This window comes from Rousettus aegyptiacus, unplaced genomic scaffold (genome assembly GCF_014176215.1).
Source record: "Rousettus aegyptiacus isolate mRouAeg1 unplaced genomic scaffold, mRouAeg1.p scaffold_m13_p_3, whole genome shotgun sequence".
Taxonomy (NCBI): Eukaryota; Metazoa; Chordata; class Mammalia; order Chiroptera; family Pteropodidae; genus Rousettus; species Rousettus aegyptiacus.
In genome coordinates, this window is record NW_023416306.1 from 42,953,119 (window position 1) to 43,241,476 (window position 288,358).

Here is a 288,358-nt window from a genome sequence, read left to right on the forward strand (position 1 = left end):
GCCAAAGCAAATACAACACTGAAATTGTGAACTAACTTAATTTTTAACCTGGGTTCAATGACTAGCCCAACTTTTGTTTAGGGTAAAGTTTCGCACACTTTGTATTGTGGGCATGCAAATAAATAGATAACGTATTATTTGAAGCTTTTTTTTTTTTTTTTTTTTGCCCACATGCTCACATTTTTAAAAACCCAGCTGAAAGTGTTTATTAATAAACTTCATAAGTGATGTTGAAATGTTTACACTACTCTGCTCCAAAATGAGTCAGCTAAATTCCATTTACTATTTAAAGGGACAGTGTCAGCTAAATTAGTAGTACTGTTTGAAGTAAGTTGTGGATCTTGGTCCCTTCATACAAGTTTGGGTTGAAAATGGTGTCTTTTTACTAACAGAAGGAAAGATTACTATCATTTAACTGGTGGAATAATTGTCAGGATTCTGCCAGGTCAAAATTGATTTAGTCCTCCTCCACCCTGTTTATAATTTTGTTTATAAAAATAGCTAATACTTGTTAAAACATTGTTTTTAATAACTCACTAAAGAATGTTACTCTAGTATGTGGTAGTTGGAAAGAGCCATACGAAATTCTAGATGACAAACTCTAGCTTGAAGTACTTTTCCTGCATTTAAATGTTCATAACTTAATCATAAATGATCTCCATTATCAATATTAAGGTACGTTTAATCCACAGTGACCACAGGTTAGAGCATATGATCTTTCTTTGAAAAAGTGCTCTCAAGTATGTTTTACGTTCATACTTACTTTAACATGGAAACCCTCACATTTTTCTTTAATAATGTGTACTTTCTCTTAACTCTCTGAGGAAAGTTTACCAAATTTAGCCATATATTACTATATTTGTGGTAATTTTAACAAGGCTTCTGGAAAAGCAAGAGTATTTTTGTCGTATAAAGTTCTTTCTGGTAGCCTAACATTAACTATTAACCATTACTGAAGGTTGTATATATTGTTTTACATTGCTATATTGCAGTTGAGCTTGAAAAAGTTTTCTGCAATGAGGAAGACAAGCACTTGTTAAAAGTTTTAATAGGTGGAGGCTTCAGCTGAGACGTCTATGGCTGATAAATGTGCATTGCAGGTTTCCAGACACTGACTTTAAAGTACTCAATGCCTGATTTCACACCTCAAATGTAGAACATGAGAACTTAAGCAGCTTGACCCTCTAACATAAAGAACTTCACTTTCTGGTGCCACTGTAACAGGAAAGGCTAGATGATCTACCAGCTCTCTTTTCAGTCTGCTATGAAGGTGTTGCAACATTTTAAAAGTACAAATGCTCTGCCTCATGGAGAAATTGTTGAATTACTCGAGAGACCTAAGTATGTTTAGGTGTTAGTTTTAGGACGGCTTTAGAGCTTTGAATATCCAATATGCATCTGGTTTAAAGAACCACTGGCAGATTTCGAAAATCTAATTTAATTATGATTATTGTATTTTTTTCCATTTGCAAGTTCATTTATTTTTAACCAATGTGCAGGTGAGCAAAAAGTGACTTAAAGCTATCAGTTGCCCAAATTGATTTAAACATAATAATTCTTAGGCAGAGTGACCTTTTCAGAAATTGAAATAAAAAACAATAGTGATAGGTGAAATAATACATTTTAATGTTTAATGGAGAATTTATTTGTTCTAAAGAACGTTATTATAATTCATTATTTATCAAGGTAAAACAATTCCTTTCATGCCTTTTGTTTTATAAAGGCAACGAACACTTTTCTTGGCCTACTCTTTTTAATGATTAATGCAGTGGCCCTAGAAACAGACTTCGTGTTTAAAATAACAAAGGTACACTGGTGACCATCATACTGATTTAGTGAGTTTATTTTGGTTACATGCTGGTTTCTAAAATTTTGTTTTTGTTTTGTTTATAGCAGAAAAATATGGCTCAGGAGACTAACCAGACCCCAGGGCCCATGCTGTGTAGTACAGGATGTGGCTTTTATGGAAATCCTAGGACAAATGGAATGTGTTCTGTTTGCTACAAAGAACATCTTCAGAGGCAGCAGAATAGTGGCAGAATGAGCCCAATGGGTAAGTTGTTTCCAAGGAAAAACCCATTTGAAGAACTGGTGGACAGAAAACATAGAGCCAAGAATTGAGGCCTAAGACTGAGAATCAATGCTGAAAGCCCAAGGAGGAAGACCTGAGAAAAGCTTGAAATTAAAGCAGCATCCCAAGTACTTGGCATGACTACATCAGGAATGAATGACTATCTTCAAGCATCTTTTAGCTTTTTCATTTTCTTTTTTGAGGTTTTGTTTCGTACTTATATTCACTGGATATGACTTTTTAATATACATTTTTGTTTGGATACTTAAGTGTAGGATTCTGCAGCACAGTGAAAGTGCTTAAATCACTAACCTAATTAAATGCAAGTATTTGTTACTTATTAATAGTCTTAATGCTGAGTGTAGTGGTGCTTTGTTTCTTACAAATCCTTCTTTTAAATAGGGACAGCTAGTGGTTCCAACAGTCCTACCTCAGATTCTGCATCTGTACAAAGAGCAGACGCTAGTTTAAACAACTGTGAAGGTGCTGCTGGCAGCACATCTGAAAAATCAAGGTAAGATTAAGCATTTTGTGATTTTTTTTTTTTTTGTAATATAAGGAGGAAATAAAGACCTGTTATCCATACAATTATAATTATGAACATTAATATAGAATAAGGACATTAATATATCAGATGCCTTTGGCTTTGCATGTGTTGCCCAGTCAGGGATTTCAGTATCTTAACATTATGCTCTTACAGGTCACTGAGTGAAGATGTATATTATAACACATACCATAACACCCCCAAGGAGGCTGTATTTGAGAATACTGCGCTTTTATTTCCTTGTAATTGACATTTAGGGATCGTAGTGAATGAGGCTTTGCAGACTATATTGGAATGCCATAGAAGGCATTTTGACAAAGCTTGCCCCTCTTTTGCCCTTAAACAAATAACAAGTACAGCTCAGAATTCTTAGTTAGCTATACAAATATGCAGCCTTGGAATGAGGAGCCATTTATCACATTGCTTTCTTAATTCACAACCATTTGTGCTGGGCATCCAATATCCTTTTAAAATTTTAGATTATTTAGCTCTATTTGATCATGTATAAAATAATATTTAAACTTGAACTGACAACTTATTATCTCACAAAGAAATACCCTTAACATCTTTAAAAATGTTTGCTTTAACTCAAAATAGAAATGTGCCTGTGGCTGCCTTGCCTGTAACTCAGCAAATGACAGAAATGAGCATTTCAAGAGAGGACAAAATAACTACCCCGAAAACAGAGGTGTCAGAGCCAGGTATGCTTTTTGTTTCATACTAGTTCAGTTCTGATAGTATGAGAAAGGGTTGGTGGGGGGATTCTTTCCTTCCCATCAAAGGACCAAAGAGGAGAGACAGCTTATAAAATAAGGCCAAGAAAGAACCACTGTCTTTAAAAAGTATAAAATAGTCACTCTACTCTCTTCCTCTTTTGTCTCTGCCTTCCTCCCCCCTGCATAACTCATACCCATAAATCAGCAAAGTTTGTAATTTGGAGACTGGAAGTATTAAGAATTTAATGAACTTAAAAGGTGGTTTACTGTCATATTTTAAAGGTATCTGAATCATTAGAGAAGCTATAATAGCTCATAAACCTAGAAGAAATTATATAGATTAAATTTCAGAGCTATGAAGAATTCTTCTATAATCAAAAGCAGTAACTTCAGTTTGGATATAGTTAATATTGTGGAAAATATTAAAGCAAAAGAAAACATTGAACACCTTTCAAGTTGAAGTGTTGGGTCCCATATTTTGTGGGAGCTTAAAACTCAGTATGGAAAGGAATTTTTGGTTTTCAGTCATGTCTTTGAGTCTGTGCTTATATAGCTCAACCAGAGGTCCTATCATGTGCCATAAGATTGACTTGTTTGAATTATCTATGCTATACCTAGAATAAGGATCTGTTTACTCTGTCTATAGTGCACATAGTTTATTTTTGATCAATTCATTATTTCCTAGTAGTGTTGACTGAATACAACGTAAGACTGTTGTGAGGAAATAGTGTCAGTGGATATGTAATCTACTTTGGAGGCTTGCTTTTGCTAATATCACATAGCCAAGCTTATGTGAACTATATCAATCGCAATTTATAAAGGTGAAAAATTTTAAGTTTGGCTGGTAAATCTATATTTGATATTTTCTTAACCTTTTCCCTGTCTGAGGGACCACTGTTAAGTTCTCAGATGTAGCTGAGGAAATGGTTGTCACCCCTCCATGCCCCTAAACTATTCCCAAAGATTATTCTTTACCCTCATACCATCAGGAAAAATTATACTGAGGTTATCATAGTAGATTATTAGGAATAAGTAATAGGTGAAAATAATCTGTCTAATATTAGGTTCCTAATCTCACTGGATATATTACTAAAGCAAATGAGTTATAAATTTGGGGGGCATTTTTAGAGTAAGTTGTCATTAAACCAGTAGGCTTTCTTCTAGAGTTTGGATTTATGCTAACATCTTTGGTGCTGGCCTCTATTTATCAGTAATTTTAGGATTGCATACATTAATTTGTTATTCTTGGGGTTTGGATTAATAAAACTTGGATTTAACAGTGCTTTCTAGTATAGCTGAATTTTATAAAAGAATTAAACTTGGTATTTTGTTTTAAGGAACTACTGGTAATGTGGGCTTTAATATAGTAAACTGCAATTTTACCTTCATATTGACAAATTCTGTTGATGTCATATGAGAACTAAAACTCCGAATTCCATATTTGTTTTAGATATCACAAAGTAATTAAAAGATGTGCTTTTAAAAGTCTTGTTTTGTTTGTGGAATCCTAAATAGTGTAAAATCAAAATTTCACTAGTACTTAGTCTAAAGACAACATTTGCTATCTTTCTAAAGAAACTTTAGAAAATCTTCCAGATTTTCTCCATAAGATAACATAAAGCTTGTTAAAATGGCAAAATAATTATTGTGAAATTTTAGTATCTGAAGTTAGTGATTAATGATTTGGGTATTACTTGTCAAAATTTGCTTGTTTTAGCTACACAATCCTTTTTCTAGCAGTATAAGACAAATGACTTTTTAATTTTTTTTTAATTTTTTTTTTTATGGTCAACTACCTCAGAAGTTGGCAACTTTATTTACTCAGCGGTAATGAATTCTGATACCCCTAATTAAGACTTTTACATTTAGGCAGTTGCAATACAGAAAAAACAAGCATATGACCAACATCTCTCAGGTCATCAAAAACTTAGAATTAAGACTTTGTTTCTCATTACCAGAGCGAGTTTACAGGAATTCGAGTAGAGTGATCATGTTACAGAATTTAGAGAAACAATTAGTAGTGTTATGTTGATTGACAAATAATTCTCAGACTTGAAAGTTTTGATGTTAAAGTAAAAGATTTTAAAGTACATGTTTTTAAGAAAGGCTGAAACATTTTCACTAAGAATCTTAACTGTTTCTTAAAATTTTTTTTTTTTACTTAGATCATTGTCAGCTAGTGAACTCTTCACGAGTTTGTAATTTTTACCCTTATTTTTCAGTTGTCACTCAGCCCAGTCCATCAGTTTCTCAGCCCAGTACTTCTCAAAGTGAAGAAAAAGCTCCTGAGTTACCCAAACCAAAGAAGAACAGATGTTTTATGTGCAGAAAGAAAGTTGGCCTTACAGGTACTACAGAACACATTAGCCAATCTAATATTTTACTAGGGTTCAACAAAAATCTCATTACTCCCTAAGGGACTGGTTGATCATACACATTAAAAATAACAACCTGATTTTCAGGAATAGAAAGTTTCCAGAGTTGGCTAGAAAGGATAGTGGGGGAAAGTTGAGTTTGATTTCCATTTGTCTTCCTAATCACATGAAACCCTTTACCACTTGAGACCTGTGAATTACTTTCCTTTATTGGACTAATAAAAAGTCATCCATCCTTTTTAATTCTTTTCATTTATTCTCCTGGGGAAAATATAGCTAAACTAAACAATAAGCACCTACTTTGAGCCAGGCACAAAATATTCCGGGTACTTTTTGTTTTTCTTTGAATCTCAGAACTCCGTGGTTGTGTTTTTCTAGTTTTCACTTGAGGAAACATTCATTACCCAGTTAATATATGGTAAGAGTAGGATTTGAATCCAGGTCAGTCAGTCTGACTCCAGAGCCTATAATTTCTACTCTGTATGTTGTATACAGGAGTTTATGTAAGGATAGTTATTTGAATTTCTCACCATGTTGAAGAGGTTTAAAAGCTCTTTCACAATTGAAAGTGATAGATTCTATCTTTCATGTTGTAAAGAGTCATGAAAATCTGGTTCCTTTTTCTATAGTGAGTAAGGCTATTTTTTCCCTTTTAATTGCTGCAAGTTCCCAAGTGACCCTACTTCCTCTCGTATGTACAGGGTTTGACTGCCGATGTGGAAATTTGTTTTGTGGACTTCACCGTTACTCTGACAAGCACAACTGTCCATATGATTACAAAGCAGAAGCTGCAGCAAAAATCAGAAAAGAGAATCCAGTTGTTGTGGCTGAAAAAATCCAGAGAATATAAATTACTACTTGTGAAGAGACTGAAACTTTGTTTTTATTTTAATATATCGTAGGAAAACATTAAAGAGCAGATGCATGGCCATTTTCCTTTGATGTTCTCCAGAGTTTTACTTTATACTTGTCTGTCTTATAATTGATATTTTAGGATGTTTGGGTGTTTGTTACAGGCAGAATTGGATAGATACAGCCCTACAAAATGTATATGCCCTCCCTTGAATAAAATTGGATGAAAATCTGCACAGCAAATTGAGTTACACAGATAATAGGGACAAAATTTAGTTCCCATGTGCCAAACAAAGTAATGAAATCTCTGCATGTTTGCAGCATATCTGCCTTTTGGGAATGTAATCAAGGTATAATCTTTGGCTAGTGTTATGTGCCTGTATTTTTTTAAAAAATGGTACACCAGAAAAGGACTGGCAGTCTACTTCTACCATAGTTAAACTTCACCCTGTTTATTTCCACAACATGTTCTTTGGAAGCAGGAAGAAGGCTATAAAGAGGATCAGACCTTTCCGTGATACCAGTGTTGGTGCCATATGTAAGCCTGGCTAATTGGTCTTCTAAAACCTGTCAAATAAGATTCTATGAAAAGGTAAACATGGCAACTGGTTGTCATAAGAGTAAACCATCAAGCAACAGGGTCTTGACCTGTCGCTGAAGATTGTTGTGCTGGCCTGCACCAGAAGATGTCTGCATTACTCTCATTGCTAAAAATGTGTAGCACAGAACTGCACTAAGATTAATTTGTTTACAAGAAGAAGTTAAAACTCTACGTTTGTTTTTCCACATGCAGCAGCTCTATTGAATAACATGCATCTGAATTTTAAGTTGCAAAGGTATCTGAACAGTTAATTTTTCATGTGCATCTTTTGTTGAATGTTTTGGTTCAAGAAAGAATGTTTAAAGCTTTTTTTAAAGACTTCAGTTCTTAATGTAACTGTACCCTTCTGCATGGAAAATCATAACCAACATGGCTGCAGTAGACTTCTTAGTGGTATCCAGCACCACTTGCAGAGGGCTGCTTTATCATATTAATTGTACTTGGGTGTAGGACTCTAGTGTTCTTGGGTGTATTGCATGGGCTGCATTATCTACAGCATTGTACAATAACAACTAGAAGAGGCAGTATACTTCACTGATGCTTGTCTGGTAATATCACTTCTGTGTTATAATGGAAGGTTTTCTGTGATGTATGAAACTTGTGTTTTTTATATATAAATGAGTATAGTTAGATTAGTGTTGTGGTAATGCCTGTTTTCATCTGTAAATAGTTAAGTATGTACACGAGGCACTACTTCTGATTTATTGCAGTGTTCAGTCCTAGTTTTTACTTTTAAAGCATTCAGTTTGGTTTCAATTTTATGTACCTTAGTTCTTAGTTAGATCTGCAGATGTGTACAGATAGTTCATATTTATGTATTGCACATAATCATGCTATTGAGCATTGATGCTATATTGTATTATGTAAATAATAAAAGCCATGTACAGAGGGAAACTTCCATTTGTTCATTGGGTTTTTAAGCCTTAGTTAGAAATCCTACAGGGGGATAATTAGAAATATGGATGAGAAGAAGATTTCTTAGTTGCTTATGTATACTTTGCATGGCTTTGTGGTAATTACTTTTTTTTCCCATTGCCATCCTTGAATGTGTTCAAGTGAGAACCATGAGATGGTTTTTTGAAATGTCTTCAAGTATGATACATACTAGACAGTTTGCTTTTGAGGAAATGAATAGGCATTTTTAGGATCAAAACAATCTTGGCACTTGAGTGAAAGGAAAGAAATTTAAACAATATGATCTCCCTTTTCCTTTTTTTTCTTTATACATGACACTTTAGGTATGACAATTTGTATACAAAAACAGGCATAAGCATAGTTGTTTCTTGTGTGATTCTAAGGTAGAGATGGATACATGGGCTTGGTCTATGCAGATGTCATGTGAGATAGCAAGGAATAACACTAACGTTCGCACTTTACTGCCCTTGGGGTAGCTAAAGCCAAGAACAGAACCATGGCTTCTCAGTGACAGAGAGATGGAATACTTATCCTGGCTCATGATCATCTCTCACAGCTCTGTGTGTGTTTCTCCTTTTGCTTCAAATAGGGAAATACATATATGTAGAAGTCCATATGATGAAATAAGGAAAGTATTTCTCCTGAAATAACAAAGGATGCTGAAGAATCACTATTGAGTTGATAATTACGATAGCGAGGGGATAACTTTTATTCAAGGTTTAAAAAGACATTTCACCTCCCAGTGCTACCTCTGTCAATAAATATTTGCTTGTTAAATTTTAAATCTTAAAGTTTTGAAATCAAAGATGTGGGGACAAGACAGATGGGGAGATGATGGGTTCTTGGACTTCATTGGTCTATACAGAAATCCTACAGGGGGATATATCTTGAGTAACATAAACACCAAGAATGGATTTGTCAGGAGCGTCAGTTGAGGAGAAGGGAATCAATCTGTAATGCAGCTGGGAATATTCAATTCTACCTAGACTTTAACATTCAAACCTGAATATTTATCTGGCAAGGCAAAAAATGGGCTTTAACGTTGTAATGCACACAGATAAGCATTTAAGAATATGCCATGTTTCTCCTTTAAAGATACCTTCGCACATCCCCACTAAAAAAATGTTTTTCAAGGACACACCCGTGATAGGAATTTGCTGTTAGGACCTTGGGCTAATTTTATCAAACCTGTTCTGTGGTGGGCTTTAATCTTAAAATGAGCCTCAGGTTTTAAGATCAGGCCGCCTTCTGTCAGGTGACAGTGCAAATTAATTTGCAAAGAAAGAACTCAAGCAGTGTGTGGTATAGTGGTTAGGATAATGGACCCTGGAACTGGGCTTCATCTCTTAAGGGGATGGCACATAGTATTTTCTATTAAATTTGTTAAAGGCTGTAGAGCACTTTGAGGTCCATAGCAAAATTGAGAGGAAAGTACAGAGATTTCCCACATGCCCTCCCTCAACACAAGTATAGCCTCCACAATTATCAACATCCCCTACAAGAGTTGTACGTTAAAAGTGATGAAACTACATTGAGTCAACCAGTTCACATTCTGTGGTTTGGACATATATAATAACAACTACAGATCATTAAGTTATTCGGAGTAAATCTCCCCTGCCTATACCTACACCCTACCCCAACCCCTGGCAACTACTAGTATTTACCGTCCATAAATTTGCCTTTTCCAAAATGTCATATAGTTGGAATCATACTTTTTCAGACTGGATTCTTTTACTTAGTAATATTCGCAAGTTCCTTCCATGTACTTTTATGGCTTAATAGCTCTTCTTAGTGCTACATCATCCATTTTCTGTTTGTGCCACAGTTTGTTCCTTCACCTACTGAAAGACATCTTGGTAGCTTCCAAAATTTGTCAATTGAATAAATTTGCAACATGTATAGGTTTTGTGTGAACATTAAGTTTTCAACTCCTTTAGATAAATACCAAAGGTGATTGCTGGATTGTGTGGTAAGAATATGTTTAGTTTTGTAAGAAACCGCCAAACTATTTCAATTAGCTGTGCTCTTTGCACTAAGTCTTACCAGCAAAGTATGAGAGTTCCTGTCATTCCACATCTTCACCAGCATTTATTTAGTGTTGTCAGTGTTCTGGATTTTGGCCACTCTAACAGGTGTACAGTGATTTCTGTGTTTTCATTCATATTCCCCTAATGACAATGGAACATCTTTTTGTATTCTTATTTGCCATCTGTATATCTTCGGTGAAGTGTCTGTTAAGATCTTTGGCCCATTTTTTAATCTTATTAGAATTTTAAGAGTTCTTACTATGTTTTTGGATAATTGTCCTTTATCAGACATGTGTTTTGCAAATATTTTCTCTCAGTCTATGATTTGTCTCATTCTCTTGAGCTATTTTAATGTCCTAGAGTAATGATTTCTAAAACTTGGAAAGAAAATTATTTGAAAATAAACGAGATTGGTTACATTAAGTGTGTATAGCGAAGAGGTAAAATTTCCAGTTTAAAGTGTTGAGAATGATTTCAGTAAGGCTTTCTTTGCACATGTCTGTTAAATGAAGTTCTTAGCAAGTAACTAAAAAGCAATGTCTACTAAGTAATGTAATAGCACATGTTAAGCTTATTACAGTTGTAAAATTTTAAATTGGTAATACACTTTCAGGGTTCAAAAATTTATCAGTATACATTGAGAAGCAAAGCCTCTCATCCTGTCTCATATCATCTACTCCAAAGACACACACACACATTTTAGGTAACTACCATAACTTGGAAAGGTTATTTTATCTCTTCCACATCACATACAGCTTGACTTAATTTGACTCTTGTTTGTGTAATCGATTGCAAAGTTGTTATATTGATTTTTGTCCATAAATAGTACCTTACAATTTTGGAGAGAGTGATGGGCGTGATTGCTGGTTGATTAGCAATAAGATTATGTAGCCTTGAATTACATTGAAGGATTTCTGTGGGTGAGGCAGCGGGTACTTTATGATGAAAATTTGACAAAGCAGTTTCTGCTTTAAAAACATACAGTAGAAAACAAAAATATTTCCACACACAAACACTGATTTTTAAGTCATATAAAAGCAAAGAGTACTGTTTTTATGTTTTCTCCCAGAGTGTGTTTCTGTTCTAGTCTTAGAAGTAGGTGTGATATCATTTTGTGGTGTAAATGTAAGACTCCATTTTGTCTGCAACTAAGTACTACTTTTTAGTATAGGTAATGATGTTACTAAATCTATACGTTACATGTGATACTTAAGTCAACAGCAAGATAACAGCTTTTACAGGTCTTTTTTAGTTGGTTAATGTATTTTTATTATATTTAGTTGTGTTCGAATGTATTTTTATTTGTCATTTTGATCAAAACCATCACCACAGAACCTCAGATTGTATCTATCTGAAATGACTGCTAACGTAACCAAGGTGTTTAGGGATTAGGGTAATCTATCAGTGTACTCGGAAGTTAATAGAAAATCTAACGCATTCTTAAATTTTAGGTGAGTGCAGGAACTCAGAAAAATAGTCTTTACTTAAAGCACTTAACCTTTAGAGCTTAAGAATCAGCCAAAAAACATACATATAATAAACTACCCTACATGAGCTCCACTTAAAATACTAGTGCTGGAGTAAATTTCTCTGATCCTGTATTTATAATCCATGGCAAATTAAAAGATGGTATCTGATCCTTCCTACATAATATGCTTATGCCCTCCTTTCCCTCTCCATCACTGAAAATGTATTTAAACATTTAAATTAGAATACCAAGCAAACAAAGATGATTAGATTTTCTCTTGCATGATGCTGCATCTGCTCATGTATAGAATCTCAAGAATTGATAGTACTTTTTTCTTTCAAGCATTTCTTAAAAGAAAACACTTCCTGGTATTCTCATTCCATATCCACCCCTATGAGGAAAGTACTTCCTTACTAGGGTGATGTTTATTCAGGCACCCTTCCCCTAGATACACACCCCATGTGCTTAGAAATATCACCCACATACTGAGAATATTTGGTTTCTAACATCTTATACTAGTTGCTATTATAAAAGTAATTCTGTAAAAGTTATGTTTAATATGAATGATTAATCTGCAACTCCACCCATTAGCCTTTAGCATCTGTTAGAAATGCCTGCTAAAATTACCTGTGTTTAAACAAGTTACATTTTCAGCTGTCCTGTGGATTACTTGGGATGAAAATTAGATTGTTTTGCATATCTACCTTTGACAGCATAACCAGTTCTTTCAGTGCCCAGATTATATCTGGTGACAAAAGTAATATGAGATGTTGGAGATTTAATAAATAATACCTGTTAGAAAAAAGTGTAATATATAGATGTCAAGATATCGTGTGTTCATCTTAAGGCAGACCCTTTAGCATTTAAGTGACAAGCATGCTTATTTGGGTCTTTGATTAAAAGAAAGTGAGGCTTAAGAGTAGCAGTTTTTTTACTTGGCAAATTGTGATGGGGGAATTTTCTAGACTCTAAGAAAGTCATTTTTAAGGATCCTAGACAATTATCCCAGCTAACTAGTGACTAAATCTGCCCAATGATGTAGAGTCCTTACACAGAAGACCCAAACTGTACTGAACATAATAGTACTGAATTGTAACATTTCAAACCTTATAGTAAAGTTCAGTTGAGTGCATTAGTTAAGCTAGATCAATGATTGATTTTTCAAATGAGCTAGGGATATATGTAGTAGAAACCAAATGAAACAGGTCTAGTAAAGTCCTGATCTTCTGGAAGGCTACATCATCCTTGACAAAACTGAGAAGAGCAGGATAAGTAAGGCATGCCTAGTTTCAGTTCTCAAGGAGATCATAAACAAGTACAATCCATAAGAAAGATCTGAATTACTAAATTGGCCATGTTGATTCTAGAAAGAAAAGTAAATTTCTTTTGAGTTTTTTAAGGATGGGTGGTCAGAATTAATGTTGGATAGTCTCAGATATATATATCATTACTTGACACCTCTTCTCCCAGGAAAAATACACCTTACAAAATTTGTCATGTAGGTGGTGAGTAAATTTTCATTCCAGGATGGGAAAGCAGTGGAGTAGATGGTAGTTAGATCCTAGCTTTAAAGTCACTTCAGGTTTGTGACACAAAAACTGTGTGTCTCTGGAAAAGTTACTTAAAATCTTGAGCACTGAGTGACTTCATCTATGCACTGTAAGTATTAAAATGATGTACAAAACAGTATCAACCACACATTGTGAGTGCTTGATACAGGTTAGGTGTTTTAACATCATTTACGTAGCTAATAACCCCTGGAAAAGGCTATATTCACAGATATTTAAGAGGCCAGATTCCGATCCGTACAGTGTAATAATCAGTCATTTTGCAATAGAACTAAAATTTATTTGGTGGAATGGAAACGAACTCCAACCTTTACTCTCTCTCTGCAAGCCTGACAGTTCTTAAGTTGGAATCCATGAGTCTCTGAAATTGCATACAACATTTGATATCTGTATTTCTTGGTAGAATCTTCTAATTGATCCATGACTTAAAGACTCTGGATCTAAATGGCCTTCCTAGAAAGGTACTTGAGTATTTTAAGAGAGAGTTGGCTGTGTATAAGCCAGAAATACCAAATCTGCCTTGTTCAGCTGTTGCCTCTCTCAGACAATATTGGAAGAAAAGTAGTACGTTTCTCTTGTTAGAAGCAGCAACGGTGGCTCCATAGACTGAAGGAGGAAATGAATAGGTGGGTCACAAACATAGCCCTTCAGTCCTTTAAAAAATAATCTTGCCATTTTAGTTTGTTTTTTTCTGGTGCTCTCTCTTACTCCTTGCAAACGCAGATCAGGGTCTCAAGACATCGTGCTTTGCATGATACACGTGCTTGCAAGCCAAAAAACGTAAATTTTGAGTGTTATCTTGTATAGTGGTTATCTCAAACCTTCTAAGTCCAGATGTCCTCTCATAGCCCTGGCTGAATTGCCAGGGTACTGTTCTGTGTGATGGAAAAACAATTAAACCAAGTAATTGCCAAGGCTAATATAGCACTTAATTACTGAGCGATCCCTCTCTGGTGTACACTCTCTGTATCCCAGCCTGCTATTGCCAAAGGGGTGTCTTAGAATCAATCTTTGCAACTCTTCAAACATTTATAATCCCTCCCAATTCATTGATCCGGATAATGAAAATAGATGAGATTTGCCTAAATTATGCCTAAGAGTGTCAAGGTAGTCTAAATCTTTTAGTAGGGTCATTCCCAAACTTGCGAATCACCAAAATCAACTGGAGAGTTAAGAGAAAACAAAAACCACATAATTGGGTCTCAATTCATTTCCACTGACAAAGAATATCTGGGAGAATCTGTATTTTTGACAGCTCTTCCCTAAGTGATTCAATTAACCAGATTTAGAAAACAATGTTTAGAATATGTCTTCTCTCCCATAAACTAGGCCTATACAATATAAAGAGAGGTGAGCATGGACAATCCAGGGCTTCACTGGACCTGTTGCAAATGTAGCTTTCTTTGTCTATATATTATCCCCATTACAAAGCACTCGTATACCAGAACTCTTATATTTATTGTTTTCTATCCATAGTTTTTAATACTATATTAGAGTATTTTGCAAAATGCTGACAGGAGGAAATCCATTTTAGGTTTAATCCCATGGTACCTCAATAGCTCAGACATACCCCCTGGAAAATATTTCCAAAAAATAATCACTTAATCACCTTATTCTTCGGAGTTCAGTGAAACTCAACAATAAAACTCAAACAACAAATACTGTTGCTTTAAGCTTTGGAGCCTATCTACTAATCTCTGCTTCATTCTTTGAGTTGCCTAGAGAAGGCGAGCAAAATTCCAGCACAAGGAAATCAGACAGTTCCCAGTGTGCCCACTGTCAGGGCTTCCTAGCATAACTTCAGAATCTTCTTCAAGACTTTTTTTTGAACAGCAGGCACCCATTTATTTAAATATAAGTATATAATCAAAAGATAGACATGAATATGTAGTAATCACCAAGGTCTTGGCTTCATTTTTCTAAACACAAGCTAGGGCCACATTAGCATTTGCTAAAAAATATAGAATTATTGAAATAGCTTTTTGGTCCCAAGAGTAATGGGACATTCAGAGAAGTATGCTCATGACCTTCCCAGGAACAAAGGAAGGGCACCAGGGCCAGAGTGAGGTAGAAGTAACCTTAACTGAAAGGGCTGGGCATCCTTGAGTAACTGTGCCTCAAAGAAGAATATAGTAGAAAAGATCAAAGACCTTGAAATTGAATAGAATTGGGCTAGAGTCATTGCCTCACTTTTTTTTTTTTTTTTTTTTTTACTGCATGCAGCTCCTGGTCTTCCTAGGTGGTCTCTCATCCAAGTACTAACAAGTACTAACCAGGCCCAACCCTGCTTAGCTTCTAAGATCAGATGAGATCGGCATATTCAGTATGGCATGGCCATAAGCTTGCCTCACTTCTTAATAGCAATGTGGTTTGGGGTAAGATATTTAACCCCTCTGTTTCCTGAATGGGGAAGTAGACCTAATAAGACAACTTTACAGTATTTTTGTTCCAGCTAAATGAAACAGTCTCTAAATAGGTGAGCACAGTATTTAGCACAGAATTGATGCTGGTGCTTAAAAATATTTGCACACTTTCTTTGCCATTTCACCTTCACTCTGCCCCCAATCAAGGACCCAAGCCACATGAGCAAAGTTAAGATACCTAAGCTGGAAGGGAGTGAAGGAAACATCAACACCAAGTTCTCACTGATTATTGCATAAACAGGACGGGTTTTCTCCTTGCCTTGGAAAGAAAGGACTATAACCATTGGGATGAACTCCGGTAGTGAAGCCCCTCGGATTAGCACTTATCTAAGCCAGACTACCTGTGCTGCAAGAAAAGGTCATCAACTATAGCCCAAGATGAATAGAGTTAGGGGTTCTAGGGGAGTTGCAGACCTCTGCAAGGTATTTAGGAGGATCCGTGAGGACCCTCCTGCAGGAAGTAGTTAACTTCAGGGAACAGTCCACATAGTGGCAAGCACAGACAGAGTATGCTGAGCGGTCAGACATGAAGCAATTGAGTACTCTAAGGTAAGAAGTGTAATGACTTTTGGGACCTTCTGAGGTGGGTAGAGATAAGCTATTGGGAAGTTGACATGGCTGCCAGCAGATAGTAACCTATTGGCTCAATGAAGTTTTCTTTTCTTGGTCCCTTTTGACTTGAGTATCTGCTTTGTGCTGGGCCATTTTGTAATCTGGGTTTACAGCACCTCCATGGAGACCTGTGTTATGTAGGCTACAAATGAACTGCAGTGTAACCTTTTGTAAATTATCTGTAACCAAGTCCCCACACTCCCATGGATGGAGCTGAACTATATTTGACTTTATGTTCCAAATCAACTTGTTAAAAATTTCTCTCTTTTCTCTTTTAGGGAAATGAATCACAGAACATAAATATTTGAACATGACAAATTTGATGTGGCATTTTCTACTTGTACTACCAAAATTGAGCCAATAAGATTCATTAAGTTCATTTTATTTAGTCCATTATGAGAATCCTAGGATTTGAAATCAGCACCTAATCATCTCTTTAGCAAGGTTAGGCTGATAATCAAACCTTAAAAAGCCATGAGTTGCACAGTCATGGAGTCGAGAACCTAGTATTATATCATAGTGGTTCTTCTGTAATGAGCTGACAGTGATCTGGTCTCACATTTAGCAAATGTAACAAAAAATTCTAAAAGCAGAGCAATGACAATCAGTACTATAATTTATATGACAATTTCCCAGCACATACACAGGGCTTTGCTGACACGTGCTATTCCTCATGAATTGGTTTCTAGTTGATGGCATCCTGAGTTAGACATTCCATGCTGAACACAAAACTATTTTGTTTTCTGTCAAAAACTAACATCCATCATGATGAACTGGTTTTTACTTGCTCTTGTTTTCCTGATATGAAAGGATTTCCAAGAATTTTGGACTGTTGTACATTTTTTTTAGCATGTAACAACATTCTAGAACATAAAGGTCTTAACAAACACAGAACCATCAATGATCTTTTCCTTAAGACTTCAGTATAAAACAAATGGAATGTTTCCTGTATCACAGTATTGTATACTATCAGTAATATACTTAATGTCTTAAAAGATCACCATTAAACCTAAATATTTGTTTAAATGAATTGGATATTTTGACTAGCAGAAGAATAGAAGTGATGATATGAAACATAATTTTTGACATGTTTGTTCTCTCTTTCAGTTGGACATTCTAAGGGACAAAAATGTTTCCCCACAGTTGATTTCAAATATATATATTTATATGACTGTCACCTCCACTAATTTGCAAGCTTCTTATACCCATTTTGGCATCATCAATGATTAATAGCGCCTTGCACACAGTAGGAGCCTAAAGATGGTACCTCTCTCTTAAAGACCAGATTCTTTGTAATCAAGTGTATAAGCTTCCTAGGGCTACTATAACAAATCACTGCAAACTCAGTGCCTGAAAACGATAGAAATTTATTCTCTCAAAGTTGTTAAGACTAAAAGTCTAAAATCAAGATGTCATAGGATGGGTTTCTTTCTGAGGCACTGAAAGGCGGGACATTCCATGACTCTGTCCTAGTTTCTGGTAATTGTCGGCAGTCCTTGACATTCCTTGGCTTGTAGCTGTATTAGTCCAATCTCTTTCTCTGCCTTCACATGGCCTTTTTCCCATGTCCGTGTGTTTCTATATCCAAATTTCCCTCTCCTAATAAAGACAGAGCCCATCCTAATCCAGTATGACCTCATCTTGACTTGATTGCATCTGTGAAGACCCTATTTCCAAATAAGATTCACAGATACCAAAGATTAGGATTTGAATGTATTTTTGGGGGAGACACAATTCAACCCACTGCATGAAAGATACAATAAAGACCGGAATATGTGCCTTAGGAGTCTTGCTTTAACTTTTATAATGTGATGGAGAAAGAACAATTTTGTCGACTATGATCCAGGCATGTTTTTACACGAATACTAGTTAACAAGATTTATTTACAATCTTTGCACAGAAAACATGATATCAATGTTACCATTCCCTTGACATGACAGATTCAGTAAAGAAACCAATAGCTCTCTCTGAGAAGTATCGCGTTGATTCCAAAAACATTTATTTCCTTATGGTTGTGAGAAGTATTGGCATTTATTTTCAATCTTGATATGTATTTTGAAAGATTCAGAGGAAAGCGACCTTTGGCTATATGGCAAAAAACAGTACGAAGTGTTCACCACCTAGTTTTTCTTCCCTGGCACCCAGGAAGTCAATTACTCTCAACGTTCCTTGCAATTAGCCATGTGTCAGAGTCTGACCAAAGAACTGTGGATTGAACTAACTTCTAAGTTTGATCCTTAAAAACATTCTGCTTGAGCCTCCTTCCTCCCTTTTCTCTGCTAGGGTGACTTTGGGACCACACAGTCCAGTGACATAGTTATGGGAAGGAGAAGGGCTACCTGGTCATCACCACAGTGTGATGAGAGTAATGAGAAAAGTCATGCTGTGCTACTGCCTCAGGCCCCAGCTCTCTAACACAAGCTATGGATCATGCAAGTTCATGACATCATCTAACTATAAGAAAACAGTTTTGTGCATTTAAAGCCCCTGAAATACAAAGTCTGACTATAACATATTCATCTTTATATTTCCAGCATTTTCTACAGTGCCTGGTTTATCATAATGTTTGTTTTTTATTTTTACATCAGAAATTGATCTTCAAAAATCAGTATACATATCTTTGCCAGCCATCATACTACTTGTAATGAAAACTCATTATCTGACATCTTATATTTTCAACTACTAAAAGAAAAAGAAGCAACAACACCACCAAAAGCAAAAAATGTACCTCCCATGCATCATGCTCTCTGCTGTTAAATAGTAGGACATATTTACTTTAGAGGATAAGGTAGTGACAAAGCACTCCAGACTTTGGAAACTAGCTAATAAAGTTAGCAAAGCATCCTGCCATGTCCACCAGTCAGTTATTACTTATTTTATTCATGAAAAGCTTATCAATATATAGAAAATCTAGGCGAAACCTCATCAATTCATAAAATATTCTTTAAAGGAGAGAAAGTCTCCAGTCGCCCCACTCTACCCTGACCAAGAGCAGCAGCCATGTTATGACCAGCCAGATGCAGAAGGCAGCAGGAGAGTTTACAGCTCACTGGACGTCTTAGCAAATACCAAATCCAGTTGCGAACAGGTGGGACAACTGGGGGAGGAGGTTTGGTGGGCTGTGCAGATGGGGGAATTTTAACCAAAATGGCTAGAGAAGCGAAAAGAACAATTATAACTGACAGATCTGAACAGCCTGCTCAGAGAAGCTAACTAAAAATGAGTCAAATTTCAGTTTGATGACAACTTTGACAAGAATTTGAAAGTGACAACGAATGGAAAGCTTTATGCATCTAGATCAACACAACTGTTAATTAGAGCTCCCAAGGGGTTGGTGCATTTAGCAAATGATTGTTTTATGTACATTTTAACTTTCAAATGCTTCAATAAATTGCTGATAAAAACAAAACCTCATTTTCACATTCTTGAAGTGAAGATACTTCTTTAGAGCTGGGTAAACCATTCCAGTGAAAGGGCAGAGTTGGTATAGGTGAGAAGGCTAAGCGTGACAGTAGTGTGGCAAAGGCTTCGAAGACTACTCCATCTGCGAACAGATTTTGCAAATTCCCTTGGAAAAATACAAAATAACAGCTACACTAAGTAAAGCTCTTTCTCACCCAGTCTCCCCACAACATCTTTTTGTAAATCCAGGAAACTCATTTGTTACTATGAAGCCAACTCAATTTTTTGAAATATTCTATAATTCGGACTTGCCTCTTTTCTGTTTAAACAAATCGATGAGTTTTTTAAATTTTTGATTTTATAAGATCTTGCTAAATGTGTATGGAAATGTAAAAAAAAAAAAAAATTTTCATGTCCCTAGCCCTCAAAAATAATACTATCAGAATTAAAAATATCAGAAGGTAACTGAGGTGGCAGTGAGAATAATGCGGATCATTGTGATGAGGGGAGGGGTGGACCCTCTGAAGGATTATATACCCTGTCTGGCCGTCCTCTGGAAGTACGAGAGAATTTTCATTAAAAAGAAAGAAAGCTTTCAGTCAATAATCGAGGTATAGTGTTAGGAAACTAAAATTCTTACTTTATTTTTAGTTAATGATTTCAGTCCTTTTTTATCTCACCCCTTGTGATTGTATAAACAGAGAATGAAGAATCCTTATTTTTCCTTCCATGATGATTAGAAAATAAATGACTCCTAGACAAGTGTTAAAGAGAAAATTATTCATGACACTTGTTACAGAATTGTAAGGGAGACTTTATTCAGAACCATCATGATAGATGTAGAGATCACTGCCTTGGGCTCAAAATACAAGGAAAAATGGGAATTTATAGCCCTAACCCTAGGAATGCAATAGGGGTCAATGGATAGAAAATTACTTAGAGGAAATAGCAGGGGTAAGAGGGTTCTGGCTAAACCAAGATGATAAGATTCTTGCTGAAGTCAGACCAGGGTGATCAGACATCATAGGGAGATAGTGGAGGATGAGGGAATTGATCAGGTATGGAAGGTGATCAGATATCAAGAGTAGGGGATCCTGGTTAAACTGACTTAGCAGAATTTCTTGCTAAAATTGGGAAATGCAGAGATGAACACAGAAGCCTAAACGTCAAGGTTGATTTGAGAAGAGACTTTAGAGGAACCTGAGCCCAGTTTGGTCAAGGAGAGAATCTTTGCCACCAGACAGAAGCAAACTGGGCCTCAGGAAAAATCACAGGCTGCTTCTGAGTCTGTGAAGCAGCTCTGTGACCACAGAAAAGTCCCTTTACTTCTGGGACCCTGGAGTTTCCTCACTTGTAAAATGAAAGATCTGCTTTAGATGATATCCAGGTTCTTTCTGGCTTTAAAGTGTTGGAATTCCAGAAGAGGAGAAAGACTTATTCGGAGCCTCATTTCCTCTTAAATAGGACCAAGTTAGAACTCAGAGGGAGATAGAGGCTTGGCCACCACCTCTCCCCAGTCACACTCTCCTCATTTTGTCTGGGCATTTATTTGCTTGTCTTCCGTGTCACCACGAGGCCCCTTTCCTGGCTATGGACACTTCTATTTGACTTTCCCGCACTGGCCACCAAAGAGAGTCTTTCATTTCACTTCATGCTTAACTATGGGTCAGTTCCAATTCAACCATATGATCTGACAATGTCTGTACTTTTGTTTCTGGAATGAATCACTAAACTTTGAATGAAGGAGAAAAAGGGAAGGAGTAATAAATGCATGTGAGTAGGATCAATAGCTTCATCAACTTCACAAGTAATTTATGAATTGAAAAAGCAAAAATTTTGGCAGCCCCCTTTTCTCCATCAAAATTCTGTGGGAGGGCCTGGATTCATTGACGCTAGAAAAATATACCCATACCCATCAAATGAACTGGTAAAGGATGATAACAGAAAGAGGAAATCGTGTTTTGAATGTTCTGTTTTTTCGTAAAGGCTATGACTTCCTCACACTGTTTCACTGACAAATGCTGTCTCTCCTCAGACAGAGCTGAGTCCCTGACATGTGAGAAAGCCTCTCACAATTGGCTTTCTCCAAAATACTACTTGGCTACTACACATTTCTCTGAAGAAGGTGGCCTGCCTTTCCCTGGGTGGATGCAAGATGCTGCCTCCACAAGGAGGTGGAATCTATTCTTCCCCTGTAGAGGCTTTGTGGGCTTTTAGCTTAATCAGTCTCCGTTTCAGGACCTAGTGTTCTCTCCTCATTTTCCCAACAGTCCCCACAGCAGAACACATTCATTTTCTAAATATTTCCAACCCTTGATCACTAATCTTTTCATCAGCTGTCAGTGAGAGATCTATTAAATGTTCCAATCTTGAAAGCCTTCTGATGAAGACAAATGAAAAATAAACTTGTTGTAAAACAGCTCCTAGTGCATTTATGTCTCTCTATTTCCTTTACGTTCTCTCTGCTCTGAGGCTTGGTTATAGAATGAAGACTGGGTTTCAGTGACAGATGGCAGAGGATAATCTTTCATTTTGTCATCAAGTTAATTCTCAGAGGGGCTTGAAAAAGACCTTTCTCTTGGAAAATTGGTGGCTTCATATTTCCTTGCTTTTAACCAAGTCGAAAAAGCTTCTCCTATCTGATTTTCAAGATAGAAAAGATGCCTTTTCTTTTAAGCTAACTCACCTTTAAAATACTAAGATGAGGATACCCTCTCTATGTTATTTTATTTATGCTTCTGTGAGCGCCTTGCTCATTCTATTTAATGATGATTTAACTGTGTTTAAGCTCTAGCAATAAATAAGAAAACAGGGCTACTAAAGATAATCCAATAAGATAATCTAATTAAAAAACAAAACAAAACAAGAAAGCTGCTTTCCAGTATAATTTGTTGATATTTTAACAGAGAAAGAAGACTAAATGAAATACAACACTGAAATTAATGTTTTTAAGGTTGATAAACAGGAATAATATGAATGACTAAAAAAGTCTTTAAATCTTATACTACCTAAGAAATCATAGGTTTATATCCAGATGAAGCATTTGTTTCATTCTTTAAGCAAATTCATCCAAAGGGAGTTATGATCTAATGAGTAAGAGTACTTGTACTAGGTATAGGAGCAAAGCAGAGAGAATATCAGTGAGACCAATAGCTTCCAGCCTTACTCAATAGATGACAAAGAAGCCAAAAGACAATTATCAATATGGTAAAACCCTGGGTGTTTAATGATAATTTAAAAAGAATGAGAGTTAAGATGTTTCTAAGTATAAAAGGAGGGAGATTGTTAGCTCAGAGTGAAGGGAATGTTAAAGGTAGATAAAGGCTTACTCTGGGCTGATGTCTGGACTAACTCACATGTACTAAAGTAAAAGCCCTCACATTTGGGTTTGGAGGTGGGGAGGAGTTGTTAGAGAACGCAAGACCACATAGAGGAGAATGGCCCTTTGTATTGCTTTGAATAATAGTAATGCCCATTCTCCTTCATGTGGCTTTGCATAATGGTAATGATGGCGAATGCGCGCACATGCGTGCGCGCACACACACACACGCACACACACACACACTTCTAATGGAATCCAGATTCACTATACTGATATGAAGGGATTCCATTAGAATCCTGAACAAGGGCCAGCCATTCTGAGCATGTTAACAATCTCTCCCAAACTGTTCTCCTACATCAAGAGCCTGACTGCAGAGATATTGAGAAGCAAGAATAATCCTTTTGTAAGGAATGAGGGGCCGGAGAAGCTGAAAGGACAGGAGACCAATGTCAAAACCTGGTTCTCTCACATCTTCCACTATTTGCTTCTTCTGCTCCAAAGAAACAGATACTTACTTATCTGAGGTCTGGGGGATGTTAGAATCATTGTTAAAGAGGATAGATGACTGAGGTAGCAAAGCTGAACAAGAAAGGATGAGGAGGGAAGTAGAAGGGGCTTTAAAACCTACAGCATGGGATCCCCTTCCACAGACTGAGCATTACATCCCTGAAGGCTTTCTTGCCTTCTCTCTTTTTCTGGATAGTGACCCAACACTGGGGCCACCTCCCACCTAAGTTTTTTTCATCACATAGTTCCCAGTTAAGAAAGGAGCTTGTCCTTGGAGCACAAGTAGTTTGGTTTTTTTTTTGTTTGTTTTTAGGTTTTTTTTTTTTCTGCCTCCGGGCAGAAATGCAATAATAAATGACATCTTAATGTGTAAAAATAAACACTACATACTCATCTTTGAAAATGAGTTTTCACTAAGAATTATCTTTTGTGTGTTATTTAAGGACCTGGCTACCATTTCCTAGATTTCCCAAAGTATATATATTAAAAAAAATAACTCTAAATAACTAATTTATAAATTTTGGGACCCACCAAAGTGGGAACTATCTCTATTCAGATTTAACAACATTTAAGTACTGGTGAGAAAGGTGAGGCGGGCAGCAGCACACACTAACTCAGGAGCAGAACATGACACATACCCATTTCTTCACAAAAATAAATTAGAGGAAGATGATTATTGACAGAAAGAAAGTCTGATCCTTGAGTTATTTGTGTAAAGTGTTTAACATGACGTCTGTCCCACAGTAAGGGCTCAATCAATCTTCACTAATAAAAAGGAGTTGTAGAAAGCACAGTCACAGGGAGTGCCAGGAGAGCCAAATATCGGGAGAAAAGAATTTTGAGGAGGTGGCCATGCTCAGTCATCTCAAATGATACAGAATTAATTAAGATGAGAACTGAGAAGAGGCCTCTAGATCTGACAAGGAGATCATGAGTGACCTTGAAGATAACAGTCAATAGAGTGGTGAGGTTGGAATCAGATTCCAGTAGTCTCAAGGAAAGAAGGAAGGCATGAGGGAATTTTTGCAAAAAAGAGAAATCAGGGCAGATCAAGGTAAATTTCTTTAGGATGGGGCATAATTAAGCAGACTAAGGAAACAAAGTTACTATGGTAACTATGTAAAGATATATGCAATGATATTAAATGTTGGTTGGAAGAACTGAGGCTTATAGTTCTACCATAATCTTGAGTGCAAACTTGGGACTTCGGAGGAATCAAATCTAGATTCTGGATTTATGGTTCTGCAATGAATTTACTGTGCCAGCCTAGGTGATTATTTAACTCTCCTGGGTCTCGATACTTCAACAAATACTACCAAATACAAAGAGTATATAACACTGTATTCCATAATCATTACCATTATACATATATGTGGATAGTAATTCATACATATATAATCTATATCAAGTAGATAGAAAACGTTTTGAAAGTAAGAGCATCTTGAGATAGTAGATGCTTCTAGGAGGCAGCAGGAGTGGGAGAGGAGAGGAATTAGGTGATGAAAATGGCCCTAACTAGATTTTCTTGTAATGGATTTATGAAATGATCAAAGTTAGCTGAGTTAGAATAGAGGTTAAAGATCTTAATTTTGGTCATGTGAAATGTCTCCACTCTGAAAACATCTTCTCTTTTGTAATTATTTTTTGAAGGAGAGTCTGTGTAAACTTTGGGAATTCTTATTTTCATTCCTTTCAACTTATTTTTGGTCTTTAGATAGCTATTCAAAAGTTAATGATGTGACAAAGTTATACCAAGTGAAAAAAGAAATCGTTTGTTGAGAGAGAATGAGCGGTGGGGGGTGGTGAAAGCAGTGTTAAGATATGCCCGTTACTCATTTTAAGGTGTTTAATATAAGGAATTAAATAGCTAACACTTCGATGATACCGAGTGCTTACACATGCTACCATTTTACATGATTATTATCTATGAAGTAGATGCTGTTATGATTTCTACTTCACGGATGAAAAAATTAAAACTCACAAAGGTTAATTTGCCCAGGTCACAGAGCTAGTAAATGGCATTACCAGGATAGTCAAGCTTAGACCCAGATGCACTCATGTTCTTGAACACTGTCCTGTCTGGCTTTTCTAGCGGACCCTAACTGTGGGCCACTTTGCATGGCCAGCATTTGGTCCACAGAGCCTGTTCTTATGGAAAGGTCCTAATAGCAGTTAGGCGCTGTGCTCTCCATGACTCACCCAGCAACAGTGGGGCATTTCCATTGCTGATGTTTTCCCAGTGCTGCCTGAAGTTATGTTTCCTCTTATTTACTTTCTGTAATAAAAATTAGAAGCTAAAGTTGTTAAATGCATTCAGAAAGAGCTGCTCAGGGAAACAGATTTTCATGAAGGCTATACCCCTAAAAGGAAACCAGAAACCTTTTTCTTCTTAAAATCAGAGCAAAAAGGAAGGAAGGTGAGGGGGTGAAGAAAGAGAGACAGAGAGACAGAGAGACAGAGCCAGACAGACAGACTAGTGACTGAGACTCTATTGTCCTAACCTGAGCAGCAGACTATCCTATCCCCACTCGTCAAGAATGGGCTGCTGTGATATTAGAAATTCACTTTGAGGAATTTCATTCTCCAAAGAAGGAAGTCATTAACCAATATTTTCCCCCTCTTTTTTAAGGTATGTGAAATGTCAGAAAAACAATTAAGAAGACTCTAAGAGATAACATAGCAATAAAGAGGCGGGAACTCTAAAGGCAGATCACTTGGGTTCAGTTCTGGTTCCATTACTTACTAGCTGAGTGAGTCTTTGTACAGGTTACTCAACTTCTCTGAATGTCAGTTTCCTCATCTGTACAAGGGATAAGAATAGTGCCAAATTCATAAAGTTGAGGTGAAAATGCAATATAATGTGGTTGAATCTCTATAAAGCTGCACATAATAAATACTAAATGAATATTAGCTATTAGTATATTAATACTTAACTTCAGAGGGGAAAGGCTGTATTAGCTTCTGAGGTTTGTCATAGCATTAAGCACAAATTGGGTGGCTTAAAACAATAGAAATGTATTTTCTCACAGTAATGGAGCTAGAAGCCCCAAATCAAGGTGTTGGCAGGTTGCACTGGCTCTGGAAGCTCTAAGGGAGAATGCTTTCCTGCCTCTTCCAGCCTCTGGTGGCTGTCAGCAAGCTTTGTGGCTGCATCGCCTCAGTCTCTGCCTTGTCCTCAGTGTCCCTCACTGTGTCTTCTCTCTAGCTCTATAAGGACACATGTCATTGAATTTAAGACCTGCTTGGGTAATCCAGGATTATCTCATGTCAAGATCCTTAAGGACATCTGCAAAGATCCTTTTCCCAAATAAGGTCGCATTCACAGATTCTGGGTATTAGAAGATGGACATCTGTTTTCAGGAGCCACCATTCACCCCACTGCAGGTGTTAAGCATGCCCTTTTACCTCTCTTTCAACTTTATTCTTATTTCATTCTTGGTTGGGTACCTTATATCCCTATACTGTTTCCTAAATGCTAACTTGCCTTAAGTCAGGAAACATATGAGCACTGACTCTGCTAAGCTCAGTGCCATGGAGGATATACAAATAAAACATACTGGACCATGAAGTAATGCGAATCATTAATGATCAAGGCAATCAGAGAGGTACAGATGAAAGCACATAGAGGATGTGAGTTTACTTTGGGAGGGAGATAGTGTTTGAACCAGGTGACGGGTACAATATGGACGTAGAGGATAGGGGTGGGCGGTAACACTCCAAATAGAAGAAATATTAGGAGCAAGGGTAGAGAAATGGGATAGGATGAGATATATATTTAAAACAGCAAATGGTTTTTGATTTAGAACAAGGGTCTGTAAACCATGACCCATCCATCTTGCCATCTGTTTTTGTATGGCCCCTAAACTAAGAGTGGTTTTTATATTTTTAAATAGTTGAAAAATAACCCATAAGATGAAGAATTTGTGACATGTTATATAAAATTCAAATTTTGAAGTTTATAACTAAAGTCCTATTGAAATGCAGCTATACTCATTTATTTACATACTATCTATGTCTGCTTTTGTACTAAAATGGCAGTACAACAGAGACCATAAAACAGAAGAACCTAAAATATTTACTATCTACCCTTTAGAATAAAGGCTTGCTGACTCCTCCTTTAGAAGAAACATAAGAGGCATAAAGGCGAATAGTGGAAGATATGCTGATTTGGAATCAGGCAACTTGGATAACCCACTCAGCCCTTTGTAATACTAGCCCATGTTCTTGAATTTGCCTAGTCTTTTACTGCCCTTCAACTATACTGTTCTAAATCTCACTTTCTCAAGGTCTTATTTGCTTATTTGTTAAATTGCTTGATAGCTAATTTTGTAATCCATTTTAAACTGTGATTGAATGGTAACATGTTAATGCATAACTTATTACTCCCTCTAGGTAACTAACATATTTGGAATTTTAGGAGAACCTAAACCACAGAATTGCCCCCCTAGCAGACTAGCGGGGCAGAGACGTTTCCAGAGATGACGCACCGTATAGGCAACCAATTCTTCTATCAACTAAAAGCAAATTTAGTTGGTTGTTAGTTTGTTTTTTTTTTAATTGGTTAATTGGAAAAAAGTTAATAGTAAGCCATTCAATACTAAACTGTCCCTTGGGTGAGGGGAAAATGGCAGAAATTACCTTGCAATAATGACCAACTACTGAGAATTGAGTTTCTATGCCCCCTTTAGTTAATAAGGCAGCCCTAGGCAGGGATCATTAAAATGGTGATTTTTTTTCTGTGAAGAAAACAGCTCCCTGATGAATTGGAGCTGAGATCAGAGATGCAGGAAGCAGTGTTCTCAAACTTTTGCATAGGAAAGACTTGCCAGGGAAGCCTGTTAAAAATACAGATTATCTGGTCTCTCCTTCCCCCCTCCCCCCGCCCCCACCTGCCCAAATCTGTGGATCTTCAGTGGAACTCAAGACTGCAATAAAGAGTTGAAGAGGAGGGGGAAAAACGAAGGATCTAAACTACATCCCACGAAGAAGTCTGTGTATTTTGTTCACTTGCTGCCAGAATCCCTAAGTTGTTATAGTTATAGACAATAAATATAAGTAGTCTGGGGCATCATTTTGAAAAACTTTTCTATTCTCTCATTCTAGTTAACTAACTTTATTCCCATGAATCAGTCCCTAGTCTAAATAAGAAAATAACCTAATTTGTAACTACTACTTTGTACTCCTTCATTCCTTCACCTTTTTCACTCTACCTCTCACCCCACCCTTCCCCTCTGGCAATCCCCGATTTGTTCTCTGTGACTGTGAGTCAATTTTTGTTTGTTCTTTTCTTTTGTTCCTTAGGGTCTTTGAAGGCAGTTATGCATACAATGAAATATTATAACGCCTTTAAAAAGAGGGGAATCCTGCCATGTGTGACAAAAGAGACGTGCCTTAAGGAAATTATGAAATAAACCAGTCTCACAGAAGGACAAAGTCTGCATCATTCCACTTCTATGAGGTTTCTAAAGAACTCAAACTTGTAGAAGCAGAAAGCAGAATGGTGGTTACCAGTGGCTAGGAGGAGAGGGAAATGAATAGTGTCTGTTCAATGAGTGTAAAGTTTCAGTCATGCAAGATAAAAAAAAAAAAGGTTCTAGGGATCTGCTGTACAACATTGTACTTATTTAATAATAATGTACACTTAAAAATGTTAAGATGGTAGATTTTTCATGTTTTATGTATATATATGTGGCTATACGTGGTTATGTTAACCACTATTTTAAAAATATGAAGGCTGTACAGATTGGAGAATAAGAAAGGAACTTTGGAAAGACGTTGTGTGATTCAAATCTCACCTGTCAGGAATACTATGAGCTCAGATGAGTTCCTGAATCTCTGTACCTTAGTTTCCTCATCTGTAAAATGGGAATAATAATATGACCTATGTATTGGAGTAGTTGTGAGCATTAAATATGCTACAGTGTTCAAAGAGCACAAAATAGAGTCTGGCCCATAGCACATTTCAATAAATATGAGCACTTAATGGAGATATTCTGTGTGACCTCACATACCTCATAAAGATGGCCTGAGAATTAGTAAACATTCACATTTAAACAATTTATGATTATATGACCTACTCCTAGTAAGCCAAGAGCTTGTTCCTTAGGAACCACTCTTATTTTCTACATTTGTCTATGAAAATTATCCCCATATTTATAAATCTCAGATTTAACCTTACTTTTGTTTTTAATAACTGTATTAGGTTATTAAATTTATATATTAAGCACCATTTACAAAGAACTGTGATAACTGCTTTACATGTTTTGGCTCATTTATTTTTTCTCACAACAATCCTGTGGGGTAAGTACTACTACCAGCCCTATTTTACAGATCAGGAAACTGATGCCACACGGCGGGCAGGTAGGGTGAAGCTGGGACTCAAATCTGGGTCATTTGACCTCATTCTTCTAAAGCAGTGGTTCTCAAACTGGAGCCATTTTGCCACTGTGATAAGCTAAATAATAGACCCTCGAATATGTCCATGTCATAAGGCCCAGATCCCATGAACATTAATGTATGGCAAAAGAGACTTTGCAGGTGAGATAAGTTAAGGATCTTGAAATTGGGAGATTAACCTGGGTTATTCAAGTTGCCTGATCACAAGGGTCCTTAAAAGGGAAAGATAGAAGAGTCAGAGTAGAGGAGAAGGCGAAGTGATGATGGAGCAGAGATTGGAGTGATGCACTTTGAAGTTGGAGGCAACAGCACTAGCCAAGGAATATGGGTGGTCACTAGAAGCCAAAAAAAAAAGGGCAAGGAAACATTCTCTGCTGAGAGGCTCCAAAAGGAACTAGCCCTGCTGACGCCCTGATTTTAGCCCCACAAGTCTCATTTTGGCGTTCTAACATCTAATCCTTAGCTTAATCACACCTGCAAATTCCCTTTTTCATGTAAGGTAACATTCTATTCCACCATCTTACCTTACAGGTAATTTCCATGTAGAATAATATTCACAAGTTCTAAGGATTAGGAGGTAGACATATTTGGGGAACTAGTATTCTATCTCCCATACCTGGAAACCCATGTTATTAGCAAGGTGTACCTCAGTCTTGACATCTATTAAAAGAGTAGAGAGATTGTGCCTACACAGAAGGTTCTTATGAGAACTCATTGAGTTCATTCATGCGACTGGTGCCTAGAACATCGTATATGTTCAGTAGTGTTAGCTATTGTTATAACTATACAGTTATCTATATATCTTCTTTGCTCCATACTCGGCTGCTAGTTTCCTGAAGAACAGTTTCCTAGGGTCTAGCATAGAATTTGGAACATATTATGTGCTCAATAAATGTTTATTAAACGGAATTGTTCCACCTAAGAGGTTATTGTTTAGCCAGTAAAAAATGATAGAGAACTTGAAATATTATGAAAAACATCACCATATTATGTTGTCTATTAAGTGACAATAGCAAAATAAAATATGCATAGGCAATCGCAGCTGTTTTAAATGTTCAGAACTAAAAATTATGTATAAAAATAGACTGGGAGGAAATATGCCCAAACATTAACAGTTGGTGGTCTTCGAATGGTGGAATGCTGGGTGATTTTTTCTTCCTATTTTTACTTTCAGACTTTATCTAATACATTTATTTTGAAGATGTAAAAGCAATTTACATTGATTTTCACACACACACACACCTCTCGATCATTAAACATTAGAGGCAATTTTATGCACTGAGTCAGAACTCAGGCTCTGAGTTACTATCTGTGTTACTGTTCTGATCCATTGCTTACAAGCACTGGGTGGTGTATAGAGGCGAGCTGCTGTTGCGGATGTTGTTGTTATTGTCGTTGTTGTGTTTCTGCTTCACTGTCCTCATCTGAGAGCTAAAGAGAGTGACTGTCTACTCAAAGAGCTACCAGGGTTCCAGTGAGATAATGCATTTAAATACTCAGCACATTTCATGACACACATTAGGCCCTGAATAAATGTTAGCTAGTCTTCTCATGGTTATTATTACAGAGATGATGATATTGACTCAGAAATACAGATCAAGAGTTAATAGGAGACATTCATTCAGAGAAGGGAAGCAGAGAAAACTGAGAATAAAACCAGCTTGCTAGATCTCAGGATCTACAAGATTTATTTCACTTAAGCCCCTCTCAAGTAAGGATATGCCAAGTCTAATATGACAAGAGGGCTTTTCAAACATTCTGTTTTTAGCAACAGAATTCTTTTCGCCTCCCAAAATCTTCTGCTGATCTCCCAGATATAAACCAGATCAGAACAGCTGCTCTGGTAAAACAGGGGTCAGGCCATGTGTTCTGAGCTCCGCTTGACCCTCATAGATCTGAAGCTTCTCAGAGAATAATTTGGAAAACCCTCATTCAACGCAAACCTAACTAGTTCACAGATTGTAACTTTGCAAGCTTCTTCTGTCAACGTCACCCTGTTGTGGTTTGAGAGGGCGGCAGAGGGCAAAGGGTGCATTAGGAACAGCTGTACCCAGCCTCCCGAGCTGCTTGGCACAGCGGTTGTGCATGTCTCAAGCCTGTTCCTTAGGAGCTGTGCCCTTATTTGAGCCAGACTACACAAACCCATTGTCCTCGAACACTGGTCCTCCTTTCTTGACTAGCTCTTGTTTACCCATTCAGCAGCAGGTGGCGGCTGAAACACTCCCATTTGATTTTGTGGCTCAGGAGCAGCGGCTCAGACCTGAGCTGAATAAACATCATATCATTTGGCACTGGCAGGATTCCTGGTAGCCTGGGTCAGGCAAGGTTTAAGGAGGATTAGGTTTAGATTAGAAAAGGGGTCGAGTTATTTATTTTCCCCTGTGGTCTCTCTTAAGTGCCTTAGGGTTTTTGTAAGAGGAAAGTGGGCTGACAGCCTGGGTTTAGTTGCTCCAGAAATAAAAGTGGAGAGCTTGGTGTTCTTTTCTGGAAGATCAGAGTATGTGCTTCTCCTGAATGTGGTTTCTCCGATGAAGGTCTTGGGCTCTTGGGAATTCACTGAAAGACCTTTTCTCTAGAAAACAGTGTGCATGTGTACATACATGCACACACAAACGTGTGTGCATACACACACAATTTACTTATTTCTAGGGGTTCCTGGAACACCCAAGCTGGAGGACTATAACGTCCTTACACATCTCAGTAATGAGGTTGCATTCTTCCCCTAGGTGAGAGGGCCCCACCTGGCCTTCATCCCTGAAGTCACTCCTCAGTGACCACTGGCTGTGCTGAATGAACCTTGCTGTCACAACGCCAGGTTTCCTTGGCAGTCTGGCCTTGGAGAGGCTGGCTGGGGGCTCTGGCAGTTGCTCTTGTTTATTACACAAGTCTTGCTCCACTCCCTGGAGACAGTTTGCAAACCAAAACTATTTCATTTCCCAGTGGCAAAGGTTAACAGGGGTGAGGTGGGGGGGGGGGGGGCAAGGCTTACACCTTTTGAAAGCACGACTTCTCCTTAGGTTCCCTGTCTTTTCATCCCGGTGTCTGCCAGCTCTGGCTTTGCTTCTGGGGCAATTATGCTTGGTTTTACCCTCCAAGGAAAGAAATGCTGGCTCTTTGTTCTTCTCTCCCTCAGCGGGTTTATCTCCAACCATTATTTAAAAAAAAAAAAAAAAAAAAAAAAGTGAGGCTAATGTGTTTTTATCTCAAATAAATAGATGTTCCCATATACGGTTAGACATTGAAGTGCCCAGTCTACTGTTTACTTGTTGTGTGACAGTGAGAAAATCACTAACCTCTCTGAGCCCCAGTTGTCTGCAGAAACTAAAACAGTACCTACTGCAAAGGGTGGTCAGAAGAAATCAATGTGGGGCAAGTTGTTAGCAACTCTCTCACTCCAGTGAACATTTGGAACGGCTTACCACTCATATTGTAAGGAGATTTTTATCCCCCAGCAGAACACAACTTTCCCTCTAGGAAGCCCTTCTAGCAATTTAAACAGAAACACAGGCTCTCTCCAACTTTGTACAAGGAAGTTCCACTCACCACTTCTACGATGAGCAGCTATTTAGGTGCCATCATTTTAGGGCCTGGTGGAAGATTCTTATCCCAAATATAACTCTCAGCATGAAGGTAAGGGAACTTGGTGTGTCTACCTAGTCTATGGTGTGACAAATATTTTTTAAACATTCAGACTCTGCTATTCATTTTAGGACCACTGTCATATTAGGGGAGAAGAGCATACAGGTTTCTATAAAAGTTAACATTTATTCGAGCACTTTCCATGTTCTTTCAGATGTTGTGTGAGCAATTTATCTGGTTTAATCCTTTCAATAACCCTCTTAGAAGGTACTATTATTATCATTGACATTTTATATATTAAAACGGAGTCTCAGAGAGGTAAAGTAAATGGCCCAAGGTCACAGATCATGTATATCAGAGCTGGTGGTAAATCTAGAGACTTCTGTGTTATGCTGTTTTGATATCTCCAAATATTTATGGAACTGCATTGCTTCTCTTTACATACAATTTTCTGTTGAGACATTTATCTTCGCTTCCATTGATAAGTCTGACATTGTCCCCATAGGAAAAATCTCAGATGACTTAATGCTACCCAGAGAAAACTCAGCTTCAGATTTATTTAATCTTCGCATTGTTTATAAAGCTGCTAGATCATTTATTTTTTAACCTCCATGAAGAAGAAAACAGTATAAGTACACACATGCGTAAGTACTCATCGGTAAGAGGGAAAGAAGTAATAGTGTCCATTTACAATATCTAGATAGTTATTAAATACAAGAAATTGCTTTTAAAGTCATACAGACCCCCATAGTAATGTTTGTAGAATTTACACCATGATCTAGTCTATCCTCTGATTGCTATTGGACCTGAACAAGTTTTGGATCGGAACTAAACTTTATGTGATTTTTTTTTTTTCTGATTGTAAAAGTGATACACGTCCATTGTAGGAAATTCAAAAAATACAGAAAAGTATAAAGAAGCCAATAAAATAGGGCCAAACTAATTAGTATTTGACCTAGGCCCAGGTTCAAAGCTCATTTGGTTTTGAATAATAACTCGTGCAGCTATTTTTGGGAAGAACTACAAAGAAAACCCCTTTGGTTCTAGGGCAATTTTAAGACATTTTAACATGTCATTTTAAAACAGTTAAGTGAGAAAAAAGAAAAATTTCTCCTGCTCTTAATTATTACAGATGAGTCTGTAGGAAATTGTCGAATGGGAGAAAAAGTAAGCTTATGACATTCTTGAATGCTTTGTATTGTGTGGCAAACTGGATTCTTGCCATAATCTTTAAACTTCCAGAATGATCTGGAATCTTGAGTTTCCGAAGCTGTTGTTTAAAAAGACTTAACTAGAAATATGATTTCCTGTTTCCCATTTCTTTCCGTTTGCCTTCCTATTTATAAGAGATTAAACTATTATACCTTAAAGATCCAAAAATTAAGATTTTTATAATCATGTTTGAATATTTGCAGTATGTAATAATTACATGAGCTAAAAATGAGTCACACCCCTCCCCCACCACATATAGTTCTTTCTCACTATACTAGTAATAAAATATTTTAAATCTATTTAAAAGTCATTTTCATGCACTGACTGTATGTGAACTGCATATAAGCACATAATAGAAAAAGATCATACTTTTTACTTGTTCAGGTCCTTAAGACATTGTGTGTTCAGAATGTCTCCGGTAACATGTAAAAAACTAGGTAGATTAGAACCTTAATTTCTTTTTTCTGTTTCACTTGGCCTCAAAGTCAGATCAGAGAGGAGTTGATTTCATTCTAAACAGCATCACTTACCATAATGTCTCTCTAATCCTAGGTCCTTTACAGAAATTAGTTTTTTTTTTTCAAATTATTTTTTTCAAATTTACAATCCACAATTTGAGAGCTATTCATTGCTTGTGTACTTGCTTAGGTATGTAATATTTTTTTACTTGCTTAGCACTTCACTTCATCTGAGACCCTCAATGTGATTCATAAATATTAATGTATTATAACTATAATTATGTTTCATAACAAGAAAAATAGGATATATTGTCATTAGTAGTTTTACATCACTATTAGCTCTGTAGTTGACCAAGAAAGCTGACATTTCGATTTGTGGTTGCTGCTAATCTCTAAATTGGAGTAAATCATTCTCCTTTTTGCCTTAGCGATTTGCTATCATATATTGAAAGGCATCTGAACGATACTTTAGCACTTCCAAAATGATACCAAAATGCAAAGTAAATTTACTCTTGTCTACTTAAAGATTTTCAGTATTTTGCTTCTAAGATATTAGGAGCATCTTTAATTGAACACATGAGATTTTATTCCTAGTGTCCTCTAAATAACTGATATCATACTTCTTAGAGTGATCTTCAGAAACCAACCAAACAAACAAAAAGTCTAGTAATTATAGTTATAGCACTTATTAGGATGAAAAATAACAAACAAACATTACTATGATACCTAGTTAGTCTGTCTTTTCTTGAGACCTTTGTCCTTTGCTTTTTCCTCTGAACACTCCAAACACTCTGACCTTTCTTTTCTAAACCTCAGATCCCTGACCTATGTTATTTGTTGTCATCATCTTCACTGTTGTTGCTTTTTGGTTAATTCTTTTAGAATGGTGTAGCTCCATGCTCTAAGTTATGATTTATAATTTCTTGTCTTGTGTTTATGACATTCTGCTTCTATTCAATATGATTTATTGCTGACCTTGTTTTTAACATCTGGACAGAAAGCTTTTATATTTCAAAGCTGACCTGTGATCTTTATGTGTTATATTTTATTAATAATGAGTGATGAATCTGGGGAAAGAGGCTAAAAAAGGTCCCAGAAATTTAGTGGTAGCTGCTATGATTCAACAGCAGAGACATGAAAACTGATTCTCACAGCCACTCAGAATAGGAACTTGTTTGGACTGCAAATCCCTGACCTACAATGGGGCCTCCGAGTCTAGGAGAAGGATCGCCTTTGACTTTATAGTGAATAACAATGTCTACTTTTCCAAAAGAATGAAGAAAGAGGAAAAGCCTTCTTATCTACTTTCAATTAAACATTTTTTCCTAGCAATATACTGATTTAATAAATAAGTACCTGCGTATATCTCGACAAGGCAATAATGTTAGTCATGCTCACGTTAGCAAATTTAAATGTTGATAACTGTGTCATTCTAGCCATTTGGATTTGCATACTTGTAAAACAGATGTGGCTCCCATGAGGATATACTTAGTTTTTAATTTGACTGCATCTAAATTTATATTTAAAAAGTAATTACATTATAAAATTATAGTTCCCCAAACGGCTTTTGAGTCTAGATTCCTAATATCCTAGAAATTAGCAATTATTGATCTTAGGTAGACCTTAGACACTATAATTTTCACTAAGGTTAATTCTATTAATTGCTTAATGAGCCACAGAAAATAACCCAGTTTCTATGCTATCATCTAGTAAAAGTAATAGACCTTCTTTTCGAAGCAATGTAAAACTGGTATTTTTTAAATTATCATTATTCTAGAGCAGTCTTCAGTATAAGCAGAGAAAAGTGATCATCTTTTTTCATCTCTTCCCTCCTGATTTACACTTCAGTTAAGAGAAAATGTGTGAATCCTGGACATAAGCCATATGGCTAGCAAGTCAGTATTCTATCACCAAAGCTTATCTCTTATCCTTACCTGGTTGGAGATCCATCATACTCTACCAGATGAGAGCCACTGGACAACATCTTTTGGAAAAAGCATAGGCTTTGGATTTAAATGCATCTCTTATACAAATATGTCTCTTCCATGTAATCTACCATGTGACCTTGGACAAGGTAACCTCAGTTTCAACATGTGTAAAAGGGAGCAAACATTAACTAACTCGAAGTTACTGAAGTTTTTTTTTCTTTTTACAGTTATAACAAAGGGTTTATTATCATTTGCAAATGAAATAAATGCACCGATCCATATTTAAAAGACTTTAACAAGCCTTAAGCATTTTTCAGACTGTACCAAGGCACCAGCCTAGTTATATTGTGCACCCAAAAACAGCAAAAATTTGCAAATATGTGCAAATATTGTGGTCCATTTGTAGTACTGCTTAGTCATCATCTTCCTCTCTTCTTCTTCTTCCTCAAAGCTATCTTCAAAGCTCTCACTGTCCTCCTGGTCTTCATCCTCCTCTATTGCTGTGTCCTACTGTGGATGATTTTCTGGCGTAGGCTTAGCCTCATGAATTTCCAACTTCAAAGGTTTTATCTAATCCAAACCCATACAGGAGTCTGATCGAAGAAACACTGTATACTGGTAATTCCCAGGCGATGGTTATGAAGATTAAAGAAGATAATATAAGTACCTAAAACAATGCCTTCTACTTGGCATATATTGTATACTCTGTACACTCTATATACCTATACTCTATACATAGACCTAAGGAAATTACCTAATTTCTCAAATTTTCCTACAAGCGTTATAAAATCTCTCCTCTTGTCATTCTCTCAAGTAGCTTATGAAAAACAGTAAGCTTTCCTTATGAAAGAATAATCCCACCTTTCAAAAATAAAATTGTATTTTTTCTGTATCATCAACAATTATTTTATTCATCTTACTTGTAGAGCCAAAGACATATACGACAACTGAAACAAATGAGGAGAAATCAAGAAACTCTGTCCTCGCTCAGTTGGCCACAGTTGAGAATGAGATTTCAAAGAACAATAATATAGTAAGCAGAATGAATTAGAAGATTAAATTGCAAAAAGTCCAGAAAGATAAGAAGGGTACAATATCTGAAAAATGTAAAATAAAATTCAGGCAAGGTGTTCTGATATATTGGCAAATGGAAGAGCCTGCTGGACCAGCTCCTAGGAATCATTTGATCTTGGAAGTAATAATGAAGAGAAAAATCCATTTGGTGTAGTACCTAAGAAGATAAGTTCAAAAGATGCACTGAAAAAAATGTGATTTATCTTACATGCGAAAACAATGAAACTGGACCACCATCTTATACCACATACAAGAATAGACTCAAAACAGATTAAAGACTTAAATATAAGATCTGAGACTATAAAACTTCTAGAAGAAAATATAAGTTGTAAACTCTCTGATACTGCAACTAGTAATTTCTCTTTGGATATATCTCCTTAGGCAAGGGAAACAAAAGAAAAAAGTGAACAAATGGAACTCCATTAAACTAAAAAGGTTTTGCACTGCAAAGGAAACCATCAATGAAACAAAAAGACAATCAACTGAATGGGAGAAGATATTCACTTATGTTATATCTGATAGCAGATTGATATCCAGAATATATAAAGAACTCATACAACTTAATAACACAAAAACAAACAATCCAATTTAAAAATGGACAGACTTGAATAGATATTTCTCCAAAGAGGACATACAGATAGACATGTGAAAAGACACTCAAGGTCACTAATCATCAGGGAAATTCAAATTAAAATTACAATGAGACATCACCTCAAACTTGTCAGAATGTCTATCATCAATAAATCAGAAAACAAGTGTTGGTGAGGATATGGAGAAAAAAGAACCCTCCCACACTGCTGGTGGGATTGCAAATTGGTACAACCACTATGGAAAACAGTTTAGAGTTTCCTCAAAAAATTAAAACTTGATTTCCTTTTGACCCAGCAACTGTACTTCTGAGTATTCATCCAAAGAAAAGCAAAACAATAATTTGTAAATATCCATGCGTCCCTATGTTCGTGGCAACACTATTCACAACAGCCAAGATATGGACACAACTTAAATGCCCATCAACAGATAATTGGATAAAGAAGTTATGGTTTATATATACAATGGAATATTACTCAGCCATAAAAAAATTGAAATCCTACCATTTGCAATGACAGGATGGACCTAGAGGTTATTATGCTGAGCAAAATATGTCAGACAGAGAACAATAAATACCATATGATTTCACGTATATGTGGAATCTAAGGAACAAAAAGAACAACAGCCTCACAAAAATAAAGGACAATCTGGTGATGGCCAGTGGTGAGGGGTGTTGGGGGGCTGGATGAAAGGGGTGAAGGGTTAAAAAATGTACAAATTAGTAGTTGATAGATGGTCATGGGAATGGGGAACATGGCATAGGGAATGCAGTCAGCATTAATATAATGGCTATGTGTAGAGCCAGAGGGGTGATAGAGCAATCAGGGGGATCACTCTATGTAAGTGTCTAACCAATGTATTGTCTGCTTGAAACTAATAATTAAATAAAATAAAATGCTAAAAAATGTGATTAATCTTGTTGAAGGAAGTAGAGACTAGAATAATAATGAAACAAACATTTCACAAAGACATTTTGTGCGTGTCATCTTTCTCAGAGTAGCCCTGAAGGAGGGGAACCTCATCTACTATCATCATTTTATTTTATGGATGTGAAATGAAACTCAAGCATAGTTAACTGACTTTCTCAAAGTCACAGAACTGGTAAAAGATTAGGTAGGACTTGAACATAGATCTTCCAACTCCATTATAATCCACACTAAAGAAACATCAAATGTGGTTGTTTCACTAAGGACTAATAGGAATTAGCTCTACTTATGATAGAAGGTAAACTGCCTTTTGGCCTTAAATATGTTCACCTGAAAAGCTTAGGGAAATGTTTAGAAGCCTAAATTGTAAACACCATCTTTCTGTTTATCCTTAGTCTCTAAATATTTCTTACATCAATATACTGAGTTTCTGAGGGATATATATATCTCAGAAGAGACTTCAGGCAAATAAACCCATATTAATACCAAGTAGAACTTGACCTCAAGTGCACATTGGGTTTTCCTACCCTGGCTACCTCAGATGGGCCGTCTTCACCTCTGGGTGAATAAGACAATACAAAGGCAGACTGAAAATAATAGGCTTGACTAACGTACTAAAAATTACACGGACATTTGCTGGTCATATTATAGAAAATTAAAATTAGCTAAAGCATAATAACACGTATACAGTAAAACAGACACTCCTTAAGTTTTACACATGTGTATACACCCATGTAACCACTACCATCAAAATATAGAAAATCTCTGGTGTCTGAAGACCTTTGGAGAGTCTTCATAAAAATGAGCCTTCCCTCTTTAATCTGTCGACAGATTTAATTGGGCAGGTATGTGTATGCAATCATTTCAAAACATCAGAGAGTCCCTAGTTATTGAAACGGAGGCCCTAAGCTGATTGGGGGCAGGTGGGTTATGCATGTACCAGATATTGCTATTTTGGGCTGTTGCTCTAGGATATTTCATCTCTCAGTAGCTGCACTGCCAGTTTTCCTCAGAGGAGCCACGGACTCTTTCCACATGGTTTTAGTAAGTTAATCCCACCCCCAGAGCTCCAGAGCTGGATGATGGGAACTTGGCCTAAGCCAGTGAGCAGGCTGCATTTTCCTGCTCACAATGATAGGCCAAAGGATAGACATGTGACTCACTCATAGCCAATCAAATGAGACTGCTGAGACTTCTGGCAGAGAGGCAGGCCCAGTCTTTCAGTTGGTGCTAAATATTAGATGATGTGGTTAGTGCAATCATCTTGCAACAATGAACAGAAGACATCTGAGAGGGAGTCAGTATTAGGAAGGAGCCAACAGACTGAAAGAAGGAAAGCCGATCTGCTAACATGGCAGAGCTCCCATATTCACTATGCTCAAAATAAGATGCAGCCACTGCGCTTTAAAGTTATAAGATTTAATGGTTTCTCTTGAGTAAACCAGTTTGAATTGCGGTTTTTTTTTTTTGGTTTTTTTGGGGGGGTTTTTTGGTCACTTGCAGTCAAAATGACCTAATAAGTTTCTGATAGGACTAAATTATTATCTATCAGAAAATGAGGGGAATTTTTTTTATTCTCCTAAAAGAAAATAGGCACACAAGGGAGAATAAAGAGAGGTAGCCTACAGTGCAAATTGTTGCAGAAAATGACAAAAGACATTTTTTAAAAACAAGAATGATAAATATTATATTCATGTTTTTGCATTTTATATAAAATACTTTCGACTTTCTCAAAACTCTAGTAAAGCTGGCTACATACAAGAATGCCTTGTGTAAATTGTGTGTATATGGTGAGGGATTGGGAAGGCCGATGGGCTATGTTCTACCTTGTATTGACATGCTACTGAATAAAGAAAACAAGAAGTAGTGAAGAGATTCTTACTAAACTCAATAAACTCAGCAGAATAGGAGCTCGGAGTTGAAACTGATCTAGAAATTCACAGAATTGTGGAGGAATACCTTGGGCTTTCCACAAGTCATGGGATGAGGGATTGAGGCTATCTCCTCTAGATCTTTAAGGGCAGAGTAACTTCAACTGACTATGGCTTATTATTCCTAAATCTGTTTGTTTGATAGTAACATTACTCGCTAGTGAGAGCTTTCTCAACCAATTCTGTCTTTGGATTCATTAAACAGGAACCAAAAAACACCAACAAATAAAAATCTACACACAGAATAAAAAAGATAATGGCAAAATGTTTTCAAAAAATGTCTTGAAATAATGAACTTGAAAATCAACAAACTATTCCATGTCACTGTTTTGCGAGAAGTCAGTTTCCCCATGGCCTAACATACCCAAAGAAAAATAAAATGCATGTGCTTTCCAGTGTTTAATGTAGCTGCCTGTGCATAATGCTAGGCCTAAATGGACTTAACATATTTGTAGTCCTCTTAAATTACTGGTTAGCCCCAAATGAGATATTTATTATTTATTGTGAATAGTAACACTTATCGCCCATTTCACCTTGGAGCTGCTTCTGCTCAAATAACATTTATTAAATTCTAGCTCTACTAGATGTTCAATGGGTATAGCCTATAAAGTATGCAGGCTCTATATCCTCAGAAATTCCACATGGAAAAACATACATATGTATGATCAACCCATTATCCACTAGCTAATTCTAACTGCAAGAAAGTAATAGTGTGTGTGTGTCTGTGCGCGCACACACACACACACACACACACACAATGGAAAAGGAGAAGCCAGATATTGCAGAATGGGTTCCCTAGGAAACAGATTCTGAGGTGGGGATTAATGTACAAATAGTTTATTAGGAAGTATTCTCAGGATCAAAATCTGTGGAAGAGAAAGGAAGGACAGGGAAAGGGGTACGACTTGGAAGGGAAAGAGGACATGCTGCAATGCAGTCTAAATCAAAGCCTGAGGTGACTCCACATGGAGCGCTGAAGCTGGAATGGCCTTTCAGAGTTGTTCTGAGTTGGTAGGAAGGAGCATCGTTGGATGCTGGCTGCCCCAGGAAGGGTTGTGACATTGGGTGCAACAGCTATGATGACTGTCAGCTGACATCCTTTCCCAAAACAGCTGGAGAAATAAAACCTGCAGTTCTGAAAGGGGGATCTCTGGCATGGCAGGTAGCATCCACACAATCAGATATTACTTAAAGTTTTGGAATTCATTTAATTTAGCAATGCTCTAGACAAATTAACCCCCTAGGTTTTTCCAGGAGGCAGGGAGGTGAAGTTTCTCTCCTGGACTGATCCTCCTTGAGCAGTAAGCCTCTCCCTACTTAGCAACCCATTAACACATCTGATAAAAAAAAATGTTTTCCCAGATGGGGAAACATGTTAGCTAGAAGATAGCTACCATCACTTTGCTTAGAATAATAACAAAATTATAGATGAGAACAAAGTGGTTCAGAGCTGGTTCTGAAGCCAGACAGAATGCTAATCCTTTCACTAGAGTGATCTGAGTGCTTTGCATATTGTTAACTCAGACCTTTGGGTCTATGGGGAACACTAAATGGTTGACAATGTCTGTAGTGGGAAGGCAGCTGAGATGCTGCTTGACTTTCACTATTTGCAACTTAAACATTTGCTATCAATGAAGAGAGCAAGTAACCAAGCTTATGGAGATGCCCTGAGTTCAGGCCTCACAGCATGCTTTCAAGTGCATTGTTAATGTTCAGTTAACTATCTGCTACATCTACTGATTTCACAGACATGGCTGGGATTATACCCCATTTGAGGATAATGGCAGTGGGCTCTCTACATTATTGCTCAATTAATTAATTAACATAATGATCCAAGCCACATTATAAAGCACCTCACGAATGATGTAGAAGAAGCAAGTGAAAATAATATAGGAGAGACAATTGTGGCTAGACCCTGTACTAATTTGAGTCATAATCACCTAAAAATAACATCAGATGCTCTTAATTGGAAATTTTCTCTTCATTAGAGAAATATATCTTGCCATATATATATATATATATATATATATATATATATATATATATATATTTTTTTTTTATCTAGGAACCAGTGTGGAGTTAGTAGGAAGTTTGGGGACAGCTCTGTTCAAAGTTAATCACAGGCTGCTCAGTTGATTATAGTATGTATTCCGTTTGCTTATCACGTGAGTAGAGAGAGCTTCAACTGCACAATATCAAAGGACTGGACGTGACAGAGAATTATGTATTGTGTTATTTGTTAATCTTTAGAAATGAGACCAGTGCTTAATGCTGAAAACCTGTAATCAGCATTGGATTGTTCAGATTCAAAGCTGTGTTTATAATAATAGCTTATAGTAGGATAGAGGTATCTTCCATTGCAAGTTAAATGGAAACATTATAATTGAAAGCCCATTAAAATTTCCCCAGATAGAGTTAGAACTTAATAATAACTTGATGAGTTTATTTTTAAAAAGAGGAAAAATATTTGTTGAATTTATTCAGTTACTGGAACCATCTCTGTCCCCAAGGAACATTGGGGGAATATCAACTCAAAGTAATGCACCCTCATTTATTATATTCTTTAGGCTAATAGATAAATATCTAAAAAAAAAAAAAAAAAAGATTACAGCTACCACACTAATAATTGTAATATACCAAGATAGAGTAAAAAACACTCCCTTTCTCCTGCAATATTTTTATCAAAATCTGAATAGAGTGCTCAGGAATTTTTACATTTTATTATAGTAATGGGTACTTAAGTAAAATGTTGGTTTTAGAATACTAGCCCAAAACTTTAAGGACATTTCACTTTGCTTTGCCCTGTTCATAAACTTGTTAGCCACTTTTCTTGATTGGAGCAGGGAGGGAGGTGTTTTGCATTATTTATTTTTTTAGCAGTTATTATTAATAGACTTTATTTTTTAGAGCAATTTTAGGTTCACAGCAAAATCAAGAGGAAGGGATAGAGATTTCCCATCTACCGTTGGCCTCCCCGCCATTATCAACATCCCCCACCAGAATGGTACATTTGTAAAAACTGACGAGCTTACATTGATACATCATTATTGCCTAAAGTCCATAGTTTATATTTGGCTTTACTCTTGGTATTATATATTCTATAGGTTTGGACAAATGTATAATGACACGTGTCCATCATTACAGTATCATACAGAATAGTTTCACTACCCTAAAAACCTTCTGTGTCCTGCCTACTAGGTAATTATTTTTAGCATAATTAAAACAAGACAAGCTCTAAAGACAGCTCTTAAAAATCATTGGCTGAAAAATGTTATCTGGCTCATAAGATTTCGATGATTTCTGCTTGTATTTGCCATTATTGTATTCTGTCTTCTGAGCGATCTGCATCTCTGATTGTAGCTTACCATATATAGGCCAAAAATATCCACCTGAAATAAATACATTCTGAGCTCACCTGAGGCAGTGGGGTGAAGCTGATTTTTATGATTATAAAGGGTGACAAGGAGATACCTCTTCATTAATATCATTTAAAAATTCAGGCAAAGAAAAAAATCTCTTTTGCCCTGCCTTGGTCTGTGGCTTAATTCCTTAGTATAATCTTTACTTCCTCTTAAATTTCATATCTGATTAAATGAAACAGAGAGTAAATTAGGAAAGGCCCAAAATACTTTGGCAAATTTAGGTCATTGGAAAGGCCTAAGGATTTTTTTTCTCATCATTAGAGGATTGAATTTATTTATTTGTTCACTTGTTCAGTCAACAAGTATACATCAGAACTCCATGTATTCCAAGACTTGTAAGGCCCTGGGGGATTAATAATGATGAGGACACATCTTTGACTGTGAGAAGAGTAGAGAAATCCCTATCTCCCCCTTCCCCTGTGCCATTTCCTCTATTTCCCCTGCTTTCCCAAAACACATGCACTCAAGAATAAGCCCTACCTGTTCATTTAATTCCTCAGGCTCACTTTACATTGTTTTAGTAACAACATTACGGCATTAAACAGCAATTGCTTAGAAATATTTTTTTAATGTTTTTTAAGAAATCAAATATTCTTTTGCTAGCAGATCTTTCTGGGGTTTGATGTTATCACACAGTCAATTGTAGCAAATTCATAAATGAAGAATCAGTTTTCTTTGTGTCATGAGGGCAATAAGAGATGTGCCAGTCCTGTTAATCACTAATCACTAGTGATTACTATGTGGCTAAAATATGTCACTGTTAATAGTATGGGAGAAAATAGGCAATGTCACATAGAATATGAATTGAGGTGTCACAAAGACTTGGGTTTGAATCTAGGCTCTATCACTTAGAAGCTGTTTAATCTTGGGAAAGCTATTTATTTACTTTCTCTGAACCTTGGTTTCTACTTTGTAAAACGAGCAATACTACCTGCCTCTAACACATGGTAAGAGTTAAGATGTGGGTCTACCCCAAGTTGCCCCAGGCCTTGCCACCCTAAAACAGATTTTCTTAGGGATAGTGTATTAATTTCTTAGGGGTGCCATAACAAAATACCATAGGCTAAGTGACTTACACAATAGAAATTTATTTTCTCAGAGTTCTGGGGGCCAGAAGTCCAAGATTAAGGTGCTGGCAGGGTAAGTTTCCTCAGAGGCTGCTCTATTTGTTTTGCAGATGGCTGTCCTCTTGCCTCTCACTGTGGCCATCCCTCTGTTCATGTGCACTCCTGGTATCTCTTTTTCTTCTTATATGGCCACCAGTCATTTTGGGTTATGGCCCACCCTACCAGCCTCGTTTTATCTTAATTACCTCTTTACAGGTATTATCTCCAAAATCTGAGGCATTCTGAAGTTGAATTTTGACATATGAGTTCAGGGGCTTGTATGTCACAGCTTGAAAGAGATAGTAACCTGGCTTTCACTGTCTTGCATTCATGTACATAATGCAGGACCACAGCTCAATATGAATTAAGAAAGGTGTATACTATAGATGCTCAGAGCTTTCAAGTTCTACTCTTGCTCTGCTCAGAAAGCTACTTTGGGGCCCTTCTCCACCATTGTTCCTGCCTGAGCCCTCAGTGAGGACATAAGCATCTGCTTCAAGGGTGTCCTGCAAAGGGCTGAGAGGATGCCCAGTGACAGCGGTTCCCAAACTGTTTGGCACCAGGGACCAGGGCTCTTATGAGATCTAATGCCTGAGGATCTCAGGTAGAGCTGAGGCAGTAATGCTAGCTCTGGGGAGTGGATGCAAATACCAATGAAGCTTCAATGACTCTCCTGCCACTTATCTCCTGCTGTGCGGCCAGTTCCTAACAGTGCACGGACTAGTACCTGTCTGTGGCCCAGGGGTTGGAGAACCCTGCCCAGTGAAGATGCCCAAGTGGTGTGGCCCCCTTTGCAGCCTGCACTGATGCATAGATAGGCCTGTGCTGCGGGGAGAACACCATTCTCCACACTCTGTGTCACAGCCTGTCACTGGGCCTCTAGCCAGGCTGTTTATACCTCTGTGTCTCAGCATCCCTCATAAAAACAGCTGCTTCATCATCTGTCTGCAGCCTCTTGCCCTAAAGGGTTTGAACAGTATAGAATCAAATGCTATACTCTGTCCTCTACCCTCATCACTCCACATCAGGCACCAGGGCATACCACCCCTCCCACTGAAAGTTCAGCCATAAACCTCGCTGACATTGACTTCTGGCAACCTCCATACTAGGTCATTCGCATGCTCAGACAAATCTGAATCTCAATTCCAGTTAGGGCAGGACTTCTTTATATATAAACCCTTGTGCTTTCCCAACACGTTTCTCAAACAGGTGACCTGAATGAGACAATGCCATTTGATCCTAATACTGCTGTCTTTGTCATTTGGCATCCTAGAGTGGGTAAGAAGGTGCGCTCTGCAGTCAGATTGCCTGCTTAAATCCTGTTCTATGACCCAGGGCTGGATATTTATTTTTCTTAAGCCTCGGATTACTGATCTATAAAATAGGTTCATAATAGTTCTTACTTTGTAGGATTATAGTAAGAGTTAAACTGGTAATACATGTAAAGAATTGATCCCCATACCTGGGACGTTATGATTATTATCATTATCATCTATCATTCTCTGTATGCTAACTCTTCTAGGTATTTCTCTCAGGAATTATTTCACTTAGTTCTCAAACTATCCCATGAGGGAGGTGCCATTCTGATCTTGATTTTGTAGGTGAGGGAACAGTTAAGTCAGTAGCCTGAGATGGAGTGGTTAACAAGCTATCCCATCAGAATTCAGTCTAGGTCACTCTGACTTTGCACAGACTGTATTCTAAGTATTGTGCTCAGTAAGTGATATTTATTATTACCATGGTCATGATCAGTCAACAGATTTTATATAGATGCTAAATGCACTTTAGTAGGTTGAGTGCAAAATATAAGGCTTTATAAGAAGTAGTGATTTCTTTCAAGGGTCTATAATCTCATTGGAAAAACTTGACTGTGTATGTGAAAAGAGAACTGGAATGACAAAGTGCTATGAGCAAATAAAGTGTGGGAATGAAATACACTATGAGTTGCAAAGAGGTAGAAGAAGAAACCATGGCCAATCAGCATGGCCAAGGAAGACTTCAAGGAGAAGATGGCCATGATGCTCGGAACACAGAAGCTTTGAACCAGCATGATAACTGAGTAAAGAAGGCAGGCATTGAAGGATAAGTAAAACCAGAAGAAATTAAGAGGAGGAGAAGGGAAAGGCGTTTTAGAAGAATTGAAGTGAGCGAATAAACCGCTATATTGGAAGAAATACCAATATTGTTTAGATTAGTAACTTAGAGTGAATTAATACATACATCTATCCTCAGATACATTCGAAGCAAAACCACTTTTGCAAAACTCCTTAACCACTTTAACTTAAGAGCACATTTACAAAATGGTAAGATTTTACATTGTGGTAAATGAAAGAGGCTTCTAACAAATAGAAGCCACTAGCCTCAGAGTTCCAGCCAACTCAGGCCTCATTAGCCACCTGAGGGCTGACCGGAACAAGTATCTTGGTTCGAAGTCCTCTTCTATATAGTTTTAAAAAAAAAAAAAAGAAAGACTATTTGGAAAGAATAGCAATGTATCGATGTAGTGTGTTTTTATGCTTTTATAACCTGAAGGTGTCTAAAACGATAAGCTACACATTGCCAAAGCAAGAGAAATGGTATAATTCATTTTGCATTAACCCAATGATGAAACTAGTCCAAGTGTTTAAAAGTGAGATGGGAGAGAGAAAGCCAGCCATGATAGGTGAAAATGAATTAGATTTAGTGCTTTCTGAGTTTAACCATTCAACTGGCAAAAGTCAAACAATAATAATGACAATAAAAAGCATGGTTTTCTTAGGTCACATCTGGCCACACAGAATGCTGGAAACTGGGTTTTATTTATAAAATATTTTACTAGTGCAGTTCAATCAAAACAGCAGGCTAGCACATGCATGGCTACACATTTTTTGTGCCAGCACATCAGCTCCTGCCTCCAAGGCTCTTTGAAAGAGAACGTTCTATGCACTCTGCATGATTAGTAAATTGGAGTGGATACCAGGACACAGCAGTATCACTTTTAGACCCAGGCAAGAGGGACCTTGTCCTGGGACATGTAATCTAGAGGGTTCTGCTCTGGCTTTCCACAATCACCATCCCTCCTTATAGGGGAAGGGATTTGCCCCTAAGGGGATGTGCACACCTGGAATTCAGCTAGCCCCTCCCCACCTTGACCAGATAGATGTCTTCAAGCCACTTTTGAGGGCTTCTGCAGATCTTGCCCCCGAGTCTATCCTTTGGAGAGTACGTGACTGATGTGAATATCCCCAGCCAAAGGGTAACCAAGAATGTGCTGCCCGTGCAGTGTGGACAGAGGGAAGTCTGGGCTGTCCATTCGTTTGCATAAAGCCCTTCATGGTTGAGGACCGAGGTGGAGTGTGAAGGTTGAACAAGTGTTGAGGCCCAGCTTTCCCTCTGCCACTATGTTCCTATGTGGAACTTTGGGAAGTCTGACGGTTCTAAATTTAAACCTGTTCCTCTATGTCATTTTAATGGTACATTAGACAAGGTGTATCATTTATTGAGTTGTCTACTTTATTTATAACTTTTAAATATTTAGACATAAGGTACATGGGCCTCCTTTGTATTCTTACCCCAGGCCCCGCAAATGTTTGTGGTGGGCCCAGGATACACAAAAGGATTTGACAGACGGCAAGAAAGGACAAGGACCTAAGAATTATGACTCTCATCCCCTCTTAATCTAGGGCGGGACAGACCATGGCATAAATGGAGGCCTATGAGTGCTGTGTCTACCACCAACATTATGTCTTTCTGTTCTTCTTTCTGTTATTTTACTTTTTCCCTCCCGTTCTGATTTCTCCTGTACAGACTAGAAAAACAGCCAATAGCCATTTTGGTCATTGATTAGTTGGTCACCAACAGGTGAATGAAAGTAAAACACAGTCACTCAGAATTACAACTGTGAACTAATTACCCAACAGTACAGCCCTTTATGGTCAGGGGATTCCCAGCTTCGCCTCACATTCTAAACCAACCCAGGCATTGCCCTAGTTCTCTTTTTCTAAAGTTGGCCATTCTTAGCCTTTTGGAGTAGAGTTTGCTCAATTTTTTATTTCAATGGATGATCGGTGCTCTTCCTTGCTTTCAGACCATATCTGCTAAATCAGTTGGTATTATATTTCCTCCTCTAAATAGAGATTAAGTCAGAATCCGTGTAAAAACTTCGTATACCTAAACATAGCTTTCATTGTAGAGTGGAAGCAATTCTCGTTCCTATTCCTCTTATATGGATGTGTAGCTTAGGTTAGAAATGAAGATAAGTCAAAAAGAAGACTTTGGATGTAGTTTGTATCAGTAATGTTAATTATTGATTTGATTAACATTCCGACTCTAGGATTCGGCAGAAATTTACACAAACTTAAAGAAAATAATATTCTCAAGTTTGCCTATATCTACTTAATAGCTATAATAAATTTTTGAAAGGATGACTTTGGCTATGCTTAAGAAAGACCTAAAACACCAAAGTCAGGTGATATTTTTATTTTCTAAAGAGAAGGAAAAGAGATGGCCTTGAGGAAAGGTCTTAAGATCTGAATAGAAAAAAATGTGAGTTTGAATCCTAGCAGTGACTCTCATTGGCTGTGTGATTTTGAGTAGGTTACTTACTATCTCCGAACCTCAGTTTCCTCAATTGAAAACTAGAAATAGCATTTATGTATGGGATTACTGGTTGTCTCAAAAGGGATTATGTATGATAAAATATTTTGTCAACTAAAAACCACTGTAAAAAATATTAGTTACTAAATACCCATTGCAAAGCCATCTGCTCTGAAGTTTCTGTAAGAAGGGAATAAAGAAGAATTTGCAGGAAAATAAAGGAAAAAAGGGGGAAAATGGTAAAGATGCAGACTAAATCAGAAACCCCTTCAAGTATTTAATATACTCACTTGTTAGACTCTCTGCAATGGATACTGAATAAATAGTGTTAGCCATGGGAAAAATTGAATCCTTAATGAAACTTCCCCCAAAACTGAGGAAAAACATCAATATTTTAATTTAATAACCCAGAAATTTGCTCATCATTTCTATGCAAATATGTTAGTAGAGAAAAACTAACTTCCCTAAAGTATTTCTATATCCTTTAAAGGAACAAAAAACCCAGTAACTATTGCCCTTTGACTCCCCACAAAAATGAAATTACCAACAGCGCAGAGGTTTTGTCTGTTTTGTTCAATGAAGTACACCCTGTGTCTAAACTCAGTGCCTGCACAGAGCAAGTACTCAATATCACATGCATTGAATAAAATGAAACAGATAGACAGACATATAGATAGAAAGATCACTGCTGTAATTTGGAAACTAGTTTCCATAGATAATATACCTTCAAGAGAATCACTAACAAGGCCCACACTTGGCAGTCCAATGAGAAAATATCTTTTGTTAGTGCACATAAGACCCTAAATGATACGACTTCCATTTTGTGCCTCAATGATTACAGTTTCTACAGGAAAGTTTTGGGGGAAACTGGCCTCTCTCCAAGGAAGGTAAGGCCAGCTTACACAGACTTTTTAACCTTTGAGTACATGATTTCCTACCTGGAGAAGAGCTGCAAAACCAAATGTTTCTTGTTTTGAAAATTAACTTATATGCATGCAGCTTATTTATTTTAAAAGACTCTTCGTGTGAGTTATCTCTCTTGATTAGCTCTACAACACAGTGAAACGAGTAAATGATACGACTTCCATTTTGTGCAAAATGAAACCTAGAGAAGGGAAGTGACTAAAGACTAGTATTTGGGGGAGATAAAAATGGAAGTTGGGTCCCTTGGGTTCTTGTCTAATGATCTACTCACCCCACCGTGATATATGTATGTAGTCATAATAGATTTCTCATTTGTTGTTTATCTATGGAAATATGTTTAATATGAAAACACACACACACACACACACAGTTATTTGAACTAAGTCAAAGCACCTTCATCTGAACACAAATGATCAAGAAGTGCTTTCAAAAGGCATTATTTTTGTCTTGGCTTTCTGAGTAGTTGCCTTATCATTTTACCTATGTGCTCAAATGCAGCCTTTTTGCTGGTTTCTGGTTTCTTAAAGCTAAGCACTCATTAACTACTTTCATTCTGTTGGAAAAAGTGTTTTCTGACTTTTTGTTTGTGATTTAATGGTTAACTTTATTTTATATTTTTCTTATTTCCTGCACCTTATGCAAATTACGGTAATGATAAATGCACAAAAATTAAAGTCTATGAACCAAAAGTAAAAAGGGTGTGGAATATTATTTGTAAAGGAATTTCAGTTAAAAATCATGTCCTCTGCTGGAGTAGTGGTGACATGACATCTGGAGAAAAATAAAATTAGGAAGAACTGCAGTTATGTTGAAGACCCAATCTGATACTCAAAAGGCTTTATTATCATTTAAAGACTCCTAAAATCATAGCTTTTGCTGCCTGTTCAGATTAACTTAAATCACATAGTCCAGGAAATTCAGAGTTCCTAAGAATAAGATAAGGACACACTATCGAGTTCTCTGTACAGATAAAATTCTATTTTAAATCAAGAGATTTTCTTTTACAAGTTGTATATGAGAATACTTTAGAAGCAAATAAAAAATATTATCTCTTGAAAATTTTAAAATAAAATCTCGGAAACAGAAAATGTAGTAGTGGAAATATAGAAAAATATCCTCTTCCTATCCTGTCTTCTGTAGCTGGCAAACTCCTATTCATCTCTCAGGACACAGCTCAAATGTTGTTTTTTCTTTAAGTTTAATCATACCCCCTTATAGAAGATTAATTGTTTTCTTTTCTGGGAAATTATGCAAGAAAAATAAATAAAAGGCATCCAGGTTGGAAAGGCACAAGTAAAACTATCTTATTTTGAAATGACATGATCTTGTACATTAAAAAATCCTCATAAGTAGATATACATACACAAACTCACACATAAAAATATTAGAACTAATCAAGTTCAGAAAGATCACAAGATACAAGATCGATAAGCAAAATGCAATTGTATTTCTACTTATTAGCAGAGAACAATCTGAAAAGTAAATTAAGAGAATTATTTACAGTAACACTAAAAGAATAAAATACATAAAAATAAACTTAACATGTTCATAGATTGGAAGACAATAATGTTAACATGGCAATATTTTCTAAATTGATTTCTAGATTCAATGCAATCCTCATCAAAATCCTAGCTGCCTTTTCTGCAGAAATCGACAAACTGATCCTAAAATTCACTTGGAAATTCAAGGGACCTAGAATAATCAAAACACCTTTGCAAAAAGACAAAGTTGGAGGGCTCAGATTTCATGGTTTCAAAACCTACTACAAAACTACTATAAAGAAGACAGTATTGTCTTAGCATAAGGATAGCCAGAAAGATCAATGGAATAGGATTGAGAATCCAGCAATAAACCCTTATATTTCTCATCAATTGGTTTTGGAGAAAAGATGGTCTCTTCCAACCAGTGGTACTGGGATAATTGGATAACCACATGCAAATATATATATAAATAAATAAATATAGATTTCCTGCTTTACACCATATACAAAAAATAACTGATTATTTTTGTCAAGATGGTGGAGTAGGTAAATGCCATGATTGCCTCGTCCCATGAACGCATTAAAATTACAACTAAATTATAGACCAACCTGGAGAACCATCTGAAGACCAGTTGAACTGAACTCCTATACTTAAGATGTAAAGAAGAGGGTGGAGACATGAAATGGGCTGGCCCCACACCCATGTTTGGCAGCTGAGCTTCAGGAGAGGTATCTTGGCTATGGAACCTCAACCCCACACTGGAACTCCTCAGCCCAGGCATTCCCACAAAATTTGGCTGTGAAAATCGGTGGAGATTCCGACTGTTCAGGTGAGATAGAAGGCTGCTGGAAACCTAGACCCCCTTTCAAGGGCCTGCACACAGACTTACTTGTTTGCAGATACTCACCAGCAGAGGGACAGCAGCTCAGGAGGCACCAGACACATGCAAGAAGAGATTGAGTTGTATGGCTTCAGGGCCAGGGCTAAAGGGACTGCCACCATTATCCCCGCACTGAGCCCTCTTGCCGTTCAGCTTACGGACGGGCGCCATCTTGCCTGTGTTGGGTCCTCCCCAAGACAGGGCCAAGTCTGAATCTGTATTGGCCTGGTGAAATCCACTCCCTCCACCCGATGACTCCCTAAGACCCTACCCCACCCAATTCCACACTTTGCCAGAGGCATTTTCATGATTGGGCTAATCAGCTCCACCCCATGCTTTTGGCAGAAGGCTTTTTCAACAGTAATCAACAGGCCTCAGCTCACGTGCCGCCACTTTAAGTGGGAGGAGACCAGCCCCAGCCTGAGTTGCAGTATATCTTGAACAAATCTTGGGGATCTGTGGGCTCAGCACTGGCATCAAATATGAATCTGCACTAACCAGGAGAACACCACTTGTCCCACCCTGGTGACTCCTTAGGACCTCGCCTCACCCAACTTATGTACCTGCAGAGGCTCTTTTAGATGTTGAGCCTTACAAGCAGCCACAGGTAGTCTTGGGCCTTGGGGGTACCCTGGCTCTTTTTCTGAGCTGCCCCAGGCCCAATACTAGCTTCAGCTGGCCTTGGTTTGCAGCTTGTGCCTCCAGGTCCAGCACAGGCAGCAAGTAACCATGGATAGCTTTGTAGCTCCTACCAGCTAGCCCTGGACAAGTTGCAAGCAATGGCTAACCTTGGCCTTCGTGGGAGCCCCTCCCAAGGGGCCCCAAAATCAATGCACCCAAAGGCTAGCATCAGACCAAACAGAGGACCACCTGATTAGCCTCACAATTAGCACACTCAAAAGGTTGTCTTATCAGACACACAACCTCACTGGAGTGAATCACACTCTGTGGAGTCAGCCCCCACACACCAGCTCATACCCTCTGGACATGACCAATCCTCACAGTCAGTCATTCCAAGAATCAATTCCTTTTACTGACATCCTTACACCAATCAAGGTGTAGCTGCAACAGGAGAACACACACAGCTCACACAAGGAGCACTTCTGGAGCCCCCAGCTCAGGTGACCAGGGAGACTGCATCACTAGGCCACACAGGACACCTACTACATAAGGCCACATGGCCAAGACTGGGAGATGTACATATCTACCTAATACATAGAAATGAACACAGAGAGGCAAATAAAATGAGAAAACAAACATGCCACAAATGAAACAACAGGAGAAAACTCCAGAAAGAGAAATAAATGAAATTGAAGCATAGTTCAAAACGCTGGTTATAAGGATGCTCAATGAACTTAATCAGGGAAAAAATGATCTCAGTGAAGACTTCAACAGGGAGAGAGTAAGCATAAAAAAGAACATAGAAATTATAATGAAGAACCAGTCAGAAATGAATACAATAATTTATATGAAGAATACAGTAGAAGGAATCAACAGTAGATTAGATGAAGCAAAGAACTGAATCAGTGATTTGGAAGACAAGATAGAAGAAAACACCTATTAAAAACAGCAAAAAAAACAAAAAAAGAATAAAAAAAAAGAGAGAGGAAAGTTTGAGACCTCTGGGTCAACATTAAATGTACCAATATTTGCATCAGAGTGGTACCAGAAGGAGAAGAGAGAGCAAGGGGTTGAGAATTTATTTAAAGAAATAATGACAGAAAACTTCCCTAACCTGGTGAAGGAAATAGATATACAGGTCCAGGAAGTGCAAAAAGACCCAAAAGGAACGAACCCAAAGAGGCCCACGCCAAGGCTCGTCGTAATTAAAATGCCAAAGGTTAAAGACAAAGAGAGAATCCTAAAAGCAGCCAGAGAACTGAAGCTTACAAGGGTAAGCTTACTAACAAGGTACTCCCATAAGAATTTCAACTATTTTCTCAACGGAAATTTTGCAGGCCAGAAGGGATTGGCACAAAATATTCAAAGTGATGAAAAGCAAGAATCTATAACCAAGACTATTCTACCCAGCAAGACTATCAACTAAAATTGAAGGTTAGATAAAGAGCTTGCCTGACAGGAAAAGGCCAAAGGAATTGATCATCACCAAGCCAGTATTGAGTGATAAAATGGCAGTAAATATGTACCTATCAATAATCATTTTAAATATAAATGGATTAAATGCTCCAATCCAAAGACATAGGATAGCTGAATGGGTGAGAAAACAGGACCCATACATATGCTGCCTACAAGAGATTTATTTCAGATCAAAATACACACACAAACTGAAAGTAAAAGGATGGAAAAGATATTTTATGCAAATGGAAATGAAAAAAAGCTGGGGTAGAAATACTTGTATTAGACAAAATAGACTTTAAAACAAAGGCTATAATACAAAACAAAGAAGAGCATTACATAATGATACATTACATATCAATACAACAAGAGGACATAACCCTAGTAAACATATATATACCCAACATAGAAACATCTACATATATAAAGCGAATATTGACCAACATAAAGAGAGAGAGCAACAGTAATAAGTCATAGTAGGAGACTTTAACACCCTATGGACGCCAATAGGCAGACCTTCTAGACATAAAATAAATAAGGAAATAGCAACTTTAAATGACACAGTAGATCAAATGCATTTAATTGATATTTTAGAGCATTTCACCTCAAAGCAGCAGAATCTGCATTCTTCTCAAGTGCATGTGAAACATTTTCCAAGAGAGAACATAAAAGAAGTCTCAATAAATTTAAGAAGACTGAAACCCTCTCAAGAGTATTCTCCAACCACAATGGTAGGAAACTAGAAATCAATTACAAGAATAAGAACTGAAAAATACACAAATACATGGAAGATGAATAGCATGCTACTAAATCATAAATGGGTTAACAATGAGATCAAGAAAGGAATCAAAAGATACCTTGAGACAAATGAAAATGAAAACACAACAACCTAAAATCCATAGGATACAGAGAAAGCAGTCTTAAAAGAGAAATTTATAGAAATATAGGCCTATGTCAAGAAATAAGAAAAATTTCAAATAAACAATCCAACCTTAGACTTTAAGGAACTATTAAAAAAAAAAAAAAGCAGGAAACAAAGCCCAAAGTGAATAGAAGGAAGGAAATAATAAAGATAGAGCAGAAATAATCAGAATAGACTCTAGAAAAACAGTACAAAAACTTAATGAAACCAAGAACTGGTTTCATTAAGAAAATAAACAAAGAAAATAAACAAAATTGACAAACTTTTAATCAGACTCATCAAGAAAAAAAGAGAGAGGAGCCAAATAAATAAAATCAGAAATGAAAAAGAAGTGACAACTGACTCCATAGAAAAACAAAGAATTATTTAAAAATACTATAAACAATTACATATGAACAAATTGGGATATCTGGAGGAAATTAATACATTTCTAGAAACATACAACCTTCCAAAATTGAGTCAAGAGGAAACAGAAAATCTGAACAGACCAATAACTACTAATAAAATCAAATCGGCAAACGAAAAACTTCCAACAAACAAAAGCCCTGTACTGGATGGCCTCGCCATAAATTTTACCAAGCATTCGAAGAAGAATTAACACCTATTCTAAAAAATTCAAAATGAGGGAAGGCTCCCTAAGTCTTTTTATGAGGCCACCATTTCAAACAAGAAAAAGAAGTAAAAGGCATCAGAATTAGTAAGAAATAAGGAAAACTCATTATCTGTAGATTACATGATATTATCTATAGTGAACCCTAAAAATTCCACCAAAAAACAGTTAGGACTTATAAATGAATTCAGTAAAGTAGCAGGATACAAAATTAACATCCAGAAATTAGTTGCATTTTTATACACTAATAGTGAACTATGAGAAAGTGAAATTAAGAAAATAATCTCATTTACAATTGCATCAAAAAAATAAAATAAAATGCCTAAGAATCAATTAAACCAAGGAGGTAAAACACCTGTACTCAAAACATTATAAGTCACTGAAGAAGATACAAATAAATGAAAGCATATATGGTACTCATGGATAAGAAGAATTAATATTATTAAAATGTCCATGCTATCTAAAACGATAGTACAATCCCTATCAAAATACCAATGACATTTTTCAGAGAACTAAAACAAATAATCCAAAAATTTATATGAAACCATAAAAGACCCCAGATAGCCATGGCAATCTTGAGAAAGAAGAACAAAGTTAGAGGTATCATGCTACCCACTATCGAACTGTACTATAAGGCTATAGTAGTCAACACAACATGGTACTGGAATAAAAACAGACACATATATCAATAGAACAGAATAGGGAACAGGGCCCAGAAATAAATCCACAACTATATGATCGTTTAATCTATGAGAAAGAGGCAAGAACATACAATAGGACAATGACAGTCTTTTCAATAAATGGTGTTTGGAAAACTGGACAAATACATGAAAAAATTGAAAATGGACCACTTTCTTACGCTATATACAAGAATAATGTAGATTAAATAGATTAAATCTCAAAATTGATTAAAGACTTAATGTAAGACCTGAAACCATAAAAGTTATGAAAGAAAATGTTAATGGTAAACTCTTTAATATTGTTCTTAGTAATATTTTTTTCTGATATGTCTTAGGCAAGAAAAGCCAAAGAAAAAAATAAACAAATGTAATTACATCAAACTAAAACGTTTTGCACAGCAAAGGAAATCAGCAATGAAACAAAAAGTGACCTACCAAATACAAGATATTTGTAAATGATACACCCAATAAGGGTAATAATAGTCAATATACATACAAAACTCATACAACTTAACAGTAAAAAGGCATACAATCTGATTAAAAAATGTGCAGAAGACCTGAACAGACATTTCTCCAAAAAGGACAGAGAGATGGCCAACAGACATATGAAAAGGTGTTCAACATAACTAATCATCAGGGAAATGCAAGTTAAAGACACAATGTGATATCACCTCACACCTGTCTGAATGACTTACACCAGTAAGTCAACAAACAGCAAGTGTTGGCAAGAATGTGGAGAAAAGGGACCCCTTGTGCACTGTTGTTAAGAGTGTAAATTAGTGAAGGCACTAAGAAAAACAGCATGGAGTTTCCTCAAAAAATTAAAAATGGATATACCTTTAGACCCAGTAATTGCACTTCTGAGTACTTATCCAAAGAAAACCAAAACACTAACTTGAAAAGATATAAGCACCCCTATGTTCACTGCAGCACTATTTACATTAGCTAAAATATGAAAGCAACTAAGTGTCTATTAAAAGATGATTGTATAAAGTAGAGGTGGTACATATATATAGAATGGAATATTACTCAATTATACAAAAAATAAAATCTTACCATTTGCAATGATGTAGAGGGACCTAGAGGGTATTATGCTAAGTGAAATGAGTCAGATAGAGAAAGACAAATGCCATATGATTTCACTTGTATCTGGAATCTAAAGAACAAAATAAACAAACAAAATGGAAATAGACTCGTAGATACAGAGAACAAGATGATGAGTGCCATATGGGAGGAGGTTTAGAGGGCTGGGTGAAAAAGATGATGGGATTAAGAAGCACAAATTAGTAGTTACAAGACAGTCATGGAAGTGTGAAGTGCAGCATAGGAAATATAGTCAATAATATTGTAATAACTATTTATAGTGCCAAGTAGGTACTAGACTAATCAGGGAGATCATTTGGTAAATTATATAAATGTCTAACCACTATATTGTACACCTGAAACTAATAAAAATAATACTGAATGTCAACTCTAATTGAAAAATAAAAATTAAAAAAAAATTAACTCAAAAAGGATCCTGAAATGAAATGAAAGTATTCAAACTGTAAAACTTTAGGAAGAAAACAGAAATAAATTTTTATGACCTTAATTTAGACAATGGTTGGTTTCTTAGATATAACACCAAAACACGAATGATAAAATAAATAAATAAATTATACTTTATCAAATTAAATATTTTGTGTTTCAAAGGACACTATTGAAAGAGTGAAAAGACAACTCACAGAATGGGAGAAAATATTTGCAACTCTTAAGGGACTTGTATCTAGAATATCTAAAGAACCTTTATAATTCAACAATAAAAAGATAACCAATTTTAAAATGGGTAAACAACTTCAATAGAAATTTCAGAACTTGGCTTTTCCACTAATTCAGATAATGTTCTATTAAAAACATATTAAGCAAGGGGTTTAAATTTAGGGAACAAGTCCACCCCATAATCATAGAGAATAGATTCAGGAATTCCTTAAAATACAACGCTTCACTAAAAGGGCTCTGAATTCGATTTCATTAGTGTTAGCAATTTGCAACCATGAGCCTTTCTTACTTGCAGAGTTGACCTTGAGATTTCGTTGGTGACAAAATTTCCAAGACTTGAAGGGCAAGGCCCTGCCAATCAGGCTTTTGGCCAGCATGGTCTCACTGGCCTGCTTGGAGTGAATTTTAACCAGGAAGTAGAAATAATCAAACTTTTAATGAAAGATTTCTAAAGAAGGACTCTAGCCATTTCTTGGCTCTTTTCTTGAACTATTATAAAATATTTCTTTGTCTTAGCCAAGTCACGAATATTCTCTTGACATCTTTGGAATATTCTCTTGACATCTTTGGAATATTCTCTTGACATCTTTGGTATATTCTCTATAAAGCATTTCTGAACAGTAAGTAAGACTTCCAGTGGAAGCCGTCAGAAAATCATATTAAGATATGCATATCTGTCCTTCTTACAAGAGATGAGTCAAATACTTTCCAACAGGCCATCTGCAAAGGTTGTATCCACTAAATTGACTTGAAATAAGTTGCTTGGAGTACAGAATGTATTTTTTCACAGAAACTGTTCTTCTTCAGGTGACCAACTGATCATGGTTGACAGGAAAGTTTTTCAGTTTCAGCACTGATAGTTCCATATCCCAGAACACCCTCAGTACTGGGAAACCAACAGTCCTGGTAAAGTGAAATAGCTGGTCACTCTACTTATCTCTGATGGTTATGTTTCCAGATTAGTTCATGGAAGCATTTGGTAGAGCTGGAACTTAGTCCTGATCATGGAGAAGTTCTGAATCATGGATAAGATAAGGTGCTATGGTATGTTTGAGAATTTCAGGGCTTACATAGGAAAAGCTAGGACCATGAGATGGCAGTATTGCACAACATGCTTATTGGGCAGTGAAAGAACAGGGCTGCAGGAGAGAGGATGTCCCTCACAGCAGACCTTACAGAGGCAGTGGTGTAGGGCCACCACCTAGAAGGTGAAGAGGACCAGGGACCTTTTAGAGGAAAGGGAAATTGGAGAAAAGGCTACGTGTCTTGGTAATGTCACTCAGCAGCAAGGTGAGGAGTCTCTGGGTCAGCAACGGGTCGGGATCTTTTATGAAGTTTATCGTATGTATGGCCAGCAGTTGTTAGGTACAATTTCATGAGGTGTGCAAAGCAGGCAGGCTCTAGATTTCTAAAATACTTAATTGGTCTATATTTAAATCAATTGGATGTGTCGTCATTTGAGTTTGGCGCTAATGGGATTTGAGCTAACAGTCCTAACCTGCTGTGAGGAGGTAAATATAGGGGCCAATATGGAGAGCTCATCGTTGGCCCATTTGAATAGCGTATGCATTCAGATTTCTAACCATAGGTATCAGAACACATTCCACTCCTGGGAGAACAAGGATCTCCCTCTGCAGATGGCCTTTGGTCTCCCCCTCTTCATGTCCTTGTTCTTCCTCCTTTAAACACCAGTGAGAAGCGTCTCTCATGACCTAGTGAGAAAGACCCAAGATGAAGCAGAAGGAGATGTAGTGGTGGGGGGTGGAAGGGAGAGTTGCTGGTGGATCAGGAGTGCTGAAGTGAAATAATGAGACAGGCTTGCACAGGAAGAAGGAACTGAGGCAGGACATTCAATGCACGCGAGAAATTGTAATGGAACCTGCAGTCGGATTCTACCACTGCCTGTACCATAGAGACAAATATTATGAATGGTTTTTATCTTCATCTAGACTATTTCCACATCTAACTCTTTGTCTTATTTACAGGAATACCCTGCTATGTGTGGGGTCTGTGAGATGTGCTACCCCAAGCACCACTAAGGAAACTCAAGATGAAATCTTCCTACTTCATGCCCCTCAGAAGTTGGGGCACATAATCCCAGGTTGGCCCATCAGAGGCCCAGGGGACAAAGTAAAAGGGCACTTAGAATCATTCAGCTTGATGGCATTCCACAACAGCAATGGCAGCCAGTGGTTGCAGTGGTGCTCAGCATTGGCGGTGTCACTGGAAGTGGTGTCAGCAGGGCTTTGAATAGACTTTTCCCATAGCTCACATTGATGGTGTCTGATTCTCCAGCCTCCATGATGAGTTTTTAAAAAGCTATCCTCAAATTAGTCTAGGTCAGTTTCTGTTGCTTGCAACAAAGAATCCTGATCAATGCAAATTTCATGGCCCATTTTTGATCCATAAGTTGTAAATTTCTACCTCTCCAGGCAAACCCAGATCTGTCCTCAAAGTCTTAAAACAGACAGATCAGGTACATTTTTTCCCCTTAAAGAAAAATTCATCTTAGATCGGTCTTCTAAATATAATGACTAATTTACATTACAATAAGAAAATAGCATATGTATTAAACTCTTCTCTTGATGAACAGAAAAAAAAAATAAATTAGCAAAAGTGAAAACATTTTTATTGACCTGAAGATACAGTAATTTTAGAAAAGCGAAAGAGTTGACACTGTTTTCAATTATTGTCACAGCAAGATGCCTTCAAAATTCATATAATTGGATAGAGTGGCACTGTTAATGAGTCTTCAGATATATACAAATCTAGTCGTACACTTTAAAATCTGCAGAGACAAATCAATTTAATATGCTTTATTCATTTTCTGGGTTTAGTATTAGGCTATATCCCAATTGAATAAAACATCAGATGTGCTCTAATTTGCATTTTTGCTCAGACTATACTTTCTGATTCTGCCTCATTCACATCATTATTTAGTATTGTGATTGTCAGTTATTTCTTAAAAAGGAGGGCATTAGTCACAGTCATTATCAGCTGAATGATATATCTCAAAGGGCAACAATAAATTCCTCTCAACCTAGATGATTTAATATCGAACTTTTTAACTGTGGCCTCTTTAGGTTGGGCAAAACACCCTTGTTCCTAGCTACACTAACTGTTCCTCCTTTCCAGGGGAACACTATGTCAGAAACGTCAAGGGTCGCTCTGCATTCTCTCTACTGTTAAATTAATATATTTGGAGGATCGTGTTCACATCTGATTTAGTAATAGGATATGGATGATTTGTGTGTGATCTCTAATAAACAGCCTATATGTGTTCATAAAAACAAAAATCTTCAGGAATGTGTGTCAGTTACAAACCAAAGAGAGGCCTTGAAATTTTGGATTAGTTTGAAGCCCAAATCATGGGCATTTACTGCTGCCAACCAGCAGTTCAAACAATAAAAGACATATAAAGTTAAATTCAGCCTGCTCTACTTCCTTGAAGTAAGTAGATGTTACACACACACACACACACACACACACACACACACACACACACACACACACATATTATGTCACATATATATGTTATATATACACACACTCTATTAGCTATATTAGCTGATGAAAGCATGTAGGGTAAAGCCAGCCAGGCTGGAGTGTGGGTCTGCACCATTTGGGTCTCCTCGCCTCACCACCACAGCCTGGGTCAAGAGCTGGAGAAAACACATGGTGCCAGGATGTGGAGTAAAGTGCATCCCACAGATATCTAGCAATGGGCCAAGCAGAGGAAAGAAGTCGCTCTTCCAGAACCATGTGAAGAGTCCCTGGAACTCTTCCTCTTGAAGTATCTCTCCAGCATCCTCTACTGATGAAGCTTAACATTGTGCCAGACAAAAGAAGAATACGTAATGAAAAGGCCCAGCTACATTTTCACAGATCAAGCAAGAAAGCATGAATTTGAAGTTGAGAGGCAATAAATTGATAACTGCCATAACACTGAATGTATTGCTCTGTCTATTTGAGTTATCTGTTGGACCGGGTGTGCGGGGGGGGGGGGGGGGGGGGCGGTGGAATCTCAAAATGGAGTGCCTCAAAACAACCACCATGTTATTTTCTCTCATAAGTCTGTAGGTTAATGGGGCTCACCTGGGCTGACAACCATGTGATTTCATTTGGGGCTGTGGTCCTCTGGAGGATTCAATTGGGCTAGAACTTACGAAGTACTTTGCTTATGTATATGCATAATTATCTTGCTGAGCCTCCCAGTAATGTTGGAAAAGCCGAGAGTCATCTGTCTGTCTCCCCACCATGTACCCTCTCTTTGTGGCCACTCCACATGGTTTCTTTAATAGATCCCTTTATTCAGACTTCTTAAATTGTGGCTTAAGGCTCTCAACAGCATAAAAGCAAATATTTTCAGGCTTCCTTAAGACTTAGGCCCAGAACCAGCGCAAAGCTGGTGGGCCTAGTAAATTCTGGATACAAAAACTTTAACAGGTCAAAAGGGTGGACTGACTCTAGCAACATGCAATTCAATAGTAGAGAAAAAGTCCCACAGCTGGGTCTAAAACTCCTAATGGAAAAAAAAACTGATGATAAGAAGATGAATATTTTAACAGAGCAGTGTGCAAGAATGAAAAGTTCGGTGGATAATAAAGCTCAATATGAGTCTATAGTGTCATATGGTCAAATACCAATAAGTGATCTTATCCCCCATGGACTATACCTAGAAAAGAATTTCTAAAACTCCCAAAATATTAGTGGAATATTAGTAGGTATCTTATGAAGAAAAATCACAGGAAGGGGGTTCTGTCATCTAATTTGGGAAGTAATGGGTAAACAAAGCTAGAAAAAGTTATTAGGCTATAGCATCACTTTTTGACCATATTGAAGAACTTCTCAGTATCAATAATATGCTACAATAAATAGAAAACTTTCGAGGGAAGAGGGGAATGAATAAAGGATTCAATATTTCTCAAATTTATTTGGCCATGACAACTTTGGGAGGGATTGAGGGGGGGGGAGGGAGGGAGGGAGGAGTATTGAGGGAGGTGCGGGAGGAGGGTGAGGAGGGGGGAGGGAGAGTGAAGGGAAGGAGGAAGGAGGAAGGTACGGAAAGAAGGAGAGCTGAATTCCTCATTCCTTCCTTCCTTCCTTCCTTCCTTCCTTCCTTTCTTCTTCCTTTCTTTCTTTCTTTCCTTTCTCTTCTTCTGTTCTTTCTTTCTTTCTTTCTTTCTTTCTTTCTTTTTAATGAAGCATCTTCCAAAACCTGTGTGCTGGGGAACATACTTTAAGAAACATTGGTCCACACTTAAGGTATTGATATTTGTCTCTGATCTATCATTGGTCACCCTAGTCTAAAAACCTACCTTTAATTCATGACATCATATTTAAAGAAGATAATAGACTATCTGGATATTATTCAAGGGGAAGATGTCTTAATAATGAAAAGGTGAAAAACAATGTGAAATAAAGACCTAGAGATGCTTCATCTGGAGAAAAAAAGTGTTTCAGTGGGACATATCTGCAAATATGTGAAGACTGTTGCATGCAGTCAGGCACACTTGTTCTTGTGATGGTTACCAAAAGGGTGACATGGGAGGCTGCAAGGAGAATGATTTTGTCTATTCAAGAGAGGACTTTCCAACATGGCAGTTGAAAAGCGCAAAGGATTTGGGACATAGCCTTGAGAACCTATCACTCTCAAGACTTAAACAAGGTTTAATATTCACTGTTGGAAATGTTGAAGAAGGGAGTCAAGTATTAGCAAGTTGGTCAGATGAGATAACTTTTAAAATGCCCTTTCAAACTTGAGATCCTAGTTTTCTAAGACTTGACTCAATGGAGGGACCATTACAACACCATCTTTCCAATTTCCTTGCTGATGACTTCATTTGACTATTTAATCCTGGCCGAGAAGTTGCTGCTTGTTAATTGGTCATTGAGTTGCATAAACAAGAGCAAGCTTTATGGTTTGAATCATTCGTATATCCACAGGAATTTAAAATAATTAAGCTATAAGCAGCATTGTTGAATTTCATATTTGGTTGAATATGTAAAACACTTCATATTATATTCTTACTTCTTAGGCTAAAGTTAATACACCATGGCAATTCTTCAGTCTGTAGTATCTCCATAAGGAAGATTCCTTTCTGATGGTCAAATCTTTGCTTTTCTTCTCATTTCTTCTAAGAAGTGAGGTGGCTCAAGCAAACGGTTAGGGATTTCAAAACTTTATTTTTTTTTTTACTTTTGAAATTTTCATCACCAAAGACAGCAAGTAAGTGACATTTGAGAATATAATTTTGTTTAACCTGGTCTATTATAGAGTGTGGGTTCAGCTTAACTAATTATTTATTAATTTCCTTGCATGGGAAAAAATATATATACAGCTTCCTGGTAGAAAAACAATCTTCCAAATTTTCTTCTATTGTTATAGACATATTAAAATCATAAATTTATATTTTTTGGATGTCAAAAATAAAATTAATTTAGCCTTTTTTTCCAGGCCCCTTGGCTGTTTCACAGAGCCGTCTGTTCAAGCTATGACCACTAGGTGGTGCACTAGTTAAACATTCCCTGCACCTCTCTGGAATGCTTACAATCTCACCTTGTACTCCCCAAATGCCAATTTTATATTTTGTACAAAAAGGCCAATTTTATTCACTTTGAAATAATTGTATTTATCCTACCACTTGACTCATATGTAATTATATTTTATTTCAATCTAATAAATAATGTTCTAATGGCCTATGTTGTCCTAGAATGAAATGAGCTGCTTGAAACGAGGTCCTCATCAGCGGAGGGAGGCCAGCCAAGGCAATTACTTAGAGACAAGTTGGAAATAGGATGACGCTTTAAGTACTTGCACGTGTATTTTCTGAACACATGGACATTTTCTTATATAACCAGAATACGATAACCAATACTGTTATGGTTGGTGAACTATGACCGAGAGCCAAATCATGCACCATCTCTCTTTGTAGGGTCTGCTAGCTAGAGATGTTTTTAAATAATTGAGAACTATTTAGCAAGAGGAAAGTACATAGCCTTCAAATTTCAGTGTCCATAAATTATGTTTTTCAGAGCACAGTATACTCATTTGTTTACACACTGTGGCTGCTTTTGTGCTGCAAAGACAGAGTTGAGTAGTCTTGGTAGACTTCCCACTGCTCTCACTACTGGTCCACGGTGCTTAAAATAGTTACTCTCTGGCCCTTTACAAAGAAAGTTAACAGACCTCTGATCTAATCTACAGACTATTCAAATCTTACCAATTGTCCTACACAGGCAGACTCATACTTAAATATAATAATATTAACAGGAACTATAAATTTTAACCAGTGCGGTTCAGACTACGGCTTCCAATCTTTTTGCACAGAGAAGCAGGGAAACCCATAACCAGTAAACATTAGAGGTGATATCTCCACAAGAACCCAAATGCTCTTACTCCTTGCTCTTAAGGCAAAGTCTCTTAGATTCTGTAGAACAGAATATGTCCTTTCCTGACCTATTTTTACCAGGAATGCAGGTCCCAGGTGAGGCCTGCAAATTTTTGAGGGCCGTTGTTCAACCCCTTAGTTTAGATATAGAAATCCATATGAAAGAAAATTAACAATAACAATAATAATAATAAATTTATCGCAACAATATTTGGCATATAATAAGCACACACTAAGTGTCAACTATTATTATTACCTTAATTTTAGTTTTACTTTTTATTTTTTCAAGAAAAGTAGAAGAGGAAGTCAGGAAACTCTACTCCTCCTCGGTGAGGTGCGTGTGTGGTGGGGTGCACCTGCTTGGGTTGCATATCGCTGGGGAACTAGTGCTACCCTATCAAGGTCTGTAGAGTCCACTGCATAAGTCACTTGTCCTTCCTCTCACAAACTGTTGAGACATTCAGCTATTAGTGGTATGTAACTAGCAAGTAGGCAGGAGGTTACAGTTATTTAAATGCAGAGGATTATTTGCTAGGTATTAAGTGGAAACATAAGGAATAGTAATCAGGTAATCAGACCAACCGATTGTCTGTGGTAACAAGGTCTTATTTCACCTTACCGATGGAGAATTTTAACTCTAACTTGAGTTGTCATACTGGTAGAAGACTAACCCCTCCCCAATCGGCCTTAAGAAATTAGTTGCCCATTTACCAAGGTAACAGCTGCCCGAGAAGAAATAACAACATTCCATTTTAATGGCAGGTAGGTCTTTATTCAAAAGTTGTGTGAATACCACCCCCCCCACACACACACACACAAAGGCTAAAAAAGATGTAATATAATAAATCTCATGGGACCTGCAGCAAGGAAAGTTCACACAGGCCTTTTGAGAACCTTAGCTGAAGAGAAAAAAAAGTTATCAAAAGGCCAAACCAGCTTCTATCTTTCTCTGGGGTTATGGGGGTCTCTTCTTGGATTTTTGGCACAAATCTGCCCTATTCTCCTACTTCTCTATACAGGTTTAATCTGCTTACTAATCTGGCCCACTGCTGGCTCCAGTCACTCCCAAATGGGTATATATACTTAGCCTCTGAATATAAATGTCCTTATGGATTTGGTACCGGTAGCAAACCTACTTGATTTACCTGTATTCTGAATCCTAATCCCAAGAAGAGATCGTTGGATTAGTCTATCTCAAATCAAGTACAAATACATGACCAATCACCTGTGATGGTGGAGAGTGAGATGTCATTGTAAAGTATCCTGTGTGGAGAAAATGTCACCTTTTGTAAGGGATGGTTCAGCAATGGCTGCCTGCTGACAGGAGAGCATATGCAACTTTTTTTTTTTTTTTTCTGTAAACGAAAACTTTTTGACTGCATAAAAGTTAGAAATGTTTAAATAGCAAAGGATAACCTGAACAGAATAATTAAGGCTAAGAAAAATTACAAAAGAAACAAATAGTTGCAAAATGTCAAAATGTCGAAATTTCCCTAGTCCTGACCTGGTGTTGCAGGAAGCCTAGGAGGTCAAGGCCATGTCATGCCATGAGCCACTCGCAGCCTGTGAGCTGGTCAGGGTGCATGGTGGGGCAGCTGCACTAGAGGACTCCTGTGCCCAGGGCCCTGGGTGAGGCTCATTCTCCTGAGTTCAAGTTTCCTTCAGCAACAGGAAGCCTGATCCTGCCTGGAAAGTCACAAGGCTCTCCCTCCCCTGGAGGCTCCACCCCCTGCCCCCATTTGTGTCTGTTCAGTCCAGGTGGGGAGGGGCAGAACACCAAAGGGCCTCGATGCAGGTCTTAACTAACAGCCCTCAATTTCAGTATCAGGATGGCAGTTAAGGGATTTTCTGTGAAGCCAGTTCGTCCCCCTTTTAATCCATGTATTCCTGGATCCGGGAGACCCTCCTCCACTGGTGACTTTGTGAGCCAGGCTCCTTTCATCATGTGACCCTGCCATCTTCAGCTTATGGCTCCCTAGGTTCTCCTGAAATTGGTCTCCAGTCCATGGAGTCATAGAAGTGTGGTTGTCTCTGCAGAGGCCACTTACTTGTTTAAACAACATCTCACTCTCCTGGTATGACCTGGGACTGCCATGAGTGACTCGTGCCCACTACCTTCACTGAAGAGAAACAAGAGAACTGTAAGTGGAGGCCGGTTTGGGGTTTTGAAGGTTGCCAGGTTTCATCACAGATGCCCCTATACCTCTGAGAAGACTTGGGATAGGGAGGCGGCCAAATGTCTGGTGAAGCAGTTTATCATTTATTCATTTATTTAAGAAAAAAAAAAAAAAACACTTTATAACCTGTTTCTAAAGCATTCAGCCATCACAGAGGGTGGGAAGCCAGAGAGGATTTTAGTCTGGGTTCTTTGATTTGTAAGTGACAGAAATAAAGCTGGCAGTAGCTTAAGCCAACATACATAATGAGGTACCCACAAAATGGCAGGGTGGTAGGAGCCACAGCAGCCTTGGGATCTCCTGTGGGGTCAGCGAGCTGCCCTACCCAGGAGCTTCTTTGTCTGTCTCCAGTCCTAGAGTCAGAGAGCTCTTGGTGTTTATGGACAGGGTTGACCCTCTCAGGTTTCTCCTTGTGGCTACCAGCATCACCTTCCCCACAGCTGGGGTGCGGCCAAGCAATGTTTGCTCATGAGATATCTGCCCCATAAATGGGTAAATGACCCATATTGCATGTGTGGCTCACAGTTTCTGGACTCAGCCAGTGTGGCTTTTTCTCTCTTCAGAAGCTCACACCTATGACCACACCTGGTTATTGTCATCACCGGGATGTCCCTCTTTACTATATCCTAGCCTGACCTAACCAAGGTTATTTATTCCTAATAATACAGATTCATGGGCCCACGTCCAGACCTATTGAATCAGAGTCTTCGGGAAGAAAGGCTTGGAAACTTTCATTTTGAATCAACACCCCTCATGACCTTTATTGGGTCAGTCTCCCTCATTCTTTTTTTCAGAGGTTGAGTTCTTTATGATGGCTGTTGTTGCTCATGCTTTAGAATACCCTTTTGAGAGTCCTCATTTGGAAAATCGATTCCTATTCCTCTCAGCCCAGAGGTCACTTCCTCTGTGGAGCATTCAGCGCTATCCTTTGCCTCTGTTCTTCTCACCCACAGTATACCCAATACATCCCAGCTTTCCCCTCTACGACCCCTTAGTTCTCTATACATCCGTCATGAACTTAATATATTGACTTGTCTGCTTATTTCCCTCATCTATCATCCCAGATTGGGTTCCTCAAAGACATGAATATTTTTAACCCTGAAAATTGGCCTGTGCCTAATATCTAGTGTGTACTCAACAAAATATCTCTCGGATGAATAGTTTAAAACCTCATGATTGGTAAATTAAAGTTGCTTAATAGGCTGTTTTTTATGCTTCCTGCATGTATGGATTTCTATCTTTTAAAAAGAAGCAACAATTAATTTCAAGTATTCAATTTTACCAACACATGAAAAAACATAAGAGAGCAACCCGACTGATTAATTGCGATTTCTTTTAGAATCAATATTGCCATGTTAAGTGGTCTGCAGTACCACAAATGATATTAAATGAAGATTTTTGTATGCATTTCTATTGACTTCTTTCTTAATTTATTTGGGTGGCAATATTATAGAGAACACAATTTTGTACATATTTCTACATAACGGATTTTGTTCCTCTTATAAGTTATAATACTTGCAGGAGATTTCACAATTGTCCTGGATATCAAAAAATGTTTCACTAAGCTTAAAACAACAACAACCACAAGAAACCCAAACTCCATAGTTTATTTTTTACACTCATACAAGTAAATATGAGATTTACTGGATGCATAGCTTATAGCATGCCATTGCATCATGCCAGGATATGTTTGTGATGTGGAAGAGTTTGTTGTAGTTTTATAAATTAATCCAGAATACATAATTTGCCAACTCTGATTCATCTTCATGGTTCCGCCAGGAGGAAAGTGTTCATGAATTCAAAGAAGTGTGTGCACTGCTTTTTCTGAGCCTCTTACTTATCTTTTGAAATAACAAAAGCCTCTCATGTCTTTATCTGTTTATGTACTTCGGTCAAGGTTTTCAAAGTGCTTTTCAATCACAAAGCCACCCTTGCATTTGTTCCCAAAGTCAGGTGTGGATGAAATCAGCTTATGAAAAAAGAAAAAGAAAAACAAATCTGTCTAAAGTCTCTCAGTTGCTCCAGGAAGCAAATTTAGAAATTAAAACAAAACAAAACAAAAAACATACACAAAAAACAAGAGTAAAACTCTTCTTTGAGTTATTCGCTTATCTGTTGTGGCTTTATTTGACAGCAGTGAAACAAAAGTTTAATTTGAAGGGAGTGAACAAGATTAAAAGAACAGAAATTAATTTCACAGTGAAGCTACAAGTTTCCATTTTAAAGCAAGTGTATGAGAAAATTTTGTCATCTGATTAAATGATAATCTTTCTGGGGCTTTTATTTCTCTTATGCTCGATTTTACTACTGTGACTTTGAGCTCTCTTTCTATAGTTAGAGGAATGAATGTTTGCTTAATTTTTTGTAGGGATATGTAGAATCTAGGAAACTGAGGCGTGCCCATATCACCTAAGAAAAACTCCATGACATCTGTTCATATTTTATCACTATTTACATTGGGGCAAAATCATGTGTGTGTGTGTGTTTTCTGAGTTATCACTGAAAAATTTTTAGTGACCTATCTCTCTTCCCATCCCAAAATAGGAAATTAACTAATATAGAAGCATGAAAAACTTAAGAAGTATGACAAATTTAATGTAATTTTACAATGATGTAAGTAAGCTTGATGGTAAAAGGAGATAAATATGAATTAGTAAAAGCATTAATTACACTTTAAAATAATGTTCTATCACTTTAAAGAACAGAAACCACTTCCCTCATCCCGTTTTAAAACAAGATTTAAAAAAAACAAAACCCTGCTTTTCTTGGTGACAGCTACTTGTGGGTCCTGTTTCTTTGACTGAGTGGCCTCCTCATGGAGTCTTGAAAAAAAAAAATGCCACAGGCCCTGTTTTGCTACTGGCAGGTATTTATTTTATATCTAAACCTTGTTTAATTTAAATGCTGGATTTAGTACCATGCAATAATTTGCATGTGTCTATTACAGAACTCACACTGACCACATGTGCAAATTAGGCACACATTATTGCAAAATTTTGCACATAAAAATTCTCTTTTGGGTATTTTGACTAAGTAGTTCTTTAGGGGGAAAAAAAAGGTGCTTAATAAATTGCTCAGAACATTGAGAGTGAATTTATAGACAATATCTACTACTCTCTTATGCTTCATGCTATAAATAAAAAATAATGAACATAATAGTACCAAAAAAATAAGATTTAATCCTTACAAAATATTTTATGTACAGAGAGATCCATAACATCATTTGATTTAGATTCTAAAAAATAAACTGATAAAAATACATTGAAAATTATTTTTGTTTCTGTTCAGTCTGCATTCATTTTAAAATAATAACTACCACATTGTGAGCATTCACTTTGTCCCAGATGCTACCTTCAGTGCTGGATATGTATTATTTTACTTAATCCTCATGACTCACATCATGCCCAAATCACAGAATGGAGCCATGGAGACTTAAAGTATACAGCTCAAAGAACACTGGAAACTGCTTCCACGTGTGGGTAATGGCCAATTAGAGGTTTGAGAAACCATTTTGGGAAATCACTATCAGCATAAGAAAATTAAACAGAATAAAATAGAATAGAACCGAACAGAATAAAATAGTACAGAAAATAGCTCAAGGTATCACTGATAGGGAAAGCATTATTTTGTGAGACTTCTTTTAAATACACAGGTACATATGAATGTGTGAATTAATTCTTAATGTTAAAGGATACTTTTCACTCTGCTTTATGGCTTAAATATATATGTATGTGTGTGTGTATATACATATATACACACACACATACATATATATGTGTGTGTGTATATACATATATACACACACACATACATATATTGTTTTTGATTTCAGCATAGCTAATATATATATGTGTGTGTGTGTGTGTGTGTGTGTGTATAATATAATATATATATATATTAGCTATGCTGAAATCAAAAACAATAGCATTCTGATTCTAAAGGGTTGAAAATTGTAGCTTAAGTTTTAAAAGCTATGTATAATGACTATCATAGGATGAAGGATACATATTGGCCCATAGTTAATGTTCTACTTCATTTTTAAAATTCATGTTAAAAGGAGATTAATTCCCCTTCTATCAGATTGATAGAACTCAAAACAAAAAATAATATAAACACAAAAATCTCATTTATTTATATCTAAAGCACAAAGGAGCTCACTCAGCAGATGAACAATAAGCAAATCATACAAATATTGAGAAAAAATGTCTCCATGAATACATACACATATATATTCTTCAGAGCAGCAATCAAAAGTTCAACAACATGAGATGGTTTTAGATAAAGAATGCTTTCTGACAGGCTTTTGAGTAGGAAACATACAGGTAGACTACTGCCACATGACACCTGGTATTCAATCACTTGAACCCCAAGGACTATGAAAGCCATCTTGGGATTTATAATTAGTTTCATCGTTAGCCTGTTTGACTTTTGCATTTTAGTAAGTTTAGACTTGATTTACAAACTAACCCCTCAACGTTTGATGTCTCACATTTTGGGCTGTGGGAGAAAAGAGAGGAGAGGCTGGGCATGAAAACATGCATTGGGACCAATGCTAGGGTTTCCTAATAGTGTCTGTTCATTTTTGCACTTCTTTCCATGCTTTTCCCTTAGAGACATTAAAATGTGCCAGGGTTCAAAGTCATACTAAATGGCTAGGTAAATGGAAATTGCAAATGTCTCCTTTAAGCCTCAGAAGATAAAAAAACAACTTAAAAATTCACAGTATTCCATACCATTTAAAAATTATTTTAAGCCATTGCCCATAACACATTTATTAGTCCATCTTTTAATAACTCAGAACTCTCTTTTTAAACATGTGATTCTTTCTGGCATCATCATCAACTTTAAAAATAGGGCAACAATGTAAAGATGTCCAGCAGGCTACAGAAGCCCCGATTCTGGATATCTTCTGCTGTGTGTAACACAAGGTGGAACGGATAGAACGTGCCTTCCAGCTTGCCTTTAAGGTTTTCCATATGTCTGGTTCTGAGATAAAAAGTAGGAAGAGTCTGGGAGTGAAGATTCAAAATGTATTGCTGGATCTCACACCCATCGTTTCCTCTCTGACATCTCAGCTATAGCTGCCGACAAGGAGATTCAAGGGCAGCCCTCAAAACCAGCTAAGCATAACAGGAGTGTTTTCCCACTGCTTTCTTTTCTTTACCATGCAGAATTCTCACAGAAGTAAAAAAGAGAGTCAGTGGGTTCGATGCTGACAATATGAACTTAGTAAGACCTCCTCCCGGCACAAAGGAAGTTTGCTCCACGATATTCTCTTGGATTCTAAAGTCTTCAACAATGAAATCAGAGAAGAAGCTGGGAGAATAAATAAGGGAGCAGAGTCTTTGTGGTCTCAATTTACAATGACAACCTCTCATGCTCAAATCCCACGTTTCACTCTCTTTTGAAAATTGAACGCACTTTAGCTGATTAACCTGCTTTTGTGTTCTGGATGCAAAAATATTTTTTAAATGTATGATAGTCAATCCCATTAAATACGTTTTAACTTGTTAAAGTGTATTCCATTAAAAATAGCATGAAACCTGAGGCAAATAGTACAGGGTGTGGTGAGGGGCCCCAATAAGAAGTTTTAATTCCTTCTTCCCTGTCAGAGAGCAAAATATTCAAACACAAAGTGACAAATAGATTGCCTCTCCAAAATTCAGAAAGTCAATTCACATTAGGCAAAGGCAACATTTCAAAGTGCAGAACATCTGGACACATATGGCTAATAGTACTGCAAAAAGCATATGCAACATTCAAAAACACAGCACTTGTAGAAATAAAGCACATAATTTCTAAGTGATGCAGGGAGTTCAAAGTACATGTGAACATTTCAACACATTCTATTTTAATAGAAAAGATATTCAGGTCTTAACATACTATTAGGGATATATTTACTGTTTGATGAAGTGGTTGTATATGGCCATTCTTCCTGTTTTTGATGCTATACTTACTTATATTTACTGCATATCAATCCTAAATATAAATGAAAACTGATATTCAACCTCGAAATGTACACCCTTAAGGAAGGTAAAAGTGTAGGATCTTGCAAAGGCTGGGAAAAGCTGCTGCCTATTTGTGGATCTTCACATCTCATCCAAATTCTTAAGCTCACTCATGTCTGTTAGACACCAGGTAACCAAGTTCCTTTGGCCCGGACTGGGAGATAGAGCAGAAAACACTTGTCGCCACTATAGAGAAATGGAGAGAAATTTGGCGGGCATCTTTGACGTGGTTCAAGTATTAAGAATTCTGGAAATATAGCCACTGAGACTAGAGGTTGGATTTACCGAGTTCCATAATATCTTAAATATTCAGTCGTTTTTTAAAAAGTAAGACCAAAAATTTGTTCCGTCTTTTGGTGTAGTGTATACACAATCAAATCTAGAATTGTTTCTTCCAGGAAAAAAAAAAACTGGGCAAATTACTGCTGAATTAGTATAACTACATGAGAATAAAATTTATAGTATGAGAGGAGAAATTTTGTTCTTAGTTCTGTAAATATAGAGTTAACTATGTAACATGAAGTTCTCTTCTATAAAGGAATAATGAGTCACATCTAATCCCTATGTGTTGTGACATATTTAAAAAATCTACTCTTTTTCTTGCTAGTTTACAGTATTTAAATTAAATGAAAAAATATCATATTTAAATAACATTCACATCAATATTTCTTAGGGATTTATCATAGTCATAATTTGTTTTTAATTCTAGGTTATAGGAAATAACACTAATTAGTTAAGCAGCATAAAAATACTCTTTCCTTTATTTAATGTCCCTGATGTCTAGTATGGATTAAGTCCTATTAACATAAACATGAAGTGGAATGTCTATATATTTTTTATTATATTAAAATTCTAATGTCCTGAAATTATTAGAAATTAAAAAGACAATAGGATAAAACTGAAAAACAGAGTGCTTTCAATATGCAGGTTTAAATATTTCTAATTATATTTCTTTTAATGGGATTTGTCCTTCATTTGAAAGTTCTAACAGGTTGATATCTGGGTATGAAATTTCCAGCGACTATGGCATAGTTCTTGGGGAGAATCGGTCATCGCAATTAAACACTTCCTTTTAGTATTGACAGTTCCTGAATGCCCAGCACTTGCCCCGGTTTATAAAGAGTTTAGTCTACACAACAGTTGAGTATGGGGTGTGTTTCTCTTCTAATAAAACTGAAGCAATAATAGCATCACACAGTTATACACTAAGATGATTTAAAGTACACAAAAATACAACTATTTATGCCATATAGTTATATGAATAATATTCCTAAGAGACTTTAGATCTTTAATACCCACTTCTGTCAAACACTTTGAAGCACAGAATTATATTAAGAAAGCATGTGGCATTCAATTTCTGACAATTCATCTCCAAAGAAGGCAAAGCACAACAATAACAAGTCTCTGAGATGCAAATTTCATTAAGCACAAATTTCCAGAATACAAAGTCAATCTAGAAACAGGTTTTAAAACTCAGCAAGTTCTCTTTTTTAATCAGTATGCTCAGTATATAATTTTCGATCACAATCTGAAGTGATTTTTCCAATTTTTGTTCATAGTCTAACCTTTTTCTCCCTCATAAAAATATACTCACTGGTTCATTTTCTGTTTCCAGTTTTCACATTTATTTGCTCAAAATGTTTAACCTCATAGGAACATCTTTTCTGTCCACATTTCCAAATATGAAGTAGATTTTACTTAAATCTCATAAGAACACTACTAGTAATAACATTCCCTTATGTTTGAGCTTAAAGTAAATCTGAACAGCTCAGAAGGGAGAAATTTTGAATCGTCCCAACCAGAGAGCTGAGAGTTAGTGCAACTTCCTTCGATTTGTCAAGTGAATACTGTAACTAGACACAGAAAGAGATAGTCATCCCAAGAACAAGGTACTATTTTTTGACTTTCTAACTCCGCCTGGGCACAAGCGAGATGCAGAACCACGTTTTCCCAGAACTGCTGAATGCCGAGAGCCTTAGACTGAGCTCGAAAAGGGAACCACCTGCTTGCCGCCCACATAAACCTCCTCAATATTTCGGTCATCTCCTGAAAGAAAAATCAGGGAATCATTTATAAAGTGCTTCCATGTCAATAAATATTTTAATTACCACTGGGAGAGATTTAAAAGCGAAACACATTTCTAAGAGAGAAAAACAAAACAAAAACAAACAAACAAAAAACCTGCCTTTTTTTCCCCTCTCAGATTGTTTATAATCTGGGCAGGGAGGCACAACCAATAGAAGAGGCTGCATCTAATTTGAATTCTGCACTAAAGGCAGAAATCGCATAAAGTTTTGTCGACCCACTATCACTGTCCTTCCAGCTGAAGTGAGGGGTTTATGTTTCCAGTTCCAACTGTAAAGGAATACTTATCTTTATACCCCAGAATCATACTAAGCATGGTGAGATGAAGGGCCAGCAAGAACTGAGCTCCACAAGAAATGTGTCTCTCTCATCTCAAGTTCATTCAGGAATCAGAGGTCACTCAACGGAGTGGGAGGGCCAGAGTAGAATCTTCTGCGCAATTTATTTCTTTCTGAATGCAACTGTATGTGAGTACTTGAAAAAGCATGTGGGGTGAGACTTCATCACATACATATCACAAATACAACATGGTAGCGCAGCCTGAGGAGTAGAGAAGGAGTGTAGGAGAAAGGGACAGGATGATCGCTTCCTCTTGGCCTGCCATACCTCAGTTTAAAATTTATGACTGTATTTCTAGGGGAGCATGCGCATTTTAAATAGTGCATTTACTGTGCCATAAATGGGTTTCATACTGAGGAATGTTAAAAAAAAAGAAAAAAAAAGAAAAACAAATGATCACACATAGGGCTTAACATATGGTGTCATAAATTCAAAGAACCATACCCAAGAAAGACAAAGATTTTATTTAGCATAGAGATATATTTCTACCTACCTAGATAGAGGAACTTCTGAATAATAGCCTAAAATGGAAAATAAAGATAATAATAAGAAAGAATATTTTGTCCATTTAGAAAAGTAAATTCATAGTCAATAGTGGTGGGAAAAGCTAGAAATAGAAATTAATTTCTTAATAGCAAAATCTACTTTTATTAATAAAAAATGGTCTTTTGCTTAAAAAAGAATACTGGGTATTAACACATATTTATCTATTGCCTGAAAGTCCCTGGTATATCACCTTGAAATCTTCAGAAGAAAAGTGTTATATAAATTGAATAAATTAATGTAATAAAATGATTTAAATATTTCAAGAGGTGTATAATATAAGAAAAATGACTGGATAAATGGGACTGAGCCTTATTCCCAGAAATCCACTCTGCAAAAGAATAAATAATATGAAAATATAAGTGGTATCAATTTCAAATAATCCAGTATCTTTCTTCTAAAAAACCTCAGTACATTATAGTTAGTATCACATTTACTTTCATAAATGGATCGATTTATAAATGGTCATTTTTTTAGAAAAACTCAATGTCTTATACAGAATTGTTATTAAAGTAAAAGGACCAATTTATTTTGTACATAGGAAAACATTTTATGATAAAAGAAAAACAAAGTAATAAAACTTATTTTCCTATAATTAAGAAAATCAATATAGCATTGTGGTCAAGAGCCCAGCCTCTGGAGGTCAAAAAGTCCTAGTCTGGAATCCCAGCTCTGTCTACTAATTACTAATTACTAGCCATGAGTTCTTAAATAAATTATTTAACCTCCATTAAACCTCACTGCCCCATAAATTACATGGCAATATCGATAGCACTTACACCTCATAAAAGTTATTGTAATGATTAAACAAAAACGATGTATGAAAGGTTTAATGCCATGCCACCTAGCACGGAGCAAGTGTGTTCAATTATGGCTTCTTATAGCCTAATACATTTAAATATACAAATACATTCAAAATACAAATATTTTGTTAGTAGCATTTTTGCTAACATTATTGTCATGAAATTATAACTTGAAATAATCTATCTTCCCTGTTAAGATTCTCCCATGTTCCATTAAAATGTTTTAGCTTCTTTTTTTTTTTTCTATAGGGAAGCTATTTTGACTACTTCATGAAATAAATGCCTTTTGATTAACTTTCTTTTACTTACCTCAGAAATATCACCAACAAAATCTCCATAAAACAGGTCAATGGGAGAGTCAGATGCTTTGGGGTTGATCAAGAGGGCATCAAATTCCTTGCCCACTTCAAAGTTTCCAATCTCTCTATCCAGCCCCAGGGCTATAGGGTGGAATAAATTAATAAACAGTCAGCACTTTAAGCCATCAGACCATGTCAATGTCCCAGTTTGTAAGGACAGAATTTGCCAACCTGTCACTAGAAAAAAAAAATAGTATGTTAATAGTGAAGCAGGAAAGCTCTCTCATTCTAATAGGTCACCAAAACTTTGACTTTCAGAAAGCAGAGTAAGCACGAGGAAAGTAAAATCTGAGAATTAAAACAGTTCCCTTCATTACCATGATCATAATTCTGATGGTGTCTCTCTATTTCAGTGTACTTCACAGTCCAGCTGGCCTGATTTTCATTCATCCCTCTGAGAAACAAGACAATTGACATAGTATCTTTCTACTTTTTCCCTTCTATTCTCCCCACCAACACTCCAAGTCCTTTTCTTGCCCTTTTTGTTCTTTTTGTTCTGTGAAATAGCTGACAAGATTTTCATGGCAGTGAGAACCTCAAATAAATAAATAATAACCACTCTTTTGCACATTTGCCAATGCATGCATATCCATCATAAGTTCTTTAGTTTAAATCCTTTGAATAGAAAAAAATCACTTCTGAAAATAAATAGATTCTCATAACTTAGAGTCCCAATCCTTCTGAAAGCAGACCTACTTCTTCGTAACCTCAATCATTTTCTGGTTTTCAGAGAGAATTGTGTTCTAAAATAGGGTAGAGGTCAATAATGTCTATTGATTGGATCTATCTCACAGCTAGAATTCATGTTCCATAAATATTCGATGCTGAAGAAGAACATCTCTTATTTTTATGGTTTAGTTTCAGAAGATGGGGGTAGTTGTCTTTCCTGGTCAATGAAGGCATTGAATCTAAGGCTCCTTAAAGCCTGTAATTTAAGTAAAGTGTACACCACTGAGATATTAAATGGAAGCATGCATAAAAGGAGGGTCATCAGCATTATTTATTTATTTTTTTACATGTATTTGTTGCATTCTATCATTGTTGGGATATAGTCCAATGTGAAAATATTGGATTGCATATTCCTGTAAGATAATGTCTGATACATTATATTTCTATGTATGAATATCCAGAAGTCTTTTAACAATACTCTAAGCACTGACTTAGAAATTTGACTTGTTCTTAAGAAGTTATTTAAAGAGCAACTCTTTTATTCTCAGAAAAGAAAGATTTTTTTTAGCTAAAAACTTATTATAGGAAGACAAAGGTACAAAAATAGAGATGTTAAAAGCAGTTAGGTGACTTCTAATTCTGTTGGGAAAGACTGAAGTTAATAAAAAATCACTGAAAATTCTCCTCCTTCACTGATTACATTCTACTTTCTGCCTTTGACAAAAGCATTTCGAATATGAGTTTTTAATGACTATTTTCAACATAAAATCATTGTCTAATAGTCCAGACAACCAGCTTCATTTGCCAGAGTTTGATTATATGTATAAACTAACTAAACTATTTGTTAGAACCTCGAGAGTTCAAGCATGAACTAACCAAAAAGATGTAATTGCTTTTGGTGAATTTATAAATTGATCTAAATTCAGATTATTGCAGAGAAGCCAAGCTGGACTGGTAAGCAACTGCAATGCATTTCAAAAAATACAGTTTTGCTGCCTTTAGAGCAAATGCTGGTTTTTAAAGGCAGATTATACACATCTTGAATATAAAGGCTATGGTAAGCTAGGAAGATACTATACTTTAAACACAGATCCATTCATTTCATTTCACTCAGCATCTGGCAGAGACACAAGTTAAGGAAAAGAAATTTTATAACCATGAGACCAGCGGCTCAGAAAATAGATTTGAAAGCTATATAACAAAATAGAAATGATTTGGTAAGCACCCCATTTGGCTTAATCAGCCACAGTATCCTGATGAAGCGACACATAGAGTCTAGAATAATAATAAAAACACTATTTAAATACAACTCATTTGCATGAGGAAAATAAGATGGTTGACTAATTGTTTGAACTCAGATGCACAAACATAGTGGGGGTGGGGGTTGAAAGCATCACAGTTGTTAAAAGAATGGGTGATTTGAAATGTGGAACTTGAAACGAAATCCTAAAACCTAGGAAAATGCAAAGAGCATGACCTCTACTTGTTTTTCTTAAAAGGTTCTTTATGGCATTCATCATAGCCCAGAACACTCAAAGAAGAGCCAAGAAGTTTCTCTTTCTAGGTTACTCTTGGTATCCACCATCTTCCATTTCTAAGACTTAGTGTATCTATCACATATCAACATATACATCCATAACTGTCTCTATACCTATGTTTTTACTCCTCACTCGCTACCCAAGTTTTCATGCTGTGTTTGCTATCTATCACCCATCCAGATTATACCATAATACTAAAGCGGCTGAAAGCAATACAATTACCAATTTCTATTTTTTTCCATAAAAATACAGTTACATGTGAGAACTGGAAAAAGCTCATGAACAATATTTACATATCGACCAACTATTATTCCGTCTTTCTCCATTTAAAGAGACTCGGGTAATCAGTGTATTTAAATATATAAACAAAATGCATAGTCTAAGCTGGGATTTTTACAAGAAGATATCACAGCCGAAGAGTAAGAATCTACACAATGGCAAAAGATTTTCCGATTTCTAATCATGGCACTCTATAGCTTGACAACTGTGTAAGCCTCCCTCAGTTACCTTATTGGTAAAAAAAAGAAAAGAAAAGAAAAGAAAAGAAAAGAAAAGAAAAGAAAAGAAAAGAAAAGAAAAGAAAAGAAAAGAAAAGAAAAGAAAAGAAAGAAAAGAAAGAAACAAAGAAAGAAACAAAGAAACAAAGAAAGAAAGAAAAGAAACGAACAAACAAACAAACAAACAAAGAATAACAATTGTTGTGAGGTAAGTAACAACATACATAAAGTATATTGCATAGTGCCAGCTCAGTAAGTCTTGGCTATTATTTGTACTATCATCATCATCATTACCATCATCACTCAGGCCAATAGAGAGCATGTTACTTGACTCAATGGAAAACTGATTATTTTAAAAATTTTTGTTATGTATGTGAACAATGCGAATATCCATTAAAACAATATGATAATTGTGAGTTGAACATCTCTTCTGCCAAAGACAGGGATCTTCTGAAAGAATGATGTCTATATCACATGCTTGAAAATGTGCTTGACTTGCTAAGTTTTGGGTATGCTATGTGAGAGGCAACAGTCATAAATATTGGATGCCTGCTGATGCCACTAACATGTACCTTCATACTGCATCCAAGGACACAGATTGGCATGGTTATACATGTTAAAGAGACAAATAAAATGGTTATTACCTTGGCTGCCTCCAAGAGTAGCTAGTCTGAAGACCTCCTTGAGAGTGAGACTTTTCGCATTTATATTATTAATTAAAAGGGTATTGGAAACCATCACTGCTCTTCTGATAGCGTCAAGTATGGAAGATGAATAACCACCAGCCACATCTATGGTAGATAAAATAAAGCCAAAACAGTAACTTTATGAGATAAATGGCATATGAAGTATAGCAGGTTCGGTATGTTTTTGTTTGTTTTTAGTAACAAATATTCAGTCTTTAATATACTTCGAAGAAAAGATCTTATCTGTAAACACAGAATAGACACACGTTAACATTTAAAGGAATTCAAAACCTCCAATCATTAACAATGTATTAGTTTCCTAGAGCTGATGCAACAAATTACCACAAATTTGGTGGCTTAAAACAGCAGAAATTTACACTCTCACAGTTTTGGAGGGCAGAAGTCTTAAATCGAAGTGTTGGCAGGGCCACGGCCCTTGTAAAGGCCCTAGGGGAAGAATCTTTCCTTGCTTCCAGTTTCTAGTGGCTCTTGGCATTCCTTGGCTTGTGGTAGTGTAACTCCAATGTCTGTTTCCATCTTCAAATGGCCTTCTTCCCCTTGTGTCATCATGTGTCTCTCATTTTCTGTCTCTTACCAGACATTCATCATTGGATTAAGGACCCGCACTAATTCAGAATGATTTTCTCTTGAGATCCTTAACTATATCTGCAAAGATCTTTATTCCAAATAAGGTCACATTTACATGTTCCAGATAGACATCTTTTGGGAGAGAGTTGGTGAGAGAGGCACACAATTCAATCCAGTAGAGTATGTACAAATGGTTAATAAAGTTAAGAGAAAAAACTCTTATCTCTGACTATTCCCAAAACTTTCCCAAAGATTGGTCAACCGTGCTTGCCTAATTATAAAGATAATTTAAATAATATAACATGAAATTTAAAATAAGCTTAGTTTTATGCTCTAATAATCTGTCCTACCTCTATTCTAACTCAGATGAGAACTTTGAGAATTAAAAAGGCACTTATTTATGATAAATTTAGAGGAAGAGCTATAAGAATGAACCGATATATTCTGGAAAATTAGTATAATAAATTAGCAATGCTGATGTAGACAGCTTTATATGTTCGTTGGCATCATCTGATGAAGAATGAGATTTTTAGTGATTTTAAAAATACACTTTCTCAACATCTTTCAATTGAAATACTACCTTTGACAAGAATAAACATAGGAGTTACTAAAAGACTGTATAAAAAATGTCAAGTAAGTTAGCATGTTTTATCAGAGAAAGAGTATAGCTAAAAAAATACTTTATACTTCAAGGTTTCTTTCTGTCACATATATTGCAATATATATCTGTGTGTATATATGCATATATAGCAAAAGTAATAATAACCTACCTATGAAGTAATAATCCTAGATTGTAGTTCAATTTTATGTTCACTGTCTTCCACATCTTAGATAAACTTGTATAAAACTTTTCCCCACCTCTTTAACTCACCCCACCCTCCGCCCTCACTTCCACCTATGACCTATGGATGTTGCCGTTTCCCCTGAAGAACTGGATCTCTGAAGGCAGGGAGTCTCCTCCCACACGCTTGGGGCGTGCACCTGGGGCCTGGCCCACCTGGGGTATGGTCCGTGGCTCCACCTGGGGTGCTGAACCCAAGACCTTCTGCATGTAAATCAGACGTGCTAACCAGTACACTACAGAGCCAGCCCCAGTATAAATTTTTTTAAGAAAAGCTTTTCTTTAACTAGAATGGTATTGCTTGAGGATCATTCACTTTCCTGACAAGTTTTATTATATCTATTTAAGCTATTCATTCATTTTATTAGCACCATATATTAAAACTCCATTTTACCATAGCATCGAACTAAGAAAACAAATAAGATTTGAGAATAATACACATTAAGCTTTGAAATACTTTGTCCGCTGCTTTTTCTTTATTTCTAGAACAAAGAAAATGTTAAATGTAAAGGCAGAATGAAAATGCTATCACTATATGGTATGAAAGCATGTAAAGATTAAAAATATATTTCAAAATATGTGGATAAAGACTGGAAAGAAACACACACATGCACAAAAGCAGTGCTGTTATGATGGTGTGAATATGAAGATTTAAATACAGCTATAAAAACATGTTTTAAAAAATAGGAGAGAAAATAGTATTTTTCTCAATATTTCATTAAAACCATCCATGTAGAAAGAAGAAGAATAGGTTAGGAAACAATGCTATGCAATTTATTGAGAATCTTTGCAAATTGTCTTGTTAGATTGCTGCCTTATATGATGATTTAATCATTCTATATTCTTCAGGTTGTTATGTTACTAAAGCAACTTTCAACAAAGGAATTATACGGTGCAGATCAAAGAATAAACCCTGGACCACACAAACCATAGTATTTAGTCATACTTCTCCTCTTCTAAGAAACTTCATTGTGATTGTAACTTCCTGACCTCTGCCCTGTCAGATGAGTTCAGTGGCTTCAACTTCCCTCTGCAACACATTAGTGCAAGTAGAATCCCTGCTTTATCATATAACAAGAGGCAGCATGATGGGGTGGAAAGAGAAACAATGAACATCACATCTTATCAACCTGGTTTTAAACTATGGATTTGGAACTTTCTTGCTTCGTTAACCTTTGGTCAGTTACTTAGTACCTGTGAACCTCAATTTTCTCAGAAAATAGAAATAACATCACCTGTCTCAACAGTTGCTGAAAAAAAATTCAATTAAGTAAAATAAGAGCTGAGGAATGATTACTAAAGGGTAGAAACTGCATGGGAGAGTGGTTGAAAAAAATGGATGCATTTTCTCAGAAAGTCTGTTCCCAACCCTATGTCCCTCTACCATTGTGAATGGTACTATCATTTGCTTACCAGAATCAATGTAAGAGTCGTAGTATTTACAAGAAAACTCTAAACAAACCATACGGGAGTAAAAACTTGAGCCAGAGGGCAATGAAAAGATAAAAGGAAATGATTTTGTATATGTGTGTCCATTTCTTATGCATTCATTCATCAACATTCACTTACCAAGCACCTTTTATGTGCTTGATTTATTTAAGCACTCACAAACAGAACTTATGGGCTCCATATGCACTAAGTATCTAGTGGAGGAGAAAGAAAAGACATATAAACAAACATTAACTGCAAATTGTGTTCAGTTAGTGATAGAGAAGATAGGGGTGGAAAGCCCATTTGGACAGAATAATCAGAGAAGACCTCATTGAGGCAATGGCATTTAAACTGAGACAAGAATGAGAAGAACTCAGCTATGTAAAAAGAGGCATAAAGGGCATTCCAGGCAAAGGAACAGAATGTGCAAAGGTCATTTGGTAGAAGAGAGTGTGACTTAGGGGATATCCCATGTAAGGAGGAGATTTGGGAGATGAGGCAGGGAGGTAGATGGGTATCAAACCATGCAGAGATTTGTTGGCCTTATAAAGAAGCTTGCATATTTAAAATCCCACTGAAGGATGGTAAGCAGGTAGAGGTGAAATGGTTGGATTTTCATTGCAATTCTTTTGAAAAGAGAAATCTGGATTAGAAGAGCCTAAGATGAATATGAGACCAATTAGGAAGCTAGTGCAGGAGTTGAGGCAAGAAACAATGGTAGTTTGCATCAGGTGGTAGTAGCTAATATGGAAAGAAGGGATATAGTCAGAAAATATTAAAAAGTCATGAAGCTGGGCATTGTACTGGCTTAGACGTGGGAGAGATGTGAAGGGGAAGAGGGTCCCAAAGATAAAGTTCAAGATTTTACTTTGAGAAATGGAATTCTCTGAAAAGGAGAGCCATTTAAGAGAACCAAGCTTAAAAGTGTTTGGGGATATAATGACCTTCGGAGATTCTATGAGGAAGGGTCAAAGAGGAAGGGGAAACTAAGCAATTGAGTATGCAGGTTTGGAATTCAAACAGAAGTCTGAGCTGGATATGATCTGAGTCATCTGCATACATGTGATTGTGTAAAGCCATGGTTATGAATGATGTCGCCTAAGAAGAGTGTACAATATACAGTAAAAAGAGGAGAGATCCTAGGACTGAGCCTTGAGGAAAGCTTTTAAACGGCCAGGGAAAGGAGAGAGGACCTTCAGAGAAGATACAGAAAGGTTGGCAAAAAAAAAAAAAAAAAAAAAAAAAGGAAGGGACACGGGAATAAGTGTAGTTTCACTGAATCTAAGATAAGACTGTTTACACAAAGGAGAGAGTAGTCAACCATGGCAAATATTGCTCAGAAGTCCATTATAATAAGGATAGAATGGTGTCCTTTGCAGTTGGCAGCAAAACAGATCACAGCGACAATAATCCAGAGGAGAAAAAAACAGGGATAGTTACCATGGAGGGTAGGGCGAGAAGCCAGACTGAAGTAGGTGGAGGAATGGAAGAGTGCCTAGAAAGTGGTAGCAGTGTGGGTAGTAGTGAAGAAGTTTTGCTATGAAGGGAAGAAGAAAGGTGGGGCAGGAACCAAAGACGGTCTCTGATCAAGAGAATTTTTTCTTTTTTAAAGCAACCAGAAGATACTAGAGAATATTCGTGTGCTTGTAGGAATGATCCAGTAGGGAGGATATAATGAGGATGTAGGAGAGTCAGTATCCCAAGTAAGTAATTTATTGAGATACAGGAAGGAGAGAATACAGAACATACTCAGGGTATTTTAGGTTTTGCCTTAAATTGGAAGAGAGGTGGAGGGGGTTATTATGAATAAAGCCGGTATAAACATTCTTGTACAACTCTTTTTGTGAAGATACGTGTTCATGTCTCTAGGGCAAATACTCCAAAATGGAATTACTGAGTCAGATAGAGAAGGATATTTAACTTTATAAGAAACTTCCAAACGGTTCTCCAAAATGGTTGTATCATTTTCCCTCCCTTCAGTTGTGTATGAGAGACTACATACTACATACTTCTTCCTTTTTTTTTTTTTCAGTTTCCTTCTTACATTTTAAAAATTTCCTTTTCCATCACAACTGTGATCTTGTCATAGTACCATGTCTTCTTGTATTCCAAGAATGATGGTAGTTTTCTGAAATTCTCTTCTGGATCCTGAAGTAGATCATTTTCAGAGATATGCTCATTTTTTAATTCTTTTTGATACTGTTTTCCTTGTTTTGCAATATTTTCATTAAGCTTCATGTGGGTTTCCCCTATCTAACATTTGAGTAAGTCCTGATCTGCCTATACTTGTTATAGATATGGTGAATGAACAGCTCTTGAACCTACTCTCTGTCCATAGTATCAAGTTAAATAATCTTCTAAAGTCTACAAATGAAGGACCTGTTGATATACAAAGGTCATGTTTAAGAAATAGTGGATAATAGGGAAGCTACTGCAAGAAAGTATGTAAAATTCAACATTGTTCATCAACCTAATAAACAAATACATCATATTTAACCAAACATTTGGTCAATACACCAGTGTTGTTCTTTCTCTTTTAAGCCTATATTTATTAATTAGTAAATGTGCCAAGTGTGTGCTAACCATACCACATGGTTTTTCATTTAAGCCTCAAAACAAGCTTATAAGAAGATATTATAATTTTTGTTGTTAATAGAAATTAGGAAATGAAGCCTAATTTGTTCAATGTCTTATAGCTAATAAGTGACAGTTAAAGCTTTACCTAATTGTTTTAAGCAATAGCTATACAACCTAAAATCAAGAACTAAAAGCCATGTGATGAATTTAAATCATACAGATCAAACTCCTAGAAAATTTGTAAGCAAAATACCTACCTGGTTTGGACATGGGAGAAAGGCAAGCAGACATTTTTGCATGTCTGCTAACTTTTTCATTAATTGACTATAGTGTAACAAAAATTCTTAGCCATTTTTTTTTCTCATCCATTAAAGTTTTTCTGTGAAGGTAAAATAACCAGTTTCCTGCCTTAACACCTGTGACCATATCTAGGTATTACATAATCTCGATGATTCAAGGCTTACATTAGAATTTTTTAAATCTTTTAATTCCTTCGATTTATGTAAAATAGGGAAAACGTCTAAATTGCTTTACCTATTTAAAAATATTAATAAATCTCTTTGTATTATAGTGTATCTTATCAACAAATTGCTTCATATAAAATTAACCGTGACGAGTTATTACAGAAAATGATGAAAATCATTATCAACATGCAAACATCTTAATGCTCGTAAATATCAGGAAGACAGATACATTAAGTACAGAAACTATAAGTCCTTGTGATTCACACCATTATTATTTTTTTTTTTTTAGATCCCTAACACACAATAATAAAAGCAGGCTCACAGTGGATATACCTAGACATTTGGGACTGATGCACACATTCAAAGTGAGTAGCACTGCACACACACAGGAAAAACAGTTAAAATGTACTGTGAATAAAAGAGAGATACGTTACTAATTCATTAGCCACTAACAATGTCCTTCAACCTAGCAAATATCAGACTGCCCATGGGAACAGAATCTCATTTTGTTAAACACTGTTTAAAAGCAAGGCAAGTTCTTAACATAACTCAGAGTTCTCAATGCTGGCATAAGTTGAATTTGTGTTCACCATGGCAAGGTCAAATAATTTTCTTTTGACAGTATTTGTGATGACGCAGTTATCAAAAAACTAAAAACATACAATCTATTAAAGCCTAGCCAGCAGGACAAAACAACAAAAGGGAACAAAAAAAATCAAGGACTTTTAAAAAAGAATCTCTAAAACACTTTAGAAAGACTTATATCCTTTGGAGCCTAGTCTCTGAACAGTAAACACAGATAATAGCTTTTGGGAGGTTAGTGCCATCAAAACGTCGTCCTTTGCATACATCTTCTTACTGCTTACAACCTCACTATTTTATTAGCTCAAGATCTTACTACCAAATAATAAAATTAAAATTGTTTAGCATAGAACTGCAACCTGAAAATGAGTCACATAGAAAGTAATGCACTTATCGGCCATTTTGTCCTGGCTCTAAATGGCAGACCACTGACCTGTTCCCAAACCTATCTTCACATCATGTTCCAGGACTTCCAGCACATTGAGAAGGCCGCTCCTCAGCCTGTTGAGAGAGGAGATGGTCAGAACAAGGAGACCTGTGTGGTTCCAATAAGAGAAGGACATGAACAATAGTGATGGGACATCACTGAAAATTGTATTTCCCATCACATCAATTCTAACACTGCCACGGACACATTAGTCAAATCAGACCATCTGAGTCCTGGAGTAAAGATGGATCATAAAGGAGCTTTACTCCTTGGGGCTGAGGTTAATCTCAAGAGGGTATGAAGAAGCAAGAGTGAGAAGGGAAAGCAGAGGATTATTTGCAAGGAAAAATTAACAAAGCAAAATCTTGTAATTAGTCCAAAAGTCTTATTGATCTTTAATATTGTTTTAACCACCCCATCCTTATATGTTAAGAGATAGGAATTTAAAGCATTGCCTTTCTATATGGAATAATTTGTTACCTTAAGTGAGTAGCAACTTGCAGGATCAAAAAGGGGTTATTACTGAAAATGGGGGTGCAGACTGGTAAATCAGGGCTTGATAGTTCAAATGCGGCTGCTGAGGACAGCAGCAACTAGGCAAGACGGTTCCTGAGCTGAATTCTGGACCTTGTTACCCTGAGCTTAATGGATCTGCCATCTTTCTAAAGAAACAGAACGAAAGTGATCCTTAGAAGTCTGAGAAGATGCAAAGGTCAAAGTGGTCTGCTCAAAGATGCACATAATTATAATTTTCAAAGCCTCAACATACATGTAATAAATCGCTCAAAGCTGGTGAAGAAAAAATAGTGGTGACCATTTAAACCAAAATGTATTCATAAATAAATTTAAATTCAAACCTCAGCTTGCAAAACTGGATCATGTTTTAATTTAGATGTTGTATACCTAACTGAAAGGACGTCATATCCTCCCTTTATCTGGTCACTAGACCATAATTATGGTCACTAAGATTTTCATAGGCAAGATTCCCTGTCATGTGTGGCCACGTTATGTCTGAAAACTAGAAGCCCCTGGAACCTCTCAAAACACTCCAGAAAGAAATCACTGCAGCTCTTGGGCCTTTCTCATACTGCCACTGACATCACTTTTTCATTTGCAAAATCCCTAGACTTTGAACTGTCAGCACCTCCAACTCTTTGTCAAGGCTCTTTTCAGCTGCTAGAGCCTGCTCTGCCCTTATGTGGGGGAAGGTCAGAAGCTCTGGGGAATCAATGCCTCTTTACCCCCAACCCAGCAGTCCTCCATCAATAACTGATGGGTGTTTGGGTATAACTATCCTAGATCCTTCCATCCTTGGGCAGGATGGCTTTGAAGTCTGCTTCATACACTGGATCCCTGAGCTTTCCAGGGTTAAACTCCAGGAGCTCACAGTGGTAACTCAGTTAATGATGTGCTCTTTAAAGACTTCCTTCCCTTCTAGATCTTACCCCCAAAAAGGCATTTCTTGAGATCACCTTCCAAATAAACTACTCGTATGCAAATCCTCGTTTTATGGTCTGCTTGTACAAAAACTCAAAATAAGGGAACACAAGTAACCCTTAAAAAAACCTAAAATCTAGCAGAGGTTAAATAAATTTTTTGAATGAATATATGAATGATCCATCCCAATCTGCCTCTAAGAGAGAAGAGTTCTGTTCTGGGTCGACTGGCACCAAAAATGCGAGTTCCTTTTTGTCTCTGATCCTGGAGCGTAATTCTTAACCTAGAATCCATGGATCAGCATCATGAGGTCTATGAATTCTCTGTAATTAGGTACAGCATTTTTATACCTATGGGTTTATTTCTGAAGATACAAGCCATAGCTTTTATTTAACTCACTTATGGATACATAACCTTTCAAAACATTAAGAATCAGTTATAAATAAAGCTTCTTTACATTCTGGTGAACTACAACATGACAAGGATCCTCCAATGGGAACTAGTATCTTGTCAGATCTGGCAGTGTGACATATACTGCAGGGTGTTGGCTTCTAGTGGCACTGTATCTTTTCTACTAGCTTTTGTGTTTTCAGTAGTTTGCACAACACAAAGTAATGAGAAGTCAGCACCCTCTGTATGGAACACCTGGCTTGTGTATGTGCCCTATTAAGTCCTTAGCTGTAAATTCTGAATGCTATTGGTTTTGAACTCTTCCTATTGTATTTCCAACTCTATTTTGTGCAGACGCAGAAATTTTAAGAGATATAGTGCTCTTCAAATGCATACTCGGCAAAAATGTCCCATTAAGTGCGCTTTCTCTCCCCACTATAGTACAGATACACATCTGTCTATCTAGTTCCTATCCCAATCAAACATAAGTATAGAAAGAGACACTGGAGGAATGGCTGAGAAAACAAAGGCATTTGGCTGCTAATTTGCAACCCAATATTCATGATCTATCAATCAATTATTGCCCACTTACGATAAGTTAGAATTGGGACAATGTGAGATCGATGCTCCTCGTTCCCTGAACACATCTAGTTCTTCTGCGGAAAGGTAGCAGCCATGTGCCATCACCGTCTGGAGAAAAGAGAGTTCTACATGGAGTTTGCCACTTAAAAATGCTTAAGCTAGTCCCAACTCACAACAAGACATTATAGGTACAGATAGAAGCTATGACTTGTCTGTTACCATCTCACAAGAACATTTATGATTATCTGTCTATATAAATCACTCTGTGCAAGCCACATCTCAAAAAGGCCCTTAAAAACATTGGATTACAAAAGTCTCAGCAAATTTGTGGATCTCATCTTTTTTTTAATCTATAAAATAAGGAGGGTTGGTCTAGGTGATCTCCAGCATAGGAGATCTACCCAGTTTGAAGATATTACGGCTCTAGCATCTCTACTTTAGAAAATAACCAAGTAACTTTCTTTTCTAAGTCTAGTGAACGACTGGTGAGGCTGTGTTTATTTCTAGTCTAATCAGAACTTTCTAGAAGTAACCTTCTTTTCTCAGTACATGAAAGCTATGGGAATGATTCTGGAAAGAATCGTTCTTTATTTCTGCTCCTAGTTAGATATAGATACCAATGGTCTTGACACATATAACCAAACACACTTTAGTTATTTCATTACCAATATTTACATTTTCATACAAATTAGAAAATATAATATTGTATAAGCATAGATTCAGAAGGTAAAATTAATCCAAGAAGGCAGGCACTGCACGTAAAAGATACTTCTCTTTTTAATCTTGTTAATATTTGTAGGTTTTTATGAATAAGACTTGACTCTCAAAATTCTTCTCTCTGCACAAAACCTGTATCTAAATAGCTTTCGCCTTTGGGAGGCATGGTTCAATGGCCACAAAATTATTATTAAAATATAATTTTCCTAACCTCTATGCAAATAAAATTAACATGCAAATTGAAGGTTAATTTATTAATCATATGGAAATATATGTAATAGAGGATGAAGATTAAATCATTTACAAGATTTATCCAGAATATTAACCTTTCAAGTTAGTCATATTCACATCTCCATTCACATAGTCCCTAAGAAGTTATTTGCTGTAGTAGTTAAACTCTCCATGCAGTTTGTACATTTTATTGAAGGCCAAGGCCAAACGGTATATCATTCTAATAAGGTCTCTCCTCACTTGTAGTCATTTTAATTACTTTAAAATTGTTTAATTATGAAAACAATACACATTCATATTTTTTAAAAAGCAATTTCAGTGTTTAATAATAAAAAGGAAAAAGTCTTTCTTTTATCTCCTTCAGCAAGAATCACTTTTAACATTCAGTGTGTGTCATCCAGACAATTCTTTCTAAGTAAGCATGTATCCACAGATATATACATGTACATCAAACAATATTGTACTTTCTTCCTTGTAAGCATATATGACTCATTTTTTTGTGAATGTTAGATAAAATTCGAATTATGCATGCTTATGATTAAAAATCCCCCACAATAGGCACTCTTTAATTTTCATATATAATTAACATTCCTATTCATATTCTTTACAGAATAAATCCTTAGAAATCATCTGATAACTCAAAAGAATGCACATTTACATTCAAATAGATACTAACAAAATATTCTGGATCGAATGACATTCTCACTCTCAATGGAGCCTTTAGATTTATTTACCGAGATGAAACTTTGGGCACGTTTGTAAGTATGTATACACACACACACACATAAGCACACTTGGAACCTTATTCTATTTGAGAAGAGCACCTGTCATAGAAGTTTGAAGATTAATACTGAGATTTTAAAATTTACACAGATTATGTCATGATATGCAATTTACCTTATTTGTCAGAAGATTGTTTTTATCATATATATCTGTATAGTTTTTATAACCAGGGTGTAAGGTTTTCGCAGCTTCAATTTCATCACGATTTTCACTTATATGGCTCTACAAGAAAAGAAATAATATTTAAAATTTTTATGCAAAATATCATTAAAAATTATACCTCCTACCTCAAAATGATGTGAATGGTTTCTACTTGCTACATGTGAGACCACATAGAAAGACAATAAAGATCATTCATGTATTTTATTTAAAGCAATTATATATCATATATATAACATATGTGACAAAGAAACTATTAATATGCAGTTACACAAACATTTAATGTTCTAACCCATGTAATGTTTTTCCAACAAAGTCTTTTCAAATTTCAAACTATAGCAGAACAAACAAAAATAAAAGTATTCTTTAAAAAGAGTTAATAACCTTGCTATTTGTGGCTACCTATCTTTTCTGGTGATGGCTGTTTAAGAAGAGTTCAGTGGCCATCAAAAAGACAGGCAGCTTAGTTCGCTCATTAAAAAAAAAAAAAAAAACTGTAATTTAAATAAAGAGTTGAATTTTTGCCCAAGTTCTGATCTTATGTGTATTAAGGCAAGTCGGTTCTTTCTTTTGGGGCTCCTTTTGCCCAAACTAAAAATGTTGAGCTAGATGAGTGATTTTTAAAATTCTTTTAGCCTCGGATATGTTATTCTGATAAAAATTCATACAAATTCAATATGTAAAAAGCATAAACAAGTTGCCTTTCAGGACAAAACAGTGTTGGGACTCTGGAACCCTGTCCCCATTCTGTCCCATTTTGGGGCTTCCAGAATGAGTTCTTTGGCAGAAAACAGTTTGACAATAACTGAGCTAGACAACCCTGCAGTCACTAAGAAAGAACCCATAAGAAACCACATGCAAGCAAAGTAAGGGAGGCCTGGCCTCCACACCGACCTTTTTCCAGGGTACCGTGAAACCTGAGAAGGCATAAATTGTTTTTGAGACATGACACTTAAGTGTAACTAAACCAAAACCTAGCCTAAAACAAAAATAATTTCAGACTAACTGGTGGTAAATATATATTATGGGAAATAATTCACGAGCAAGTTACCGCTTCCAAGAATGGCAGTGCCATTCTCCTCTCTCCGTGAGGTAGAGTATGCATAAATAGAAGGAAAAAATAGCAATGTTCTAAAATCAAAATGCCCCATCTACAGATTGAGCTCTACGCCTGGCCTTGAGGGAATCCTAGACCACTGAAGAAACACATGGGCATCAGAAGAGAAGAAAAGAAAACCAGTTGATTCATGTCATTTTGATAAATTTGAGTGAATACACATACACACAGACATACACCACCCCCCCGCCCAGCAAGGATATATTTAATTTTGTTGTGTGTTGATGGGGTTCAAGACATATGACTCTGAAATATGGCATCTTGGCATATTGAATTATGTCATATTAACTGAAGGAGTTTGAGAAAATGGCAGAACCAGGAAGGTCACTCTGAGCTTCCCCCACAACTTCTCCCTTGAAACAGGTAATGAAACACACTTGTGAGAGGTGCCCACCCCTACTCAGAGGAAAGGAGCATCCTTCTCTCTGAAGACAAGGGGAGCCAAGAAGAATCTGAACAAACAGATCTTGCTAAGTTTTACTCAGTTACTACGCTTACCTCATACTCTTTAACCTATCGTATTCCCCCATGACTGTGCACTCTTCATCAAACCCAGCAAAATATACTCAGGTTTAACTGTTTCTCCAGGTTTTCATTTCCTTATGAAGGCTCCTGTGTCATGTAAAACTCATGTAACAGCTCTTCTGCTGTTAATCCATCTTTGTCTAAATAGTTTTCAGACCTAGGCAGGGACTTAAGGTCAGGGAAAACTTTTTCCTCCCCTACGATTGTGTGGGATTGAATTAAAAATTAAATATCACAGACTGAAAAAAGAGAGAGAGAGAGAGAAAGAAATAAAATTTAAAAAGAAAGAAAAAAGAAAAAAGAAAATGGGGAAAGATGAGAATAGATAATGAGCTCCAAAAAAATAAATCTTAAAAAAAAAAAAAAAAAGCCTCCACCCTATGAATGCCCTACCCCTGACTTGCCCTTTGCTCTGAGATAATCAGCTCTTAAGAAGGAAAATTTTAGTGTAGTATGCAGTAAAGCTTGGGTGGGGGAAGAGAAGCTCTCAACTCCCAATTTTAATCCAGCTGGAAGCTTTAAAATGTGTTTTATCCCTAAATTGCAACCACTCAATGACAAAGTAAGATACAATTTTTTTGTTCCTGACTTAAATTAAGAAACTCGGAACAAAAGGGCTTTTAAATTCATTTTGTAAGGTGGAAATTAGGTTCTTATTGCTTTTCAAATAATAGGTGGTTCCTTCAAAAGTGAAGAACTAGAATGCTGAGAAAACATCAACGAAAAGAGTAGTAGGAAAGAAATGCATTAAATGTATCCTACAGAGAATAGGTAACCACTTTGTCATTGATCTCGCTTGATTACTTATTATGTCCTTAACTCTCCAAGTTTAATCGGAGACAACTGAGAGGAAAAAGAACTTCAGCTTTCTTACCTGAAAAATTAAAGAATTGGATTTATGTGACATCTGTAATGACCCTCCCTGTCCCATGATGCTATGTCTTTAAGACATCTGGGTAGAAGAATCGAAGATTACTGTCAAAATTTGAGTAATGAGAAGTCTTGCAGGTCTGGACAGACACACAAGCAGGAAAAAAAAAAAAAATACCCACCTGAATGTGCAAATCATGGATCTTGGCGATGTTTCCAAGTTCACTCATCAAAGTCTCAGAGCAGGAAAGTGAAAAACGCGGGGTCACAATGGGCTTCACTCTAGAATACTGGAAAGAGTTGATAAGGAAACTATAGATATCGCGAGTATACAGCACACCCCAAAATACATATCATCAAGATGATTTTATGTCTTCATCTTTGGGGACAGTCCCTCTTCCTGAGAGTGAGTAGAAGTGCTGGGTTTCATGGAAACAGCTCATGGCTGAAGACAAAGGAGAGTGTAATCTGTAACCCCAAGTCAAATGGAAGATCTTGTCCCAACTGTTAGCCATCCCCAGCTCCACATCCACGTGAAGGAGTAGATGAGGTCCACATTAGGCTGGCCTTTACGAAGAGAATGAAGAGGCCAAAGAGAACTTTTAAAGGAGAGTGATGAGGAAACTAAAACTGAGGTGGTGACTTTCTAGATCTTGGAGAGGTGTGCTGGTCATGGCCTCCCTAAGAGCTGTTTAGTTGCAAAACAGCCTTGGATGTCACCTGAGGTGAGAGACCAAGCAGGAAAGAAGAACTCATAGAAGGGTGATAAGAATAAGGATCCACAGAGCTCCACTTAGGTCTCCCAAGATTAGATTAAAAGGAATTCTGAGGTTTCCTATGGTATCCAATCAGACCTCAAAAGATGGTAAGGAAAGAGGCTTGTCAATCTAATGGAGCCACAAATCAGCCTGCTGGAGACAGAGGCAAGAAACAGCACTGCCTCCATAGATTCGCCAACCCCAGGGCCTGCAAAGGGAGATGCTTGGTTGAGCGCCTGCAGGCCATGTGACATGCACATATATATGGACCAAGGTAGCCTGTGGCAGGGGCATCAGGGCTGGATATCACCTGTGTTTTGGACCAGATCAGGGAGTACAAGAGGCCAGTGCCAATGGTAACATAGTCAACAAACCATGACTTAATTTTCAGTTGCCACCAATCTGTCTGTAACTATGAAGCCTTCCTTACCTTCCCAGAGACCAGTTCTATAAAATTAGAAGGTCCCAGAGGAGAGGAATGGGGAAAGCACTCATTTAGCAAAAAAATGCCTGCCCTCAGCAAGCTGCATTGATGAGTCCACTGTGAAAACAATTTAAGGTTCTAAGAAAACACTTCTGCATGCGTAGAATAAGCCAAATGTCCACAGATTAATTTCTGCCAAACAACTTAATAACAAATCCTTCGACTAAGGCAAAGGCAATCCCAAAACAAGTGTGGGACAAGTTTACTTACATTCCTTTGGAGCATTTCTGACACAAATCTGAAATAAAGCAACAAATGAGAAATTAGAAAATTTAGGCATTTTCAAATAAATTTTTTAAAAGGACAAAACATGATCCTTCCACGTCCTATTTTCCATGCAAACATTTGTAACACTGCACATGTTTCACCACCACTAATTAAAGATTAACAAGTAGTAATTATTCTGCTTTCTCATTTGCAGCCAGAGAAATGGAGTGCAACATCACAGATAAATGCAGTTGTATCATCTAACATGAGCTGGGCTGTTCACCAGTATTCTCATGGCACTTAAGCTGGTTTTACAAGCTTAAGTTCTGATTGGGGGGATACTGCATGCAATAAGTTATGCTCCAGGGAAATTAGAGTCCTGGAATCCTAGGCACCTGTAGGCATGTAGAAGCCATGGGGCTATCTACTCCTAATTTCCCTAAAGTGGAAGCTACTTGCTCACACAAGATCATCATTTATTTCCAAAGGCAGTGTCCTACTGAGCCCAGATGCCATATAACATAATTCCTTGGCAAATTCTCAAGGCACCATGAAAAAGTCATTAGGAAATGTCATTAGAAAAAGCCCTTATAGAATCAATACCAATGGGATCAGAATATCCCAATGTAAGATAAAAAGTTCAAACTCATGTTGTTTAAGAGTCAACCATAATTTAATGGGCCAGCCACACAGATTTAAAGCAAGTCTGATCTATGGAAGAAGCCCAGATCTATAATAAATGAGGGAGACAGGTAAATGATGTATTTTTTTAAAAAATCCATCATTTTACAAAGAGGTTTACCCTACAACTCCTATAACAAGTTCCCGGAAGTTTTAAAATACAATTTGATACACAAAAATAGTATCCGCATGCAATGGGGTTTTTTTTAGGACCAGATAGATAACTTTCATAAAGTTGGGCAAACCCACACAGCAACATATGTGCATATCCTGCCTGGTTCAGAGAGGTTTCCTCTCTCCATCTCCAACTCCATCAGTGCAGCAGAAGGACCGCCCACAAGACAAGCCAAGACGAACCTACCTCTCTGTTTCCTTGACTGATTCCTCAGTGGTTTCCTTGTATTCTGGAAAAGCGTCATTCAAATCCATGCAGACTTTGCCCACAAATGCCCGCTGCCCAAATTTATCTGTGAGGCACACACAAGAATAATCTAAAGTCATGTTTCTTTGCCATACAGTAGCTTTCCTGGGCCTTTTTAAAAACATGTTTAAATTAAAATCAGTATGAAAATATAAGTGAGAATGTTAAAGATTACCATCATCACACATTTAAGAACAATAATAGCAAAACCTCACTAAGTTCCCTAAGTAGTAAATATTCTTCCATCTCTCACTTCAACCACCACCTCGCCCACCCCACACCCAGGCTGGCCAGGTAATAATTGGATGTTTTTTACTTATTACTCAACTTAGAATTTTTCTATAGTTTTACCCAAGTCATGATCATCCCTGTTCCCATTTTTTTTTTTTTGCATGAAAAGAAAGGGGACAGCCTCAGACCCTAGGGAAACACTCTGCTAGACCTAGACATGTCTACATCTTTTTTCTTCTTTCTTCCTTTTCTTTTTTTTTTTTCCCCACAGCTCACATTCTCCCTCCTGTCTCCTGCCCTACCACTCTCCAGTGAATTGAACCCTATTCTATATTCTTTGTCTGATCTATAGAAGAAGTAGCAAGGTCTAGTAATAGTAAAATGGGCAGTGAAGTTCAACAGGCTGGTTTGGATTTGACTCCTGATTCTTTCAATTACTTCCAGGTGGTGGATATTATCTGTTTAAGGTGTAAACTTATACATTCAGGGCTATGAGGAATATACTCAGTAATGTACATAAAGTGGCCCATAAGGCTTAGAAAAAAGATACTGCTGCTGTTCTTAACAATAGCAGTACCAATATTATTACCTGTGAAGAATTTTATTTAGTCCTACTAGCAGTTCCCAGCACTAAGAATCTAGTCCTTATTGGAGGTGCTAGAGGAATTCTGTTTTAGCTAGAAAGTTGAATCGGCATTGGGCAACGTTATTATTTTTTTTTACAATGTCTCCACCTCCGTCATAAGAATCTTTCAGAGGTCTTTCTGCCTCTCTCTTTCCCTGTATTACACTTTAATAACTGGCCTTTAGATTAATCTTCCTTAAAACACCACATTCATCACATACCGCTTCTGACTTAAAACCTTCTTTGAGTTTTTGACACATATTTAAATCTCTCTACAATCTGAATCCTCCCATCTGCCCAACCTCTTCTCCCACCCCATTGTGCAATGAATCTTGTCCTCTGGTTCGGCTATTCTGTTCCTTGCTTCCTATGTCCACCATCGACATTCCTGTCCCCATACCCCTGTCCATGTCATTTCCCCTGTCTGAAGGACATTTTCCTCTCTCTCCATTTTATCTTCCCTTCAAAGCCCAGTTTAAAGATTCCTTCTACGTCTTCCCAGATGATCTGGGTTCTCTCTGTCTCCTCCAAAAATGTCAGTAGGTCTGTTCAGTGTCATCTTTCAGGCCTTTGACATAAACTACCTTGGTCAGTAAGCAGTAGCATTAGCACATTAGCGAGCAGCATTTACTAAGCACCTGCTATGTGTAGGCACTATGTTGGGTATAAGATTTGGAATCATCAACCTAAATCAAGTCCCAGCCCTGCCTACTAGCTGTGTGACATAAACTCTCTGAGCATCAGTTTATCGATCTGTAACTACCCCAGAAGGCTGTTTGCAGCTGAGCTGAGATAATTCATGTACAGTGTTTTGCACAATGCCAGACATCTTAGTAAGAGCAATATAGCTGTTCCTAAAGTTATAAACCAATGTATGTGGTTTTAAATCAATTAGTCCCGTCTAGCTTCTCAAGGGCAGAGATATGTTCTGTTTCATTGTGTTCCCAGCATCTAGCACAGTGCCCCGAGTTTAACCAACCGCCAAGATATGTCTGTTGATAATAATAAATTGTTGCCATCATTAGAATTAGTAAATCTGCTCCAAAAAGCCTTAAATTAATAGAAAAAATTCAAGCCTATACACACATTCAGGAACCAAAAACCATAAGTAAATAATCAAATTATTTAAAACATAAAAAAACATTCAGGGGTCAGAGTAATACACAGACACCTAATTACTTGCAAGAAGTGTGATGCTCAGATTCTAGCAATTAAAAGGCAGAACTGCCCACAAGTATAAGCCATTGCCACACACAGTCTGGCTGGCTTTATCTGATGTGCCCATAAATCATGCTTTCATCTCCTCACCTGTAATTTCTGCAAGGAGCAGAGTTGAGTCAGTGTGAATTGTTCCAAAGTAACAAGCTGTGGTTGTTCCATTCTTTAGTGTTCTCCTCTAAAAATAAATCACAAAAACCATGAATCGCCTGTTCCCAGAAAGTCACATGGCATAGACAGATGAAAACAGAAGTCTAGTTTTTAATTTTAAAATGTATTTATTTAAAGGTATGTCATCTTGATATTAAATACAGTTAAGGTAAATAACAAAAGTACCGAAATTCCAAAAACGTAAGCTTTAGAAGTTGATACTTTTGATTTTCTGGATTCACATAGTTCTGTGCCACGGAATTCATAAAATTTGATAATAATTAATTTCTTTTTTTTGGTTTGTTTAAGGATATGCAAACTTTATTGTATCTGGGAGTGAATGAGATTTTTTTCTATCTATTACAGGATAAAATTATTTAGCCAAATTTCTAGTTCAACCTGGAAGATAGGTCACATGTATCTATATCCCTTTCTTAGCAAAGTTCCACTAAAATAACAGTAAAGGAGTACAAAATTTATTAATCAATAAGAACATGAGAAGAGGCATAAACAGAAGAAACATTTTGACATCTCCCTGGAAGGTGAAAGACTATGAATGAGAACCCGAAAGCAACTTAGAGAGAGAGAAGCATGAGGTTGTTAATGGAGAATTGGCTCAAAGTCTGAATACTGATGATTAAACTCTGGCAGGACCCTTCTCTCTGTTGAAATTAGCCAACCACCCCTAAACTGTTCCTTGCAGGAGAAATTTATTCTTTGTAAAAACTAGATAGTATTTAGAGGATATAAGCCCTAAAGGACAGGTGAGATATAAGCTTAAAAGCGGAGATTTAAGAGAAAATCTGGCTCACCTCCAGGACCTTCGGTCATCTTGCCCAATATACCACATGCACTACGCCTACCAGTCCTGGCAACACTGAAGGAATCTTTCCTAAAGAAGATAAGTGGCTGTAGAAGAAAGATGTCCTTACAATGACAAGTGGGACCTACAATTGAAAAGGCTATTCACCACCTTCACTGATCATCCTGTGATAGAGTTCAATGGTCAACAAGTGCTACCTTCACCTAGATCTTCCAACTGGCAACTCAGAGCATCATTTTTACATGTCCAAGGTTCAAAGGACACTAGAAGAGAGCTGCTATGAAAGAGAAGAGGAAGAAAATTTCTGGAAAAAAAAAATCTTAGAGGACACAGGCAATGTTTATTTTTTAAATAAATTTTTTAAAAATTTATGATTAACATTCTCAAAGAAATAAAAAAAAAAGACATTGTATTCTCAAATGTAGAAAAGAATGCTATGAAAATCAGAGAATGAGACCTCTCCAAAAGTAAAAATTTTGTAAGTAAAGTTTGTAAGTCAACAGCACGGTTGTAGGAAAAGTTGAAAGAGAACTTCTCAGGAAAAAAAATAATTTAAACTTAAATAATAGTAAGAAAATGCCCTATCTCAGATTGCAGCCTCTACTCTGCTTCAGCCAGTTGTTGAAAAAAGCAAATGAAGGCCCAGCGTCGCCAGTTAGTCTCAGAGGTCAAGCAAATTTGAAAAACTGGATTTTTATGTCAACTTTTTTCAAATTTAAAACACTTTGCATATGTATATATATATATATATATATAAAACAAAATACATCTGGCTGCCAATAGAGGATGATTAGTGCCAGTCGGCCACAAATACAGATGAGCTCACTGTCAGAATCGCAAGTCCAGGAGAAAAGCTGATATCATTACAGAGACAAAAAATTCAGTCCCCAGCAACTACTACAAAAGTGCCTAAATTTTAATGTGTGCTCAGTAAGTATTTGTTGAATGAGCACCTGAGGAAGCAGAATTACTAAGTAGCAAGTGACATAAATGAACTAAAACTAGTATCCTCAGATAAATAAGATAAGAAATTATATCCTTGAAAGAGGAATAGGCTATTATAACGGTAAGAGTGAATTAATGACTTACAAAATTGGGCCGTGGCATTCTTTACGAATGTAATACAAAAGTATATACAAAAGTTTCAAATTTTTTCTAATAGGAGTTACCAAAAGAAAGAGTAGATTGGAGGGAAGAATATACTCAGGGAGAAAGTAAGAGAAATAAATTTCCCAGAATGAAAGAAAGATACGAGTTCTCATATTGAATGAATTACCTGTTAAAGAGAATGCACTGGCGAGAAAAATCTCTAAGTGAAATTTCAGAACATCAGGAATGAAGAGAAAATCCTAAAGGCCAGAAAATTAGACAGAATGGAATGAGAATCAGACTGACATCAGCACATTGGAAGCTGATGGGCAAATCGTTTCAAATAGAATTCTCTTTATAGAGAAAGCTCATCATTTGAGAGTTAGAACAAAGGAAAACCATTTTTCTTTTTTTGGTAATTCAAGGATTTGGAATGTTTATCACCCACTTTATTGAAAATGATTATCAGAGGCTATATTCCAGGAAAATGAAAAATAAATTCAAAAAGAAGAAAAAGGATCTGAATAGCAAAAGAAAAAGTAAAGGTCATTGTTAAACTAAGTGCAGATGTTAAAAGATAAACTTGAATTAAATTAAATAAATTTTAAAATATTAAATTTAAAAGTTAAGGTTCATTTTAAATTAAGTGTAGATGGTGGAAAAATTAACTGAACTAAAATTTCAGATGATATAACGCAGGACACGGTGAGAGAGGTTATAGCATGAAGAAGGGAAAGGCATCTAATTTTCTTGTTATATGGGAGAAGAGAGGGGAAATGGTAGATTTGGTTTTAACACTTTTAACAACTTATCCTAATAGAAATAGAAAAAATGTCATATCGGCAGAGAAAACACAATCTTTTAAAAAATGTGCAGAATAATTGTAAAAATCGACTTTTTGTTAGGTCATAAAATAACAGTGAATTCATTCCCAAGGAGAATCATCACACAAGTTACATTTACTAACTGGAATCAAATGAAACTCAAAATTAAAACAGAAGCGTAATTAAACATTTTCTAAATTCTCAAAATGTTAAAAACACTTTTTAAAAATCTGGGCTTGAAGATGAGATCAAAATGGAATTTAGGAACGAGGACAATGGAAGTACTACCCAGACACTGACAATAGGTCCTTGCTGTGAGTCACGGGAAGTAAAGCTTCTCATCTAGAAAAGTTTCTTCTGGATGAGAAATTGCAGTCGCAAATTGGACTGGAATGAACTAGAAAGATTAGAAATTTCAAAAATCTGCCCGAATTATAATTATGGGCAGAGACCACACAGAATGGGGAGGGGAGTGAGGTGGAAGGGAAGGAGAAAAGGAGGAGGAAGAAAAGAAGAAAAGGAAGCTAATCTGTTTGTTTCCTGAGTTCAGCCCATTTAACAAACCAGCCACATGTGTGTGACTTACGTAATTGAAAAAAATAAGAGTTAGGTTTAAAAATATTACTAGACGGGCCATCTAAAATGCAGTATATCTTTCTTCTTAACATTCTATGTTTGGGCTTCCCAGGCCTTTATTCCACCCTAGTTCCTCATAAGCTTTCCAAAAGGCTCTCCTCTTAATGACAATTTTTGTGTTTTTTTTCCATTTATAAATAGAAATCTATCAGGAATAACATCGAACTGTCGGCTGGATTCACCAACCTTTCCTCAGCCTTCAATTTTTGACAAGAAGGGTTTTGAGGTAAAGCTTTTGAGCTCAAAATAGATCCCAAAGTTAACTTGACCACGAGCTTCAAGGCCAATAGCAACAGCCTCTTCGCAGATTAGATAATTTCTATGAGCTAAAATAGTGGAAAAGAGTGGCCTGACTCCTGGCCTCCCCGCTCCTTGTCCTGTAATGATTTCAGGCCTCTTTAGAATCAGAGTGATCTGCTGAATCTTTGACAACCCATAGAGTAAGCACATTCATTCTATTACCCGGGAGAATATTTACAACTAGTTTGTCTTGGCACATTTACCAAGAACCTCACACTCCAGTCCCTTGACTATTATCTGTACAACATATAGGTTCCTGAACTTTCTACTCTTTTTAGTCCATTCCAGTCCAATTTAAAAAAAGCAATTTCTCACCCAATTTGTGATGTTTTAATAATCTCAGGAGATGTTTGCTGATATACACTTTAAATTATTTGAAGAGTGAATTATCATTGTCAAAATCTATGGTGTAAAACTCTGGGGTCTGGATTACCCATATGTTGAAGTATAGATGGAAGACTGTTTTCTGAGGGAGAAAAGCAAAAACGAAACCAGAAATGTCTTAGTTCTGTTCATGGGTAGGGCCTTAGCACCCCTGTGCATTGCCTCAGGCAGTCTTTAGCCTAGGGACAGGTCTAGTTAACAAATCTTAACTTTCTGAAATAGCTGTCAACCAAAGTGTGGGGGCCTGCTCTTAATCAGATACATAGAATGTATGCACTGCAAATACTCGTCGAGAATAACACCTATTTTGTACTCATTGACATCAAATACCTTACTAAATCTCTGATTTGAAATAATGTTTATGGAGTATGGCCTGAAGGATACATAGTTCTAGATAATCTTTCTAAACGTAAGAGATATATCTGGACTTTTCGATACTAGAGCACCTTAACAATATATATTTTGAAAACATAACATGTCATTATATTAAAATATTGGGATTAATTTTCTTAAATATCACTAAGAGGATCATATCTGCTTTACTTTATTTATTTATTTTTTAATCATACACAGAATGTATAATTTAAAATTGATTCCCCTCTCTGGGTCAGGGGCTAGACACGTAAAGCCACTTTTGTGATAAAGCTAACAAATGTGTGGACCCCCATGGCATACATTTACCTCTTGTTTTTTTTTTTTAATTGTTTTTTTTTTTTTGCCTCCTCCCTTTTTCTCTTTTGCCATTTCATGACTCATTTTCTTCCGTTGTATATTAGGCAACTTTAAGATATCTCAAACCCTTTTTAGAACAATACAAGGTATAAAGAAATTTCGAAGATAAAAAGATTTGGTGTGGTTCACACAATTTATTACCACAATGTACCAGAAACTTCATACACAGCTTTAATCCTTCTCAGTTTTTCTGGTGTCATGTGGATGCATGCTAAATATGTAGGATCCACAATTACACTGAATTTATAATTAAATGAGGCAAGTGTATAAATGATAGCACTTGCTTTTATTCTTCAAGGCTTAAATGATGCAAGACTAGGGAACCTGGGTGAAAAGGCTTATAATAGTGTCGGCATCACACAACTATTCACTTTAGGAGAAGAACCATCAATGGGTCCAACAAAAATGCAGGAATATTCAGACTAAGTGTGCTGAATGACAAGAAGTAGTCAGATAAGCTTTAATTATCAACTAAAGAAGCTGTTTCTGGTTGCTTCGTGAATTGGGCGTAGGGTTGGGGCACAAAGAAAGGAACTGATTTTCTTGAGAGAATGGAAGGAAGGACATCCTCAGAGCCTTCAACATAACAGCTGGCATGCACTATAGCCACTGTTCAACGACAGAACTAGCCCCATAGTTCCCTCTAGTGGTGCTAATGCTCTTCCCACATCCCCTGTGATGGGGACCATCCTACTTTCCCTCCTTGCGAAGCTACTAAAGTAACATGATAGCCTTCTAACTGTAATTTGAAATTTTAATTTTAAATTTCTTGAGTATTTCTTAAAGCAAACACATAGAGCACTTACCATGTGTCAGGCGCTATTCTAAGAACATCACAAATATTAACTTGTTTAAATATCCTAACAATCCTATGAAATAGGTACTATCCTTATCTCCGTTTTTTACAGATGGGGAAGATGAATCGCAGAACTTTCCAAAGGTTACACAGCTATTCCATATGGTCCCCAGAACAGTACCGTGGATTGGCAGAAGTAAGGGAACACGCATATGCATTAAACTCAAATTTAGTAAAATAAAACATGAAAAGTAAAAAGACAGAGAGTCATGAGAGTGCACCAGACTGGGGATTTGAAAATTTGGACTCAAATTCTCTCTTTGCTAGTGACTAGCTGTGTCAGGGAGGTGGTCCCAAACTCACTGGGCAATGAAAGAACTAAAGAAATCTCTACAGTCCATCCTAGCCTTAACTGCCTGTATTTTATATTTAAAATCTGCCCGCAAGAAACGATGCTTCTACAGGTGACCGAGCATAATATACCAATACTCACAAGCAGGATACTTACAACGACTCTGGTGTATACTTCTTCAGCAAAGTCGATGTTCTGGAATCTGTATTCTACAGGATATGCGTACTTGGTCAGCCACTCCAGAAGCGGCAGGTCTACATTACTCCCAGCAAAGAAATACTGAGGGGCATGGGTGTGTGTGTCAACTAGCCCGGGCATGAAGAACTCACTAGAAATTAAGATGAGAGAAAAAAATTAATAGCATTTTTAGTCGTTTTCCATATCTTTAAATCATGTTTTCTCTCAACAGCTATTTAATTGTTCACCCCACATAGGCTTAGAGCTGATGCAATCAGATGACTAAATTCTCCTATTATTTAGACATCAAGAAATAAAAATGAAGCTCTGCTAAGAGAGATATAGCTCCTAAGTTGGAATGGCTGAGGTTAACCACAGATGATAAAGGAAGGAAAAAGCACAGCATTGGGCAGGAGCAAAGTAGTCATAGTACAAGAAGGGAGTGAAGCTATGTTTTATCCTTTGACTTTATTCTCACAATTGAGGGTTGTAAGACAGAGGAAAAAGATGAGAGAGGAGGACTTCAAATCTTCTAGAGCTGTGCTGATGCATCACGTGCAAGTCACTAAGGATGACTGTAGATGAGAAATAGAGTGGTGGCAATTTTAGACATAGTGATCATTTGACCTTGGCAGACTGCAAGAAATCTAGTGCTTTCCCATGTGATGTAGGGGCTGAGTTCTGAAACAGAACCAGCAAGAGAAAACTTAGGCTGCTTAGGGACAGGCAATCTCAAGACATAAGAGTATCAGTGGGTGAGTGGCCTAAATGATTTAATGAAGATATAGTTGCAGTGCTATATCACTCCTACTGTTACCCTGACCCAGTGATTAAATTTTACCTTTCTATGAACTCCTATAATGGAAAGTACTAGAAATTTGTATTCAAGATTTTTCAGAGGCACTACCCACAGAATTGAGGCACCCAAACAGATATTTGTTAAAAGATAGAGCCACCACCACCACTGTCACATCATTGTTATTGACCTAAGACACTTGAACTCAAAACTTGACATAACAAGGAATCCCTTATACTTTCATTTCAAATGTAAACCACCTCAGTGGAAGACAAATAATGACATGAGTGCCTTTAAATGCTTTATTTTTAAAAAATGAGGAATAGAAATGGTAATGATGATAATGACAGTGACAGCAAGTAATACTTACTGAAGATGTACATGTATGGGGCACTGGGCATTGCATTCTACCTGCATCATCTTATTTGTTTATTCTAGGGGTTTAGTATATACATTCTCGACTTAGACTGCCTGATTTTACATTCAGACCCCACCATAAACCAGCAGTGGGATCTTCAACGTGTTATTTAACTTCTCTGTGGCTCAGTTTCCCCTGAGGTAAAATGAAGGTAGTAGTAGCACCTCAGGGCTGTTGTGAGGATTGAGTCAGCATGCATAAAAACAGTATGAGATGACGGAAAGCACTTTAAAAATATTAGTTGTGATGATGATGTAACGCTCACAACAAACTTAAGAAATAGTGTGGTTATCCTCATTTACGTACGGGTAAAACTGAAGCTCAGGAAATTTAAATAGCTTGAAAAAATACTCATTCAACTAGTCATCTCTGGAGCCTAGATTTAAACCTAGGCACCTTGTCTATAGACTTAGCACTCTTGATACTACTCTCCATGTGACAGACCTTTTAATTCACTCCAAAAATGATGAGCAGTGACAGCCTACAGGCAAGGCTAAGAGGCAGTGTTAGGGGGACTACACTGTAGGGGGCATGCAGAGAAAGAGAATGAAATATGGATTCCTCTTAGCTATGAGTCACCGACCTCTCCAGGACACTTCAGTCCTTGGGTCTTTAATTGTCTCTACCACCATAATATAGAATGGCAGTGTGACTTCTTCAATTAATTAGGTGAATTGTTCAATTAAATAATATTCCCCAAGTATCTAATGTGCTTAAGAACCCTGGCTAAGGCTTCTAAATCCAAAGAGAAATGAGACATCTTTTTATACTCAAAAAGATTAGAATTTAGTTGAGGAGATTAGGGGTAAGTGAGGGCATCTGCATGTGTGGTATGGAGGAGGGAGAAAGAGAGACAGAGAGGAGGTGGGAAGAAAGAGAAAGGTAGATTTGGTTAAAATATAAAGGGTTTTAGAGAGCAATTTCACATGTAGAAATTTATGCAAGTGAAACAGAACATGTTTACAAAAAATACTGTACGAGCATGTTTATAGCAGTTTTATTCATATTAGCCTTAAACTGAAAACAATCTAAATACCACAGGAAAATGAATTAATAAACTGTGGTATATTGATACAATGGAATACTACTCAGCAATGAAAAAGGATGGTCTACTGCTCTATACAACAATATAGATGCGTCTCAAAAATATAGCGAATGGAAAAATCCAGACATAAAAGAGTACATATTGAGTTATTCACTTATCCGACAGTCAGAAACCGGCAGAAGTAATCTATGTGATAGAAATCAAACAGTGGTTCCCTATGAGGGGCTACAGAGGGACTAGAAGGGGTACAAGGGAACCTTCTAAGATTAAAGGAATATTTTATATGTTGATTGGTATATTGGTAACATAGGTATATATTTGTCAAAATTTACCAAATTATGTACCTAAGATCTATGCATTTTACTATATAAAGATGTTTTCTTAAAAAGAATGAAGTTTTTTAGAAAGGGTTTTAAATACTCAGTTTAGTGAATAAACATGTATTTGTTATTTCATAGCCAAGAGGAAGGGAATCATGAGAACACTGGTTTCTTTTTATTTTTTATTTTTGGGCAGAACTATGACAAATTAAACCTCGGGTTTAGAATATCTGGTGGTGGCAGGCATGTGGTGGGAAGATTCCTTCACTCTCTCAAGTGTGAGATTTCTGAATAAAGATTATGGTAATAGAAACAAATGAAATGAATAAATATGAGAGAAAGAACTTGATCTTTTATTAGCACTAGGGAGCAAAGGAGAGGAATGAGTCGAAGAGAAAAAGTTCTTGAGCATGTAGGGCTGAACATATGAAATAAAGTCAGAGAATTTAGGAGAAAAGTCTATTTTGAGGCAAGAGTGATGCCACATTAAGCTTAGAGTGAAAGTACAACCTTCTATCTCTAAAAAATAATCAGAAATGTAGGATAAGAGGTAACAGAAGAGCTAAAGATGAGATTCAGACTTGAGAGTCTCCCCCTTATAGGTAACCCTAGGAGTTGGTGGTGCCAGAGATTTCTGTAGAAAAAAAAAAAGAACAAAACTAAACCTGGAGCCGTCCCCTCCATTTAAGGAGCCATAGTCAGGAAGAGAAAGTCATGCTTGACCTAGGCAGAGTCATTGTCAAGAGGATGGAGGGAGACGCAGGATAAAGAGGTATCAAGGACAGCAGTGAAGGGAAGGAATGCAAGACAGTGACTAGTGTCAAAATCTGTAAGAGTCATTCCTGCGTGGCCTCAGGAATGACCCTGAGAATTCTCATTTCTAAGCAGTAACTGGGGAGACACTAATTTCACATGGATTCAGTCCTTCATTATGTAAGTACTTACTGAGTCTCTAGTATTGTTTAATTACTATCCTCAGTGCTGAGGAGAGAGCCATGAACATGATATACAGGTGTTGGAGAAAGTACTGGACAGATAGAGAGCTCTCTTTAAAAATATCTGATAGTGAAAGTTAGAACAGTAATAGAGGGGGAGAATGAAAGTCATGCTTTGTTTTCCATGTAGGAGAAACTCAAGCGTGTTCTGAAGGTAGGAGAGATAAAAACTGTAAAGGAGATAATTCAGGGTGCAAAGTCTTCAGAAGCAATGGGACACTAGGGATTTATTGCATCAGAAATGTGACTTTCACAACAGCCTGGTGATTATCAGAGGGGAAGAGAGGGAGGAGGAAGGTAGAATAGGATAAAGGGGATCAAATACATGGTGACATTGGGAGGTTTGACTCTGGGTGGTGAACACCCAATGCAATATACGATGTAGTATGGAATTGTATACTTGAAAACTGTGTAACTTTATCAACCAATGTCACCTTAATAAATTAAAAAAATAAAATAAATGCTTTTAATTAAAAATAAGTAAATAAATAATAAAATAAAATTCAAGTTGATCTTTTAAAAAAGAAAAGAAATGTGACTTTCATCCACTAAGCTAACAATCCTTTTTAGGAAACAAGAAGCATTGTGCAATGCTTAGTAATAGAAACAGTCACATTATCAAGGTATAGTCTGGAATTTATTACAAGTATCAGTAGGTGCTAGAGTGTGAGCTGTCAGAGTTGCACATGAGATGAGAAGTCACTGAGCCCAACTACTCATTCTACAAGGAGAGCAAAAGGAAGCTCGGGAATGCCGAGCTCATTTTCAGATGTGCCATTTGTTAGTGATCCAGCCAGCATTAGAACTCAGTGCTCCACTGAAGACTTCACTTACAGCTAAATCGTAGCCATCAGAAGTCAAGCTGCAGGCAGAGTAGAGATGGTTTAGAAGCTGGAGCAGGAAAAGTAAAAAAGCTCTCTTTTTGCTTTCTTTCCCCTTTCCTCTTTTCACTTTACTTAATCACTGTCATAATTCCTTTAGAAAATCTCAACTCCCCCCAGATAAAAACCATAAACTTTATATTCTAAACCTGCAGTGACAGCCAGGCTATATCAGAACCTGAGGAAAAGAGCAGTATGTGCCCCTATGTATACTTATCAAACATTCACCCTTCTTCTAACCAAGTGGAAAACATTTATTAATAAAAGCCCTACAGTCAAAACATACGACTGTCTACAAAGGCATCAGTTAACCAATCTGCTCATACACCAGTGTCACCCCTCATCAACCTGCCCTGCAGGGGATGCAATGGTCCCACAGGCCTGCGAGCCCCAAGCTGCTTGAAAACAACTGTTTTGTTGCACAGAAATGCAAGTGTGTGAACAAACAATAATGTCTTGTCTTTATTTAAAATTTTGGCCTGTTGTTTATTGTGGATTTTTGGCATTAATTTTAATTTTTAAAAATACCGAATTAAACTATTATTTATCTTGATTACTGAGTTTTTTGTCCTCCCACCACCCCTAAATTCTGTGCGCAAGGTAAATGCCTCACTCACCTCGTCCTAATCCTTACCCTGCCAACCTCTCTGTGCTGAAAAAGTAAATGATGGCAGCCTCTAGTACTCAAGATTCTGTCCTTCAGTCCCCTGTTCACTGTTTACCTACTCCTTCCTACCTCACACCTTAATACATTTAAAAAAGGCTGTCCCTCAAGGCAGGTTTCTTATCATTTGAGATTAGTTAATGGCATCCAGCAAAAGGGAAGAAGTTGGCTATGACTTACTGGTGGCTCAGTTCTCTTATTTCACATGGCTTGAAGCACCACTCTTTGGCCAGCTTTTCTTGTTGAGATGCGTCTTCTAAAAACACTATCTTTGAAAGAAAGAAAGGAATCACAAATTAGTGAACCATAGTCATCTGTTGTTATTAAATATCTAAACCTTTTTAAAAGAGACTATACTGTAGCTGAGTTCGTTTTTAAAGGTATTTGATACCAAATGGGATCAGGTTTAGAGGCAAAATGGCAGAGGTTTGCCTTTGGGTGCCCAAAGAAGTAAACTGCACGATATTTCTCCTTTTCTGCCATTCTATAGATATAAGCAAGACTTCAAAAATTCTAATTTGAAGACACAAAGTATTATTTAAAATGGCTAATTGATATTTATTTCTTCCCCACCCCCGAAAACAATTAAAGGAAACAATTATTAATAGAAAGTACACCTTACTGTAGATGACTGAAAGATTTTTGTTAGGCGGTTACAGAAAACTCAAGTCCAGAGTACCGTAGTGGTACAATATCACGGGGCAATTTATTAACGCTGAATATGACTGTTCGTAATTGCCAGACAATTGAGTCTCAACATAAAATATGTTGGTGTTTTAATGCTAAATGTCTGCTATATTCTTCTACTATAGTGTATGAGACACGAATAAAGAGATTTCTCACGTTAGATCTGTGAGGTCTGAAGCCCAAGGGCCCCAGCTGGGAAACCTCAGGTGGGTCTCTTAATCCCTCTTGGTCTGCTTTCCCCATCTGCAAATGTCAGGTAACATCAGCACCCACTTCACAAGGTGTACATACCATCTGAGTAAAGAAGTTAGCACATCCCCAGAAAGTGTTAAATGTTAGATACATTATATCTATTATTAATAATTTTTTAAGTACAATGTGATTGCTTACTCTATAAAAATAGATTGCAAGGCAAGAAAGGACAAGAAAGAATGAAATATATATTCAGAAAGTACTATTTCATTTTTAAATGTAATGTTGTGAGGAAAAAAATGTTTCATGGAATATGAAACACTGAAAAAACCAGGTAGATGAAATGTATTTAATTAATTAGAAGCAAGACAATATATTGCAGAAAAAATAATTTGTTTATGGAACCAAAAATTAAATTAAATAAATATTCGATTTCTTATTAATTGATGATATCCTTTTTAAAAAAATTTGGGATATCTATCAGAAAATAAAAATGTAATTCTTACAGATAAGGAAAAGTAATTTGATGATTCTAAAAATACATTAGAATCAATAAATATCAAAGCAGTTATATAATTAATCAAAATCCACAAAAACAGAATTAATATTTAAAAATTGCTGATTTACCATTAAAGCAATTTATCAATAATAAAATATTTGTAAAGCACGATATACTGTCTAATAGAAATACAATGCCTATACAATTTTAAGTTTTCTAACAGCCACTCTAAACATGTGAGGCAGAACAGGTAAAATTAATTTTAATATTTTCTTTTTATTTAACAACCTAGGTGGCCATGATAAAAGATTATTATGTCAACATGAAATCAATATAAAAGTTATTAATTTTGCTTTGGGGTGTATCAGTCTTTAAATTCCTGGGTACATTTTGCATATAAAGCACATTTCAGCCCAGTTGCTGAGTTTTCATCAGAAATACTTTATCTGTATATATCTGTATAGATTTGATATAATTTATAATAGTAAACTCACAGACCCAGGTTGTTTCAAAAACACTTTTCCAAAATGGAGATGAGTATCAATTTTTAAATGGAAAATTAAATTAAAAATAAAGATAAAAAATAATAAATTTTAAAATTTAGTTTATTGGTCTTACTAGTCCCATTTCAGTTGCTTTATAAATGGCATTGGACAGCATACATTGAGAGAATTCCATAGCCACATTCTTTCTCGCTTATAACGAACAGATAACGCCTGTGCTAGGTAAAAAGAGGTCCCAAGCATGAAAAAGAATGGTCACTTCTTTATTTCTACAAAGCTAGCATAAGCCTCATACCAAAATCTGACAAACCACACAAAACACATACACAAACATAAATATGCAAACAAAGAGAAAAAATTACAAGCCAATGCCATTTGTTACAATAATAAAGTTGCAAAGATAATCTCAATGGTATATTGGCAATAAAAAGCAAAAGTATATTAAAATAACAATTCAACATGTCTGCAACATATAAACCTCAATTAGTCTGACCAAGCACGACACTTCTATAAACTTACAGGAGATTTTCAGTAGTTGGGCAAGAACTTGACTCCTCGAAGAATGCTGGAATAACACCCCCCCACACATACCCTCTTTACTGTTATCTGCAGTCAACAGACACTCAAGCTAGAATTCATCTGCTCCTCACATAAACACCAAGGATCTTGATCTGTATCATTATTTTCATTAAAATACTTTCTTATATTTTACTTCCTTTTCTCTAACTGAGCTGCCACCATTCTCCACTTACCAAAACCCTTCACTGTGACCTCTTGTTACGGTCTCTCCATAAGCAGTTAACTCCCTTTTGTCTTCAGTGTGTACTCAGAGTTTCTCCCTCCTAATTGCTGGGACTCTACCCCCAGGACATGACTTCCCCTATGCTTTCCAAATGGCAGGTAGTCATACATCAGGGTCAGACAATGGGTTTGTTACCTTCTGTACCCACCATGGCCATTTCCAAACCATTTTTCCTGAACTTTCTTATAAACAAAGAAGTCTCCTTTTAAGACCTGCCCCTTTCAGCTCTCAGGAGCATCTTTCCTCTCTTTTCGTTGTTCTTCTTTACCAACCTTCCTCTCTTGTTCAAGTCTATTGACACCTGCCTCATGCTCTGTCTCTCCACTCCAAGCCCTGCCTTTCTTCTTATAATAACAACATAGACAACCCATTTGACCCACAGCCACCTATTTCCATGAACTCATCTTTGGTAATTTATTCATGAGTGAATGAAGTTCATGAACTTCACATTATGGCCACATCCTGGACATGTAAATGAGTTATAACTGCTCCACCTCCAAAACTCCTGAATCACACACCTGATCACAACTTCTTTTATCTGTTTGCCATTTCAACTACTCCAAACAATCTCCTACCTTAAAAAGTCCTCCCTTTACTTTCTCCTCTGGACTTTTCCCCAGTCGATCAGCGGTCTTCTTTCACCATTTTCCTTGTCCAGCTAAGATCCTACCACCTATTATTTCATACTTCCTGTGTCTTTTAGTCAACATACATTTGGTTAAAGTTCAACTCTAACTGAACCCCTTCTCTGGGCTGCACATGATAAATGAAATATCCAATCATCAAGCTCCTATCAATGCCTGTGCTTGGTAGGAACCCAACTACTAAGACATGTCTCTAGCACTGTGGTCTTTACTTTCAGTAAAACTTACAGGAGATCTAATTGCTTATCCACTCACAGATTATTAAAAATATTTTTTGGTGATATATAATTTTTATCAAATAACTCAAAAGGAATTCAAAGAATTGAGAGATGTTGCTATAACAAGACTGCTCACTTCCATCTACTTGACTTATGTGAAAATAATTCTCAGCACTTACATCTATAAAAATTTTTAAAATAAGAAAAAAGATGGTTCATCCTACCAATAGGTAATACTCATTCGTAGATATATTATCTAATTAAAGGAAAAACAGCTTCTTAATTTTACATTTAAAAAATCACTTTTAAAAATGCATAATATATATTTTTAAGTTTCCTTATGGTCCCAGGGAATTTTAAATGTTTAAATTTATGTATACAAATTTTATTGCAATGTAAATTTTTATTTCAAGTGCATTATATTGCATTAGCACAACTCTGTAAGAAAAGCAGAATAAAATTAGTACTTCAAGAAGAAAAAGGGTCTATATAGCATTTCAGATTATTAAAGATGAGCTAGTTTGTGATTTTTAAAAAATAGATTAAAGTAGATAACAAATTACTATATTTTTATTCCATCAGATACATTTTAAAAAGTAATGTTACAGTTCAATTTCAGAATGTACTTATTTACAATTTGCTAGAAATTATGGGCATTATACATATTTAAATTTAATAAAAATCATACATGTCAACTTTTAAAAGTTCAAAAGCACAAAAAGCTTCTCAAAATTTTTAAGACATTATTTTTAAAAATGTGCAAAGCATTTTTCTAGTCAACTCATGTTCTAGCACTCCACCAAGATGATCACAAATCTACCTTCTTTCGAATCTCTCCCCACACTTACCCTAAATGTGTACAATAGTGAAAAATTACAAACAATTTCAAAATCAGCCATTAAGGGATTGGTTAAATACAACTGCATGATTTAAAAGTGTCAGTGAAGACTTATATGTATTGACTAGAAAATAAACCTTGATACAATCTTAAGATGTTTTTTAAAATTCCAGTTTCTAGATAACATGTATCGTATGACCATCTTTTTTATAAGAATGTGTGTGTGTATGCGCATGTGTGTGTGTGTGTGCGTGTGTGTGTGTGTGTGTCTGTGTATATTGGGGTACTGGGTCTAAATATTGACAGTGGTTAATACCACTTTAAAATAGAATTCGGGAGTAATTTTTATTTTCATATTTTCACCCTTTTAGAATCAAAATTATAGATAAAATGTTAAAGTTAATTCCAATTTAAATGTATATGAAAATGTAAAGTAAAAAAATAGAAATACATAAATATACTCTCCACTCATAGAGCCTAAAGTTGGGTAGTTAAGACACACAGATAGATAATGACTCAGATGAGGAAGGCACGATGAGGGAGTGCAATGGACCCCACCAGTTCAAAAAGAAAGACAGTGAGCATGATCAGTGAAGTTTTCAAAGAAAAGGTAGGATTCTGACAATAATGAGTAGGATTTGGTACTTGATGAGCACCCAGGGTTGAAGGGAAAGGGAGGGAAGAGGTAAATAATGATAGGAGCAGAGGCACAGAGGCCAGAAACTACAAGATGTGTTATAGATACGAGTGTGCTTTAAATAACATTGGAGCACTGGGGTGAAGAAAATATTAATTCATAAATCAAGTATTTATTGTTTTTTTTTTCTTGCTCTTATTCATATAGTCACCCAACAATTACTGCCTGAATACCCCCTGGGTGATAAGCACTATTCCAGAGATTAGGAACAATAAATCAATAGATGAATATAAGATATGTTGCATATATTAGTGCTATGATGAAAAATAAAGCAAGGTAAATGGACAAAATAAAATGTGGGCTGTGATGTTTGCTCTGATAAATTATTTTGAGCAAAGATTTTTAAGAAGGGAGGGAGTAAACCACTAGGATATTCTGGGAAGTGCATTTCAGATAGAGAGAACAATCAATACAAGGGAGCTGATAGGTATATTTAAACTAGATGCTTGGCATATTTTAAAATATCAGAGAGACCAGTGGGAATTGAGTATAAGAACTAGAAGAAAGAATGGTAGGAAATTGGATGGAGAAAGTAGCTTTGTAGGTCATGGTACAGCCTTGAGATTTGTTTTTAGGAGATCTCGAAAACTACTTTGGAAAATGAATACAGCAAAACTACGAAATATCATTGATGTTTTCTTTATGGGGCAATAATTCTTTCATCCTCAGGTTACCCGGGTTTACGTGACCATTCATTTATTTATGCAATCATTCACCATCAAGAGTACCTATTATGGCTCATAGTCTTCCTCTTCACAGGCCACAGTCTAGGTGGGCTGTCAAGCACATACACAAGTAATTAAAAACCAGATTTCACAAAATCATAAAATCATAGGTGGTGCCAGCTAGCAGGAACCTTTTCATTTGACCCCCTTGTTTTCCAGATGAGGAAACTGAATCCCTTCTGTTAAGTAAACGACTCCAAGTGCTCTCCTACTCGAAACCGGGACTGTGCAAGATGAGCAATGCCAGGAATACTAAAGCCGGAAACAGATGAGTAATGACTATCAGCTAACAAAAAAAGTCTCTGCAAGATAGAGGCTTCGAACACCAGATGGCAAATTTGGGCAAGAGGCTTGTTGCTATGGAACAGAGTAAACTGCTCTTCAGGCCATTGTGAAATAGCTAGGCCATCCAACAAAATAAGGTATATATCTCAATCAATTCCATGAAATCCACCCTTAGGCACTCTAATGGCAGATAAAATCAGGTAAAAATATGAGGTCTCAAGATTTCTGAAGCTTTTAGGCAAAGATGAAATTGCCACATTAGCTCAATTCACCTCAGACAGATTAGTGGAAAAGAAAGATGAAGTGAGATTGCCTTTAGAAGGAAGGAAGGAAGGAAGGAAGGAAGGAAGGAAGGAAGGAAGGAAGGAAGGAAGGAAGGAAGGAAGGAAGGAAGGAAGGAAGGAAGGAAGGAAGGAAAGAAGGAAGGAAGGACGGAAGTCAGCCTGTAAAGGTAGCATTAAGTAAATTCATGTTACAAAGGCTCCAAAGGGTAGCATGAGGGACTTAGATCTTCAGGTCCAGTATTCTCATTTTATAGATGAAGAAACAGACCAGGTAATATGACTTTTATAAGGTCACGGGGCAAGCCAGGATATCTACTGGACTTGATCTATCTTCCCAAAGATTCTTCCAGACCTCTATGACTGCTTCTCTAGTGGTACAAACCAAGGGTCGGCATATATTTGACAAAGGGCCAGATAGTAAATGTCTTAGACTTTGCAGACCATATTGTGTATTCCTCAATTCTGTCACTGTAAAGCAAAAGCAGGCATGGACAATATATACACAGATGGGTGCCGTTATGTTCAATAAAAATTTATTTATAGAAAACAATTTACATTTCATATAATTTTTATTGGTTAAGAAATATTCTTCTTTTTTTCCCCCCCAACCATTTAAAAATTTAAAAACTATACTTAGTTCACTGGCCATATAGAATCAGGCAGTGGGTTAGATTTGACCTGTGGGTTATAGTTTGCCAACCTGCAGGATCCTAAAAAGATGCATGTAAATTAAAATTGTATAATTCAAAAACCATCCCAGTGGCTTACACTAGCATTTTTGGGAAGAATTATCTTAATTTATGATTGTTTTTCAATCTGTAATAACTTTTAACAATTTTTTTCTTTAAACTTCAGGGCTTGATAAAATACTTCTAGAAAAGTACATAGTCTGGTGGCCTCAGAAGTCCCACTTTGCTGTAGGAAAAAAAAAAAAGTATATTTTTTGATAGCTAAAGCAATAACTTTAGTAATTTTTCTGATCTCTATTGAAGACAGTGTGATTCATTGGTATTTAGTAACTTCTTATTAGAAAAGTAAAGCACCATGTTCCAAAATGATAGGATGTCTGATAATAATAAAAATACTTAAATATACTTATTGTGTACAAGACACTGTCATATACCTTTTACATGTATTAACTCATTTAAACATCACAAGAACCCTATGAGATAGGTTCTATTACTAGCTCCATTTTACAAATGAGAAAACTGAAATACAGAAGTGTTAAGTACCTTGCCTAAGATTACACAGCTGGTAGGTAGTCAAACTAGAATTTGAGCCACAGTTGGCCTTGAGGCTGGGAATTGTAAATGTTATTCTTCAAATTTTTGAAAATTGTCTTTCATAAAAAAATAAATAAATAAAACAGCCCTCCTCTTTCCTTTCTTTTTTCTTTATATATTATTTCTTGGAGCCTTTCCTTCTTCATCCCTTCCCTTAATACAGGCTGGCGGGCCTGGTGGGGCCAGGAATGTGGAGGTAGTTGGATCTGAGGCAGTGGTCAAGGCATACAGGGACAGAGGAACTGGGCTGGAAAAGCAAAGAGTCAATGAGGCAGGTTAAGTGGGCAGGGATGTGGCTGAGTAGACAGCTACCAGGGTCAGAAGATTAATACTGGGATAGTAAGCAAATATGTAACTATATTGCAGATAATGAGAGAGAGCCAAGCTTCTCAGAAGAGAAGGTACGAATATGGAATGCCAGAACAAACTCTGTAGTATGGGATTTAAATTGGAAGTGTTCGTGTTAACTCACGGTTTTTAATTTATGTAGATCAATTATATATAATGTAATATATGTGTGTGTTTCCTTCCTAGCTCTATCTGCTGAGAGGTCCTAGAAACAATGACACCTGTTGCAATTGGCACCCTTAATGCTCAGATCCTGATTTCTGTAAACCAACCTCCACTAGAAAGAACCAGAATGATTCCAGAGATGGAGCAAAGAAAATATAAGATAAATCCAGAATATAAATTCATGCCAAAAAGTAAGGAAGTGCTAAAAATATAATTGGAGAGTGGTAAAAAGCACAAAGAGCCACCTTGAAGAAGCTTCTACTAGCCAAATAGGGGCCAATATGAGGATGCAAATAAATAATGATGGTAATGAATTAAATCCCGATGAATAAAATAGGACTCCATGAGTCCACATAAATAAACGAATAAATGAATGAGTGAATGAATAAGTGAATAAATAAATAGTGAAAATTTTAATAAATTAAGAAATATTTATAAAAACAAAAATAAAACAAGGGAGAGATTCTATAGTAGAATACCGATTAATACATGTAGAAGGAATGAGAGAATTAGAAAATGAGCATTTGGCACCATCGCCGCAATAAATGATTCATGCAAAAGTCATCAATGAATGTTTAAACTAGTGGGTGAAAATTTGTTGAGGACAAGATATTTATATAATTTCAAATTATTTCCCTACAAAACTTATTTTATAGAAAAAATAATAACTTTATAGTAGAGAAACCTGGTAAATATCATCCTGATCAAGTGAACAAAGTTAATAACAAGAGTATTGGAATAAATCAATATCATATGTCTCCTGATGCTGCATTGAAAAGAACACAGCATCACTTCTGTGATATCCTTGCCATAAAATGCATAGCCTGTATCTATCTAATCATGAGGAAATATCAGGCAAACTAAAATTGAGAGACATTCTTTAAAAAAGAAAAAGGAGGAGGAGGAGGTGGGGGAGGAAGAGGAGGAGAGAGATGGGGAAGTAGAGAGCATGGAATGGGGAGGAAGGGGAGGGGAAGAGGAGCAAAAAAAAAAGAAAAAAAGAAAGAAAAACCTATTCTGTATTCTTGAAAATCACCCAGGACATGAAAGACAAAAAAACACTGAAGACCTATTCCAAATGGAAGACAACTAATGAAACATTACAAGTAAATGCAACTTGTGATGTGATTCCAGAGAGGATCGTGAACCTGAAAGAATTTAAAAGCTATCAAGGACAGTATTTAGCCAATGGGAAAAGTTCAAATGGATCAGTGGATTATGTGGTACAATTTTATGGATATTAATTTCCTGATCTAGATGACTGTACATGATTATGTACAATGACATCCTTGTTTTTCTAAGAAGTACATGTTAAAGTATTTAGAATGGAATAGCATATCCATACTTACTCTCCAATAGCTGAGAAAAAAATATATGTGTGTGTAAATATATTTACATATGCATACCTACATATGTCTGGAGAGAAAGGGAAGAACAATGAAGCAAACATGGTAAATGTTAACACTGAAGAATGTGGTTGAAAGCTATGTGAGGGTTATTCATACTATCCTTGTAACTTTTTTTTATAATTTTGCAATGGTTTAAAAATTAAAAATTTTAACTACAAAATTTAAACCGTATATTTGTTTTGAAATACAAATATTTAAAGTATAAGGAAAAGAAAGGACATAATAAACATGAGATTTAGGATAATGGTTTCCTTAGAGTGGGAAGGGAAGAAAATGAAATGGGGAGGCTTTGGCAGCTTCAAAGATAATCAGCAGTCATCATGTCTTCAATCATTACATCTTAGTTATGAGAGTTATAGAAGTTTCTCAGTAGAAGCAATGAGAAAATAGAATGACACAGATCAAACATTTATAGCACCCCAATCCAGCAACCTAAATTGAGGTCATAACTGTCCCTTGTTTTTACCAGCAGTCAGTAACGTGCTAAACAACCCTTACATGCACCTGAGTGCTTATGAATGTCTTTAAGATATAGATTGCTACTGCTTAATTTATTTGTTTCCTCAATTTAGAATCCCTGATGACTTAACCAGTTTGTGGAATAAGGTAACTGCTTAGATGTGTGTATAATTATCACTCAGCACTGGGTCACATTCAGCACAAATCTCAGAGCCAAAGTTAAATGACACATTTGAATTCTGAAACCATTAAACGAACATAACTTCAGCAGCTGCCTCATGAAAGACATCTTCAGAGACTAAATTCAACAAGTTGACAAATGAGAATGAACTTAGGAAAAGCACTCACTCTCTCTTTTGATAATTGAGAGGTGATACCAACTGACCACAAAGTTTATCTCAACAGACTGCATCAGATATGTAGATATGGATAAGAAAATGTAGGCATGCACAAAAGTACTGGCTATACAAGTCTACTCCTTTGATCATTTGTTAAAAACGTGAAATATGCCTTAGAGACCTATTATTGGCTGACTTGTGTCTCCTCAAAATTCATATATTAAACTCTTAAACCTCAAGTACCTCAGAATGTAACTATATTCAAAAACAAGGTCTGTACAGAGGTAATCGAGTTAAAATGAGGTCATCAGGGTGGGCTCTAATCCAATATGACTGGTGTCCATATAAAAAAGAGAGATATAGACACAGAGATATACATAGAAGAAAGATGATATGAAGAGATACTGAGAGAAAATGGCCATCAACAAGCCAAGGAGAGAGGCCTGGAACACATCCTTTCCTCATAGACCTCAGAAGGAACAAACCCTGCCAACACCTTGAGAGCAGACTTTCAGCTTCAAGAATGGAGAGATAAATTTCTGTTGTTTAAGGTAAGCCAACCAGTTTGTGGTTCATTGTTGTGGCAGCCCTCACAAACTAATAGAAGACCCAATGGGGATGATTATAAGATTGGTCTATTAAGTCAACAACAGCAAAAAAACAAACAAACAAACAAACAAACAAAAAAAACACTGCAGAAAACCACTTTTTGTGTTTTCTGTAGGCTTCTCATCTGAGAAGCTTGAGGTGGTAAAAAAAAAAAAAAAAAACAGACTTACTGAAGAATCAAGACTACTCTATACTAGCTCATCCCCTGACTTTTCTGACTTACCATTTTTGAAAATATGGTAATAATATCTGCCATATTTCCTTTCAACCCTATAAAGGCAAAATATTTTTAAATGAAGATATATAAAACATTCTATGAATGTTCTTATGTGTATGTTAGAGTTCTCCATTAACATAATATATTATCAGTAGTGTTAATTTTTCTATGTGGTAATCAGACTGGTATTTCAGGGAAAAATTGCTGACTTGTTGGGTTTTGATTTTGGAAAGGCATCTGATGGCACCAGACAGTTGACTTTGTTGGACAAGCTTTAAAAAGGCAAGCTGGATGACAGCAGAGTTAGAGAAATTCATATCTGGTTGTATATTCCTAAACAAAAAGTTGATTAACGAGATGAGAGAAACATGGCTGGAGAGCTCTAGAAACATCACTGGGTTCTGCTATGGCCATGTTCTGGTTAACGGCTTAGATATAAAAAGGGTAACAATTTGGAAGGGACAGTTTGTTCCCTAGATAGAGAAACTTAGTTTTAAAAAGATATCCACTTGATACAGCCACTATGGAAAACAGTATGGTGGCTCCTCAAAAAAACTAAGAATTGATCTACTGTATGATCCAGCAATCCCTCTACTGGGTATTTACCCTGAAGACTTGAAAATCCCTATCTGAAAAGATTTTTGCACACCAATGTTCATAGCAGCATTATTCACAGTGGCCAGGACATGGAAGCAATCGAAGTGTCCTACGATAGATGACTGGCTAAAGAAGCTGTGGTACATATATACAATGGAATATTACTCAGCCATAAGAAGAAATGAAATACTGCCATTTGAGATAACATGAATGGACCTCGAGATAATCATGCAAAGCAAAATAAGCCAGATAGAAAAAGTTGAAAATCACATGATATCACTTATATGTGGGATATAAACCTAAAAGTAACGAATGAACAAGATAAACAAACTGAGACTCATGGACATGGACAATAGGCTAGTGGTTACCAGAGGGCAGGGGATGGGGGAGGGAGGAGGTAGACAGGGTAAGCGGGTCAAATATGTGGTAACAGAAAGAAATCTAACTATGAGAGGTGGACACAAAGTGTGTATATACATATATATGTATATATATGCCTTACTGTTAAAATATATAGCTGAAACTTATTGGATTTCATTAACCAATGTCATCATAAAATAAATGAATGAATGAATGAATGAATGAATGAATGAATAGATGGATGGATAGATAGATAGATAGATAGATAGATAGATAGATAAAATAAAAAACATCCATGAGTTAAGATTACAAGATGAAGCTTAACAAGAATATAAGTAAAATGTGATACTTACATTTAAGAAAAATGAAATGTAATAGGTAAAGGCTTGATAAGAACAAGAACTCAAAAAAAATAAAATAAAATTCCATGAAATTGTTGCGCAGAAACCAGATTGTAATTAAGCTCAAATTCGTAGAACTATAGGTATCCCTGCTTTGCATGGATAAGACATATATAAATTTCAGATATCATTGTTTAGTTAAATAACACCAGTCCCCCTACAACATGGCTCAAATATCAGTTACCACAGTCTATAACTTTGAGTGACTGCATAAAGTACAAATGTGGCTTCTAACTCTTCAGTCCACAAGTCACTATGTCCATAATAGATGTGCATCATGATCAGTGATCAATCACGTCACTTATTCCAAAGTTTGTGGTGATCGGTCACCACATCTCTTACTCCATTCACACAGAGACAGCAATGCATGCACAGTAGATGTGTTGCCTCCTTGTCTCTCAGCAATAAACTCATGTGGAATTATCCACAAAAATGGATAGTCAAAAGAGTGAATTGTTTATCAAAGGTGAAATCGTGGCAAAAAAAAAAAAAAAGAAAGAAAGAAAGAAAAGAAAAGTGATAACACAAGAAGTGAAATTTGAATCTACCATAAACAGAGTTATAGAAGAAATAGCCGACCACGAGAATGTTGACATTGCCTAGAAACTCTAGATCTACAGCCAGAGAAACTTAATGGAGATGACCTTATTGACATAAATGAGGATAGCGATCGAAGATGTCTCAGAAGTGAGACCAGCAAAAACCTTCCCCTTACAGGAACTCTGGAAGAAATATCTCAGAAATATTTCATGACCTTGACAGCTCAAAGGACAAAATGTTGGAAGCTAATCCAAACTTATAGAGCAGGATGACAATTTGCCAAGACATACGAAAGATGCTCACTCCATATCATAAACTATATGATAAGAAGAAAAAAACGAACACCATTCAAACTACTCTTGTTAAGATTTTTTAGTGTATGTGCTGCCAAAGCAAGTACTGGCTAAGCTTTTTAACAAAGAAATAAAACACTCTAATTCTGTTTCGAATGTTTTAAATTACAGTATATTAAATGAACACTAGTTACACTATTTTTTCTTCCTTTCTCCATGCATTTATATCTGAAAGTTTTGAATGTTTTAACAGAAGTTTTGAAGGTTTCAGAATAATCATAATATTCCCTATCGATTCTTAAGATTACAAACATACCTCATTGTACTTCACTTTGTTGGGCTTCACAGATCTTGTGTTTTTTACACACTGAAGGCAAGACCCTCCACCAACAAAAAATATCAATTCCCTTTATTGTATTATTCACATTATTGCAGTGGTCTGAAAGCAAACCTGCAATATCTCTGAAGTATGCCTGTTCTTTGCATGATTTCAGTTTTCACAGTAATTTTTTTCACTCTCACACTGTTGTGTAAAGTGAGGACTGCGTTATCACGTCCTTTTAGACTTAGCTTGGGGTACAGAACTACTTGTTGATTTTCAGTTGTAGAGGGATGAACTGAGCTGAAATGGCTTGCAGGAAGGTGTCCAGAATGTGGAAAAACCCTTAAAGTCAAATTTGAGAGGAAATTCTGGAAGGAACTGACAGTATTTTGTCTAAAAAAGAAAGAAGTTGAGATTACCATCATTGCAAATAATGGAAAAGCCATCACATAAAAGTGCCATTCTCGAGAAGGAGAATTAGCTTAACAATGGAATATTCGGCAATAGTTTTCAGTTTTGTGAATAAACAAACCTTCTAACAATTGACATAAATGGAATTCAGTGACTTGCAACATAGTGCCAAGCAGAGGCTGAGTGACCATCTGTCAGGGATGTCATAACAGAAATTAATTCCTACACAGGGTGAGAGGGGAGGCTCTCACCACAACTCAGATTCCAAACATCCATGTGGTGGCTTTAAAATATGTTCACAAATTTTTCAGCACTTCTTTCTTCAAAAGCCGGAATCTAGTTCCCTTTCCCAACCTTGGGGTGGGCCAAACTTCGTGATGCTTGGAATAAAATGTTCACAATGCTGTGACTTCTAAGACTAGCTCATAGAGGATAGTTTGCACCTGGCTCTTTCACTCTCGGATTATTATTCTGGGGGAAGTTGTAACCGCACATGGATTTCATTTCTTCATTTTGCTTAATCCAAGCCAGTTTTGTTTAGACGGATAGAACTATGCATCCCTCACATTCTTTCCCCTAGATCCTCCTAGTGTACATATACCGTATATCCACTCCTTTTAATCATTAAGCCCTTAATGTATTAGGTTCTGATCAGCATCAAATTCATTTAAGAATAAAGCTTCAGGTTTGTCAACCATAACCAGGATATAACTAAACCTCAAACCAGAAGGTTTTAATAAAACAAAGATAACAAGTTGGCCCCAGGTACATTTCAGCTTCAGATTCATGAAAATGGAAGGTCCCACGGACCACATCCCCTGGAAACCGGACCAAACAATGCCATGACTGACTTCAGGACCTGGAGCCATAATCAATTGCTCCCTGCCTTAGCCCCAACCAATCAGTAGAGGTCAGGGCCCCAGCTTCCACAGTAGCCATGATTAATGATTTTTCCCTTATATATCCCAGGTACTAGAGACCATCGGAGAGCTAGGTTTTTGAGAGCCCTAGCTTACCTGCATCTCTGGGCTTGATGCCAGCTCCTTAAATAAAACTTGATTTTCTTTGCTGCAAACTCCTGTTCGTATCTTATTTTGGCTTGAGTGCATGCAGGCAAGTGGACCCTGTAGAGTCCATGGTAACAAAGCCTCCATGCCATTAGGATACTCAAGCAGCCCTGGGAGAAGTTCTCATGAGGAGAAGCTAAGGATTGCTGCCAACAACTGTAAGCACCAGCTTACAATCACGTGAATGAACTTGAATGTTGTTAGTGTTTCCTTTAGACCCAGTCAAGCCTTCAAATGACTGCAGTCCTGGCCAACACCTCGATGAAATGATTTCATCTCATAAGGGATTGTGAGCCTTAGCCACTCAGCTAAACTGCTCCTGAATCCCTGACCCAAAGAAACTGTAAAAACAACAAATTGATTTGAGCCCCTAAGTTTTATTATGCAGCAATAGCTAACAAATACATTTCATTTTGATCTGAACACTGAGGGCAAATTGCAGTCTTAAGAAACCTGCTCACACGGCTTCTATCTAAATTTTTTTTTTTGCCAGTTTTCTTTTAATAGACTCAAACCACAATTCTAAAAACTAGTTCCTATCATTGAAAAATAAATGATTAACCAATGGTATTCTGCTGTAAAAAGAAGTAGAGAAGGAATCTAAAATTAATTCCTCCCACTCTAGCTGATTATCACCCCACATTCAAATCTGCTGCAAAAGATAAATGCAGAGCTCACAAATAGGTCTTAAAGATCTTTTTAGCAGGAAGGAAATCCTTCAACACATTCATCACTCAGTTGCAACAAGAGCTGAGCACTTCCACCCTTCAAATGTGAAATAACCATTTCTTTCCGTATGACACCACCTGCCCACCCAAACTTAAAGGTCCAGCCCAGACTTCTATGAATTCCAGATCCATACGTTTTGTCATTCCATTTGCATTTCTCGAAAGATACTTCAGAGTCAACATGTCCAAAGCGACATCCATGATCTTATTCCTCGAACCTTGTTCAGTCCTTGTTTGGGGTCACTATCTCATAGAATGAAGCCACATTAATCCAGGGCATAATCTAGGAAACTTTGTCACGTCTCTTTCTTACCTCCTGCGTTAAACCTCAATGGCTCCCCACTGCATTTAGGATCCAGAAAAAAAAGAATTGTAACAGGGTCTACAGGGTCTTAATACATCTCAAACAAATCCTTTCTCAGCCTAATCCCATGCCTCCCTGTTCTTCCCTCTCCATGCTCTCTCTGCTGTACCTCACTGGTCCCATGTTGGACTCCATAAGCACCTTACTCTCCCCACCATTGGGCCTTTACACAACCTCTTAGCATGAAACATCTTTTCTTTCTTTTACCCAAACAGCCTCAACTCATCATTTCTTTTTCAATTTAGCTGCCCTTTCTTAGGAAGCCTTTCCTGACTAGCTCAAATTCCCTATCCCCATCACCAATCATGCTGCCACTCCTAATTAATAATTCTCAAAGCACCAGAAAACTCTTATTTATGGTAATACAGCCTAGTGTTAAATGCACAAAATCTAGAACCAGGCTGCCTGTCTTAAATTGTTTTCAGTTGTATGAATTTGGGCAAGTTACTTAATATCTCTGTGCCTATTTTCTGTAAAGAGAGGACAATAGTTATGAACATGTTGTGAGGATTAAATGACACAATATGTGTAAAAAGCTCAGAATGGTGCCAGACACATCACAGCGTTACATAAGTCTGAGCTATTGTATTATTACAGTTGTAATTTCGCGTGTACTGTAACTATTATTTTATTCATATCTCTACTATTAGATGGTAAATTTCACAAGGGTAGAGACGTCTATTTTTATTTACTATTATAGTGCCACTGCCTGGCACAGGTTTAGCACATGATAGATGCCTAATGAACACTTGATGAATGAATAAATGAATGTAGCAATATAGGGCCTGAACTCTAGAGAACCTTAAAGTGTCACACTAATGAGTTCCAAATTTATTCTCTAAAAGATTTAAGCAAGAATCACAACTGAAAACTAGTGGAGCAATGATTGCAAGGTATATTGGGAGAATTTAGAGACAGGACCCTTAGCGAACCATATGAATGGTTCATCTGGGTAGAAACAATGGCCAGTGTAGAGAGGAGCAGAGAGAGGAGTGTCATTTGGACAGAATATTAAGGAAGGACCCACACGGCTTGGTAGTACACTGGATCTGGAGGACACAGTTGAGGATATATGTAAATACTAAGTATCTGAGTGAGAGAATAGGACAACAGGACAGAACTATGGAAGCCAAAAGAGATGTTGGTTTGTTGATGTGGAGGAGGGGCGAAGCAGGGAAGCGGGATTTGCAGTCAGAGCTGTCCAACAGCAGGTGTGGACGTAGGACTGAAGCTCTGTGGTGGCCAGGTCCAGAGATGGAGACTGGAGTGACTGTAAAACTCACGAGGGAGGCTGACACATCTGAGAAAGAGAAGATAGGGTGAGAAGGGCCAGTTGGGGAAGCCTGAGCTTTGCAGCTGATTCAAAGTTGCCAGAAGGGGGAGAGGGGCCAGGAAAGGAATTGCAAAAGATAAAGTCAGGCACAGGACTGGGAAGTAATGACATGGACACTCATCCCCACCCATCGGCTAAGAATTCAGTTGAAAGGTCAGCCATTTCTTCTGGCAACCGTTTTGACCTGCCCCCTCAGACTAAATAAAGTGCCTCTTTGACAGCATTTGCGTGTATTTGCCAGTAGCAATGAGGCAAGCTGAATAATGGCCACCAAAAATATTGTTCCCAGTCCTTGGAACCTGTGAATGTCACCTTCTATGGCAAAACAGATTTTGTAAATGTGGCTAAATTCAGAGTCTTGATATGGGGAGATTATGCTAGATTACCAGGGTGAGCCCTAATGTAATCACAAGTGCCCTTAGTAGAGGGAGGAAGATGGCAATGTGACAGAGAGCAGAAGGCAACATGACCACTGACTAAGACACTGCACTGCTGGCTTTGAAGTTCAAGGGAACTGAGGATGTGAGGAATGCAGCTCTAAAACCCGGAAAAGTCAGGTAAACAGATATTCCCTTAGAACTTCCAGAGGAAGTGGGGCCCGTTGACAATTTGATTTTGGCTCAGTGAAACTGACTTAGGACTTCTGACCTCCAGAAATGTAAAAGAATCAGTGTATGTTTTTTTTGACCCACTAAGTTTGGTAATTGGTTACAGCAGCCATACAAAAATGAATACAAGCGCTTAACTCACTGCATTATAATTTGGAGTTAGGGTATCTGTCTCCCCACTAAAATACAATCTCAAAAGACAGTGATGCTCTTGGCCCTTGTGATTTCTGGCACCAAACAGAGTGCTGAATCCACGAAAGCACCCAAATCAATGTCTACAGAAAGGTTGGAAGGAAGGAAGAAAAGAATCAGAATGAGAAGAAAAGAGAGGGAGGGAGTTTCAAAATAGAGAGAGTGGTTGACAACGGCCTATCCTTAAATATATGAAAATGACGATATGGATGCAGAGAACCTGGGTAGGGGTGAGCTCCGTGTCCCCCATCATTTACCCCACCTTCCCCCCGCCCCCCAGAGCCAGCAATCTTAAAACAGACTGGAGCAGACCACATCCAGGCAGGACATGAGGGATAGAGGGGTGACCCTAAGGTGAACACTAATTCGAGCCTTAACTCTAACTCTCACAGTAACCCAAATACAAAGGGCTAAGGGTGTCGATTTCTCTAAAGAACCAAAGGTAGTATGATCGTCTGAGGGCTGAGAGTGCAGGCTCAGGAACCACAAAGGCCTGACTTTGTATCCGAGCTCTGCTTCTTACTATCTGAAAATCCTTAGATAAGCTAATTATTTGCTAAGGCTCAGCTTCTCACCTGTAAAATAAAACATAAAACTAATGCTTCAGAAGATTAAATGAGGTAATAAATGAGAAGTGGTAGGCATGAACTAAGGCATCAAGAAATAGTGTGTACACATAGCAAAACATTCAATGAGGCATTTAGTGTACTACCATTTATAGGTTAAAAAAAAAACTAATAAATAAAAATATATAAATATTATGTAAAAATTTATTAGCTTGTATATTTTATACACCTTCTCTAGGAAAATGCACTATTCCTATGAAACTATGGTAACACTGGTTGCCTGTTGGAAGGAATATGATATGTGTGAGACAAACAGGGAAGGCATTTATTAACCCCTACGTATCATTTTGTGAACTTGGAATTTTCTATGACTTGCGTGGATTTTATTTGGGGAGAACTTTTTCTAAAATCCCAGTTCCAACATTTATCAGCTGTACTGGTCCTCTGTTTCTTCACTCATAAAATGAGAATAAAAATACTACCTTCTTCATAAAGTTGTGCACATTAAATGAGATAACACAGTAAAATGCTCAAAAGAATGCCGGGCATAGAGTAAGAATTCAACAACATCAGCAATTTCTCCTTCCATAAATATAGGCGGGCAAGATACTTTCAAGGGCCCTCCAGCTACAAAATCACCATACGCTGCATAAGACTTTCTAGGTGGTGCTTGCAGAACATAGGAAAAGTGTAAAGATTTGTTTGCTTTTAAAGGGAAGACTAAAAAGAGGCTCTAGGTTGAAAGAGGATCAGTGAGCACTAAGCTCAGACAAAAGGCACAGTGACCACCAACGGTCCCAAACTCCCAAGAGAAGAAAATAAAAGTCCTTTCTGGAGGACCACATCTCCATACCCATTTCACGGATGAGTGAGGAATAAAGACACACAAAGGATACTGAGTAGCTCACGATCACACAGTCCTCTGAGTAATAAAATCCCTTCTCTACTTCAGGTCTTCTCACTTCTGGCCTACTATGTTTTTTTCACCATATTTAATTTATAAAATCTCCTTTACATCAGCTTCACAAAAATCCAGTCATGACGTCCTAAGAAAGATCTGTAATGAATGAAGACAGCAATACGCTTTTTTCTCTCTGTTTTTATGTATATTCCTCGCTTCTTACTATATCCTTTAGGTAGTACATGGAGAGTCATTTTCGCCAGCCAAGATTCTATCTTTAAAATTAATATGCACAAATGTCCCCCAGAAGCTACTGTATTTGGTTCATTCCAAGAGCTCAGGGGATAATTATGTATTTTCATGAGCACAGCATTCACTAGTCAAACCTGGGATTCTAATTTAACTTTCTTGTTGTTTTTTATGGCAACCAAAGAATGGTGTTTGATGTTATATTCCCTCATTTTAAAAAGAAAAAAAAACTCTTTATGCTAAATTCTGTTTGATTTACAATTCATCTATCTCTCTTCATTGCATTTGGTCACTACGACACAGCTATAAAAAAGAAACGATTTTGATAGCCCTATGATGGTACATCTTCACTTGCTCATCAATTTTCCAAGAACACTATAACATTTTATTAAAATGCTAAGTTTTGGTTGTGTTTCAACTACTTCGTGAGAGTTACTGCATGTATTGCAAGGATAAGGTGCCGATGCGGACAGGTTAGCTGAGCTTGTGGGCTGGTTAAATGCAGGCCAACATGCAACTTTCTGGATTCAGACATACAACCTCCACAGAACTGCAAATATCTTCCAGGTTCATCTGTGAAAGTCTCACCTGTGTATGCCAAGGGCCTGTGACAGAATGCATGCCAATCAAATCATTGCTTACAGAGGCTGGGAGAAGAAATGCCAAGATTTGGCAGAAAAATGCTTAAAATACTCTTCTTGGAACATACACACCCCAAAAGCAGGGACTTCTAAATTTAAAAAGACAAAAGAAGCATAACAACAAATTTACAAATCTCGATAGGATTTTTTTTTTTTTTTTTAAGCTAAAAAGACATGTTAGGGACAACTGGGAAAATCCGAACATGGATCACAAATTATTAGAGGATATTGGGAAATTATTGTTAATTTTCTGAAGTGCAGCAATGGCATTGAGGTTATATTAGAAAGTGTCCTTAACCTAGCAGATACAAGCTGAAGAAACTCACAATGTCTGCACTTATTTTCATTTGTTTTAGTAAAAACAGAAAGAATTAGTAAATGAAAAGAAATATTTGGCCTACCTTTTGTCATGTTCAGTAATACATTTTAACTGACAACAATTCAAGGCAACACATATTGTTTAAATGTATACATCACATGTCATCGAACTGTTAAGGATTCAGATAAATGTAGAAAATGTAGATAAATAACCCTTGAAGGGTTATTTTCTGGCTAAGGAAATAAAATGTATGTGCATATGGGAAATTGAGGACAATGCAGGGTGGCACGTTTCTAAAGGCAAAATCGGCATTACAGACTGAAGTGGGAAAACCCAGAAAAGGGAGAACAATTCTAGTGAGGACTAAAAAAATGGTTACTTTGGGGAGGAAGTGACAATAAGGTATACATAGGGAAGAATGAAGCGTTAGGGCATTCAAGGTGTGAACGAAAAAGATGGGGAAGACCAGACATGAAAAAATGTCACTTGAAGTGTGTTTATATTGTCATAAACTTCACATCATTTCCTTTCTACATCTTTTCCTCTTGCTGTCTTCTCACTCTAGCTGCCCAGTAATTTGGCATTTTTGAAGCATTAAATCCTGTCTAGATTACGTGGGTAGTTTTTTTTTTAAATTCTAATTCCAATGGCATATCTAGAAAAACAATTCTTGTTTTTCTCCTTCCTACTTGATCATCTGGAAAGAGACAGGGGGAAAAAAAAAAGAGAGATTATACAGACCTCCATTCATACGTATAAGGGTTGTAGTTTTCCTTCTTAATGTGAGTCATTTATATGTTGCGTTTCTCAGCTGGATTAAAGCTTCTGGGAGTCACCCACCCAGCAAGGAGGGAGTGGGTGAGGTTTTTCTCAATTTCCTCAGGGAAAGTAGAAATCTAAAAATGATTCCCTAGAACCAAATTGTATTTTTGAATACAGAAAACATCTGGTTCTATTGTTTTACCTGGTTTTATTTGTTTGTTTGAATTTCAAAACGAATTCAGATTTATAGAAAAATTATGCCTTCCCAGTTTGATCTTCAGAGAATGAAGAGTTTCATTCTGACTAAATACCAAGATTTCCAGTGACACTGAGATGCTAAATTATATATCTGAGATAAGACAGTAAAATGATTATTACAAAGGCTGCAACTAATTCTAATTCGGGCACACATGCATGTTGCCAATGATTTGGCTTCCACTCAAATATTCACAAATGCGCAAGTCCAGCGTGCTTACCTAACTTAACAAGCGCGAATGTGCATAAAAATGTCCTCAAATAACTTAAAAATTGGGGGGATAAAACATATGTAACATATTTGTATTAGTAATAGTATTTTATTACTATTGAAGGCACTTTATTATTTTTCTCATATCATAAATAAACATATTACACATTTATTATTTCAAAAGAGCTGTCTATGGTCACTATCTGCATGTCCCTATCTTCCACCCATTCCAAAACCTAAACCAAGATGATTGCCACCTTCTCTCCACCAAGAAAAATCCCTAAAGTCAACAATAATCTCAGGTTTGCTAAACCCATTGGATATTTTCCCGGTATTATTTCTCTTACTTCTTCTCCATAACATATGACATCTGCTCTACTCCCTCTATCTTAAAATATCCTCATCCTTTGCCTCTACCATGTCCCAGCACTGTTAATATAAGTGGCAATTTACAAACAACATTTTATGAAAAAGTAAAGTTAACAAACCATAATATGAACCGAAAGGGAATAAGTAGGGCTTTATAATCTACATTATTTCAGATCCTTAACATAGTCTAAGATAAAGGCATTTGAGAACTATAACACCACCCTTCTGTGGTTTTCCTCTGATTTTGGAGTTGTTCTTCTCATCCTACATATCCTTTTTTACTTCAAACTCAGCCACTGGAATTAATCTAGTTCCTGTTCTCTTCTCAACCTTTACTCCACATTTTATTTCATACCTCCTGCTCAGATATCACCTATGAGCTCCAGACCTACAAGTTAACACCTACTTGACATCTCCATGTGCATATCACAAGACTACTTCAACTCAGCATGACCAAAACAGACATCTGGGTCTGCTCTACCTGACTGGACCTTTTCCTCTGTTCTTCAATTCAGTGATGGCCACCACATCTGTCTGGTTATATAAGTCCAAAACCCGGGAGAAGCTTGTCTCTCTCCCTCCACATCCAACCAGTCACCAAATCTCTGATTTTTGCCTTCTATTGTCTCACAGATGTACCCACTTCTCTCCAACTCTACCACAACTCTACCTATCTCTTCTGCGATCTACCCTTCTCCAGTCTGTTCTCCACTCTGCATTTATTGTTTATATATATATTTTTTTAAATGTAAATCTGCTCTAATATTCTTAATGGGCTCCCAATTGCCATTGGAATAAAGGGAAAGGCCTACAAAGACACTGATATGGCTAATTCTTATCTCTCTGGCTTCATCTGTTTCGGCCATGCCCTCTTTCTCCACACCAGTTCCTAGTTCCTCCGTCTTTTTGGGTCTTTACACAAGCCTTTCCCCTAGCTGTCTCTGACTAGTTAACTCTCATTTAACCTTCAGACTCAGCTCAAATAGCATGTACCTCCTCAAGAAAGGCCAAGTCCTCTGGTTTTATACTTCCACAGCACTATGGATTTTTCCTTTTTAGAAATTATATACTTACCAATGTTTATTTGATTATTGACTCAGAATGCAAATAATGCAGAGCCTGCATCTCTTCTGTTCAACATTTATCTCTAATCCCTGGGGATCTAAACCTCATCAGCTATTATCGGTTCTTATGAGCATCACAAGGTTAGTGAGTTTGCACCATCCCAGAGCTTGAGGAGGTTCACATGTCCACACTGGCCTAGGTACCTGGAATGGCTTCTCTCTGTGTTTTGCACTTCAAAAAGGGTTAGGTCGTACATGAGTCCACCCTACACAGGGCAGGAGGAAAAACACTTCTAGGTTAAATAGTACAGAAGAAAAAATCTGCCCCACCTGCAGAAGGCATTAATAATATTACTCATTGTGTTGCATCCCGAGTGGCTGCAACCAGCTGAGAATGTTGATTTACTATTTCCTGTCTACTCTTCCAGGACTACCTGTGCCTCGAAAGGAATAGCACACAGACCATAGCAATTCATTCTATTCATTCTTCCATTCAGAAACATTTATTAAATGCCAATTTTATTCTAAAGCACTAAGTACTCTGAGGGACAGGAGATGGACGACAAGAAGAGCTATTGTTTATGGAGGCTCTACCATGTTCCAGGACTATAAATTATAAGTGGCAATTTACAAACAACATTCCAAGTAAATTACCATTTTACGAAGACATGAACACTTAACAAACCATAATTTGAAACCAAAGGGAGTAAGCAGACCTTTATAATCTAGATTATTTCAGATCCTTAACATAGTCCGAGATAAAGGCATTTACGAACATTACGAGGTCTCAGAGTTCCAATTAAAATCTACTCTTCCAGTTTCCTTATTATTCACTAGGACATGAAACCAATGACAGCTCCCAGTGGCAAAATATGTTGTATTAAGCTCCAGATTAGGGGGGGAGGAAAAGAGTTTTTATTCTAATAATTGGTTACTTAGAAGACATTTTTAGCTGGATGTACATTTTGCTGACTCCTAAAGTGATCTTTTCTAACCTGGTTATCTTATGGTGAAAATAATCCAAACACATTTTTCCAACAAGTATTCATCTGAGCGCCTATCATGTGCTAAGAGCTGAGGATATGAAAGTAATAAAGTTACAGTCCCTGCCTTCAAACTTAGGTTATGGGGGAGACTCATGAGATAAATAAGAGCCATAAAGAGGTACCAAGCAATACGTGGAGCACAAAGGAGTTATGGTTTAGTTCTGCCTGTCAACAAAAGGGCAGGAGTGATGCCAGTAGTAACTTCATTGAGAAAATGATGCTTAGTTAGTCTTGAAAGGTATTGATCCAGTGGATGGAAGGTGAAGGAGGAGTAGAGACAAAGACCCAAAGGCATAAACAATATAGAAGACTGGGCAAACAGCCAGCAAGGCCATGCCTAGATTTATCCCATAGTTAAGCAATAAAGAACCATAAAAAGATTTTAAAGAATAAATTAGTTTCAAAAACTTGTACATGGATGTTCAAAGCAGTACCACTGACAACAATCAAGGGTGGAAACAATTCAAATGTCCATCATCTAATGAATGGATAATCAAAAATGTAGTATATCTATACAATGGATCATTCAGCCATAACAAGTAATAAAGTTCTGACATATGCCACAACATGGATGGACCTTGAGAACATTATGCTAAATGAAAAAAGATAGGCACAAAACATCACATATTGTGTGTGTCCATTTACATGAAACATTCAGAATAGGCAAATTTATAGAGACAGAAAGCAAATTAGGTGTTGCCGAGGGGTGGGACTGGGGAAAGAATAGGAAATGACCACCTCAGAGTTAATAGGTTTCCCTTTGGGTTGATAAACCTATTCTGGAACACCATGAATGTAATAAGTGACATTAAATTGTATACTTTTAAATGGTAAATTTTACATTAAATTATAAAAGTGAAACAAAACAAAACTAAAAATACCAAAAGTTATCAAGTAAAATTTCTCCTCCACATCCCCAACTCTTCAGTCCTACTCTACAAAAGCAAATATTAGTTAGATTTTTAATTGTAATATTGCCTTCAATGAATATATTTTATATGTGCATGGAGGAGACTGGATGGTCATATGATATATTTTTCTGTCAGTTTAAAATTCCTACATCACATTAAGTCTAAAAGAACTCACTGTAATTAGAATTACCTTGTAATTGCTTTAGCTTTCAAAGATTTATTTTTTAACTCATGAATTAATAGCTTGTCAACACAGTTGGCTTTTCAGGTGGTGTTTACTCAGAAAGGTTCACTCCGTCAAAATAAAATTTTAAAACCCAGTAACAGGCTGAGAAGAGAAAGAGAACTGTGACTATAGAAACGGGTCCCACGGTGACACCAACCTGAGCAAGGCCATGACAGAAATGAAGACTTGAAGGGTATTTATTGTGAAATGCTTTCAGGTAATAGTGCATAAATCACTAACTCATGGGGGGAAATCAGCATTTCATATGCAGAGGCACCAATTTCAACAGTCAAGAGGTTTTGAAAAACAGATCTCAATTAGAAGTCAAAGTTAATGTAACTTATCCTTTAGAGTTAGCAAGCTAGTGTGATAAAATCAACTGAACAAGGTTATCACAGAGGAAAAGGGTGCAAGATAGGGAGAAATGTCAATGTCATGCATGAAGTAAGATCTTGTGAGAGAAAATCAACATTTATTGCTCAGTTTTAGAAAATGTATCAGAAGAGAGGAATCTGTCTTTACCTTTAACCTTAGGTAGTGAATCCATATTAACAGTTCAAGTGAGGAAAGCTATTGTAACTTGGCTGTTTGATGATCTGAAAGCAAAGAGCTACCGATGGCTTTAGGAAAGAGAAATCATTCATTGTATCATCATCAGATACTTATTTCAGGGTTAAGATTAACACTCTGAGCCTCAGTTTTCTTGTTTAGGAAATAAGGAGAAGTTTCACTTCATAAAGCAGTCAGGAGAATTATGTTTTGCAAAGCACTCAGCATAAGACCTAGCCCATAACAACTGTCCAATAAATATTCAGTACTATTATAGTCACTAACATGATCAATATTATCATCAATGTGCCTCCTAACTACAAGTTTATAATCTAGTGTCAAAATGCAATGTAAGATGACTTACACACATAATTTCCTTTTTACTCATGTTATAGTATTGTAATGCACAACTGCTTAAAGATATGCTGCTAATTTTTTTCCTGATCAAATTTTTAAAATCATAATTTAAATGTACCATGAAACTCTTACTTTAAAAAGTTACTGTTGTAGTTGAGTGACTAATTGCGAGCTTAGCTTGCACTTTGTTCTCTCAGTGCCTTGGATGCACCAGGAAAGAATGAAACATTGTTCTTCTCCCTAAAAGGGACGATAAATATTAAAACCAGTGTGACCACAGGGATCCGTATGAGTTGTTTTAGAATAAGCTGAGCACAGGGGCAAGGAATTGCCGCTGAGCTCCCTTGAGGAAGGCCCTTTCTAGCCTGGACAGGACAAAAAGCTATGGCAGGCAGATGGTTGGAATCAGCACCCAAGTGCAGCATCATGTGACCACAAAGACAAGGGCAGTCATGGCCACCATGAACTTAGAGTTAAGAGGCTGTCTTCATTTAAGAACTGCACATCTGGATGATCCCTTTTCAAAACTAAAAAGAAGTTCCATGAGGGCAGCAGCAGCTTTGTCTTGTTCATTCAGAACAAGCCGTAGCGCCAGAATAAGAATAGGACCTGGGACATAATAAATGCTGAATCAATATCTGGGAATAAAAGAATACTTAGATCATAAAAGGCTCCAGGAATCCTTGAAGAGTGGAAAGAGAGGAAAGAGAAGTCCCAAAATGACTAATTTTGGACTTTCCAAACTGATTCTCTTAAAATGTGAGAAATGAAAAACAAAGTAACATTAGTAGCATCCAAATGGGTAGGTCAATACATTTCTTGGATATTACTCACTGAAAGCATTTAAACGAAGAATGGACAAGGATATCATAGAGGTGAAAGAGCCCTATTTGAGGTGCAAGATTAGATGATCTGCAGTTTTTGACGTTTTGAGGTCACTTACTGTTTTGAGATCTGATGAAATCTATGAACTGCCTCATAGAAAAACCCATATGCAGACATTGCAACAATCACAGGAGGAAGCGAGTTTAATGGATAACTAATTAAAGAAAAACAGGATAAGAAGAATCTGAGGTCCCTTTTGAATCTATCAGTCTGTAAAAAACATCTCTTAGCAACTCTTTTGTAAGGCACATGTATATCCTCTCTTAATCGGTTTTGTAAATTCAGGTATATGCATATTAATTAAATTCGTTTAAGAGCCACTACTTTTGCATTATTTGGGGAAGGCTGTGGTTTGGGAATACTTCCAGACTTTGAGTTTAATGGGTGCTGAGAACCAAGATATAAAAACAGCTTTACTGATGAGAGTCCATCAAACAGGGTTGAAGGAAAAAATCAAGAAAGGGGTGACACAGTTTAACGGGGAAGGACCTAGGAGATAACTAAGAGGACACAGCAGGAAATCTTAGACTTGGCTACAGTATAAAGATAGTTTTGTTGTCTATGATTCAAAGGCACAGCAATGAAGAAGGCAGGGCTGAGAGAGTTAAGTGGTCAGGTGGCCGAAATGATAATCAGACTTTAAATCAAATCCAGAGATAATAAATGCTGGAGAGGAAATAGAGGATACAAACTGTGCCTCCTTTTCTTCCTATCTGAATTGCACTGGACAAGCTGCTAATAATCTCTCCAAGCTTTGCGTCCTTATAATTGCACCAACTGATGGACTATACCCTTTACTCTGTAATACTGATTGTTTGTCTTTTAGTAAATCCATAATTCACTGTGGGTGGAATGTGTTGTTTGTGACTTCATTGCTGGCTACAAAATCTAGTTTTATAGTCTATTAAAATATATAATATATAGTAGGTATTCAACATTTGCCAAATGAATAATTAAAGGCATTACATAGGTAGTAGAGTACAAAAATTTCCTATGTTTTGACATAAAGCCAAATCCAGAATAGATCTAATCAACATAACTAACAACTTCTAAACATCTATATTTTGTGTGGTAAAAATCGTTTTGAGACAAGATTAAATTACATGCAACATTTTACTTTCTAAAGTATACACAAATTTGTTTTTAAAACATTCTCAACAAAGATTAAGACAAATTATGCAATAGTTTCTATAATTTTTCAGAGCATTCATTTAGTATTTATCGAGTACCTATACTATCTGCAAGATCCTGTGCTTGCTGAGAAGCAGTAACTACTCTCTCCTTTTCTTCTTAAATCATGTGAATAGGAACTTCTAATCAATTTGAATGAACATATATACAAATAAGGTACATGATCCTTATATGCAAATGTATATAAGTAGTATAACAAGAAAAATGGACGATAAAAGAGATAGTTATAAGGGAGAGATTACTTCGGATATGGAGGTAGTAAAAAGATTTTGGAGTTGATAGTTGAGGTGAGTCTCGAAGAATGAGCTTGAGCACAAGCAAATGGAAGGCAAGACGGCAGGCTTAAACCTGACATACCTTTTAAGAAGAGAATAGTAAAGGCATGTGCTTCTGCATTTTACTGGCTTCACGAAACAGTGGCTTTTTACCAAGGAGAACTACCCAGGCTCTTGTTTTCAGTGTTCATCAAAACTCCAACAAAAGGACCACTCTTAGGAGAAGTACCTGGAGGACATGCAGTCCTGCCACCCTTCTGACATCTTGAAGTTTATCTGTAGGTCTTTTCAGATCAACAAAGCCCTAGGTACTTGAACTACCTCCCATTGTCTCTCCCCACAGCCTCAGCCCTACAGAATAGATATATGAACCCTCTCTTTTTTGTCACATCTTCAGCTCAAGTCAAAGGCACTCAAGAGAGACACCTCTAAAAACTCCCTTGCATAGGAAAGTTGTTCAGGAAAATTGTAAGACACAATGTCTATCTAGGAGAAATTCTGGTCTGAACTCAGCTTCAAGAATAGACAGGTTGCTCTTGAACAATTGTTTTTAGTACAAATATTGTAACACACATTCTTTTACCAACTGGCACCTAGGAAAAATAGAGGCCAGTAAGAGTGTAGGTCATTTTATGATGCATTTTAAATCTAATTCCGAGCTTTATGTCGACAACTGATTATTTCCTCTCCTTGTGAATGTATAGAAATATCACTACTCTTCTGTGCCCTCTGGAGCTACCGAATATCCTTTCTACAGAAAGGTGGATTGCAAATACATGACCGATTAGATTTCTCTTCTTGCAGGTGAGAGAAGTCCACCTGGTCTTTATCCGTAGATCATAAGATCAATGCCTATTAAATGAGTGGGCATGCCATAGGCCTGCAAGGGATACTTCTCATCTCTGTATCTGTCAGAACCTCCCAGGCAGTCAGTTCAGTGTCAGATACACCAGTATGGAAGACTGCCCCACAACGATGGTGCTAAATCAATCAAGACTGCTGAGTTATTCCAGGAATTAAAAGACAACTTTATATACACAGTAGGGCAGCAAGCTCAAGTCATACTCAGCAATATTGCTTCAAAACTTCAAAGAATAAGTCTAATAAAGCTTTTTAAAAATCTCTTTAAATTAGAAATGTCTTTATTTAACACACCCCATATGAATGTATTTGTATTATACATCATATTCAGCATAATTTTATGACCACTTACTTTGTGTTAAAACAATAATACAATGTTAAGGGGCCCTAAAGACAGTAGGATTTCAGCCCTCCTCATGACAGGTGGCAGCAGGAACTCCTGGAAAGAGCATGGACCTTGAAAATCAGACAGGTGTGGGTATGAATCTTGGCTTGGCCACTTACTGTAACTGCAGCCAAGTCAAATAACATCCTGAGCCTCTATTTTCTCATTTGTAAAGCATGGATGATGAAGAAGATGATGATGTCTCATTTCAGGGTTCTTGGTGTAAAAAGAATCTAGCTGAGTGTCTAATACATAGTATGACAATAAACGTTACCTTCTCTACAGTTGCCCTCCCATTTGTCAAAGAACTTTAAATCAATTCAGTGAGTGAAAACATTCTATAAAGCTAAGTATAATCAAAGGCAAAAATAAAATCATTACTTCAGCAAAAGAAAAATAATGATAGCCAATATTTACTGAGTAATTGCTATGTGCCAAGTGCTATATGCATACTATCTCATTGACCTTAAAACTCCTTTGGGATGCTATTATTGTCCATGTTTTATAAATGAGGATGCCAAGGCTCAGATATGTTAGGAAACTTGTCCGAGAAAGCATCAGAGTTGAGATTTAAATTCACATATTATGACTCCAGAAGCCATGATTTTAACCACTAGGAAAACACTAGTTTGGAGATATATGCAAAGTTGTGTGAGAGAACAAAGGGGATGATGTGCAGGAAAGCCTTCGAAAAGAAGGGGACATCAGAACTAGGCCTTGAAGGAAGGGCAAGATTTCATTTTGACAGAAATTGAGTAGAAAATGGGGATGTAAAAATTAGGACTGTTCCAAGCTGAGAGATTGGCTCCAACAAAGTGGTGGCATAAAAAGGCAGATGTTTTGGGAAACAGGGAGAAATTGGCATAGAGAGACATCCCTCATCCCATGGATACCTCATGGTGATACACCAGTCATGGTAATCCCACTCTCATTTGCCAGAAAGAAAGATGGAACAGAAGGAAGGATTAGAAAAGCAGATTGGACCTAAATAATGTTATGCCTTAAATGTATTCCCAGGGTGTTTGGACCTAAGAGGCAATGGAGAGCCACAAGTGGTTGCAGAAGAGAAGACACATGATATTGCCCATGCTCCAAGAAAGTAACGGTTGGTAACACGGAGGAGACATTAGAATGGGGGAGAGAAAACAATTAGGAGGCTCCTATAATATTTTAGGCAAAAGACAACGAACAGCTGGACAGAGCCTTTGGTACACAAAGATACCGCAGAGAAAAACTGGCTGGGTTTGACTACTGGTATGGATATCTGAAAAGACATTGACATTTTTGGCCAATAAAGAGAAGATAGAAATGAGAAAAGGAGAAGGCAGATAGCAGAACTTTGAAAAATGATATAATCCTTTGAAAAAGCAGTGTAATAGTTACTGCTGCCCTGGGCTGCGATTAACAGAGGTATAGACAATACGAGCGATATTACATTAACTCCCAAAAGAATTCCAAAGGGACCAAGCAGTTCTAGGGACAGTTAACTATTCAGTCATGTTATTCATGTATGTCTTCAATGACATTCAAAGAGAGACTAGGTTGGTGTCTCTGAAATCAACTTAATTTTTTCCCTCAATCTCAAACAGTGGCAGCAGCAGCTCCACTCTGCACACACACAAGCACATCCAGAAAGAAAGGACTTCTCTTCCCACATCTGTGTTTATTGGTTAGGGAGAAAAATATTCCTAAGAAGCCACTAAGCCGACTTCCTGCTTGCTAGAATGCTATCACTGGGTCCCCTTAGCTATGAGGAAGCTGGGAAAAGCAGTATTTGGCAAATGGGATTATGAACACCATAACTGGCTTACACCATGATGTATCCAGAAGCCAAGTACATTATAGGCTGATCAAATCCAAATGTGTTAATAGGGAAAAAGGGGTTATGTCTATTGAGTGTGTAATCATGGGCATTTTAAACAAAGCTACCTGCCTTCCAGAAAACAGGAATTTACAAGACAATAATGTGATACTTGGGCATCAACAAATGTTTGTAATGAAAGCAAAGAGATAGATTAGCCCTAATTCCCTCTTCAAGGTCACCGGATATTCGAGGTCCTGAGCTTGGCAGGAAGATGGATTTTAACCTGCCCAAGCAGAAGGAATGGATGACACATAACCACTAAGACTTGTGATTTAGACTGTGAGAAATCCTGGCAAAGCAAGATGATGATGCAGTCTCGGGTAAAATATAATTCTTGCTTCTTCCAGCAGTTTGGAAAATTAAAGAACATTGACCAATTCCCTTCACCAGGGCTATTTAAGCTTTGCCTACATGTCCAAGTCCTTTGTGTTCTTTAATATCCAGCTCAATTTTAGCTTTCTTCATCAAGCTTTTCCTATCACCAGTCAAGTTATATTCTACCATACTATCTAATACATTCATAAACATCTTTCTGATCCTATCATCAAATACAGTTGACTTGACCTAAATAGTTAATCAATTTCATCTCTCTCCATCTCCATTGCTGACAATAACTGCTGGTATTTATTGACCATGTCAACGTGCAAGGCATTAATCTATGCACTTTACAATTATTAATTCATTTAATCCTTTTAACAACCCTATGAGGTAGACTATAGTAATTATTTTATATATGAGGAAACTTGGAAATAGAATTGTTGAGTAACTTGAACAAATTCGCAGGCTGGAAATGATAGAGGCACTCTTAAGAGTTCTGGCCTTAATTAATGTATCACATTGCTTCTCTTTTCTAAACAGCAACCCATTTTATCTAAACTATTACAACAGGCTACAAACTCCTCTCCAGTGCATTCTTTGTACTGAAGCCAGAATGATCTTTTAAAAATGCAAAATTTTGTCATGCCACAATCTTTCCCCCAACTCCCTATACTCTCCAAGGTCTTGTCCTGCCTACCTCTCCAGTCATGCCTTGTGTTATCCTTCTTTTAGAACTTTGGACTCTAAATACCTTGATACTTTCATTTCTTCCTACCCCAGAGCCTTTGCACAATCTATTCCCTCTACCTAGAAGACTCTTCCCCCCCTCCAGTCATACCTGCCTTATCTACTTTACTTCTATTCTATCTTTGGATTACAATTTAAATGTCACTTCACATTCAATAAAGTCTTCTTTCCACCTCCAGATTAGTTCAAGTTCACAGCAGATCCTGTTAATGTAGCATTAGATTATCAACAGCATGAGGACAGGGCAGCATTTGCATGTTTCATTCATCAGTGTCATCTCCAGCAGTGAGCCCACACTTTGGCTCTGGATTTGTCTCTTTTACACAAGTCTAAGCTCCCTTACTAAAAGAGTAAGTCCTTTGAGGTCAGGTACTGTGCCTCAGGGAGGTGGCCTGCTACAGAGAAGAGAAGATGGGTTTTGGCTCATGTTAATTCAAAATCCAGCTGCTCAACCATATCTAAATGCATGATTTCTCAAGTCTCAACTTCCCCATCTATAAGTGGGAAAAACAACACCATGAAGACTAAAAGAGATACTGAAAATAATGTGCTAGGTAACCTGGCAGCAAATGTTCTTTAGATCTTTCTTCCCAATTTATCTTTGTGAGCCAGTGGGTCAATGACATGAGTAACGAAGCTGTGTAGCTGAGGTCTGGTCACCTCTTCCCTTCCCATAGCTTGTCGCAGGCCTTGGCTTCCTTCTCCACTGGTTGGCCTGAATAAGTGCCACCCTGTGGAAATATGCAGAATGCTGCAGTGAGCTATGAGTAAAGGATTTGCTATGGGCAGAGGGAAGGAAGAAGACAGAATAAACTTGTATGTGTTAAATATCCACTAAGTATCAGGCATTTTCATACATTATTTCATTTAATACTTAGAAAAGGAAATCTGATTCTACAAATGAGAAAATTGAGGGTCAGAAAGGTTAATGTCTCACTCATGGTCTCAGAATAGATAAATGATGAAGACTGTTCTTGACCCCAATACTCTGTTTCTCCATAGGCACTACCCCAAGGCACAACCTCCAAAATGATTCTCTTTACTCTCGCTTCTATGTAACTGTGCATTGAGACCCAAGGCATCTTTATGTAACTTTATACAACTTTAAAGTCAACTCGACCCTGTTTCATGTGGGAAGAATCAGATAATTTAGTAATATTTGGGCACACACTGTCTCAACATTAATTAAATATTTGCAAATGATTATACATGCTGGAGTCTTTCTTTTGAAAATCGACATGGCACTGGAGTAGAAAAACTAACTGAAGTCAAAATGCCCAATACTGAAATGTTGACTAGAGAATATTTTTAATTAACCTAATTTTGAATAAGCTTTAATTAATGAATTAAAAGTAGTTCATCACTACTATTCTCTGGACCTAAATGAAGCTATACAAAATGAGGGATGAGATCTAGAAGAAAGAGGGAGAAGAACAGAGGAAGTCATGTCCCCTCTCTCTGAGATGCTACTCCAGACCTGAAATGGAGAACTGAGCTCCCAAGACCTCACATAACTGGTTCTATCACACAGCCTGTTTACTGTGGTTACCCAAAATGTAATCTACCCACTACCTGTATGAGAATGTCCTGGGACCTCTGTTGGCATGCCACATGCTGGGGCCCACTCCAGTCCTATAAAATCAGATTCTCTGAGAGTGATGCCCGGGAATACACATTTTAACAAGCACTTCTAGATGTTTCTGATTCATCTCAAGTTTTGAGACTAGTTCAGTAAAAATGTAAAGATCATGATGATTCCTCATATTTATTTCATGAGGATATAATCTTCTGTTTAGAACTTTGAAAAATTTAAATAAGATATATATCCCAGAAACTCTAAAGGTATTTCCACTTTCAAATGGGAGAAATCAAGTCTTGACTTACATATGACATGGTCTCCCTTTATACACAGTCAGAAATCAACTGCCCTGCTTCTAGGAGAAGACAAGTAAGCTACCAATTCACTACTTGGGGCATTTTATATCATAAATCTAAGCCACTTGATTAACTCACCTTTGTATTCCATTCCTAGTTAATTTCCTCCTGTGGGGGGAATGGAATTTTTCTAAATTTATAAATTTAGAGTGTTCATTAGTTAGGAATAGACTCCCTGACTCAACTACTAATTGCATGTTCAGGACTCTTTTATTCTTCTGTACACCACCCAGAAAAGGTAATTCTCTTTTTTTAGATAAATTACTTCCTTTTTTATTCCTCTCCACTAGTTAAAGCCAGTCCTCAAACCCACACTCTTGTCTGCTATCCTACCAATTAAAATTCTGGATATGGGAAACTAATTTTTATGAAGAATCCTAAGACTTGAACAGCTCTTTGTGATTAGGCAAACATCTCTAATCTTTCCCGTTTGACAGTCTCTGTTCTTTTGCCTCTTAGCACTTGCTTTGGACCTATGGGTTCCTTAAAACTTGATAGTCAAGTACACAAGGCAATAATTCATCAGTTTCAGGGTTTATGGGAGACTCCATATTTGGGGAGCTCTGAGAGTTTTATCACCTTGGAAACACAACGGCAAGCTCCCCGAATAGGCACAGAGAGAATATTTTTTAAGCATCATAAAAAAACAGGGCTTAGTTATCCCCGAATGTTAAGTCATGATTCAAAACTGTCAATGACTCGGAAGAACCTTTAGTCAGGAATAGTATCTTCAAGCTCACAAGTCACAATACTTGTACTTTTGCTAATTAAACTGGTGGAGAAAAGCTTGAAAATATCTTATCCTCATCTTTATTTTTTCTTCTAAGAGTTATGGTTTTCACTTATCATACTGGCCAGGCCACTGCTAATACAGTTACCAATGATGTATATGAAACAGTAAATATTAGACGTCAAGTTACCCGTGTGGTTTGTAGAAATTCTGATTTTAGAAACTGAAGTGTAGAAGATACATTTATAGAAGACATTTTGAACCTTAAAATGGAACTGCTTGCTTTGATGCAAATGGCTATGGGTGTGTGTTGGTGGGTGGTGGATAATTTCTCTCCATTATCCCTTCTAGTATTTCAGGTTGTCTAATCTGAATCATTAGTATATTGTCTGTTTAATGATCAAGTGAATTAATTCAGTTCTTTCCTTATGCTTTGCACCGATAGGGCTAAACACCACCACACTAATCAAATGACCCCTCTTCTTTTATCTCTTTCCTAATAAATTTACTTAGTGCCTACACTATGCTACGCAACTGTGCCAGGTGCCAGGTATAAAGATGAATGAAGCAAGGTTCTGGTTTATTAATGATCTCTTAAGATTTGCAAGAGTTATATTCTCGCTCCACCTTCCACCGCGGCCTGGACGGCTGTCCAACCAATACGAGTACTCCAAGGCTACCAGCTTTTGGGAATACTTTGCTCCCCGGCCAGCTCGCGAACCTAGCATCAGGATTTATCTGGCGTTCCCCAAGAGCCAAACACTCAAGTTCCATTGCGGAGCCCCGTGGCTCGCTCTGCACGGAGCGAACTCGTGGCTCCGCAGAGCACCGCGCGAGATTCATTCCACCTGTCCGCCCGCCCGTCGGGGTGCGCCAGACCCCGCTCCCGCTTACTTTGCCGCTGTCGCTCACGCCGAGGATGTGATCCCGCAGCACCTCCATGGGGCAGGTCCAGGTGGAGTGGACGAATGTCCCTCGGAAGATGTGCGCCAAGGGAGGCATCCGGGCGGCACACATGTCAGCGGCCAAGCGCAGCGCGGGGTCCGCGGGCGGAGGAGCGCGCACTGGGAGAAGGCGCGGCGAGGGCTCGCGCGACTACCGGCGACTGCCGCGCTAGCACCGGCTCCGGCCTGGTTTTGTCGCCGTTCCCCCTGGCGATCGCCTGCCTCCTGCAAGCCGCGCCCAGGGGCTGGCTCCCTGCCTCCTTGATGCCAATAGAATTTTTCTCCTGGGAGCTGGGCTCTGCGCTCCTGTGGGGTGTGGTTTTTCTCTCCTCCTCGGTGTTAGTTTTTGGTGTGTTAACTCTTTGAGTTTCCAATCACAGCTCACGTTGCAGTTCTTTTAAACCATGGTGACTGTCACCCACTCATGGGGCGGGAGATGAAGGAAGAAGCCGAAGGATTCAGGATTCCAGCCCTGTACTCTGACTTGGACACTAAATTTACTTCTGTTCTGTGTCTCACAACCTACTCTACCTTTCCTTCGTTGGCATGCCTAGAATTACATCTGCCTGCTTTCTCTGCTCTTTAAACTCTTGTGGCCAAACCCTGGACTCTTCAACCTGTATCATTCATAGGGTCTGAACTGTCGAAAGTTCAAGTGCGGGTGAAAGGTCAGTTTGGGCTGACGACATTAGCTACCAGTTTCATTTTCAGCCTCTATGAGCTGCAGAATTCATCCTAACCTGATGTTCTGGAAGTGTATCTTACAGAATTACTGGGGATTCCACCATTAGAGGTTAAGGTAGACCCCAAAGTACCTCTCTTTATCTCGAAGCAAATATTTTGGTCCTTTTGTCCATTCACAAACAATTCCAATTTTAATTTTTCTCATACCTAAAATAAATGAATCTCCCTGCTTTTATACCAGTTGTACAAGGAGAGAAAATTAAATACTCAAGCCAAGAAGCTAGGAATGGCAGTATGACGTGGCTTAGTGGAAAGATGGCTGGCTGAATTAGGAACCAAGAGATTACAGTCAATTCAGGTGGACCTCAGCATCCCTGTCATCCTCCTTTGTAAAAACGAGTCTTCAACTGGGTGGTTGCTAAGACTGCTTCTGAATCAATATTCTTTCTCTTCACTACACTCACAAAATCCTTTCTAAGTTCTTCCAAGAAGATCAACTAGTTTCCACTCGGGGCCTTTGCACATGCTGCTGCTTCTGCCCCTAATGCCTCCTGTGGATTTTTACACAGCCAGCTTTTCTTATTACTGGTTTGCTTCAAATGTCAGCTCTTCGGAATACCCTTCCTCCACCACCAAGCTAGTAGTAACCCCTCCCGAAGTTTCTATTCCATTAATCCATCTTACTTCTGCCATTGCATTTGTCATACCCATCCTTATGCAGTTTTTTTCCCATTTATTTCTGCTTCCTTCCCGCCTTCTTCCTCCCACCCCCTGACACACTCACACTCAGTAATGGAAGTACCATAAGAACAGAGGTCTTATTCCTAGAACAGTGCTTGGTGTTTCATACATATTTATTGGATAAATAAAGACATGACTTTTTTATGGGACCGGAGTGATAACCTGAGATAAATATCCATTTTTGGCTCCTACAAAAAGATTAAATGTCCCACTGCAGTGCATGAGCAAGCTTTCTCTGAATTGTTTTATGACACAGGGTTAGCTTTTATAAATGATTCATTGTTTTCTCAGTTCCTTCGCTCCATCCATATGAATGTCTAGGGTAACCAACTCATCCCAATTTATGGGAAACCTTCCTGATTTTAGCCCAGAAATTCTCAAAATCCTTGACTCCTCAGACCCAGGTACACCAAAGTGGTCGGTCACCCTGCCAAAGACTCAGATTAGGCCTTAAACTGAGAGCATTATGCTTGCCTTGTGGGGATGTTAGCCCTCTTTCCATGATTCTGCAGACTACACTCCCTCCTTGCAGTCCCAACAGCTGGCACACAGAAAACATCCTCTTGACCTAGGCTTGTATACACGCTCATGGTAAGAAAAGTAAGGAAAATGTCTGGTTGTTGTTATAAAAGAGAAGTCAATTACATGCTTCTAAAAGACAGACCAGTGCCCTAAACCAGATGCAGCTTTTTTTTTTTTTTCAGTGAAAGCCACCTAACACCTAAAGATGTCCAAAAACTGAGGCTAGTTTAGTGAATTAGAATGTATATATTCAGTAGAATTTAGTCGAATATTATGTAGTTATTAAAAACAATAGGGGAAATATATAGCCATGTGGGAATTACATATAATAAAATGTTAAGTGTTTTTAATGGCATTTATACTTGGTTAAAATCATGAGATGCCACTATATCAAACTAAAAAGATTCTGCACAGCAAAAGAAACCATCAACAAGACAGAAAGGCAACCATCTGAATGGGAGAAAGATATTTGCAAACAATGCCTCCAAAAGGGCCTAATGCCCAAAATATATAAGGAACTCATACGACTCAATAACAATAAAAAACAAATAATCCAATCAAAAAATGGGCAGAGGACCTGAACAGACAGTATTCCCAAGACATACAAATGGCCAAGAGATATATGAAAAGATGCTTAACTTCACTAGCTAGTCAGGAAATGCATATCGAAGCCACAATGAGATACCACCTCATACCTGTTAAAATGGCTATCATCAATAGGACAAGTAATAACAAGTGTTGGAGAAGTTATAGGGAAAACAGAACCCTCATACACTGCTAGTGGGAATGTAAATTGGTACAGTCACTATGGAAAACGGTATGGAAGTTCCTCAAAAAATTAAGAATAAAATTACTATATGACCCAGCAATCTCTCTTCTGGGTATTTAACCCCCCAAACTGAGACCAATTATCCATAAAGATATATGCATCCTGATGTTCAAAGCAGCATTTTTCACAGGCGCCAAGACATGGAAATAACCGGTGTCTTTTGGAAGAGGTTTGGATAAAGATATACATATATACAGTGGAGTATTACTCAGCCATAAAAAGGTGAAATATTGCCACTTGCGACAACCTAGATAGAACCTGAGATAATCATGCTCAGCAAAATAAGTCAGAAAAAGTGGAGAACCATATCATATCACTTACATGTGAGATATAAAACTGAAAGCAACAAAGAAATATGACCAAAAAAACAGAGACTTGTGTTTACCAGAGGGAAGAGGGGAAGGGGTAAGATAGATAAGGGTAAAAAGTGTCAAATGTATGGTGACAGAAGGAAATTTAACTTTGGGTGGTAAACACAATGCAGTATTCATATGATGTATTATTGAATTGTATACTTGAAAACTATATAACTTTATTAACCAATATCTTTCCAATAAATTTAGTTTAAAAAAAATTGTGAGACACTTATAGGCATAATGGCTAGAATTAAAAAGATATACCAAACAATGGCTATCGTCCTGTTGAGGTAATGAAACTGCTACAAAATTTTGTTTTGATGTTTACTGACATTGCTACGTATGGCTTACAGAATGAATAACTGTTGTGTAGCTTTAAATAAAGTTCATCTTTAACAGAGAGAATGGCCATGGACCTCCAGGTGACATGGCATTTATATTCCTCAGGTTACTGTTCACTCTTCTGAGCAGTGCACAGTTCTCCTTCCATTGCCAGCCAAACTGTAGGTTCCTCACTCAGGATCCAGTACCCTCAGCTCATCGAGGAGGCAGGAAATCTTGGCTACCTGACTACTCTCACCCCTTCTCTACACTCAGACTTGGAGTCTCCTTTAAATTGTGGGTCCTCCTGCAATTTTGACACCCATCTTAGTATCCCCAGGGAAATGTTCTCAAGGCTACTGGGGTTTGGAGGGAGAAAAGGGTGCAGAGTTTTTATATTCACTTTTGAAACATAGCTCAAATATATCGCAAAGTCAGCTGCTGATTAACATGGTTACTCTGACCAGGGCAAAGTATGCAACAAATGACATTTACTGTGCCTCCAAATTCTCAAGGAAATAGTAGTTTCTACTCATCGGCTCTTTCCATAGCCTTTGTTTAAATTCATGCAATATTAGAACCGAAAGAGCCTTAGAGATTATTATTCAACGTGCATTTCACTACTCTCTACTAATATCACTATTCCCTGTCAGTAATGGCTTCTTTCAACCATCAACAACTTAGTTTCTCAAAAGGAGATCCAACAATGGTGTGCATATTCAATGCCCTATCCCACAGATCATTTTTTTCAAAGAATCTCTCCTTTGTGTGGACACTTCCAAAGCCCTGGCTGCTTCTTCAGGATCTTCTCCCTCCAGTTTCCCACCTACTATACATCTACTTTGCTCACGTCTCTCTAACTGTAGTGCCTTTATGCTACCTGACATGACGCCTGCCTCATTTTACTACCCACCCTTCCCTAGCTAAAAACCACAGCTTAATTGTCCACCCCCAGCCCCATCCAGGAAATCTTTACACTTTCTCTCTCTCTCAGGTGTTAAGTGCTTCTCCTCATCTAAGTGCTGTAATTGTTCCTATATTAGTCTGTTGCCTCCAGAAGACTGCAGTCTCCTAAATAACCATGTCCTCTTTTTTCCTTTCTTTCTCTATCCCCTAACACAGTGCCTGGACTATAGGAGCTGCTCAACAGACTTATATAAATGCTGAATTTCAAGAGATAGCTCTATTGCCTATATTTTAGTGATTAAAAAATAAGAGGCAATAGTGAGTGTGTGCTAATGGTTGGGACTAGAACTTAAGAAAGAAAGAGCTTTATTTCATTGATTTTGTTCGGCAACATTTTATTATGAAACTTTTCAAACATACAGAGAAGTCGAAAATCTTCATTTCTTAAGATCACATTTCTCCTTATTTCAGATAAAGCTAAGTGGTCTCAAAACTCCCCAACTGGGTGGGAACAATATATTCTGAACTTCTAATTCCCTGAGGCAAAGGACAGTATCATAGCATGATCAGGGTTTTGACATTTTTGTCAACTTATTGGTGTAATGATACCAGCAGCAGGACAATCTTTCCTGGTAGGTAGAACTCAACCTGTTTTAAAAGGCTTTCTCTTATTCAATCTCATTTTGAGCCTCACAACAACCCTACAAGGTGGAAAGACTGTGTGTTTTAACCATTTTAGAGGTGGTGAAATAGGTTGAGGCATTGGCTTGCCTATCTGCTTAGCACAGGATGGACCTGGATCTTGACTCCAGTTATTCTAACGCACTGTCCCTTCACTGTAGACTATGTAGAATTTTCCATTCAATTTCTCCATGACTCACTTGGTCACCGCATTGTGGGTTGTTATCTACAACTTTCACATTATACATGGTTTTCCAACAGTTGCCAGTGACACACAGACCTACGCTGAAGTAAAATCGAAGTAGTAGTAAAAGTAGGACTTCGAGGAGAAAAACAATTCAATCACCATAGGTCAGTGAAAATAACTCATGTTTTCATGAGGCACAAAGAATAAAGGACAGGTGGGTTAAATGAGAAGCCACTTTCCTCTCCTATTCAGGAGAGAAGTTGTCATTGCACAGTGAAATAAATGCCTGACTATTTTATTTATTCTTTTCGTGTAGCTAAATCTATCAGTTTCCATGGTGCCCCATATTCACCATGGAAACTCTGACAAGCTTGTTATGCTTTAAGGAAAGAAAAGGCGCTCCAAAAATCTGAGATGGGTAAATGCATTCCTTTTAAAATTGTGTTCTTCTGAGTAGGAAGACTTGATGGATAGCATATCACAATGATCTCAATTTTCCAGTTCTTAAGTGAGAATGCAGGTTTGCATACCCCTCAAAGAAGCACCCAGACCCCCCGCAAAAAAATTACTTCATCCATGTAGCAGTAGTTATATCTGTTGTGTATCTCACTTCTGCATTTACTGACAATAGAGAAATGGCTCAATCTTCCCTTGCCAATTTTTATAAGACTATAATACTAGTCCCTACATATTTTCTTCTGTTTGTTCATTCAACCAATATTTACTGGAAATCTATATTATTATAGGCACTATGCTAAGCATTGTGAATATAACAATGTATGAAACAGATATTGTCCTCACTATATGCAACTTACACTCATCTTCCTTCATCACCTCTAAAAGCAGGAATTAATAGTTTTCATAGTGTTAGCATAACATTTCCCTAGCATGGTTGGAGAACAGCATATTTTTGTTTATACACATATCAAATTTTAAGTGATATGAATATAATAAAAGACACTTAAGACTAAAGCTGAGGTGACACATATTGATAACAATGCAGATGTGATTGCCTGAATATTTTAAGTACATACTTTATTATTTTATAAAATTGATATATGATCATTTTTAAATATTTGAATGGTATTTAAAATTTTTCATCCCATAACCCAGGTCTATCATCATCATTAATAGCATCCTTGAGGTTTTCTTAGAAAAGTTCAAATATAGAAAAGACAAAAGATAATAGACTAGAGGTTTGTACAGCGAAAAGTACAAACCGAGAAAAGCTACCTTTACTTTGTAGAACAGCAAGTAAATTTGGAGAAATTTGAGAAAAGGCATAAATTTTACCTGAATTTTAATGAAGAAAAGAAAATTTCAAAGAAAAGGTCTGAGTTTTAACTTGAACTAGGTTTTATGGCAGGCAGGTAAAGGAAGATTTTTTTTTTCCTGGCTAGAAATATTTCAAGTACTATGTAAGTAGCTGCCCCTATCACCTGCTCATTCTGCTGATCCTTAGAATCACATAGAACCTTAGCAGAGATTAGCTTATGCCTCTTTCCCACCATGGCAGCAAGCTCAAAGCAAATACTATTGACCTAATGTTACTTTATCCACATTTCTGCCCTAACATGGGTCATAAAAATATCCCATTTAATATCACAGGATAAGCACTAAATAGAATCAGTATCTATGGATTTCTATTTCAGCTCAGCTGCTAGCCAATGATGCTTTGGGAAAGTCATTCCACCTCTTTGGACTTTGGTTTCTACATTTGTAAAATGGGAGGTCATATACTATCACTGGTTCCATACTTCTTTACTCTCAAAAGCTCATTTTCTTATTTCTCCTGCTCAGACTTTAAGTTTTAAAGCATATTATCCATAAAGAAGATAAGATAGATGATCGATATAAGTTGTTATTAGATGAATTTATTTCCCCATTTTCATTAAAGACCAAAGTAAATATTAATCAAAGCTTCTGATCAACGTGAACTGTCTAGTAGTGTCATGTTGAGTTAACATAATTCAAACCAAAAGCAAGTCTATATTTTACTTAGCTCATGTAATCTTATCTCATTTTGGGAAAATGTTAGAAATAGCTTTAGAAAGATAGTTTTAAATTTATTGAATAGTCCCTAAATATCCTGGAACTCTAGGTTAAGAAAAAAATGAAGTAGAGTAGAGAGTCACTGATATAATTTCACACATTTTCGGGAACTAGTTATCAATTTTTCTGCCTTGAACTAGAACAGTTTACGGACATTCAACATGTCACATTGACAGCAGAGACCTAAAGAATGAAATGAATCCTATCTAGGTGCCGATTCTTAAGACCAAGAGGAAGGATTGGTTTTCCTCAAGGGTGTCCATGTAGAGCTCAAGTGGTTTGAGCTGACAGTGGTTCCCAAGTTGGGAAGATGCTCAGCCCACTAACGGTATGATAGGCTATATACTAAGAGCTGTTGCTTACATGTAGAGTCCATGCTCGTAGAAGCCATGCAAAATTGGGGCTTCTACTCTAGCAGAAAGCCAACTACTACCATCCTTAGAGAAGCGACACAATTGGTGCCCCCCTTTGGATAGAAATGCATTTCATATGGAAATTAAAAAATTAACTGAAAATAAAGTTGAACGACAAAATAAAGATGTTTAAAACAAAAGAATTCTAAAAAATTCTTATAGTTTTGTTTGACTATACAAAATCAAACTTATTGAGGAAACCATAAATAAATGTGAAAAATGTCTTCCTTTCTGCATATTTCTAAAGGGATGATTTTTTAATATTACGTACATATGGAGGAACTTACCATTTATGGAAGACTCTTCTATGTGAAAAGCAAGAGACACTAATTATATCTGGGACAAAAATCTAGCCCAAATGGGAGGGGGAAAAATCTAAGAGAAGCAATTGCATTGTTGCTTTTATAAGTTTGATGTGTGTTTTCAGAATTCTTTATGCAATGGCACGTAGTACGAATTCAGCAAATCATAATGAATTAATGTTACATTTTATACACTAACACCTTAATTCAGACTTACTCATCCCCTCACTCAGCATTAAAACTACTATTATGTATATAATACTATAATGTGCTGTGAAATAAAGAAAACATAATTGAGTTTGGGAGATGTGTAAGTAGAGACCATAAGCTGAAAGTAGCAGAAAACCACCCCAAACTCCTCACAAAAACATCCACTGGCCTCTGACATAGATCGGTTGAAGGTTCAATCAATGTCCACGGTGCTCATTTTCTCTCTCTCTCTCTCTCTCTCTCTCTCTCTCTCTCTCTCTCTCTCTCTCTCTCTCTCTTTCAAATGAGGGAAAAAAAACAAGCCACCTTTCCCCAAAAGTTCCAGGAAAAATCAGACAAATTAACTAACAAACACACATCAAATTATTTGCCCCTATTGGACCAATGCCCAATCCTGAAACAAACATATAGCAGGCAAAGTGAAATGTGATACATTGACCTGAGCCACATGCACTACCCCTCAAGAATGGGGGTGGAGCTGAGAGTAAGAAAGGGGGTGGTTTTCCAGACAAACTGAGATAAAGTGTCCCGATGAAGGTGAGTGGATGTTGGACAGCAAAAACAGCAGATGCGATGGGTACAGATTTCTTTACTCAGTTATTGACTTAACTCACTAGAATGATAAACACAATTATAATTAGAAATATAATCAGCGCAAATATGAAAAAACTATGATATAATATATAATGTACATAAAATAATTATATTGTAACATGCTTTCTGTTTTCCCTCAATAAACGTTGTTTTGTGCCTACTATGAATAAGATAATGTGCTCTGTGTTGTGCAGGATATAAAAACACGTAGGATATGGTCTCTGCTCTCACACTAAGATTCACAAGCAGAAGAAAGCTTTTAAAAAATAAAGTGCATAGTGGAACTACTCTTTTAATTTTTATTTAAAGACCATTGTTCCCTTGGAAGGACATGAATCCCTTAACATAGTACGGTCATGTGTTTGATGCTCAATAGATGTTTGTTAGAAGCATTAAGTGCAATGGTAAAGGTATGCATGAGATATAAATATTTAAGAAACTTCTTATTGATTCCTATCTCAGTGAGTAGATATGCATAGAGAGAAGTGGATCTGAAGCAGAGATTCGCAATCAAGAGTGGTCTGCTCCCTAGGGGACATTTGTCAATGTCTGGAGATATTTTTAGTTGTCACAACTTGGGGAGTGCTACTAGTATCCGGTAGGTAGAAGCCAGGGATGCTGCTAAACATCCCAAAACACACAGGACATTTCTTCTCTATCAGTCTTGGAAGGTGGTTCACTATCAATTTTCTTGAGCAGAGAACTCAGCTCTTTGAGCAATAGCTATTTCCTTTGTTAGTTTTAATATTCATACTGTATGTTACAGTAAGCTTTCCATATGTCATACAATTTGTCCTAGTTCAAATTTCTTGAGCAAGAAATAAAAAATCATTATTTCTCACAAGTCAGTCCTCCAGGATTTGATAATGGTGGTGATTGTCCTAAGTCTTTTTTTTTTTTTTTTTGTCCTCACATTTATCATCCTGCTATTCTTTAAGGCAGTTAAGAATGGTAAAGAGAATATTCAAAAATATTGGATATAAGCAACTGGTGAAATGTGAGATGCCTTTAGATGGTTCAGGAGATGTTTTTTAACTATCTCACAGACACTGCATTAAATAGCATTAAATTACACATAATTATAGTGAGAAAAATACTCCTATTCGAATTTGTCAATCCTTAAGTCAAGGAGACCTTCTCATTTTAGTACTAAAAGGTTTAGTAACTTGATAATTTCATTTTTAACATAAAAAGAGACCTCGAAGCTAGAATCTTCTTCAGGCAACAGTATCTGGCTAGAATTCACAACATTATTTAGTTTATAATGTATTTATACTTACGGTTCCTTTCTGTTTATAGCAAGAGGTGCTGGTTTCTCTTTTATAGATTTGACATAATTAATTTCTTGTTTATGAATTTATATACAGTCTTCTAGTTAAAAAATTGAGTTTAAGTTTTAAAAAGTGAATTTTTTAAAAAAAGTAAATTACAATACAGATTGGGCAAAATCGGTATGGGTGCAATGTGTGATATCTGAAGTTGGGGAAATAATGACAAACTATAGTCAGAATCAAACAGATGAGTAGCCTGATCTTGATTCCACCACTTATTAGGTGACCTTAGGTGAGTTATTTAGCCCTTTAAATCTCAGTTTTCTCATATTAAAATGTGGATGTGATAATACGTGTTTCATTGAATTACTATATTAATTGAGGCTACGTATATAATATGTCTGGCAAATAGATGCTTTATAAATGTTAATTCACTTGTTCTCTACCTACCTCAGCTCATTCCCACACCGAGGCTCCCTTTAGTGCCCTCTGGGAGCCTGATATAATTGTATGGATACGAGCTTTGGAGTTACATCAATCTGAAATCAAACCTCAGCTTCGCCGCAATTTATTAACCTCTCTGAGGTTCAGTTGCTACAATATGCTTTAAAAGTGCTTCACAGGAAAGTCGTGAGACTTGGATGACACCTAGCGCATGATCTGGTACATAAGAGCTCCTCAAAAAAAGGTTGCCTCTCTTGTCTTTCACAACCTGGTCAATATCTCATTTAAAGAAAAACACCCAGGAACTGTTGCAATATTTTTAAAAAGTACAACCAATGATGAATACATCGAAACTTATCTTCCTTTATCTGAACAGAAAGCTTCTATTACTCCATTAGCAGCTATATCATGTTATGTAGACATACCGTACTTTTAAATCTTTTCTAGTCTGTTATTAGTATCAAGCCTATACAAATGTTATTGATTTCCTAAACCTAAATCCAAAGCTTTCCATTATCTTTGATGATGATCACCTCGTTAGTCTTTAATGTAATGTGTTTGTTATTTCTCAAAGTCTTATGCCATTCACAGATTTGTTATATGGTAAACAAATTGATGACATAAGGCACTGTTAAAAGAGAAAAATAGGTCACGGGCAAGAACAGAGCCCAATGGCTCACATCTAGAACCTCACCCCAGCTTGACCTTGACTATATTAGTCAATACATTTTGATGTAGGGCTTCAATCAGCTCTGAAATTCTCCATATTACACTATCATTTACATAATATTTCTACAACTCTTCCTTAAAGATTTTATAAAATAAAACTTGTCCAATGCCTTGCTGACATCAAGATATACTTCACATTGTTATCATTTTTATTGCTTAAAAATGGAATATTTCCACTCAAATTGTAAAAATATATTATTTCTATGGAAAACTATTATAGTAATCTTCATTTCAGTGTTGCGGGCCTCTTGATAATAGCATTTACAATACTCATCCAAGTATTAAATGGGGCTTGATGAGGACAAGTATACTACTTTATTCATCCTTCCCAATCCAGTGCATAGCACACCTTTCTCAGAGTAGATGCTCTCAGGTGAAGATAGAAGAGCAAAGAGATTAAGGGCCTGAGGTTTGAAATCAGACAAAGTTGGATCTGGACCCTGAATCTACCACTTTGTACTATGCAGTCTGGTGTTCGACTCCGTCATAAGTCTCAAAATAGAATTACAAACACCCACTACCAGAATTAAGTGAAATAATAAACATATAATTTTTAGCAAAGCAGTTAAAATATAGAAGATGCTCAAATATTACTGCTATTTTTATTATTTGAGCATGTGATTACTTTAGTCAATTGACATTGAAAACTCAAAGAAGAAAAATAGGCAATTATGTCTAGAACCATACCTTAATTCTTCCCTAGGTAAAAATGTGTTTATTCAAAAGAGGGTGTAAAAATGGGTCAGTATTGCCAATGAGTAGCTAATTGTAGATACTGTATGTGTGTGTGTGTACATACAAGTGGAGCAGAAACTTTGTATTTAGCTGACATTGTCTCTCCTAAACTGTAGAATATTGTCGTTCCAGAGAAGTATCACTCGACAGGGAAGTAACCAACAGGAAACCCATGTAAATACATATCATAGATAGATGTACTCTGGCCAACTACCTTCTCTCCCACTAGCACAGTTCCCCCAAAGGAGTCTGGTTAACTGAGACGTCCTCAGCTCTAAATATCAGCACCAGGATTACTACCAGGCAAAATTGTCAAGCAGAAGCTACTCTACTCTTGATAAAGCCCACAAATACTGATTCAGTTCTATGTACTCTTTTGTACCTGACTTCTTTCCCAATAGATTTTGAGGCAGGATTCATGCACAAACCCATGATAAAGACCACGTGCCTCTCTAGAGCACAGTATGTTTCATGAAGAGTCTTGAGAAATATAAATCTGGGTCTCACAATCAGCCAGGGAGGTAAGTAGGGCAGGAATAGTACTTCGCATTATACGATGAAGGAATTGAGATAACCAAACATTAAATGTCATGTCCAAGATCACAGCACTGGTTCTCTAAGAGCCTCAGACCTTTGGCAATTAGTTAAAGGCTCTTTCCATCACCCTATTTGGTTTTATTTTTGAGCAAATTGTTTCAGCCAAAAACTGGTGTTTACCCCTATTTGCTGAGCCTTTTCTCTTTCCTCTCCATTTATTCTTGTTCTTTTCATAATCTTCCTGCTCCCCATTATACCAATGGTTTCCACTCTTTAGACAGGGAATAAAGAGAGAATCTGATTGGAACTTATGTACTAAATGAGAAACACAGGGAAATTTCAATGTGTCACCCAAAGAACTGGATTGCTAAACGTTAAATTAAATTTGATGATAACACACTCTGGTGATGGCTCAGATTCCAGTACATTGGGATTGGGGATTAGCTTCAGTCCTCACAGCAGGCTTCCCCAGCTTATGGCTTGAACCTTGCTTTAAAGCAGTGCTACCTTATTCATAGACACTACAGTGCTTTATTATAGTGGAATTTCCAACATTGTTTGGGAAAATATTTCTAGGAAGCCACTTAGTATAAGAAAAAATAGGGGAATTTCCTAATTCTCCATAAATTATAACCAGAGTGAATATCTATTCTGCTGGTAGGAAATCAGGATGATGGAAGGCCACAGAGTTTTAAAATAAATGACTAAGGAATAATTTCCGTGTGGGAGAATGTCACTTGGCTAACCTAAAAGCAAGCATTCTCAGCTCAACTTATGTATATTTTCATATACATAAGGGATGTCCAAGTAATATAAAAACTATAAACATTACCGATTTTTAAAATAGAAAAGAATTTATGTAAAATAGTTGAAATACTGGGACCTGTAAATCAATAGATAAAACAGATTGAGGCCAGAAAAAAATAAAGCTCAGAGATTGCTTCCTAAACAAAAAATTACTTCTTATAATCAGAGAATAGTTCTAAAATTGATTATTACATAGGGTACACCCAGCCACACCCTTTTCTTCCTCCATTACACTTTGTCCTTGGAAGTGATGAGCCCCATGTCATAATCAGGTAGAAATATCCAGGGCTGTCCTGCATAATGGTGTCTGTAAGCCAGAGCCACAAGTCTGGATTAGGTCAGGCACAGTATCGTTCTGGTTAGGGATGGGATGGAGGGAGGTGAGGGGACACCATGAACTATAACTACTTGGGTCCAGCAGAACTATCAATGATCTGGGAGTCTCTTGGTGTGTCCAGACTACTGGGTCCCTACGGAACATTCTTGGAGTAGTATTATTGACACTAAGCTGCATCCTCTTGATTGAGTTAGAGGCCTTCAGAATGGTAAAGCAATAATATAAATAGACTGAGATTGCTATGCATGTCATTTACTATCAAATTGGGCAAGGGAGAAGAGATGCCAAACATGTTCCTTCCTTTCTCCATTGTGTAAAGCTGTCTGTCACAGCAATTCTGTCATTTTTTACCACACGTAATATAGGTTATTGCTTTTTCCATGCTTCTAGGAGCCATCCTACCACATGCTTACAACTTCTCTTGGGTCTTTGCCAGGCTGTTATTATATCCTGTATTGTGGGAGAGTGCTACTACATTGGTAAACTCTCGTGTCAAAATTTATCTTCTAGCCACCGTCGTTGAGCACCCTCAGAATCAAGTCCCATGCATATTCTCCCAGTTGGCTAGTCTTGAAATTGGACGAGAAAAATTGAGAAAAATTGTAGTTCTTTTTCTTCCTTAGCAGATCGAGCAAGTTCTGGGCAGAGTTATTTTGTGACTTAAGCCCAGTTACCCCCTAGTGATTGGGAGGGGAGGTAGGGGAGATCCCAGAAAGAATACATAATGTTTTCTGGAGGACAGGCCTCTGTTAAATTCAAGCATGAGGGCTGTGTGTGTGTGTGTGTGTGTGTGTGTGTGTGTGTGTGTATTTAGACCTTACACTATGGAGGAAGATGCACCCATACCTTGTGTCGGGAGCCCACTTGCTCAATCTCAGCACAGGAGATCTGCCCCAACTACTCTTACAATTAAATCCTTGCCTTGGCCCTCACTTTTGAACTCCTTCTCTTCTCAGTTTAAGACACAAGAGCCTCTTTGTATGTTTTCAGGGAGGACTTTACACTTGGCATTTATCTGCTGATTAATCAATCTCAGTGTTTTGCTGCCTTTTCTCAGAGTATCACTAAAGCTTAACAGCAATCAGACAATTCACAGTCTTTATAATTATTATGTCCCTCTAGTTTCTCAAAAGCCTGATGCCATATGCTAGCCAGTATATCCCCTTCTGTTGATATACAGTATATCCCAGGTCACAAATAATGGAAGTATTAACAATGGCACAGATGCCTGGGCTATGCATGTTCCACCTACCAGTAACAGCATTCTTATTGGCACTCAGGAGATGGTGATCCGCTACAAAATCCCATCTCAGCATCTGTGCTCATGGACCAATCCTGGTACCTACTGTCGTGGGCGAGGATCACTGATGCAGACCCTGAGAAGGAGCTTAGGGAGTGCTCTGGGAATCAACACCTATGTAAGGAAGCAGTATTAGACACAGGAAACGGCTGAATTTCCATGATCTATGGGGACCTCTGCTATCAGGATGGCTTTTCAGACAGTCCCAAGTGTAACTGCAAATCTTCACTTCTTTAGAATGACTTTTTCTCTTCTCTTTCTCCTTGATGCAAACTGGCCTTGGGCTCACTTGTCTTTTCTTTCCTTATCCTTCTGCATACTGCACCACCACTTCCTTAAACATTAAGCCCTTATGTCAGCATCAAACAGTCTTAGGAACAAAGCCTCAGGTCTGTTGACCATAGAAAAAGAGTTTCAGTCAAGCTAAAGATAACAACTTGCAGCTCCACACCCATGAAGTTGGAACAACCATACCAGCATCCCCTTGAAACCAGACAGAACAACACCATAATTGACATCAGGCCCTGATACAATGGTCAACTACCTCCTGCTCTAGCCCTGAACAATCAGTAGAGCCGCCAAACCAGACTCCCTTAGCTACATGACTAATGAGTATTCATTCCCCTATATAACCTATCCCCTAGAGGCCATTGAGGAGCCAGGTCTTTGAGCACTAGCTCACCTGTGTCTTGTGCTGTTGTAGCCACCGGCCCCCGAAAGACACACGGACCACCAGAAACCAGTGAGTTATAGGAAACACACTCTTTATTCAGCCAGCTGGGTCTGCCAGGGGTACACAGACCCCAAATTAAGCAGCCCCAAAATGTAGAATTTTTAAGCCCTAAACCCCATTCTTCATTCTATCTGAACACAAAGGTCTATTTTTCTTCTATTCACTACCTGTCAACCCACAGGTCAGTTGTGCAAGCGGGGGTACAGAAGCAGGAAGCTTATTGTTAGAATGTTATGTTCCCATAGGTGACAGCCTATATTCCCATGGGCGATAGCCAAGCAGTAATTTCCAACCAGTACATTCCCCACTGGCCTTAGCAGAAAATCAAATCCTTGATTCTTCATGTGGAATTTGCTCATAGCCTCTATTTTGTAATACTAAAAGTCTAATAAAATTAATTCTCTTCCTTATATATGCAAACAAGAAACTGAGGAAACATGAGCCAAAAGTTAACACGAAGAGGAGGAGGATTAAAGATCCAACTATAGCAGATAGAAGGGTTGTTAGCCACAGTGACCAATAAAACATCCTATAAAACCAGTTATTTGATTCTAGTCTCTGTTTTTCCCTGGCATCTAAATTTCTCTGTATTAGTAGTAAACTTTCTCTAATTATTTCAGAGTAATTGGCATAGAAGCAACTGGTTTCACCTAGAGCCATACATAATCCATCTTGTTCTAAAAATAATAAATCTAAACCTCTTCTATTTTGGAGGACTATTTCTGCTAGTGAATTGACTTGAAGTTCTTGCCTGCTGAGCTCAGTTAAATTTAGGGGAGTTCCTACCCCGACATAGTAAGGGGGCTTTGGGTTTAGGCACAACCATCAATCTTGTCCTATGTCTGGGGTGGTCTTATTTAAGACCTTGTGTATTGTCATTAGCAAAGTTGTTAATTCTTCTTCTGGTTCTGGTTGTGGCTAGTCGAATGCCTGGGCTAAAGAAGAAAAAAGAAACAGAGGTAACTCAGGCATATATATCTAACGACTTATATATGCCTGAGTCTCAGTCTTAAGGGCCTGTCCACTCTCGTGCTACCTTCACATGGGAGTGATAAATCCACGATAGGATGCTGTCTACTTTAACTGCAGTGGACATCATCAGGTAGACAGTGAAAGTTCCTTTCTATTTGGGTTCTAGTCTTTTGGAAGTGAACTTCTGGATCTACACAGGCTGAAACTGATGGCGAAGTCCATCCCCCGGGGCTGATTGGTCAGCACGATTCTGTGACCAAATCTCCTTCCGTACACTTTGAAGGTCCTGTAAAGACTTAAGTAAGACAAAGTTATATAGTTCTGCCTTTTTCTTATCTTCTATTCTAGGTACTAAAGGTGAGGGTTTTCCAAAGAAAATTTCAAATGGGGTGAATCTATTAATATATGGAGAACACCTGGCTCAGAGTGGGAGAAGTTCTACCCAGGTCCCACCAGTTTCTAATCCTAACTTGACTAATGTCTCTTTTAGGGTCCGATTCATTCGCTCTACTTGGCCTGAACTTTGGGGCCAGTAGGCGCAGTGGAGTTTCCATGGCAAATTTAGGTAGCTAGTCAACTACTGTGATACCTTTGCTACGAAGGCTGGCCCGTTATCTGACCCTGAAGTTCCAGGGAGACCAAATTGAGGGAGGATTTCTTGTAGTGGTTTTTTAGTAACCACTAAGGCAGTTTCTTTCCTGGTGGGGAAGGCTTCTATCTATCCTGAAAAGGTGTCTATAAAAACAAGTAAATATTTGTAGCCCCCCGCAGTCGGAGTTACCTCAGTGAAATCAACTTCCCAGTGGTCCCCCGGATAAGTTCCTCTTTCCCTGTGCCTAGGTTCTTCTATCTTCCCCTTCTTTGGATTAACTTGGGCACAAGCTGGGCATCGTAAGGCAATCTTCTCTGTGGTCCTTCTCCCTTCTGGAGCATCTTAGTTCACCCTAGGTGTGTGGTCTGGTGTAGTTGGTGGAGGACAGTCCTTCCAAGAGCCTGTGAGAGCCCAATTTTTCTATCTGGGGTCATCCACCACCCCTGTTGGTTCCTAGTGGCTCCCTTCTCTTGAAAATATATATTCTGTTCCGCCATATATAGGTCAGAGATGGAGGCATTTCTGGGTAAGGGACAACAGTCAGTAGTTGTGGTGGAGGCCCCATTGGCCTTGTGGCCACTGTTCTTATCTGCATTGGCTTGTTGGTTTCCCTCAGCCTCAGGACTATTCCCTTTTTGATGCCCTTTACAAAGAACAATAGCAAGAGCCTTAGGCTGAGGCATCTATAGGCATCTATATGGCTTCAAGTAAGGCTAAGATCTCCCCTTTGTGTTTGACGTCCTTCCCAGCTGAAGTCAGAAGCTCTCTTTCCTTGTAGATGGCTCTGTGTACATGTGCAGTGGCAAAGGCGTATAGGCTGTCAGTGTATATTGTGACTGCCTTATCCTTTTCTCATCTTAGTGCCTCAGTGAGGGCAATGAGTTCTGACTTTTGAGCAGAAATCCTATGGGGAAGAGCTTGTGACTAGATGGTGCCAGTTAGAGTTACGACCGCTGCCCCAGTCTTTGAGGTCTGGCCGTGAGGAACACACAATGTCAGTGAAATCTGTGCAGTCATGAACGGGCTTCTTGGGGTCTGGGTCTGGCATAGATTGGCTGGGTTGATGACAGTAGCTTTGGATTTTAGCCATACGTTTGGCGTCGTCCGGTGCCTCCCTGTTGTCGAAAACCTTCTGGGCTATCTCAGCAAGTTGGGACAGATTCATCCTTGCAAAACCTTCTAATTTTTGTAATTTATGCCAGATATCAGGGGCTGCCTGAGTAGCATAGGCTATATTAATTGCCTGCTGGCTCTCAGGGGGCCTCAGGATCAATGGGGGTGTATACCCTGTACGCCTCATTCAAGAAATGCTCCAGAGGATTCCTGAGGTCCCTCCCTGTATAACTTCAGTTACCTTAGAAAGGTTAGTTGGCTGGCGAGCAGCCATCCTAATTCCCCCAATTAGAGTCTCGTGGTACCGATCTAATGCTGTTCTCCCTGCCTGAGAATTGTGTCCCCGGTCTGTGCGGGTGGAGGGAAATTCCTCTCAATCTGTTCCCCTGCTTCCTCAACTCTCCTTCCTCCCGCAGCTATCTTTTGTGTTTCAGTCCGAATGCGTCTGCCTTCTTCCAAGGTCAAGGGGGTAATTAAAGCTATTGGGAATTGTCCCAGGCAAGGCAGTGAGTCTGAAAGACACTTTCTAAGAGCCCCATTAATGCCTGGGGTTTCTCAGAGAAAGGTGTATTCTGTTCTTCCAGTTGTACAGGTCACTAGTCAAGAAAGGCACGTAAACCATAAAGGGCCTGTCTGCGTGATGCCCTTGCAATGGGCTTCTCGCAAGGAGAGGATGGTCAGGGTGGTGGTATTGGCTGGTGCCCCACCCGGAGCTAGAGCAGGAGGCCCATAGGAGTTACTTGCCCGCGTCCGAGGAGGTGAGGCAGTGCTATTGGCCTCTGTTGTCCTGGATTATAGGGTGGAGGAAGGTCACTGTCCTCCGGTGGAGATTGGAGGACTGAGGGACTGAGCTGTCTTGGAGATTCAGTTGCTGTATGTTTTGGGGTGCCCACAACTAAGACTCGCAACCCTAGGGAAAGCGCACACTGGTGAAGCCAAGGAAGGGATTTCTGAACAAGGTTTGACCATTGATCGATGTAGGGAAACTGATTGGGATGTCCTGGGTCTCCCGTGACAATCTTTCAAACATTCCTCACTAAACCCCTGCCATAAGAACCCTCTGGAGACCAGTTTACACCAAAAGACAGCCACTCAACTTCACACAATGTTCTTAGTCTGCCTGAAGAAAACTTTATGCCATAGTCAGCTCCCTCTACAAACCTTTCTTTGAAATATTGCAGGAGACACCCTAAGGAAGTCTTCTGTGAACTCAGCCTCCCCCCATTGCTTGCGCAGAAAACACAAAACAGATACTCTGACGAGAACAGTTACTGGGGGATAGGTGGACCCAGGAAAGTCTGCCACCTATAACCTAGACAAGACAAGAGACAATAGACAGAACCCGATAACAGGGCACAGGAGGCGGCGTCCTGCAGCCTGGCCATGGTCTGGGAGATATGACTGTGTCCAGTCTCTCCATGGACCCCCAATGACCAGTCAACAGAAACAAAAAGATACCTTTTATCCAGACGTCAAGGCCTCAGAGATTCATGTTGGGACCAGGAACAAAGAGTGTGTCCTAAAGGTTGCGTTCTTGACGATCGCATTGACCCCGACACGACATTCAAGGGCCCTGGAATGTCTCGGGTTGGCAACTTCTTTGAATCCATAACAGGGACAGCAACCACTTCAGAGGCCGGTCTGGTCTTAGATCTCAGGGCCACTCCCTGAGATCTCGCTGGGGCCTCCAAATGTTGTAGTCACCAGCCCTCGAAAGATACACGAACCATCAGAAACCAGTGAGTTATAGGAAACACACTATTCAGCCAGCTGGGTCTGCCAGGGGTATGCAGACCCCAAATTAAGCAGCCCCAAAACGTAGAGGTACAGGGTTTTTAAGCCCTAAACCCCATTTTTCATTCTGTCTGAACACAAAGGTCTATCCTTCTTCTATTCACTACCTGTCAACCCACAGGTCCGTTGCGCAGTGGGGGTACAGAAGCAGAAAGCTTATTGTTAGAATGTTATGTTCCCATAGGCGATAGCCTATGTTCCCATGGGCTATAGCCAAGCAGTAATTTTCAGCCAGCACAGGGGCTTGGTACCATTTCCTTAAATAAACCTACTTTCCTTGCAGCAAACTCCTGTTTGTGTCTCTTTTGGCTATTGATGCATACAGGCAAAATGAATCCCTTGAGTTCAGTAACACAAGTTGGGGGTGAAGGGACCAGGTCTTTCTACTTTCCAGATTAATGAGGGCTGCCCCAGAACACAGTTACAACCTGAGGTGAGGTTTTCTTGCAAAATAGCAATACAGCTAAAAGCTGAGTACTATCTTTTGACAACTAGGGAAATGAATCCTCATTCTGAAGAGGGATCAGTGTGGCACATCACAGCACCCACCAAATACACACCATCTCATTTAATCATCATAAAAACATGCTGTGGTTTTTATGACTATTACCATGTTACCCATGAAAAAATTAAAGCATGGAAGGGTTGCATAGCAATTATTTCAAGGACACATGGCTTCCGAGGCCATGCCATCTCTGAAACAACTACTTAATTCTATTTAATTTGCCACATGAAAGCAGACATAGTCAATACTTATATAAATGAGCATGACTGTGTTTCAATGAAACTTTATTTACAAAAACAGGTGGTGGGTCGAATTTGACTCACAGGTTACAGTTTTCTGGTTTCAGGGTACAACTAGAACTAGACCTTGAAGGACAAGTAAACTTTTTTGAAGAGTAATAGAGGAAAGACATTGCAGTAATGGGAAAATGCATGGCATGGTTAGGAATGGCAAGTTGATAGCAAAGCTAGAGCACAGAGTTCATGAACCCAGGGCTGTGGTGGGGTGGGGTTATAGCTTAAGGCAGGGATGGGAGGTAAGGAGGATAACAGCCAGAAAAATTAAAAATCTCTTAGTGTTTACCCATGTATTTTAATCTTCCTGGAACATTTTCCCCACATACTTTGCCCAATTAAACTCTACTGACTTTTACAATGCAGCTCAAGCAAGGTCCACTTTTACAGTAAAGCGTTCATGGACCGCCACCAGCACCTCCGGCGCCGCCCTTCGCAACTCTCCGCCCCCGGCCAGCCTCAGGCTGCATTGGGTGCTTACTTTGTTATTCCCATAACTCCTAAGGAAGTTTCATCATCTAAAACCACACCTAATCATCTACTCACGTATGTTTGTCTCACTATACCAGTTTTTCAGCCCCAGCTGTACATTTGGAAGTGGAGCTTGGGAAATCATAAGTTTTAAAAGCTCTCCCATGATTCTAAACCACAGCCGGGATTAAGAATCACTGCACTATACTGTGATTTCCTCCAGGACAAATATCTCCCTTAACTTGTCTTTTATCTCTATCGCATAGTAGATGCTCAGTAAATTATGATGAATTGGGAAGTGTATAGGAAATTCAAGAATGCCATGATAAGGAGTTTAGGCTCAATGTGTGGAGACAGTTTCAGGAAAAAACGCTCAGCCAGCAACAGCCTGTGTTATATGGTAGTAAGTTTGGATGACTCAGCACTTCTTTTTCTTCTTTTTTTTTTTTTAAATTTGTACTGTCCTATTCATTACTTACAATCCAGTTCATCCATCACCTTCTCTGGAAAGCCCTCCTTGACCACTCCCAATAGAATTATGTTCTCCTATTTCTATATCATCACCACACCTATTACCTTTGGATCATTGAGTATAAATAATATGAGATACTGTAAATTGCTTAAGATCTCTTTTACTGGGCTATGACTTCTTGAGGGAAGGGATCATGTGCCATTCATCCCTGTGTTCTCTGGGTTAGGACCAGTGCATATCTCAGCACAGGTGCTCAATAAATGTAGAATGAAACAAAATGAGATTGCTAGTGTGAGCGAAAAAGAAGCCATATACTAACCTAACAAGCTTAGGGGAGGCCTACATGGCCGACTTATAAACTCAGAAACCAAAAGTAACCACATAGGATGGTTTGAACATAAAAATTCCTAACTAAAAGTGAGTCATGATAGGTAGTAGCTTCCTTGACAAAGGCCAATCTTTATCTTAAGCCAGCCTATCTTTTCGCATCTAAGATAACATGCCTTTGAAATGTCAGAGTAATCTTTTCCAAGCCCCTGGGACCACACCTGCAGCAGGAGAGCATGAGACGGCTGAACCCTTCATTGTTATCTTGTTCCCTGAAGACCATCTCTATGTGCTGTTATTGTTAATTATTAATATCTTGTGCCCACCAATGTAAAAGAAGTATGTGTCTCTCTGTTTTACTTGTTATCCAATCCCCCAAATTTCCCAATTTTGCTTTCTCCCACCCCCTTAATATACCAGCAATAGATTTCATGAAACCCCTCTCCCCTTATGTCTCCTCCTTTTATTCTAACTTACAAAATAAGCTGCAAAACTGCCATTCTCTAGAATATTTTCTCAATCTGTGGAGATTTTGCTCCTTGGCAATTGTTGTCAGTTTGGCTCAAATAAACTTATAAAAATTCTCTACAGTTTGGACCATCTCTTACTTCAACACACATTCTCATAAGTATACATTAACCAGAATCTCCAAGTCATCATCTTCCCATGACTCTGCTTGCCCCTCATGTGCTTGACGACGAGTGTTTTGTGTTTTATAAAGCTGATGTGGTTGAAGTAATAGAACAAAATTCTACCAAAAAGCTTGGCATGAGAGCTGCCAACCAGTTCTAGAAAAACTGCAGAAATAGAGATGTCCGTCATGGTTCTCCCTGTACCCTAGGATCTTTTATCAGGATTTCACTTGTGTCTACTTGCTCCTACCAACGTCTCATTCTCAAAAAAGCACCTCTCATCCCCTCCCACTCACATATCAACTGGGCGATAGGGGGAAAATAAGCTGTGCTTAATTGTGCCAAAAACTTTGGAGTGAGAGTTAAAAAAAGCAGTGTAGATTTGCCTCTGCTTCTAACCAATGTGTGTCTTCAGCTCTGTAGGTCTCAGCTTTTTCTAATGTAAAGTTCTTAACCACCATTTTCTACAAATCAAGCACTAAACCTCACCAAAAAAATTACCCATTTAAGTGTACTGTTATGAAAAACAAGTAGATCTAAATCTCCTGGGAGTATTTATTTTTTAAAAAAACAACTCTTCTTTATATAAATAAGTCATTAAATGACATCGAAAGAGGTCTACATAGGATTTACACATCCCACTCATTCACTCCAGGCTTTGTTTTTCATTTTGGCTCACTTTAACCTACCACCTTTATTCTCTCACTAGATGAATAAAAGAAAACTATTTGGCATCTTACTTCATAAAGATGGTCACTTCCTAATGTGAATACAGAATTTGATTAAGGGCATGCTATGTCTCTATGCTACAGGAGTTTGTTGTTTAACTATCTTTCTCTTAGCGCCCACTTACTGCAGTGTGCAGGGGGAAGGTGCTAGAGGCCAGGGGAAGTATTTCTAGTGTCATTGGACAATTTCTAGCAGGCACAAGTCATCTAAAGGGGAAAATTTCCAGGGGAGGAAATGTTCTGACTCAGGAGTTTGCCTTTCCCATCTTGGTGGCAGCAAGAGTCCTGGAGCCTTTAACCATTCAACTTGTTCTGCTAATTCCCCTGCCCTGCTTTCATACTTACCAAGCAACCTGCTGGTTAACATTAAGCTTCTCATACACAGTTCACTAGCCGAGATTTTTTTTTTTTTTTTTGGCAGTTACATTTCTCATTGTCAAAGAGCCTACCATTTTGATTTTACATAGAGCCTGTTATGAACTAGATGAACATTTATCTGTCTCTCTATATCTGGGGAATTCTGGGACCCAAACAATACAACATCCGTGGAAAGAATGTGAGGTGTGAAAACTATGCTGCTGCAGATGCCATGAGCCCTGTGTGGGTCCCTCCCAGGAATTTTTCTTCAGTGACTCCCTGACTTTATCCCATGTACCAACAAGTCTTAACTTGGTCTGGAAGCAAAGAGGTAGTGATTAATATTACCCGAGGACTGTGGACACAGCTCGATGATGCCCAAGGTTTTGGAGGTAGAGTGGAGAGGCTCAGTATGCCACAGTCAACATGCCAGAATGAGTGATGCAGCCAGTGGAGACCCCAGGTGTGTCTGGTTTATTCTCTGACTTATTCACTGAAAGAGGCTTTTGGTCTATTCTTGCATGGTTTTTAATCAAAAGAAGGTTAAAATGAGAGTAATTGAATTCCATCTATCATTGATAGGCAAAGACACACCTCAGATACCCTAAGAGAGATTCTGGTGAGATCCCACCTCATCCGAGAAGTGAATTATATTGCTTTGACTGTATTGCTGTTTGTGTTTTATTTTTATTACAATATATTGCATTCTAAAAATAAGCTAGATGCTAAGCAAAACAAAACAAAACCAAAACAAAACAAAACAAAACAAAGCAAAACAAAACAAAACTGAATCAGGCTCAAGCCCTGCCTTTATAAAGATGCTGACTACCAGCCTATCTCAGGACCCCTATGAGGGTTTAGAGTTGTCTTGAAAACTGGTAAAGAATTCCTACAAGGAGCTGTCAGAATCCTAATTCAAGTAACTAATCTACCCTAATTATATAAATATTAAATGCCTATTTTATGATATTATATATCTCAGCATTGAAAACCGAATAATAGCCTATATCTTCCGTTGTTGTTGTAAAGAGAATGGATATAAAATGCCTAGCACATGGCAAGTGCTCAAAAATAGTCGTAGTTGTTTTAAAATTACTAGTAGTGTTACTATAACAATTAACAAAGAGATTGCCAGTGTAAAGCAATTTTTTCAGAAGAATGAACAAAATGCCGTCCAACACACTGTCGCTCTACTATATCCCGCCATTCCAGTATTTGAACCCCTTATTTAAGAGAACATAGAGTGGTGAATGAACACAGTTGCGATTAGCCATTCACTTCATTATAGAGATAGCTTTGTAAATATATCAAGGATAATATGGTGGTGACAGGCAGGTACAGAAGCAGCCATACAACTCTTATTTATCTTACCTATTCATTTCTATGCCAGTTACATTCACCTCCTAATATTCCCTTCTCTTTGTTTGTTTTAATTGTTGTTGTTGTTTTACTTTTATTAGCATTTATTTAATGCTGTATTTACTCCCAGGCCATAATTTTTGTTTCTTCAGTTTCTCAGTTTCTTCTGGGATATCTTTTCCTCCTGTGAAACCCCCTCTTTTGGTTTAGGAACAAGCTACTCTCTTTCAGCAGGGAGTCATTTCAGTGTGGCAGGGGAAGCTCACACATGGGTCAGTCCGCCCACGAGCTCTGTAAGCTCTGCCCCGCATCTTGGGGGCTTTGTTCATCTGGATGTGCTCAATGACCAGAGAATTTACATCGAAACCCTTACATTCAGCATTACTCTCTGCATTTCAAAGCATGTGCAGCAAAAATTCAGCACTCTTTTTAGGCCACTGACCCTGTGTCCAGTCCCATTGTTTGGCCTGGGCACATTGACCAGCTCCACCATTGTAATGACGGAATGGCACACATTGCTTCTGTAAAATGACATCCTTCAGATGCTTGGTGGCCTTTCGGATATGCATACCCTTGATGGCCTGGGCAGTTCCACACGTGTTCCTAAAGTGAACACAAAAATTTGAACCTCTTGATTTGCATGATTTTGTAGGGTTTTCTGGGTCAAGTGAATAGTGTACCATTTTCAGAGGTCACCTCAGGCCACATATGGGAAGAGCTCTTCTCTTTGGATATGTGGGTAACTTTTTGAACACAAAAAGTTATTTTTGATAACAAAAATCTAGTAAGCCACTAAATAGGAAAATCTGGAAGTCTTTGGCTCAAGTGAAACCATGAAAAATACCTGAGGTAATTGAGATAGGATTCAAAGTCCTCTCTAATAAATGGTTTACAGTCACATATAGATAAGAAAAAGAGTAAACATGCCCAAACTAAAAGATAAACAGATACATAAAAACTGAATGGGGAAAAACCAACTAACCTCTTTTGGAAGAAATGACTCCCAAGGTCATTAGTTGATAATGACAATACCTTGTTTTTGCATAGAACAGTAGGAACTACAAGGCTCTGTCCTATACACCATTTCATTTGATACTCACAACGACAATGTAGGAAGATAATCTAAGAAGTCCAAGGATTAGGTGGAAAGAAAAGAACAACTAAACCTACAGACATATTGTAGATTCTCCCAGGAAAGGTTTATATTCATACAAGTTTTTGGTTTCCATTTCAGAAGAGATTTATTTTGCCATCAACTAATTTAAATTTAAAAATTGGTTTTGATTCAACCTGGTTCAAATGCTTTATTTAAAAAAATATATAATTTCCACTCTGCTCCAAGTTAATAAATATAGCAAGTGTCATCCAGTTTTAAAAAGATCAGGTTAAGTCAGACATAAATAAATGAAAATTTAGGATATAACAGATTTCCTAATGATCTTGAACCATGCTGATGGCCAGTTTGAATTATTAGGGTCACAATTTTTTTATTTTGAGATTTTTCCTAGGAATGACTTTGTATGTTCTCCTTGAACTGATCTATCACAAGTCAGCAGTTTACTCAAAGAGCAACCCAAATACTCTCAGAAACAATCAGGCAGTTATAGGACAAACTTGAAATAGGGAGCAAAAAACTAACCAGTTCCTCAATATGCTTTTATAGTTTTTTGTAAATCTGAGACGTCATTTGCCTATCACTATAGGTTATAATCACTATTCAACATCTGGCAAGTTTGTGAGTCACCAGCATTTGTTAGATAGCCAGCACAGTGTCAGGAGTATACTAGATGCTTTAAAAATGTTTGTCAGATGGATGGATAGAGGATGAGCAAACTAGGTACTAAGGAGCCCAATAAAGGAAATATTACCTCTTTCAGTCAGGTTAACAAAATCCAGTAAACCAGAGTCAGAATACTCTAAAAGGCCCTGGCCTTTATTTAAATATATTCTGAACCTATCTTACACTTTTCTAATTCATTGAAAAACCATATCATTCATATATACACATATTCTTACACACACACACATACACGCACACACACACACACACACACACATACACATACACATTTTTGTTTCTAGAGTCTAGAAAACTTAAGAATACAGTGCATTCATTCCATGAAGCCAGAGAAATCTAAATGCTCTTAGTCTAAGACGTTACCCACCCTGAAATCTCTTTCTTATCTTCACCCCAAGCTATCCTAATATTCACAGTTCTGCTGGTAAATCTTGTTGTTAAAAGTGTTGATAAACATCTATATTGCTGTATCACAAATTTATTCTTTTAATATTTTTATAATAGTATGTCATGTTATTGTTCTCTTTTGTAATTTTAAGAATTTTACTTTATGCATATAAAAATGTTATTTTAAGGAGTCCTTAGGCTTTTCCAGACTGCTAAAAGGATTATGGAACAAAAAACATTAGAAATCATGGCTTGAAAGGCAAGACCTTAATTCACATACCTCATTTCCACTCTCATGCAATTGGTAGAACTGAGTCACGTGGTCACATGTCACTGCAAAGGAGATTGATAAATACGGTCTTTATTTAGGTCAATGCCACTAATGATGAGTCCTTTGAGTCCTCTCTCTCAAACTATCCAGGATTGAAACAAAATATCTTGACAGCACTAAAAATAGTTTTCATTTATTCTAAAGAAGATAATAACTATTATATTATATCAGAGGTTAAAACTCTACTCATTAGTGGTTCCCAAAAAAGATCAATCATCGTAATCAGCTAAGAGCTCTAAAATATACATATTCTCCCCATCAGTAAGCCTGGGGAGAAATCCATACACTTATATTTTAAATTTCTGCAGTGATTCTGATGATCACCAGATTTGAGAAAAACTACTCTTAATTATTGTTTACTGAGTACTAATTTACCTGAATGCAACAAGTCCCTTTTAGTAAATAATTTATACTAGTTACCTTAAATGATACCATTAATGAATACTAATTTGTGTAAAATTTTATGAAAATTCAGGTTTCCTTTACTTTTTAAAAAAATTTCAGTCATCATCCCTCCCCCTTTCTCTCTCTCTCTCTCTCTCTCTCTCTCTCTCTCTCTCTCTCTCAATTAGTTTTTTATTCATAATAAATAGGGTACTAGAATATTAAAATAAAGAACATATTTTTTCACTTAATGATGGAGTGGCGGGTGGCCTACATAATAATTATAAAAAATAACCTGCTATGGTATAATAGTGTCTATATTTGTAAAAGACCTATTTTTCTTAAAAAGAGAAAAATTATATATGTGTGTGCTTCTGTGTGTGCTCGGTAAGTGTAAGTAAGGTGAAAAGATGGAGGCCCAGAGAGAGAAATGCCCAGAGGTCCATGGTTCGAGGTGGTGGTGCCAGGTTTGGAGCCCAGGGGTCTAAGTCTAGATGAAATGCCCTCAGTACTTCGCTACTCCACTTCTATGCCTGTAGGACATGTAAAGTCAGAAGTGAAATAGGTGACAGATATTCAGTCTAAAGGTCAAGATAGAAACCTGAGCTCCAAATAGAAATGTGGGATTTATCAGCAAATGGAAGTTAAGCCATGGAAGTGGATGAGATCCCCAGGACAGTGTTTGTGATGAAAGTATTTGTATTTGTAGTAAAAAAAAAAAAAAAAAAAAAAAAAGACAGAAATAAAGAATTTCAAAACATAAGGAATAAAGGAGGGGGAAAGCAATTTGCAACCCTAAAAATTAAGTAAAAGAAAAACTAGCAAAGTGGGTGTTTTATGAAAGTCCATGGAAGAGAATGTTTCAAGGAGAGCGCTGTCAAAATAGTCAAAGGCTGCTACAAAGCATTCTTTGGCTTCAGAAATAAGAAGGTAATTGATGATGTTGCCCAGAGTAGTTTCAGTGATGTGGGGCTCATGCCACACTGCGATGAGTTGAGGTATGAGAAATGAAGTGGAGGTAGCAAGTGAATACAAGTGTTTCAGAAAGTTTGACTATGATGAATAAGACAGAGATTAAGTACAAGACAGGGTTTTTCAGAGATGAACAAAGGCAGGATAACAAAATGGTCAAGATATACCTTATAATCATACATAGTTCGGTTTGAATCCCTAGTTTGCTGTATTGTGTAAGCTTAGAACGGTGTTTAACATTTCAGAGCTTCAGAGCTTCTCTCATCTTCATAATATGGAAAACAATATCAACCTTAAAAAGAGGTTGAAAAAAAATACATTAATAAATTTCAAAGCATTTAGTTCCATGCCTGGTAGAGACCAAATGCTTAGAAAAATGGGAATTACCATTTTACTAATTGTATTCATATATTGTTCAAGAGGACATTGAAATGTCCATGACTGAAATAAGAAACTGAAGATGTGGGAAAGGGGGCTAATTTGTGAAGTAAATTCCCTGAGAAGGCGGGAGAAGATAAAATCCAAAGCATAGGTAGAAGAATTAACTCTAGAAAGGAGAATAGAGTGGTAGATGCTAAAGTTGGTAAGTTTATAGATTCAGTAGAGCAAAGTGGAAGTCATCTTCTGCCTGATGTTGTGTTTATGTGTTAAGGGTCAGTTGGTACAAGCATAGACTTGATAAAAGCTGAAAGAACTTCAAATATCCACCTTGGATATCTCAAAAAGCTACCCGGGGGTTGCTGCTAAACATGGTGAGCCTTACAAAACATGTTAGAGAATTTGTATCATGTCTGAGGGACAATGAATTTATGCCCAATACTATGTGCATCAAATGGGTCACGTTAAAAACGCCATGTTTTTTGTTTACTGGTTCACTTGATTTGTTTCTCACCTATAATGATATGGATTGTAAACAACGAAGACACCACTGCTTCTAAACAACCTCTAATATTGTTCAGTTGCATAAAGATGCCATTTTGTTTAGTGTCTTTAAAAGATGGTGCATATCTACAAGAAAAATATTGCTGTTGCTCATAATTAGTAATGTGACTCATACATCTTATTGATAAGTGTGCTTAAACCACTCTTTAAATAGTACTGGCAAAGAGAGAGAAGCAGGCAAACAGCTTTTTAAAACATTAAGTTGCTGTTCTTGCATATGAAATATTTTTCAAATACAATAGGTTAAATTTTGAGGGGCAGAACTGAAAAATGCTGTTCTACAATCTACACAGAAATTTGTGACTCAAAAGAGTAATCTTTGAAATATCATTTTAAAACCTGTATCATTGCTACAGAAAAATGGAAAAACATCCCACTTTCACAGTGGGAAACATCCCACAATCTGTCACAAAAATGCCACTAATTGGCTCTTTATGCTTAGTTTGGTTGATAAAGGGTTTATCTTTATCAAGTCATCATTATCAAAATAAAATAACAACATTTGATTAGGAGTAATCAAATAAAGAATAAATTGTTTTAAGATGGCTCAATCGAATAAAAGGACATTTATTCTTCTCTTCCTTATAAAAACAATACATGTTAAGTACAAAAAAAAAACTTTCAAAAACTCAACTATATTTCCATCATAGTGAAATAATCACTGTTCATATTTTGTGGTATATATTTCTAACATTTTTTTCTAAGCTTTTAGACATATCCATGTTTTTAACAAAATAGAACAAAAAGAGATTGTGCTGTTTTGAAACATTTTTTGATTTGATAATGCACATTTATGAACATCTTCAATATTATTAATCTTTGTAATATTTTATTAGCTGTCATCATCTGAGTGTACTAACATTTAGAATACTAATTCTTTTTTACTAAACATTATTTCTTCCATTGACTTTTTTTTTCTTGTTGATGCTATAAATTACAATAGATAAATATCTCTATAGCTATTTCTTGGCATATAACACATTTCTTTCATATATGCTCCAGATTTAAGGCTAGGTTGGCTTTTTAAAAGATATCATTTTTAATTCAATAAATATTTAATGCCTATTCATTAACTATTTGATACATATTTATTAAATTATTAGGCAGTGTCTAGGTGCTAAGAATACTCGAGGGAGCCAATACAGTATCTGCACTCAATGATCTTAAAGTCTGGTGAAGAAAGAAAATAAACAATCCTTTGTCATAAGTTGTTAAAATGACAGTCAGAAAGGATGAAGCAACTTACAATCCCATCATCAGTGTATGTGAATGTTTATTTCCTTACATGCTCACCCAACTTTAATACCAAGCCTAAAAAAAAATTGCCAGTTTGATGGATAAAAGTGTTTCTCATGCTAATTTGCATTTCTTTGATTACTAGTGAAGTTAAACATTTTTTTCACATATTCCTACTGCTTTGACATATTTTTGGAATATTGCTGCTTTAAAAATCAGTGCGATTGTTCGGTTTTTCTCTGTATCTCCTGGAGTTTCATTTTTCTTTTCATGAAATTTCTTCGGCTCTTTAGAAGTAGAGTTGAAAAACTCAATATTATGATAAAAACTGATATTTATGGTATATGAATTTATAGAGTTCATTTATCTTTATAGCACCATAAGGAAGAATGAAGGAGGGAGTTTTTATACAGTACATACAAATGTGCATTATCATAAATTATAAAGGTATTTGATGGTTCTAAAGAAAGTAATGAGGAATCAATTTCCCTTCTCTCAAAGCCTGAATTTACATTCTTATTATCTTTCTTTTCACATATATTTTCACTTCTCTCTATTTAATCAATATTTTGTGCAGTAGAAAGACCCCTAGAATCAGTCTGGCATAGTGGACCCTAATGATCATCTGTTGACAACCATTTTCTCCCTTATTTTGTGTTTGCAGAACCCAATTTTCTTCAGTTTCCCACTTTTCAGGGGAAGTAAACCTAAACCCAACTCTGTGGTACATACTAACCAATCACGTTTACCCCATTCCTTTGCCACAGTGATTGGTTTGGGTCTCAGCATGTGATATGATTTTAGCTAACGAGCTGAGGGAAAAGTCTGCTGGAAGACCTCTGAGAAAAGATTCCCTCACTTTTACAAAAGATAAACACAGAAAGAGACCATCTCTCCTTACGACATTGGCATGACAGCTTATGACCTCTGGAATAATGGCTGCCACCTTGAAACCAAAGCCACCCTACTAAAGATGGCTAAACAGGAAATAAAGAAAGAATCTGGTTCCTTGATGTCATTATTGGCCCACTGAATAAATTGACTCTGCACAGGAGCTTTTCTTCAGGATTTCTTCATATGTTTCTTTATTATTTAAGATATTTCACTTGAGTTCTCTGCTACTTGTCCAGAATATCCTGACTGATACACTTTGGTTTGAACTTATAGTGTAACCTTAGGGATATTACTTCACCTCTCTGAATTCAGTTTTTTCATGGGAACGAGAGGGTGAGAGGAATGAGAGAAAGAGAGGGAGAGAGAGAAAGGTTGTTCTGTATATCTCAATCCGTCATTTTATAAAAACAAAGTCATTTTAACATAAAAAAAAAATAGAGAAGACATACTCCCAGGAAAAAAAAAATTGAAGATTGAATCAATTAAACCTTTAAAAAAAAAAAAAAACAGCATTCTATCTTTATTTTTTTCACTTCTTTATGGAGTGAAAAATTCTTCCAAACTCTGGTTGGAAAATCATTTAATGAGACAAGTCATATATTCATAAACTAAATAATGGTACGAAGAAATTTTTGGTTCCATATAAGATAAGAGTTCTGAAAACTTAGAGATCGCGGAAGACGGGAAGGCTGGGGAACATTCATAGAGGTGTGGGGCCGTTGGCCATCTAGTCAATAGGAGTTAGATCAATTTCTGAAAAGAAAGGAATATATTGCAAAAACAAAAGCCCACAGCCAGGAACAATTATGGTGAAAGAACAGGCACCCCAGCTTAACTAGGATGGAGGTTTCATTTAGGATGATGGTTTGTAAAATTAAGTCTTATGGACCTTGAGGATTGTATATGTCTTCTCAGAGATCTTTGAGTTTTCAAAGACAATTTTTACATTTAATGTTTCCATTTCTGGGACACTTTAAAACTTTAGTGTAAGTATATGTAGATCATCAGGGTGGCCACTTAAACCTAGTCAGTGCCACATCATCACAGAGCCCATTTTTGTGTTCTATTTTATGATCTGGTTTGTATAAGAACTTCTGATTATGAAAAAAATAATGATTTTTCTTAATGAGAGATATTCTGCTACTTATTATTTCCTTTTCTCTTTTTAGCACATAGCTGGACTATATTTACTATCCTCTCTTGCACTGAGGGGTGGCTAGATTAACTGAGTTTAGGCCAATAGAATGTAGAAAACAAGTTGTGTGTGCCATTTCCAGGTCTGGCGTATATAAGCATCCATTCCCACCCCCCACCCCAGCCCATCTAGTCCTTGGTCTCTTTCCCCATCTGCCAGCTGAGAAAGGCCACTGAGAACTAAAGGCAGGTGGAGCCACAAATGAAAGGAGACCTGGTCTCCGAAAGACAATGTAGAAGGCTGTCTGACCAGACTGTGATATGAGTGAGAAGCAAACTTTTATTGGGTTCAGCCATTAAAAATTCAAGACATACTTATTATAACAATCAACACTAGCCTTAACTTGTAAAAAGAACTTTGAAAAGAGAAAAGTAGACAGAAAATGAATCATCATGTGGCACAACAGTAATTTAGACTTGCTGAATCCAAGTGAGTCTGCTTTCTGGTACCATCAGTACTAGTTTGCAATAGTTCAAGAATAGTTTTGTGAGTTAGTTAACACATGATGGATCAGGAAATTTTAGTTTCACATTATAGTGATAATTCACTGGAATACTTTTTAATGTAGATTTCCAAAAATGCAAAATGCTAACCTCATCTTCAAATAAATAAGATTATTTATAGAATTATAAATGACTCTATTGAAATTGGCATCTGAGCATTTCTCACAGCCTTGAAATTATTAATAACATTCTGAACATTACATGTATATGAACATCTCATTGCTGCAGACTCTGATTATCTATAGCAGTGACTAGTTGTTACCTTTGATATGATGAAAGCTAATCTGGGCAATTCAGTTTTAGCAAAATAGCATCTTCTGTCATGTTAATGTTATTCAAATTTTATTGGTTTTGTAATTTGCTTGGTATTTAATTTATAATGTACTTTGACTTTATTTTTATAAAAGAAATATGGGCATGAAATAAATATATCTTGTACATATCTAAGTTTCTTATAATAAAAATAATTTATGTCAACACCATGAATCCACGAGTTGTTTTTCTTAAAAGAGATTATCGCAAAAAGTTCATCGCTTGAGTTTGAGAATCACTGAGCTAGACCAACCCTGCTCTTCATGCTACAATGACAGCATCATAATCTGAGCATTAGGAACAAAGGGTTTGCAACCAAACCTGTATCAAACTGAGTCCAGGTTTTGTTACTTACTAGCTGTGTGGTTTTGAGCCAGTCATTTTAACTCCTCAGACACTGTAACTTAACTGAAAAGTCAGGATGATAATTATTGCCTCTTAAGATTTTTTCTGTTGGTACAACACTGGCACACAATAAATAGTAGCTCTTACTATCATCTATGGTGGTCAATTCATTTTCATTTTCCCCCATTTTCTAGCAGTTCAGCCTGGTGGATTTATGCTTTACATTTGTACAAGTTTCTGATTTTGTTAAATTCACATATTCGGGATTGATGACTTACTTAAGAGAAATATCAATATTTTTAAAATTTGTTGTATTATTTTAAGTAGAAATTGGTGAGTCTAACAACCAATAATGCACAACTTCTACATACTAAAGCAGACCTAGGTGAATCTTGACTTGGAGTTACTTTAGACCAAATTAATTCTATTTCTTAGATGCAAATAAAAAAATGTTCTTTATAGTACATTAAACTTTAATTCAGAGTTTTCTTTAATTCTGGCTGACCTCCCTCATAACTAGCCCAAGTTTATAAATTATACGAATTGAGAAGCCTGTGTTCACAAAGTCCTTCGTTTTGCGGGATGCTTACGTAGGTTCCATTGAACTGACATTATTGTAATATACCAGTAATGAGCCAACTCATTTGCTCTTAACCTGGGGTCACATTGTAACTTGTGCACCACAGAGAAATCTTAGCTGTGGTGAATTGTCATTGCATTGAAACTAATCAGAGACTTTTAGACACAGAGACTTGCCTTAGCTGGAACAGGCAATAATTTAAAAGGTTTTTGTAGATACAGAGACATCAAAAAAGGAATTGAAAAAGAAAGAAGGTACCAAAAAAAAAAAAAAAAAAGAATAAATTGTTCCCTAGAGTAGTACAGAACCCAAAGAGCTTTTGTCTGTCTGGAACATTTAGCTTTACATTCTGAGGACATGAGGCACTCTTTCTCGACTAGAGGAATAATCATGTATAATTTCTCATGGACAGCAATGAACATTCCAATCCTAGTCCCCTTAAGAGCTCACAGTGAAAAAACATTGGCATTAGTAAATGGCCTCGCTTCAAAAAAAGTTATTAGGGAGTAGCAGGGGAGCACTTTCCTTTAGAAAAGTGTGTTCAGAGCCATTAGAATGCACGGAACTGGTTAACTGAGGGCATTTAGACTTCTCCTTGCAGAGAAAAATTGAAAGTCATGCTGTGCCATGATAACTTTGGGCTACTCTGAAAACCATTTCTCAGAGTTGGCTTCTAGCTTCATGAATTTCACTCCAGGGTGACTCCAGACCAAACAAAAGGAAGATTTTTATATTATTTTAACTTCATCGAATGCAAGCAACTTCAATCAGAGTCTCAAGTATCACCAGATTAAGTGGGAATATTTGTTCGGACAGTGAGTGGTACTGGTGTAATCAGCAGGACTTTGCCGTGAGAGGTTCATCAGTCTAAAGCCCAGCTCAGGTACTAAGAAGTTCAGTGATCTTGGGTAAATGACTTAACCTTTCTATTAGCCTCCATTTCCTCCCACATAACATGTGGATGAAAATGCCTATGTGGTTATTTTTCCAGGGATTAAATACTATAATGAAGAGCCAAAACAAGGGTGGTATTCAGTAATTAATTTCTCTCTTCTTGTCCTTTCTCCTCCTCCAGCCCCTTCTTTACTGTTTCTCTCTCCCTCCCATCTTCCACTTCTTTCCTTCTCAGTATAAACCTGGTGTATTTAGGTCAGTTTATTGATAAATTGTTGGGCACCTATTATGCGCCAGGCACTCTGCTAAGTATGTGGGTTATACAATGTAAGATCTAATCAGAAAGGTTTTCATGTAAAAAAAAAAAAAAAAGTAGCACCACAATATTCTAGTGTTGTATTATAACTTAATGTACAAATTTAAACTGTGTAATCATTTATTGATAAAGGCTCAAAAGTGAGACCTTAGTTTCTACTTTTAGAGCTAAGTTTCCTCTTCCTTAAGAGAGCATCGCTTTTCAAAATATAGGCTCAGCGATGCAAAAATCTAGGTTGTCTGAGAAGGAAAGTGTTCCAAAGATTGAAGGAGAAAGGAGTAGCCCAGCTCTGGAAAGAGCTGGATTCCCCCAGACTGTAAGAAGAGGGTATGATTCCACCAGCAGTGAATACCTGCTTTCTGCTTAAACACAGCACCCCCAAAATGGGTGCCTCCTTATTGCCATGTCCAAGGAGATGAGTGGGACAGAAAGGCAGTATGTGCCTGGAACAGAGGAGCTGCCTGCCTCTGAATGGACCAGAGACATCATAAAAACCATCACAATGGCCCTGCCTCACCCCCGCTGTCGATTGAGCAGATTAGGAGTTTTCATGTGATCTACAGCAAAGAGAATTAGACTGAAGGACGTAAGAAATAAGTGATATTGTATGTCATAACAATGCTTGTTGGCACAGACTCTGGGAAGAACAAGCCAAAATTAATTTGATTTAGACAAATTAAGAAGCCTAACATCCTTCATCCAAGGTTTATGGAAGAACTCAAGCCATTCTCAAATAACCATTCTCCAGCCTGTGAGATGCTACACTGATAGCAAGATCAAAGCATCAAATTGAAACTTATGAAACTGTCATTCACCAGCTTCCTGTGGTTCAATCTAACACACTATAATTGCTCAGTGGAGGTCATGAAACTATTATGCCTGGAATTTGAAAAATCACTGTGTAGGCTGTGAGGCAGATGGATTACAGCAGAATGTCTGGAGGCAGGGAGGCCAACTTAGAGGCCCTTGCTATATTCTAGTTCCATTTAAATAATACACGGGCCAGGTAGTCTGCCCACTTCTATCCAATGAAAGATGCTTAAAAATGAGGAGATGGTTGAGTATTTTATTCCAATGACCAAAGTATGCTGTAAGTGAGGAAATGGGGCAAATAAAAAAACTGGGTTTGAGAATGTTGGAAAGGATGTGACAGACACTATTAGTTAGCAACCCAAGAGACATTCTCTTCTTTCTTGCTACCAGTTTTGTTTGGGCTGCAAAATTCTCAGCCTCATTAAATGAATCAATATTGGCTTGTCAATTATGACCATCCCATATCTTTCTTACAGTGATTGATCTAGGGGTGGGCTTGTAATTCACTTCTGCATGATGAAACATAAAAAGTCAGCTGAGATCTTCTTAGAGAAAATTTCCTTCTCACTAAGAAAAGTACACGTAGGCAGAGTTTTTTATTCTCCAGCATCCTTCATTCTTGCTTTGGTCATTGCCGTATGAGAACATGATGCTTAGAGCAGCTGCGGCCACCTTGTGCTTGTGAAGTAAAAACCAGAAGAATTGCAGAGACATTCATTTGTTTATTGGGCAAACATTTATTGGGCACTTACTAATGCCAAGTGTTCTAAGTTTTGGGGATATTCTAGTAAATAAAAACAGACAATTTTACTTTGGATATTTATCCAGAGCATATTGTAGAGCGGAAGATATTAGTGTCATTATTGTTTAAGACACTGTAAATTGAATATTCTGTTACTTGCAGCCCAAAGCATTCTGATACAACAAGTTTACTATTACTAATATTAAAAGGTTAATAAAGTATCTAAGCTGACCATAAGCAGATGTTGGTAACATCCTCAAAAAAAAAAAAAATCTCGGCCTCAGAGATTTATTTGCAAGCATCACTCTGCGTACAAGATTTATCCTCTTCTTCCACCCAAACACATGCGCACATGCACACACACACACATACGAAAGATAGAGAGGTTTTGTATGGTCATCTGGAAGAGAAAAGTATGATATAAAGGAAGATAAAGATGTGTCTGGCCAGAGGGCAGTACTCCCTCTGAGGATCCTGGCCACAGGGGTTGGGCTAAAGAACTGCAATACAATGGCTAGTAGCAATGGACTTCAGTAGTGATACAAAATTAGAACACCAGTGGATTTATTCCTGAGCTCAAGTGGGACCATCACACAATTACCAAAAAAATTGGAGACAAGCTGATGCCCTCACATATGACAGCAAAGGCTTCAAGGAAGCTAAATCCAGGATTTATTAATGTCCCAATAATCTCATTTATACTTACTGATTGGTGAGCTAAGGACATTCAGGTTACACTGCAATATTAAAATTAAGGAAAATGACCATGACTTCTCTTTCCTTTATTTTCTAATTTATAGGTAGCTTTCTCTGTTCCTTAACTTAAAACTCCCTCCTTACCCCCTCCACCAAAAAAAAAAAAAAATCACCCACATGGATTAATTTATCAAATTTTAGATCTTGCATACCCCAATAGAATTTAATCTTTTCCTAGGAGAGGAATATACAGATTTTTCATTAGAAAGTATGGGGAATAGGAAATTTAGTTAAGGAAGATGCTATGAAAAACATTACAAGTTTCTTTATGCTCAGAGGCTCTTAAAGTCTTTGACCAACAGGGTCAAAGACGGCGCTGAGAATTTAAGGACACTCTGGACTTCTCTGCAGGTAAAACTTATTTGCATTAGTACATCTGAAGTTCATCTATTCCCCTCCCCTCTCAATCTTGGATGCAGTGGGATCCTAGGTTAAAAGCTCTTGCATCAGGTCTCTGGCTTATAGCAGTAGTCCCTTGTGGGAATTAGAGTATGATACTGATAAAACAAAGTTCATAAATATGACCTGCTAGCTGGTCAGTGAGCATTCTATGAATTCCCAATGCATCCCTAAACCTCACCAGAATCCATCTAGTGTAGATGAATTCAGTGCTAACAAATCATCTCTTCAAGTAGAGGTCCTTGTTGGCTCAATTAATCGGTTCATATTTCACTGTGTCCAACTGAGAGCCTCTTTTTTCCAACACAACTAATCACCATCACAAGGAAGGGTTGTGAAGAGTAAGTGACATTTTGTACTCATAGAAGAATCCTAATAATAGCTACATAAATAAAAGGGTCCTTCATCAAATACTTTAGAAATGTTATCCTGTTTCATATTCACAAGAGCTATAGGAGATTACAAAATACGATTCCCATTTTACAGAAACTAAAGTTAATTTTCCTGACCAAGATCACACAGGTAATAAGTGGCAAAACACATAACTCAATATTATGATCTGAATGTTTGCGTCCTTCTCCAAATTCATATATTGAAGTTTGAACCCTCAATGAGATGATAGTAGGAGGTAGGGCCTTTGGAAGGTAATTACGTTTAGATAAAGTCATGAGGGTGGAGCCCTCATGATGGGATAAGTGTCCCTATAAGAAGATAAAGAGATACCAGAGCTTCCTCTCTCCACCACGTGAGGATATAACAAGAAGGTGACTGCAAGCCAGGACAAGGGCCCTCACAAAAACCTGACCATGCTGGCACCCTGATCTTCCCAGCCTCCAGAACTGAGAGAAACAAAGATCTGTTGCGTAAGCCACCCAGTCTATGGTATTTTGTTATAGAAGCTCAAGTTGAGTAAGACACCAAGGATGACTGAGCCTTTGTTTTTCACCTCTATGCATTTTGCAATCCAACTAATATAAACATTATACTTTGTAATCTTAGTCCCAAGTGACAACCCCAAATTAACTAGGTTAATAAAAACTCGACATAAACACTCCTAAATCTCCTGAAATGATTTCAATTAAATAAATGGTATTTGAAAGATGACAAAATTTACTGACATTGAAAGGAGAAAAAAATGTCTTTTCACTTAATTGTTAAAATCCCCCCATCTATATCCTGCCCACATGATTCTCAACTAATAATAGCCTATTTCACTCAGTGTCGGAAAAGAATACAGAATGCTATAATCCACATGTGTGTTATTTTGTTGCACATGCCCACAAACTATAATTAGCAGATATCTTCAAGTCAAACATTTTTGGGAGTTTTTCTCTTGCTTACAGAAAATTCTGGTGCAAACAGCTTTGAAAAACTTTTTTTTTAAAGATGCATGAAAAACAAATCCCATTCTATCTCATATCACGATTTGACTTTGAATTTATCATCACATTTGCTAATTCCTTTTAAATCATTTCTAAAATAGGTGTGACTTAAAGCAAAGAACGTACCCATCATAATACAAACATCAAAGAAAACACATCAAAGAAGTTGACAGCAAGGGACATCCATATAAAAAGAGAACTGAAAAAAAGATTCATTGGATTTAAAATATGAAGATTATTAGCAAGAGTCATTTCATTATTGATGATCATAGAAGCACAACTTCAGTGAATTTAAAAAAATTATGACACCTTTGTACAATGAACTACTTTGCAGTGTTTAAACAGACCGAGGTGCATTTATAAGTACTAAGTTAGAAATACATCTATAAGAAAAGCAGGTTGCCAAACAACATGAATAGCATGATTTAATATTTGCAACAGTAAAAATTAGTATATAGAAATTTATGTAGGTATAGATATAGATAGACTTATTTGTATATTTGTAAATGCATGATAGAATGGTAAATAAAATAAAATATAAGCATATCATTTATATGCAACTAAAAGAGATGAGCATGTTTACTACTAAGGGACAAGAGATGGCTCTTATTCTTATAAGCCTCATGGCAATATGATTTTCTAATTATGCTCATATATTATTTAGATATCAAAATGTTTAAAATTCTTTCCTAGAGTTAATGTCCAATTTTTGCATGTTCCTGTTTATTTTTACTTTCATGTCAAACTTCCAATAAGAAGAGTCTATGCACGCTATCTCCCTCCTCATTTCCCATTTACTCCTCAACCTATAACCAATAGGTTTCTACTCTTCTCACTACTCTACAGAAACTTCTTTCACTAAGGCTATCACTCATGCCTTCCTAATTCTTCAATCCAGTAGGCACTTTTCAGTCGTAATTTTACTTGAAACTCTTTGGTATCTGATATTTACCTTCCTTCCTTTTTTCCTCCTTTGTATGATAATACTGTCTAGCTTTCCTCTGAATGCTTCTTCTCTGTCTCTATTTCATCTGATTGTCCCTTAAAAGTTAGCATCCCCAGAGATGTGTATTCTGTCTTTTTCTCATTCTCCCTGGACATGTATTCATGTATTGCATGAATGCTGATTCTATCTCCGAGCCACCCCTGTACTGCTGATCCACATATACAAGAGCCCACTGGATTTCTCCACCTGAATGTCCAATAGAAACATTCAGTATAATTCTAAAGCCAATTTATACCATCTGCCTCCAAATCTATTCTTTCTCCTGATTTCTGTATCTTCGTTAATGGCACCAATATATTCCCAATCACATAAACTAGAAATCCACATCTCCATATACCCATAGTCTAAATTTACATCAATCAAATCCTACCTTCTTCAACCCATTCCCTGTCACCTCTCTGCCATCTTCCCATTCCAAGTGGATGGTTAAGAAGGTTTGGGGGCTGAGGTAAATGCGCATCAACCAAAGAGTCTAGAGAAATGAAGCATGTCCGATTCCTGGGAGAAAAGAAAGTCCAGATACTAGGAAAGCAAGTATAAATGCCAAAATCAAAGGATAAGAAGTCACGGAACCCAAAGTTCAGGGAGAGAGAAATAAAATCAGAGGAAAATCAAGTCAGGAATAAAAATTCCAGATAAGCAGGAGGTGAGACCAAACCTTAATTAGGCAATAAAGGAGAGGGAGAGAAAGGGCATCCTGAGCAACTGGGGGAGTACTTAGCTTCTCTTTAAGGACCGACAGATCTGTGGCATATATTTATGGTGTAAGGATGAGCTACGGTGAGCTAAAAGCCAGGGAAGCAAGTTTTCTCATTTCCCTCTTTTCTATCCCTTCTTCCACTGCTTTAATTCACTCTTCATCATTTTTCTTTTGCACTATTGAAACAACGCCCTTACCAGCATCCCTTGTTCTTGTCTTTTGCCATCTCACATACTGCCACCAAACTCTCCTTTGATATATACAAATCTGACCATTTCCATGAACAAAGTTCATGGAACTTTGTAATGCTGATGTTTCAATTATCTATTTCCTTAGTAACTTAAAACAATAATATTTAATGTGATTACAATAATATTTAATGTGGAAACAGTTTTGCAATATGGGCCTGGCATAGGGAGGTTGTTCTGTTTGTTCTCGCCCAGGGTAACTCTTGGCTGCAGCCGTTTCACAACTCAACTGGGGATGGATGCCCAAGATGGCTCATAATTCTGTGGGATGGGGACTTGGGCAGGGCTCAGCTGGGTAGTTATTTTGTTTCTTGCAGGTTTTTGACTCACCTGTATTCATTTATAGCTGGGCTGGGTTCAAAGGTCCAAATAAATAATTATTATATATGTGTATATTTAATTATGCTTTTAAAAGCTATGAAAAAATAAACTATTATTTAAATGGTTAGTTATAGGAGGAGGGAGGGAACATGGTAGAGAGAACAGAAATAGAAGATTTCTCTAAATATATGTTGTTTTGTAGGTTTGCTTTAGAACTATAAATATTTTACATAAGAATAAAAACAAAATTAAATAATGAAAGCAACCTCTGAATTTAAAAGTAGCAGGAAACAAATGAACTCAACTATATATTTAGTTGGTAGAATAATTAGAGAGAAAGAGAGAGAGTGAGATTATAAGAAATATTTTAAAACACAATAATTATCTATTCTTAAGAGTGTACATTAGAAATATATTCTAAATAAAAGTGCTGCAAAAAAAAACATCAAAATGAACAAAAAAATCTTTAAACTCATTTCAGTAATCATTTTGGAGGTAGTGCTGTTAGAATTGTATGAAAATTGTATTGTATGAAAAAATAAAATGTCTAATTAGGCTGGTGTCACAAAGAACTGAAACTTTTTTGTGTGTCATTGCGAGGTGATTCTGATGTATAATTAATGAGATCAAATAAATACAAAGTCATAACTTGGAATTGAAAAATGTAAGTATGAACTCATGATGTATTTAATCTGAACAACAAAAAAAACAACATATTCTGTAACTGATCACTGAAAAGTCAAAGAAACAATTACTGACCCAGTAGCAATGAGCACCCCTAGTGTCCACATTATGATTTCTAAATATCATTTCCCTCTTAAAGTAAACAATGCTTTTTAGAAAAAAAAAAAATGGTTAATTCTGGGTCTAGGTCAGAAAATCTAAAAGATATGATAAAATACCTTGTTATAGGAAGCTATTGAAGACTACCAGGGTGGATCGAAAATATTCAGGAATCTGGTGAATTATCCACTTGAAACTTACTGGATTTTGTGAATCAATGTTACCATAAAAAAAAAAAAAAAAAAGATTAAAAAAAAATATTCAGGTGTCAACCGGAAAATCTCCACTGGGCTAAAATGAGAGATTGAAATATCAATAATGATAATAATTTCAACAGATTGAAGTTTTATACTAAAAATAAACTAATTAGTCATCTTTGGAAAATTCTGGGGAAACATTTCCATTGTTTGAAACTGGGAAAATCAAGCCTTTCTCTACCTTCTTATCCAGTCTGTATTGCAGAATTATCAATAGTTGATGAAAGGAATTTTTTCTTTATAGAAGTAGTTCAACAAGTAAAGGAAATAGATCGATATTATCAGAATATCACCAATTTTGTAACCTTTAATAAGTATCAAAAAAAGAGAGGTACTAACATATTATTTCCCTCATGATACCACCTATGAAGTAGTGTTAAAAAAAAAAAAGAAGAAAAAAAAAACCTAACCTGAAACATATCAAGCCTCTAAATATAACTGTAAATATTGTGGGAAATACCATGGGGATGCAATCCATGAAATCCAGGCTATAGGATACAATAAAATAAACATAATTTTAAATCCAAGAAAGTCTACGGCCCTGCCACCTTGAACAAGTCCAATCTTGACTGACCTCAGAAGCTAAGCAGGGTTGCACCTGGTTAGTACTTGGATGGGAGACCACTGAGGAAAACCAGGTACTGTAGGCATAAAAAAATTATAAAATAAGATTTAAAAAAAAAGGGATTGTAAAATGACAAGGTCATTGCAGTCTATGATGTCAACCAAGGGTTGCCTTGCCTAGAATAAATTAAATAAATAAATAAATAAATAAATAAATACCAAGAAAAACAGATATGTAGGATAGTACTACAAATTAAAAGAGACTTCAAGGATTGATCAACTAATGGCAAATTATGGACCTTATTTGCATGTGATTTAAAAATAAAGTAGAAAAAAAGTTTTTTTTTAATAGGGCTATCAGTCTAATGTGAACATTTGTGTGATATTATTGATGAATAAATATAAATTTGTTTGCATGAGATGGTAACAGTATTGTGAGTGCATTAAAAAAAAAGAAAGAAAGTCCTTATTTCTGAAGATACATATTGAAATATTTATAGAGGAAGTTACATGATGTTCAGGATTTACTTCAATGGACCACATATAGGACAATGGTCCCATAAGATTATAATGGAGCTGAAAAATTCCTATCACCTAGTGATACCATAGCTGTGGTAAGGTCATACGACAAATAGTGAGCTATGGACGGAAAATGCCTAAGGGGCACTCGCCTAAGCCCTGGTGAGTTTCCTACGGACATTTCCCCTTTCTAAAACAATGTTATAACTGGACAGACTTCTGTGGACGATTACAAGACACTCTTCAGCGATAACCACTAGAAAACTTTGGGAAAAAAGAGTTTATTACTCACAGGCCCTGAAGTATACAAGGTACACCAGGGGCACACACTGAGGTCAGGGGTAGTGGGAGGGAGAGAGAGCAGGGAGGAGAGAGGAGGAAGAGAGAGAGAGAGGAGACAGAGACAGGCAGACAGACAGACAGAGAGGAGAACACGGGCCTGGGTTCTGCTTTCACTGGAGTTGAGCATGGATTTCAAAACACACTTTATTGGTGAATTTAAAACATAAGAGCAAGAACCTAAAGCACAGGAAGAGAAAAAAACAAGTAGCCAAATGGTCAGTTACCCAAATCAACTAAGATCTCTAAAATAAAGGATCCTCAGTTAAGGGAGGCAGCTCTTCATCTGATTTTGTGGCTGACAATGTGTTTATCTGAGATAGCAGTCTTTGAAGCAGATGCCTCAACAATCAAAGCTTAAGTCAAACACCTGCACAACAAAAAGAAAAGCCAATGATCAGGGCTTACACTGCGATTACTCAGTGTTGTGGTGATGCTTGTGTAAACAAACCTACTGCCTGCCAGTCATAAAAATATATAGCACATAAAATTACAGTAATGAGCTATACCATCTAGGTTTGGGTAGGTGCACGCTATGATGTTCACATGAAAAAATCGCCTACCGACGCATTTCTCAGCACCTATCTTCATCCCTGCCCCAATCATTAAGCAGAACATGACTGTAAAATAGCCCCCTAGCAATCTTCCTGTGATACTGGTACTCTCCACGTTAAATATTGCACCACCTAGGGATTCCTGCACTAACTCCCCATAGTAACCTTTGTTTCAAACATTGGCCGATAATAGACCTTTCTACTCAAGTGCCCTTTCCCTGTATACCTTCCAGAAATAACCAAAATCTTGGCAATCTTCTTGCTGCAGTTCTGAGGCTTTGGCCAAATGCTAAGCTTCTGAAAGTTTTGCTCCTAACTCACTGAAGCTGAGCACTGCCTAGTAGACTGTGGTTAGTGGGAGGTAAGAGGAAATCCAGCCAGAACCTAAAGAAAAACTTTTATGGAAAATAATAGAACCTAAATATAAAATGTTAAGCTATGTGTTTCTAGGGTTTTAAAAGGAAACCATGATGTCACTATTAAAACCTGAGAATGCTTATCAAAATTCCTTAGTCTAGTTTAATGGGTATGCTCAATGGGATGCTAATAATCTAAATTTAGAAGAAGGAAATGCATATATAGGAGAAATTATTTGAATTTCCATCCACCTGAAGGTAAATTTTATTAACATGAAACAATTGACAGTAGGTAAAACGGAGATGTTAAAAGTATCCACCTGCGTTTCTGAAAGACCCTGACGGCAGCAACAGCTGGAAGTATGGGATGCAGTAAGCAGCAGGCCTTACTGGACGTTTAATTGATCTGGTGACTCTGAGATACCAAAAGCAGTGGGAGACCAAGCATTGTGGAAAATATCTTGGCTTCCTCTTTCCAAGACACTCTTGGCCACTGAATTGATGTTCTTGTAGAAGACATCTGCTTGTAGGTGATAACTGAGAAAATGGAATAAGTATATAGCATAAATCTCCTGCCCCCGTTTCCCTACTCTGCCAGCCATTACTAGTACATGTGGGTGTTAATGTGGCAGCTGTCCCAGATTTCAGAAAAGCAGAGATGGTTTTTAGCTAAAAATGGTGACTTGAGGATACATTTAACTCCCCTTTATTCCATCCTAGTTAACTATTGAAATAACCTGTAGATATTATAAACAGGAAACATAGCAATGCTGGCAATTAAGAAAAGAAGGAACGTTTGCTAAATATTGTAAATATAGGACCACAAAGAATAAAACGATTGCCCCAGGTTTCTTTGACGCTTGGAAATCAAATTTAAAAATATCCCCGTACAATCTAACTATAACCTTCATTGCACTAGCAAGGGCTGGAGGTAACGATAGGCCATTGGTGACCTTGTTAAGAGTCCCCACCTCGGGTAGTGCATTGCATGCCAGAGCTACAAGGAGCAGGGATGCGGGGGCACTTCCAAATATCTTACACCGAACATTAATTGCCATGCTGTTTCCTGAAAAAAAAGCAGTCGGGACCATAGTTAAGTAAAACTTAGATGTGTTTCCACTGAAGTTTGGAATATTGAATATTGTCCTTAATGTTCTTACTAAAGCAATAAGATAAAAGACATAAGTACAAAAGGAATCATGTTTTTTTACAACTATTAAACTGGCACAGTTTAATCCTACCCACCCCCATTATAAATCATGTTTCTTACAGCCTCTCACATTTGTGAGACTTGTAACTTCATGGCAGAAAACAGTTGCCTAATAAGTTGTGCTAAATTTTTGTGTTTCCCATTTAACATGTGAAGAATTAATTCCTATGAATAAGAGTCTAGAGTCCCTCCCATAGACTAGGGAAGATAGCGATGTTCACCATTATAGTTTAACCATGGATCATAAGTCAGGTTAAGGATCATATAATATATGAGAACTAAAAGTCCTCATATTTTTTCCTGTCTAGGGTTGAGTTGGAAGATGCACGAGAGAGAGAAGGAGGTGATGTGGTCAGATGATGACTCCAGAGTTCACTCTACAAGCTTTGTCATTTAAAGGGGCAGAGTGATATGAATTGAGGCAATCACAAAGGTTGAGGAGCTTGTACCTATCTCCCTATTCAGGATTCTAAAAGGAAGCCATGTAGGAGGCTCCATACCAACATCTGGCTTTCAGGTAAAATTGACACAGACAGACAGAGCTTCTACAGTCTTTTATCAAATCTAGGTCACTTCCAACTGTGAGACATAATAGGGGAACATGCTATCAAACCACGATATGCTTATAAGATACAGTCCAATTATAGAGGTGGCATATTGTGTAAAAATGCATAAATTAGAATCAACAAAATATGATAGCACTCCTAAACTATCACATTAGGTTGTGTCTTAATCTTAGCAGCTTTGTCCCTAAATCAGCATTTGGCACACAGTAGATGTTCAATAAATGTTGAAGGAAAAGGCGGGGGGGAGAGGCAAGCAGGCTTGACTTACCCAGCATCGGAATGCAGAACAATACATAACCTTCTTACCTTTTGTTCTTTTAAATTCCAAATTTTCGTTCATATTCTCACACATATCTGCTCTTAACTAGCTCAGACATAACCATAAGTTCTTCCTCCAGAGGATTTCAGCTTCCCCATTGTCTTAAGTCATCTGAGATCCTATATCTATATCTATATTTATATCTATATTTATAACTATATCCATATCATCTATTCCTATACCTATATCACCTATAGCAATATCCATCTAAATCTATCTTTCTATCTGTCTATCTATCTATACCTATATCTATATCTCCTACTTCCAATTTGGAACTTTCTCTTGTCCAAAGCATGGCTCAATGCTTTTTTTGTCCACACTGTTCTGGAGGCCGGTTGTGAAAATCAAAAGCAAAACTGACCCTAAAGAAGGCATCTAAGAGCATACTGCACTTGAACTGAGGGGCTTGAAACAAAAAGGAATATACCAGTCGGCAAAGTAGGGCAGGTAGAGGCATAGCAGTCTCTCAAATGAATTCAACATGCTATGTCAATGACTTCAAATGCTTAGGACAGTATCTAAACTTCCAATTGCTCAAAAATGTAGCTCTTCATAACTTTACCTTATAATTTATATTTCCTGGGCATGAATGCACAATGTGTTTTCTTCTCACAGCTAGGCTATTATTAGGCAGGATTTCTGAACGCAAGGTCTAAGTGATTGAAAAGGTCCATATTTAACAGGTGATTGTCTAGCTATTTATAGCAGCAGCTGCTTTGACCTAAAAGACTTGCAAATATTCCCACTCTTGGAAAATGCCTCAGTCTGTTTTTCCTTCTACTTGCTGGCTTCTCCTTCTTGGTCTCTTAAATTTGTAACATCTCTTCCATATTACTGCCCTAGCCCTCTTTGCTTCTTTACATTTTATTTTTATTTAATTTTTAAATTTTGAAATATTGGATAAATTTGACAGAATATATATAACATTTTTGTAAGCTATGAAGCATAATAGTAAAATCAACCCATCAGGACCAAGGCTAAGGTGGAGAAAATGAGGCATTCATTTTGGGTACAAAATATAAAAGGTACTTGTGAACAAAATATGACAATTTTAGATAAAGACAAGATGTGATTCTGTACTTTAACAACAATGCCTCATGGTAATCCCAGCCCCCTGGTTCCAATATTATTTTGTCAACCAAAAAAAAAAAAAACAGGTGGACGACTTGAATGCAGTGATTTGCCAATTCAATTTTCTAATATAGTATTCAAATACGATTTATCCTAATTATTGAGTTTTTGGCACCCCTTAAATTTGCACCTGAGGCCAGTGCTTCATTTAACCTCCGTTTAGTCACACCACTGCCCACTGCCCAATTTACAAAATGGAAAATGTTAGATTTTGATATTTGGTAAATTTTATAAAACTAAAATGTAAACCTTATAAAACTTGAATGTATTCTTCGAAGCCATTGTTTTTTCTTCACTTAATAGTAAGTCTCAAAGAGTCCTCTATGCTTATATGAGCAATTGTAGTTCATTTACGTTCATGGTTATCCAATGTTCCATCATATGACTATATCTTAGTTTATTTGTCCATTTTCTTTCTGTAAGATGTATGAGTTGTTTCCAGCTCCTTGTCATTACAAAACCAGCTTCTGTGAGCATTCTTGTACATGTCTGCTATCTACAGTTTGAGAGGTTCTCCAGGCCACAGGGTCTACTCCTGGGAAGAGAATTGCTGAGTTATAGAGTATGAGCAAGTAGGAATTTACTAGATAATGTCATGTTGTGATCCAAAATGCTTGTAATGATATCAACTATGACCAGTAAGAGTTTCTGTTGCTCCTCAGACCCAACGAAATACAACTTTTTATAAGTTTTTAATTTTTGCTGATCTAGTGAATGTAAAGTAATATCTCATTGATGTTTTCTTCATTTGTACTTTCATGATTAATAGAGATTGAACATGTTTTTGTATTTCCTCTTTAAAATGTCTGCTCGTGTATTTTGCCCGATTTTATATTAGAACATAATCTAATAAATATAACATAGATATAATATATAGAGATATATTCATATTTTGTTGGTTTTTCTTCTTAATTTTTCTGAAATATTTTTTATATTCTGGATATAGATCGTTTGTTGTATGTATTCCAATGTCTTCTCTAGTTTTTTTTAGCTCTTCTTTATATTCTCCTTACATCTTTTCATTTACAAAAAAATTCTTAATTTTAATGTAGCCAAAGTTATTGACTTTATCTTTTTTGGTTAGTGCTTTTTGTTTCTTGCCTAATTGTCATAATTTTCTTTATTTTCTTCAGATAGTAGCTTTCATGTGTAGGGTTTCAATACATATGGAATTGATGTTTGGATATCACATGAGGTAGGGATCTGATTATAGTTTTTTTAATGTGGATAGCCTATCTCTCTGGGAACACTTCCTAAAAAGTTTCTTTCCCCACCGATAGGCAATGCCACATTATTATATATTGTTTTGATATATGTGTAGGTTAATTGCTGTTTCATCAATCAGTTTGTTTATCTTTATGCCAATGCCACATTAAGTATAATTTTCAAATAAACCTTGATATCTAGCGAGTCACATCTCCTTACCTACTTCTTTTTGAAGAATATCCTGGTTATTTATCTCTTTTAGAACCAATTCATCAGGTTCCATTAGAAAAACTTTTGGGGGATATGATTAGTGTACATTAAATCAATTTGGCGAGGATCAACATCATTCAAATATTTTTCTTCATTAATTCAAACATGGTTCATTCCTTCATTTATTTGGTTCTTTACAGTAGATGATGGTTTGAATGGTGGCCACCAAAAGATATGTCCATGTTCTAACCCCTGCAACCTGTGAATGTGACCTTACGTGGAAAAAAGAGTCTTTGCAGATGTAAATAAGGATATTGAGATGCTATCATCTCGGATTATCTAGGTGGGCCTCAAGTCTAATAGCAAATGCCATATGAGGCAGAAGTGGAGGAGATACAGACACAGAGGAGAAGGCCATGTGAAGGTGGAGGCAGAAATTGGAGCTATGCAGCCACAAGCCAAGAAACACCTGGAATCACCATAATGATCTAGCATGTCTTTTGTTATATTTATTTGCGAATTCCTTACTTTTTGTGACTATTGTAAATGGCATCTTCTAGAGTTTATGCTTGTAAATGGTTTATTGATGACATTTAGGAAGATAGTTAATTTTTGGACACCGATCTTGTTTCTAGAAACTTTGTTAAAATCTTTAAAAAAAATAAACATATGCCAACATTTGATTACAAGTTTGCATGCATGCAAAAAAAAATGCTCTCATAGGTCAATTAAAATATTTATTCCTGGTAGGGAAATTTTCTAGAAAAAGAGAATGGGTTAGATACAGAAAGAAAGAACAGTCTATTAGAATGTCACCAGATTCTTGACTGGCAGTCGCTGATAGTCAACTGCATGTGTCACTATTAGCCAGAAGAAACCTCTATTCCACCAAAATTCATTAGAAACTGGCATAAGGATTTGTTAGAAATACAAATTTTTCCCAGAAGGAGAGTGTGAATTATAGTCTATAAAAGAATTGTCCTAGATCATTTTTTATACAGATGTTCCCACTTTTACTCTCCTCACCTCCATTTTTCTCAACCTGCAGCCCTATTTTTAAAGTACAGTAATAAATCTAATTATCGTATTGTGACACATTATGAAATTATAAAACTCCTAGAAGAAAACATAGGTGGTAAGCTTCTTGACATAGGTCTTGGCGATGATTTTGGAATCTGATACCAAAAGCAAAAGCAACAGAAACAAACAGTGGGTCTACATCAAACTAAAAAGCTCTTACACAGCAAAGGAAACCATCGACAAAAATCAGCAACCTACCAAATGAGAGAAAAATATTTGCAAATCATATATCTGATAAAGAGTTAATATACAAAATATATTAAAAAATTCATACAACTCATTAGCAGAAACAAAAAAAAATATATCTAACTTTATAGTGGGCAGAATATCTGAATAGATATTTTTCCAGAGAAGACATACAGATGGCCAACAGGTACATGAAAAGACGCTATGTATCATGAATCATCAGAGAAATGCAAATCCAAATCACAAGGAGGTTATGGTATAATCCATACCAAAAATATCATAAAGGAAAAATAAATACTGTTAAAAACTGACACAGATTTACAACATATTTTTTAACTACAAAGGGAAAAATAATATGTAAAGTATGATACTATTTTTACAAAAACTAAAAGCAATATTATATGTATTTCCAAGTTATAAGTATATTATGAAAATGCACAGAATAAAAAGGATACCACATAGTGATAATGTGGCCACATTTGGAAAGACACTGGGTTTGGTAGAAAACCTGGTCAAAAATTTTAATATTCTTAGTATTTTAATTTGTTTCAAGAAGAATGTATTAATTTGGAACTATATATTAATTTAGAAATAAACATTTTTAAAAAATCAAATTGCTTTCTGAATGTATCAAGTTCTGCTATAAATAAATGACATTTTTAATAATCAAGACCAAGTACTTTATACAATGAATAGTATGCCCACATGGCAATGTATATGTGAACTAATTAACATGTAGCATAGTGCACGTAGAAATCTTTAGCCAGATTTACAGTTAATCAGATTCACTGTTGATTGACTTAGTCTTATTATGTTGATTTCATGAGTAAGGCAATTTCCTAACTGTTTATTTGGGCAATTTCTACTGTTTAAACCGTTTGGAATCTGGTGGATCAGAGACTTTCCCTGTTTGTTTCAGTTATAACAGACTTTATTGCATCAGAAATTTTACTCGTTGCTATCTTTTAAACAAGTTCGGACCTAGAAAATTCCTACAATACCTCATGATGAAGGCAGGTAAGTCATGAATAACTGAAATGTTATATTTTAGTAAATCTGACAATTTCTTTTTCTTCATTTTAATAAATATTTACTACTGTTAACTATCATATAATACTTTTCCTTATAAATATATGAACATTTGCAATGAAAGCACTAGTTTATGAAGAGGCACAAATAAATACTTTCTTTATGCTAATAGTTAAGAGATTTTTAACAGGATATCGTTCTAGAAATGTGATCTCATTTCATATTTTTGCATTAAACAATAATTACCAGGGGAAAAATTAAGGGAGGGGATAGTATTTGAATATGAGAGGACACCTATACTTAAAATGTTCTGGAGCTTGGAGAAGTTTTATTTTTCTTCTTCCGCAAAATAAATTTATTTGTATTTTATTAATAAAATAAATAAATGAAATTTATCTAGTCATGTCCCTTTTTTGTAGCAACTAACATAAATGTATAACTTTATTACTTCCCCAGGAAAGATTTAATCGTGGGACACATCTTTCCTTCCATCTTCTTTTTTGGCTAGAAATCTAAGAATGACAAGAATTGTCTTTGGTGGTGTTTTTATCTTATTCTGCCTCTTAGGTGGTAAGTCATTTAAAAGCATAAATCAAAAAGAGAGAAATTACTTAAGAAATAGCTGAATTACAATATAAGTAGACTGTGACCTTAAGATGATTAAGGTGCTTATAACAAGACCTGAATGCTTAAATAATAATAAGAGCTAACATTTATTGAGCACTTACTATATGCCACATACTGGTCTAAATATTTCATTTGTATTAATTCGTTGAATCCTCATAACAACCCTATGAGTTAAGTGCTATTATTTCCCATTTCATAGATAAGAAAACTGAGCTGGTACATGGTGATTCACATGTTTCTGTTATTATTACTGAGTTGGAATGAACTATACTAGGCTGGAAGCCCTTATAACTATGGCAAAAAAAAAAATGACTTAATTAGATCAAATCAGCACAGATATTGACCTCCTAGCGCTTTTCCTCCAATATATGCTCTTCTTCACCAACCGCAACATTCCTTTATTTATTCAAAACACACACACGCGCACACACACACACACACACACACACACACACACACACACAAAGGAGGTAGCAGGAAGTTTTCAATTCCTTTTACAGAATTCCTAAGGCCCCTTGAACCAGGTAGATGTTCTCTCCAAACAGCCATGTTCAAGCACCATGAAGGGAATTCTCCCTCTCAGTGAAATCGTAAGGTAGTAATGAAGATGCCTGCTCTATGCTTAACCTAGGAGTCAACTGGGCAGAGTTTCTTAGAGTCAGAAGATTTAATGTACATATGAGTTCCCTGAGGATCTTGTTAAAATGCAGTCTGATTCAGCAGGTCTGGGATGCGGCCTGAGAGACTGTGCTTCCAATAAGCTTCCAAGTGATGCTGATGCTGTTGGTCTAGGGACCACAGTTCAGCAGAAAGACTCTATGAGGCATCTCAGAGATAAATTGCTAATACTGAGACTTGGAGACTTTTGGTACCAAATACTGGAGTCACTACTGACTCAAATGCCTAGTGTTGGGCCAGATAATATAAATGGGAGAAGCCAACCAGCAACAAAACATAGTAAACTCTTCTTTGGGGTAATTAGTGCATAGGAGTGACATGGCAATGTCTTTATATATTAAAAGATGGGAACTATGAACACTAAGACAAATTTTAGGTGAATTTCAGAGGAGTCTTCTAACACTCTGAGCTGCTTTTAATAGTGATGAGCTTTTCATCACTAGCCAAGGTTCTGTTTAAGGGTTATCATGAGATTCCTGAGTTCAAAGAACCAGTGGTTCTCAAAAACTAGTCCAGTTATCTATATCTAAATAGCGTACCTTCTGCTGGTTCTACCTATCTAAAATAAAATTTCCTGGGCCTTGCCTTCTATAGGGTCTAACTGGAGGGATGGGGGTACCCTCTGGGAATCTATTTATTTTAACCGTTTAAATAAATCCGATGCAGGGTCAAATTTGGAAACAGATTTTCTAGATAATGTTCTCCATTCTTATCTGTATTAACCAAGTTCACGAATCTCTGGGCTATTTCTACATAACTAAAATGAATAATATTTTTGAGCCACTGAATTTCAGTATTTAAGATAACCAATATATAAACACAAATAAACCAATAAATATTCACAGAGAATTTACTATGTATAATATGCTGATTTAGACATTGAAATGAAGGCCTAATAGTAAACATGTGGCTGAAATCAAATTTTCTGGCTAAATAACTTTGGTTTGATTTAATCAGGCACAAAGGAAATGAATACATGTTAACCAACTCAGTTGTTTAGACCACCTGACCTAAACAATTTCTAATTATTAGTATTAGTTCAGGGCACTTCCATTTAATGAATGTAGCATATGTGAATTAGAATTACTTTTTAAAATATTGCTTAGTTTTTGAAGTTGAAAATCACTGCTTTATTTTTGACTCTCCCCTTCTTTCTTCTCCTTTTTTTTTTCTCTTTGGTTCCCATCTCTATTTTTTCCTTATATTTTCCCTCCAGTACTTGGAAATAATCGAACTCTGATTTGTAGATCATGCAATCTTTCACTTTCTTTCCATGGATGTCTTTTAGACTTTGGAATCTGCATAACAAAACCTGGTCAGTATTGTATAAAAGAGGCCTACAGTAAAGGTAAGTCTTGACACTTAAAAAAAAAAAAACTTATTTAAAACGAGCACAGGAAAAGTCCTTATGTAACAGCAAACATTTATTGGGCATTTACTACATGCCAGATTCTACACTAAGGGCTTTACCTGAATCATATTACACCAACATAACAAAATAGTAATGTGAACTGGATCTTGTCACTATCCTCACTTTTTAAGCATGAGAAATCTAAGGCATAGAAAGATTAGGAAATCTGCATAATGTTTTTTAACCAATGAATGTTGGAGTCAAGATTCAAATGTAAGTGCTTTGACTCCACAACATACATTCCTAATAAATCTAGACACTGCCCCCTTTACACAACTCATATCATTACAAAAAATTAACACATAATTTGCTGGCCCTTCTAAGCAAAGCCCTATACAATTGCACAAGTTGAATGCTGAGGAAGCCAGCCTTGTCTGCATAGATTAAAAAGCTAAATGTAAAATCCAAATGATAAAAAACATTAGAATATACTTTAAGCTTGAAAAGAGGAAGCCTCCTTAACATCCAAAAGAGAAATGTTATAAAGGAAATTATAGATAAATTTAAATATATCAATATTTTAAATTTAAAATATAAATGACAACCCCATAATTTAAAAGATAAGGAATAAACTGGATGAAAATAGTTGAAATATAAGTAACAGAAATAAATATTAGTATCTCTCCAGAATAAAGAACTCCAAAAAACACTTTTTCAAAAAGACCAACAATCAAAAAATTTTTTTAACTTGTTAAAGTAAATGAAAAGGCAATTTTCAAAAGATGAAATATAAATGACCTGACCTAAAAACATAAAGAGCTGCTCAACTCATGAGTAAATATCAAAGAAATACAAATTACAGAAATAATATAACAGTTTTAACCCAACAGATTGATAAAAGTTATAAAAGTTTTAAAATATCAAGGTTTAGTGACAGCATGGGAAAATGGGAATTCTCATACATTTCCAACAACAGCTTAGATTGGTTTAGCATTTTAGACAATCTCCATTAAAATTTTAAATAAGCACAACCTTCTTTGAAGAAATTCTATTTCTTAGTATCTATTAACATATAGCATAAAAAGGCATATATTAAGGTTATCATTGCAACTTCATATTTTATAGTAAAGTAATGGAAATGACCTAAATGTTTGTTATAAGTGATGGTTACTTAAATTATGGTATATTCAAACCATGGAATGCTATGCAACACTTGGAATGAACTAGATTCCTTTGTCAACACGGGGAAACCTCCAAAACATTGTTGAGTAGAAAAAAGTCCGTTGCAAAACAGTGCGTATAGTATACCACACATGAATAAAAATTTCCAGAAACCAAAACTCTAAATTTCTCAATAGAAGAAGAGAATAAAAATTAGAGGAGATCAAAGTTAGTTGGGAGAAAAGAATAGAATTTAGGAATCATGTCTGCTGGGATTTGAAGATGAAGAAGGTTGTTCAAGCTTCGTTCAATCTGTCTAGCCTAGGTCCCCTCTCTAAGCCCCAAGTTCCCTCTGACTTGCACATTTGCCAGTCAGGCCCTCTTCCTTACTGAAGAAGAGAGGTGCCAAGGCTCCTTGGAGCCATGAGTGATTGCTTTTCCCTTCCTGAATGTGGACAGATAGTCAACTAGTCAGCTTAACATCAAAACAAGTATTAAAGGACTGTGCACATAAGAGCCTGACAGCTTATAAAGCAAAATAGTGATAATAGTACTTGATGGGTCAAGGACCTGGAATGACTACAGTGTTGCAGGAAAAGAAGTTTCATGGCTTGGAAATGTTGCCATGTCATACTGATGCAAAACAAAAAGAACTGGAACTCATGTTTTTGAAAGTTTTATCAACAATGTTTCTCGTCTTTGACACTGTTGAAACTGGCAGGATAGTTCTTCGTTATGCAGGGCTATCTTTGTAGAATGTTTAGCACATCCCTGGCCTCTACCCACTATATGTCAGTAATATCTTCCAAGGTGAATCAATAAAAATGTCTCCCAGCATTATCTGCTGTCCTGAGGATGGGGAAATAAAATCTGGTCCAGTTGAGAGACAACTGTTTGCTCAAGTTTTCCAGCCATCACACGTTTTGCTGCCTTTGGGGAACTGCTCCTCTGTGTTCTCCCTCATACAAGTGAAGCTGGGAAGCTAAGGTGACAGGACACCTCTGTTTCTGAGATACACGTGCACATCTACAGTTCTCCACCCTACCAGCTGAGCTATCAAAGGGAGCACTACACTTATACATCTAAACGATCCTTCTGTGGATTTAGTCCTTTGAATAAGTCATGCCCTGGGTTAATCTGGGGGATGACATTAGGAAGCTTCCAAACAACTACAATTCAAACACTACATAGTCAAAGCCAATTACATGACTTTTATCATCTGAGTTTGAGAGCTATTTTGTTTCACACTTTCAAAGTTTTTGTACTGCAATGTACCCAACTGGAATACTTTTAGGTGAGAGTTCTTAAATGCAAGATGATTGTATCTTGATAAACCTAGAGTTTTGCTTTATATGTTTTTTTTTTTTTAACATGTTTGTTATCTGAAGCATCTGAGGCCAGGTAGGTTGCACCTCTCAAGATTTCTTTGCTTCTACCTCTTTTGTTTCCCTCAGGTGGAATTACCTGGTTTTCAGTTAAAGGCTGCACAGAGAGCCACGACGAGTGCTTCAAGAGAAATATAGAATACTATGTAGTTCACTCTACTCATTGCTGCCGTTATCATTTCTGTAATATCTGAGCCAGCAGCCCATATCCAAATCACTTGACTGACTGGTCAGTCTCAAAACCTGGCATGTCATCACAAGATGACAGCTACCATCCATCGGCCCTTTGTAAAAACCTCAGACATTTGCAGGTTGTGGGAGATATGGTCTGAAAACAGTTTTGGTTTTCAAACTGCTCAATTTCTCTCCCACCATCTCCAACTCATCCTAGAAACATCCTTTCCAACATCATCCCTCTCCTCTCCTCTTTATGCTTCCATTGATTTCAGGGCTACAAAGAAGTAAAAAATATGAGTGATTCCCTGAGTCACATTATGTACATCATCTCTAATTTACTAATTTTCTTAAATATTTCTATACTCCATAATATAGTTTTGAATGAACTGTATCACAAGATACCAAATGACCTGGAAGTGTTCATTTGGTTTCCAAAGCAAACTACCTTGCTCTTTTGGGGTAATTTATGGTAATGGGAGGAACTGATTTAACAAATACCATAGGAAAAATAAGACATAAATCATCAAACCAGGCCTGAGAGAACTATGACTCCAAATGGCAAAGGGCTCAGGCAACTGCCAAAGTTGACACTTATTCATTGCATCTTCATTAGGATTTGTCCAGTTTCTGGATTTCCATACTTTAACCATGTCTAAGGACTTTGGCTTGTCTAATTTTAGCAGATTAAGCAATTCAGCTTAAGCAGAGAATAAGTTCCCATCCACAAGGAGTTTAATAGGATTTGAACTAAATTTCACATTTTTTTAATGTGCCACTCATTCGATTATTCTCATTCAGTGCCCTTCTTGAGCAACTTCAAAATTAATGCATTTTAAAATTTAAAATTGTTTTTCTCTGTATTTTTAGGAGTTTGAGAAACCCATATGGTAAATAATAAAAGTCAACAAAATCTTCTTTTGTAGTCTTTTTTTTTCTTAGAAATAGGAGAATATCTCACACAGAATATCCCCCAACAAATGTGTTTCTATACATTTTGAAGAAAAATAAGCATTAAAAAAATATCCCAAGGAAACTAGGCATTTTCCTTCACATTCATCTCAGCCATACTTCTTAGACCATATTTCTGAACCAATTACAAAAAGTTTCTTCATCTTGAGATTTAAATCCATTTGTTATTATTCTGTCACCTTATGCATTAGCCACATTGGTAAATAGTGATCACCCAAGGTCAGTGAACTTCATGGAGAGTTTATTTTTATTTTTCTTGTTTTTTAAATATAGCTTTATTTATTCAATATCATGGGGGTGGGAGTGGAATGACAAGATCAGATAATCAGTGATTAACTCCATGGAGCTTCCCAAACTTACTTTGCAACCCCGATGCTGTAATGAGAAGATAACAAGGGAGCAGGTGCTAGGTTCTTGTGCGTCATTAACTAGTTGTTGACCTTGGCAAGTCACTTTGGTCTCTCTTCACTTCATTCTCCTCGTGCATAAAATGAAGAGAATTGGATCCAATGATTGCTCAGATTCCTTCATATGCTAGCATTTTGCGACTTGACATTGAACTTTTTTGCTACTGTTTTCTTAAAAGTAAGATTTGGTGCTGAATACGGTCAATGAGATAGGCCCTGGTTATATGATTAATGCTCACCTAGCTCTGTAGAATCCAAGAAAATAAAGAAGAAATACAAGCCATGACAGCAGGGACCATTACTGAAGCAGTTTACTTGCATGCCAATTTGACCCAAAAGTCAGCATGGGCATGAAGATAACTTTCACATCCTCCAAGAGGTATGCTGAATAATGGCTCCCCCCAAAATGTCCCTGTTCTGATCTGCAAGCTGTAGGTATGTTACTTTTCAAGGGATTTTGTAGATGTCCTTAAAATTAAGGATTTTGAGATTAGGAGAGTTATCTGAGGTTACCCCAGTGGCCTCAATGTAATCACAAAAATCTTTACAAGAGGGAAAAAGGAAGATTGGAGGGAGATTTGAAGATGCTATGCTGCTGGCTTTGAAGGTGGAGGAAAGGGTTCACAAGCCAAGGAATGCGGAAAACCTCTAAAGTCGAGGAAACAGAGTCTCCCTTCAAGCCTCCAGAAGGTGCACAACCCTGCAGACACATTTTCAGATTTGTGACATCCAGAATGGTAAGATACTACATTTGCTTTTTAAAATTTATATATAATTGATGTATATATATTGTTTTCAGGTATAAGGCATGATAATTTGATATTTGTATATATTATGAAATAATTATCACAATAAGCCTAGTTAACATCCATCACTATACATGGTCACCAAAAAAGCTGCTTTCTTTTAACATGGTGATTTGTTATAGCAGCATGGGAAACAAATATACTTGATCGTGCAAGGGAGGGTGTGGCATTTCCCCTTCCCCCAAGGTTGACGCATCCAACACTTGGTTTACAGGGGATCTGATTTCAAGACGGGCCCCTCAGTGTCATGTTGTCTTCCTTTCATTATAATGATTTCTTGTCATATTTTCCCTAGAAACACACAGATGGCCAACAGACATGCAAATCACATCTTTTTAGCTTACACCTCCCACTCAAGCCCCTATCCATTCAAAATTTTCAGCTAACAAGTTTATTCTTTTCCCATCCCTCACACCTAAAGACAAGGCGATACCAGATTAGTCTGGTTTTCATCTATAAAACATTAGGCTGAAGGGCTAATGGATCTGGAGACCCACCTTGATCCTCTGAATACCAGGTTGACTCCTTGCTGATTATTACATCTTTTGCTGCAACTGAAATAGAAACCTCAGTGGTTCGTGCCCCTTAATTCATTTAGAGAAAAAGTCCTTGCAATCAATAAATGGGGGCATCTGGAGGATGTGGTTGGCAAGAGACTGAAATGATTCTATTTGCAAAGCGGGGATGGAACGTTTTGCTTGCTGGCACTCAGTTACAAGGTTTTCTGATGTTCCAGAGAGCGCACATTTTGTAATTGATCTGGCCAAGGCTGCTTTCCCCACTGCACTGATGAGGAGTCTAAGCCCCCATAGCTGACTGGTGATAAAGCAGGAACTTCTGGTGACATACCAAGCAATTGTCACTCTACCACAAATGCCAGCCCTTACGAAAACCATATGGATGGTCAAAGAGCTGTGAGGTAGTGCAACCCTGACTCTTTACCATGTGCTTCAAATCTCAGAAATGAGACTGTCAACCCTTGAAAGAAGTACAGTAGCCAAGAAATAGAAGGAAATGGGATAGCTGATGACTGACCTCTGAGCTTCATAAGCAACCTTGAGTCTGGCCAAGGACTTTGGACAGAAAGAGATATATGGTTCGATAACATAAAGAAAAGTCTAGAGTCCTGAATGTTGCAAGCTACATAAACAGGGAGCCACCTTTTAATTTTTGATTTTCTGCAGTGACGAACTTCATGAGCTAATACCGTTATGACTAAAACTGCAGACTGATGTGCAATGTTGGAGACATGGTAAAACAACCACATCTTTGGGAAGATCTGGGGCCATCTCAGCACTATCCGCAGTGGTTCACGTTTCCCAGTAGCTGACTATCTGCCTGTGAATCCTACAAGTGAAAGCATGAGAGGCAGCTGTACCTGATGTACATGCTTCCCCTATCTTGCATATTTCCTTAAACTCTATAGATCATCACCGGTTAGTAATGCTGTAACCACTTTTGGCTAAGCCTCAAACTCTAAACTCCAACTAGCAGGACAAATACAGAAAAGCAGGTCCATAATCTACCCTCCCCATAACTTACTAGTGTGAATATATTTTCTACCTTCTCATCCCCACACACACAGAATAAAGTTAATAGATCTGCCATCAGAAATTATTGTGTAGAATGGAACTTCCTAGAAGAGCTGTAACTAGCAATTTTCGTGTCACGACAAGCATAAAACATGCCCTCAAATTAACTTTGGAATTCATGACTTGGCTCACATATGGGTGTTATTGATGATACTTGCCATCTGGTAGCTTCCTATTTTAACTAATATTTCTTGCTAACTAGGTGTTAAGCTTTGTGATACTATATGCATGTGCTGTTGAATTAATTGCCCAGTCATTTAAAATATTGGCACCCCCTAAATTTCAGGGACCTGGGGCCAAAAAAAATGTAATGCTCAGGCCGAGTTAAGCTCTGATTGTGGAGAGGGAAGAGAAAGAAGAAGTTGTTGATGGCAGTAGAAATATAAAATATATTGAACTCATTAATTCAGTAAATACTGAGCAATTCCCACATGTCAGGTATAATGGAGGTGATGAGGTTACAATAGTGAATATTACGTTCATGAGGTTAACTTCTGGTACAAGGGAAGCCTAAATAACATTCATTTGTTATTATCTCTCTCTTAGTTCTGGGGCTGACTGAGGAATTCTTGATTGGGTTTCTCATAAAATTAAGAGTCAGAGGATAGCTGGGGCTGAAATCATCCATTTATAAGTCTAGCTGGGGACTAGAACAGGTGGGGCTCATCCAGCATCTCTATCTCTGTATTATCTTTCCATGCAGTCTCCCTAACATTGTAGCTTCAAGGTAGCCTGACTTCTTACATGGCAGCTCAGGTTCCCAAGAGGGAAAAGGCCAGACAGAAGCTATACTGACTTTTATTACTTATCTCAAAAGTCACATATGTCATTTTATGGGACTCTATCTATTGAGGCCCACCCAGGTTCATGGGGATAGTATACAGACTCCTCTTCTTAATAGGGAAAAAGATGAGCCCCAAAATGTGGTTGAGGCCATTTTTTGTAAAATATGAACTACCACAGGATCTGCCAGCCTGTCAAATGGGCATTAAAAAAAAAAAAAATTTCTCACAACTGAAGTTCACTCATACTATATAACTTGACCCTAAAATACTAACCATTTCTTCTGGATCCTACCCCATGATCATATACAGTCTATTTTCTAGTTCATTTGTTCATCTTTTGTTTTGATCTTGTTTCTTTGAAAACATCGTTTTCAACGCCCCCTCCTCACCTGCAAAACACAAATACAACCTTCCCTCTCCCCTCTCCCCTCTCTCCTTTCCACTCTCCCCTCTCCCCATTCTCCACTCTCCTCTCTCTCTCTTAAATTCTCTGTCGTAACCAAGTGAGCCTGTTGGAAACTCACCAGCAAATCCTATTTTCTACCTTTCTGCTTTATATTTGTCTGAACAACTGGCCCTCCCTGCTGAGAACGCTCCTAACAAACCCTTCCGCCTCTGGCTGTCAGGCCTTTGGGGAGCCTCACCTGCAGCCAGGCCCTCAGCGCAGCCTTAGCCTCCATGCTGCTCTGCCCTGAGTGCCTCTGCCATCTGGTGGCCAGACGTGGTATCTGCACTCTGTGGTCCAGCCTGAGGGCTGCCGTGCACTGCTCTTTCCTGGACCCATCAAGTCAGGAAGCTCTACTTATCTTTTTAGGTTATAGTGTTCTATACCAAGTTATGCAAAAGCAACAATCTTGAGTTATAAAAACGTATGCTATCTGGTCTCTGTGGCAAGTAAATGAATCAAAACCTGCAACAGTGCCTGTGGCATCGGTTTGAAGTCTGACAGAGGGGGACAATGTAAAAAATATAGGATGAAAAAGAAAGGAGGCAAGGTAAGGGGCATAGTAAATTCAACTGACTCAGTGAGTTATATAGCTCTGAAACTCAGAAACCAAGTGAGACTGCTGTATGCATTGAGTCTCGATGGTTGGCCAGTAATTGTGCTTAAAACAGAAATACTGCAAAGACGTTTATGTGTCTTTTTGATGTTTTTAATCTCAAAAGTGTTATATCTGCCCTCAAACAGAATAAATTCCCAGATATGAATTGGCATATGATCTGAATTTTCGCCTCAAGGTGGAAGGGGTCTGATATAATCAATCTGCCACCAAGCAGCTGGCTGATGTCCTCCTGGTCTGGTACCCCACTGAAGGTTCAGTGTCATTCAGATACGAGCATGTGGGACATTCGGCATTAGCAGTAGCTAGCAGGTCACCAAGGTGAGAGGTAGCTTATTCTGTTGGTGGTCAAATGCATAGTTTCCATCCCTACCAATATAGCTACTCTCTTTACGGGTTCATTGCTCAAGCATTGGGTGGCCAGAGAGAGATACTGGCTGATATTCGCTGCGTAAGTCACCCTGTCCACCTGGTTATTGAGCATCTCCTCTGGAATGGATGCTCTCTCACACAATGCCCACTTCTGTAGGTCCACATACATGTCTCTAATCTTACAGTCTTGCTAGTTTCATGCCTCTGACCAACTAACCATACCATTTCCTCCTACCTCTCAGAAGCCTATGTATGTCTGTGTGTCTGGTCATTACTCTTCCCACACAAAGTGAACTACCAGGGGTACCGGTTCTGTCCACTGGAAGGACTTCCCCTCACTCTGTCATTGAGGGTCAATACTGAATGACTATGACATGACAACTGTCTATTTTCTTCCTCCCACATCATACTGATCCAACACACCTGTGAATCAGACACAAAAATTTCACCACTGGATTACTTGGAAGCTGCTATGAGGTCATGTGCATGAACTGAGGAAGAGGCACTAGTGTCACTCTCTGGACTTGCTTTGACCTCATTCTTATGAACCACTTTTCATTACACGATGGATTGTGGCAGCTCTTTATGATTTAATGATAATGACAAGGCCCAGCCGATGGTGAGCAACTCTACTCACAACCATTTGGTCTCCTGTGGTCAGGTCCTCAGCGTCTGCAATGACACAGTAGCCTTCATGGAACTTCTTTTTCTATGGTGAGTGGTTTTCTACTATAGAAGGCATGATGATGTCCAGAACCCTATGAGTCTCTGGGGCAATTCTCCTAGTGGCACTTATCGGAGACTAAACAGCATCCTGTCCACCATGAATACCTCTAGCATCATTAGATCTGCTGGATCATTTAGCACAAACTTCAAGACAGATTTCCATGCAACCCTAACCTTCTGTAAAGTCCCTTCCTTCTGTGTTCTTCACTCAAAACTGGCTGTGTCCAAAATCCAAAAAGGCCCGACAAACTTGAGCCTCTTTCTTAGTAGTTGAGGGCACGAGATGCTATAATTTGTAGTAGTTGTTGTTTTTTCCTTAAAGGGGATGTTCCAGCACACCTCACACAATTGGACCTCTCATAACTTCACCAATATGACAGCTCCTGAATCCTCTTCACTTCATCGTTCAGCTTTTGGACCACATACATTTAACTAAAGCATCATGGTATTTGCTACTTTCTGTTCACTATACCCAATTAATATGATATCAGTGATATAAATGGACCAGATGTCATGTTGCAAAATGTCAAGATGATTAGTGTCCTAGGAGACTATTCTATGTCAGAGAACAAGACAGTTAATGTAGCTTTGGCCCAAGTCAGTGAATGTACATTGCTGTCATTTCCACATTAGTGTGGACTCTTGTCACCTTTACTTACAGAATTGGGAAAAAAATGCTTTCCCCAGATCAACAGCATTATACCAAATGCCAGATCTGTATAACTAAAGATATCGTAAATAGATGCTACCATTCATTTTTCTATATAGTCCACCTTTATTGCAATGATCTCTCTGGTTTTTGCAGGAGTCACACAATTGAACTGACTAGGGATGTAATGGGGATCCTTTAATAATTTGAGCTCAGACCCTATATCTAGGTGGACAGGGCTCAGATAGAAACTTTGCCAGTGAATAGTTCCATCTGGGGAAGAATCATATGAATATGTATTGCATACACGTGCTGGAAGGTAGCAGAAGCCTACCTCCAGGGATCCATCCTCCCCTTCAAGTGATGGACTTTGGAACTAAAAACTACTCAAATATGAAAACTGATACCGAGATGATGTACAGTGCAGACTAACATCAGCCTTTTACTCACCAATTCTTAATTTTTTTCTGGTTATGCAAGTCAATCATCATCACCCTGCTCGTCTACTCAGCTGTCTCACCCCTAAGAACACCATCATCATAGGTCTCTGCAGGTCAGGTGCTGTGCCTGACACTCCTTCCTTGCTGCTAATTATGATAATTACGTCTACCTTGAATCTGATTCATAAGTGCTGTCACTGGCCTTTGTTATTCTGAAATCTTACTTTCCTCATTGATACTAGGGAGATCGGTTTTGCAATAGCACCTGCTATTACCAGTCCCAGTCAACAAGGAGAGCCACCATTGAGCTTTCAATGATTCTGGTGCCCCTCAATTGTGTTTTCCTTATTACTTTTATAAAAGGAGTACTTACTTTCTAGGCCCTCTTTGAGAATCTAGTCAATAAGTAGCTTCTCTGGTCTTACATAATAAATCCATTCTAGCATGCCCACCTCTCTGAGCATGCAGACCCTTTCCTTCACATGCTCCCACGTCAATTCCGGCATCTCCACTTCATGTGCTGAAGGTCATCATCATGTCCAAGCTTTATGGATCCAGCAGCATATTGAGATCAGCTGTGCACTTCTTTGCATTTAGTCCCAAGTCATAGGAGAATCTTCCAGTCATTTCATTCCCCCTTATCTTGCTTTATATTCTGCTCCTCCACCCTCTCCCCTATCCCGATACTCTCAAAATCCATTCCTGGACATACTCCCTTGGTTCTGCACAGTACACGTTAGCGATGCCCTGTAATTATTTTAGTGAATACCTATTTCTACCATAGCAGGTATTAAACCTCCCTTGTTGGGTTACACTGAGACCTTACTCTAGTTATTTGTCTTGAGGCCAAGAGCTGGAGGGTGGGTATGGGAATTCAAATCTTGAGAACAAGCATCATCTTGCAACACAGCCACCTCAGGTGAGGTCTTTGCATGGTCTCCAGGTAAAGGAAGGCTTATTTCTCTCTTCAAGCAAGGAACACTGTTGCTTCTGCCAGTTCTGAGACACATTTGTCGAAATGACTTCATCCTGGAGCCCTGACTTTAGCGTAGGAGATAGTGGACGTTGAGGACTCAAGTGTTCATTGCAGCTCTACATCTTATTATTAAATCTTGGGCCTAATTTTTAGCACAGGCTGCCCTACAGCTTCAGGAGACAGGACTCAATTTATATGCTGCCAAGCTGTTACGGTTTCCCTTGAGTTAGTAAGTGGCTAACCTGTATTTGTTCTTTTTCTCCTTCGAAGGTTCCAAGGCAGACATCCAACCAACTCCATCATCTTTATAATGACCATTTCCACATACCATTCAAGTACTGAGCTTCTGAACAGCTCAGTGCTTCCCCTTTCACTTATACCTCATCCCAGCCCAGGACACAGAGAGCCTATGCTGCAGCATGCAAAAGATTAGCTTTACCCTACTCACCGCTAGCCATCTCATCAGTAAGACATTTCCAGAAGCCCATTCTAATTGTCTAATTTCTAGGGCTAGTTCTGGAACCAAATGTCTTACTTTAGTTTCTCCCTAAAGCAGAACTTCAACTAAGACTTGAGTGCAGATTGTTTATTTGTGAGGTGATTCCAGGAAAGAAGAGTAAGGGAGAGGGAAAAGTGGATCAGGCAAGAAAGGTAAGCCAATACAAATGTGTATCATCAAGGTTGCTCCTATCTTGATTCTTCTGGTACCTTCCAAAAAAAATTGTCTATGTACCTTCCAAAAAATTGGAGGACTGTTCCTGGGGCTGTGAACTCCCAGTTCTGATGCTGCAGTTGGCGGGGTAATCGTCGAATACTAAAGCAGTAACTACAGAAATAGTATAACCTCACAAATTCTGAGCTTCGTGGACATAAATCCTGTCTTTAACCCAAAAGATCCTCATAATTACAGGCTTATAGATAATGACTGTAGAAGTTTGGGGGTTTTGTTACAATTTACTCACGGCAAAACAACCATTGATTTCCTAGATCATTTTAAAGCCACATTTCTGTTCATTTCATAGACTGGAAAGTCATAGGAAAATAGGTAGTAGAAACTTCATGTGAATTTTTAGCAAGATTAAATAGAGATGCCAATTTAATTAATAATTCAATAGTCCTATATACATTAACTTTATTGTTTAAAATATTAATTATCTTGGCACTAAACTTTAGATTTCAGAGGGTTGTTCCTGTACTAATTTCATGGCTATTAAATGCTACAGTAAAAATCCAACATGAGCACGCAATAGTCAACATAAAGAGTCTCTTCCACATCAAACACATACATATACACAGTAACATTTAATGATATATTTGGAAGGTTTTGACTGTTAGAAAACAATCATAAGAAATATTTAAGACTATTGAGGAATACAAACAATTATTCAAAGAAATAAGAGCTGAATATATATAATATACTACTATGAAATTTTCTTGGCCAAAAACCAGTTATCATATGTCTGCCTCATGGGAGATGCAAAGATAATAAGTATTGAACAGGTCAGGTCATTGAAAAAACATAAAGTAATAATAACAATAAGACCGGCCGCCAGGTCTGTTGCAATGGGTTTAGGCTAAGGTACCCCTGATGTCACTCATGCGCCTTCCCAGTGTACCGGTGATTGCCACTTTATCCAGCTATTCCTTGTGGGAGAAGTTGTGGCTTTAGACTTTGAAGCCACATTCTTGGTCATGACGTCTAGGAGGGTCCTGCCTCTTAAATCTTATAACCCTCCTCTCAGCAAGACTCCAGGGCTACTTTTTTGCAAGTTAAGCATCTCAGTGGATTAATAACAAGAACGCCAGAAATGCTGCTGACCCAGCCTTCAGCACTGCACTTCGGATTGGTAAAGGTCCGCTATTCAATCTAGTTTAAGAAAGAAGTCCTCCTTGAAGATCCTAAGAGGCAACAGAAAGTAAACCAAAGAGCGTGGATTTAGGCATCAGGCACAACTGGATTTGAATCCCAGCTCACTGAGCAACCTTGAAGAAATGATCAGTACTCTCTGAACTTCTATTATCTACCAAATGAGGAAACAAATAATGGTCATCTTTCAGGGCTGGGTGATTATTAGCCTCTCCGTGCCTTAGTTTCCTCATCTGCAACATTGGAATAACAACAATACCTCCCTCATTGGCTTGCTGTGAGGATAAAAAGCATTAGTGCTCTTAGTACATCAAACATGCCAAGCTTATTAGTATTTCAGGAACTTTGTCTTTGCCTTTTCTCTGCCCGTAATGTTCTTTTAAAACTGGTCTCTTTGTTTGCATGTGCGTGTTTGTTCATAAAGCATTTAGAACAGTAGCTGGCACGCAGTAAGTGCTCCATGAGATTGAGCCATTGTAACACCACTATTATCCCTTAACCCTGTAAAACTCTTAAAATCCTGAGGTCGGGCCCTTCTGCACGTCCAGAAGCCTTTAACTTCTTCCAAAGTTAACAGAACTCCTGCTGCGTATTCTAGTCCTGTAAGAAATATCTCTCTCCCGGACACCCCCATTCCCTGATTGTTTTATCATGCATTTGGAATATACACAAGTAAAGTAACACTTCCATGCTCTCATTCTTTGTAGTAAGCTAAGCACCCAGAGAACAATGCTGGATTTGGGAGTTTGAAGATCCACATTTCAGGCTCCGCTCAGCCTTTGCTAAGTGAATTTTGGATCCACCATATAACTTTTCCTCACTACCTGTTGGGAGGATTAACTGAGATAAATAATATAAGTTGTATACATCTAAATAACATTGGATCACTCACCTCTTCACTAGCTCTTTGTCCTTCGAACAAAATCTAAACAATGTTTGCCTGACGGACCTCATTCCAAAACTGCCCTTCCCCTCCCTCTGCTCAAAGTACACTGGCTTCTTTCTATTCATCAAATACACTGTGTGTACTCATCGCTCAGCAAATTCGCCCTTGTGTTTTACCGTGACTGTAATGTTCTTCCTCCAGATCTTTTCAAGACTGGTCTGTCTATCTGTTTGTCTGTCTGAGGCATTCAGGCCGCTGGTCAAATATCTGTTCTCCAGGAGGCTCCCCATTACCCTCCCATCTGCCTAATCTAAAAGGTGCTGCCCAGTTGCTCTCTTTTATTAACTTTTATTAATAAAAGCTCCTCGTTTATTTTCTTCAATGTAATTGAAGAAAATAAACGAGGACAAATTATTTTGTTCACTTATTCACTTAACAATTTGTTCTGAGGGCAGAGGCTATGTCTGTTTAGTTGACCACTCTCCTGCAGTGTCTAGACAGCTTCTGGCCTATGGGAGATGCTTCTTAAATATTTTTGCATAAATAGATGTGGGCATGCTCCACAAAGGTGTAAGGATGCAGATGTTCTGGAGGATGTATTGCACCGAATGGCTGTGGCCACTCACCACTAGCACGAAGGCCATAAAAGCAGAATAGCTCTGCAAGTCCCAGAGGCTTTCTTTCTCAGGGATGCACAGATAAGCAGCATGGAGTCCGGAATTCCTTCTGTGAAGAGAAGTGCTGTGAGACCCCAAACGAGGGAGGAAGTTCCTCATAGCACCCATAAAAAGGTAACAATCACTCCAGAGAGAAGCCAGACCCAGGAAAAACCACATGGAGGACAATAAGTATGGGACCAAGGAGAAAGGAGCAAAAGGGCATCGTTAACCGGGTTTGGAGAGCCATTTGGGAATGATCTGCACCAGTAGGAAAACACCAGTGTGTTTTAAAATATCAGTGTAGTTTATCATCGACCTTGTATATACAGCCGGTCCTTGAATGACATCATTTAGTTCAACATTGTTTCGTTAGAACATTGGAAAAAAAAAAAAATTGATTCTCATTCAGGACCACTATCTGTGTGGACTTTGCACATCCTCCCCATGTCTGTGTGGGTTTTCTCCAGGGACTCTGGTTTCCCCCGCCCCCATCTCAAAAATGTGCACTTGAGGTGAACTGGCATGTGTAGATTACCCCAGTCTGAGTGTGTGTGTGCCTGTGTGTGTTTGTGTGCATGAGTGTGAGCACATCCTGAACTGCCAGGAGAGATTCCAGCTGCCACACCCTGGAACTGGAATAAGTGATCTGGAAAATAATTATCTTCTTTGTGTTTCTTGATCTTTCTTAAATGTTAGTATAGCTTAAATTTATTTCAATGTTTAATATTAGAAGTATTTTAGATCTTCATTTGGAAGCTTGGTGATGTTTTTGTGACCAGAAATATGCCCTAGGAATTGAACTCCTGTCTATATCAATTATCTTATAGTAAAATTGATTTCGTTATATATACATCCTTTTGTTCGAAGTCACAGTACCAACGACGTTACACGAGGACTTACTGTATATTGGATCCTGCCACTGTAAGTGGAGCATTAGTAAGAATGTGGTTTGATCTTACAAAATTACTCTGAAAAGGCAACAAAAGCTGGGAGACATCTGGCATGCAGAACTCAGTCGAATGGTGCCTTTGAAAAGGAGGTCCTTCCTAGACTATGCTACACGGTTTACTGATTTTTTAAAATCAGTGTTGATGGTGTGATTTAATGACGATGCTTGCTTTTGCCCTGAAGTCATCTATAAATTGTATTAATTTTCAAGTACCGAGAATAGTGTGACTATCGAAAGCAAAATAGAATCTGCTTTCAACTCAGTCCTTCTTCCTAGATAGAGTAACTGACTCTGTATGCTTGCTTTCGTACTCAGGCCACTCGCAACCTGGGTTTGGTTCCTACTCTTACAGAACCTATGCCCAGAAAGCTTGACCTAGGGTCAATTCCACTCAGTGGTTTGTGGTTGCCGGTTCTTCCACCAGTTTTCCTAGCCCCAGGCCCTTTGAACTTCCTTCCTTTTGCCTGAAACAGACTCTTTCCAAATCTTCATGTGGCTACTTCTTCTAGTCATCCAGGGCTTGGCCCAAATGCTGTCTTCCTCAAAGAGGTTCTCCCACTAGAAAGTAAATTGCCGAAGAACAGAAATCTTCCCCATGTTATTCACCCTCTGTATCCTCTTGTTCCTAGAACAATGCCTGTCCTAGGAGAGATCCTCGATAAATAACAATGTATTCATCGAATGGCCTAGGAGTTTTTTCGCTGGTCTGTTTAAATGCAGGATTCTGCATCGCCAAGGTCTCTGATATCTATATACTTTGTCAATTATCCATTTAGCTTCAAGTAAAGAGTATTGACTTTGGAGTCAACCAGATCTGGGTTTTAATATTGACTTCGGCTCGCTATATGAGTCCAGAAAAATTATTTAACCTGGGCAAATTATTTCACCCCTATTTCCTCATTTATTATTTCATAGATAACACTTTTCTCATAGGCTAATTTAAGAATTAAATAAGATAATAGATGTAAAAGGCTTAGTGCAAGGCTTAGCACATGAAAAGAACTTAATCAATATAACCCATTAATACTATAGATTAATATTATTGTTATTATTTGTGCTATTTTTTTTTTATCTTGGATGCACTTTGCCTAGGAACAGTGTGACTTAGTAAACTTGCCAGCTGATAACTCTGCTTGATCAAGTATACATTCTATACTCTGCAGTTCATTTTCACATGTTTATTGAGAGGCCACTAGGAATGAATCTTAAAGGATGAGTGGGGTTTTGAGAGACAAGAGATGTATGTGGAAGGACATCTCACACTGAAAAGAACATGAAGGAAGACAGAGTTAGAAGTTCCAGGGACAGCAGCTAGTTCTACATAACTAGACCATGAGTTACATTCATCCATTTACTTATTTTGAAACCATTTTCCAATTACCTGTGCTGCATGCTGAGAATAAAGAAAAGAATGTGGTCCCCGGCCTCAAGGAGCTCAGTCCAGCGAGGGGACACAGATGTATATTAACACCTTGTGAGAGGTGCTGAGCATAGAAAAAAAGAAACTACATTTTCCATGTGGGGAAGAAGTGAGAGAGAGCCTGAGAACAGAAATGGGACCCACTGCAGAGGCATCAAAGATGAGAGGACTGTTTAATGGAGAAGCACTGATAATTTTTGAATACGGGAGCAATATGAAGACCGGCAATGGGAAAGGTAAATAAAATACTCCTTTTAGAATGCACCCGTATTCACTCATGTTGAGAGCCCGGACTACAATAAAAAGAACAGCAATATCTGTTAATTAAATCAATCCAGAGCCTCCAAAGCTGACCATGGTAGCAGTCTTTTTGTGTGGGAAGGGACAGCGGGACTTGAAAACACGGCTTTCCCTCTTCCCTCTGGATTTAGCTCCTTGTCCACGGTGGCTGTGCCCACATGTCCTCCAGAGGGTGCTGTTCCCCCTTCAGCTCTAAGAGCAGAGCAGTACTTCTCAACAGTGAGCGAGCCTCAGAAGCTCCCAGAAGACTTGTTAACAGGTTGCTGGACCCCACCTCCAGAGTTCCTGATCCTTTTGGTCTGGGTGGGACCTAAGCGTCTGCGTTACTACGGAGTCCCCAGGTACGTGCTGATGCTGCTGGTCCCACAGATCACACTTTGAGAACCATTGCTCACAGGGGCCTAAGACCCTTCTTTGTGTCTTCAGATGCACACAGGTGAAACAAGGGCAGAACCCTGAAAGGAGACCTTACTAAAGGCTCAGGAGCAAAACAAGCAACCAAACAAACAACAAACAAACACAGAGCTAGACCCAACCAGATAATTTGTGGCTTTAAGTTCTGGGAGTCCTCTCAGTTCTGCCTTGCTGAGATCTGGCCTGTCCACCCCACCCCTTTTCTTCAGGGCAGATGCACATGCCCTTAGAGAGAAAGAAGTTTTGCCACACAGCCTTAGCAGAAACAAAGCCAGTGAGAACATAACACAAAATACAACAGCAGAGCTGCATAATGTAAATGCGTAAAATACATATAAAATAGCAGGGAGTCTTCATTTCCTTAACAGAACAGTGTCTTGTTTATTTTGTAGCTCTCTCTAACTCTTAGGCTAGAGCTTTGTGCCCGGTGTGTGCCTAACGAATCTGTGAAGTGAACAGAGCTTCGATTTATGATAGCTCTTTATGCATAGAAGCACAGTCTACTTTACTGATTTTACTCATTTGTTCTTATTCAGCCATATTTATCCAAAGATCTTTGAATCATTTATTGTTTTTAACATTGCCACAGCTTTCTAGATAGCATACAAGCTCAATAAATACAGGTATATTCTTCCTCGTCTTCATACTATGTCTTCCTTAGATCATTATCTTAGAAAACTATGCTTAATCACTAGACTTGTTTTTATTTCAGTGCCATGGCTTGTCATGACTATGTGTTGTTTTTGAAGAAAAATATACATACAATTTCTCCCTTGAAGCTAGTCAATGACCATTTACCTTTAAATGCTACCTACAATCTTCTTGGGAACTAAAATTAAACTTTTCCACTTGTTTCCTTCTTATTATCATCATCATCATCATCATCATCATCATCATCATCATCTTGTGGTTATGTGCCCCTTACAGATAGAGGACCAGGAAAGCTTCCTCATGTTCTCTTACACGGAAATATTTCCAAAGGCCTCGGAGTCTTTAACACATTGACTAAAATAGGAGTAGGAGGGAATGAGGAGTGATGAGAAGAGATGACCACAGCATCTAGATCTCCATTAAAACGTCTCTGTGGACATCACCGGGTTCCAAATAAAGGACAGGATTGGGGGTGGAATGGATAGAAGAGTAATAGAAAGAGTGCAGGTGAATCTCCAGCGGCAGCCATGGGCACGCCAGTCCTCTTCTCTCCCCTGCCTTACACAGTCCTTAAAAGGATATGGTGGGAAGAAACAGGAGTCACAGGAGGCCGGAGAGAAAGAACAAAAGAAAGTTATGGAGAGTGTGAGCACTAGAGCGAATGAATGAGAGGAAGATAGAGAACACGAGAGAGAGAGAGAGAGAGAGAGGAGAAAAAAAGAGAGAGGGGGAGAGAGAGCAACAAAGAGAGATAGAGATGCTGAGAGAGTCTTCTAAAAAGATGAATTACTCTTCCTACCGAGCTACAGATACACTCCTAAAACAATCTCACAAATCCCTCAACCTGGAAGTCCAAGCCTCTATAGACCGGCTGAGTCACCACCCAAGCCTGAAATAAACTGCTTGACCTAGTTCTGAAGAAGATTTCTTTTAGCCTTAGTCACTCATGGATTATTCCTTTATAGTTTCAGTGGCCACCTGTCTTACGCACCCAAGGTGATTAATGGACCAAAGTCAGTTTCCTGACATTAAATTTGTGAGATATCAGCTTCATGTAGTCATGTTTGTGTTTAAAAGACCATTCAGAGGCTCAATAAAATAAAATACGGCCTTATCCAGATTCAAACAATTGAAACTAGACCAGGTTAAAGAAATGAAAGCAAAGAAATCACAAGAAATTAAAATGTGGCAGCTATCTGCCAACCCTTAGACATTCAACTCTCATTCTTTCAGGAAGAATAACATCTTGATAAGCAAGGGTCATACTTGCAGATTTTGTGGAACAAAAGGATTTAAGAACTTTTAAACTGATGATGATTTATGAGTAAAGGCAAATGGTTTATCACATTTGTTTCCCATAATTTGTTTCCAGTGTTAAGTAAACTGAGATTCAGAGAAATAAAATGATACACCAATGATCTCATAGCAAGAACTAGGAAGTAGAACCCAGTTCTCCTAGCTCATAGTCTAGTGTTCTTGAAAGTCTGTATGGGCAAAATGTTCGCCCTCAAAAGTTAAGACAAGTAGCTATATCTCCTTATAATGAATACCATTAATCAATCCCCCCTAAGGTGATACCTAAATTTATATTCACCCATAGGAAACATAGTCTTATTATTAAAAAGTCAAGGTTGCTTGGATTTTTTTTTCCTACAAAGACAATAATATGTAGAGTTGAGAGAAAGATGACAGTTAAGAACCAGATGCTTAGTTCGGAAACAATAGCAGCCAATGCAAATCCCCTTTGTCCTTTAACTTCCTCTCAATCTCCCTTCATAGAATGTGTTGTTTGTTAAGAAGCAAGGATAGCCAGACGTTTGTTGAAAGCTTCCAGTAGGAAAAATAGAGGTCCAAACCAAACACACAAAAAAGGGACCCAGAGGACACAAGTATAATGTACAAAACAGAATAATAAATTTTTTAAATTACTATCATTTTCAGTGAAACAAGAGCTGCTATTTCATTCGGAAAAACTGAACAGGGTGCTATGAAAAAAAAAAAACTACTACTACTACTACTACTAATAATAATAATAATAGTCTTGCAAACTCAGAGTACGATCAACAAAATTTAAAATTCAGAAGTATTGGAGTATAAAAATTAAGTAAATCTTTCATAATGTAGAACTATAAAAGACAAAGAGATAGAAATAAGAGAAAAGACAATAGACTTAGAAGAGAAATCAAAGATATCTATCAACAACTACTAGTCATTCCAGAAAAAGTAAACCAAAATGGAAGGAATAAAATTATCAAAGAATTAGTATAAAAAAAAAAAATCAATCCGGAATAGTAGAACATAAATTTCCAACTTGAAAGAGCTTACAAACTGCCAGATTTAAATTAAAAAGACCTGTGCCTCAGCATATCATATTAAAACTTTGGAGAAACAAAGTAAAGATTCTAATCACTTTCAATGAGGAAAAACAGGTCACAAACAAAGGATGGAGAATCAAAAGGACGTTTACTTCCCAGCAGCCACACCGAAAAGTGTTAGCACAATTAATTAGTTCACAATGTTCAAGCAATCATGTCTGCCAAATTCTATATCAAATCCCAAATCACGTGTGAAGGTAGACTAAAAGACATTTGTAGACGTGCAAGGGCTCCAAAATTTTACTTCAAATGCCTTTTTTAAAGAAGCCACTATACAATGTGCTTCAGCAAAGTAAAAGTTATAACAACAACAAAGGAGGCAGGATAGAGGGACCCTAAAAAAGGAAGTCATAGACTTGAATTTACAGGCTAGAAATCAGCACTGCAGAATGGACCAGGAAGATCAAGGACAATAAAGGTCATCAACCTAGAACTATATGCTCAGTAAAACTATTTTCCTTCTTATAAAAACAAAGATTAAGATTGTTTACCACCAAAACACTCTCACTAGAGAAATGTTAAAAGACATTCCTGATGATGGAAAATGATTACAGCTGATAGAAGTAAACAGGGGAAGAAGATAAAAAAATTGGCTAACATGCTGGTAAATATAAACATATAGAGGTCAACTTATAAATCATTAATAATGAAGCCTAATTTGAGGGGGAAAAAAGAAGATAGAATTAAAACCATGACAAAAATAGTGTGTAAGACAAATTCTAATGTCCTTGAATTGAAGGAAAGAGACTAGAGATATTGACTGACTTTGTTAAGTATATGTATTAAGATTTTAAGGGTTAAAAGGAAATAATTAAACCTTTATACTGTTTTGAAGAACTGCAATTGAGAGTAACCTAACAGTCCTAGTCAAAGAGAAAGCTATTCCTTATCAAAGAATTCCAACTAATACATGTAAAAGGAATAAAGAATTAGAAAGTCACCATTTTGCAGCTCCTAATGAAAAAAAGTATGAGTCCCGCGATGATTACCAATGAATGCTAAAACCAACAGGTGTAAAGCTGGCTGGGAGCAGAGTATTTACAAAGTAACAAGGTATCACCCCACAGGTTACTTGTGAGTCACAACAGGAAAAACCAAAAGTTACAGTGAAGACATCAGACTTACCTCATCTGAACCCAGGGATGAATATTCAGATCACTGTTAAATAGAATGAGACATTATGTGCTTTCTGACTGATGTAATGGGAAGTAAACGACATCATCTATAATGCATTCTTGCCAAAAATTTTTACCTTGAATATAATCAAGCATTTAGCTCTCCCTTCTAGTTTACAGGAAATGCAAGGGCTAGAAGAACCAGTCAAACAATACTACAAGGAAGCAATCAGAAAAATCCAGAAATGGGGACATTCTATAAGACAACTGACCTGGTCTGTTTAACTAGACAATGTCATTAAAAAAAAAAAAAAAAAAAAAAAAAAAAAAAACAGTGTGTTTGGAAGAGGGGAGGAGAGTAACCAACACTCAAAGAAGCGTAAGAGAATAAGACATACCTACCAAAAGCTACATATAAACCAAGATTTGATCCTAGTACACACTAAGCAACTGTAAACGCTATTTTTAAAACAGTTGGAGAAATTTTAACGCTAATTGGGTATTAACTGATATTAGGGAATAATAATGTTAAGTGTGATAATGGTTTTATGAATATGTAAAAATGTTTTTATTTTTGAGTTCCATATTACACTATTTAAAATATAAATGTCATGCTTTCTGCATTTACTTTTAAATATATTTCTTAAATGTATAGATGAAGCAATTATGGTAAAATTAACATTTGTTAAATATAAGAGATGTATATTCATTAAACTAGTGCTTCTCATGCTTTCAGGTGCACATATATCAACTGGGGATATTCTTAAAATACAGTTTCTGATTCAGTAGGTCTGGGGTGGGGCCTGAGATTCTTCATTTATAACAATCTCTGCGGTGATGCCTCATGCTACTGGTTCATGAACCATATTTTGAGTAGTGAGATATTACAATATTTTCTCAGCATATCTGATTGAAAAATAGTTAAGGCTATTCACTAAAGAAAAAGAAGTGAGTGTGCAAATTTCAAAGCTTGAATGTAAAAGTAAAATTAAAAGTAAACTCAGAAGAAAGTAATAATGAACAAAAGAGAGGATATAGAAAAAGCAGGATGAGAAAGCAAAAGATAAGTTAGAAATAAATTTACGTTAAAGAAATTCAGTCGGTTGATAAAAGTTTCAAGTAAGAAATTGTGGTATTCTCATAATGTGGAATACTCTAAGAGCAGTGAAAAGGAATGAATCAGAGTAAAAATAGAAAGTTACAGAAAGAAGTGTGCAACATTATACAATTTCTATAAAGTGTAAAACCAGGCAAAACAATACTATATATTACATTTTAGAGATATAGATACCTATATTATTTGTGTTGCTGCATGCATGCATTTGTGTAAAGTTTAAGGATACGAAGACCTGTGAAAACTATAAAGAAGTGCATGAGAATGATAGAACGTGAACTCAGAATGCTGGCTCCTTCTTACAGGAGGGGGAGAGGGTAACAGGAACATCAAGTGTGCAGGAGGCAGAAAAGGCTTCTTTTCTGCTGGCAAATTCCAAGGTTAGAAAGATATCATTTTCATGGAACAATAAACAGAAGACACCATCACAATAGCTGTGGAATATTCTACCACGAAAGAGAGAGAAACGTGTGTCAAGTTGCAAAAGAGTAGTTTACTTGAGAAAATTTTACTTCATAATACTGAAAAAAATTTTTTAAAAAAGGAAGTATTCGCCTTAAGTTCAAAGGCAAAGGCAATAAAATATAAGAAAACAGCAACTTTGGAGTTAGATTCATAATGGGAATGTCTTTGCCATCAGATCTTTCTGTGTTCCTCATTCTTTAGGAAGAGGTATTTGTCCTACCCCAACCTGAACAGGGGTGGTATGGGGGGGGGGTGTTGTTTCAAGAGAACAATGTGAAGAACCAGAATCCTGCCCCCTGAATTTTAGGGAGGTAGGGACTGGAGTGTAACTTCCAATGCGAAGATTTTGGAAATGAGAGAGTCTTGCTGGAGAAGGCAAGTAGAGAGGACTATGGTGGAGAAACCATGTTTCTACTGAGCAGCTGGGTCCCAGATGGAAGTTTTTTTTTTTTTTTTCAGGCCTCAGGTGGACTCTTGAAAGTCAATCATCTCCTTTTTAATACATTTTAATTGAAGTATAACATAGAAAAGCATGCAAATCACAAGTGGACATCTTTATGGATTATCACAAAATAAAAATGCATGTGATAACCACCACAATCAAGAATATAAGCATAATCCCAGGAGCACGTGCCTTGTTCCTCCTAATTGCCCAAAGGTAACTAATATCCTCACTTCTGATGACATGGATTAGTTTTACCTGTTTCTGAGCATTTTATAATCATTTAATATATAAGCTTTGTGTCTGACTTCTTTCATTTTATAAAAAAGAGTAGTGCATCAATTTCATTGCTACATAATATTTTACTGTATGAACATATCACTACTTATTTATTTCTGTTGAACATTCTTGTACACCTCTTTTGAAATATAATTCTGTTTGGTACATCCACAGGAGCAGAATTCTGGGCTATAGGTATATTATGGTCAACTTCTGAAGACACTGTCATCCATTTTTACAAAATAAATGTAAACAGTTTACACTCATACCACCAACAAATGAGAGTTCTACTTGCTCTGTATTGAAGTCTTCATTTTACTTATACTGGTGGATTGTCACTGTGGTTTTAATGTGAATTTCCCTGAAGGCTAAGAAGCATGTGTTGATAGGTTTACTGCCATTTTGACATTCTCTTTTGTAACTTGAATGGTCAAGTCTTTCATCCACTTTTATGTTGTTCAGCTATCTTCATTAATGCTTGACTTGTGCTCCTTTTATTGTCAGGTATAACTAATGCAAATATATATATATATTTTTTTATCTTGTGGCTTGCCTTTTAGTCTCTTAATGATGTCTTAGGATAAACAGAATTTTCTAATTTATTATAGTCTAACTTATCAATCTTCTTTGCATTTAATAATTTTTTCCTATTTAATAAATGTTTGCCTAGCTCAAATACATATCTCGATAACTTTTAGGGAATGCAGACAAAAATATCAGTAAGAATAAAGAGAATTTGAGCAACACTATTAGCAAACTTGATCTAGTTGATATCTTTAACTTGAAAAGTTCTATCCCAGCAAAAACAGAAAACAAAAAAAAAAAAAAAAAAAACCCACGTCATACTTAATGGGGAAACATTAGAAGCATTCCCACTTTTATTACCACTTTTATTAAACATCGTACCATAGATATTATCTAACACATTTGGAAACACACACACACACACACACACACACACACACACACACAAGTTAGAAGGAAAAGGTATAACATTCCCAAGTTGCAAATGATATGGTTCTGTATTAGAAAATCCTAAGTAACCAACTGAAAAACAATATGAATAAAAATAGAATTCTGCAAAGTAGTATAATATAAAATAATATACAAAATAGTTTTCACTTAAGTAATCAACAATAAGGTAGATATGATTGAATAAAAATCCTCAATTACAATAGAAAAAAAGTCTAGGAATGAGCCTAACAAGAAATGTGTAAGGCCTATATGAATAATATTTTACACGTAATTGAAGGGCAGAAAGGAAGACTTGAGAAGTGCAAAGACATACAATTGTTCATGAATAAGAAGACAATATCAAAAGGTGTTAATTTTCTTCTACGTGATTTTATATATTTAATGTGATCTCTGTATAATCCAAGATGATTTTTTATTTCTTTTTGTTGTTTGTTGGTTTGTTTGGACCTAGACTAATCAATCTAAAGTCAGTATTAAAAAATGATGGAAACACTATAAAAAGGAAGAGCGGCAAGCTGGGATGAACCCTATGAAATATTAAAACATACAAAACCCCTCAATAACTAAAATAGTATGATGAACTGACCAATAGAATAGATCACAAAGTTCATAAAAAGATCTAAATGCATGGCAGATTTTTATTGTAGCAAGTGATACGTTTCAAATCTATGGAGGGAAATGATTATTCTTCAAATAGAATAAACATCTGAAAAAAAATTAAGATGGAATCATATCTTATATCTTACTTCAAGAAAATTCCAAGTAGGTCAAAGATTTAAAATATGAAGGCATACAAGTTCTAAAAAGAAAACACTTGGAAATTCTTTTATAACTTTGAGTTGTGACAACTTTACAATATTCAGTAGCCATTTAAAAAAGATGCCTAATTGCTAAATTTCACTACATAAAAAAAGCAAAAAAAAAAAAAAGTGTCAACATGTAAGGGGAGGATCATAAGCAAAGTCAAAAATAAATAACACTCTGGAAAAATCTTTAAATTAATATTACAGAAAAACAGAAAAAGAGCTAATCTCTCTAATATTTAAAGAGCTCCTAGAAATCAAAAAGAGAAACAGCAAACAAAAGAATCAATAGAAAAAAAAAAAGGGCAAAGAATATGAACAAACTGTTCGTAGAAAGGAAGTACGAATGACTATAAATTTATGAAGAGTTGCTTCATCTCACCCATAATGAAAGAATTGTAAATTAAAACTATCTGATATACTATTTTCTCCTCCATTAGAATGGCAAAAATGCAAACAAGTAACAATGCATTCTGTTGGCAAGACAATGAAAAGATGGACACTACTTAGATTTCTGGTATAATTTTAAAAGGACACAACCCCAGTACAAAGCCATTTGTCATTTTCAAAATTACTAACGCAGATTCCTTTAATCTAGCAATTCCATTTCTAGGAATTTATATTTCATCGATGAGTTCATACCTTTAAAATGATACATGTATACAGAGTTACTTATTGTATTATTGTGGCAGCAAAAGATTGGACTCGGACATCAATAATAAAGGACCAGTTAGTTATGGTACATATGACTATATATAATGCAATACTGTGCAGTTGCAAATATCAATGCTAAATTATTCTCAAAGCAATTTAAAAATATCTCAAAAATAGAGTTGGGGGGAAGCATGTTGCAGAGTAGTGTGTATAATATTGTTACCTGGTACATATTCAGGGGGAAAGAACAAGAATCTACTACCGTTGCAGGCAAATAGAAAAGCTCTGGAAGAATACTGTGCTACACATTCTTGAGTTTGTTACTCCAGGTTTAATTGTAAACCTTCTTCCCTTACTCTTCTTCCTCAGCAGGCTAAACGTTATGCTTTATGAATGTCCCTGGACTTGGCAAATGGCAGGTAAAGCAAGAGATAGGAGGGCAGAGGAATGTAATAAATGGCATTTATTTTTCAGCAACATCTACTGGTGAGCTGAACTCTCCTAAAACTCTCTCTAGTTCCAGGAACTGTTCCCTCCTTTGTTTTTGCACTTTGAGGCCTAGTAACCAACCACGTTTCCCTCACAACCCTGTTTCTGCTGTCCTTGGCATGTTCGATCATCTTGGGTTGGCCCTCCTTAATCATGCACAATCATGCACAATGATCCTATCGTTAAAATTCCTCCATCTGTCCTCCTTGAGCTTGCTATCTATTTCATTCTATGTTCTGACTGACACAAATATTCAGCTGATGTAAAGATTTTAGGGATAAAATGTGATTTTTTTCATTGTACGCCGCTTTATGCTGTTTGATTCCTGAATCGTGTGAATCTACTGAATATTTTAAATTGTTAACATATACTTTTTAAAACTTTTATCTTAAAATAATTATAGATTCACAGTAACTTGTAAAAATATTACAGGCATGTCGTCTGTAGCTTTTGTCCAGTCTTTCCTCAAATGATTACATCTTATATACCTATAGTATAATATCTAAATCAGGAAACTGACATTGGTAAAATGCGTGTGTATAGTTCTATGCCATTTTATCATGTGTGTGGACTCATGTAACCCCTCTGCGTATCAGGATAAAAAATTACCCCAACACCACGAAGATCTCCCTTGCGCTACTCCTTCACAGTCACACCCACTCTCCCCGCCGCCCCCCAACACCCTTAATCCCTGGCGATCACTAATCTGTTTTCCATATCTAGGATTTTGTCATTTTGAGAACGTCCTATCAATTGGACTTGCACACTACGTGGCCTTTTGAAAGTGGCTTTTTTTTTTTTTCATTTTGCCCAATGCCCTTGAAATCCATCTAAGCTGTTACACGTATCAATAGTTCCTTTTTATTACTAGGTAATGTTTCATAGTATCGATGAGCCACAGATTGTTTTCATTCACTTATCAAGGGGCATTTTGATTATTTGCACTGTGACAGTATTACAAACAAAACTTCTATGGACATTAGTGTACAGATTGTTGGGTGGACTTGAATTGTCATTTCTCTGGGATAAATTTCCAGGAGTGTGGTTAAAAGTCATGTGCCAAGTTCACATTTAGTACTCTAAGAAACTGCCAAAATATTCTCCAGAGCATCTGTATCATTTGACCCTCCCCCCAGCAATGTATGAGAAATCCTTATCTTTGCCAGCATTTGGTATTGTCACAATTTTTTATTTTAGCCATAACAATAGATGTGTAGTGATATCATATAGTGGCTTTCATTTCCATTTCCTAATGGTTAATGATGTTGGGTGTCTATTCATGCTTTTATTTGCAATCCCTATAGCCTCCTCAGTAAAATATCTCTTCGTGTCCTTCACCCATTTTCTAATTGGATTGTGTGAACATATATTTGTAAAAAGTTTATAGATTTACTTTGAAAATGCAAGTTTCTTTTGTAAGCATGAAGGAAATATAACAAGGCTATTTGATTATATTATGGATATTTAAATGTAGATGCTGGAGACAGAATAATGATGATGCTAAGGCAAATACTAGGGAGATAGTGTCAAGATATGAACATATAAAAGGAGAAGAAAGAGGGAAAATGAGGAGAGGGACGAGGGGAAGTGAATAGAAGAAGAAAGGGAGAAGAGGAGAAATAGTACAGAGGCAAAGAGAAGGCGATAGGGACACATAGAATAGAAAAAATAAAGAAGGGGGAGAAGTAAGAGATATAGCGGACCCAAGGAGGAAGGTGAAATACGTCAAGGCTAAGTACACTCTACGAACAAGAGCTTTTATCGGGGGCTAGAAAGTATCCCCAAGACAAATGGGCAGAGAGGATCGAAGTTATCCATAAAGAAGTTTTTAGTATTATAAATTTTTTAATTTTATAAATTAAACTGAAACATGCAAAATTGTGGAGACTTTGACTTCCTTTAAACTAAATCTAAGTTGACTGTTAGTGGGTCTGAAAAAGAACTGCAGTCAAGGGATATTATCTTTAATCCCAGTTCTACCAAAGACTGAGACCTCTGACCAACTCTTTCAACTAAAGGCTACAAAATCAAATCATCTGTGTCTCCTACCTCCTGGGGGTGTTATATTTTATAAGGCAATTACTAGAGAACACTTTTCACCTGTAAGGTGTTCTACAGAGAAAAGAAAAAAAAAAGAAATACTATTATGACTTTGTGCTCTTCTCATTATAGTTAAGTTCAAATCCTCTGAAAATGATACCGTAATCTTCATTAAGTACACAGGACAGCAGAGAACCTGGTGCGGTAAAAGGAAATATGAGAGAGGCTAGAGTTAATGGTATGAGGTTGTGACCCAGTACAGCCTTTGATGAGAGCCACCTCTCAACCTCTTCCTGCTAGGGCGCTAAGAGGAAGCCTGGATCATCCAGCAGGTGGTGAGATGGGAAATTCCCGAGGTGGTTTCCCATATTCAGCTCTCTCTTCCCAGTCCAATTAGTCATCAATTTAAAGACATTTCTCCTCTTCCCAAAGTCACCCTCCTGATCAAAATCCTTATCACTTCATACCAGAATTTCTGCAACAGCCTCTAACTCAGCAAAACATCAGTATTTCCCCTAAACCAGCTTTTCCTGATTTCCCATCTCAGTCATTGACATATTTAGCTTTTTAGTTTAACCTTTTCATTTTCCAACTTTTGAAATCATTCTTGAATCCTAAGTATGCTCTAGGAACAAGAACTTTTATTGGAGGCTAGAAAATTCCTATCCAGGACAATTATGGCACATTAAGACTTTTGTGGGACATTTTATCCATTAAAAAAGAAAAAAAATACATATATGTATTTTATAACTGCATAGTTGTACATCTGAGTATAATCCAGACTGGATTCATTATTTTTTCTTGTTTTGAGATAAATTAAAATTCAAACATTTTTGTGGACTCTTAAAAGTATATAGGTCCTAGCCACTGTGCCTTCTGCCTAATGAGGAAGTCAGTCCTGCCATTCACTAAGATCCATAGTCAATGGGACCAAGTCCTAACTTTCTAACCTGGAGTCTAGAAATCTGACTGCTGCTTGCCATAGGTCTTTCTGACTATGCTTTCCTAATAGGATGCTTTTCCTCTGTGATGCTGGTCTGCCCACTGTTTCTCTAACACTATGGTTCCAGCTACTATTTTTAGAGTTGCTTTTCTCCTTTTGGACTCTCTTTGTCAAAGTCTTTAACGTATATCTGTCAAATGAGGCTCAGTTCAATTTCTGGTTTGAGAGGCAGAGACAGCATTGTACAGGCAAAAGAACATGAAGTAGATTTAGATGGACTTAGGTTACTTTTCCTCTCTAAGCTAAAGTTTCCTTATTTCTAAAATCAGGATAATAGTACTCCTCTCTTGAGATTGTCATGAGGATTACATGAGATAAATAAATAACACAAAGCAAAAAATTCTAGTAAAGCATCTGGCACGCAAACATTCTTTCTTCCTTTCCCTTCTGGATTCTTTTGAATTGTGCAAGCTTTCAGTGATCTATTTCTCTGTTGAAACTCTGGTACTACATGTTTAATCAAACCCAGGCAGTCTTTTCCTGAATTGGGTTATAAATATAAATCAACAGTTTTATTGATGTATAATAGACATACTCTAAATTGCATATATTTCAAATGTAGAGTTTGGTGAGTTTAGTTACATCAACCCAGGAAACAATCAGCAGGATCAAGACAATGGACACACCCACAACCACTAAAAGCATCCTTGTGTTCCTTTGTAATCCCACCACTCCACACTCCCTGTCTCATTCCTGCCTGAGGCGATCACTGATCTGCTTTCTATTACTACAGCTGTTTGCAGTTCCTAAAATTGTATTTAAATTAAAACATACAGCATGTACTTTTTTTTCATATTACTTCTTTCATTTAGCATAATTGAGATTCATCTTTACTGTTGCACATATCAATAGTTCATTCCTTTTTATTACTGAGTAGTATTCTATTGTATGGAAATACCAGAATTTATTTGCTCCCCCACCCCCACACATACGCTTTGGGCTCTTATAAATAAAGTTGTCATAACCACTTTGTGTTGACATATGCTTTCATTTTGGTAAATGACTAGGAATGGGATGACTGGGCCATATGGTAAATGCACATTTAACTTTTCAAGAAACTGCCAAAGTACTCTCCAAAGTAGTTTGCCCATTTTATATTCCCACCAGCAGTGTATGATCATTCTAGTGCCTCCCTATGGTTACTAGCACTTGGTGTGATCAGTCTTCTTTAATTGTAGCCATTCTAGAGGGCATTTAATAAATATGTTCTTTAAAAAGTTTATGGATAAGTTGTTTAGAATCCAAGACTCATAGAAATATTACCATATCATTGACACACTGGCCAAGGCAAATGAGTACCCATAACTGAATTAGTGTTCATATGAGCTCTAAATCCTGATTTTTATTTTTAACAGAATTTCTAAGTCCTAATCCTCAACTTTTGGACTTTCAAAGCCAAGTACTGAACCCCCTGAGCCACGATTCCCTCTAAGCTCTGGTCTTGTTAATGTGGAAAGAAGGCTAAGCTTATTTAATTTCTTCTTTGTTTTTACTTTTAATTATTTTTTCTTGTTTTACACAAATGTCCATATAAGTTGCCCATACAGAACCTGAAAAACAGATGAACATTAATAAATATATGGTTTAAATATAAGGATAGGGCAGGGTGCAGGGTAAGCATAAGAGACAGTACAATATTCCAAGGCCAGGGACAGTGGGGCACAATTAGCAGGCCCAGGCCTAAAGTTAGTGGAACCCAGAGATTTAGAAAATTGTGGAGAGGGTCTTCAGTTGAGGGACACTGCCAGCCTCAAGTGACCTTTAATGGGGAGAGGCAAGGGGGATAAATCCTCTGACATCTCTTCCTTCTGCCCTCCAACTCCATGTAGATGCCTCCCAAAGGCCAAATTCATCCATAAAAAACTAGAAGGCATGAGAGGCAGTTGGATGGTGGTCCTTTTTCCCCTTAAGCATGTACTCTTGTCCTGCAACCAAATGAAAAATGCGTGTTCTCAACACGAGAGATAGGCAGAGGCTCATCGGCTTTTGTATCATTGCCTAGTGATGTCAATTCATTCTTACTCCCACCTCAAACCGAAAACATTAACCACCATCAGTGGTCTTCATATTAGGTAGGGAAGGGGGATGGGGAAGGAAAAAACGAAACAAATTAAGAGAAAACTGTATTGTCGTAATCCCTGCTTCTGTTAGTAACCACGGTTGCCTTCTTCTACCACTCATTTGATGTTTTCGGTCAGAACCTCAAGTGAGTGTGGTTCTTTATCTAGTGGAGTGACCCAAACGTTTATTCCAGGAGGGTCTGAGTCCTTAATGGTCTTGTCTTATTGGACGGCCATATTTTCTACTGGTTAGGATTTTAGGTATGTGAGAACTAAGAGGTGCCCCTGTGAGTCCTCCGTATTCCAGACCTAGTCCTCTTTCCCCCTTTTGTGTCAAAGCAACCCAAATTCTTCTGGTATCCGGATCAATCATGCTAGCCAGTGGAATGGCTCTCTTGTCTACATGCTTGCTCAGTGACATGAGAAACCTCAAATGGCCAGAGTTTCCAATTCATTGGAACCATCACCGTGTTTTCTGGAGGAAGAACCTCTCTTCTGGGATCTGACACCTTCAAATCCACTGAACAAGAGTGTGTTAAAAGGAGACAAAAAGTCTTGAAGTGGCCATTAGGTGTAGCAGAATGAGAGAGGTCCTCCCAGCTCCACCCACTTTCTGGCTCTGGGGGAGAGGGCCCACATGTTGAGCGCTGATTTAAAAGTGTATATCGCATCCTGTAAGATGGCAACCTAAACTTGTAAAGTTGTCTCCTTTGACTGAATCTTCAGCAGTCCATCCTACCATTTTATCAAACCAGATTATTCTACGCAATGGGGCACAGGAATAGATCAGTTCATTCTATGAATGCAAGCCCAGTTCTGTACTTCCTTTGCCACAGATGTCCCTTGATCAGAGGCAATGCTGTGAAGGATTCAATGGCTATGAATCGGGCATTCTCTAAGTCCAGAGAGAGTGGTTCTGATAGGAGATTTTGAAATAAGAAGGCAAATCAGTTACCCAGAATAGGTGTCCGATCTCATGATGCCTCCATAATAAAAAGAGACCAATGTAACCATTGTGCCACTGGATGGCTGGCTAGTTGCCCTGGGAAGAATGTCATATCAGAGGCTCAGGGTCAGCCTTTGCTGTGGGCAGGTGGGACACTTGGCAGTGATTACAGCCAAATGAGGGACGTCCGTATTGTCGAGCTTATGCATAGCTCTTTCTCTGCTGCTCATATGGTCACTCTGTACATAGGCTCATTGTAGCTGGAGAAAGAGATCAACCGGCATCCACAGCACAGGTTATCTTGTCCACTCGCCTGCTCAGAGCATCCTTTGAAGCACATACTCTGTTCTGAAACATCTCTTCACATACTTCTTCCTCCAAGCCTCCATTATACCAGTTTTCCTATATCATTTTTCCCAAGTCCCTAACATGCTGAAAAATCTATTTGCTACTGTTTATGAATAAGATGAGATCTAAACCATCTCTTTCACAAAAAGTGAACAACCAGATGTACTGTCTGTAGTTCCAACAAATGGGAGAATTTCCCTTGGCCACGGTCTTTCTGGGCCACCCTTGAATAAAGCTGTACAACAACAGATGTCAAAATATTAGAAGATTCTTCAGTAAACCAGGCCCATACTTCTCCATCAAGTGGTCATAGAAACCTTCCTATGAAGCCATGAGCATGAGGTGAGAGGGGCTCACCAATGTAGGAGGCTGAGTTATCTGCTCGGCAGTTCACTCGACTCTTAAATCTGCATGGGACTGATTGTATATATCCCATTTCCACTGATAATGGGATGCTGTTGCACATATATAGTTTTATGGTTCAGTGGAGACACCTATTCGTGTTGGGTAGTTTGGGTCACACAGATAGATGATGGCCCATGGTAAGGCTTTCAGACTCTACCAGGCCATAGGAGCAAGCCAGAGTTGCTCTCAAATGGTAATAGTTACTAGCAGGTCATGAGTCTCCTACTGGAGTTTGCCAGAGGTACCATGAGATATTCTGCCAGTCACAGGTATCTTAGTTATCACTGGGGCTGCTGGAGTGTAAGGCTCCAGTGGCAGGACGGCTTGCGCCACAGCCTGCACCTGCTTCTGAGTGCTGTCTTGATCTGGATCTCACTCAAAATTGCCAGCTTTACGGCTACTAGGTAGGAACAGCATGCTCAAACGTGGCATTCAAAATCCAAAGAGACTCTACATACATTGTGCCTCTCTTTGTGGTGATCAATGAAGGGTGCAGCAACTAGCCTTTCATTTTAGAGAGACATGCCTCCAACTTTTGCACGCCTCAAAACATCACACATGTGGCAGGTTCTCCTCACTTTTGTGCTCTTTATCTCCCACCATCTGGCCTGAATGTGACTTACTAAGGCATCTAGGATACTTGTTACTTCCTATTCCTCAGTTCCAATTAGCATTATGTCATCTTTGTAGTGGATTAAACTGACGCTAAGTAGACTACCAAGGTGATTGAAGTCCCTTTGGACTGGTTTCTAATAGATAGCAGAGAGTTCACATGACCTAAAGGCAAATCAGTAAAGGTATATTGTTGCCTTGCCTTGAAAAGACAAACTGCTTCAAAATACTAAGAATTTTCATTAATATGAATGAAAAATAAAATCATTTGCCAGGTCAATAGGTGTAAACAGAAATGTAGGGCTGTATTGATTTATTCCAGTGATGATACTGTATCAAGGCCATGGTTAGGATTGGCATTACCATCTGTTTAAGTCGGCAATGATATATAATCATCTTCATAACCCGACTTTTACACTAGACAAACAAGCTAGTCGAGTGGGGATGTGATAGAATCACATCACTGCCTTTTCAAGTGCTTGACGGTGACAACAACCTGAGCAATTCCCCTAGGGATGGGGAGCTGCTTCTGGCTTACTGTTCTGAAGGAGGAGTTGTGTAGTTCCAGAGTTTTTTCCTGACCGTTTCTACAATAGTAACCACAAGGTCATCTGCTCTGTGACTACAAGAGATGCTCTCATCCTTCGAAAGCTGCCACCCAGGCTTTCTGATTATCCACTTACAGTTGGACACTCACAGTTCTGTTTCTCTTTTATTCTTTGTACACGTTTTAGGACTGTCCACAGAAACCAGGTGGCACCATGATCTATATAATCATTACCAACACCATAATGACTGAATGCCACAGCTACTTGCTCTCCCAATGCCTTGTCCTCTTCCTGTACTCCGTCTAATGCCCACATAGTGATAATCTAAATAGTCATAATGCTGCCATATACCATGGATTATTATGTCCTATTTCCCATTGGCGAAAAAAGTTATCTCTATATTCTTCAAATAGATGAGTAACCCAAATCCAGAATCCTATTCTGAGTGTCTATTCTTTGGGCAAAAGAAACAGATGACACACTAAAATTGGCCAGTTTAAAGAGTTTTTAAAAAGGGACTCTTTATAAGGATGAGAGTATAGTATATGGAATCCACACAGCATGGTACAGTATCTTGTGGCTAGGGACAGTATGGGACCATTACCACCCCTCAACCTAAAGGAGCAATGAGAATGTCCTTCTAGAATTGATGGCTGTAAGTAGAGAGCCATCAGATCATCTTTCTGCTTTCACCCAGCCTGCCAATGGTGACCTCACAGGAAGAGAGCCAGGGGAATCTTCTTTCAGAGATTCGCATTGAATGAATCCAAAGGAAAGCCAAAGGGCAAGGACATCCATAAATCTAACCTGTCAGTTCAGCCTCCCAGGTCACAGAGCAGGGTGTAACGGGATGGAGAGTGAATCTAGAGGGACAAGTGGGAGATACTCTGTGGTTTTTAAAAATTAACTTCTCTGTGTTAATGTTCAGTCCTCTAGAGTAGATTTTAAACCCCTTGGGGCAGAGTCTGTCTTACCCTTCCATGGATCCTTTATATAGTATCTGAAATAGTTCGGCTTGAGTGAATAAAAGTAGCTCAATGTTCAGAACTATGTCATTACATGTCCATTGACCCTGTATCATACAAAGCATGATAAAAAGTAAAAATAATAATCTGAAGGAAAAAAATCTGTCCTAAGTATTCTCCCCAATTCTAAGAGAAGGGCATCAAAGTGAGTGAAATGTACTAAAACAGAGCACAGCAGTTCAAAATGACTGAATCAGGTAAAATTTTGACAGCATTTAATATAGTCCCAACTGAACAAAGATTTTAGCTCTCCTTGAGTGATTTCATAGGTAGGTGTCAGCCAGTCCAGCCCCTGGTTTTGATTATCAGGGCTTCTAAGATGAAATCAGATCACCCGGCATGTGGCTTTAAAGTAATAGCTGAGTAATGGATGGTAATTTCCCATCTATATTATGATAAGGCTCCCTTTCCAATGGGTTTTTGTGCATTCTGATAAGTGACTCTGGTTTTCATTTCCCCAACACATTTTTCTTCCCTGAATGCCCTTCCAATATGCCTTGTTTTGACAGTTAATGGCTAAGTACAATTTGCAAGGATTTGTTTCTCTCTGCTACAGATTGATTTGTATCTCACCTTGATTTGTTAGCATGCATTTGACCTCCTATCACTGACATGAGAGGAGGTGAGGTCTTTTTCTGCAGATAATAAAGAACAGGCGGTTTTATATCCAAGATTCTATTACAAGATTTGAGGAGTAAGGAAGAGATAGCAGACGGTTGCTAAAAGAGACTCAGTCACTCAAGTGTATGCTGCAGAATCACAGAACGTGTGCCCTGGACACATACAAACATTCAAGACAAATGAGGGCTTTATGTGTATACAGACCATACCATTGCCTTCTCAGCTTGGGGCCATATAGATCAATATATACATTTTAACTTAACATCAACATAAAATCAAAGTGCTACGTGCATCTTTGGTGACCACAGATGGCACAAATAAAATAAGTCTACTGAGTGATAATGGGCTGGTATGCCAACTACTTCTCTTTAGGATTACATTTCAATTTTTTCAAGTTTTTACTGTTGAAAAATAGCACATATAAAGTGCACAAATCTTAAGAGTACAGCTCTCTCTATATATACATATATTATATATGTGTATACGTACATGCGTATATATGTACATACCTCTCACCAGATCAAGAAGCAGAACATTTTCCAGCACTCTAAAAAGTCCCCTTGTGTTCACTTTTAATTATTACTGTCCTACCCCCAAAGGTAACCACTATTCCGACCTCTATGAACATAAATTAATTTTATCAGTTTTTGATTTTCATTTGAACAAAATCATACAGTCTTTCCATTTTGTGTCCAATTTGGCTTTTTATCGGCGTCTTTTGTTGTCGTTGTTGTTGTTGCTGCTCATCTTTACACTGTAAGATTCAGCAGTGTCACTTTATTTTTATTGCGGAGGAATATTCTATTGTATGTGTATACCACGATTTATTCATCTTATCACTGAGAGAGATTTAATTCCTTTGAATAAAACTAAACAAATTGCAAATGAATATTTAACAAATTGTACTCAGATATAAATCACAGAATAACCTTTTCCCAGAAATTAAGAAATACATTTCCTCCTCTGTGCACACCCAGTGGCAGTTTTGAAAATGCCTTTCCTTCTCTATTACAGCGACACCTAGTGGTTCAGGAAGCTGTCAGGTCTGGATGCGAGCACTTAACATTTGGAAACGGTGACTTTCAGCTGTAATAGATCTCGGATAGTATCTAGATGTCCATTAGAACCACATAACAGTGTCCGGGCCCCACCGCAAGTCATTTAAATCAGAATTTAGGCAGGTAGAGCCCAAGACTGGTAGGTTATAAAAGCTGCCTAGGTGATTTTAACGTGCAGCCAAGACTAAGAAATCTAGACAAGTGGTTCTCAAATTTTTGCTAAATATCAGAGCCCGGAAGGGCTTGTTCAAACACAGATTGTTCAGTCCCACCTCAAAGTGGGTTTCGAGAAGGTCTTGGGTGGGGCCCAAGAATTTGCATTTCTAACAAGTTCCCAGGTAATGCTGATGCTGACAGTCTGGGGACCACGTGATGAGAATCATTCATCTAGACCGACTCTGTCATTTTAAACCAGGAGAACCTGCAGGTCAGGCAGTCTGAAGTGATTGCTGGAGTCATGGAGCCAGTTAGTGACAAAGTTATAATTAAAATGGTGCCTCAAAATCACTTTCCCTCTCACCTGATAGAAACAAAATTGGGATATCTCTGAAATGATGTCATCAGAAGCTATGTTAAAAGAGACCAGTCTCTGCCACCAAAAAACAAACTAAATAAGAAGTTTAAGAAGTGGGTGAGGATAACTGTGTCCTATAAACCTATTTGCAAAAACTCGACCATCTTAAGGAATTGAGAAGATTATATACACTAGAACCAGGATTTGAGAAGGAGGACAAAGGGGACGAGAAAGGGAGGCTTTGGGATTTCTTTCCGCAGCTTGAACTCTGACTCCTGCTCAGGATAGGGTGCGTCTGTGTTCAGCACACCCCTTAGTCCTCCTCTCCTTCAGTTACCTCCCAAAGACTAAGCTGCTTCTACCCAAATGGGCCAAGTGGTCACAAGTCACCGTCAGGAGACCTCTTGGCCTACCTTTTCTCTCCACATCTCTCATAGCACAATATTTAGTCTGTTTTGTTATATTTCCCTAAGACTTTTTTATTTTTTTATGGTGGTAACATTGGTTAATGAAATTACATAGGTTTCAAGTGTACAATTCAATTGTGTGTTATGTGTTCACCACCCAAAGTCAAATCTTTGTCACCAAATATTCGACCCCCTTTCCCCTTATCTACCTCTTGCACTCTCCTAATGACTTCTAAATCTCACCTATATTTGCCCCTTACAATAGAATTTTTCCAAATATGGCCAACTTGTCTCTGCCAGTTATGGCCCACACCCAAGGTTTGTAGAGCTCTGTGCCTAAGCGTCTGTAGTGCCTATGAGCCCATCTTCCTGGCTGTGCTAAGCACACAATAATGACATAATGGTGCATTGACAGCATGTCCCTTGGCCTGCTGAGCCATTTTGACCTGACTTAGTGGCAGGTATTTACATGGCAGAAGTGCTTTGCCTGTGGGGCCAGAGGATTTATATTTTAAATATACATAACAAATGATTCGAATGTAACACAAATCTGGGGACCACTGCCCAATATCATATCAGATATTTATTGAGTAATCATTAATCTCAGCTGCAGCCATTGTTGTTGTTTTGTGGGGGTGGGGGAGGGGCGGGGAAACAGTTTAATGGCATTATACAGTGATTTTCATAGTGTCCAAGTTTTTAGGCAGTAGAGAAAATAATTTCAGCTGAAGATTCGAGCAGGAACTGCCTCATTCTACCAAATAGGAAGAGAGAAGAGAGAAAACAAAAGAAACTGCATTAGCCAGAGAATGCAGGACACTTGTATATACTATAAAAAAATGTTTTCTATAGAAAATAACTGGTACAGACTCATTTTTAAATAAGGACATAGCAAAGACTTCAAGAGGCTCTGATGCAGAGCAAAAAGCAGCCATTTGTGAGGTGAACAAGAGAACTCGGGGGGAAACAAACAAACAAACAAACACCCAAAAAAGAGTATCTAGAATGAAACAAAATTATGCTTGCAGTGTTATATAACAATTTTCTTAGAAGGAACCACCTTATTGCTGTAAATACTGTTTTCATTATTGCAGGCACCTACAGTTACTCTTTTGTTGCCTTCATAAAGTCCCAAATTGAACCCCCCCCCACACACACAACGTTTATTTTTTTACACACACACAGAGACACATACATATACACTGGGATCCCACTTTGACTCCAAGGTAAGGAAAACCATTTCTTTACATTCTCAAGGGACTCTGCTCTCCTCCTCTCCCCAGTCACAATGGACATGTCCACAGTATACCCACCATGGAAGAAAACAAAAATTCCTCACACAAAATTTCATACTAACTTATCTATTAAAGCAATGTGCTGGATTAAATGCTTTCTACATGGCTTCCAATTCCAAAAATCTAGTCAAACAAAATTGCACAGACCATCATTACTCTAACTTTCATAAATGATGTAGCCTGTAGCTGGGAGGGGCAGTGGATAGTTTGTCTGGCTTCAGGACTCCACGCCTCCATGACTACCAAACGGATTATCATATCTCCACATCGTTAATTTCTTAATGTGGAGGGTAATCTTTTTAAAATTGAGATCTATTTATCATATGATATTATATATAAAACAAGCCACAGACTGGCAGAAAATATTTCCAAGTTATAGCTTGATAAAGAATTCGTATGTAGAATATGTATAAGGAATTCTTACAACTCAACAGTAAGAAAACAACCCAAGTTTAAAAGTAGGCGAACTATCTGAATAGACATTTCACCAAAGAAATTATACCATTGGCTGATATGCACATGAAAAGATGATGAGTCAACATTGCTAGTCATTAAAAATATATAAATTAAAACCACAATGAGGCTTGATGAATGGAAATAATCAAAATGGAATGACAATTACAAATATTGGTGTGGGTGTGGAATTCCCTCAACATGAAACCCTTACACAGTGATGGTAGAATTATAAAATGGTATAGCCACTTTGGAAAACAGTGTGGTAGTTTCCTAAAAATTAAACATAATTTTACCATATGATCTAGCAATCTCACTCATAGGTATATATAACTAAGAAAATGAAAAGATGTCTACACCAAGACTGTATATGTGAATGTTCACAACAGCATTATTCCTAATAGACATATAAAGTAAAAACAATCAAAATTTCAGTGAGTAAACAAAATTAGAGTGTCCATACAATGGAATACTATTCAGCAATAAAAAAAGAAAAAAGAAAAGAAAAAGAGAACAATTAATGAACTCCTAACACATGTTGCAACCTGGATGTATCTCAAAAACGTTACATTAGGTGAAAGAAGCCAGACTTAACAACTATATATTTTAAAAGATTCATAAAAAGTAATTTTATAGACAAAGAAAGAAGATTAGTTGCCTGGGGCTGGGGGTGGGAATGGAGAGTGACTAAAACTATGCATGACAGATCTTTTGAGGTGATGGGAATGTACTAAAACTAAATTGTGGTGACAATTGCAATTTACCAAATCATAAAATCGCAGACTTAAAATGGGTGGGTTTTATGATATATAAACTATACTTCAATATTTAAAAAGCATCAAAACAGAATCATTGCTACATTATAGAAACAGCTTTTATAGAATTTTACAGAATTTAAAGCGTAGTAAAGGTTGATACTTTTATCAGTAGTTCCCAAACATTCCCAGACCAAGAATTCCTTTTTAACAGCAAAACCATGACAATCCCACATATTGGAATTGAAATTTTAGTTTAAATTGAGTAAATATGTAATTTCGAGAATACCATGTACTCAATAATTTTAACTGAATTTGTATTTAACTAATCACATCTACTACATATAAAAGAGGTAGATAAATATGAAAGACATATTACTTATATAATCTGCTGACAATGCCATGTGCACGTGTGGGTTCATGGGCTTCTCACAATCTGGTGGGATTGGCAGTCCCTGAGTTGGAGCTGCTTCAAAATCTTTTTGCCTCCTAATGCAACTCTGAACAAAAAACACAAAATTACTACTTTAAGTTTAATTTCATGGTGTTTTTAGTTATCTCTGCAGTCAGTTTATAGCTGGGAAAAAAACGATAGACTTTTGGACTACAGGCATGTTCCATGTGTGGGCAAAATGTACTTCACAAGTGGATCATAGAAAAGGAGGAAGTTGTATGACTGGAAAAATACAGAAAGGTTGTCTGGTTGGATGCTCGTCCAAATATATAATGGAGCCGTTTTGGAATTCCTGTTTTGTCTCCAATCTATCTCCTAGGGCCCATTTCAATTATAACTGGTTGGGTCGCCACGATTCTACAGTGCAGACTTTATAATAAATGATCATGACCATGCAGAGACAACATGCTCCCATGTGGCTTCCTTCCTCTGGGATTTTCATTTCCTTTTGGATATCCTCTCAGCTTTACAAACAGTGGTATGGCATCATTAAGTATTTCCAGAACTACCAACTGAGGACTGTCTTCATATAAATCAATCATGTAATAGGATCTGAAATGCACTATATCTATTGCTAGGAAATGGATTCCGAAATTGTTTCCAAATTATTTATAAGAAACACTTTTTCACTAAGTTTTGTTTTTGTCACTGTCCACTGGCAGCCGCTCGCACTACACCTGTCTTGTTCAATTGGCAGCCACACACTTTGCAAAAGCAAGAGACAGGAGAAACATTGCAAAACAGCGTGAAACTTAACTGTTCAGTTGCACTTCCAAATTACACGTTCAGTATGCTTTCGGGTGAAGTATGACAAATATACTATTTTCCTTGTGTTTCCAGATGTTCTGGACCATCTTAATACATTGTTTTTCCAGAATAACAACTAGACCTGTTGCTATAAGTTTATAGTACTTCACCAGAAAACATACTGTATGTACTATATGAAAGTGTAAATAGTTTAAAATTCAGTTTGCTTATGTTTCCTGACTTTGCGGACATGCTGTAATATCCTCTGCTAAGGGACGTCAGTTTTGTCCTGGAGGGGACCATCTTTCCTAACCTCAGCTGGTCCTGGCAATTTTCCCAGAGCCAATTCATTTCCTATATTGGTCATTTAGATCGCTGTTCCCCATGTTGCCATAAATTTTCTTCATAAGAAAAAAGAAAACTCTCTTACAGGTTAAAGAAAATATATTCCACAAATAAATTCGTGACTAGATTAAGTAAGTAAAAATAAAAAGTAGAATAGAGGTCATACTCCATTACACAAAAAATTTTATTTGTAAATATGCAAATTTATAACAAATAAAAGTTCAATGTAATGGAATATTTTTTCTAATTCACTATTTTAATTTTATTTTAATGAGATCGATGTCTAAGTTCAAAACCTATAAGCCCAACACTTCTTGACTGTATGCCAAATTATTTAACCCAGTTTTTCATCTATAAATGTGAAAAATGACAGTCATCACTACATGAACATTCAATGAACTTATCACGTAGAGGGGTAAGTTTAGCACAGTGCCAGGATACAGTAGGCAATCAATACATGTAAACCTTGCCTTCTGGGACACCTTTTCTTGATTCTCCTTCTACTTCTCTAGTCACTCTTCAGTCTCTTAAGCTGCATACACACAGGGCACAACTCTAAGAGTCCCAGAAGAGAACAGATGCCGAGAAGCTGTGAGCTAGGCAGAGACTTCAGAGGTCACACAGTGCTGGAGTTTGAGCTTACACAGATACCAGAGGTCACACAGATACTGGAGTTTGAGATACCATGGTGAACAGCCTTGGAATTAAGACCTCAGAAAATACATGCCTAGGAATAAGGAAAGTAATCGAGGAGTAAGAGACAGGAATAAGGAATTCTAGAAATAAGTGTGAAAAAAACAGTTCGCCCCTAACAAAGCTTAAACCCGAGTTTTGACAGGATTAAGCTGATCCACAGTTATTTATTTTTACAGGAAGTCTCTGTAATCTATCATCCACAATTTCTAGCATATAATAAAAATTATTAGATGTGCAAAGCAGGGGAAAGTAACTAATAATCAAGAGATAAAATAAAAAAAGCAAACAAAAGTGAAAAGGACTTCAAAATACCTATGATTAATATTTAAAAATAAAGATGCACAAGATACATAATATGCAGTATTTTAATAAAATTAAAATCTCTAAAAAAGAATCAAATTGACATTTGATTAACATTGATACTGTTAAATTCAGTATCTGAAGTTAAAAATTTATTAGATGGGTTTAAAAGCAGACTGAACACACTAATCCTATTTATCCAGAAGATAGAATTAATAAATGCAAAGAGAGTCCAATAGAAAACATACAAACTGAACCACAGAAATGAAAAAAGAACGGAAAAAAAGAAAAGCAGAGCACAAGAAAGACATGGGACACAGTCAAAAAGGTTTAACAGTAAATGTAACTAGAGTGTGCTCCAAGGAGAGGCGAGAATAAGCAAAAGCAATATAAAATAATGGCCCACAATTTTCCAAGTCTATTTAAGGGCATTAACCAAGATTGGTGGAACTCAGAAAACCATAAATAGAATAAATAAGAAATTTAAACCTATGAAATTGTAGTTACATACATGAAAACCAAAGATAAAGAAATATCTTAATTACTCCCTTCCTTGCTGGCACAACTTGCTTTAGAGGCTGTTTCCTCTGCCTTGAGCATTCTTCTCCATGTCTCCCTAGACATCTTATTTAAAAATCATAGCCCACGTCCCACCCCATCCACGCCCTTAGACCTCCAATCACCCTGCCTTATTTTTTTTCCCATAGCACTTTTCGCCTCCTAATTTACTTATGTTTTTGCTTATTGTCTGTCTCCATCCACTGAAAATTTCTCTCAAAAAGGATAGGTATCTTTGTTTTATTGATTGTTATACCCCAAGTATCCATTATCATTCCAAGCCTTTTTAGTTGCCAAATAATGTGTTCACTTCATGTCTTCCATAAAATAGTTTTCTCTATTTATTTTTAAAAATACTTCTGACATGTAATACATTGGTACTATAGGGCAATAGTTAAAAACACCACCACCACCACTCTGGAACCAGAGAGCATGGATCTGCAAGTAACAGGATTCCATATATACACATTCTGCATTCCATATACATGGGGGGAAATACATATATATATTTCTTTTACAGAATCTAGGCAAACAACCAAATTAATGTCTTCATTACTAATGAATTTATATACATGTACAAAATCACATAGTAGCAATAATATCAATTGTATAGTGCTTTTATAGGTTCTAACATTTTACATATTAATGTATTTAATTCTATCAACAACATGGAAACCAAGGTACAGAAAAATGAACTAATTTGTACCAAGTCATACAGCTAGTAACTGAACCAGAATTCAGACCCATGCTGAGTTCCAATAAAAAAAAAAAAATTTAAACTAAAAAGGATAATTCCTAAATAAATAAAAGTAAACTAAATATAACAACTAAATTTATGTCTATTTAAAAGAAAAAAAAAAAAAACCTTTCTTAGTACTAAACAATGAAATGCAGATTTTAGTACATGTCACTAGGTGATGCTCTTTGTTAAATTTCTCTCCTGGTAAAGTAATCTGAGAAATTATAATTCATTCAGATGGGAAAGAACGTATGCTAGGTCTAATAATTTAGTAGTCCCTTTAACCACAAAAGTTATGTTATAGTCCAGGAAATAAATTTATATGCAAAGGCAAGCCATATAAATTGGGAAAGAAACTTTCTCTAAGACTGAAAATTTAAAGTATTGAGACATCCACATAATGAACACGGTATCTCCACTTTTATCTTTCTCCATTTATGTCTCCATTATCTTAATGTCTTAATAAGATTTTATATTTTTGTCAATAGAGTTCTTGATTATAAAAATTTATTCCTAGGTAACATATTTATTCCACTGTAATGTTATCTACATTTTACTTTCTTATGTTGAAATATTTTAAAGTAAACTGACATTACACACTTAAATATTTCAGTATACATTTTCTTTTTTAAGCCGATAGCACCTGGTCTTCCTAGGTGGTCTCCTATTCAAGTACTAACCAGGCCTGACCCTGCTTAGCTTCTGAGATCAGACAAGAGCAGGCGTGTTCAGGGGGGCATGGCTGTAGTTCAGTATACATTTCTTAACTAATATCACTACACTTCACCAAAACAGTTCCTTAAAATCATCTAATATCCAAAAACCAAATGGTAAATAAACATTAAAAGGAGCTCAAGCTTATTAGTAGTCAGGGAAATACAAATTAACAAAGCAAAGAAATACATTGCACACATATCTAATTGGCAGCAATTTAAATGTCTGATACCAAGTACTAGAAAGGATGCAGAGCACTGGAACTCTAATACATTGCCATGGGGAAAGGAAATAACAGTCTTTCTGGAAGGACAGTTTGGCAGTATTTAGTATTACTGAAGACACATACATCTGATGCCGTCTACCATGACTATCTGCATATATACAAAATGTGTACCAAGAAACAAGATATGTGTACCAAAAAACACATATAACAATGCTCACAGTAGTATTGTTTTTAATAGGAAAAATGTGAGATAACTCAAATGTCTCTCAATATTAAAGAGTATAAATACATTATGATATGTAAATACAATGGAATAAAACGAAGTAATGTAAAATGAACAAATGAGAGCTCTTGCAACAACATGAATCAATCTCACAAATTCCATGATTCTAAAATAAAAACTGATACAAAATAACATGCATAATATAAGTGTGTTCATAAAAAGTTCAAAACCAATGCCTGCCACTTATTTTCAAATGGTTCAGTAAATAAAATATATATTCTTATCTATCTGTTCAAAGAAAAATGTGGCAAAAGGTTGAAAAATATGAATCTATGTGAGGAGTATACAAAAGTTTATTGTACTATTTTGCTATTTTTCTGTAGACAAGATTTTTCGAAATAAAAAAAAAGAATTAAAAAATCAGACAGAGCCAATTTATACTGTTTAGGAGCAGTTTCTTCATCTGGGTGATAGATGTATGATTTTTCTTTATAATTATTTGTTAACCTAGACCTATATATTTTACACATTTTTCCATATGTATATTTTACAAAAGAAAAAAGGTAAAGGAAATGTGATGAGGTACATAAAAATACTTTCAAAGAAAAAATCATTTAAAAAATAAACTGTGCTTTATAATAATCAAACATAAAAGGGGCTTTTGTTATGTGGGCCATTTACTTGAGATCTATCAAAAGGTACATACTAAGGATCAATTTTTGAAGCTAGTAATATAATAACGTCACCTAATTTTTCCATGGAGATAGTTCTTACAGAACTATTAATTATGGATCTTGTGAACTTTGATATTAGATAGTATATTCTTCTAAATAATTCCCATGAACTGCGATAAAGCTCAGTACTCATTTTGGCAGAAACTCCAGCATATGCTACTTAAATATTTATTATAAGAAAACTCTGCATGAAAATTTTATAATTATTCAAAAATCATACACAATTCATATTGTCCATGTATAATGTTGTCATGTTCTATAAGTTTTTCCAATTTCCTCATTAGGATTTCATAGCATTTTTTGAGGGAAAGTATGACTTTGTAAAAGTCAAAAGTTGTTCAGAATTTCATGTTTTCAAACTGACTTTTAATATAATTATGTTACTCTGTATGACTGTCATCTTCTGAGTCATCTAAATCAATATCAAATTCTAAATCTTCATCACTTTTTTCTTTATTTCTTCTGCAGCTTCTGCAGTTAGAATGTAGGTTATTTTCAGTATTATCTGTCTGTTTTGGTTCTTCATTAAACCTAAAGATGAAAGAAAAAACTCTCAGACTTTCATTATTTAACTGTGTAGACCAAAAAGAACTTTACATTTTCTGATTAACAGAAGCCTAATGAAATACATATAGAGAAAAAGATACTTGAAGATTAACTTAAGATCCAAATAATTATAATACTGTTATCAATAAAGTAAGCTCAAATAAATTAATACATGATGTCCATTAAAGAAAAGTAGTTATACAATAAGCAAGCCTTTTGTAATGAATAATGAATATAAACCTCATGGATATTTTAATTTTCTAAAATAGTAGTTTCACTTGTAATGATAGAAAAATTTAACAGACAATTTACTTTTTTCCTGTGAAGTAGAAAAAGTCTACATTAGTGTGATATACTGTAAATTAAAACTCTTAGAGCTACTGAATGTCTCCTTTAAAAAAATTCACATATCAATTACTAAAAGAGTAAAACCTAAACATAAAAAGAAATACTCACGGAGTAACAATGTCTTCTTTCTTTCCACATTTTGCACAGACTTCAAGTTCACAGGCGCATGGTCTACACATTATGTGATAAGAATCCTTCACTGTCTTTTGTAAACATTTGACACTAAAAGTGAAAAATAAAATCAAGTATTATTCTTCACTAATTACCTAAGATTTATTTGATAAAATGAGGGGGTGTGACTAAATGTATAGGAAAAAAGCCAAAAAAATCAAAACACTTAGATTTCAACCTCAGGTATTTGGCACTTTAATTATTAAGCATTTCTAAAAAGCAGTTTACAGATGCAAAGTAATAGTACTTGAGATTTATCTACTTTCTTAAAGCTTAAAAAATATGTCATCAGCAAATAGTGACACTTTACTTCTTCCTTCCCAATTTGGATGCCTTTTATTTCTTTTTCTTGCATAACTGCTCTGGCCAGGACTTTCAATATTCTGTTGAATAAAAGCGGTGAGAGTAGGCATCCTTGTCATGTCCTGATCTTGTTCTTGAAAGCTTTCAGCTTTTCACCGTTGAATGTAATGTTAGCTGTCAACTTGTCATACATGGCATTCATTATGGTCAGGTACTTTCTCCACCCATTTTGTTGAGAGTTTTTATCATAAATGGATGTTGAATTCTATCCAATGCTTTCCCTCCATCTATTAAGATAATTATATGATTTTTATTTTTCATTCTGTTAATGTAATACATAGCATTGATTTGCAGATTATGAACTATCCTTGCGTCCTTGGAATAAATCCCACTTGATTATGCTATATGATCCTTTTAATGTACTGTTGAATTCAGTTTGCTTATATTGTGTTAAAGATTTCTGCATGTATGTTAATCAGGCTATTGGGTTGTAATTTTATTTTCTTGTGGCATCCTTGTCTAGTTTTGGTATCAGTTAAGCCAGCCTCCTAAAATAAGTTTGGAAGCATACCCTCCAATTTTTTCAAAGAGTTGAGAGAAGTGTTGGTATTATTTTTTCTTTAAATGTTTGGTAGAATTCACCGGTGAAGCTATCTAATCCTGCACTTGTTTGTTGGGAGATTTTTTATTGCTGATTCAATCTCCTTTCTAGTAATGAGTCTGTTCAGCTTTTTCTTAATGATTCAGTCTTGCTAGGTTGTAGGTTTCTAAGAAGTTGTCCATTTCTTCTAGGTTGTCAAATTTGTTGGTGTATAATTGTTCGGTCATCTCTTATGATTCTCTTAATTTCTGTGGTATCAGTTGTAACAACTCCTCTTTCATTCCTGATTTTGAATCCTCTCTTTCTCTTGGTGAGTCTAGCTAAAGATTTGTCTATTTGTTTATCGTTTTTATCGTTTATGTTTTTAAATAACGAGGTTTTCTTGATCTCTATTGCCTTTTTAGTTTCTATTTCATTTATTTCTGCTCTGAGCTTTATTAGTTAATTCCTTCCTTCCACTAGCTTTGTGTTTTGTTTGTTCCTCTTTTCTAGTTCCTTGAGGTATAGTCAAGTTTAAGATTTTTCTGGTTTCTTGATGCAAGCATTTATCGCTGTGAACTTCTCTTAGAATGGCTTTTATTACATCCCACAAGTTGTGGTATATTGCATTTTTTTTTTTTGTCACAGGGTATTTTTTTAATTTCCCTCTTTATTTCTTCTTTGACCCATTGGTTGTTCAGTAGCATGTTGTTTATTCTCCACAAATTAGTGAGTTCTCCAGTTTCACTAAAATATCTAGAAGTGGAATTGGTATGAAACTAGAAATAGACTTCTAATTTCACACCATTGTGGCTGGAAAAGATGCCTGATTCAATCTTCCTAAACTTTTAATACTTGTTCTGTGACCTAACATATGACCTATCCTGAAGAATTTTCCACACACTTGAGAAGAATTTGTATTCTGTTGCTTTAGGATGGAATGCTATGTATATATCTATATATTGTTAAAATGTCTATGCTACTCAAAGCAATATACAGAGTCAATGCAATCCCTATCAAAATCTCAATGGCATTTTTCACAGTAATAGGATAAACAATTCTAAAATTTGTATAGAACCATAAAAGACCTTTTAATAGCCAAAGCGATCTTGAGAAAGGAGAACAGAGTTGAGGGAATCATGCTCCCTGATTTCAAACTATATTACAAAGCTATAGTAATCAAAACAGTATGATATTAGCATAAAAAGAAACACACACATCAATGGAATAGAGACCCCAGAAATAAACCTATGTATACATGGTCAATTAATTTACGATAAAAGAGCCAAGAATATACAATAGGGAAAGAACAGTCTCGTTAATAAACAATGTTAGAAAAACTTGACAGCCACATGCAAAAGGAATGAAACTGGACCACAACTGTACACTACACAAAAAAATTAACTCAAAATGAATTAAAGACCTGAATGTAAGACCTGGAACCATAAAACTAGAAGAAAACATAGCTGTAAGCTCATTAACATCAGTCTTGGCAACGAATTTTGGATTGGACGCCAAAAGTAAAGGCAACAAAATAAAAAATAAACAGGTGAGACTACATGAAAATAAAAAGCTTCTGTACAGCAAAGGAAATAATCAACAAAATAAAAAAGCAACCTACTGAATGGGAGAAAATATTTGCAAGTCATATATCTGTCAGGGGTTAATATCCAAAAGATACAAAGGACTCATAAAACTCAATAGCAAAAACAAGCAATCTGATTTAAAAATGGGCAGAGGATCTAAACAGAAATTTTTTCACACAAAGACAAACAGATGGCCAAAAGGTATATAAAAAGATGCTCAACATCATTAATCCTTAGGGAAATGACACATAAAACCACAATGAGATATCCTTTCAAGAAGCTATTATCAAAAAGACTAGAAATAACAAATGTTGGTGAGAATATAAAGAGAGTCCTTGTGCAAGGTTGATGAAAATGTAAATTGGTGCAGCCACTATGTAAAACAGTATGGAAATTCCTTAAAAAATTAAAAATAGAACAATCATAAGATCCAGCAATCCCACTTCTGGGTATATATCTGAATAATATGAAAATACTAGCTCGAAAACACTAACTCGAAAAGAAAACAAAGACACTAGCTCCCATGTTCATTACAGCATTATTTATAAAAAGCCAAGAAATAGAAACAACCTAAGTGTCTATGGATGAATAAATGGAAAAAGAAAATGTGGTACATATGTACAACTATTATTCAGCCATAAAAATAAAGAAAATCTTGCCATTTACAACTACATGTATGGACCTTGAAGGTACTTTGTTAAGTGAAATAAGTCAGATGGAGAAAGACAAATACCATATGATCTCATTTAATGTAGAATCCAAAACTAAAGCAAAAACAAAACAAAAAAAACCTAGCTTATGGATACAGACAGCAGATTGGTCGTCAGAGGCAAGGAGTGGAATGTAGGTAAAATGGGTGAAGGGAGTCAATAGGTACAAATTTCCAGTTATAAAATAAATAAGTCATGAGGATACAATGTACAACATGGTGACCACAGTTAATACTGTACAGCAGATCTGAAAGTTGCTAAGACAGAAAATCTTAAAAGTTCTCATCACAACCAAAAAAATTTTTCTAACTGTATGGTGATGGATGTTAACTGGACTTAACCTTGGTGATCATTTCGCAATGTATACAAATATCATATCATTATGCCTTACATCTAAAACTAATATAGTGTTATATGTCAATTATACCTCAATCAAAAAAATTAAAAACTTTTATGCATCAAAGGACATTATCAAGAAAGTAAAATGAAACCCCTACTGAATGAGAGTAAACATTTTCAAATCAAATTTGTTAAGAGACGTGTTTTTAGAATATATAAAGAACTCATAACAGTAATAAAAAGATAAATAACTCAATTAAAAATAAGTAAAATATCTGAATAGACATTTTCATGAGGAAGATATATAAATGTCCAAGAAGTACATAAGAAGATGCTCAACATCACTAGCTACCAGGGAAATGTAAATCAAAATCACAATGAGATACCACCTCACACTCACTGGGATGCTAATTATTACAAAGAAGGGCAATAACAAGTGTTGGTAAGGATGTTGAGAAATCTGAACCCTTATATTGCTAGTGGGAAGTAAAAAGGAATGGTCACTTTTGAAAGCAATTTTGCAGCTCCTCAGTTAAATATAGTTAAGAAATAACTCAAGAACTCCAGTTTCAAATATATAGCCAAGTAAACTAAAAACATATGTAAACACAAAAACTTATACATGAAATGTTCATAGCAGCATTATTCGTAATAGCCAAAAAAAGTGGAAACAATCCCAAAGTCCATCAACTGATGAGCGGAAAATATAAAATATACAGTTATACCATGCAATAATATTTAGTAATAAAAATAGGATTAAGTACTAATAAATGTTACAACATATCTGAAAAATGTATGCTAATTAAATTAATAGCCACAAAGACTATATATTGTATGATTCTGTTTATGTGAAGTGTCCGAAATCAGCAAATCTACAGACAGAAAGCAAAGGGTATGGGGGACTGGGAGAAATGGGAGACTGACTGCTAATGAGTTATAGGGTTCTTTCTGAGAAAAGAAAAATGGTCACAATTGATTGCTGTGATGGTTGCACAACTATGATATACTACGTCACTGAGAAGTATACTTCAAATGGATGAACTATGTAGTATGTGAATTAAATCTTAATAAAGATTTAATGTTATGTTTATGAAAAGTCAAATGGAAATGTGAGAAATCAGAAAAACCTGGAGTGAGAGATACAAGATATAAGAAATCCACTTTAAACATAAATGTATAGTTAAAAGTAGAAAGACAAGAAAAAAATACGCAAATACTAATCAAAAGAAAGTTAGAGTGGCTACAGTATTACCAAAATGGATTTCCAAGCAAAAAAAAAACCAAAAAACAAAAACTGCCAGCTTAAAAAAAAAAAGAATATTAACGTGATAATGAAGGACTCGATTTTCCAAAAACACACAATAATCCTAAATTTTATGCACCTAAAAGGGTGTTAAAATAAATGAGGCAAAATTATTGAACTAAAAAGAGAAATAGACAAATCCACAATTACAACTAGGGACTTCAGCAATTCTCTATTACTGATGGGGCAAACAGACAAAAAAAATCAATAAAAATATAAAACAAATGATTTATAGAAGACTATCAACCAAACTGACATTTCTAGAACACTCCACCCAAAAGGGGCAAGATAGTCTTTTCAAGCACATATGAAACATTCTCCAAGATGGACCATCTTCTTCAAAACATTTTACTGGGAAAAATAAGTTAAAATCTAAAAAGAACCCTAAATTACAATCTAAGTGAAATAATTATTAAAATTTTTTGTTAATTTGTTTGGTATGTTGTTGTGACTTTCTAAAAAGCTTTACTTAATTAGTCTGCAATAAAAAATAGATTTAAAATGTATACCATTAGAACACACACAGGTAAAGTTATAATTATTCAAATAGATAAAGATATCTTTCACTGTGTTTTTGGCTTCAATTTTTTAAAATTTTAAAATAATTTTTTAAAAAGTCCGTTTTGGTTAGGTTCACCTAAGCATCAAGGAAATTAGAACACTTTCATTTCTATATATATGTTTTTATACCAGGGACTCCAGGGGTAAACCAATCCTAAAGTATTCAAAATTGCTAATTCGGAGACAAAATTGTATTTACCAAACTGTTAATGTTAAAATTTACATGCAAAATAGGCTTAAAAATAGGATATCCCATTTTGGAATCTGAAGTCAAAAGATCACGGATTCCACATTCTCTAGTCAAGGAGTCCTCAAAACAGTGACTTTGACACAGGATCAAACACCTGCAAAGCTTATTGCAATGCAGATTAACGGCTCCACCCCTTGTTGATGTAATCAGAATCTTGGGGCTGGGTCCCAAGAATCTGCCAGTTAAACAAACTCTTCAAGGCATTCTTATGCACACAACTTGAGAACTCTTGACCAGATCAAAGTAATACTGCCTTGATCAGGGGGTTTTGCAGTGTTCCTGTAGCTGGTTGAGACTGTAATGGCCAATTCAGAGAAGAGGAGGAATTTTATTACTGAAAGCAATTATGCTCTTTTTAAATTTAAATTAATTCTGAAAAACAGGTTTTATCGGTCTATTACCTTTGTGACTATAAATATACCTATTTACAAAGAAATATATACACATTCTTAAAATGACGTTTCCTTTTTATAAATATAAGAATAAACTATATAAACTTATAGACGTTTACAACCCTCCAGTTTCTCTATCACAGAAGTGGGAGCTTTGTGTGCCTTCTCTTTCAAAACTCTTAATCCATGCTTTACATCCTCACTGGTAGAAGAATAAGAGAAGAGCTAAAAGTAATTGAGTTTCTGGATTTTTTTTTTCACTTTAATACATTTATTTATCTAGTCAAAGAATCTTGATTGTAAGCATGGAATGATTTAGATACGATTTTAGTGAGATATGCATTCAAAGTTGTCATAAAACTTGTGAAGTATATTGAAATGTCTTTTCACATAACTGCAAGTTATTTAATCACTTCTGAGGGTTTTCTTTATTACAAAAATACATATAGTAAGAAAAAAAATTCAACTAAATATAAATTTTACCTAATTTCTCTTGAAGATGGCTATACTTTAAAAATTTTGTGAGTACACTGCTGAGAGAAATTCAAGAGATGTTAAAATAATGATGATTTTGCCTTCTTTTAATTTCTCCATGGAATATAATTTCTAGGAATAATCGAAAAATCTTGATAATTCATATACCACTACTAATCATTTTAGTGGAAACTGTGGTCAAAGAAAAACACAGGTTGTATCCATAAACCATGTTTATTAATCAAGTAGACAGTAGTACACTTTTTAAGATGTTACAAAATTTGTAATTTTTTACAATGAAAAACACAAAAGGAAAGAAAAATTAAAAGATAAAAATGTTCACTGCATATTTAAGGATGAAAATCAGGGACTAAAATCTGAACTTTTCAATGGACCACCATAAATAGTAGAAAATATTATTTTGAAAACAGCACTGATTTAGGAAACAGAAGACCTAGATTCTAGCTCAGCTTCGATATCTTTGCCATATAATCTTTGAAAGTCACTTTAACTTCTTTGAGTCTCATTCTTACAATGAATACTAAAAGTACTGGTACCTTAGCATGAATAAAGACAGTGCTGCCACATCGTACTAGTAATCACCATATTCATCACTTTCACAAACTCACAGTTAAAAAGCAAAAATAAAAATCCCATATACTTTTAAATGACATCATTATGGTAGTAACATGACTTTTTATATTGTATATTGTATATTTATATTGTATAACACATCAACATTTGGAAGATCTGTATAACTCAGTGAACTAATATTTTCTAAATGAGCGAATGCATGATGTTAAAAAATGATCCATAAGTGAAAGATCCATTCCAAGTACAAGACAGACCAGTTTAGTTTAACAGCGTATAAAGTGTTCATTGACGTAGTTTCAGATTCTACATTGTAGCTAACCTTTAGGAAACTGCCACTTATTGAGATTTGATATAGTATCAAAGATGAATTTCTAAAATTATCTGGAAAAGATTATTAAAATTTACGTTTATTCCTTTTAAAGTTTACTCTTTCCTTTTTCCTTCTACTACCTGGACACTAAAGACATTTGTAAAAATGTAAAACAATGCCATTTGTCTAATAATTTTGTTTTGAAAGTTATTTTTCATAAAATGTTATTAATGTTAACACTTACTGGGCTTATGTTGTTTATATTCATATTATTTATAAATAATTATTTTCTAAATGTCAGTTTGTAAACCTAATACAATAAATATAAACAGATATAATCCTGCTACAACTTTTCTGGCACTGCCTTCATTTCCTGGTTATATTATTACATTTTAACCTTTATCATAATTCAGCTCCACTGATAACACTCTCACATAAGAGATGACTAGGTGCTTTTGTAAACAGTGAGTTGTGGTACTCCACCCTTGGTGTACGAATAATAGAAACTTAACATCAACAGAGTTCCATAAGCCACACTTCCTCCAGTGGCTCTAAGTAATCTGAGCTAATGTAGAAAGATTCTGAAACTATACTAAAGAATTACATCGCAAGCTACCCAGAAAATGCTTTTAAAGAAACAATATCCCCAAATTCCAAAAACTGAGAAGTTACAATTCACATCCCTGTGTCCCTAAATGATGTGTTTGAAAATAAGTAGAGGGATCACTCTCTCTCTTCTTATTGCAGCAGTATATTTGATAAGATTAGTTCTTAAAAAGAGTACAAAATAATTACCACTGACCAAAAGCACTTTAGAAACAAAAAGAGAAAAATCACAATTATTACATTTTAAGGCAGGCAATTTAAAATCAAAGCTTGCTGTATCAATCTTAATGTTGAAAAACAGGATTCACGCACTGCTGAACAATTGATACAGGTACTAAAACTCCACTTTTACCTTCAAATATTAAAGGACCCAGGCAAGAATAAAGCCAGAGTTAACAGTCATCACACACTATAATATGATGAGAAAAGAGCCACCTGTGACTAAAACTTCACTCCAGGACATTTTAATACTCCTGAAATATGGTAACATGACTCTCATATCACTGATTAATCATCAGAGACTTGACCTATTATAAGAAATGCTGGAATTGAAGAGCATAACAAAAGAGGACAAAGTATATAGTTTATTTATCATACACTCATATAAGTGGAGAGTACTGATAATATTGTAGTATATAACAATGTTTACCTTTGCTTGATAAAAGAACAAAAAATAATAATGGTCAACCCACTTTTTAAAGTATAGATATTTGCCCACTACAAATGTATTTTCAGTCTTGTTTTCTCTTCATTAAATGTGTATTCAAAGCATACAGAGAATTTTTTTCACAGGCAACACTGATTAATGTTCATGGATCACCACATGCGTGTCCTCTCTTTATACAAAGTTTTTTTCCAATCTAACCAAATTGGCCAAACTAAGACCTTCGAGATGATCTTGTATAGACCAGTAATCTCTCTTTTTTTTTAAGTTTATCTATCTATCTGTCTATCCATCTATCATCTAATCTATCTACCTACCTACCTACCTACCTATCTAATTTATTTTTTGGTGTTGGTAAAAATCATAACATCAAATTTGCCATTTAATTATTTTATTTTTTAAATTATTTTATTATTATTATTTATGTCTACAGCACCTGGTTGTCCTAGGTGGTCTCCCATTCAAGTACTAACCAGGTCCAACCCTGCTTAGCTTCTGAGATCAGACATCAGGCTTGTTCAGAGTGGCATGGTTGCAGACCATGGACTATGTCTTTACTGGGGCGTGAACCCAGGATCTTTTGCGTACACAGACAAAGCAAACATGCTAACCACTACATTATGGAACCATGTCTGTCATCTTAATCATTTTAAAGGATACAGTACAGTAGTGTTAAGTACATTTACACTGTTGTAAAACCAATCGCCAGAACTCTCACCTCAAAAGTTTGAAACTCTGTACCCATTAAAAACACCCCTTGTCCCCTTCTGCCAGCCCTTGGTAACCACTATTCTACTTTCTGTTGCTATAAATTCGACTATTTTAGATAACCTCATATAAATGGAATCATACAGTATTTCTCTTTTTGCAACTGGCTTATTTCACTAAGCATAATGTCTTAAAGGCTCATCCATATTGTAGCCTATGACAGAATTTCCTCTCTTTTTAAGGCTAAATATATATATACAATATTCCATCGTCTATAAACTACTGTGGCAGTCAGTGAGAATAAAAATTAAGAGGCAATACATTTTAAAATAATCAATTAGGAAGTGCTAAATACCTGCATGTGAGAACCAGATCCTCAAGGGGAGTGACTTTGTTTAATGAAAAGATTTAATGAAAAGCAAAGTGTTTTATGCATAAAGTACCCACACGTCATGAAACTTAGGCCAGATGACCCTAGTGCAATGTTGGTTCCAAGGCATGTTACGACACCAGTTACTCTCTTCACTTGAATTATTTTTAGAATGAAATCTACTTTCAATCAACATTTTTCTTGTGGCATTTAAGGCCTGGGCTCCCTTCTCCCCATTCGGGACAGTTTTCTTTTGGCTTGCTGTGTTCAATAGATTTCTGGGTAAGCTTTTGTTTTTTTTTGATCAAGAATTCTACAGCCGAAAAGTCTAAAAACCAGTGACCTAAGATATATATGACATTTCAGTGGCTTGACCCTGTGAGTATCTATTTATTTTGTACACATCAGGGTTTCTTAACCAAGACACTATTGGCATGTTGGGCTGAATATGTCTTTGCAGCGGGGGCTGTCCTATGTACTGTAGGATGTTTAGCAGCATCTCTGGCCTCTGCCCACTATATACTAGTACCACCCCTCCCGGATCCTCTAGATCGAAACTGTCTCCAGACATTCCCAAATGTCCCCTGTGGGGTGAAATCCTCCCTTCCCAGTTGAGAGCTGCAGATATAGAGGACTTAACAGGTCTGATTCTAACCTCAGACCCCAATCTGTTCGTGGCCAGTTCGTGCTGTTGATACCAGTTTCCCCTTTCTCTTTTACTACTATGACAATGTTAAACTGTATTATTGGTGAATTTTTCTTTCACGGGTAGGAGGAGAAAAGAAGCAAGATAGAGATCTAATACAAATTCAGGTATTTGCCTACCACATTTCCAAATTAACAGGAGGAAAAGGTTGTATTATTACCTGAAATACAAGGCATCAGAAGTTTCTAAGTACCAGCTTAGGCATTTCAATATCTAAATGTAAAATCTTGTGTAGATACATGTATATATATATATAAAAAAAGCAGGATATAGTCATATATCCCAACAAAAAACAAATTTAATTTATAAGCAATTAGCTTGGAAAAAAACATTTAAAATTTCAAAACAGTTTATGCTACCATCAGCATCTTTCATCAATGGATTTAAATCTCTTACAATGTTAGTCAAGTTTTAATATGCAGAAAAAGCAAAGTGGCTATAGATAAGTTATTCTTTCTATAAGATTCTCAATTTTGGATTAGAGTTTGAAAGCTAGACTTTCCAAAATGCCTAATATGCCACATATTCAGTGTAATCTCAAATCCGCATGTTCTAGGCCAGGTATGTGACCTCCTAAGTAACGTTCAGACCACATTTTGACTAGCAGTTTCTTAGTGTCGCATTATTCATCATTTGTTTTACATTAGCTTAGGCTTCTTTATTCCTAGAGATTTTCCTTTAGGCATTAATGCCTGGTTATCTGTATTTTGGGATTTATACAATATTTTATTTCCCTCATTTGCATTTATTATGAACAATTCCATGGCTAACCACATCTGCCTCAGGGTGATGTGGAATAGCAGCTCCAGACATCCTTTGAGCCCTCATCTCCTTGATTCAAGCAAGGTCTCTCAAAGGCCTCTGGGTTACACGGTACTACTCAGGTAGCAGCAACATTACCATGAACTTTCCTGACTTCAAGAACTTCTATGACTCTAAGACAGGACACAGTTGCTGACCTTTGGGTCCATGTGTTCGCACCTAACCATTCTTAAAGGTTGTTGTTCTCTAAGTTTTCTGGATCTATATATAAGATTTGCTATTAACACTGTCTCCTTTTATTTTTAACTGAGTCTTTGTTTCCTTCTTAAGAAAATACTTGTTTTTCCAGGACTTAAAGTATACAAATTCTTCTGGAGCTATAAAATATTAAGACCATATGTAATATACAGAAAGATGTAAAATCCAAGAGCTGTCTAAAATAGTTAAGTTCAGAAATTTTACAGCAAATTATAGCATCTGAAAAATTTGCAATAATCAACATTATCTTTTACATACTGGCATACTCATAATGAAGATAAACATAAAATGCAGCACATATAAAAGAAACTAATATTAAAAGAAACTAATATTAAAATAATGGATAAGGCAGGAATGTTTTTAACTAATTTTGTTTGTTATTATAATGCTAATCTATTAAAACTCTATGGCCATGTAAATATTTATTACCTATACTTCAAATTCTTTTAGAAAATAATGCTTACCAAGAGAAAAATGAAGACTGGTGATAAAATCTGAAAATACCTTTATAGAAGACTTGCTAAAATATTCTGAAAGCTACAAATCTTATATTAGGAAGGCAGGCCTATTAACTAAAACTAGATGGTTTATTAGCATAATCCGTATCTAATTTTTACGGTAGAGACTATAGTTAATTCATTCATGGAAATCTAGTATTGGACATAAACAGTTGCCAAATTTCCCTACTAGTAATTGGGCCAGTGAGCATAAGAAATATCAGATCTGCTTAAAATTGTTTTCTTTATGGAGGAATGCTAGAGAACATGAAAAAGACTCAAAGATAGAGAGAAACTTAAAGGGGTCAACCACACCTACAATAAATAACTAAAAAAATTCTACAAAAAAAACCCCCCAAAATCTAAATAGCTAATCTATCCTTCCTTGAGACTTTTACCTTTCAGTATTAAAAAGAAGCATCTACCCAACTACCCAAAATAAAAAAATCAAAACTGTTAAATATTCTCAAGAAAACAAATTACTCTATTGCTTGACTTACAGATTCATAAAATGTCTGATATCATTTTTCAATAAAACTTAACAGCAAAGGTTCTATCATATTTATTATTTAGGTAACCTTCCAAACTTTAAGTAAAATTTTCTCCCATAAAAGAAGAGGGAATATATTTAAGGAAGATGCCATCACAGAATAGCTAAAAGAAAAATAAAGCAACAGTGAACAAATATGTGTTCTAAATAGCTATACTATACAGACTACCAAATTAAACTCATAATGTAAAAGCACTATCACATATATTAATGCTAAATTTTATATTTGGAATTATCGCTTTTCTCTTTTAGGCAGCAATCAACCTCTATCATGGTCCTTACTCAGCTGAGCTAAGGGATATAAGGATGTATATACATAAGGCTGATAAAAGAATCCCAGAATTATAGAAAATGGGTGAGGAACAGAGGGATGAGAAACAAAGTCCAGTATCTTTTCATTTAGACTCAAATATTCAAAGGAATAAAATTAAGTTACCAACCTAGTGATTTATTTATGATCATCTAAGCCTTTTCAGTAATCTTCATGGGTTGAATTAAAAAACCAGACCCCTTTTAAGATCTCCTTGGTAAAGATGATCCATAGTAAATACTATTGCCTCATAAGTGGAAGGTGGACTTTTACAAAATAAACTTCTTCTCTGCCCTAACCCACCTGTTATGAACAAGATGCATTATTCATTTATGAAAGAATGAGACAGGGAATGAATAATCCACTCTTTCCATCTATTTGCCTTCACAAAGCAAGACTCAGCATGTAAGATGAAATTCTACATGGAAGAATGATTTTTTTCTCTATTTACTTTAATATTTATTTAGAACAATTTTGAAAACTGGGGAATGAAGTAAGCAGCTATGATACATATAATACTGGTAAGGTAATTAAGAAACTTAACTCACCATTTTTTAGGCTTTGACAATGGTTTGTATTTGCTGTATTTTACTCGCCATTCAAGAACTTCTTTACAGCGCTGACACACTCCATCATGAAGTTTTGCATTAATTTTCTTAAAAACAAACAGAAAAGTGAATTGAGAATTTCACCTGAGCCAGCATTGCAAACCCCATTAAAAGGCACGAGTAAGTTTTTTTAAAATCGTAACCTAACTTTAATCTGTGTAACATTTTATAATATACTATGTATTTTTACACATATTACTCAATTTGGTTCTTTACAAAAGCAAAGATTCTTACTGATGCAGCTCAGAATCATCTAGGAAACTTTTTAACTTCTTGGAAGGAGTATTACTTTTTTATTATTATTATTGAAATAAAATGGATTTATTTAATTGATTGTATTTGGGTGTCCAACACCCCTTCCCCCCTAAGGCAGGAGTATTTTGAGAAAGTCCTTACCATTGATTCTGATGTGTATACGTTTAAACTCAAACTGTATAGTTAAGGTATGTGCATTTTACTGTATATAAATTATACCTCTACAAAAATCTCATAATAAAGAAGAAAACCTAATTCATATTTGAAGACTACTTTTTGATAATTCAAATCTTAGCACTGAAAAATGAGATATTAAGCTTAGAAACTGATAGTCCTGAATGTCAGTCTGTGGGAGAGAGCAGACTATGAAACTTGAGAAAGGAATGTCAGGGAGAAGCAGCTGCAAGCAAGAAGGCATTTAATTATTCAATCTAATCCACTTGTATTCTCATGTAAAGAAAAATGTTTTAGAAAAGTTACCTTGCTAATCTGGTTTCTTCAAAACAGAAAATAAATATGTTCATGTAAATACCTGTGGTACGCAAAAGGGCTTTATGATAGGGGAAAAAACCTTTTATAGCTTCCTTCCCAAAATGTGTTGGGAATTAAGGAGGAGGGGTAATTTTTACATGTGTCATGTGTTTGCCACAATAGTTTTATATTTTATGACATATTCATTTGACTCAGGATATAGATTATATATTTTCACTAAGTACTCTTGAGAATTCTCTAATTTACTTGCCTATGGAGGCCTGGTCTTTACTTATTGTTAGTATAATGAATACAGGATTTTTAAAGTTTTCTTTGCTTCCTTTGTTTGTTTCTTTTTCTTTTTTTAAATTTCTCAAGAGGAAAAAGAAAAGCATCACAAAAGATGCAGATTCTTTGGAACGTTATTTGATACTGAGTTAAAAACACAATGCTTAGAGATTATCTGAAACAAAACTTTTGAACAGTACTTGATATTCTTTACAGTTCTAAACAAGAAGGCAAAATAATGTGACATTTATTCAAAGAGAAATATTTCAAGGGTATTTTCAAACACCAAAAATTAAGCTGTGAATATATTATATTTGACTCTATCTCTGTGCTGTAAAACATAATTCTGTAACTTATGAATTGTGTATGAGGATTTCTTTTTTCTGACCTACATGGAGAGTCCCCAGGAAAATAAACTTTGCATGCCACTGTATCTCTTCTAACTGTGGTATGCTAACTGTTGCCAGCGAGAACGAAATCTGTGCCTAATATGAAACTCCTTATCAATCATGGTACTTAGTTTGCTAAGAAATACTCAGAACTATAGTTCACATTACATCATTTGTTCTCACTGGCCTCTGTTACCTAGAATATCTTACTAAAAGCATTATTTACATTTTCATAACTCTAACAATAATGGGAACAAGCTAATGACTTGACCTAGGATTACAATATGAAATTATATAAACTTTCTAGTTAGAATATTCTTAGAATGCAGAACATTTCATTACTTGCAATTTTATTTTATGTAACACTCTGCTTGTTAACTAGGAAGCATTTTTTGGTCTCTTGTTTATTTCTGTATCTAACCTCTGGCCAGTTCATCTTGATTTACAAAGCTGCACATAGTTTTGAAACTGGTTTCTTTAGGGTGGATCAACAGTAGAACAAAACAGGTCTTTGTGGGAACTTGTCCTATGAGTGATGTGTGAAGCAGTATAAATGGAGATGTTGTACAGAGCTCACATGACTAACAGGCACTACCACAAAATTAAACTTGATTTTCATGTGGTAAGAAATGAATGAGAGTAAAAATGAGAATAGCACTGTCACTTAAAAATAGTTGCGCAAAGAACAAAAACTGTACCCCTTGTTTTACTATATTTTGACGAACTAGAAAAAGTGAATTCCAGAGACGTGAGCAATGAAAGTTAAGTCCTAGTTCTAGAAATCATTCTGCTTGGGGCAAAGGAGATGGTGATCCTACCTTACACCTATGATGTTTACAACTAACCTTGTAAAACTGGCAACAATTTTAGCATATTCCTCATGGTAGGAGATCATAGGTTATTAAGGTTAAGATTTAAGCATGTCCAAATATGAAATCAAAACTTAGTTTTGTAAGTACAAAAGCCTTTAAATATAATTTAATTTAACAAGATTCTTTCCAGATCTTTGAAGGGAAAAAACCATTAGTGTAAGATTCCACTGAACATAAGGAGTCTTAAAGAAGAAAATCTTATTTATCAAGTGAATATTTTTTAAAAAGTTAGAATAAACTTAAGGTGTATCAAATGATATTCCTACTTAATTTATACATAAAGTCTTAAAATTGTCTCAGCAATCCCAAAAAGAAATTGTGTGAGGGCTTCAATTCTCAAGAAAGTAGCAAGAGCAAATTATAAATACAACATCTGTATCAACAATGCTGATGCTGAAAAATATTTGATAAAAATCTAAAGTACCATTTTCATCAACAGAAGGATACTATTGTGTGTGGGGGGATTTGAATATCATTCAAGAGCAACTAATATAATTTTTCATTAGGGTTTTTGGTACATAGTAATTCTTTTAGAAATGCTAAAGTAAAATAACATATTTTACTTCCCTTCGTTAATTAAAAAATAGATTTAAAAAATGAAATTCTCAAGGAAAAGGCCAATTACAACTACTGTTGAAAATCCATTTCCATGGAATGGTCTTGTTCTTTCCTCTGTGCTTTTTCCCTCCCCACAAAAATAGGGTATTTTATATCTTACTTAATTATATTAAAAACATATCTTTTAAGATTTTTTAGTAACAGTCCATTAGTATAAATTTAATTAGAGGATAAAAGATCTCTGGATTTGGGAGTGAGAACTTACATGACTAATAATAATAATATGAAAATCTGTCTTGTAGAGGTCATGACTTTCAAATCATAAACTAATTTTTTATATAAGTCTAGCACAATATTGAGCATAAAGTATCTTACGAAATAAATACAAGCAAAAAACAATGAGAGAATCAGATCGAGGGGGAAAAGGAGGAAGGTAGAGAAAATTACAAAGCAGTCAGGAGTGCTGCTGGGAAGTACACTAGCTAAAGATGGGCCACAGGGGAGATCTGAGCTTTTTAGCAGCCAGGAAAACAACTCTGCTCCCCTCCTACCTGATTCAATGTCTGTAACATGCCAAAATCCAGCTTCTCAAAAACAGCACAACTATTCTTGCTATTATACGCAAAGTTTCATCTTTACCCAAAAGGATACCATACGATATAGTAAGTAATGGTCCCAAAAATATCCTTACAGTACACAGCATTTTCACAGGACTATCTTCTACCTGGGTTCTCGAAGTATGCTGGTGTTATATAATGCTAAACACAGTGTGGTTAAAAAAATAAAGTTATTCTCAGGGATGCAATGTAGGTACAGATGCCTGATATTCATAGGATCTATAGAAATACACTGTATATCGCAAGGCTATCTTCCATAAATAGTACTCAATTGAGTTCTAAAAACATTCACCTCTAATACAAAAATGTTTAAACATGCAGAAAAAAGTTAAAACAATAATACTAATACATAGCCATATACACACTGTGTAGAGCAACCTTTAACATTTTACCTATTTGCTTTTTATACATGTATACTTGAGTTGCAGACATGAAGACACTTCACCTTTTAATCATAGATATCCTAGAAACAAGACTTTCTCCTACTTAACTACGATACTATTACTGCACCTCAGAAAAATGAAAAATGAAATTAAGGTCATTGAATGTTGCCAGCCTACATTAAAATTCCCTCAACTGCTTCCCCTTCCCCCCAAATCAGTATTCAGGTATTGTTTTTTCTCTTTTTATCTAGAAGGGTCTCTTCTATTACACTGATATTTTTGAAAATACCAGGTAAACTGTCTTCTAGAATATCTCATGCTGTGAATGTCTGATTGTTTTCTAATGGTGTAATTTAACTCATTGCTTTATATTCTGTTCTTCCATAAAATGGAAGTTATATTTAAAGGCTTGATTAGATCCAGGTTTAATTTTTTTTTTTTTTTTGACAAGAATAGTTCATATGTGCTGTTGCTGTGGACTCCAAGTCAGGAAGCATAAAATGTCCAGTTCTCACCTAGTCAGCAATGCAAAATGTGACTGATCACTTGGTTAAAGTGGTGACTGCCCAGATCTCTTCAAATTATAAAGATTAGCAATAATCTATGGGGGTCATGTCAACATACTATTCCACAATAACATTTCACTTCATGGTTTTAGCAAACATTCAAGACCCTGTGCCTGAATAAATCATTTTAATTGTTAACTTTATCATTCTTTCTACATTAATTTTTTTTTAAAAAAGGTTGCCAGCTAAAGTCAGTTTTGAGGTATAATCTACAAATAGCAAAACTTCATCCATTTTAGGTGTATAGTTCTATGAATCTGACAACCAAAATATCGAACGTTTCCATCACTCTAAAAAGCTCCCCCACATCCCATTGTTGGCAATCCCCTCTACCACTCCCCAGGCAACGCTGATTTTTAAAATCTGCTCCTATTGTTTTGCCTTTTCCAGAATATCATATAAATGGAAAGATAAAGTAAATAACTATTTGAAGAGTTCATTCCTTTTTATTGGTGAGTGGTATTCCATTGTATGGATGTGCTCTAATGTTTATGAAGTCACCACGTGAAGGACATTCTGAATTTTTTCTAGTTTGAGGTGCTAATAAATATTTGCATACAAGAACTGACATCTTAACAATATCATGTGGATAGATTTTATTTCTCTTGAGTTAATATCTAAGAATGATACTGTTGAGTTACATTATTGTTTTATGCTTAAATTTATAAGAAACTAAGATTTCGAAGTGGCTGTACCATTTTGCATTCACACTAGCCACATATAAAGATCCAGTTTTTCTGCACCCTTTCTAGTGCTTGAAATTATGTTTTTATTTTAGCCAAATAGGTGTGTAGTGTTCTCATTAGTTTAATTTACATTGCCCTAATAATAATATTGAACATCTTTCCACACACTTGCTTGTTGTCATGTATTTTCTTTAGCGAGGGTCTATTGAAATCTTTTGCCTATTTTTTAATTGAGTTTTTGCTTTTCTTATCATTGACATGTGAGGGTTCTCTATGTATTCTGGATACCAGGTCTTTATTGATACATGTTTTGCAAATATATTTTCCCAATCAGTACTTCTAATTTCATTATCTTAGCAGTGTCTTTCTAATAAAAGACCTTTTTAATTTAATGAAAAACAATTTTTCAATTATTTCTTTTATTACTAGGCTTTTTGTGTCAAATCTAAGAAATCTTTGAAGAATCATGAAAATTTTTACCTATTTTTTTTTTCTGGAAGATCAGTAATTTTAGTTTTTACATTTAGTGTATATAATGATCCATTTTGAGTTAATTTTTATATATGGTATGATGATATTCTTTTTAAAATGTATATAGACGTCCAAGTTCCAGCATGATTGAACTGCATTTGTAATTTGTCAAAAGTTAAGTAGCTGTAGGTCTATTTCTGAACTCAAAATTCTATCACATGAAATCTATGCATCTACTCTTTCAACAGTAACACCTTGTCTAGATTACCATAGTTTTAAGGTTTTGAAATCAGTACTGTCCGTCTTCCAACTCTATTCTTTTTCAAAATTGTTGTGGCTATTCTGGTTCCTTTACTTTTTTGTATACACTTTAGAATTTCAACAACAAAAAAGCCTGCTATGATTGTGACTATTATTACATCGAAACTATATAAATTTGGGAAAGAATTGGTATCTTAACAATATTCAATCTTCCAATCCACGAACACTGCACATTCCTTGATAAACCCCACTTGTCTGTGCTATACTGTCTTTTTTATTTATTGGTGAATACAATATACTAATATTTTGTTGTTGATTTTTGTGTCTAAGTCCAATGAAGGATGTTGGGCCACAGTTGTTTTGTTTTTTTCTTAAAATGTTTTTGTCTGGTTTTGGTTGCTTGAGAATTCATGTGTATGGATTAAAAGGACTTAAAACAGGAGTAAAGATGTTATATATCTTAGACATATACTAGAATATTAAAAATCTGTAGAGTAAGCCCAAATCCACATTTTTAAGTGTTTCAAAATACATTTACATGTTTAAAGTTGTTTTTTGTCACAGACTCAGAAAATATTCTATTATAGGCTAATCTTTGGTTTGATCATATTTAGAGACACTTTTAGGAATCGACTATATAGTAAATAATTATAAGTGGGGCAAAGGAGAGGACGGAGTTCAAACTTTACAGAGAAATCTCTTTTGCATTCTGTCCAGAAGTCTGTGAACTTTGTTCATCTCCCTACTACTTGGCTTTGCCAGTAGTTCTTCCCCTTTAATGCATTTTTTTTTCCCCCACTGTGTACTAACAGTGGTACATTACATTGAGTGATTTTCTTATAACAAGAATGTATTACTTTTGCAGAAGAAAAATAAATTTAATGATCAATTTTATAGATTTAAAACAATTCGAGCATTTATATATAAATGTTCACATTACAGAAATTTTATAAAAATACATATAAAAAATGTCTCATCACCTAGATTCTATACTCCCCAGCATTTCAAGCATACATATTTACAGAAATCTGCATTTTTTTCTGTACATAATAATTGTACCTTTCTTTAACCAAGTACATAATTATTTGGATGCTGAAGCAGATGTTTCTTAATATTATTTATAAAAATTTGCTTTGCTTTCTTATCCAGCCAGTTAAAATTTTAGAAAGAAGACATTGCCATTTTCCTTTTCAAAAAGGGAATTAAAAAGTATTCTTGCTATAATCAACTTAGTATCACATTTACTATAAATGGAATACCACTAGTATATGATCCAAGATATCAATATTGAGTTTTCTCTTAAAACTTTCAAACTTACAGACTCTTTTAATAATGTGATAAGTTGCAATCGTTTAAATGTCTATGACATACGCTCAGAAATACCTTATTTGAAAAAATTACTGAGTCTTACTATTTTTACGTATTTTGTTATTTCACAAAATGAGCTAGTTATATAAATAGCTCAGAAATACTTTTGAAGTAAGTTCTAGTAGTAAAATCAATTTTATTGTCATTTAAGAAAAAATACAAAACTCAAGTTACTATGGGCCTATTTCTTTTTAGGAAACTACATGTGTTCAATGTAATTAATTAGATTAGCTGTCAACATATATGAAAATTTTTCACAAAAATTTCAGCCCAAGTCTCCTTTAAGCAAAATATTACTCTAGTGTTCTAAAATACCTGATACACCCAGAGGCTTAAAAGAAGAAAAAGAGTAAAATATTGCTTGTTAAAATCAGAATTGGGAAGGAATTCTGATTTTACAAAGGCACTCAGTAATCAAACCTCAGAGTTGCCTAAGACAGATGGATGAATTTAGTCTTTTGTGATTTAGTTTCTATCTCCACCTACTCTCAATCTCTAATTACAGCTCTCTAAAACAGTTTTTCTTAGGGGAAGTAGGTTTTTGAGATTTGAAAATATAGTATTTAAATTATAAAACCAAAACGTTGCAACTCCTCTCTTTCAGAAAAAAAATTTTAAATCAGAAATATGAACTCCACCTTTAAGATGGGACAAGCTTTGATCAAATAAAACCTGTAAAAATAAATACATACATACTTGATATATATATACATCAAAGACATAAATATTTGAGTAATCAATATTTGATTTTTTTACTATATAAAATTCTTATTAAAAGATACCTAAGCTATTAAGTGAGGTATATGTCTACGAAATAATTTTCTTCCCTGAAATCTAATCCATCCTCTTCTTACTTACTCTATATGCATTGTAAGTCCCTAAAACACCAATATCAAACTGAGAAAAGTAAAAATATATACTAGAAATATTCAAAGTGCTCCTCTTGTTCAATATACTTACAATATAAGCTTTTTCTAGTCAAGACATAGTATATGGTTCCCTCTCTCATTTTTTTTTTTTTGTTATTGTTGGCATCTTTAACAGGCAACATCTGTGAAAATAAACAATTGCATTTTCATCCAAAGACTGAATATAAAATGAGTTCTGATCATCCCAAACAGAGAACTATTCTCTCAATAAACGGGTAGAGCTATTGTCAATTACAATTATACAGAGAGGGCTTATATAGAAACTACCCAAACTATCTATTGATTTATTTCAGCAGCCAAGCAAACTACCCAGGTTTTCATTGACAAACTAAATGCAGACACTTAAATGGAGCCACACCTGCTTACAGGCAGAAACATGTTAGTGTAATATCATCTTCCGGCAGTAGAGAAGCCTATTAAGAAAGCAATTTCTTTTTTCAAAAGTATGTATTACTCATTTATATTTAAGAAAAATTTTATATAAGTTAGTACTGTGTATGTTAACAAAAAAATATTTCTGTAAGATTCTAATAACCAAAACGTTGCATTGATAAGTCAATCACACCTTTTAGAACAAAGAACACTCTGGTATCAAGATTTTTAATTCTCTCCATTTTGTTCTAAGAGGCATAATTCAAAAGGTCATGTTATGAATGTTAAATATTTTTACGGAAGGACCAGCAATGCAATACTAAAAACAAATTATAAGAAGAACACAGAAGGAATTATCTCCCGACAGGAGAAATTTTGCCTTTCAACAGTTAAAACACGAGCACTTAGTATTTTAAGATAATGTGCTTTCAATCTGAGGATCTTTGAGACATCCTACTATTAACTATAGGACATTTGTAATAAATAAGTAACTAAAGAACAATTTCTCTACATGAAAATAAACAGCTTCATTGTCAGAGCAGTTCTATAGGAGGTAAGACTTTACTTCCTCAGAATTTTGCTGTAAATGGCCAAAATTCAACGGTTTTATCTAGGAATAATTTTTGTCTTTCCTGTAAAAAGACTTAACTTACAAAGAAGGATTGTACCCCTACCTCCATTTGCTCCTTCTCAAGAGTCTTTGCTAATACTTCTTCTTCTTTTTATCCCTTAAAAATATCCATTCCCCAATATTTAATCAACTCACTCACACTCATTCACTGTCTTTGTCTCGGTATCTCTCTTCAACCTAGGTGTCTATTCAGTGCTCCTTTCTTTTCACACTATTTACTCATGGTCAACTAAACCTGTATCTACAACCTCAGCAATGAGCTCAGTGAGGATTACATCCAAAATTGTGTCTCTCTGGAAGTCCTGATGTCTCAGACTGCATGTAGGATATCCATTTTCCTCCTCAGGGAAATCCCGAAACACCTCAAATTCATGGACTAAACTGCAACCACCATTTTAACAATAAAATCTGTTCCTTCTTTGTCCCAAACTTCATCTTTAAAAAGTTTTCTTGTGGGCTCATGTACAAAAACTCAGGTCACCTTTGACTTTTCCCTCTCCTTTTACCAAAATGTCAATAGTGACAAAATCAATTTTTTCACAATATCCCCAATGTGGGCTTCTAGTTTATATCCTGCCTCCCACTTCCTTATATCAGGTCCTCATTTCTGATATGTATTATTGAAGTAGCCTGCCAAATGTAAAATGGATTAGGGAGAAAACCAGAAAGAAAAAAGGAGACCAAACTGTCAACAGTTAGTTTTAATATCTGTGCATATCCCTCCTCTGGTCTGAAACGTACATTTGTTAAGGCACTCCCACGACTGATATTCAGAACTCTCCACAATTTGATCCCTACTTTCTTTTCTGGTCCTATCACCTGTTTTTCCTCCCTATACATTTAACCACTCTCAAGTAAACAAGTCTGGTAGTACAGAAACCGCACTCTGTCTCCTCCTAAGTCTGTCTACAATGCATCTTCTTTTGTTCTATATTTACGTGTTGAAGTTTAATTCTTCACCCAAATTCCAGCTTTGGCTTCTGAGCAATTGCCCAAGATCCCTTGTAGTACTTCCCATCTCACTCAATTCAGAAGATATATAAAAAACCCACTATGGCCAGGCATATATTTGATACTGAAGATACATCAAATACATAAATATTTGAGGTTTTTTGGTTTGTTTGTTTTTTAAAAAGAGGTAAGGTCCATGTCCTTGAGCTCTTATTATACTAGAAGAGATAAACAAAGGATGTTTTGAGGTCATCTTCTACTGAACAAAGTCCAAGTGCCAATGCATAGGGAAGGCTTCATGGAAGCATAAGAAAGTAGATGGCCCTCCCAGTAAACTGCAAGAAGTGAGGATCATCTGAATGACAGGGTGTGGGAAGGGGGGCATGAGCTAAATTATAAGATAACCTGTTTGCTGAGATAAAGAACTTAGACTCAAACATGGAAGGAACCTGATTGGATAAGATCCTAAGCAGCAATTAAAGACAAAACTAGAAGAAAGGACAGAGATCAGTACAGAAGCTGCTGTAGTAATCTAGAAATGTTATACGAAAACACTTATTTGGCTGTGGCAGTGGGATAGAAAGATGGGCACAGACATGGGAAATAATAAAGATGAAGAAATCATCTAGATTCAGTAAAATGGGTAGAGAAAAGATGACCGCTATAGTTGGGTCAAAGCCAAGACTCTGAGGAAGAATGACTTTTAAGCCAGTTCTCAAATTCTGGGGTATATAAGACCCAACTGGAAAGCACATTAAAAATGAGATTTCTAGGCCCCACACCCTGAGATTATGATTCTGTAACTCAGGAGCATCTGTTGCACAGACCACACTTTGAGAACCTGTGGTTCAGGGATGGAGGAAGGCTCTGGGACAAGAAAGAGCTCAGACAGGATAGGAAAACAACCCCTCTCCACCCCACTTTTCCGAGATAGACCTAAAGGCACAAACCAAGGCAGTATAATTCTTGGGAAGCCAGTCATGTAGACCAGAGTATCAATGTGAGAGTATCGATGTGAGTATCAAATATAGTAGAAGGTAATTACCAGAGTAGTTTCTTGGGTTGTTTGAGGACTAGGTATGTTAGAATGACTTGGGAGGCTTACTAAGAATAGTGATTCCTGGACTGAACCACAAGATCTACTGATTGAGAATTTCTGGCAACTGGGATCTGTGTTTTATATGAGCTTTCAAGATGACTCTTAAGCAAGCCAAAGTTTAAGAACCACTACCCTACATAACTACTGCAAGTTTCTAGAGAAAAGAACGTTTCCGACCTCTGCTACTGAGAGTACTATTATTAAGGAGTTGATATATTTTTCTTTACAAAGTTATAATTATTATAGTTGAAATACCACTAGTTAGTATAGGTAAGAAATAATAATAAAATTTATAAAGTATCTTTTGCTTAAAAATCAATATTCACAGTTAATTATATCATTTCTTCACAACTCCTTGGGAGACAAATAACAGTATTCCTTTTTTAACAGATGAAGAAACAAATTCGGACAGGTGTTTCAATCTGCCTATGATTATACATCTATAAAGAAATACCAGAGCTCAAGACATGCATGCCCTCTTGACTCCAAATTCCATTATTCTGTCCCATTATTCAAACTGCCTCTATTTTAGAAACTAAATCTCAGTCTGATTTCTAGTTTCACCACTGACAGCATCACTTCCTTGGGAAGATGCATTCTGATTTCCAACCAAGTGACTTAAAGAAACCTTTGAAACATAGTGTTAAAACTAGACTAGTTGTATGTAATTTAAGAAGCTTTTCTAAGATTCTATGTCAAAAGACATCATCCCAAAATGTAATTTACCCTAGATTTTTCATTCTATCTAAAGTCCCTTAATTCACACACAGTTTACACTGTTAACAGCACTCTATAGAAACCATCTGTGTTCTACTTCATCATGGTCAAGGAAAATGGAATGTATATCAGCAGTTTCTAGCCCTTATTCCTATTGCTAGAACTCATGCCAAATCTAAACACCTTGAAAGCTGGAAAGTTATTTCTTTGCTCTTTGGTATGTTTTCACCCTGCCTTAGTGATGAGATCAAATGTCAGACCAAATTTCAATTAGCTAGGAAATTTAAAATCAGGAACATTCTGGGAAATCCAGGTAATTGCTAGATCAGTGATTCTCAGCCTTCTTTCTGCCTTTACTATTCACATCCCTATGTTACTCTTATCACCAAAAACTGAAAATAATATTGTCTTAATTAACAGGAGAGTTGTATCTGGAGGAAGGTCAGAGAAGGGAAATCCTGATGCATTCTCTCCAAACAAAGGATGTGTTTATCAAAACCAGAGGAGATAGAGCTAAACGATGTGTTTCTATGGTCTCGAGAGATCTTCTACTATACTTATAATTTAACTTCCTGCTTGGCTGTTTACAGTTTCCTGGTCAATGTTCTTTTGCTTACTCATGTCCTTGAGTGATTTCATATACATGGGACTTGTCTGTACTTTGGAAAGGTGTCTAGACAAAAGCATGCTTAGGAAAGTTGTTTATGTGCTTTATTACAAAACAGGTCTTTTTGGTTTTCATTACAAAAATAAAACAAATTAATTTTTACACACAAGACTGCTATCATAAATCTGTAAACCACATACCTAATTCTTTATGTAAATTCTTCCTGCTGCTATTCTTAGAACATTCCTGTGGCTAGGGGCAGGCATAATTATCTTCATTTTGCAGATGAGAAACCTGAGGCTCAGAGAATTAAGAGATTTGCTTGAGGTCACACAATTAACCAGGAGCAGCAGAGGCAGAACCCATAAAAAGATGCCTTTTAGTTTAGGGCATTCCATTAAAGTTACAAGTAGAAAGTGTTTCCCTATAGCTTTCAAGGTTTTCTAAATATTAAAAGGAAAAAAAAAAAGCACACAATTTTTCAAAGTACACATTTAGATTTGTACTGTGTTTTCACTCAAAATCTAGCACTGGTACACTGTTTTGGAAATAGGGCCAAACCTGCTGGCTTGTTCCGAAGGTAATCTTGCAGTATTATACATTATTTGTTTAAAAAGCACAAGACAAAATTCCAAAGTTAAAGAAATTCATTTAGAAAAGAAAAGGTATCTTTGCTAAGCAATGTTCTAAAAGACTTACTTTACTGTATGTTCTTCACAGATTTTAATACAGTGAGATCTAGACAATAAAGGGTAACTAAGTGGTGAACCGCACGTGTTAACTATGTACGATTCAACTGGAATGCAAAAAGCCCAAGCAACAATTGTGTAGTGTCATGAAGCAACACACATGTTTTTATTAGCACTCATTAAAAGTTAGTCACATTTTGAGATCCTGTCCAACTGGTACGGTATGCCTCAAGTTAGTGATCTGAAAAGAGACAAACTACTGACTAACCATTGTCTAACAATGTTAAACGAACAAAAAAAGAATATTTCCTAATAGCATATTTTAGAACCTTGCAGATTTACCTTTTTCAAGCTTAATAATTGGTAATGTCTACAAACCAAATGATTTTATCTCTTAAAATAATCAACATTGTAAGTTTTTTGCTTGGGGGCAGGTATATAAGAATAATTATCACACTGAAGCTAGTTAATTTCTTCAAAGACGGCCTTGTTTTGGTCATATAAGTATGTCATAAGAATAATCTACTGATGCTGACAATTGATTCAGGAGTCAAGTCACATCAGGAAAACATTAGGCTTGTGCCATGACTCATTTAGGTTCGAGCTCAGTATTCACATGCGACTTACTTCAGTTTAGAATATTTTCTCACTCTTAAAAGGTAAATAAAGATGTCCTTGATAAGAATATAAAAAGCTAAGTAATAAAATTAGGGTATATTCTGAATGACAAATGCAAATCACCTGTAACAAAATACTACTACATTTTATTTCTATCAATTTTTTAAAATTGATAATGCTTCTCACTTTATTTTCATATCACCCCTATGTGGAAAAAGTGGCACTGTTATTTATTTTTATTCTCTGTAGAGCTGATATAACTTACCCATGATTATAGAAAAAGTGACTCAGCAGCCATACCAGGAGCCTGAAGAGTCTACTCCTGGTGTTGCCCTGACTCCAAGCTTAGGACTCCTTCCAAACTATAAATTGTGTCACGGGTTAGAATTAAATACGGCATGTATCATGGCTTACTCTCTGCTGTCTATAAGAACGATTTGAAAAGTATGAGTTAGTATGTATTCAAACTATACTAGATATCTCAAGGATTCAAAAGATTCATGATGCACAGAGTTCCTTACAGTGTTTAAAATCTAGTTGGAAAGACGAAAGTAATTGGCATAAAGTAAATTTAGAGAGCAAGCAATTATTTGCTAGAGTTAAAATGGTGTGTAAAGCAAGAGATTAACTGGTGGGCTTTTTCAAACTGGGGCTCTCAGAAGAATTTGGATAAAGTGGGGGTCACCAGAGATCCAGAGCTGATTGGTAGCCTTGCAGATTCCAAAACTATCCTTTCATTCAGTCCCAACCCAATGGGACAAAGTGAGGGAGTCGCGTATCTCGTATCTCCACTATTTATGGTTAATTTGCAAAGGTGTCACAGAATGGGAAAGGCATTTTATGTTTTCAAAGACCATTGTTAATCTTAAGTAAGTAGGTCCTCAAAAGGTTTCAGATCAAAGTCTAAAGCAACACACAAGTTTAATTTAAAACAGCAACAACTCATCTTCCTTCAGATCTTCCTTGGACCTCTTCCAGTCGCATATTAAAGCTAGAAATAGGTTCATCCACAAACAGAAGCAGGAGTGCTTACGTACAGACATTCACACGGACCACTGTGTTTCAGCCTTTCTTGAAATCATATGACTTGATAATGCACAGAGAATAAGGTGATTTAGATAACTGCTTCTACAGAGAGGAGAAATCTCATGTTTTAATGCCAGCTTATATGAATAATATTACTGTTCAAACATTTTACTTCACTAATGGAAATAAAAATACAGCTCAAACCCTTAATTTGGCTATTTTAAATCAAAAGCTTTTTTAATTGTAAGAAAGTTTTGGTAAATTTACTAATTTTCTTACTATTGTTTCTTGTACACCAGTCTTATCTCCTCAGCTAGATTATCGACAGCCTGAAAGCTAGAATGAGGTCTTATTTTCATCTCCACATTGCCTACCACAGACACCAAGCAAATATAGGCAATCAGACTTTAAAACTTTGACAATACGGATTCTTCTTCTATATGATTTCTTTACCACCCAAACAAGACCTCTAACTTGCTTTTATTTTTAAATTTTCAGATTTGAAATCTGGAACTATGGATATAGAGACTACCTTCCAAAAAAATTTTCTCCTTCTATTTCATGATCCACATATAACAATAGCATTAACTTTTACCACCATATTACCAATCATTTAAGTTAACTCAGCTTTACTAGGTTCTTGGTTCACATATCTTGTTATATTTAGGAGTACAGCCCTAAATATATACATAATTTCTGGACAAACTTTTAGTCTGGATGATTCTTTTGATATCTGAGCCATATCTTGGCTCTATAAAGAATTCTAAATTAAAAATAATTCCTTTACGGCACTTGGGAGACTTTACCCTTTTTCACAAGTAGCAGATGAGAAGTCTGATGTTCCTACAGGATTATAGTTGCTTTATGGCTAACCTCTTTTTCCCCTCTCTCGAAGCTGTTAGGGATTTCCATCATTGGAGTTCAAAAATATCATCACCCATCTATCTGAATACCTAAGATTTTCTTCAACTTTGCAAAATTTGGGCTTTCTTCACTTTTTATCCTATCTTCCTTACCCTCTTTGCCTTCTGGAATTCCTCTAGACTTACCTAGCTCAACATTCCATATCTCGAATTCCATTTCATCACTTTTATCACTTTGGACTTTTAGACTAGGGTTTAGACTAGGCCATTGGGTTGCTCTCTCAAATTACTAATTTAGTCTTTATTCTTGTTCATATTACTGCTATTCAGCCATCCTATTAAAATATTTACATTTCTACAATTACAGTTGCAGTTTTAAGAAATATCGCAGAATTTTTTTCCCCTAACGGCAGTCTATCTTTGTCTTATGGATATTTACAGCTTTTTGAATCACTAACACTAGATAGCAATTATATTTTTTTAAAGTTCTCTTCTGTGTCTTATATTACCTCTGTTAAATAGGTGTGGGAGATAGGGTTTCTAATTGCACATCTCATGGTTTTGGTTTTCCTAAAATGTTTAGTGCTTTAGTAGTCTGCTCATATTTATAAATGACAGCCTAGATCTACACTATCAAATATAGTAGCTACTATCCACATGTGCCTATTTAAATAAAAGTAAAATACAGTTCCTTAGTTGCACAGGCCACATTTCAAATAATCCGTTTGTGTGTGTGACTAACGGGTACCAAATTGTATAGCACTGATATGGAATACTTCTATCATTACAGAAAGTTCTTCTAGGTAGTACTGATATAGAATAAGCAGTATCAAATATAGAATTGAATGAATTACAAAAGCAGAATTCAGGTATAATCCCTGGCTCTGGCTGATAGGATAAAAATTAATAGCTTGATAGTTTTTGCTTTAGCAGGCACAGGAAGCATGTTGCTTCCAAGTAAGAGGCTCCTTGTTAAGCTCTTAGACCAAAATCAATCAGGAACATTGCTCTGCCTTTCTCGTTCATGCACTTCCCCACTTTAGAGAATTGTTCTTAATTTATGTTGAGGGTAACTGTTAGGGAAAGCCACTTGATGAAAAGGATCGGTACAGATCTTGTTAATTCTGATACTGGCATCATTCTAGAGTTTTACTGGAAAAATCTTGACTTCCATCAGTATTGTATTGCAGATTTATAAAGTATTCAGCTACATCAGTCTAACCCTATTTAATATCTTAAATTTCCTAATGTTCTTTTCTGCTTTTTAAAGTTTTCTAATATTGTAGTTTTATCCTTTTTTCTGTCATTTCACTGAAATTTGGGGAAAACAGAAAGATAAATGCCTATTTTCAGTCAGCTGTTTTGAATTAGAAGCCTTGGTTTTTCTTACTAGGTAGCAAAAAGAAGGCCTGAATAAAGGTGTCCCTAGAGAAGTGTTAAAATTAAAGTTAATTGCCACAGTAAACCAGGGAGTTTAATTTAAATATACTAGGAATCAGTTAACCTTGAAGTCATCACATGATGGTCAAAAAACTGCCCATGGTTCAATAATAAAGAATTTAAATTAAAGCAACAGCACTGCATATGTAAAAGTAATCATAATATTCTTCTATATAGATGATGGATAATAATTTATCCCATATGACTATTTTAACCTTATTAAAAACTAGATCTAGCATCATATCCTGTAAGCATTTAAGTTTACAGGAAACATGATATCAAATTACTATAATGTCTTATGATAAAGGCTAATGATGGTATACAGGTCATTCACATACACAAATATATACCATAATGTCAAAAATGTTACTCAAATTGATGACTTCACTGACATCAGTAATTTCAAAACAAACAAGTCAGCCACCTGGTTAAAGAAGGCTCAACATTTAGTAATATATGGAACAACAAAACATTTAAAATAATCCCTAGCTTAGCTTGGAATTTCATATCCATGATTTTATAAATGGCCTACAACACCAAATGACCTTCAAAACCAAATCTGATTAATAAAGTTACAATAGAATTCTACTGCTGATGGACCATTACTGAAATTAAGAAACATAGCTCTATCCCCTACAAGAAATACTTCCTTGTTAATGACATATGACTGCCAAAGCAAAAACAAAAATAGAAAAGCAAATACAAACATACGACTTAGTTCCAAAAGGACAATTTGAATAATTACATTAACTTTAGGATATAAACCTAACTATTCCAACTAAAAATAAACCTGACAAAATATCCAAGAGAATGTCCCCCCAAAAAGTTCTAAAAGTGTCACTCGACCTCATGAATAAGCAGATAAATTAGAGGACAATTATGAATGAAGTTGAAATAATCAGCTCCAAAGTTATGGGGAAGTTCAAATTTGATTTTTTTAGAAACCAAAAATCCAACAGGGACCAAATTAATAATCACATGATGGTCAAATCAAATCACAATGATTTCTTTCAGCCCAAAGAAGTTATTATATCAAGCTATATATTTATATTTAAATAGTTGAAATGATCCATCAGGATGCTTTTCTACAGCCACTAATATCATTTCTGAAAAGGGAGGCTACTCACCTGAATACCTGTATCTCTCTCTCTCTTATGGCCCCCAAAGTCATGATTTTAAAGTTGTTTCAAAATACTTCATATTCATCAAGATAATGGTTATATTTGAGGAGAAGAGTGGTAGTGACTAGGAGAGACCAGTGACATTCTCTTGATCTGTGTATTGGTTACATGACTGTATTCACTTTGTGAAAATTCATTGAACTCTACTATGATTATTGCACTTTTCTATATATTTGTATTTTATACTTCAATGAGTTTATTAAATGAAAATGTTCCATATTTATTTTTTTTTCACTTTCTGAAGTAGTTACTAGTCGGATTCCTGAATGAAGGATTCATATCATACTCATCTTTTGTCAGTGCTTGGTACATAACAGGGACTCAATAAAGATAGGTGAATTACCACAGACCAGTAATCTATTGTATAATGGCAATAAGAACTACTTAATTTCCATTCCTCCATCCACAGATTAAAACTGCTAATACGGGTGCACATTATACTCCATGAGTAGTTTAAAATGCTTGAGTCCCTTGTCCCCTAAGAGATAGATGGTGTTTATGTATGAGAGAAAGAAACTAAGACATATATACTAATAACTAATATGACATGAACCATATGTGTAGTGAGGGCAATAAAAGCCACAAGGAATGAGAGAGACATTCCAAAAGGATTCATCAGGAAAGTCATAACTGAGGAAGTAGCATATGAGCATGATGAACATCTTAGTAAGATGAAGGAATTGAGTAAAAATTTACAGAATGCTTAATGCCAGGTACCATGTGAGTATTTTCATAAACTGTACTAAACTCTCACAATACAGCTTAACTTTCTAAAACCCTGGCAGTTTAACAAATTTGTCCAAGATTACATAGCCAGTAAATAGCAGAGAATTTGACCTAAATCTTTTGATTCCAAGATCAATGTTTTTCTCCCAGAGCCTGATACCTTTGACCAAAAAGGGAAAAACTCACATATAAAACCCGTAAAAAAAAAAAAAAGAAAAGAAAAAAACCCTGATATTTTCTTCCTACCCAAGGCATACACTTCAAAATATTTTTATTCTTCAAAGTAACCTGACCAAAACCAAAATAAAATAGACTACATCTACTTAGAAGAATGATGGTCTAAATTGACAGCACTGGAATTTTAATTCATAGCTTGAAATCAATCCATTCAGCTATTCTTTTTCGTAAAAAGGTCTTGGTCAACCACAGTCTTCTAACCAGAAAGCCTTTTATCTAGGAGAGGCTTTCGTTCTATGCTTTTGCCACCACATAATGTAATATGTTCATTTTGGAAATAAACATAAATACCTATTTATAATCTTGTTTTGGGAAAAAAAAATCTTCAGACTCTTAGCCTTTTTCCCCTTATATCTTTGTTTTCAGAGGACCTTTATTCATTTACTCAAACACACTGAGGAACCTAAGTCTCGTTTCAAAAGATTCCCCTGTGTAACAATTGTACCTGATCCTTTTCATTTCATTGTTTTGTTTTCAGATTCCTGACCCACAACATACAAACTCATCAGTACCCATTCCTCTTTCTGCCTATTCCATTCATCTATCTGATTCTATTCAACTTTTCCTTGACCTTCATCTCCAAACTGTACTACATCAATTATTCCCTTTCTCTTCCTTTATTTCTAAATCATTGTGGTAACCCCCTGTAATACCCTCATCACAGTATTTAACACAGTTATAATTGTTTATTTACTTCATTCGATCAGCAACTACTTATATAATACCTCTTATGTATCAACCCTTAATCTAGGCATTGAGGATGTCAAGAAAAACTTTGCCTTCATGGAAAACATATTTTAAAATGGGCTATAAATAAGACAAACAGGTAAACAAACAATATGTCAGCAAGTAACAAGGCTACAAAAATAAAAATAATGTAACAACTCACAATTTTGATGATAAATTAAAACCCAAAATGTGAGAAAAGGGCAAAAGTCAGAGGTGATCCTTATACTTTCGGTTTAAGGAACTGGGTAAATGATGAAGTTCCTTACAGAATTGGTAAATAATGGAGGAGGAAAGATTTGAGAGAAAAATGAGGAGTTCTTTCTTTGCCATGTTAAGCTTGAGATGCCTTTTAGATATTAAAGAATAGAGGTCAGGGAGGTAGTTTAATAAAGGAAAACTGCAGCTCCAGAGAGAAGCTGGTCTGGAGTTCCAAATCATAAAGGTCTCATCATAAAGATGATATTTAAAACTATGCACTGAGCTGAATGAAGAAATTATTTCAGGTGACTGAGAGGCAAATGCTGATGAGCAATTGTGTGAGATGAGGACTGCACATTAACCAAATATTTGGAACATGGAGAGCAATAACCATGACAAGAGTGTTTTTAGTAAAATGGTGGAGATAAAAACTGTTTGGATAGAGACAGAAATAATAGGAGGTAAAAAAGTGGAGTCCAGGAGCTTTTCTATAAAGAGGAAGAAAGAAATCGGTTGGAGCTAGAAAAGAACATGGGTTCTATCTAAGGAAGGTGTTTTAAGAAATTGAAATAACCCATTAGAGATGGAAAGATTGATGATTCAAGAGCTCTAGTATTCAAGCGGAGACTAGTCTTAAGGAGAGACAGGCATTTCACCCACTGTAATGGAAAGACAGCATATATGAGTACAGATACAAATAGTCTGGTAGATGTGATGGTAGAATAAAGAAACCTGGATCTAAGCAGGTTAAGATTTTGTCAGGCAAGTACCACAAAGGGGAGAAGTATAAGGGAGCAGAGGTATATACAAATGAGCAGTTATATTAATGAAATATAAATTCCAAGCTACATAAGAAGAAGGGGCATGAATGAGTACTGTGAAAAGTGAAAGGGCTAATGGACAGAAGTATCCAATGGAGTTAAAAAAAAAATTATTTGAGGAATAAGGAATGGTAGATGATGGTCAATATTTTTTTAAAAATTCGTAACTGGAACAGTTATAAGCAA

At 36.6% G+C, this 288,358-nt stretch overlaps 3 protein-coding genes and 3 pseudogenes across 5 annotated transcripts in view; 2 read left to right on the forward strand and 4 right to left on the reverse strand.

Moving 5' to 3' along the window:
* Nucleotides 1-8,057, forward strand: part of ZFAND5 (zinc finger AN1-type containing 5) — a 10,875-nt gene extending 2,818 nt beyond the window's left edge. Inside the window, exons 2-6 of one of the 2 annotated variants that reach the window (XM_016150026.2) lie at nucleotides 1,894-2,053; nucleotides 2,474-2,585; nucleotides 3,213-3,316; nucleotides 5,554-5,679; nucleotides 6,408-8,053. In XM_016150026.2, coding sequence (XP_016005512.1) covers nucleotides 1,903-2,053; nucleotides 2,474-2,585; nucleotides 3,213-3,316; nucleotides 5,554-5,679; nucleotides 6,408-6,556 — 642 coding nt within the window. In that variant the 5' untranslated portion in view covers nucleotides 1,894-1,902 and the 3' untranslated portion in view covers nucleotides 6,557-8,053. Of the gene's footprint in view, nucleotides 1-1,893; nucleotides 2,054-2,473; nucleotides 2,586-3,212; nucleotides 3,317-5,553; nucleotides 5,680-6,407 lie in introns of both variants that reach the window. The other variant, XM_016150017.2, reaches the window with a different exon arrangement.
* Nucleotides 8,058-73,359: 65,302 nt separating this feature from the next.
* On the reverse strand, nucleotides 73,360-150,285 carry GDA (guanine deaminase). Of its 2 annotated transcripts, none has more exons than XM_016150053.2 (14): nucleotides 149,682-149,779; nucleotides 112,933-113,017; nucleotides 107,613-107,784; nucleotides 101,461-101,548; nucleotides 99,237-99,342; nucleotides 98,198-98,225; nucleotides 96,928-97,035; nucleotides 94,189-94,296; nucleotides 92,354-92,451; nucleotides 89,941-90,008; nucleotides 82,983-83,129; nucleotides 79,585-79,715; nucleotides 78,423-78,450; nucleotides 73,360-77,551 (listed from the first exon to the last, which is right to left on the reverse strand). In XM_016150053.2, coding segments are annotated over exons 1-14 (1,239 nt in total). In that variant the 5' UTR covers nucleotides 149,683-149,779; the 3' UTR covers nucleotides 73,360-77,480. The 2 variants fall into 2 exon arrangements, with proteins under 2 accessions (XP_016005539.1, XP_016005528.1); XM_016150042.2 differs by having other exon boundaries at nucleotides 76,907-77,551; nucleotides 112,933-113,021; nucleotides 149,682-150,285.
* LOC118615075 lies at nucleotides 149,806-175,852 on the reverse strand (annotated as a pseudogene).
* A 26,613-nt stretch (nucleotides 175,853-202,465) lies between these two features.
* Nucleotides 202,466-208,419, forward strand: CUNH9orf57 (chromosome unknown C9orf57 homolog). Its single transcript, XM_036217602.1, has 4 exons — nucleotides 202,466-202,790; nucleotides 203,259-203,372; nucleotides 205,324-205,455; nucleotides 208,074-208,419. Exons 2-4 carry the CDS (start codon nucleotides 203,321-203,323, stop codon nucleotides 208,196-208,198), a joined length of 309 nt encoding a protein of 102 aa, XP_036073495.1. The 5' UTR covers nucleotides 202,466-202,790; nucleotides 203,259-203,320; the 3' UTR covers nucleotides 208,199-208,419.
* Nucleotides 208,420-251,381: 42,962 nt separating this feature from the next.
* On the reverse strand, nucleotides 251,382-251,500 carry LOC118600778 (annotated as a pseudogene).
* An 11,308-nt stretch (nucleotides 251,501-262,808) lies between these two features.
* LOC118600844 lies at nucleotides 262,809-262,924 on the reverse strand (annotated as a pseudogene).
* Between the last annotated feature and the right edge of the window lie 25,434 nt (nucleotides 262,925-288,358).

Coding starts and splice junctions, on each gene's coding strand:
- GDA (XM_016150042.2), bottom strand. CDS start 149,804: ATGTGTGCCGCCCGGATGCCTCCCTTGGCGCACATCTTCCGAGGGACA. Junction 107,785..112,932: donor ATAAGAGAACTGAGCCACCA/GTAAGTCATAGC, acceptor CTTAATTTCTAG/TGAGTTCTTCATGCCCGGGC. Junction 83,130..89,940: donor GAAGATAGGTTTGGGAACAG/GTCAGTGGTCTG, acceptor TATCTACCATAG/ATGTGGCTGGTGGTTATTCA.
- CUNH9orf57 (XM_036217602.1), top strand. CDS start 203,321: ATGACAAGAATTGTCTTTGGTGGTGTTTTTATCTTATTCTGCCTCTTA. Junction 203,373..205,323: donor CTTATTCTGCCTCTTAGGTG/GTAAGTCATTTA, acceptor TTTTCCCTCCAG/TACTTGGAAATAATCGAACT. Junction 205,456..208,073: donor AAAAGAGGCCTACAGTAAAG/GTAAGTCTTGAC, acceptor TGTTTCCCTCAG/GTGGAATTACCTGGTTTTCA.